Genomic DNA, 225,301 nt, shown 5'->3' with positions numbered 1-225,301 from the left:
ATCAACTCTACCCTGGCAAAAACCAGCATAATGATCTTTTGAGGTACTTCTGACCATGGTAAAACTCTTACATGCATGTAGAGCTTTAGAGTATCTGCTACTGGCTACATGAAATAAAACTTAGTATAAAAGTGAGACTAGAAATAATAAAATATAATTATCTTAACTAAGTGTTAAACATTGCATTTAGTGTGGCCCAAATTGCTAAATTTAGTTTTGATGCTTGGGGGAGGCACTTCTGTCAATTATCCCTTTTAATTACTGCAAGTTTTCTACAATAGTACCAGGTTTTGGTTGGGTTTTTTGTTGGTTTGGTTTTCTTTGTTTGGTTTTTGGTTTTGTTTCTTTGTTGTTTTTTTTTTAACCACAACCAAAACCTCATTCAAAAGCTTCTCTGCAGTGCAGTAACAAGACCTGGGAAAGGGCGGGCAGACTTCAGATAAAGCAGTATGGTGTTTTCAGTATTCATGTGTGACAGGAATTTTGGTTTGAAATCTCACGTGAAAGACCCATGTGCTCAGCTGTAGGCAGCTTGGGCTTGTTAAAACAGAGGAATAGAGAGAGCTGAATGACACAGCTAGGAATTAAATCAGAAAATCTCAACCTTAAGATAATTTTCCAAAACAAAAATCTCTCAACAGTGCAATCTCTCCTGCATCTGTATTCTCAAGTATTTAACTCTTGACTTTAAGGTCTTGTCAAGAAAGAAAATAATGAAACATTCTTCATCAGAATGAGGAGATAAGAGACATGAGAAACAAGGAAAGCTAATGGTGAACCACCCAGTAGCTGTGATATATTGAATGTCATCCCTGCAAGCATTTATGTTGCACTGTTAAGAAGATAGCAAGGAGCCAAGTCTTTCCAAAGCACACAGCCTAACTGCTGTGAAAGGGTGCTGCTCCTTACCTTCATAATAGCTGTCTGGACCTCCACAATTGCTAGTTCTACTAGAATTACTAGTTCTAGTCACTAACTAATTGAGTGTTACCTGTGATAGTACCAACAACAAAAACATTTGGAATAGCAGGCAAAGGAGCTAGCCATCATTTGATACCATGTTTTATTCTCCAGGACAACCTTCAACAGGAAAGAAACTATTTTTCCCTACATTGAAAGAATGGGCCTTAACCAAAGACTTAAAATTTCAGTCATTTTCATTTTCTTAATGGTTTGGGGTTTTTTTGATTCCTACACCTAATTCTACTCCCAATTCCCTAGCTTTTACTTTGTATGTCAGGCCCTTGAAAAGGAGGAAATTCTCCCTCTTATGTGAAGCAAATCTGGAATGAATATGATTATATTTTACTGCAGTCCTGTTCATAAAAGTGAAGTCTTACAAAAACTAGCTCCACATAATTTATACCTCAGCCTAAACAGATGCAAGATCACCATAATTTAAACCCGAGTCTCAGTGAATCCTCAGACTTAAAATTGACGCTAAATCTTACTATTTCTTTGCTGTTTCTAGCTGCAAGTGAATCTGTACTGATTTTCTTGTAAGAGATTAGAGAACATCTGAAAAGTTTTAAGCAGACCAGAAGGAGCAGGAAGAGTTTTCCATCACAGATTGACTCCTGCTCCAAATACGCAAGAAAATGAACATATAAATAGAATTAGTTCAAACAAGTTTTATTTGGTACTTACATGCTATATATGAGTTTGAAGAAAACTACATATTTTGGACCTTTCAAAATATTGTGGCTATGTACATGGAAAACTAAAGAAATTTGTTTTACCGTGTCACAAGCTACTACTGAAAGCATTCTGACTGGCTGTTTTTTCCCTTCCACATACATTCTGGCAGATGAAGTCTCTTTCATTGCATTTCCATTGGTTTTATCCCATCTCCTGTATAAAATAACACTTGCCAGCAGCAGAAAATAACTTCTTCAAAAATTCTTCAGCTTTTGTCTCAGAGGATTTCCTCTGCTAACACAGACTTTCTGCACAGCTTCCTAGAGGCCAAGATCAGTGCTCACTAAAGGCAAGTGCAGGAATCTTAATGAGACATTCTCTGGGAGCATGAACTGAGACCCCATAAACCTCCATTTCCCCTAGCAAAGGATCTCCTCACTGACTTCAGCTAGCAGCATGTCAAACCCTGGTGCTTCATGCTCAAAGAGCTAGATTGAACTCTACCTACTATGTGTAGCAGTGTTGTTTATCAAAGCACAAGAAGGCGCAAGACTTTACAGTTCTGCCCAATAGCAACCAAAAGCAACGGGTGGAATGATAAGAGTAGAAATCAGCATCAAATTAAAGAGACAGCAACCTGCACTGCTGCTCTTATCACTCAAACTGCACTACTTTATAAAAAGCACATGACAAGAAGCACAATAACCATTTCCCATCTGCTCTGAAACGAGCAAAACCACAAATACCCTGAAACAAACCTGCTTCATTATCCAAAAATCAAACATTTCAGGTTTCCCACAGGCTTCAGTAGTCTGATAAGGCAAAGGAAAAGTCTTCCACCATTAGGACCAGCAGCAATTTTCAGGACTCGGAACAAGGGATTTCCTTGTGTGTGCACCTATGCATACACATCTTTTATAGTATTGAGAAAATGAATGTAACTAAAAAAATCAAGTTTGCAGTATCGTTTTGCCACATTTTTCTAATTTATTCAGTTAAATGATTTATTTCTTTACTGAACAAAATTCATAAATACATCATCTAGGAGAACAATAGGTTTTCCTCTTGTCCATGAAAAAATAATGCTTTCATATTTTCACATTTTAAAACCTGCCTTGTTTTGTGTTTTTAGAGAAAATGCAAGATCATAGTGACATCTCAATTTACAGAATGTCCCTGTAGGAATTACATTTACAAGAATCAGATACAGAAGCCTATAGTTTGCCCCCATAATTAGAGTTCTCTGCAATAATATTTAAACCAACAGGTTTATAATAGAACACCCCATTAACTCTACTTGTAGAGCAATGAGGTATTTATTTTTCAAGTATTAGAACCACGAAGTGTGAAAGATTCTTTGCCAATTTTACAATTATGCCTTTAAACCAACACCACCTTTTTTAAAAAAGAATCAGACCCACCACCCAAATCAGCCCATTGCTTTCAGATTCCAGTGTCCTGTGTCTTAAGGAATGTAGAAATATCCATATACTAACAGAAAAAGCTTGCTGGAAAAAGCCGTATTAAGTAATGCATGTGAAGCATGATTTTTTCTAGTGGTGAAAGCTATTAAAAAGGTGATCCAAGTCTATTCCCATCATTTATTCTGCTGGTTTTACTAAAGTCCTTCCAAAAAAGATATTCAAGAAATCCTTAAAAAACTGGAGAGAAAAAATAAAACGCTCCTTCATAGTTTAGAAGAAACTCCACTGACTGCAGAGATGCTCCTATCACCTTTGGTTCTTCAGAAGAAACAATCAGATCACTTCTACAACAGAAGGTATCAAAAAACGACAGATCAGTAAAGAGGGAAGATACTTACTTCAAAATGCTAGGCTTTTATGCACTTATGTTACTGTAAGATGATTTTCCTTACATTTTTAACCAGAGAAGAAGACAGTGCTATCTCAATTTAACTTGCTGTATTAGTTTTTGTTTATCTAACATCCCTTAAAAAGTTGTGATGTAATTCAGAAAAATCTAGTGTGCTGCAAACCATCCCTCAATATTAATGTCAGTGAGAACTTGAGGAGGGAAGTACAGACAGGATTTTACACAGAAGGTAGATACCCCGTCCCCTTCTGCCTTCTTCCCTTACGCCCTTCTGACATATCTGGGTATGTCAGATATTACACCTGCAGAACATGGAAAAGCAGTTGCCTCTTATCATTTCTGTTTGAAAGCACAGGGCAGGCATTTTCAAGCAACTTCCAATGGCAGAAAGTGTAACCGAGCAGCCCCTCCTCAAAGAAAAAATGAAGCCCCACCATGATTAGCACAGCATCTGTATGTACTCGGTATGCATAGCTTTACAAAGAGGAAACATGCTCCTTTCGCCAAATAATATGGTGTTTAAAAATGCTTAATCAACTTGTATCAAGAGCTCCAGGTCCTCTGTCAACTATAACACATTACAAGTATTAATGAACTAAGGTGAACCTACCTGCTGTTTGATGTGTTTGAACACTATCTACCTGAGGCAAAAGAGTCCCCTGATCTTCAAAGGCTAGAATTGGATTCAAAGGAATTTGAGGACTATTGCTTCCATCATTGTTCATGGCATCCAGCCGCGACGGCTTAGAACCAATAGGCAGGTTTATGATCTCTTCAAAGTTATCATTCTGCATAGACATTCCATTTTCATTTGCATTTTTCTCTGGATTGAGATTGCTGAAAGAGAAACACAGGTATTCCCTCATGGACTTCATTTACAACATAAATTCTGTCCTCCTCAAAGCAATATTACAAATATAAGAAAAGTCTGCATTAATCCTGAGCATTCTTTTAGCCAGTAAAAATGAAAACATACTTTTCCCACAACAGAAAACCTGTTTTTGCAGTGAAGTACTAGATAATCTTCCCACAAACACAAAGGATTGTTGTTAGGTTCGGCTTCATGATCCCCAGAGCCAACAAGCACTTTATGGACTGCAGGTCTGAGAAGCGGCTGCAGTGGGAGGCAGCAAGATCACCCCTGCAGCACCACTACTATGTGAGCCATCCGCTTAATGCAGTTTACAGCCTCTAACATCTTTTTCAGCTCCATAATAACCTTTGCCATACCCTTCCTCTTTCTGTAAATCAATGTAATTGCCCTCAGATAAGATCATTGCCATTTTTGTTAGTTATTGGATCACCTCCTGCCTCCAGTTTTGCAGCAGCCTCTTCTACCTGCCACTTATCCAGACATAAAACTCCCTTCCTAACGCAGTGCTCTTTTCAGTCCCTTCTCCCTCTACAAATCCTTAGGGTTTATTTCCAAGCCACTCTGCATTCCTCCCATTGATCATGCCCAAACCAAAAGAAACACCTCCCAGCATCCCTCGTGTTAATCTGCACTGCCTTTTTTCATCTCCCACTGGGCAGAGACGCCTTATAAGCAAGCTCTTGCTCATCTCCCCCAGTCAGGAGCAGTACACGCACAGACACATTCTCTAGTTGCACACACTCTCCTGAGAAGATACGTGATCACATCTCACAGTCTTACCCCTTCCTTCCCAGCCCCTCTTATTATGCACTGCATTGTCAAATCCTGCTGTCTTTGCAGATGACACCTGCTATCTTGCCAGAGGGGAGAAACTAAGGTGCTAATTTAGCAAACAGGATGACAGTAATGGGACTATAAGCTTCTTGAGAAAGCACAAGTACTCAACTGACACTCAAAAAATATGTGATCTTTCACAGGTGCTTATTAGCAGTTGTGTTCTGACAGTCTTGGGTACCTATTCCCTATTCAGACCACATCACAACTGTTCAGGTTGTTTGGAAATGCTTCAGCCACAAAAGCTCAGATGCAATTTTCCTAGACTGAAATTAGGATACCAATTTCCTCTGGACATTTCTGAGCAGGCAGCTTGGTTTCATAGGCTAATTTTCTTCTGATAGTACATTTATTAGGCTTAAAAAAACCCGCTTGTAATTGACATACAGTTTATTTTCATTTGCTGTCTTCTTTGGGTGTCCAACTCCTCCTAAACAATCACAGAATTGTTTTACAGTACTTCCCAAGAGAAAGAAAATAATTATTGCTCTTTTCAAAGTGGCAGTGCTTTATCCAAAGCCCAGATTTCCCGTGAGAACAACATGCTGGTTTTCATACCAAGCCTTTCCCAGTTTTTAAAGCTGTCGCTGGTTCTTTTTCAGAAAGGCCCTCCCATTTTTCCCATCTGTGGACCTGCTGAGCAAATTTCAAAGTGAAAAATGTTGCACTGCACTGAGTTTGAGAGCAGGCACAACAGCTTTGCTGGCTGCCTGGGAGAAGTCACAAGTCATATATCACCCTTCCATGGCAGAGATCCACATCTGCAAGATGAGGAGCAGAATCTTTGAAATGCTTTAGGACTAATAAAGCCAGCTCTATAATGTACAGTTACTAGGTTACTATTAACTATATGGTACCCTATCACTTATTTCATCCCCATCCACTGCCAAAAACCTCACCTAGGAGAACTTCAGGGCTAGGATAATACAGCAGGTTTGATGGATGGGGTAAGGAAGAGGTGGGAAGAGAGCAACTGCTCATTCATAGAAAATTAAACAGCACAGCAGTTTAACAAGTATTGGTACAATGAAGAAGACTCTTGCTTCTGCAAACATTAATTTTTCTACCCAACTGATCAACTGACTTCATACATAAACAGTTCTTCATATTTATTTGTCATTGCATTGCCAGTATTACATACTGAGTTTGAGCAGGATTCACAGACTTGACTGATGTCTTTTGACACAGGGGAGTCTATACAGTCACAAAGGCAGTACGGAAAAGGAAACCATGACTTTGGATCTTCTGAATATTATGCTATAAAATCTTTTCTATTTTATGCTATTTGCTCTACCAAATTACAAGGGGAGCAAATTTAGAAGAAAAAAGGGAAAAATGGAACTGTAGAATTAATTTCCACTGGACTTTTTAGAGGCCATAAACTCCAAAGGAGATTAGACAAATTCCTAGGATATTGGTATGCCCTCCAGCTTCTGGTAATTAGCAATTTAGGGACTACTTGAGCCTATGGGTGCATTTGGACCACAATGTTTAGTAACCCGTCACTGGCCAGAAGATCTCCTGGTCCTTCCCTTTTTTCCCTTTACGCTTGCTCCTAGGCGACTGCTACAGGCCATTCGAGTGAAGAACACAATAGATTTTTAACCTGCTAAAGCTGTTTGTACTGTTTTATGTTACATTCTTAGCAATGTCTCAGTGTACAATGCAGCACTGGGGATACCCTTTTTAATGTTATATCTTATTTTCAAATTAGTTTCAAATTAATTTTTCCACTGTTGGAAAAAATCACCAAACCCCAGAATTTAGCCAGAAGTTAACATGCCATTAATAATATTGTAGAACTACCAGCTGTCCTGATAACTCTAGATACTTTAGTATCTTACTGGAAAATTTCCATGGTACACTCCATTTTAAAATATATTTTGTGTTACCTTTTCCATTGTACTGCACCTGATTTGAGAAATATCTTCATTTAAGTTCAATTGTGAGTCTTCTCACCACAGACATTTAGGACAGATATAAGGTCACTCCCTGCCTCCCTCCCCAATAATAATTCAGTATTGTTCATTAGCATTTGAGCATTAACTTGTTTAACTGAATTTACTTGTGAAGAAGACACTCAGAGCAAGCATAAATGGCAAAATCGGAACCCTTACAGCATCACTTAAAACTGCCTACCATAAAAATCATGTTCACGTTCAGACACATCATTTTAACTTGGACAACTATGAAAAAGTAAATTGTTTCTAAGAACCAAAAATTGTTGTACGATCTATTTGAAAACATTGAGTGCTAAAATGGGAAAACAGCTCAATTCACAAGCGTGTATTATTTTTCTCTCATGATGCAAAGTGAAGAAGCTTTAAGGAAAACTGATTGATATTCATTTGTTTCAAACATAGGAGTGGGAATACTAATAAAAACTTTGACAAACTATTACATGAAATAGATGATTGCACCAATCTATCATCTGCAACAAATGCTTATTAATAATATTTGTTGGCAATAGATATACAGTAAATAATGCAGCAGATCACAGCATTTTCATTAGGGTTTATGAAGATCCAGTTTTCTTGGAAAGCTAATGAAGTACAAGATGATTGCTGATCAAAAGCAGGAACAGAGGACTGTGAAATATTTACTCCCTCCTCTTGCCCGTACAAAGCACTGGCCTGTGCTTTGCCCCTAGGCAAAGCCTTTTTAAGTTTTGGTCAGAAATTTGAGCAATCTTGCCTTTAGGACAAGCTCAAGTCCCTTCCAGACAAAAGCCAAATCTGTCTTGGGTCAGGAGTGAGATGCTCACACAAGAGACCATCTCCACCTGTTGCTGTGTGCGTGCTACAAGAGCAACTATACCTAGGTGCCACACAACCACAGCACATGAGATGTGCTAGCAGTGGTGTTGGCATCTGTGACCCTTAATGTGAGATAAAAATGCTGTGTATTCCTTATAACAGCTTTTCAAGCTAGCTGGGCTAAGCTTACACTGGCATGCAGTCAAATGCTTCAGCCTTCACCTTCCCAGTCAAGATGGATGTACCTCTAAAGAGTCCCTCCACACTCCAACCTAGCATACCAGCTTCCCCTTCCACAGCCTGATACACACTTCCACTTGTGTTGCTGTTCCTCAACCTCATTTATTCATTCTTCCCTTTTGGCCATTCTGAGGTTCCCTCCCTGGATTATAATGCTACAGGACAGCATTTACTAGTGTGGCACTTTTGTATTACAAACATCAAGGTGCATGTAAGGCTGGGAGTGATTAACATTTAATAGCCGCCCAAGACAATTATGAGGCGGCTCTGTGCATCTTATCCAATGCAGCTCAGTGCTCAGTGTCACTGACAGAACTTCTGTCAGCAGGAGCACCCTTGTCAGCCTGACAGCAGGCTAAGATCCCCCAGGCATACTGAGGGAGCAAGAGAGGGCAAATTCCTCCTTCAATTAGTGCCAATCACACCCTAAAGCATACTGCCCATTACAGACAGTGAGATGGCTTCTCACATTCAAGTTTATGCACTACCTGCATAAAACATGAAAGGACTAAGGGATTATTTGTCTTTCTGCATTACGAGAATTGAAATAACTGACAGCTCATGCTTACGCAACAGATTTCACGCAGCTCACCACTGAAGTTTCAAACATTTCAACAATTTCTCAAAGTCTGAGTGACTTGTTTCATGGCTACAGAGAGATCCTGATGTTAAATGTTTGCTCCTAAATTCCCCTTATAGAGGACAAAGGGGTTTTTTAAAGGCAAATCCAACATGAGTAGTTCTGTATCTCACATGAGGGACTTTTGCTCAGTAAGCAAAACTTGCTAATACTTCAAGCAGTTCAGAAATTGAAACATCTAGGCTGAAAGCACAATGTTCATTATTCCTACCAAGAAAACCAGCACTGCAAATACAGAGTTTTTATGAAGCTGAATTCATGGAAAGGAACAGAAAAAAGTTTCCCTTTCTATTAAGCTTAAATTTATGTAAAAATTGCTGGAAAACAACACTTTTTCCAGATGTCCATTGCAAAGAATGTGCTGTATTTTCACAAAACTCTTCCCTATCAGTTGGCAAAAATAGGTTACTGCTAAGTGAAAGATGATAAAGGTCTTTTATGTGTTCAGAAACAGATAAACACGAAACAAGGCTGACTGAACAGCTGTCTCATTTACTTAATGAATATATGGATCTCAAAATAATTTATCACTTTAGTAACCCTCATGCTCTTGCCATCCTCCAAAACTTCACAGTGTTCTTACCTGTCCATATTTACGGAGGGTTGATGTGAGACGATCACATGTGTGCAGGTGACTGGTTTCCCATTGTGGGGAGACGTCATTCCATGCTGAAGCTGAGGACCTCCTGCAGGTTCTGAGGGAGATGCAGGACTTGTTATGACTAGAGAAAGACCACCATCATTTACCTGCAGATTAGGCTAAAACACTTCCTACAGAAGACAGCACAGTCAAGGCAAGCTACAGATTAAAAATAGAGTTCTTGAGCTTCTCCCTCTCCCACCCTGCCTCCTTTGTCAAGCTTTTTGGCACACATGCCCTCTTTCAGGTCCAAAGTAAATGCCACAGATTTCAAAGCTGTAGCTTAACAGACAAGAATAAACATTTTACAACAATACACAATTCCAACAGGCAAGCCAGTGGTCAATTGATATCTGATATTATGCTGGCACTTTTCAAGTAGCAACAGAAAATAGAACACTGGGAAATCACCAGTTTCATACTCTGGTATTTCTTGGTTCCCGTGTTGATCTCTGACTGTAGCCCAAAAGGAAATCAAGAGGAAATAAAATCTCCATGGAAAGGATACTTCTTTCAACAAGTACCAAATCACTACTATAAAATGTTGTAGAGAGTAACAAAAATGAGACTATCTTTGTGCCTCATAGAGACACCACATGACAGATGTTACTGGCCTGCCTCAGGATGTTCTTTTGAAGTACAACTACAAGCTTCTTCATTGTATGTAATTGTGTACAGCCACACTAATTCACATGCAAGTCAGTAAAAGGAAGTAATTGCACCCCATCCATACTATCACCTGTTACAATAGTTGCAAGAACAATTTAATATTCATAGGCTTAGAGACATTTGATTACCCAAAACCTCCTCTGGTAAGCCACTTCTTCAGCTGCTCTGTTTTGCTATGCTTTAAAATCTTGGGCTAAAATCTTCTATACCAAATGTTTTAGTATGATCTTTGGCAAGTTTTTGTAAGGAGAATATTAGAAATACAGGTTTTGGTGCTTCTACAGTGTAATAAGAAGAAAATACATTGGAATTAACATTAAAAAGCAAAGGCAGAAGATAAACTTGCTCTGCTTTAGAAACACAGAGCTAGCTCCTATTTTGAAGCAGATGCCAAACAAATGACAAAAAGGTGATGGATTTTGTTTCCTTGCGCAATTCAGCCGTTCACGTAATGGCCTCTTCAGGTTTTGCCAAACAGTAGGACTAAAACCATACGTGGGGGGGGGGGGGGGGGGGGGGGAGGAATCATCACCATTTCTGTACGATCAGAAGTCTCTTAGTGCACAGTGTGAAAAGTTAATTGGCAGAAATATCTCTATTAATACTTACCTTTGACTCAATAGCATATCTAGGTAAAGCAAAGCCAAACAGTAGAGCAGCCCAGAGGGTGAGGGCAGTTTTCTCTTTATTCAGTCATTCAAGGACTCCAGACTTCCCTCAGGCCTGGGGAAATGAAGGTCCAAACTCTCCTATGCCTTAGGAAACTGACTACTTCTACTTCTGGAGGGAAAGCATTAGCCACAGGCTACAGAGCCATGTATAGCTTCAAGGAACACTTAAATGGTTTATAGCACCTTCTCTCCCTCAGTCCCCCATCCCTCCCAAGATAATATGTAAACAAATAACTCCCAAACACACATAATGAAATCTGTGCCAAAATGTTCCCTGGCAGTGCTAAATAAGTGCTCACTTTTAACATCTAGAAAAAAGTTGTACGTCAGCCAGTGCTGTTATCTGTCTTCCCTGTTACTCAACTCAAATACAAAGAAGACTAATGTCATTTAATATGTTCTGCGACAATGGGATAAGCCATTTGATAGCTTGACTTCAGCATCCCAAGTAGTGCTAATTCATACTTGGTAATTGTTGAATATGAGCTACATTTTTTTTCCTCTATTGTAAATATTAAAGTCTTATGAAAAACTTTACCTAAAAGGACCAGTGAAAAAAAGATGGAACAGAAGGAAAGACTAAGAATGCAGGTGTGAGAGAAAGACTAAGCTTTTGTAGGAGCTGAATTTTGGGGAAGTGGGGGTCGGGAATAAATTAAGACCAGGCAGCAGGTATGGACAAAAGTCACAGGGAGATGTTTAGAATAACAAACAATTTGTTTTGATGACTGAGAAGAAATAATCCTTTAAGAAAATTGAGTAAGTCTGCAACGACTACATGTGTAGCACTATATATGTGTCCAACTATTCTGTGATCAAAAACAGAAGATAGTTTACTTCTTTTCACTTCATAAATAAACTCAGTAGGCAACTTGCTCTTGTTAAGCACCGATGTGACAAAGTTGTTAAAACAGCTGACTCATTTAGTAAAGGCTAACTACCCATACAGAAAGGCTAAATTTCAGTTCTAGTCCTCTCAGTTTTCTTTTCTGCAATTACTGTGACAAGTTTCAGAACTGTATCTCAAATCATTGTGCTTAGAGGCATTTATTCACCTGTTGTGCTCAGGGCGCAGTTAAACACAATACCTGTTTCTCCAGTAATATTTGCCTTTGATATATGTCCATTTTGGTGGTCACTGGTTTTCTACAAAGGAAGCACAGTTTTGCAAATTAAAAATGGCACTGGGGAAAAGAAGTGAAATGTGTCCAATGTTTACCTGTGTTAAGTAGCAGCACTGACCTTATCTCCTGCTTCTACACGCCTAGTTCTCTTCATGATCTCCTCAAGCCTCTACAATGAAACGTAAAGGGGTAAAATTATGTTCACTGTCATTAATTCAAAAATCTCTCTCCCAAACCACAAGTGCCTGTTGCATCTGTTTACTGCAAAAAAGATGAATTATTTATGTTGGTGATATTCCATTCCCATTCACATCAGACTATGCAGATAAGGACTGAAGCTTTTCTAACAGCACATTTCTACCATGGATAACTTTCCACAGCTGTGGTGGAAACAAACTGCTAAGGCAAAACGAATTACAGTTTCTCTGCATGTACTGAGTTACCTTCTTCCTTTCCAAGCGCTCCTGCTCTTCTCTTTGGAAATGCTTTTCACGTTCTAATCGAATACGCTCTGCCTCTTCCCGTAGGCGAGCTTCTTCTTCTTTCTGAGTTGATGGGGAAAGAAAAAGTAGTAAGGAATAATTCATTATTTAAGGAGAGATTTACACTGATATCTGCGTAACTATGCATTTGTACAACCCCCTGAAAAGATACTTTTGGGGTTTGGAAGTTACCAACAATCTTTTCAGACTGAACTGATTAATTTCCATATTTTGCATAGCATTAAGAGATGCATAACATCATATTTAGTTCTGGGCCTGTTCTAGGGCACGTGCATGAAATCACACCAAATGACAAATAAAGAATCAATTTCTAACCTTCAGCATCGAAACAGAAGCCAGGAAAGTATTAGAGATTCATGTTTTGAGTGCTGGATGTTTTTGAGAGGCAACCAAAAGCAGTAGAATGTTTTATTTGACCAACAGAGTCATCATTTAATGACACGAAGGAGTAACAGTCACAGAAACATTAGCACAAGCTTTCCATTCCTGCTCTTCTGAATTAAATGCAAAACTCATCTGGAATATACTGTAGAGAGGCCTTGCTCCCTAACAATAACAGTGGTGTATGATGGAACTACTGCAACAGTTCATTTGTAAAGGCTGTAACATGCAGAAAACTTGGCCATTCGCAATTTCTGAGTGCTAAACCATGGATGTAAGTCAGTTTAGCATTTCAAAGAAAGCAGCATACATCTGAAAAAGTGAACTGCAGTTTCTAAGTTATAATCACTAACACAGTTCTTTAAACATTTATTTTCAGAAGCATACATTTAATGACATACCATAAGAAAAACATAATGTTTATGAGGCAGACTGAAGTGCTGAATTTTGGGGGAGGAGAAAGCACACACAAAAAGTAAAGGCACATGCAAAAAAAGAATCCAGAATACTTACCACAGCCTCTCCTGAAGTTGGCAAACCAACATTATGCCCATCAAAAATGAGAGCACTCGAAAAATTGTATTTTGATTTGTTTACTCTCATATCTGTTGAGTAGCTGTTCTGATTTCAGGAGGACTGTGTGAGCCTTGATTAAAGTCATCAAAACCTATGCCTTCTCTAACACTCTAAATAGTCATCTTCGCATCTAGACTTTCTATAACTGTGTGGACAAATTGTTCTCTGGCATAACACCATTCATTAAAATCCTCTGATACAACTCCATTGATTTATTTGTCACAATTTATCAGGAACAGGAAAGGATTTTTTTGTAAGTAAATACATTCTACAGGGAAAAAAAAAACAAAAACAAAACAAATAACCCACCATCAAAATAACAAAAAAAACCCCCAAAACAAACAAACAAAAAAAAACAAAAAAACCCAACAAAACTACAAAACACAAACAAAAACCAAAACAACAAAAACCCCAACACCACCAAAACAAAAACTCAACTCCCTACCATGTTTTTGTCAAGAAGAAATATCTTTACTCTTTGAATGACTATAAGGAATGAACTCTGACCCAAAACTATTCACTTTTTATGTAGCGTTCAAATTTTAGATAATCCTCTAATCTAGGTGCTGCATAAGCGGTGTTGCCTCATCCACTTCACTGCCAACCAGACTGGCAGGGAAGTTACAGTAGGTAAGCATACTTGTTTCTGAATGCGCTCCATCTCCTCTTTCTCCTTTTGTTCTCTCTCCTCTGCCTGTCTGCGCAGCCGTTCTTCCTTTTCCCGTTCCTCCTCTGCATCCCTCCGTTTCTTTTCTGCTTCCTGTCTGCGAGCCTCTTCCTCTTCTCGGCGAGCTCTCTCTTCTGCTATCCTCTGTGACAGCTCCTCCTTCTTTTGCCTGCAATTGTGAAACAAGCATAAGAAAATTAAGTGAAAAAAGGAGGGAAAAACCCCCAACCACCATATTTCTGACCCAAGACACTAGCACTGCAGAACAGCTGTATGAAGGTTGCACTGCTGTCTCATTCATAAGTTGTCTGCTCTGCTTCCAGAAGGGGCCAAAGCTGAACCTTTATGGAACACAAAAAACTTCGCAAGGCAATACCAATACTTCAGCACATGTTTCCACTAATCTATGACTCACATACTCTCTGAATTGGAACCAGTATCATCAACTTTAATACATCTCGCAAAGCACTTCATTCTTAGTTTTATTTCATCATATTTTGAAATAGCATACATTTTTGGCACCCATCTTATCTTGTAGCAATTTTTAAATTTAAAAAAGTTTTCTTAAAAAAGTATCTAATTCTTCTGATTTTTGAACACTGCCTCTTAACCTCACTTAATGCCCCCTCATCCTTGCGTTATGGGACTCAATAACTTTCCCCATTCACCTTTGATGCTACCCAAATTATTTATGACTTTGTAGCCTATCATATCCTCAGAAGTAGAGCACAGATGAGTCATGCCAGCTGAAGAATCCTCACTTGTTTAGTAGATTTTCATATAGGAGCTGTTCTATACTTGTGATCTTCCTTAATGTCTGTCGGCACTTATTTTCCTAGTTTTATTGATTTTACTATCTCAAAAAACATAAACTTCAACATTCAAGAGGCAGATTCACCTTAGATAGTTCAGAATGACATTTTCATCTTGTTCTCCTTTTCTATTAATTTGTAGGCATCTCATTTGCAACAGTTCATTTATTTTGTTGACCATGACTCACTTGATACTTCCATATACTCAACTTCAAACAAGATCACTTCCCTCAGAAATAATCAGCCCAGCGACCACCACCACCTGAATTAAGTTGGGATTATTTACACATACACATTCCTTTATGCTTCACAGTATTGCAATCCAGCTTCTATTTTGTATCTCAGCGATGTAAGATATGTCTGAAACTCTGCATAACTGCTTTATCTCACCAAAGATGAGCAATATCTCATTGGCCACAACTTCCTTCAAGTTAATTTATGAAGGCACTGCAAAGAGACTGAAAACTCCTTTCCCTGTGAAAGCTGATTATTCTTTACCTTTGGTTTTCCATCTTTCAGTCTTAGTATTTACTCACCATATTACTCTTACGCAGCTTGTTTTCTTTAAAAGCCTTTTTGAGAGGGACCATGTTGTAAGTCTTTTGGAAAGCCAGGCTATTTAAACTGGCTCTGCCTTGTTCCTGTGTTCAGCAATGTTGTTGTTAAAGAACACAATCGAATTCCAGATGCATGGCATCCCTCTAAAAAGGCACTCAACTTGTGTCACAGCCACAGCCATAAGTATACAGAGCTACTCGTTTCCTAGTAGAAAATGAGACACAACATCTATTACCCTCCAAAACTGTTAGGGGGATGCCTTGATTTTAAACAAGAAGAAAAAAAAAGATGTTTAAAGAGACAGCTGTTGGACACCAAAACACCCCCCATGGTGGAGATCTTACAATTCAAATTAAGAGACGTGCCAATCACAAAACTGGAAACAGCTGTGCAGAGTTCTCCAGCTGTAATAGACAAGTACAGTTTTGCTAATCTCTGAGGAAACAATGAATCACTACAGCAAGGATCTGCTTTCTCCTCCTGTCCTATTTTAAAGCACTATTTGGGATAAGTTTTAACCTTACAGATCTGCTTAGCTATATATATTGCAACTATAAAAAAATCCCAACAGGAAAATCATTTCCAGGGAGGAACTCATGCCTCCTGCACTTCAATACTGTGCTTCATATAGCACAGAGTAACAACAGAATATACACAAGAAGCTGCTAGGAGGCTGCTAAAAACAGATCTTCTCCATTGCAGAGGTCTATAATCACCTTTCAAGCTCTTCTCTCTCTCTCCTCTCTTGCTCCTCCCGTTCCCGCTGCTCACGGGCAAGGCGCCTCTTCTCAGTCAGCAGCCTTGTTGCTTCTTCAGGGTCAGTTGTACCTGCAGAGGTCTTTGTGAGGGCTGGGGGTGGAGAAAGAGCTGGCGGAGCAGGAGGAAGTGATGAGCTGGCTGCTAAAACAGATGGAAGGAAAACTAGTTTGTACAGACACAATAAACAAGATGACACCCTCTTGAAAGGAACAAAAAATACACTCAAATACTTCGTAAGGTATTTCCAAGCTTATGTGTTTTTATAAATAATTCAGAGATGGAAGACATTTCTAGGTGCTAGGGATTTATATTCCTTCAGGGAAGTTTGGTTTTACAGGATATGAAAAAGCTGCTGCAGCTGAAAGGTTAAGCCAGCTTTTCTGTCAGAAGAATAAATGCTGATGGATGCTCATCAGGAGTTATGCTGACTCAGCAAGTCCCTACCATAGCATGTCTTAGGTTTGCCCAAAACTATCTACAAAGCAGAAATGAAATGAAACATTGTGGCATTATATTTTCTTCTGTCTGGCAGTCTATATCTGAAGAGCACAGCCAGACTTTTGGCGGTAGGCCAGTCGCTTTTGGAGATTTGGTGATTTCAAATATCAGCTGTCTGAAGTGATCTGCAATAAGGGTAGAACACAAGATATCATAAATTCTGCAATTACTAACATGAGGCAACTTGTGGGACCAGAGCACAGCTTCTCAACAAGCTTTGCCACTATTGGTGAACTATGGCTTATGTTCAGATCTCAATAGTGTCTTCAGATAAATTTTGTGTCCACAAGTAGCTGGTTAGAGAAGGTGTTACAGGCTTTTCCTCAAGTAAAACACTAGTTGATATTTCTGGAAGTTTGCCTGGCATTCCCTAGCACAGCTAGAGCATGCCTCAGCTGTACTTTTTCTCTAGAGGCCAAGGACCATCACCAACCCACAAGCTAACTGAAGGAAGCATTGCCAGGGTAATCACATCTAGTAACAGACAAACACGGACAGGGAAGACTTCAAACTGCAAACGGAATCAGATTCCAGTCCTGGGAAGATATATGTAGAATAAGTAATCAGGAACAGCCAGGAGATTATTTAAATCTCCATTTCTAATCACTATTTGGCATGTGTTTTCCTCACCTCACTAAACTTCCAAGAGGGGTTTCCTCCCCAGTTTCCCGTTCCTATGCCTTGTCACGTATACAAACACAAATTCAGCTGCTTTCTCTGTGCTGAATGCTCACACCTGCTGACCTCTCTCCTCTCCTGCCAACTAAAAACTATGCAGGCCTTTCTATAGCTGCTTCAGGGCTTTCGCCTTGAACTCAAATGATACATGTACACCAGTAATCTAAAGAGTTATTGCTGTTCTCTAGCCCTGAGGTGAGCTGGCACAGTTTAGCCTCAGCCAGAGCACTACTCTCTCATATGACCAAAACAGGTACTCAGTCCGCCTCGAGCAAACAGTTCAGGCCTGGGCTAACCTCCAAGATGTAGCTAGGAGCTCAGAAAATTCTGGCATGGTCAAATATAAAAAGGCAGGTAATTTGCTCACTTTAAAACCTGGGACCCCTTTAGAGCTATGCTCTTAGAAGCCCTGGGGACGGAAGGTAAGAAAATGTGGGGCTTTAATTACAACCTCAATCAGAAACATACCAGACAGCCTTTGTAATAGTTAAATAGTATAAATGACAGAGTTCCTACAACTCAGTCCTTTGTAATTTGCTAACATGGACCAAGGTAGGGCTGTCTCTCCTGAAGGCAGCAGAGTTTTGTGCTGCTTAGGGCTCACTTCTTGCCTCAGGTGCTGAAGCTGGCAGCATAACAAGTAGCCCATTTAATGCACGTCTGCCCTGCTTTCAGAAAAGATGACAACAGCTTGCACAGGCACACCCAAAATACCTTTAAAACTTAATTGTCATTAGTAAAATCATGTGATATTTGCCTGCAAAAGTCTGAATAGCTCTGTCAGTGATCAACGCCTGCTGATCTCCAGGCATCTGTGACTATACAGCTAGCAGGTAGCTGAGCTAGGCAGGCTAAAGACCAGTGCAGGTAATTGGCAGATTTCACCTATGCTCACCTGCAGCACACACCAAGGAGTATCAGCAGTGTCTGTCCAGCCCCAGATGCTGCACTTGCCCCTCTCTAGATTCTTACATTCAACCAGTAGCTATGTTTTGGCAGCTTGAGCCTCCATCTGCAGTACAAAGCCTGTCCCCTCTAACCTCACATGTAAAAGGCCTCAGTCTTTGGTCCCAAGCATCACTTCTTTCAGCTTTGGCAAAAAGCACCCAATTTGAAGAGCTGCTCACCATTTTTTACTATAGTATCCTTCTCTTTTGGCCCTCTCCACTACCCGTTTATTTTTGTTTGTTTGTTGTTTGGTTTTTTTTTTGCTGTGAATGCAAACTACTTCATTTTTTATTATCTTTACCACACATAACCTATCTCCATACTAAGTGATCTTGTCAGAAACTCAGATATTGACTGAGTGCAAAAAAGTCAAGCCTTTCTTCCTTCTGAGCTAAACTGCCAAACAAGTATGACTGTGCTTTTCTGGTCTGCGCTTCGCAGTTCCTTGGGGACCTACAACTTGTGAACATTTGCAAAGTTATCTCAGTGGTATCCCTGAAATCCTTTTTAAAAAGGAGGTTTCTCATTAAAAAACAGGCCAAAAGTTATCATCAGAACAGTGAAACCCCATGCTAATATGGCAATTATATCTTCTTTACATGCCATGCCCATGACTAACAGTTGCATCAATTTATTACTGTAAATCTCTTAGGTTCATTACGTGGCAGGGCTTGGGTGTCAGACTGGAACTACTGTAACAGAACTTGTTAGAACAAAAAAAAAAATACAATTGCATCAGATCTTATTACAGAAGAACAACCCCCAACTACAAATCATGCAGTTAAATGCAGAATTATTAATGCTTGAAACTGTTTTCTTAAGGACAATCACAGGGGAATCTACGAATTTTAAATTCAGAATCTTAAGTCACAATAGTCATTTTATCGCATCTGCAAGACAGTTTATGTTGTACTTACAATGGGTTAAGATGTGTGCTAGAACAAAACTACACTTTTCGTTTTCATATTTACCTTTTGCTCTTCCTACATTTTAGAAGCGTTATTTTATTTTGTGTGTACATCCTTTTCTGCCTTGCTGCTTTTCAGGGTTGGTGTGGGGTTCTTTTGTTTGTCTTTTCTTTAACAACTCATTTTCCCTGAAAAATTCTGCTTGTTCTTCCCTACTCTTCCTCTTGGTACCCCTCTGCATTCCACTTTATCCCGCTAATCTGTCCCATGGTGTGGTACTCTTGAAAGATCACAGGTAAGCTGGTGGTGTTATCGGTACAACTGTGCTGAGTGTCCAGCGCAGGTGGACATTTTCACTGCTCGCACTATGTTATGTAATGGCTTCCTGTCTTCAGATCACTATTATTCTACTTCAGCAGTATTGAAAAGAAGCAGTGTCATGATCTGAGGGACAAAATCCCAGTCCAAAAAGGCAGAGAAGAGGGCTGGGAATTCACACTGCGCATGTTGTTTCGACTTTTACAAACAGGAGAGCTTCAACCTGTTTACAGATTTCTCAATGAACACACATCTGTAGGAATATTCTGAAGAACTTAGATTAATTTTTGATAGAAAACTACTGAAAGCTACATCATTTCAGAGAGAGGAGGGGAAGAACATAGTAGACTCTAGATATTCCTTAACCTAAAGGAGGATCTATTCTTACCTTGAGGGAGCTCTGCCTGGACAGCAAGTTCTTCTCGACTGGCAGCTTCTCCAGTACCTGAGGAAGCTCCTTTACTCTCTTCTGTCCTCTCCTCATTGGCCTTTTCAGCCTCCTTTTCTGATCTTTTTTTCTCACTCTCTGGCTTGACCTCTTTTTTGACTGGCCGGATGTTGCCAGGAGAAGGAGGACGTGCCTGAGCAGAGGAAACTCTGGAGGAACCAGGTGGGGAATTTATCTGCTTGGGTGTGCCAGGCAAAAAAGGCAAAGACTTTGATGCATGCCTGTGTAACCAAAGAGCAGTAATCACCATCATGCATGCTCTGCTGGACACCACCTACACACCCCTTCTACAACTACAATGGCTAAAAGTAGAACAGCATCTCTATTTCTTTGCTATCAAGCAGGATTCCTGGAGAATCTCACTACTTTCATGCAAAATGCTTCTCTTTGCAACTCTCCACATGTGTGATCACCAAGCCCAGCCAGGAGGGAAGAAATCAGTATCTTCCTCCTCCTTCCCTTTCCTCAGAGCAGTAGTAATATTTTTCTAAAAGCAGAACTCTTTCCTTTGTTGCAGAGAGAAAACATCTACATCACCAAATAAGTTTGCACTATTTCACATTTAATTAACAGAACAAGCAAAGCTGCCTATAGCTCAACCTCCAGCTAGGCGTGTACTTGGCTTACCAAACTGGAGAGGGAGCTGGTGATCTAGCTTTGGGGTTGGAAGAAAAATGACCTCCTTTAAAGCTGGCTGAGAAGCTGGATGACAAATGGTCTCTCTCTTTTTCTTTTTTGTCAGTCTATAGTTCAGCAAACAAAAAGACAAAAGTCAAGCCAGAGTTCACATGACTAACGAAAGCAAAGCAAACTCAGTTAAGGATGAGGGGATGGGATGGGGGGGGGGGGCTGAGAAAAAGCAGTGCTGAGTCAGTAGTTTCTACAGCCTGTTTAACAAGTTCATTAATACAGACCCTGTAATTTGTCACCATCTTTAACAGTAAATATGCATTTGACAACAAGAATCCTTCTTAATCATGTTCTCTACTGTCCTAAGGCATAATAGCTAATTTGCAGAGGCTTATTTTCTAACAGGCAAAAAATTACCTTTTAAGGCTTGATCTTTGCTGATTGTCACAGAGTACCTTCCACTACTTCCCATAATTCCAGGATTTCACTTGAAGAAAGAGAAAAACACACCCCCACACACCCCCAGACTCACACTTAGTCACAGCCCATATATAGCACAAGGGTTTTGCTTTCATACTCCTATGCGAACACTACAGACTCAAAGCCCTCAAACACAGAATCATAGAATAGTTAGATGGTACAACATTTACCCTGTTCTTTTTCTTCTTGGATGATTTCACGCCACATACTTTTCTTGCCATTGATTCTTATACATGGTAGCAATTTCCTCATTTTCCTTTTTTATTTTCCATTTTAGGATTTATATATATATATATTTCTGTTTTGCATTAACAGAACTATTGGTTTAAAGTAATGTATCAGAATTTAGGCATCTATATACTTTATCTGTTCTAACTATAGATGAAAAACTGGAGGTTTTTGGAATAATGAGCTCAGACTCAGGAGTCTGAGAAGTGGGAATACTGGAGAGGTCACTGAGCTGCGAGTCAGCCAACATAATGCAGAGGGGCTGCTGGTCACCACCTTGGCTGGGCCTTAAGCACAACCCCTACAGCATGTGCACCAGACTGCTTTAGAGCCTCACTAGCGGAGAGCTCTGCCATGCTCATCTCCTGAACTGAAAACCAGGTTATCAACTGGAAAAGAAGGACTGAAAAAAACTTCACGAGTGCATGCATACTTGGTTTATATTCCTCAATCCAAGAGGGTTTTTTTGACCATCATGTTTACAATTAAAGTTGCCAAAACCACAACTTAGCATTAGCAATAGATGGTCTCAATCCTAAATTCATTACTCAAGCCAGCTCTTTGGCAGTACAATTTACCAGATATCTACTGATTAATATGATAATCATTTGAGTTATCAAAGCATGCAAACCAGAACAAATGCATTAAAACAAACAAGAATTTCGGCCCACTAGCAATAACTCTCTATACTGGATCTACTTTGTTAGTCTCAAAAACAGAGCATCAGAATTTCATTCTTAACCTCAATAAAGTAAAAAACTGAATTTCTACAAAAGTTTATAGAATAAAAGATTCTCCATACCATACAGGCTACTGAAAACAGCAGGTAACTCAGTCCCTTTGTATTAACATTTTCATAATGCATCCTCCACCAGAATGTACTAACCTTTCTTCTTTAAAAACAAAACAAAACAAAAAACACAAAACAAAGCAAAAAATCCTCACCACACAACACAAAACTCCCCAAAACTCAAACCACTTGCAAGGAGAAAGAGCCAAGAGGTGTTAAACTGATAGCTGTGGAGATTGCAATGCACTATACGCATTGCATGTATACTATGAGATTTCTCTACAGATGCATCCCGATGCTATGCCTTAACTTAAAACTTCAATACAATACCATCTGCCTGGAAGATTAAGTACTGGATGTGACTCATGTGACTTTCATTAACATTGCTTCCATCAAAGATGTCAATAGCAAAACTACCTCTTTACATTTTGCCCACCAGGCCGAACAAAAACACGAACACTTCTATCATTTGCAGAGATGACTTCACTCTTCTCACACTCTAAACAAACTCAGGCCATAGGGTACAAGGGAAAATATAACTGCTCAGGTTCAGCAAATGAACTGGAGAGGACTGCATCTTGTTGGCTTGGAGCACAGTCAACATGTATTCGGTCTGCCTGTATCACACTGTTCTGACTTTCCCTGCAAGTACACATCATTCATAGTACAGCTAACAAATCATTCAGAATGAACAGGTGATCTGTAGGAAGCCTTGCTTACAAACCAACCTCTTCCTTCTCAATGAGGAAAACTTTGCTAGCTAAACTTTACTAGCTAAAACTTTACTAACTTTTCTCCTAAGAAAGTAAAGCTAAAATAATAGCACTGTATGTGCTTATATACATCAGTGCATGCCTTCTCCCCTCTTTGTCCCAGAGGCTCAGCTGAATTTGCTATCAGAAGATAGGAAATTCTACAGGCTTTGTAAAAACAGGTTGCCGGGAAAAACAGGTGGCACTAAGGGAAATGCTGCAACGCCAGGTCAGGCCTCAAAAGGCAGCAAAGAATCCACTTGAGAAAAAGGAACACACACTGGGACTGCCTCTGTGCCTTATGAGAAGCTAAGGCATCCACTCTGCAAACATGGATGTTTTGAAAACACAGATGGTTTTCTACATGGATTCTTTGGCGCACAATCAGGCCACATCACCACATAACATACTATATTTCACTTAAAATCCAGCCAACTATGAAATAAATTGGAAAGGGTGGGGACAGTACAGAGGGGAGGATCAGACTTCATCAAGTATCTTTGCAACTATTCCTGTCCTAACAAGCAATGCAATCAGTGGGTCATAGCATGAGAAACTCACTTACCCCTGCAAGATGCGTTGTTCTCCTACGTCCAACAGCATCAGTAGAGGCATAAAGTTTTGTTCTGTCTCCTGGATTCCTGCAGTTCATGGCCTTGTAGGACAGAGGACTGATGGGGCTGCAAGATGCTGAACGAGGACAAATGGGGATAACTACGGTGTTGGTTGGTTTTGTTATTTATTAATTTTAATTACAGAGCAGCATTGGAGAATTGACAGAGGAAAGCCAGCAGGAACAGAAACAACCGAGAAAGACAGAAAAGAAAGAAGGTATTAATACATAGAGGAATGACTAATTTTCAAGTCAGAACCATCATTTGATACACTAGCTTGGCCACACATACAGTAATGATACCATTTCAATAGACACTCATGTACTTTTCCATTTGGAAACTAAGTATTTCGAATACATCAAGAAATATGCCACATAGTAGTAGAAAATAATGATGGTTTTCTGTTAAGTTTTTATACAACTGGTGAAAAAGCAGTGGACACAATGACAGGTCTGACTGGCTTAGTATATACATTGACATGAATTTCAGTTGCATTTGGAATAGAAAACAATCAAACTAAAATCAGGATGCCTGTTAATTGATCTTGGAAGTGGAGGAAAATAAAAGGAGATACACACAAACATCAAAACACATTAAGAATACAAACCAGCTTCACCGAGGACATCAATGAAACTGCTGCCTACAATTTTTAGCAAGTGATGTGTTTTCTTTTTGAAGGCTTCTATTTGAAACCCACCATTTAAGAACTTTTAATATTCTTTGATAACCCAGAATAACAGTTGACTCAAATACATTTTTCAAAGCAAACTATTTTACACATTGCAGAAAGCAGGCTAAAAACAAATGAACTTCGAAATTAATATTTGAGTAACCAGGACAGCAGTTTTCATTGGTTTGCACAAGGACAAAAGACTATTACTAAAAGATCTCCTGCCAGTGACAGATTATCAGATATACAGTGTTCCAATTATACATTCAAAGAAAATTGTAACAGTGCAAAATGTATCATGGGGAAATTTTTGCAGCAACGTAGTCCTGGGCTTTCTCTTAACTGAAGGAGGAGACTAGGAAAAACTACATTGTTACTGCTGAGATTTATTTGTCTGCTCCTGTTTGTCCTTCCTGGTCATTTAATACAGTCTTAGCATTATTATTATTCAGCATGTTACTGGAAGGAAAAGTAAAGCATCTGTATGGTATCTCCCCTATCCCCCTTTAAATAAATTAAAAAAAAACAAAAAAAAACCAAAAAAAAAACCCCAAACAAACCAAAAACCCAAACCAAAAACCCCCAAACAAAAACATAAAACCACCACAAAGCAAGAGAATTACATCCTCAGTTTTCTTGGTAAGCACTCCCAAAATTTCTTGCCTGTAGATCCCTCTCTGAGCACACTTGAAAGAACGCAGTTCCACATACAGTCAATTCTTCTAGTTTTACAACGGTACAGCTGCTGTTACAGGAAGAGCTCATAGACTTAACAGTACCAACACTACAAATTCTCCTGTACTAAGAGATTAACATCATGAATAAAGAGCCCAGGGATGTTGTGAATGCTCCATCCCTTGCAGTGTTCAAGACCAGGTTGGATGAGGCCTTGGGTGATATGATTTAGCGTTAGGTGTCCCTGCCCATGGCAGGGAGGCTGGAACTAGATGATCTTAAGGTCCTTTCCAACCCTAACTATTCTATGATTCTATGATTCTAAGTGTAACAGCAACAGCACTCATGCTTGCCTTATCATTTATAGGAATTTCTGTTTAATTAGATATTATAAAATGACTGACTTAAAAGAATAAATAAAAATCAAGAAACAAGAAAAGAGGGGCTTTTGTTTGTGAGGATTTTTTTTTTGTTGTTGAGTGTATCTAATCCAGATAGGAGGAAGTGGCACAACGTATGTTTTAAAACACCTTGTAATTTATTGGTTCCTACATTCTGTGAATCAATTCTCTCGCTTGCACACTGATTATCTGAAGTTACCACCAAGGATGATATCATAAGTATTAAAAGACAAGCAGATCATTTTCATTTGTGATGTTGCCAAACAATGCTTCAGGAAGCACTCCCAGGGAATGCTGTACCAACAGGATTACATCTGCTCAGAGGAGCTTGTGGAGAGTTATTTAAAAAACACCTAGGTTTTAGAGGGTTATTTGAAAAAAAGGGCCAGACATACTCTTATGTTGGACGTCCCTAACAGCTCACTTAAAATTTAAGGGCACGAATCCATATTTAATTTGATTTTGATTTTTTTGCATCATAATTTATCTTTACAGCCAAAGGGCAGAGTAATTTTCTAGGGAATAATGACAGGCTGGGATGAGTTGAGTGCTTAGAGTACAGCTGTGAGCCATTACCACCACCTGATCATTAATCTCCAGGAAGCACGCTGCATGAAGGGACTGCAGTTATTGCTCCTAGAGAATAATACCTGGAAAACAATGAGCAGATGGAGTATTCTTCTGAGTGGTACAGTTCCAGTAAGCATAGGGAAGGCATTTCAGGGAATTACCTCATACTGATAACTGACAAGTGAGTCATTCCTGCAATATTTGCAATATGCTACTCAGTTTAGAGTTTATGGCACAGAACCAACAATAGCAGTCAGAAAAGAAAATCTTCATGCTTGCTTCAGTAAAGTAACCACTTACGAAACTAAGACTGATTTCCCTAAAAAAAAAAAAAAGAGCTGAAATTCCAATATCCTGCTTGGTAAATGACATTAACTATTTATTTTACCAGCTGTTGTTTGTGAAGGGTTAAAAAGAATTCTGTACTTGTCTATTCCACTGCTTGCAGAATATCATCTATGTTTTTGCTCCTGTATTGCAGCCTCATTACTTATAAGAGCTCTTAAGTGAAAGAGTCTTTAATCTTACCAGATCTCTATTCCTTCTTATGTTCTGTGTCCCTTAATCAGAATAAAAATCCTGTCCTATCAGACAAGAGAGACCTGCCTAGGCTTAAGCATTCAGCATGTGCAGCAATATACTATTGTAATCATCAAGTCCACAGTGCATGATCATAAAACATACCACAATAAAAGAAGAGGCAGCTGTCACCTGCCTAAAATACATGATAAGCAAGTATGCCCTGGTTTTCTTTGGAATGCCATTTTTCCCTGGACTTTAAGTTACCACCTAGAAATATTTTTACATTTCGACATGTTAATTTTCACCTCAGTAAGTATATCAAGAGATCTGTTCTGGGGCTGGCAGAGAACTTCATAATTATTATAACCTCACTAAACCTGCACATTTAAATTCACATGTATTAAATCCATGGCAACCAGGGACTATCTTTCTACAAGTCTAACTTACTCCATGTGGAAAGTGCCCTTATAGAGGGTGAAACTATCCTTTGCAGCAAGCAGCTCACAGCCTTAGCAGTGGGTGTGCTGAATGAGCTCTTCATAACATTGTGCGCATTTCCTTAGATAGCCATGGACAGTGTGACACTGCTGCCCTGTGTGTGTTGTATTCATTTATTGCATTGATGAAGAGACAACAGAAATTAAGAAAGAGATGGTTGGAGACAGAGAAAGAGCAAACAACTGTACAAGCAAACTTTCATGCTGTCGCGCAATGTAATCATAGACATTCAAGCTCATTCTGGGATGCTACTGTATGCTCATAATTAGATCAGTAACTACAACCTCCCACGGGTAATGTGGAAAAATAAGTGTCTTTGACATGAAGCCTCTGTTCCTGTGGGTTTACCTGCATCTCCAGACAGTGCAGCGGTGCTTTTACTTCGGGCCAGGAATGAGTGAGTGGGCGTCAGGAGTCTGTTAACAATGCTGCTCTCCCATGGACTGAGCTGTAGGCGGCGAGCTGAACATGCACCATACAAGCAACATGTTAGATCAAACACTTCACAGACAAATACATGCTGTAGAAGTATTAGTATTAGCTCATCAGTACTGCGTACCATGAAAACCTTGAACCTGTCCTGCAAGATCAAAAGCATACAGTCATTCAGTACTTTGCATTTTATTCTTAGCCTGTTTGAGTAACAAAATTCTTATGGGAACGTACATCTGAACATTTAGTTTGTGTTACTGCCTGTGCCATTATGGCAAATTGTTATCAAATTAATACTGATGTATTGCACACACGATATTCCCTATCAGGGATTATGGGACAACTTCTGTACTAGGAGAGCAGTTGCCACTCCTAAACATAGAATTTGACAGAGATGTTTATGTCCCAAACTCTTTCTACACATAAAGAGTTACAAAAAGGACCAATCACCAAAACACCTCCAAAGTCTGCCAGCTGAGCTAAAAAAAGAAGGATGCTTAATACTATACAGAGAATTGTGTCAAAGAAAGAGGTTTTATCAAAACAACACAAAAGGATACAATGCATCTCAACTGCAGATACCAAGCTAAGCAGCTACAGTTCTCAGTAATACACTAAGTTACAGAATAGAGTAAGTACATTCCATCATTAATTCTCTGACAAAAAAAAAACACAAACAACAAACCAACCCTGCTAATGTTAATGTTCAATTTAGAACAGTAGCAAAAGTCAAATTTTTGCATTGTCGGTCTGTTCTGAAAACACACTACATATTGACCTGGCTGCAATCACTCCTTTGGCTTGCTTTTCCCCAACATTGCTTAATGCAAATTTTGCTTGTCAATATATTGCTTTTACATTTCAAATTTCTTTATTTAAAAAAAAATTACTATTGAAACATGGATCATGGTGAAGTAGCAACCAAAAGAGCCGTATAAGTTATTTTTTTATATTGAAGCAGGTGTTTCTTTGATACTTTGATGCAACAAATAGTTGCATCTCATTATAATGAGAACCACAAAAAAAAACGCCATTCAACTAGTTCCCATACTAGTTCATTATAATAAGTCTACATCATAGCAATAACCTTAATGTTGCAAGGGAAATCAGGTGCTCTTATGTCTCAGCTGTCATTGGCCTTAGTTTGGTGTTTACAGCAACAAAACGAACTGCAGCTTGAATTTATGAGACTCAACCTCTAACACATCCGTTGTGGCTGGTTGTAATAAATTTGAGATAAATTTGCATTTTTAAAGGTAGAGATCCATCACTTTTAATAGCCATAAACTGAATCTGTCTTTAATCTACTCCATGCTGAGCCCCCATGAAAAGAGGGGCCGATCTCAATCTCATCCTATGAAAATCTAATTGCCTAATCTGCCCTCAGTGCTGTTTTTCACTTCTCAAATTGCTCCCCTAAATTCTGCTAACTCAATAAGGGGCATTACTATAGAAATATAGGACTCTCAAAGACAGCAGGCTCTCTGGATAAGTGTCCTTCCAAAGTGTACTGCTGCCAGAGCTCTTTGTGATTAATAGTTCCATTCTGCATTGGTACAGATTCTACAGACACACAAAACAGCCTAAAGAGACCTCTATTACAGCTCACACGTTATCATAAAGCTTGTAATTTAACAATGAAGTGGGGGGGGGGGGGGGGGGGGGGGGAATCACAGAGCTACCCTTAAACTGATGCAATAATGGCAAAATCTTTGCTTCCTTTCTTCTCCAGGCACCATGCTCAGTATGATCACTATTTAAAACTACTGTTAAAAGACAACAGATTCCTTTTTGTGGTCTCAGGCTTTACTAGGCAAGGCTCACAAGCATGAGTATGGAGAAACTCTTCAATTGTAGTTTAACACAAAGATCACACAACTTCAGAAAGCAGTCCCTGAAATTTTAGGCCAATAAATCAGTGCCATGTATACAATCAATTTTGTGGAGTTCGTCTGTACAGATGCAAGCTGCTGATAAGTAAATGTCACAATGCAATATGGCCCTGTGGGTCAGTACAGACCCTATATGAGGCCCCAGAGATGAAGTAGTTTCACGAGGACACAGCTAAGAGATTGATGAGTTAGAACACTAAATTGTCATGTCTCACCTATCCCATTTGCTAGTGAAGTAAGCATGGTTTAAATCTCTTGTCTTTGTCCCTAACACAGAGGAGCTTATATCCACATTACCTACTGGAAGCAATCGTGTGCCCACAGCATTGAACTATCAGCACCGAGGCAATGTTTGGGAGTGAGCTACCTGATATGCACCAAACAGTGAGCTAAGAGAGACCAACAAAAACTCGCTTCTCCATATAAGCAATGGGCCTGATTCAGGTGTCAAAATACTTTTAGCCATCTCCCTAGATGCCCTAAATTGGTTTAGATCAGAGTTCATTTAAATACACCTCAGCTTTGTGGATCAAGGTCATCACATACTGACTACTTCAGATGCTCCCTAGAAGTATCATATTTGATATTTTAAACACATATTCCCAGTCATCAGCATCACTGTTAGCCTAGAACAGGTAAACTTCTGCCCACTGGGTTACAAGAGTATTAACACCTCAATGCATTGAACAACTTCAATTTGGTGTCAAATTCACACTGAAGCAAATGGAATACAAACCAAAGAGCATCTGAAACAATAAGATCAACTTTAAGGCAATGAAGTCAGTTGATAGCTTTTTTCTTGTTTTTTTTGTTTTTAATACCTTGGGGGTGGGGGTGGGGGGGTGGTGGAGGCAGTGTTCTCAAGATTCAGTTCTTCACACTATCTGACAGACAAAGGGAAACTATTTTTTATTCTCATGCTGTGTTAGGCTATCACTCTCAGGGCTGCTTGCTCCTTGTTTCCATGCAGGAAGCCCATTTGTTAATAGGGTTGCTGGTGCAAGCAAGTACCCCCGGCCACAGCTACAAGCAGATTAGTTTAAACAGATTAAATATCTTTATAGTTTAATTTGTAACTGAAAAACACACAAAGTCCCAGGGAGCTGGCAACAGTGAATTGATTACAATCATCTATATTTGTCTTCAGGATATATAAACTGAACACTGTAAAATTATCTCAGCAGCAGCACAATAAATTGCAAGTAAGCAAACAGCAGCATCTGATTAATCCTAGAAACAGATGGGGGACAGGGACTGAACAGGCCTCCTGATGAGCACCACGAAAGGGGAGACCAGTGATAACAGTGGTGTTTGCTCCTACTGAGCCACAAAGGTGGTAAAAAAGTAGATGGGCAAAACTACTCTATGCTTAGATTCTCTTTCAACAGAAAACAATTGTGGAGTCTCTGAATTTCTTCCATGAAGGTGGCAAACAACGGTGATGCAGTGGTTGAGACCTTCACCTATTTGAAAGGAATAGCACAGTAGAGAAGAGGAAGAACACAACTGTGGTGCAAATTTTGCTTTTCGAAGCTGAAAGTGTGTAACTCATACCTCATCTAAAATATTACCCATTTGCTGAGCTCTCCTTAAAGAGCACAGACACCAAAATATATCAGTCACCAACCTGAATACATGTGTTCAGGTTTTCTTGCAGTTTCACCTACTCAGACCTGTACCACTAACATAAAAGCATGATGAGAAGTTGCCCAATTGTAAAATTCTGGTAAAGAGCTATATAGCAACACCATATTTGAAAAGGAATTAACCATTCTTTAGGCAATTAGTTAATGAAAACTTCAGTCTTTTGCTGAGCAAAAATAAAAAATAATTCCTGACCTTCAAGTCATAAAAAGGCGCTGCTTAACAGAAGACATTCTTCATGAAAGCTCTAAGCCACTTAGGGTAAGCTTCTCATCCTCATCTCCAGCTCACAGTTTCGCATGTAGGAGCATGCATTACACTCACAGTATGGTTGAGTGCACTCTGGAAGGTGAAATGGGGAGCAGACAGAGCCTTCCTTTAAGCATTTGCCTTAAGATGTTGAGGCCACTGGAGAGACCGCTGGCACTTCTCCAGATACATGCTCAACTAGATTTAGGCATATGACTTCACACAAGAAAGAAGGCACTTACAGTGCTTGGATTTGCCTTCTGTCTTGGAGTTCTGAAAGACATAAAGGACTCCTTCAGAGTTCTGTGCTGTTCTAATAGAAATGCCAAGCAAAAAATTAAAGTTTTTGACATATGGCCATCGCTTCTTCCATGCTCCTTCCCTTTCCCCACTGCTACGCTGCCTAATATTCAGTCTAGCTTCTCCTGAATTTGAATGGGTGGCAGAAACTATGCCACAATGAGTTACAGTCCACAAGAGACTACATATTTAGTGTCTGCTGCTGTTCTTTCACCCTCTTAAGATCTTGCCTTAAAGAAGCATCCCCTGCAGAAACCATCTGCAAAAAACTATATACACCTGAAAAGCTAGTAGAAATTGAAATTACTGTATTTCAAAGCTTAGAGCAAAAAAAATTACTGGCATTTTGGAATAAATTATTTGCTAATGTAATGCTGTATTTTTTGCAAGTTACCAGACTCTTCAACTAGATTAGCCCACCAGATTAACATGGCTCATCAAATCAACCAGATACACACATACAAACATACACATAAACATGACTCTTAGTTAAGGCACACAAATAACGACGTATACCAATCAGTTTTGCAACACAACTAAAATTCCATTCTAGAAACTGTTTTTTTAAAACGTATTTATCTGGATTGAAATGGAACAGAACTTCTCATTCTCTGTAGAGGACAAAAACTTCCTACCAAACACTTTTCTGTAAAGCTCTTTGAACACATTGTACAAGAGATTCTTTCATAAAACTCTTTTAAGCTCAGTCTTTCAATCTCATAAATCCTCAGAACAGAGGTAGCAATTCAGATACATTAATTTCCAAATGCTTGATGGTTTATAATTTGTGCAGACTTGTAAACAGAAACATACACTGAAATAAAATAATCTTTGAAGAGTAATGATGTAAAAAGTCAATAAACAGACCATATGAAAACCACACATGCCTCTTCAATAATCAGAAATGGTAATAAAGTAACTGCTTGAAAGCTTCATGCAACGTGTTCTTAGATATTCAAGAACTACTACCAAGGAAGAAAGGAAAACAAAATCATGACAAAATGGCCTAATGCAAATAAAGGTCACACATGATTACATGCACTATGGAGCGATGTATTCTTTCAATAGTTGTACCTCATTTACTAAAAACCTGACAGAAGCACTGCTTTTATCATTTGCTAAAGTAAGATTATTTAGGTTCTTGTTTTAAAGAACAAGAAATATATATTACTTCTCATATGAAAAAAATATTCAACCATTTACTTTTCACATTTAAAGTCTTTTTACTCCCACTTAAATGAAGTACAGAAAATTACTTCAGAAGCTTGGTTTCTGTGCAAAGTGATACATCAATATAGAACATTCTTTCTTACTTTCCTTTTCCTGTTTTGTTTTTTTTTTTCTTTAAAACTGTACCTCTGTCTGGAGAATTTAGTAATGTTGCAGATGAGGAGGAGAGCCGCTTGTTAATGACTGGATCAACATGTTTCGAAAGGTTCATTGTTGAAAGAGACCGCCTGTTTGGATCTAAAACAAATGGAGATAATGCTAATTGACAGCCCACATGCAGTAGTGCAAGTTCCTAACTCACTAATGGGAGGAGAAAAACATGACTAGGTCATTCCTGCTCTACCACAAGTACTTTCAAAATAGAGTGAACTTCTCAGCAGACATTGTACAGGTGACTCAAAGACTGGGCACAAAATCATTTAAATTTCACATCTAAAATATTCTGTTCATTGATTATCATTCAATCAGGATGCGATCCAAGGAGGTCATGTAGGATCTAAAGTGGATACTGCAGACAAGATGCAATTGTTTATCTATGACAAGTACAACAGCATTGTATTTATCTGTTCTGACCTAGTGGATTAAAGTATACCCGCTGTGTACAAAAAAATTCCATAGTGCGTAGAACCACCAAAATGGGTTCTGGAAGGGGGATAAAACTCAGAAATGGGGTTTAAAAGCAGAAATCTAAATGTTATAGCTAAGACAGGCCCCTGCAGGCTGGCAACAATATCCCACAATGATCCATATGGTATATTGTGAGTACTGTGAGCAAGTCAGTACTGGAGGTGGGATATTCAGGCTCCACATGTCACAGGTCTTTGTCAGAACAATATCTGTGGGAATAGGATGGAGATTTTTATCTCTTATACCTAATCTATAGCTGAGAAAATGCATAGCATATCAGTGCAGCCAAGAAGTTTCTACATTTGGCATAAAGGATATACTGCACAAAGCAGCTTTCTGAAGATGAAAAACGACAATATAAAAAAAATCACCTCCTGTATTTTGGCAAGCAAACAATTCTCTTGTGTCAATGAACATTATCTAAATGAATGAAATTTAGCATGAGAATTTGTGTGTAGATGTTGGCAATATGAATACTTTAAAAGTAGAGCAGGGCAAATGCAATCCATTGCCTAGAAGATTGCTGGTTTCTTTGTTCTAAAAAAAAGAATAAAAAAATCCATGAGGAACACATCAGCCAATGCAGCTGGTTGTTTGTCTGTGTTCACGTGCAAAATAATTTTAAATCCTGTGCATATGTAGAATGCCAAAAGGGTTTTAGAATAGACCAAAAGATTCAAATCGTGTCTCCTTGAATTCCAGAAGAGAGAATATTATGCTTCACTTCAGTGAATTGTGCCAAATCTTTAGAGTCAGCTAGTAGTAACTCTCCATAGTAAAAACAAATAATAATGAGAAAATCTGCTACTAACAACAGTTCTAATCTATCAGCATGATGGTAAAGCATGCATTGCAACTACATGAGGGTGGTTTAGTTACTGATGATCTCATTTCCTGAGAACTAGCTATGGGTAAAGGAATCAACAAACCACAGCAATCATGTACCAGGTTTTCTAGCACCACCCAGAGATCTGAAGTGGTGCTCCAGGCCTGCTAAATCGAGAAAGGTGAATGATGATTCAAAAAAATAACCTAGGGACAAAATGCAAGACAATGATTTTTCACAGTAAAGGAAAAAAAAGAAAATAATCAAGTAAGTCATACAGAGTTAAGCAAAAAATGTAACCTTCAATGAGAAATAACTGTTTATTGAACTTATATATGACAGATTTCAGAGCATTCTTTCCTCAACTTTTTTTTGCCCTCCTTGATGAAAGGTTGGACACCTTGAAATGTATACATTCGAGTAGGAGGAGAAGAATTCTAAGTACCATTTTCTGGTGAAAGAAATAAAGGACAAGTTCTCTTTTTGGGTTCAAGTCATATTTAACAGGGCATACACACATTCATGATTTGCAGATTAAGTTAGAGAAGATAACTGGGGCAAAAAGCATGTAGTTAAAATTCACTTAATTTGCTCATTTTTAGGTTTTTATAGGGACAAAAGGAATTTCTATCTCCCAGAATGTCTGTACAAAATACAGATAGCTTATTACAAAGAATAATTTTTCTTCCTTGTGTCTGTTTTAATCTTAGTATTTGCTTATTTCCACCAGACCTATTTCTTGAGCCATGATACTTAGCATTTGCACACAATAGCTCATACCACAAGCACACCCACACATACACAAACAACACCAAAGCAGCAGAAGCGAGAAGCTGTAGCAAGACAGAGTAAGAGAATTAGTCAGCTCCTGAAACAACCTTCAACTTTTGGTCAGATTTCTCATTGTTACCTTTTTGCTACACAAGAATGCCAGAAACATGCCATTGCTAGCAATATGATGATCAAGAGCAAAGAATTTAAACCAGCAAACACCAAATCCTCCTTCCTTTTAACAGAAGCGAGTAAATTCCAGTTAACTGGCAGGGCAGGGAAACTGGCTAGCAAACCAGGCCTCCCTCTTTACCTGTGTTATTAATGCGGTTATGTAGTGCTCCTCCCCAGGACCACCTGTTTTGCTTTTGTTTTGGCTTCTGGCTTCTTTCAATTGTGCGACGTACAACAGCTTCATGTCGTTCCTTAAGTACAACAGGATAATACATTTGGATACTATTGCGTTGTTAACTTAATCTTCTCTTCAAACCCGCTACCCTCAATATGGACAAAACCTCACAGGCAGCTTGGACTTGTGTTCAAGCTTATGTGCTGCCTACTAAGACACACACTGGAACAGCATTAAGCAGCAATTAAGCCAGAAGTTAAAACATTAACCATAACTTTGGAATTGGAAGATCTGGTTGAAACCTTCAGAACTGCAGAGAGAAAACAGTGGCCTTTTTATGGCAGTCACTACACAAACATGCTCTAGGGCCACTTCTTACCTTGTATCTCCCACCTACTAAATACTAGAACAGTGGCAGAGGTAGGAAACAAACAAACAAACAAAAAAAACAACAAACCAACAACCCAAAACAAAACACAGGGATAAGATGACTTATGGAGGATCACACTGCACGCAGTTCCCAGCTTAAGTGAGGCAAATCAGTCATGAGCGTATTTTATTACACACTCACTTTCCTAAAGGTTTTGTTAGGGCAACTAATATTTAGTTACCTTTATACTAAATGGCTAAGAATTAACAGATAACCATACAGAACTGACAAAAAATTAAATTTATCTGTATGAGTTTGTGCAATGCCATATAATGTAACTCAGAGATGCTCATCTTAGCTTCCTTCAACTCACAAAGGGCACTTCAAGAAGCAGCATCTGTGCAAGTAAGGTTTAAAATCCTCTTGCATGCTCTTATACAACCATGGCTTATGTTGTATTCTTTCCACCAACTCTCAGAGAAAAAGTTTAATAGTACTGTATCTTATGGTGAAAGAGTTTTCATGACATTCATTCTTACCTTATCTTCTTCTAATCTCTGCCTTCGCTTTTCCTCTACGGCAGCTCGCCTTCTCTCTTCCTTTAATCTTTGCTCTTCTAGCTTCTTTCTGCGTTCCTCTAAGTGTTTTTCATAATGTTGCCGGGCTCTCTCTTCTCTTTCTAACCAGACCGATTCTCTTGCAGCTGTGACAAAAATCAGAAATAAAAAAATTTACATGCTATATATGATGAAGTCTTTAATATTACCTGAATAATGAAGCTAAATGAAAAGACTTTTGAACTACTTTTCTTTAGACAACATGGGTAATATCCCATCTCTCCTCATGTATTAAAACATTATGTACCCTCCTCACACATTCATTTAATCTGAATTTACTTACTATGAATTACCACCAGAAATAGTTAAATTAGTTGAGCATATAGTTTCTATCCAAAATAAAGGATTTTTCGTTAGTTTAAAATACCTAAATGCATAAGTCAGATGTATGTAAACACACTTCTGTTGTACAAACCATGCTAATTTGCCATAATCTTTTACCGTAAAAAGAAAGCTAATAGAAAGATAAAACTAATCACCACCTTTACTGATCAATACAGACCTCTTACGACAGAAGTGTCCGTAATGTCAATTCCAGCACCTGGACTGTTAGCCAAACTAACAGCTGGGAAATCATGCTTATTATTCATGAGGACACAAAAGGAAAGGAACAGATACTCAGAGCTTGAGGCTATATGTCTGAACAGGTAAAATATTTTACTTCGTAACACCAAATCTGAGCAGAACTTACCTAATAATATACTGTGAACAACCCAATCCTGTTAGTCATTTTTCCCAATTCAGCATTAGGTTTTTCTCTTCTTCTTTTTCCTCAAATAATTCATTAGTGCTAGACTGCAGTAACATTAAATAACTATTAAATGCCATTCCTGGAGGGTATGGTATTACTCTTTCCTTTTGTACTTTCTGTACAATTAACTTCCTGTGAAGCTTTTCCTACTAGTTTTCATCTTCACAGTTGTTTCCTATTTCAGTCTACTGTTACGTTTCAACTCCGACAGAGAAATGTTTAGAGGGTTTGTTTCACTTTTACAGACAGCATTGCACAGATATATACAGACATAACTTTTAAAGAAAACCAAACACCAAGCAACGGCGCACCCACTCTGTTCTCTTTAATACATAATAGTCTGTGAATATACTAAGTAACCCAAGCAGTTGAAAACTGGTATTCAATCATAGCATTCTGCAGAAGTTTTCAAACATACATTCACTTTGAAAAAGCTAAGAGCACCGAACAAATTCAGCAGCACATATTTAAAGAAAGTCCATTGAGCTGCAGCACGTTTATGGTCTCTAATGATTATATTGAGACAAGCCATTACTGTGAGCCAAAAGACTTTCGCAGATCCTGAGATCAACTCGATCTTTTGTGTCTGGAATCAGCTTACAACAGCAAGCCAGCATGAAAAAGTGCTTTGGTTCTCTACTGAAAATAAAGCTCTCTTAAAGGACACAAGAAATGATGAAAATCAAAGAATCAAAACACAGTAACTTTAACTAATGTGAATATTTGCTTATAAAAGACATGGAGATTGATCTGTCATTAATGTAAACAGTTACACATTCTTGGGGTGTTATTTGTGTTGATTTCCATAGGCTTCAGCCTGTCATGTTTAAAAAAAGTAATGAAAATAGTACATTTGAAAAATCATGACTAAATTCAGGAAGAGAAGATGAAAACATTTAAATGTTTTGGTATGTTGAAGAGTTAACTTTCACATACACTCTCACTTCGGGGAAGTGCTTAACCTCTAGACAGAGCACTAATATTGAGCTTTCTGCTCCTCAAAGGAGAGATTATAAAATCATACATGTGTGATAAGGGAAGACAGCTCAGTAACAGAAACACACATTAGTGACGGATTAACCAAGGCAAACAGAAGTGCTAACTGGAATAAATTATAACTAAAGAAACAGATCTGACTTCAAACAAATATAAAAGTTACCTCTCTCTATCATCTTTAAGTTACAGGCAAAAACAATAGAAAATATCCACCCATCTGCTAACATGAGGAAGCTATTAATTTTATGCTTGGACCAAGTATTTAATAACTACATAAAAACATGATTTATGAAACATATGTTTTCTGAGAAAAAGTATAATATATATTTTCATTAATTTACCTTTTTCCACAGATAAGGAAATAATCTTTCCTGTTTCCAATTTTTTTTTTCAAGGATTACTTCCTATATCTTCTTTTATTAAAGTATCAATGGAGAATATCTGCTTTGTTTTCACTGCTTTCTATATGCACTACTGACATTCTTGCACGAACTTAAGGGCTCAGCTTTGCCATCTACAAGGTAGGTATATACAATGAAATAATCTAGTGTCCTTGGATATATGATATCGTCAAGAAAAATAAAAATGCTTAAATACCATTTTTATTTCATTCTCATGTCCCTATTTATGCTTTTGCAGAAACTTTTCTTCCTGCCACACTTGACAAATTAACAAATTGTATCCTAGGGTAAAAAACCCGAAGTTCACTCAAGGGTTAAAAAAGCCTACTCTAAAGTAAAAATTAGGGAAATTAAGCCTTATTCTGAATACACAGGTGTACTTCTAGAAGCACAGCAAGCTGTATTAAGAGCAACACATACATCAAATGCTTTGCTGATAGAAGGAATCAGCAGATAAGCCTACAGGAAACCAAAGATTCTTCTAAGAAGTCCAGTCAGCTTGAAGGAGCAAGCAATTTGCAGGATGCGCAAGGGGAAAATACCCAGTTTTATGATGGCTCCTCCAGAAGCTATGGTAATATCTATACCTGGTGCTGAGCCAATGTTGGGTGCCAGTACAGGTATGGTCCAATAAAATGCTTTCTCTTGGGGCTGAGCCTTAACAACTTTGTGATACTTCTCTCCCTTGAAATAATATAAATTGTCTGACAAAATGCACGAATCATTCAAAGAAAGCTTGGTTGTGGTTCCAATAGCACCTCCATGTTGAAAGTTTAAATGGCATAGGAACATTTACACTAAAGCTGGAAAATACAAAGAAAATTCACAGCCTGATGCTTGTTCTCTTTCATTACTTAGTATGATCTATAAATTTGAACACAATCAAGTGATGTAAGGACATAAAATTAGAGAATAAAACCAAAATTAATACCTTCTGCTTATTTGCAAGCTACTAATGCTGGATTAGATTAAAAAGCAACATAATTAAGACTGTATTTCTGACACCGCTGAAGTGAATAATGGAGCAAAAGAAAACGAGGTCAATCAAGAAAGAAACATTCCAATATTAACAGACACGTAAGACTTGAAAACAAGCAACTTTACACTAGAATTAACTCATTTAATGTGGGAGATATGACCTGAATATCATGCACATTTCTTTTGTGGAAATAATTTTGTAGTTCCTTTCTCTAATCATGCACACACACACAGAGCACCATTCTTTGCAGGGGTTTTAGGCTATGAGGGAAGGGGGAGCATGCATTAAGTGTCAAAGCTTCTATTTTCTATTTATCCATGTGAAGCAAGGGATGTTTCCCTTCACCTCCTCTTTTGCCATCCCTTCTGCTGTCTCTTCACTTTAGTTCTTCCTCTTCTGGTTTATTGCCTATATAAAGGCAGATGAGTCTACCACCATGCTTTCTCAGTCTGCCTTTTGCATCCACCTTGGATGGACAGCTTACCTGAATAAAGATCCTATAGTCGCTGTCAATCTTCGCAGCTTTTATCTTTTCTGACTTTACAGCACTGACCTCAGCAATACCTTTCTCCTCTGACTGTTGTTTCACCTTTCCTCACAGCCAGCTCTGCACTGTCTGAGACTGTGATTGTCTCCTTGCTGCATTAGCAGAAAGACGGATCAGTGATGCTTTAACCATACCTAGAAGTGGGGATGTTCCACAGCAATGGCTGACTGAATGAATTAGAAGGTGAACTTCAGAGCTGTAATTAAAGCTGAAGTTAATGTTACATTCTCTAAGCCAATCCTTCCCCACTAACCATGCTCTGAGGGACATTCAGCACAGAATTTGTTAAAATAATCTTCCTTGAAAATTGTTTTCTTGTCATATAAACCCTTCTGACACTCAAGTCCTCTGAGGACATCCCAAAATAATTCATATACTAGGGTCACTGATTCACAGTTTCTGACTGTGGAAACGTTAGATAGATAAAGTTCTGTCCCAAATAAGCCAGAAGGAATTTACTGACAAAAAAAAAAAATGTAATTTTTATTAATGTGATGCTTTATTAATGATCACTTTCAAATGGGAGAGGAATATGTATCATAATGTTGAAATATTATTTTAATGCTTATGCATTGTATTAAGAATTTAATGGAGCTAGCCAACCTGAAACCCTGACATATTTTAAAAACTAAGATTGATAATACATTTCCTTAAATAAAGAGTTAAGTCAGATGGCAGGATTACGAACTTTTATCCCCAGTGCCAGAAACTAAATGAGGCATGTGTCCTTGCCAGGATCATAATGGTGATAAAAAAGGTCACTCTTCAAGCAGGATTAGTGTACATAAAGCCTGCACAGATATAATACTGGTTTTGGTTTTCTCAAGAATCAGGGACTGAGATACTGTGAAGTAAAACCAAGAAATCCACAATCCCCCACTCTTTCTCTTTGCTAGGCTGCTACCTAAGACTCCCAGAATAAAACCCCTTTTAAAATCCCAGTAACTTTCCATGTTGAAAAACACATTTTGGTTTTTCCTTGCAGTAACAGAGAACCAGGTCTATGGTAATAGATGGAACATGGCCAAATGAGATAAATGGCACAGAACAACTTTCACCTGTGCTACTAAACTTCTACCCTCCAAAACGATGACAGTAGTCAACCAACACATGAGGAAAAGCCTGTGGGTTTCCCTTGCCAATTCCCAAACCTTGTCTGGGAATCAGCAAAGAGACAGCAAGTTAGCTGAAGCCAATTCCCTGCCAGGATCCAGTAGAACAGTTTAATAGCAAGAACAATTGAGTTTCAGCACCAGGGAATGTTCTTAGCACTGTTTGACAGTACTGATAAAACCAATATAGCAGAATCAAGTGTGAAGCCCCACTACTGATCAAGCAGTAGCTTTTATTAAACTTTCTCAGTTTGACCAGGCCATTTACTATGCTTGCCTTCACAAACTACTCAGTTCTGACATGTATCTCCAGTGCCAAACACAACCACCCAGCCTGACACATGCAAAGAAGCCATAGTGCCAAGCTGAGCCAGGTAAACTGTGACAGCTCCATTCACTTTGTCCTCCAAGAATAGCCCTGTTTAACAGCTACCACCCTCACCTAGTGCTGCCTTTCCTGGGATTCCTCTCTTGCAAAACCCAAGAGGGTTGCTGTCACACAGAGAGATCTGATACTCATATTTTAAAGGACAGATGTTAACTACATGCACAGACACTGTGGGAAGGAGTGCTAGCACAGAGAGTACGAAATGAAAACATGACTGCTAAAGAGCAAGTGACACACTGGAAACATTAAGATTACCCTAATAATCCTTTAAAGGTCTGAATGCACATTTCAACAAGTAAAACAACATTGCCAAATGGTCAAGGGAATAAGAAACTTAAAGCATAGCTGATAAGCAATTCCTTCATTTCTGCCCATGTGAAAAGGCAAGTCTAATTATAAAAGGTAAAACCCCCAAATTGATACAACTTCTTAGTTTCGGAAAACATGAATTGCACAGGAAAAAAACCAAAGAATTAATCTTCCAGAAGTGCTGGGAGGGCATTTCAAAAATAATGCCTTTTCTACAGAGAAGGAACTAAAAAGCTCTCCTTTCTTGATGGGGGATTAGCTGAAATAGCATACACATCCCTGTGTGCTTTCTACATTTTGTAGAGAAAGTTCCAAAACTTTTGTAGAAGCCTTTTCAATCATTCTTTTCAATTCTTTTCAATTAGATAGCGTAACATGATCCTCAAGAAACACAGACATTGACAGTCCCACTACACATATGCTATATGTATCCAGACAACCAAAATGACAGCACTCATCTTTCCTACTCTCTAAACTCTCATTAAAAAGAACTAGACACCCAAGTGTGGTTAAGTAGAATAAGACCACTAGAATACCACTGCCAGGTGCAAGCAAATCCTCAAGAGTACAGAGCATGCACTGACCCATTATACCACAGTGCAAGCACATCTATCACAGCACAGTGGAATTTAAAAAAAATAAAGCTTAAGAGTAAACAAAATGGGGGGCAGAGGGAAAACAGGTCTCAAATTTACCCTCCCATAACATCAGAAATATTGACCAATTAACAATTGCTATTCAACTGGTAGTCCACATGATCTCAACGGATGGGTTGAACAACTTAATTTTCATTAAAAGATGGCTAACATGACCTCATGTGGTTCAAGTTGCTGAAAGTACAAAGAATTGTTAAAGATTACTGCCAACTCTACACTCACAGAACTGAACACTGTCTTTGTTAGGGGGAGAAAGGGAGAATAATTTCACTTGAGGTATGTCTGAAATTCTCAACTCCTGCTTAAAAAGGAGCCTTTGCTAAACTTGACATATCCCCTGAATCAAAAGGAGAGGAATTAAGTTTAAATCCAACTCAGTTCTATATAAGAAAAAAGAAAAGAAAAAAAGAAAAAAACCCTTCCTTCAGTTGCTTTACTGTTGCACAGCTGATGTCCCTGTATTAACAAAATCCAACTCTAATTTTCAGCAAGGCACATTTATGTAACAACATTATACAACTTGATGTTTAAGACAGGCAGCTGAGGCATTTTTTTTGCTACCGTTCACATGACATGAGTGACTAATCATCTATATTCTACACTGAAAAAAAAAAATGAAGCTTGCGTGCCATTGCAAAAATCACTGCTTTGCTGTACTGGAACAAAAAAATCTCAGGAAACAGCTCCTAAATCATAATGTTAGCAGAGAAATACATAGATGAAAGTACAATGGGGCTTTCAATTTTCTTGTTAGTTCAAAACAATTCTTCATGCAAGAGCACACAGTACACTGGTACATCATGGGGACACGCAGAACTCTCCCATTTCAGAACGAAGCATTCTATGTCAAGTTAAAAAAGCCCTTTTAAAACATCACACAAAATGACATGTTTCTCAACATAAGTCACGTCCTTCCAGTAACAGCTGTTCATTTATCAACAGGTAGAATAATTAGAATTCAGAAAAACTTAAGGAAAGTATCCCTCCCTGCACTTGAGTAAGGCATTGTTACTACACAAGGATTGAACCTGAAAAAATAATTTCAAGACATGGAAACATCACCTGTGACAATCTAATCAGAATGAGCCAGTAATTGCCATGGAACTTGAAGAAACTAAGCTTACACATACCATTAGCCTCAACTCCAGGAGCAGCTTTTTAGGGATTGGCAAATATCAAGGGCACGTTATCCCCTTGAGCAACTGAAGACCAGCTATTTCCTTTACTCCTCCAAAACAACCTTAGTGATTCACGCACGGTTAGTACAATGTTATAAGGTGCTGGATATCAATGCTGTTAAAACCAGATGGCAATAAATCATGGCTCTCCAGGTTAGAAAAAGCAGTATAACTCTGACTGGAGTTATGAATTAGTTCTATAAACTTACAGAAGCTATAAAATGGAAATAAAGAACCTCTGTTTCTCAAGCCATAAGAACAACACAACATGCAAACAAATCAGAGTGAATGTGTTAAAAAAAAAAAGGAAATACTTTGCCACAGACTGTTTTTGCAGCTAAACATTCTTTTCAGAAAGCCAACAATTTTACTTCACATAATTCTATAGTTCTCCCACCACCACACTCAGTATATTGCCCATCACTAGTCACTTGTTATGTAACCTTCACTATTCACTTGAACACCTGTCATAGGTGCTTCTGCGCCAGTAACAAGATACTGAGCACAACTATTTGACACCTACTAAAGGTTTTACCTTTAGTAATAAAACAAGCTTATATAGAAATATTCAAACCATACATTGGCAACATGTTCTGCAATTCTATTGTACGGCAATACAGGATGCATTCAGCATATTAAGTAGTCTAATTTTAATTGGCAAATATTCTAAAACTTCAAACTTCCATCTTCAACAATGACACTTCCTTGCATTATTTCAGAAATCAGCCGACTTTTCATTCAGATTCACAAAAGTAATAGGAATGTGACAGGTATAGCAACGATGAATCCCAAGATGCGCATGAATTAAAAAAGACCTACTTTAAAGATGCAACAGTGTGTCTAGAATGACATTATTGCATATCTAGCACTATCAGTTTGCTGAATGCTCTTAAAAGTAAACTGGAAAAAAAAAAAATTGCATGCAAATGATAGTCCATTAAAAAACTCAAACAATAAAAACCCCAACACAGTAGGCCTTACCTAGCTGTTTTTCTCGTTCTTCTCTCCGTTCTCTAGCGAGCCGCTGCCTGTCATCAACCTTTAGTATTGTTGGATGATCTACAAATGGAGGGAGGGGGAAAATATTAGGCATATAGCATAAAATCAAATAATACCATGAACAAGTTTTTAAGGAAGTGACCATTAAACAACTGTAGTTATTCTGCTTTCAAAGTAGATTATTTTCATAAATCCATCTTATAAAAAAGTATTAAAAAATGTGAGTGCATTCTAATTATCGGGATGTAAAATGCTCCCAAAAAAATGAATTAAGGGGTAACTCTGAATTCCTTTCAAGACTATTGCCTTTGAAAGCCCAGGAAAAAAAGTTTTGGTTTGTTTCCAAGCCCGTAACACTTTGGCAGCTTGAGAGCATTCTGAAACTACTGTATCTGAAAATACTGTCTATTACTCTACAATCTCTCTCCAAAACGCTTCCACAGGAAATTCTATTATAATGCAGCACCCTCTTCCCAACCATATTGCCTTGAAAACCCACTGAGCCATATTTCACAAGCCTGAAGAAGCTCAGTACTTAAGCAAAAGAGGTTGGATGGAAACACTGTAGAAGTTCCAGCAGAGCTGCTGAAAAGAGCAAGATACTGATCTCCACAGATGTTTGCATTCATATGAATTAAAAGCTCTGGCAAAAACCATAAGACATGCATGGACCAGTATAATTCCAATAAAGAAAGATGACAGTTTCCTCAACTATCCATTGTAGACTGAAAGCTAGCTACACTATTTCCTTAAAAATACCTGTAACTGGCCACTTGCATCACAGCGATAAGACTAAGGATAATATGAAAAAACAAACAAAAAAAAATTGTGCCAGAGCCCAGGCTTGGCTGTAAAAGACCAGTCTTGGTTGGAAAACCACTGCTTGCTCAGTGAGTTCTCTGGAAGACAACAAAACGCTGATCAGCTAGCATCCTGCTTCCAGCCTCAGATGGGAGCTGGTCCAAGCAACATGGGAACAAAATACTTACTCATCTCAGCATGCTGCCAAAACTAATTTCCTATTTATCCTTAGCCTGTCCTGTTAAACCTGGAAAGCTGCTAATTTTAAACTTTTTTCACTAGTACTTAGAATGTTTGCTTTGAATAAAAATACAAGTAAACAAAAAAACACACAGAAAAAATCAGAAATATTTATGGGCATAAAGAAATGACAAGATTTATTCTCATATTGAGGGGAACTCAGCTTTTAAGTATTTTAAGATGAAGAACTACCTAGAATACTGTCACCATGGAAATGCACATAAAAACAAGAGAACAGATCTTTGTCACAATTCAGTGCTAATACACAAGTAAGCAATTTGTAAAAACATGTAAAGTCAGCCTATGCGTGTCTGGACCACGTACCTATGACAAAAGTTACTAGCAAAACAATACAATGGGGCATAAAAATTAAGTTAAAGATATTTACAAAAATAAATTCCCGAAGTCAGGATGTGCTAGGCAGATTTTGAAGTTATTTAAGTTAGACAAAATTCAGTAATGTGCATTTCATAATCTAACAGAAGTTCCTGCATCAAGATGACAGGATTTCTAGGATGCACAAGTTCACGGATGACTAGGTTTAGTTTAGTTAGTCTTGAACTCTAGTCAGTGAAGAACTATCATCAACAATGGTCAGAGACTACAGCCCCAATTAATGTTGTTAACAGCAATGCAAAGTAAGAGTGGCAAGGAGAAACCTCATTGCATAGTTAGTAGAACATTTGAACATGATAGTCCCAAAGAAAGATGCAACAGGAGAACTAGTCACCAGCAAAGACAAATGAAATCCATCATCCAATTACAGATCAAACCCTTAATGTTGGTTGAATAGCACACAGTGCTGTCGTTTATGAAACTATGCCTAGTCATATCATTGCATAGATTTGTCCATTGTATGGTACAGATTAACATTTGGCTGATGCTCAGAAGTGTGCTGACTCGAGTGCAGTCACTTCAGCATGCAGACACAGGTCAAAAGGGTAATAATATTCTTTCTCTCTTATGGTTGGCACATAAGATTCATAAAACATGAATTTCTGTGGCATGAGTAATTACTGCTATTGGAAAAATTCACATCTAATAAGAATTCCCCTAGAAAACAAGGATTCCCTTCAGGGGCTGTCAGCAAAGTCAATGTAACATTGACTTTGTAACACTGACTCTGTAACATTGAGTTGACAGAGAATGATGAGACACTGGGGAATAACATAAAATCCTGCTTCTTTTAAAATGCACTAGTCTCCTTCCAGTTTTTTTTTTTCTCTTTCTTGAGAGGAGAGATTTCCCTACTGGGGAGAAGCAGCAATTCTTCAAAGAGGCAGGAGGGTTACATGGACAGGCAAATCGAAAAGGTATCCCTTAAGAATTCCTAATTATAAGCAATGGAAAGAATAAAATAAATTTTTTAAAGCTGCCCTCTGCCATTCTGCATTCTGCCATGTTTGAAGATATCCAATTATTTTTTTCTATATCACACACCTGACAGTGTTCACACACACACACAGAGCCCCTCTCCCAGGCCCCCAAGATGTTAGAATAGTCCTAAAGAATTCACAGTAACTTGCAGACTATGCAGAGTGTAAGAAGATGTCTTCAGTAATGAGCTATTTTGCATATATGTGGAATCACAAAGAGCTAAATCAATATTAGCACAAGGATGGGGATAACACCTTTGTAGCAGACCAGCATTGCCTTTGCTCTACTAGGACACTACTTGCACGCATCACTGGTGCAAATCTTACCATTAATTAAAATGTCTTTTCTAAGCCTTGAAAATGATACTTCAAAGTCTGGCTACAAGCCCAAGGTCCAACACCTGCATTCTGAATTCCCCTGATTACAGACACCTCCAGTATATAGCTTCAGGAACTTCAAGCTGAGGCAAACCAAGAGTTCAATAGGCCTGCTCCCTATTTTATTTCTCATGTCTCTCTCATTAACAATCCACCAAACACCTGGGGGACTGGTATTTCTTATTATTCTGTAGGAATAGAAGGACAAACACACAAGGAAGGTACTTTGTACTCATCTTGCTCACATTTGTCATTGGGCTATAGCTATGAGTCACAACACAGCATTTGCAACAAATCCTGCAAGAATTCCTCAATTCTTATAGAAATAATTGATAACTGGGCATATGCAAAGCCTTACAGAGAACACTTCAAAAAACCCACATGCTGTTGTAGAAGTTTCAGTCTGGTTACCATGCAATGCATGTGAACTCATGTCATTGTAGTGAAACAGCTTGCTAAGCATAACATACAAATGTTTAATTTTATGCTTATTATGTTTGGCGGTTAAATAAGCCATATTAGTTCTATAGAAGGGTAATTAATTTTGTACCTACTTCTGGAAATTAAACCTGTATTTTTCCATAAACTTACAATACTTACTGTGTGTCCAAAATAATTTAAAATAAATTACTAGTTCATAAAAAAGAGCTTAGAGGTCATGAACAGTATTTTGCAGAAATTCAGCACTGAAATATCAGTCATTTTTTGTCCCTTATTATACTAAAAAAAAAAAACCTCAAAAAAAACAGGAATATGCAAATTTTTCAAATCTTCTATATAATTAGTACTCAATGAACTCTTAAGCACAGTTGACGTTTCTAGAAATTAGGTTGTAATTTTGCTAAATTAGTAACTAACATAGGTACTTACTACATATGGCCAGTTTCTGTGGCTCAGGCACCTACCATCTGCACTCAGTGTGACTTCAAAAGTCAGACTACTACTATTCTTCATTTCCATCTATAATCCTCTCAATCTCTTTTCACAAATGCCCTTCTGCCCTCAACCCCTAGGTTGCTAATTTCTGATGCTGAAGAAACTGAAAGGGATATCAGGTGGAAAAACAACAGCTCGTTTGTACATTAGTTCACAGGGGTGGCTCAGGGAAAAAGAAAGGTAAACCAACACTGTTTGAAAAGATGCATTGCCTGGATCGCAAACTGTCTTCCATTTGTCCAGCTCCCTTTGTACGCCCATACATATATGCAGAGTTGCCTTGGACTCATAATATTTGTTCAGACTGTAGACACTTTCCAGAGAATAACGACGATGTTTATAGTGACAGCTGTCCCTTCTGCTGCAAACTCTTTAGTTTGGTTTTTAACCAAAACCATTTGACAAGAATTCATGTGCAGTCTAAAGAAAAACAAACAACAAAACCCAACCAACCAAACAACAAACCACCAGCTTTGAGAAGCTCTCTCTTCAGCAGAGACTCTCACCAGCTGTGTGCAGACCTAAAACCTGCACACATGCCTGTGCCTTCCCTCTCTACAACCCAAGGAATTTTGTATTCCTTTCTATACACAAGCACAGAAGAAGGGAGCACAGGACACTTTCCTGAGAACTGAAAACTGGGATTAAACTACTGCAGGATAAAGTGGATGCTGAACACTGTCCATCACCAAGAGTTCTGGCTTGCCATGGAAGCAGGTATTGTTACCTTCATTCTCTTTTTTTTTTCCCCCCCATTGCCTTTCTGATTGAGAACAGCTGTGAATGTGGTGCTTTGTGCTGGACCCAGCACTGCCTGACAGGGATGAGATGAGATATGAACACAGCACTGGGATTGCTTCCCTCTGGGGACATGGACTGAAGTATTCAGTTTGGGGACAGAGAAGAGTCTGTCAATACAAAACAGCCACTGAGCTGCCAAGCTGTCAAGGAGTTGAGAAAGGAGTGCTTACAGTGTGCCTCATACTCAGCAACACAAGTACCTATGCTATTTCAGGCACCTAAACAAGATCATTATTAACTGCATGTTTTAAATTTGCATACCTGAATTGCAATACAGGCAGAATTTAGATATCTAATCTCTCTAACTTAATGCTACATTAAGCATTAAGGACTACATTAAACATTTTAGTATGTAGACTTCCTATTGTGTAAGTGAGTGAATTAAATCCACACAGTGTACTAATCAGGTATGGTGAAGCAATGACAAACATCTGCCTACTGCATAGAGTGTACTACAGAATATGGCATGCTTTGTGGTAAATGAAGAAATGTCTGAACAGAAGCACATTTAGATAAAAGATGAAAATCTTTGCCTACAACAGATAATCTTCATGCAAGCACAGATGCAGGTATAGTGGCTTCTCTTGCCTTATCTCTCTTCCCAACCCTCATTCCTAAACTGTAGTAAAAGTCTGGGTTTTTTTTCCAGTTTTGCTCCTTTGCAAAAAATCAGAAATTCCAGCCTAACTGAATACAATCAATGATACCAGTTTTGACTGAAACAGTAAGAGAGGTATAAGAGCATCAAGCATTTTAAAAGTTCCTAAGACAACAGCTGATTTTCATACACCATTGAGGCAGACAGCATTATGAAACAAAGCATGTGCAATGGTGTACCTGATTTAGCTCCGGTGTTGGTTTGTCCTGAAGTGCCTTTCTTGTCTTGTATCTTGGAACCTTCAGCTGCTAAAATAAGCAAGAAAATGAGAGATTAATTAATCATATCACTAAACAATAGCTCAACCACTATAATAATGCAACTTAGACATCACCAAATTCCCTTTAAAACCAGACCATTTTAAAATACCACTTTAATGCCATTTTGCATAGAAAAAGTCCTGAAGGTTACACAGAAAATACCAAAGCCAATACAAGTTCCCCATTCAAGCTGAGGAAAAGAGCAACAAGAAGATTCCATTTTAAGAAAGCTGTTTTTAATAAGATATATTACTTCCCCCCCCATGTTAATGCTATACAAACAGCTAATTTTTAATCTTTCTTATTGGAGATGCTTTGGAAACTACTACTTCAAAGAACAGCAGCCTTTAATTTTTTAAATTTAATTTCCCTTGCAGGAAGCTTTATTAATGACACTAATAAAAGCAAGCTAGTGGGAATAACAAAATGAATAATGGTCTGCAGACATAGAAGAAGAAACCATCAAACATGTTTCAATGTTTGGATGCAATAGGGAGGAAACTGTGTTGTTAAAGGTGACTTGCAGAGCCCAGGTTTCTAAAGGTACAGTACAAGATACTGGTCAAAACTTTGTAGACTCTACAAATTACTAACACAGACATTACACAGAATTGAATAGGACAATCTATGACCTGAATGAATTCTAACAAAGAAGATATTCCCATCATTTTAACAGATTTTTGATGATGCCCTGGCAGAAAAGAGATAGAAAGAGTTAAGCCCGGGACTCTGAATGCCCTTTCAACAACCCTTTTTAAAGAAAACCAAAAAGATAAGTTATTACACTTCAAATCTCAGCCATATCCTTGGTTCAGCATCTATTTATAATTAAAAGCCAAGCCAGGAAATCAGATGCCATGATTTTCTCAGCTTACTCCTCATCTTTGTATCCAGCAGTTCTACTATATAAGAGTTTGAGTCCAGAACTCAGCAATCTGGGAAGAGTCTAAAGACAGACTGTTAGAATTCTAAGAACCTTTCCACAAAAGAGTTTGAAAACATTTGCAAGCAAGGGTAGAGAGACAGTTATATCATTAAAGCTTGGGAGAGGAAAAAAAAAAATAAATTAACTTAATTAGAATTAAAATATCACTAGTAATGAAAGTTGGAAAAAACCCAATTAGCCCAGCTTTAAAATCTAGACAGATGTCACTGTGTTAGATGCACTTTAGAAAGCATAATTCAGATTTTTTCAGATGCCTCTAAGCATTTCCTGTGTTTGCCAGCTTTAGCAATATACACTCAGGCCTTAGGGCCTCAGTGAGTTCATGCCTTTCACGGCCTGACAAAAGTCTTTGTTTCCCCTTTACCTCCTTCCACAGGCACATTTCAGAATAAACATAAAGGATAAACATAAAGGGGGGCTGGAGCACCTCCCGTATGAAGATAGGCTGAGAAAGTTGGGGCTGTTCAGCCTGGAGAAGAGAAGGCTGCGTGGAGACCTCATAGCAGCCTTCCAGTATCTGAAGGGGGCCTATAGGGATGCTGGAGAGGGACTCTTCATTAGGGACTGTAGTGACAGGACAAGGAGTAATGGGTTAAAACTCAAAACCTATGACCTGAGGACTTTGCTGTCACCATCCTAGCTAGCTAGGCCATGGCAGTTAAACCTCCGGTGTAAAGGGTGGGACCAGTTCTGCACAAGCTGCCCTCACCTAAAAAATTCACTGTGCAGTCTGGAAGGGCTCACTCTCACTTGTCTGTATGGACGGGCGAGGGTCGAAACGGTAGGTGACAAGGTACATGGGAAGCTGCAGATCCACCTTGCATGCAGGAGGTTCAGCACATGGGTAGCTCGAGATCACTCAGGAGATGACAGTCCTGGTCGGACACTTCCTGATTGCCTAAGCAGCCTTTTTTTCCAACCAGAATTGCATACCCCACATGCCCTTCGTCATCGTGCTTGTAGTAAGTGTGGTTAAAGCCCTTCCCAAATCTTCGCTCATGAAGCCAAGCCATCAATCAATGGGTTAAAACTTAAACAGGAGAAGTTTAGATTGGATATAAGGAAGAAGTTCTTTACTGTGAGGGTGGTGAGGCACTGGCATGGGTTGCCCAAGGAAAGTGTGAATGCTCCATCCCTGGCAGTGTTCAAGGCCAGGTCGGACAGAGCCTTGGGTGACATGTTTTAATGTAAGGTGTCCCTGCCCATGGCAGGGCAGTTGGAACTAGCTGATCTTAAGGTCCTTTCCAACCCTAACTATTCTATAATTCTATGATTCTATTACAGAAACAAAATATATGGTGAGAAGAGGCAGAGTACGGAAGTGGGAATCTATATGATGCTTTTTGAGGGGTGGAAGCAAGTGAAGGAAATAGGAAGATAGTGTTAGTCAACTCTTCAGTGTTCAAAAGCTAGGTTTTGCTGATAGCAGCAGTCAAAAAATTAGTCACCAAAAAAGGTGTGCAATTTTAAGAAATCGTCAAAAAGAACCCACTCCCCTTAACAACTGTATGAAGTCTTTCGTGATCTGCAGAAGTAACTACTATGGAATTTAACAAATATTCATTCCAAAACACGGTAAGAACTGTCACATCTTAAAGTCAGCCCAACAAAACCCAGAGGCCCGAAACCTACATCAGGATTCCCATCAGCCTGGCTTAGGGCACCATATATAAAACTGTTATAAAATAATACAAATATGGGTTCTGAGCATTAGTGAGAGCACTGATGTTCCAACAGTTTCAGCACAACTTTCTTTGCATCTCTCATAAAGCACATGTACATTATTTTCTTCAAGCATTGTGCCATGGGATTACATAATGCTCCATTAACATCAAAACAATGGTCTAAAAGCCATCCAGATGATACATTTGTGACAGGGCCTCGGTACACAGAATAATATTTTTTCCATATTTCCTTCTCTGACATTTCCTTGGAATGTTTTGTGACACAGTTTGAGTACACATTCATATGACCACCACTCATATGACAAGTGATGAATAAAAGAATAGATGGCACAACCATAAGTTTTAACAATGCTGGATATCAAATAAGAATTGGCACAAGTATTTAGTAACTAGTGTAGGTGTGCTCCCACATAAAATACCTCTTGCTCTAAGATACAAACAGATTAATCAGACAACTAAACATCTAAAATCCAAACCTAAATATTGACAACATAGGTCCCATCTAGACTCACTAACCTAACTCCTGCCAGGAGAGACAATAATTCAACTACCTAATGCTTGCTCTGTTGCTTATCTTGAACCACTATCTTTACATGGAGAGAATTAATGTTGTATAAAGAAGTGTCAGAAGTAAGAGGATATTTTGCTTGAAGCATTCTGGAAACTTAAAGAGCTGAAGATCGACAAAGGGTCTGGATCAGAAGGCTGGAGCACCTCTCCTATGAAGTCAGGCTGAGACAGTTGGGTTTGTTCAGCCTGTGGAAGAGAAGGCTCTGGGGAGACCTTAGAGCAGCCTTCCGCTCCATTAAGGGGATCTACAAGAAAGCTGAAGAAGGACAAATAAGGGCATGTAGGGATAGGACATGGGGTAATAGCTTCAAACTGAGAGCAGATTTAGATTAGATACAAGGAAGAAATTCTTTACTATGAGGGTGGTGAGACACTGGCACAGGTGGCCCAGAGAAGCTGTGGATGCCCCATCCCTGACAGTGTTCAAGGACAAGCTGGACAGGGCTTTGAGCAACCTGGTCTAGTGGAAGGTGTCCCTGTCCATGGCAGAGGGGTGGAACTAGATGAGCTTCAAGATCTCTTCCAACCCAAACCATTCTATGATTCTGTGATCTGTCTTGTCAATGCGTGCCACAAAGAGGAGTCTGACTATCTTTTATTCGACCCCATAAGGTATTTTCTGATATATGGTTCTTCTGCCTTGTATTTTTTACTTTCTAGTGGTTTTGATGTTAAACCAAAACACTAAGTGATTTTCCCATTGCCACAAAAGAACCCTCCTGCCTACCCATCCCAACTGAATGGGACATCATACAGGTAAACACTCCACCCCAACCTCCCACTGATGGGAAAAGCTGTAAAGAGCTGCACCGTGCCACCTTCACTTTGCAAGGACCTGTTTCAGTGAACAGACTTCCAACAGTCACTTGCAAATGAACTCTCTAAGCCAGGATGGTCTGGTTAGATATTAAACTTTTCTCTTTGGCCTTCCTCTGCAGGCGAGATGTTATATAACATCTGTCCTCATGGATAATACTTCCAGATAAGAAAGTCAGATGAAAAGCTTTGTCTAAGCAGGGCTTAAAAATATGCAACTTCATCTACCCATCCAGTGCATGGACTTCAGGGACTGCACAGAATCGCCCACAGAGTGAAATGCTGGCAGAATCAAAACCTTGTTTTCTTTCTAAATGCATCAGTGCAACACTATATTACTGTGTTTGGAAACATTCCCCCTCTCCCCCTTTACAGGTAAAAGCATATATTTTATAGTAATTTTAAAATCGAGCTGTATTATCCATTTTACTTCAGTTGTTCCTGCTAAGGGGTCAGTAACTGGGTAGCAACTGATGGTAGCAGAGCACTGGCCTGGCACAAGGGTTGCTCTGGCCTTACAACTTTTATTGACTAAAGCAGTATCTCTACTACTATATAGCTACAACTTTATGCTCAACATTACCTAACATGTCACCCAAAAATCACTGATGTAGGAAACTGCAGCAGGTCAGTGCAGGTTAGTGAAACTCCAATTTGCCGTGAGGAGAGCTTTGACAGAGCTGCTTCAAACTTGTGGAATAATCTGCTCCAGCTGCCAGAAATACAGACTCTTGAAAGTAGTCACACAGTTGCTCAATTTTCCATGAGTTCTTCCTCCCTCCTTTCATCACATGCTTCTCCTCCAGTGTTACATAAGTCTGCATGAAACGCCTAATTGCAAGTATGCAAATGTAAATTTAACAAAGAAATAAAAGTCCAGACATATTAAAAATGCACATCTATCAGATTATTTTAAGATATGTGCTACTGATAACAGCTTAAAAGAATAGAAGAGTATAGAATTTCTATTTTAAGGCAGCTTTGGGGGATTAAAACGCAAGTGTGAAACAATACTGTGAACAACATATACTTTGGCAATACAAGCTAAATACCTGAGTTAAAATGTTGCCTATATATATATGAGTATATACTTGATATCAAATACTTAACTTGATAACAGAAAACAACGGAAAGGCTGAGGGAGCTGGGTCTCTTTAGCTTGGAGGAGACTGAGGGGTGACCTCATCAATGTTTACAAATATGTAAAGGGTGAGTGTCAGGATGATGGAGCTAGGTTTTTTTCAGTGATGTCCGGTGATAGGACAAGGGGCAATGGGTGTAAACTGGAGCATAGGAGGTTCCATGTGAACATCAGGAAAAATTTCTTTACTGTGAGAGTGACAGAGCACTGGAACGGGTTGCCCAGGGGGGTTGTGGAGTCTCCTACGTTGGAGATACTCAAGGCCTGCCTGGACAAGTTCCTGTGTGATGTACTCTAGGTTACCCTGCTCTTGCAGGGGGGTTGGACTAGATGACCTTTTGAGGTCCCTTCCAACCCTTGGGATTCTGTGAAAGAATTCAAATGAAGTTTTCTTGGCTTCATTTTGCAATAGCAGAGAAAGAAATGTCACATTTGAAATTTGATTACTTTAGGTCATACTCCTGTGAATCCAGAACAAGTTAAATTTGCAAAATAAACTGGAGGACACAATCATCAAAGCAACATAAAAGATTCTGCTGCCATATTGATACAAGATCATTGCATTTTGGCCTCTTAAAGATGTAACATGGTCTATTAGACCCTGAGTGGAATCAAAGAACACTTAGCAACTCTCTTCCAGCTCCGCCATTACTATATGTCATAGTATGAAATGGAAAACTAGGCTTCAGCTTCTCTATCTGCAAAAGGGACGGCAGAAAAGAGATGTACTGCTACTAAATACATACACATTTAAACACTGAGCTCTGAAGTAAAACCAGTTGTAGCACAGAATTTAGTATTTAAACATTTCAAAGGCCGAAAAGGAAATGCATAAAGCTGACCAGTACTAGGAACGGTATCTGTAGGTTCAGCTTTTAGTTTTACCTTGAACCAAGTTGAAGAAGATCAGCCACAGAACATGGGCAGCTGTACTAATAGGTCTCTACTTCCAGAAACAGAATCTCCAACAGATGAAATGCAGTGAGAAGGGGCACTTGGGGACCACAAGCAAGAGATGGTGTCACAGAACTGTGTCAGGGGCAAGACATGCACAGCAGACCCCACAGAACTGCACCCTAGCAAGACTCTGAAAAGGGGAACTGTATGAGAGCTGCACAGCCATGGATGAGAGCACAAGCACAGGTATGCTTGTGCCAATACATAGCAGAGGAAATACAGCTTATTCCACCTCCAACTATTCCCTTATGAACATTGCCAAAAAAAAAAAACACAAAATCCCCACACTGTCGTTCATATGCTTATACAGTATTTTATGCCTAATAAGCACAGTGTAAAACTGCATAGTTTGAACTAGTCAGGATTAAGCAGAAACCAGGGCTTCCTAGGACTGTATAAGCAAGAATGAAGTGAAGTTACTCTAGGCATTTTTATCTAGCAGGTAGGGAGCAGCAGCTGGCTAGAGGTATCGCTGTGCTGGGTGGAGTGTGTTGAAAGTGTGGACAGAGGTCAGAGCTGACAACTTTTATTAGCTTAAATGCAGAGCTGCATTAAGTCTGAAATCCTGAATACCTGACTTGGGTAAGAATCAGCATTCAGTAACTGACTGTTCTTTTCTAAAGCAACAGCACTGAATTTTAAGACTGAAGAGTTCACATTATTGGCAAAACTGGAGTGTTTATCCTACTAACAAATCCACATGAGCCATGACCTAGGGGCTGGGTGGAGCAAAAACTAAGTTCAGTGTGAATTAAATCTTTCCCACTGCCTGTGACTCTTGCTTTTTCTTACATCCACAGCTTATGAATAATACTTTAGTAATATGTATACATGTAAAAGCTACTCTCCATATTTTCAGAAAAATATCTCATGCAAGCCTTATTCTTTGTATTATCAAGTGTCCATATATATATATATATATACACTTAGGTAAACAGCACACTAGGTAATATTTTAGTGTCATTAATTGCTCTAGAGTTAAGTACCGCATTCATTCCATACTTGCACTCCATACTTTTCTATTTGTGCTTTAAAATTAGAAGCTTGGGAACAAAGGACAGTGATTTCTGCAGAGATAAACAGGTCTGAAAATCCTACGGCTGGCCAAAAATTACCAAGATAAATGCAGCTCAGGTGGCAGAAACAAACATAAACCCAAGCAGACAGATGTCTAACACTGAAATCTTCAGCATAAGTCAGGATAAAGTTATGATCTGCTCTCCTTTTCAGAAATGTAGGAGACAGTAAGTCTCAATAAACAAGAAAAAACTCACATGTGCACTTATTAAAAAACTACAGCTTTCACAAAACCCACTTGTCAGTAACAACTCTGACACTACCCACAAGAAGATCCTGGGGAGAAGTGCCCTGGCAATCAGTTCCAGCACAGCTGGAGACATTTTCTGATATTGTTGCACTGTACTGGAAGTTGGACTGACCTTGGACAGATCAACTTTCTTAGGCTGCTGCCTCTGAGCTGAACACTGAGTCAAGGCTACTCCTTGCTTTCATTTATTCATTGTGTAAGCACACTCTGAAGCCCCAGTCTTGTCCAGGACCTGATGTGCTTTTTCATAACATTGTTATAAAACAGTACTTTTAGTGCACCAAAATTACACTACAGTGAGCACTAGCTTTGCTTTTGTAAGCTCGTAGGTACACATACATAACAGTTATCAAAGTGCTTCCAAACAAGACATCAAGAAAATTCTTACTTTCAACTAACACATGCTACAACACAACCCTGATGAGAAGCACGGAGATGGATCAAGCAGAGATCCAAACACAAAAGGTTGAACATAAAACCAAACCATCATCTTTTTTCATCACTGCAATCTATTTGTACGTACTGCTCAGAACACCTGCATCCAAGATGTTTACTCCGACATTTGAACCATACAGGAACCAAGCATCAGCATTTTAGTCTTATAAAACATCTCCTTTTCTCCTCCTCTGCAACAACCTAAAAATTCCCTTTCCTGCAGGAAGTAATAAATGGTGGCTCTTAGGTTGCTGTTGGCCTCCAAAGTAGTCTGCCAGTAGTCAGCTCCTATCCACAAGACCATTCTGAAGCAAACTTCGTCCTTTAAAAATCATATTGCAGAGCCCTTCCCATGAAGCCGATGTACTGTCCTGGCAGCCAGAAGACTCTCCCTGAACAGTTACTGAGGGCAGGACAAACCAGCAGGGTTAGAACTCCTTGCTCTGAGTCACTATGTACAAACTGCTTCCGGGTGTTACCAGGAAGCCCCAGAGACTGGGAGTTCAGCTGGGAGGCTCAGAGGAATGCTAGGGTTGATCTCAGAAATCAAGATGTTTTTTAGCAGAACAGAATGGAAATGCAAGGGAACTGCCTGGGGATGCGAGGACTGTAGGGCTGAGCAACAGGTTGTAGGAGGGAGAAGAAGAGAATCAGAGTACTCCCATAGAAAGAGAGGCCTGAGTGACATTAATGTGCATTTTGCAGCAGCTTGGTCACAAGAGCTGTGATCTTTTTAGGGAAGGGGGAATCCACTTGCTTTCTTACAGTGGCTTTCTTTCAGGTTAATCCTTTGGGGAAGAGGATACACATAGGAACAGAATCAAAGTGTCAGGATGGAGAGTCTACACTCACACACTGTCAAGCCCCCTCCACCAAAAAAACCTCAAGCCCTCACAAAAGCCCTGGTATAGACAGTTCGTAAGGAGACACTAGAAAGACTTCCCTATGTGTCATTTTGCTGCCCTCTGCCCCCCCCCCCCCCCGCCACTTGAGCCATAATCACCAGCAGGTGTTGTAATGGCTGCATCCGGCTTACTCTGGACTTTGGAAAACAAATGACAACATGGTAGTCAATGAGTGTATGGAACAGTGACTCAGATGTGTTACTGACATGCAAACCTGACTATAAATCAATCATCTTACTTTACAAATAGAGGCAGGTCAGGGCCCGCTGAGCAATTCTTCAAGGCAGTGGGCTGCACAACAGGATCTCCCTTTGAGTAGGGACACCTCTCAAGGTTATTCCTTGAGGTTAAGAGATCCCTTGCCTCAACAGTAAACTTAGAAATCTTAGCTAAGCGATAGAGGACTGATTGCACATACATAATCCTTTAGACAGACTGCTGACCAAGACTGTGACTAAGTCTGGATCCAGCCATACCTAGACTCCTCTCAAAGGAGTTTAGAAAGCCAGGGGGTCCTTTCCAAGCCCCACGACTCAATAGGAGGGTCTCCTTGACAGTTCTTTCTTACCCTTTCTTCTATGCAGTAAATATCAAGTGTATCTTGCCACTGAATCTTATTAAACCACTGTGATACTTACTATTAACTCTTGTTAAATCACTGCTTTTTAAGGTAATAAATATATTGCTGTTTCTCTTATGAGTGAAGCACACTATTCCATCCACAACACCCTAACAGAGCTATCACTTCAGAAGAAAAACAGAAACACATCCAAACCAACATCCTCAGGCTTCTTAATTTAAATGCTTCAGAAAACTGTTGGCATAACGAGTATGGTTATATGCTAGAGCTCCAATCAAAATCCTTTTGTAACAAAATATTCCAACTAGTAACACTGATAAAATTATTTTTAAAATATGTACAAGGCTCTGCCCATTACTATAGCAGTGAGGCAGTAGATCTTATGCACTTCAGTGATTTAAAACTGAGATCTAGACCTTCGTTTTGAAAGAAGAGGTGTGCCTAATTTTGCTTAGATGTCAACTCTTAGATTCTCCTGTTATGGGAAGTAGGTCAAAGGAACTGTTGAGGAAATTAGGGTGAAGAAAAAGTACTTACAGACTATGGACCAGTTTGCTATTTTTAGTACAGCTAATACAAGTCTTCACAATTTCAAATGTAAGCTTTTTGAAATTTCCATCATTAGCAAATGTAAAATGCCTATTCTTTTAAAGTTTAAACAGCATTACTTACAGAGTACATTTGCGAGTTAGAAGTTTGACTCAGAATATCTATATTTAATTTCTTGCTGAAATAGTAAAGCAAAGCAAAGTTCCTGCCTTATTGAAACACACCTATGAATCAATTTAATATTAAAATATTTTCAGTTTTTAGAATTTTGAAGTACATGTTTTCATGCTTCCAATACTGTGGAGCTCAATGGTGTGGTTTGCAAATACAAAGAAATTAAAAAGACAACAAGCTGCAGTGACCATCCCAGTTCTTTTTGCTCTGGCATTTGTCACAGAAGTCTACCATCAGTTTCCATACAAAGCAGTATTACTAATGTTCCTTATCTCTGGTGTCCTTGCTAAATAGAAATGAAAACTCATCAGCATTAGTGTTTGCTACTCATGGAATAGTACAGAAGTTGCCATTGTTTTTATATTGTAGACTAGGAGGGTAAACAGATGATTTTAACTCCCACAGCTAATTCAGCACTGAACTGTAAAACACTAAAATCAGAGGCATAAATAGATTTCTTTGCAAACAATCCACAGACATAAAACTGGATTACACAAATAACTACAATGAAAGGGATACCTTTTTAAGATTAAAATTGTGTAACTGCCCTAGGGGAGATGCATATTTATAAAAGATTACTTTTGGCTGACTATGTTGGCTTTAAAAAGCATTGCATTCTAAATTATTAAATAAAGCAGGAGGGCATACCAAACAGGGCTTTTGTAGGAGGAGAGCCGTTACGCCACTTAGAGTCTCATAAAGATAAAAGAAACACAATAACTGTAACAGCACTTACAAAGAAGCTGACACATTATTTCTTCTGGATAATCATACTGCATCATCTTATTGCAATATGAAACAACTGTATTAACATAGACACTGGAAAAAAGTCCCTGTTATCTGCTGAAAATGCCTGTGCTGTGAAGCAGTGGCTCTGCAGCTGACCAGAAGGCTAGCAAGCCCAGCCAGATACAGATGAGATACACAAATGGAAGCTTTTTAAGTATGTAGCACCAAAATAAAAGCTGAAATGCCTTCACCTGAAGGCATGCAGAGCAACCTCAAGTTCCAGACACCCAGCATTTTTTGCTGTGCAGCATGTCTTTGGCCATGTGTTCTACAAATGCCAAGACTGGGCAACAGGCAACCTGCAGTGATTTATTCATGACCATGTTGCTTAAAGGCAAAACAATTTCAGCCAAGTTGCAAGTGCACCAGCTCCCTCTCCTTCCCAGATTTCTGACTGCTGCAGGCAGTATTTCCTACCAGAACATCAGAGAGATGCCTACATCCAGGACCTGTGTTGGTGTATTGTAGTAGTTGTACATGGAAAGTCAACTCAGAGATTATGAAATGGAGCACCTGTATATTTTTCTAGATGAAAAACTTTTCTGGACTTCAACTAGAGAGCTTGCTCCAAACTATGAAGTAATTCCTGTGAGTATTTCCAAGTCACTCTGAAGCTGACACCTGCCGCTGAGACCTGAAGAATTAGGCACAGAGTAGCCTGCTTTCTGTATCACACTGATCCCAAGGTCAGATGCTGAAGCTGGAGAGAGCAACTTGAGTATTCATTATTTGCTATTCTTGTTCAGAGGGCACAAGGATCAAAGTACATTGCAGCCTTTGAATTCTACAGATAGGAATTGCAGTACAGTAAAGTGAACATGGGGATAGAAAGAAGGGGAAAACACATACTTAGCTATACATTATTAAGCAATTTGAGTTTGAAATCTAAGCATTTTTAAAAACAATGCAATGTCTTTGGTCTCAGCTTTCCAACAGGAGATGGTAATGATTTCTCTCCACAAAAATAAATAGAATAAAACATTCTTTTGATGACATATGCGTTTTAACTAAAATGTGCGTATCACCAAATGAACAATATCTACTGATTAATTCAGGAGACTCCCACAAGCTCCCAAAGTGACACAGTGCTTTCTTCTTGCCAATCCACTAACACAGACAAGCCATCACATTCCTACTGAACTCAGTGCATATCCACCCTTTTCTCTATGCTTTCAACTCTTCCCAAATTTGTTCAGGCTGCACTAGTCTGACAGGATTTAAGGCTGCTTGCACCGAGGTCCATAGCTACCATCCCAGTGACTTCATGTTTAAGATACAGAGCAGACCTTTAACGGTTGTACTTCTGCCATGGCAACGTACTGATCACTCAAAAAGCAAGGCACAACTGTTTATCTGTCTCACAGTAAATAATCCCTTTCTACAGTAACAGAGTGAATCTGTTGCTATATGGGGACATCTCCACATACATATAATCTATTCAGGTGCAGGCTGCATATGCCTTTTGTAAGAACAAATCCTTCACTGACATCTCGGACTGCTGAGCTTTGCTCTTGACAGGGAAAATTTAGACCATGGAAGCAAGGGGAGGTTTTAGAACTGCTTTTTTTCTATCAAAAATTCAGAGCAAATTCAGATAGGTACTGCTTTTTCTGGACATTATATAGAAAAGACAGATTTCAGCAGCTTATTTTTCTGCTTTAATAATCTCCCTTTTGTTGTGTATCTGTAGGCACATTCTTAACTATTAGAGTGCTTCTACGCACACACCCCAAAAAAGGGCTGCAAGTGTTTTAAAGAGGCATAAAACACCGCAAAAGACAGCTTCTCTGCTCCTGGTACCTAATTATCTTCACATACCACCACAACAGGCCACTTGGGTTTATGCCTGGAACATTTGCTGGGATTGGTCTCCCAGAGCCAGATAAATTCTAGACCACCTGCAAGTTAGTAGTAACGTAACAAGTAACACAGGTAACCATTTCACTGCTGCTGGGTTTCCCAGGCAAAGCTCTGCAGCTCACACATTTTGCAGAGATGTTTAGAGTCCTCCTTCCAGCCTTAGGCAAACAAAAGCTACAAACTACAGAGGTAGCAACAGCTACCTCTCAACTCCAGACAGCAGGAAAATTCACAGAATCTGGGCTTTATATAAGCCCCATTAGAAGGGGAAAACGGAAGACCCGGGGAACTACAGACCAGTCAGTCTCACCCCTGTGCCTAGCAGCATCATGGAGCAGATTCTCCTGGAAGGCATGCTAAGGCACATGAAAATCAACAAGGTGCTTGGTGACAGCCAGCATGGCTTCACTAAGGGGAAATCCTGCCTGACCAATTTGGTGGCCTTCTATGATGGGGCTACGGAACTGATGGACAGGGGTAGAGCAGTTGATGTCATCTACCAGGACTTGTGCAAAGCATTTGACACTGTCCCACACGACATCCTTGTCTCTAAATTGGAGAGACATCAATTTGATGGATGAACCACTCGGTGGATAAAGAACTGGCTGGATGGCCACACGCAGAGAGTTGTGGTCAATGGCTCAATGTCCAGTAACGAGTGGTGTCCGTCAGGGATCGGTGTTGGGACCAGTCTTGTTCAGCATCTTTGTCGGTGAAATGGACAGTGGAATTGAGTGCGCCCTCAGCAAGTTTGCCGATGACACAAAGCTGTGTGGTTTGCTTACCTCATCCCATTGCTTTTAGCCTTATATACACAGGTAGTCTGAATATCCACCAAATCAGAGGGTGATATAAAAAAAAAAAAAAAAAAAGAGAAAAAAAAAAGAAGTAGTATTGTCATTGTATTTGGTACCTTAGTTACCTGGGGAAAATCCACCATGGTGCCTGTTTGATTGTGTCTAACAGAACAAACAATAGGATGTGTGGAACTTGTTGCTTTGTTCTTCTGATCTAGCTTTTTATTGTTTTATATGAATGACAGATAATGTAAAACATCTAAGCACTGCATCATGCTGTAATCAAAAGAAATCTATTTAACACTGTGTTAAGTATTCAAGAACAAAAAAAACCCCAGAACTTATTTTAAACCAAAACCCTCAAGTGCTCAATATTTTACAACAGATAACCTCATTCTTGATACTGTGACTTGCACAGATCTTTTTGGACTAATATTTCTTGTAACTAAACTACAAACTGTTTCAAATCCTAGATTAAGACACTGATATAGAAAAACGTTGCAATGAAGTTTCCATTAAGGTGTGTCTTCACAAATTTAGGTGCACAGTACAGCTGAGATAGATCAAAGCCTGACTTAATTCACAGTTGTTTAGCCTTACTGATGAGAGGGCTATTAACTTTCAAGAGCACAACTACATGCTTAATTATTTGATAGTATGTACATGCATAAGCTAGATGAAACCTAGCTGCATGGGTAGGTTTCACTCTGAAATTTCCTAACTCTTCAGTGCTTGAATTTGGAACCTTAAAAGTTAACAAGAAGCTTGCATTATGGGCCGAGATACATCAGTCACCTGAAATGAAAAACATACAAGCATAAAAAACAGGTAATTTTACAACCACCACCACTCCCTACTCCCCCAGTTATCAAATCAGTTTAGGAAATCTTGTCACTATTCTCTGGGATAACAGAAACTGATTAGGCAGACTTACCACCCTACCACTAGATGGGGAGAAGAACACATTTTGCCGCTATTTTCCATTCGTTTCCACCCGTTGTGTCCTGCCTCTCTACTTTTTACCCTTGTAGTTTTCAGGCTAGCATTGTTACAACCCAAACACCTCACCTCTCTCTAGTGGCATCAGATCACTTTTCCTGCACACCCAGCAGCAGGTACCTAGGCAGCACAGGAGGAGAGCAAGCCCCTATGCTTGTAGTCAGTGTGCCTGGTGCCAAAGCAGCGTGCAGAGACTGGAAGCAGCCAGGAAAGAAAGTCCCACTCAGTCTCAGGAGCTCCAAGGAGGAGCATGCTCACTCATTCCATGGGGCTGGTGAATTATGCAAACATTGATGAGCCCAAACCATTTGAGAGGAAAGGCTTTTTGGCTGCCTTAGTTCAGCCAAAAAGCCTGAACAAAAATATACCACTCAAATACTGAATGCATCTTGATCAGGCATGAGCTAACTGTGACTTTTTATGTGGCTAGTTTGGGTGTCTTTTCATAGGGACAGCAGGAGGAGTAGCTCTAAAAACAAATTAATACTCTTCCCAGTTTCAAATCTCCTTGTAAAACAGTGTGGCCTTAAGCCATCCCTATGAGACTGATACTAAAGTGTTGTTTTTTTTTCAAGAGGCAAAAGTCCCCATTACTTTCCCATGTCTCATTCTTCAGCAATCGGTCCATTTGCTCAATATAAACAAAATAAAACAAGGAGGGAGAGAGCCTGGCAAAAGAGAAACAGAGGCCAAACCATTTAAATCTAGCGAAGTTACAAAGAGACTGAAACAAGGCTCATTTAATGGGAAATGTTATGCAACCTTAATTATTTGCTATCTGCCTTGTAAAATTCAAATCAAGCATAAGAAGGATAAAATTCTCACTTCGGGTTATTTTATTATGCAAAACCTCTTGGCTTTACAACATCACTGAAAAGCTTCATGGAATTACTGCTCTAACTCACAGTGCTTCCTCTTTATTGTGGGTGCAGAAAACAAAGAATTTAGACCTCTAAGCCACATACTTCATTGCAGCAGCCTAACCATGACAGAGTGGTACCAACAAAAGTGAAACAAATATGGCTTTTTCTGATAGCAGAGCTAAACCTTTAATTTCATGAAGAGTGTTTGAATTCGCCCCCATAAACAATTACAATATTTTGCATTACATTATTACATTATGCAAAAAATTACATCACACATTACATATTACATTATGCAAAACATTAGCAATATTTTGCCTAGGAGTTGTATCCCTGCCTTTAAAGATGACATGTTTTACAAGGACAGCTGGACTATATTCTAGTGCACCATGTATACCTCTAGAACTTCCCACAGAACATGTTCTTGGTGCCAATTCTTTAGTTTTGTCAACCAAATAGAGCAAAGAAAACAGACTGTCAAATAAGAGTGTTTGCTGTAAGTGACTTAAACTATCTCACCATAATACTTCAAAATCCCATCTATTGCTCTGTAATGTACATTAAATATTCCAATTCAGCACAGAAAAACAACAATATTTACATTACATAAATGGTGTAAAAAAAAATTAATAAAAGGATGGGCAACATAATGCTGAAGTCATAGTATATGACTCCACACAGCAACGCACCATTCACCATGTTTGAGTCATACTGCTGAAAACCCAGGCAGCTTGTGCCAGTGCCTGGTAACCAGTGGTAACAGGTCCAGTAACTTCAGACAGGGTGACTGTCTCTTTGCCCTTAACTGGGGAGGGTGGGATGGAGAAGTGCTCAAGACGGCTTCACCTTCAGGCAAGTCACTCAAGCACTGTCCTCCAGCTCTTCCCTTTGCTCACCAAGACAGTGGTTGAGAGGCTAGTTGCTAGAGCCATTAAGTTTTCTTGTGCCCAACCACTGAACGGAACTGGTTCCATACCAACAATGCAATGGTTCTCACAAATTGCCTTCAGTATCCCCAACACAGACAATTTCCTGGCTTGACTGAACACTGTGAAGTTTTTGGTTATGTGGGAGACAGACACTGGGTTTGGCTACACAAAACTCAGGGCCATGTAGATCAGTTACATCAGGCCTGGTATTAGCTGCTTCCCAGGCTCTCTGTACTGCAAAGGTGGAGATTATTTTTAAAGGATGAAAATGGCCTTACCTACAAGGCTATGCTTTGAGCTTTGCCCTTATGAATGCCATTTCACAGGGAGACAGAGACTCATCAAGCCTGCTTCAATCCTTCATAAAAGTATTTGTCATCACAAAGGACTATAATACAGACTCAAAATTACCAACTCTGAGATTAAACCCTAGCAGACTCCCACTAAAATCTCAGACAAAGCTTTTGTAATGAATGGAGTCTCACCAATTGCAAACAGCTCCAGACCAGGGCATTGGTGCTTTCCATCATTCTGCCAGTCTTCAGTGAACCAAGGATAGAATAATTTGCTATGCTGAGTTTCACTTGAGAGCAGAGCATTACTTCATCACAACCATGCTCCATAAGTCTACTTATTCAGTCCTTGTCTTCCTGTTAATCAGGTGACCATCAGGTTGGAGTTGCTCATGTCATATACCTGCCTATCTTACAATTAAACTCCTATTCCTATATGCATAGCTGTTAGTGCAACCAGACTCAGACATTTCTGCAGTGAGTACAAAATTATTTCTTCCAGAGCAGACACAGTATGTTACCGCTTCATCTCAGGACACCCATTCTTGGTAAACTCCTGTCTCATCCTTTTTATCCATGAGAGCACAGTATTTTCCACATATCCAGGCAGTCAAGTAGCTCACCACTAGTGAGGTTCCAGGCTAATAAAGCTCTATGGGATGTGACTAAAATAATATAATATACATCCACCTTACTGATTTGTCTTCATTCACACAATGGAAGTTTCAAAGTCAGTGTCATGGTTTAAACCCTAGCCAGACAGCTTGTTCACTCACTCCCAGTGAGTGGTGCTGGGCTGGAAGCAATGGAGGCCCCCCCCCCCGGGGCTCTCCCCTTCTCCGCTCCCGGAGGAACGGGGAGGAGGATCGAAAGAGTGCAACTCCCACGGGTTGAGACAAGAACAGTCCAGCAACCAATGTACAACACAAATCACCACTGCTACCACCAATGACAACAATGATAAGAGAAAATAACAAGGGAAGAGAATACAATACCACCGGCCAAGACACGAGTCCCACCCAGAAGCCCCCGTGTCCTTCCGGGTAACTCCCAATTACCCCCCACCCCGGGCATGACGTGCTGTGGTATGGAATACCTCCCTGGCTAGCCTGGATCAGGTGCCCCGTCTCTGCTTCCTCCTGGCTTCCCCTCCTCCCCGGCAGAGCATGAGCCTCACAAAGTCCTTGGTCAGGGTAAACATCACTTAGCAACAACCGAAAATATCAGTATCACCAGCACTGTTCCCAGGCTGGAATTCAAAACACAGCACTGCACCAGCTACCACGAAGGAGAAACATGACTGCTACTGCTGAACCCTGGACAGTCAGTCACTGTGAAACAGTCACACAGGGTGCTGCTTTGTAAGAAAGATCACCTTGGTCTGCAGCCCTTGATCAGCACAGCCAGGCGACTCCAGAACATTACTGCCCTTGCTCTGAACAATTAGGATTCATATTACATCTATCTATAAAGGACACAATGTACTCTGTTTCTGTCCGAGAATCTTTAAAACATTAGTTCAAAAAACTGGAGTGCCAGCCAACTTACTTTCATTAGTGCTTACCTATTGCTATGCCAGCTTTGCAATTAAAAAAACAAACACCACAACAAACGCATCAGCACTTTTTAGTTCCAACAAGCATTTCCCTTGCTTTTAACAGAACACCAGTGCCAGAAGCTGATGCAACTAGAGACAAAACACTGCAAAATCAAGGTTTGCAAGACAGCAGTTTAAAGGTGCCCTCAACACGTATATCATCCACCAGTTCTTATCTGTAAGCAGCAGGTCCAGCAGAGCATGTCCCCTAGTCAGTTCACTGATCACTTGCATCAAGAATTGTTCTGGAATGTACTGAACTCATTTCCAGCACCCAGCCGCATTGCCCTTCCAGGAAAGTGGTTAAGAGACACCCTTGAATACTACGAGCCTGTAACTGATTTCTCCAGCTGCCTAAAGGCAGCAGAATCAGCTCCCTCTTCTTAATCAGAGGTCTGCAGTAGACATTGACAACACCACTATCTGTGCTCCTTACACACAAGATCTCTACTGGCTTGTCACCTCCCCAAGACAAAGCTCCAGTCTTCAAGCAAATATGGAGCACAACCTCTCCTCTTTACCTGTCCACCCTACTTTTTCCTCTTTTCACCCAGTAAATTTTGGCCTAAAATGCCTCTCAGGCTCTTTGGCTGACAAGCCCCACACTGTGCATGGCTTGACCAACAGGTCTGGGGGTGGATTCACTCCTAGGCTGGATGTTTATTCTGCGGTCCATACTCAGCTTCACAAGTACAGATCATCACAGATGAATGGGAAAACTGGTATATCATTCAATTTAAATAGCTTTATTTTGGGGTAGGTTAGGAAGGGATAAGGAACAGTTTTATTTCAGGGCCTAGAAAGCAGAAAAATAGGTTCTGAAAAGAATAAAGCAACAAATAATGCAAGGTCTCCTGACTTCTTGGTCTAAAATTACTGCAAAGCTGAATATGAATTCTTAACATTACAAATAGGCTTGCGATATTCATTGAGGCCTTGGGAAACAAGTGACTGAGGAACTGGCTGTTGTCATAACAGTAAGACAAAGTAGAGACCTTCCTTGCTAAATTACAATTCTTCCAGTGCTTTCACATAATACAGACAGGAATTATGCTGCCTGTAAAAAAAAATAAAGTACCCTAACCACCACAGCTCTCCAGCAGACTGCTTTTTAAATTATTTATCAAGAGAAACACAATACTTTGCCAATTGTTCAACGTTCACACAGCTTTAAAAGCTTTTAGATCTTTGGACACAGAAATCTTTGCTTGGTACTCCTATACTACCGTGAACAACATTGCCCGATTCCAGATAAGGCCATATCAGTGCCACCATGCTAAATTACCCTCCATTCTTGAAGTTCCAAAAGTCACTAACAGAAAACAACCCCAAACCCATGCATTTTCAAAACACACATAGTTCGCAGTAATCAACGTCACAGTGAACTGATACTCATACCTGCTCAATTAGCAGTAGGATGTTCTAGCAGTCATCTCCTCCTAACCTCTTACAAATTAGAACAGGCTAAATTTAGCTATACCAGTTAAACCTCCTGCTATTGCTACATCTAGATTAGAAAGCAACAATAAGTAATATTAACTTAATTTGAGGTTGTAGGGAGACAACAGTTTAATTTGTCGAGGAGAAACTTAACATGAGCTGGCAGTGTGTGCTTGCAGCCCAGAAAGCCACCATATCCTTGGGCTGCATCAAAAGGAGTGTGACTAGCAGGTTGAAGGAGGTGATCCTGCCCCTCTACTCTGCTCTTGTGAGACCTCACCTGGAGTATTGTGTGCAGTTCTGGTGTCCTCAACATAAAAAGGACATGGAACTGTTGGAACAAGTCCAGAGGAGGGCCACGAGGATGATCAGGGGACTGGAGCACCTCCTGTATGAAGATAGGCTGAGAAAGTTGGGGCTGTTCAGCCTGGAGAAGAGAAGGCTGCGTGGAGACCTTATAGCAGCCTTCCAGTATCTGAAGGGGGCCTATAGGGATGCTGGAGAGGGACTCTTCATTAGGGACTGTAGTGATAGCCAAGGGGTAATGGGTTAAAACTTAAACAGGAGAAGTTTAGATTGGATATAAGGAAGAAGTTCTTTCCTGTTAGGGTAGTGAGGCACTGGAATGGGTTGCCCAAGGAAGGTGTGAATGCTCCATCCTTGGCAGTGCTTAAGGCCAGGTTGGACAGAGTCCTGGGTGAGATGGTTTAGTGTGAGGTGTCCCTGCCCATGGCAGGGGTGTTGGAACTAGATGATCTTAAGGTCCTTTCCAACCCTAATCATTCTATGATTCTAATTTGCACAATATATATAAAATCTATTTTGCCTATATTTGAATTTACTTTAAAGACACTAACAGTCTCACAAACGAGATTTGATCCTAAATAGGAGTTAATTTTGACACCTCTTTTCCTGAATAAAGGCCTCCCTGATTTCTGCTGCTAAATAATGTGAAATAATAAGAGCTACGGCAGTCTAGCTTTTTTATGGGCTTACCAGAAATTGATAAGATTTTAATTTTGGTACAAGACTAGACCTACGCAATTAGACCTTGCTAAACTTAAGTTACTTTGTTTCTACTTGCAGGATGTTCATCACTTCATTCTTCTCCCCATAGCTGTGTCCAGTGTATAACGGAATAAAGTGATATATTTTTAAGAGTAAAGCAATATCATGCCACCTCAAAAGAGCAGAAGCTCTAGTGGAAAGGGCACAGCACTTGTTAATTCCCTGTTTGAAAGATATTCAGGTAGTGTGCTGAGTTACACATGCTAGTGAATGATTATTTGAGAAGTTTGGTAATATTGTTAAAAAAAAACAACAAAAAACCCAAAACCCCCCAAAAAAAACCAAACAAACAAAAAAAAAAAAAACAAAAGAAATCCAAACCCCCACCAACAAAAAGCAACAACAATAAAAAAAAAACAAATTAAAAGCACCCATACAAATAAAAAAACCCCAAAACCAAACAAACAGAAAACTAACCCATCAAAAAACCAAACCAAACCAAAGCAAAACAAAACAACTAAACACACAAAACTAAAAAAGAAAAGCCCCAAATAACCCCCCCCAAAACCACACCCAAAACATTTAGGTGTTTACATGATCTTCCCCTTAGAAGAATTAATGTAATATTTAGATGAGATGAGTTTGTCTGTGATGCTCTCAGGTGTGCTAGAACCCTATGGATGTTCCAAGGAAATCTCTTAAGGATGTGCTACTGAGTCGTTTGGTCAGGAGCTAATTAACACTATGAATGGTTTTGGAAACTGTTCTTCATTAGCATCTAATGTGGCATTAGATATTGTAATGATTAAGAGACTGTGAGCAACCTGGGAAAAGGACACTGTACTTCAAGTTGTCACACAGTGCTAGTGTGAGTCAGTCTATATGACATATTTAGGAAGCTAAACAGCTCATATGTTTTCAAAACTTCTCTGCATAATAGCAGCAATCAAAGCTCCTGCCCTGCAAGCACTTTCTCCTACACACAAGCTTAGTTCTGTAACCTTCTTGAAGCCAAGAGACCCCTATGCATAAACTCAAGCATATTCAGACTCCATCAGAGCTGGATCTGAACTGACTGGGGAATCTGTAACTGATACAGAACAGACTTACTCTATGCCTGCCTGACAAAACAGGAAAGTAAGGGAAGACAGAATAGGTAACAACTATAGCCTCCTCTGAGCTACCTACAAATCAGAAAGAACTGTAGGAGTTGAAGAGGCATTTTATTTCCATTCAATTTCAATAACATCAATCAAAGCTTGAATATGTCCCAAATTCACTAGTGTCTAAGGGCTACCATGGGATCAATTACCATTTTTCCACAAAAAGTTTTTTAAAACAAGTCTTATGAGACCTTAGGTCTCTAAGGATATGAAACCCTGAACAAATAATCAGCCATAGCCTTTTTCCTCTTTATTTATATAAGAAGTTTCAGAAGTATCCTGTATTGTTTTTAACAGATACTTGTATGCCTGATGAGATCTGAAGCTCACTGTGTTCCATGGATCATTAATTATTAACAATTCCTACCACAAAACATTCTGGATCAAAGAAGTGCCCAAGATATTCCGTCTCACCTCCTACCTCAGGATGCCCCTAATCCCACCATGAAGATATGTCATCCCTTCCCCTAGAGCTGCAGCAGCCAGAGGCAGCTCTGTCGGCTGCTACCAAGCAGTGGTCAGCCAGCCAGCTACATTCAAGACCACCAAAAGGCAACGCTCCACCAAAACTCACTGGAACACAGCAGGCATCCCAGATTGTCATGCTTCATCCTATCCTTGAAAACAAATGCTTGAGAATATTTGCATTTATATTCCTCTTCCTCCTTTTGTCTAAGCCATGCAAGTGACCTGAAATAATAAGCATTGGCTGATTAATTGCTGTATGTGTTCCCTTCTGCACAGCTGAAAGGTCAGCTGGGGTAAAAGCAAAGGGTGACATGACATACAATACTAAACACTCTTGGTTTTAAGCAGCCACCTTGTTCAATGAACCACACAGAAAACCAAGAAAGAGTTCTTTTCACTACATGCTCTCAGGCTTAAATGGACCAGCTGAGAAACAGTTACTGAACTACTAACTCTGAAGATGGAGAAAAGCCTTATGTGGGCCTCCCTCCCCAAGGCTAAGGGCTTAATGTGTATTAAAAATGTAGACATCTTAGTGCAGATTTCTAAGGATTTCTCTACATTTACATAACAGTTGGCAGCTCTCATCTGTGGCTGGGGTTTTCATTTGAGTTGTTTTTCTTTTTTCCCTGGTCTTCATAAAACCATCTGCAGCAGTGTACTTGCCTTTATAATTTTGTTTCTGGAGAAGAAAGGTCCAACTGCATCTTCTCTTAACTGCCACAGATGTTGTTAGTACACTGAGTATGAGGCTAGAGATATCACAAATAGCAGCAAACATCTTAAAGTGGTTTAATCTTAGATTACTTTTCAGTAATATGATTTCAATTACTTCTATGATGATTTTGTTATATTATTGCTGTATTTGTTTAGTATTGAAACATAGGCAAACATACAGTGGACGTTTTCCAAAAGCAGTTCATGTTATGCTGATTGTGGACTGGTTGAAGATGAAACACAGTGAGAATAGAGTAAAGCAACACCAAGTTAAATCAGGAAATGTAAAACTGTCAAGCACCAAAAAGAAATATTTCAATCTCCTACTCAAAAGTGAACCTCCTTGTTTCCGCAAGGTAGAGAAAATTAAACATGAAGACGTTTCAGCTCCAGCTATCTCTAACAGAGTCCTCAAAGACCCAAAAGCTAGCACTGAATGCATTCCTAGTTTTGCCTTCAATAAGACCATATTCTGTCTTTCCACAAAAGAAATTAGAGAATGAATAAGAGAGCTTTGAATCTAGCAAGATGATTACACAAATGAGTTTTTTCAAGGTATATAATTATCAAATTCTTAAATCACTTATTTCAGAGGCTGAAACAAGAGACAGCATGCAGGCAGAGCTGTGTAGATTAGGCAATGTAAATGGAGAAGGGAAAGAAAATAATGCAATCCCTATACATTAGCATGTGGAGCTCTGGGCCCAGTCACTGAATGGTGAGGGAAAAAGAAGTAGAAAGCAGAGCTCAGGCTTGGAAAGGGGAAAAGAGGAGGGAGTCAAATTTCTTTGTGCTGTTTCCTGTCCTCACCCTTTCTACATCCACCTCCATGGCCAGGAGACGGGATTAGCAGTCTTTAACAACAAAAGGGCAGATGTTGATGGTAATACACACTCTACACTAAACCAGCCCTCAGAAACTCTGTGGACATTGTATCAGCCAGCTGCAAGGCTAAAGCAGTGAAGAAAGCTGCCAATAAATACAACCTCTATTTCCTTGTTTTGATTTTTATTTTATAGATGCTTCTACTATTGCAAATACACATTTCACCATGACTAGACAGAATAGCTAAGATGTTTTTTTGCCAGAACAGATGAACAGGCTTCACAAATCACAGGTACACCACTGACTCCAGGCTGACAAACTTAATGAGGTCACACTAGCATGCTCTACAACATGCACAGATTTTTGAGCCTCTTGGAGTCTGGGGGCACAGATTCATTAAGCAAAAAGAGTTTGCTAACAATGGCTGCAAGGCCGGAAGGCCTAGGTCTCACTTGGCCACTGTATGAAACCTGTGGAAAGTATAGTAAACACCTGAGACTCATTGACCACTTAGAGTATCACAGCCTTATTTGCATGTCATGTTTAGGTATATCATTTTGGTCTGCTGTGGTCCTATGGAATATCATCTTTGCTTCCATGTATGCATTCCCATTATTAAAGTCTGCAGGATTAAGCTGTATTTCATACAGCTGAAAAGACTTATGATTTAATTAGGCACAGTTGCTTGAGTGCCCCCTCCAAATCTGGCCTCGTAAAACTACCATTATCTCCTCCACCTTTGTATAAGTATAGATTAAAGCAGCAGAGATGTTGTATTTATCATGGCGAAAAGCAATAGCACATTTTAGCACAAATACACTGTAATTTCCTCAGATAAAACCACACAAATAATCTGTGGCTGCAACAGTACCAAGTTATTTCACAATAACCTAGTTTCTGAACTACTCATCTGGCAGGCCCAGCAGCAATACTTCTTGTTCAGGACATTCCTAATGGATGTAACACGTTCAAACCTCCTACTCCCTGTCCCAATATCCCTTTTAATGTGCTCTTTGCTTGCTCTGCAGTTCAATGCAGTAGTCTAGCCGAAGCAGCATTAAGAAATAGAGAACAGGAGCACGTCACCAAGCTGAAAAGCTCTCTCAGTAAAGTGAGTAGAGTGGGGTGAAAAATCTGACTGTGTCACATCACTAGCTTTTTAAAGATTAAATCTAGCATGTGCCAACATGCCTAAGAGCAACCTGTCACTGAAGTTCAGAGAAACTCAGTTTCTCAGGTGACTGCATCTACAAGATCAACTCTCCCCTCCTATATGCACTCTTAAGAATTGCCCAGTTATCCTAAATTTTATCAGGCAGCAGAAACACTCCCCAAATACTGAGACATTCATGTGTGCATGGTCTCTCTAAGAAGATGCTGAAGTTTCATGTGTCATCAGAAAAGCTGGTTATTTATATGCTTGCTCTTCTCGAAGTGCTACTTGCAGTTATTAGTGCAATAAAATAAGAACACTAAAGTAGGCTTTGCAATAAGAGCCTTAGAAACTCTAGATACTGTGAGCTACCAGCTTGACCGACTTCAGTTTTCAGTGAAGAATCTCTGTCATCTCTTGAAGATCTTCTATATTCCAGCATACATTTGGTCCTTGTACTTGTTAGGAAAGGCAAGTTTTTTGTTAGAAAGGAGTTACAATAGCTAGGGAAGCACAACAAAGTTTGGAATGCATCTCAAGACACCACATTAAGATTTTATGTCTAAACCCCAAACCACACTACAGTTCAGGTCCTTTTTTTTTAACTGCTACCAAGGTCTTGAAGATTTCTCTGTCTGTTGGTACACAATTTCAGAAAATTGAGTGCTGCAGTTGGTAATATTACTAAGTGAGAAGGCAGGCGCAAGTGCTCGAGTACTGCAGAGAACTGACAGCAGAGAGCAACAGAGGTGCACATGCATCCTCAAGAGTAGCTGGGCAATACCCATTGAGGCCCAACTTGTGCTGTGCTCTTCCCATCACTGCTGAACACAGGATATTCCCTTAAAGTGTACGCATTTTATAAATGGGTAGTAGGAGAGTCAGAACAGGTTTTTGTATTTGCTAAGTTTAAATACATTTTGGTGCAATTCAGATATTAATCTGAGGAAAGACTGTTGTTTCTGTGTCTAGCTGGCTCAAATTAATCTCTGGTTAACTGCTGGAATGCAACAGGGATAAATTGTAGCTACTAAGTGACTTAACTGTAAAAATTTGAATGTGTGTCAACACATTAACCTTCCACTCATTTGCCTCCTTTTACCATCAAAAAAGCGCAGGCAACAAGCACACTAAAACAGTAAGTGTTTCTTCCATTAATCACTGGCTATATTAAATTATTTCCAGCTATCTGGACAAGAACACCAATGCTCTGTCACCATCTCTAGAGACAGTATTGTAGTTCTATAGATAAGAGCCAGCTGTCCTGCTAAAAAGAAGAAAAAAAGAAAAGGCAAGCTCTGGTTCTCAGAAAGACTAATACCAACATCTTCCTCCTCACCTCAACCATGCCCCCCAAAGTGTTCCTGGGTTATCCTCACATACAGTTCAAACAAAAGCTTCAGTTTGAATCCTGCCATGAGTTAAGCAGCTCAAGTATTCCCAGCATTTGAAGAAGTTAAAGAGTTTAGCTTCCTATCTTTCTTCCCTTACAGAAGAAAAGTTTGGGAACAGTAAGTTAACACCAACTTCCACATTCTAATATAGCCTGGAAAGAGATATGATACAACACAAACTAAAATAAAACCATCAAGACAACCCAAAATCCAGAGGAACTCCACAGCTCCCTACAGCTTTTTTTTTTGTTTGTAAACCCCCAAACACTTCAAAAATTTTTAGTGGGTTTTCACCTTCAGATTCAGTGATGCACCCCTGTGTCAATGACACTGGTTTCAGCACCAGGTAAAGCCCAAATCCTAGCGTGGGATTTTGACTCACTGTAGCCATCTGTTTCAAGAGGATTACATGGATTTTTCAAAGTGCTAGACACATTAAAAATAGCAGAGAGTCATTTCAGATGCTTTTTCAGCTACCTTGTTTTAAAAATATCACCTAAGTTTGAAAGTCAAAGCTAGATGACCCTGTAAGTTCACCATGCCTATTGATGTCCTCTGAAAAAAAAACCAAAACCATTATTGTAAGAGTAGAATTACAAGTAACAGACATTTTTAACATCTCCACTTTTTTTTTTTCCCATGGCTAAAGGAGGCACTTGCTGTCTCAGCTATCATTAGGGTTTAATAGCATAATTGTAATTTCCAAAACAGTACACCTTAAAACACTGTTTCTTTTGTTTGACTACATAATGTTGAAGTTTTCCAAGGAACATCTGTTACCAAATCCAAAGGTCTCATTTAATTCATTAATTTACTGCAGACTTTCAAAGAACAAGCAGCTGCATACTTACATCATGCAGGTGAATAAATGTCTTTTTCCCAGCTGTTTGGTTGCTGGGCAAGATGTGCATTTAAAATCTTTTACTGCCTAGAAAACAACAGTGTAATTTTCGTTCTTTTGCTTCAGATACATAAACCAGATCTGCTTTCTCTCTGAGCTGGGACTCGCTCTGCATACACAAGAAGGAATTGCTTCCATCCTGTCTCTGTAGGCAGAACAAGCAGCAGTTCAGTGACTACTCCATCCATACACAGACCTACAGAGTTTTGGGTTTTTTTTGGGCTTTTTCACCAAGAAATCTGTACACCTTTTTGTAGGAAAAAAAAAACAAAATTGAAACCAAACCACCACACAAACCACAGGAAAAAGACATTACCATTCCTATTTGATCAAATAGGTTGTTCCTTTATTGGAGAGGAATGACGGGCTTCTCAATCTAGTAATATCGCATCTCCTTAACCACAGGTGAAGGACACAAGTGAAAATACACTTCATTACATGACCCCTAGTTTTGAAAAGTCATGACAAACAGCCAAACCTTCTATTTCCTAGGAACAGCACCTTCAGTTGCCCTATTCAATGCCATCTTTCTGTTAATACAGATCTGCTTTGCAACTAGGCCGGGGGGAAGGGAAGACAAGTACTTAGGAGATGCATATAGAAATGTGCCTGTGAATATAAAAGCTATTCCAAGCCACCTCCCCCATCGTCTTTCAGCATTTTATACAGCCTTGCCCTCTGCCTTTGTTTCTGACTAAGAAATGCTGGTCACTGTACATACGTTTTAAAACTGTAGCAGCTCTGATTTCATAACACTGCTTACACGTACATGAAAGCACCGGATAATAGCAACAGAAGACTAAAAACCTCACTTAGTAAAATTTTTTCATTATAAGTAATGAATTTGATAGCAACTGTATATTTTTCTTGTATGCTAAAATAGCCCCAAAATATAGAAATTTCCTGTTTAATGTGGTAATTCTATCATTATGTTTGTTTTTAAAAATAACCAGTTAAAAGATACAATGGCATAAGTTATAACAGCATAAAGGTTTGCCTTGTTTTCTATCAATTCGTTCCATCACGGCCTTATAATAACATGCTGGCTCTGTTCAGATCTTCCAATAATGTTTTTCTTAATATATTACACTTCCATTTCTAATTTACAACATTATCTGATATCTGCAGAATTCCAGTACTTTTGCACCAGTATTAATATTTCAGATGAATTCAATTCCTACAGATTTTGCCAGTGATACAACAAAGCATCAGCCTTTCACATCTGAAGTTCGCAATTGTGCTTAAAATTAAAATGAAGTAGGTGGTCTCAACTTACTTCCACTGCTTGTTCCCCACACAGTTACTCTACACCTCAGCATCCCCTTCTTTCCTCTCCCTAAATCCTCCACTATCCCAGAGATAAAGCCTGCAATCTAAGATTAAGAATAAAAAAAGGGAGAAATTCTTGTAACAATCAGGGAAAATGTACAGTAGTAAGCCATCAGATAGTGCTAGCAATCCTTTATTTCCAGGAATACTAAGCTTCGCTTGCCCCACTTAACATACCCAAAAAACCTCAAGATAATTCATTCTCATAATTTCACAACATGATTTGGAGACTAAAGAACCTTCCACTCAACTTACTTTCAGTTGCTATTTAAGTGAATGGAAATTGCAGACATCAAAACAGGCAACATTTAATAGGAGCCCTAATTGTGCAATGAGAACACATGCAACCTATGCTGGAGCTGTGTTCTCTGGAATTAGACCTTATGATGGGCAAGCACTTACTGATCACTGCTGCCTGCCAGGGCAGGCGCCACAACATAAGGCAACATCTGGAGGTGCCAACCCCTCAGTTTGCAGGATATAGGTTGGCTTCCACTCCTCCACATTAGCTCTGGAGTCCAACATGCCAAACACCAGCTACCAAAAGAATAGAAAGCCTACTGCAGCTGGCACGTGGGATACAGATGAAAAGCCACATCTGTACAGGGACTGTGAGCTGCCAACACTGTTAAGGGAGATAATGTTCAGGTGAGGGTGTTGCACATAGAAAGCATGATAGCATCAATCTACTTTCAGTATCAGGCTACTTCCAGGTATGTTAGGTGGCATTTATAGCAAAGGAAAAAAACAATTAATTTATTATTTCAGAGATCAGTCATAGCAAACAAAAAGGACACCCATGGCATAACTCAAAATTTACAGCGCACACACAGCAGGCAACTACTAAAGAGGAAAACAGACATGCTGAATGACAAAATGAGAGCAAAAAAGTATCTTCATCAGAAAGTTTTTTTTCTTTTCTAAACAATTTTTGCTGGTTTATTCACCAGAAAATAAATGGAGCGGAGGTAGAGGAGAAAACACAAAACACTACTCTCGTTTTCATGCTCTGCATGTACAAACTTGAAGAACTAAAGAGATTAAGAGTTACAAAACACACAGTTAATTCCCTATTCATGGAAGAACTCCTTAAGTGGAACTTCACACCACAGGACATTTTTCTCCAGTTGTCTGGTCCAGGGTGGATAAAGGAAAGATACATTCTGATATCAAAGTTGCTACTGTTTTTGGAATTGGGATGTTGTTTTACAGCTGTTTTAGCTACTGCAGTCCCTAGATTATGTAAAAGACTATTACAGACACACAGGCCCCTTCCTGTTCTGCATATTGTCACCCAGTCTTGCAGTTTCCATCAGTCTTACAAATTTGAAGTTAAAACTAATTAGACTGAATGATGTTGTGAGCAAGTAGATAACCACTCTATACATCAAGTGTATGGGTACTTACAACCAAGAAGCCAACTTAAATAAGCAATCTGGTGCTTTAGAAAGCACTCAATAGTGAATTACTTGCTTGTTAACAGAAGATAGTGAAGAAAAATAAAACCTTCAATTTGATAATGTATCTTAAATATCAAATCGTAAGGTCAGTGTATTCACAGATTACTCTTCTGCAACACCTTGCGTCACATTAGACTCCTTACAGTTAATTAGACAGTAATAGTACAAAGGAAAAACACTGCAACTAGAGGTGACAGTGTTTTCCATTTACAAATTTTAATTGGGAAGCCATTTAAAAGGATAATTTCTGGAAATATGAAGAGCAAGGTGCTTACCTATTTCATCCATTATATTCAGTGCTGTACACTCACTTCCACTGCAGAGGTCTACTGTGAATCCATTGCATGATCCATATCACCCCACATACATGGCTTCAGCCTCCCATCCTACATTTAAAAAATTCAGGCCACCAATTGTGCAAACCCAGAGTAGAAAGGAGGAGGTGTCACAGAAGGAAAAGGTGCAGCTTCAGAAAGTGTCTAAAAGGCATGCCATCGAAATATCCTTTTGAGGTCACATCTGACCTGCTGTCACCATTTCTGGCCCAACATCTGATCAAAATGGATTCTGTCACATCCACAGCATCACGAGATTATATGCAAGGACAGGGAGGGGGGAGAAGTCTGCCGAGCACTTCCCCGTGCTCTGCATCAATAGATTTGGGCTTAGCCTCTGCTAAGCAGCTCAAGCCACCAGTTATTGGTGCTGGCAGCTGTCTACCACACTGCCCCACTTCCTATTTCAAAACACAGCGTCTGGGAAGGAGGCCTTGGTCAGCCAGCTCCAACCTGCCTCCAAATAAAATGGAGAGTGATGACAGTGGAGCCTCCATGTTGGCCTTGAACAGTCCTTCAGCAGTTTAAAATACCCCCTTTCCTTTTCAAACAGCTCAGTGCAGAGATCAGTTACAGCAGTACTAAAAAAAAACCCAACATGCATTTCAAGATAAAAAATTAAATTGAGATAGGACCTTAGTTTTAGTGAAGGATTTTTGCACATTTACAGACTGTTTTCTTAGGTGATTGGGTATACTATTAGGCATTTTAACATTTACTGGTCTTCAGGTAACTCTTGATGTGTTTCTATTGGCTTGATAACAAATGAGACTTTTCAAAAAGCAGAGTAGAGCCATTAATGTCAACATTTTGTCCAATATTATGACAGATCAGTTGCTAGCAGCTTAACAGAAACTGCTATATTACTTCCCCTATCCTCAGAAAAAGGGCCAATAGTGCATTCAATCCTGTGCTACAGTGTCAAGTTTTCTGTCATGTTTTACCTTGCACTGTAAGGTCTATGTAATATGACCAAACAGAATTCTCCTCTAAATTTCCCTTTTTATAAAAAGTTTATTACAAAATTATTAAAACTGGATTTGTCACTCCAACAAGATCATGCCATTGTTAGACCTCCCATTTCAAGACTAAGAGCTCATAAACACTCTGGTTCTACAATAATCACTTGTTTAGCCAGAACAGTTACTGTACTCATGTAGGGCACAAGGGCATCTCCCACCCATTCCACATGCTGGCCAGCTCACATGAGCTTAAAAAGGCCCATAGAAGTCAAAGCTCTGTCCTATCACCACTGAGAAACCTGGGCTGCAACACAAAAAGCAGCCTTATGGCTATGATAGAGCCAGAAAGCCTGGGAGAATGGGATTGAACATCTGGTCCTGTCAGAGCCTTATAAACCCAGGGCTGCTAACATCACTTAGCCTCTCACAAACTGGATCTATATCTTTAGATGAAAACATTTCTATTCCCCCCTCTTTTCAGCATCTCATTTATTCAGATTATTGGTTCTGATGCAAGCATTCTCATTTGGTCCCACAACTGGGCCCAAATTTCTGCTGGGGAACCCGATTACTCTGGGGCAGAAACAATAACTAAAGGCTCCAGAACCCTCCGTGTGAAATTGTGAGCCTGAAACAACTAGATTTCATGGAATGCTAGAGAGCTAAACTGCTAAACACTGTGTAGTTTGAGCTGCAAACTCAAAACACTGTAAGCATTAATTATCTTTGATTATGAATACTAAAGATCAATTATCATTAATTTTATCATCCTTGTTCAGATGATGAGCAGGTAACCTGCTCTGCAAGTGGTCCCCTTGAGCTACAGCACAGAGTATGGAAAACACACAAATAAAACCAAACTCAAGCTCCTTCAAAACATGTCCAAAACCATCCTGGTACTGACTGTAAAAGAAAATTTAAAACCTTAGGAGAGGACAGGTTAAACCACTGTCCACCCCTGCTGAAATGGTTCTAAAAATAAAAAGCAGTGTTTGTGTATTCTGATGCATTCACATTGCAGTTCAGATCACATGGCCCGAGGAGGTAAAAGCTATTTCATCACGGACATATAGGGTAAATTAACTTGCCAATTCCCTTTCTAATGCATAGCCTACTGAGCATACAATTAAATAAAAAAGGAAAATGAAAACTCACGCAGCTGAGCATATTCAATTTGTATGGGTTTTAACATTATACAGAGATTTTTAAAAAATACTTATAAATACATACACTTTTTTTTTTTAACCAAACCACATCACTCATCCTTAATTTAGTCACATGCACAGCACTGAGCATATGCCATCCTTCCCCAGCACTGCCACACAAAAGCTACATCACCAAAAATAGCCACACAGTGGGCTAGAGCTGCTGCAGAATGCCCTAGATACATTTAGGTCATAAAGACTGAGCAGCTCTGCTGCAAGGAAGAGTTAGGCACTAACCTTCATAATAGGCTGTGGCTGAAAAGAGGGAGGAAGATGAATTTTCATACTTGAAGTTAATTTTTAATAAACGTTATTTAGCTGAGTTTAAAATAGCATCTAATAGCTATTTCCATGCAGAGCTGCAATGCATGTATATATATACATACATATACACACACAGAAAACATAACAGGGAAAGGGTGTATTAAAACACTTGGTACAGGCTTTCTATGAAAAGGTTATGCAAAGAAAAAGGTGCTTAAAAAAAAACACCAGAAATATACAGAGTTGACTCTATAGCCCCAGACTGATGTTTCCCCTGTTTGGTTTCTCTATTAAGTGTGGTTTCTTCCTATTCTCTTTCTGCAAACATTAGGAAAAGCTAAGAGTTGATGCTTTTTCTAGAAAGATCAGTGTGCTACGTGTTCAGAGGAATCACAGGCTGACTACAGTTTAGCATGCCAGACAGACCCCCTCAAATCCTCATCAAATATCAGGGTAATTCACAATTTAGCTTTCTCCATCTCAATACTCCATTCCACATGCTAAAAGGCAGCATCTTGAACCACATGAGTGTTACAGCCTTATAATAACAAACAAAACACTCATCCACAATAAAGTAGGTAGCAGTAAATAATGTGTTAAATGAACTAACAAGCTAGAAACATCTGAGAGTCATCTTCACCTATTTCAACAGATAAATGCATGTTTCTCAGTAAAATACTGAGTTGGGATCAAAGCAAACACATTTTAATCTCGGCAGTGGGGAGGACAGTAGTCTGTCTTCCTAACACTACCCTCCAAGTTACCTCTGAGGAATAAATCTCAGTCTGAGTGAAGTGATAATCGCCTGTATCAACTGACCAATACAAAATGGATTTCCTCACATTAGCAGAGGATTGTCCTACAGCGGAAGGAAAGGCTTCACGTTTAGATGAGTTGCAGAAAAGCAAGAGCTATCACCACCAATACACTGCACCCCTAACTGGCCTGACTCTGCAAGTGGGTCTTGTTATGTTGCTGGTGAACCACCAGGCATAAAAAAAGCCAGAGGTATCACACATACTACCAGCTTGTTCTTACCACTCAACACTACCCTTTTTTAATCTGAAATCCACACAATGGGAAGCAGAAGGGAGACTTTTCTTTAGCTAAGACAGTCTTGGAGTCTTGTATACTAATGTTCAGTCATCCACCTGTGAAGTGTGAACATTAGCCTACTTATTCACAGTCCTTATGAAAAGAGCACCATGATAGCAGTATTTAGTGAGCAAGCTACTGTTATAGTTTGATGCTTAACTGTCTAGACCTATTTCTATGAAGGTTCAGCACAGGAAGCATGGAACAAGAAAATGAAAGGGCAGTGATTCACGTGGCAGGTGAGACTTGGTGCTCCCACCATTCTGTGTTTCTGGCAAGGTTATTGTATGCCTACAGGATCACATATGTAAAAACAGCTGTTTCTGCTCTAATCTGTCTTCACAAAGAAGAAGAGGGCTTGGGGTAAAATCACAAGTGCCAGCAAAGCAAAGAACCCCTAAAAAAGTCAAGGATATATACTCTGCTGCCTATCCTAAGGAGAAAAGCTCAAGCAAGTGGGTACTTCATATTAAAATTGCATGAAAAGAGTATAATTCAGTCAATGCTGTCAAAGAGCAGTAGAAAAATGGTTTGGGGGGGAGATTACATCAGCAATTATGTTCCCTGCATTACCTCTGCTTCATTGTGGATTTTTACATGGACCACTGTCATGGAATAAAAATTTCAATAGTAAGAGAAAAATCCACTGCTGCAATGTTTTTTTCAAGTCTTAAAGAATTCCAGTCCATGTCCTTTTAAAGGAGTATAAAAGGATCTACAAACAATACATTAAAAACATTGCAAATGTAGGAAACTGTTCACTTGAAGTTCTCATCATATTTCAATCTACTGGTACTAAATCGGAAGACACTGATGTATATATATGTATATATATATATATAGCTACTATATACAGCTTAGTATTCAGGAACTTGGTTCCCCACTGTAGATGCAACGTCCTCATGAAATTCTTTTAGTACATTAACAGAGAAATCTGAACAAGTGCTCACTTCCTCTTGCCCCTCCCAGCAGTAATAAAACAAACTATTTCTTTTTTTCCTGTAGAAGTTATTATTCACTGTGGCATAAGAAGAAGCAGCAGTCAGGGCTCCTGGACTGTACTGCTGGCTTTGCTCCTGGCCCACTCCGTAAGCTTTGTCCTTCCTTTATCCTGTTCTTAATAGTTTCTTTGGGGCTTTTAAGCACTTCGGTAAAAGTCTCCTTTCCCTCTATAATGCAGGCCTGCAACTGCATGCTCAGGGCAATGCCCTCACAATCAAAAGCAAACTACTACATAAACAGCTACCGTATAAACACTAAAGAGAACAATAAAATAACAGCACTGGTTCTCTGAGAGCAGATCTCTCATGTTGAAAACAGTCCCCATCTCCAAAGAGCATTTGCTGAAAACAGCTGAGTGTGATGGCTTAGGATTAAGAACAACAGCGTAAGGATCCCTTCTGCCCTTTTTGAAAGTTTAATCACTTCCATGGCTGTCCTGAAACAATCTCTGTAATGCAAAGGACAGCCAAAAGAAGAGAACAGCAGGGTAACTGGCTGGCAGCTGATGGATACCAGAAGTGCCCTGTGGTTCCCATTCCAAGAAGAGGAACAAACAACACATTTTCTTCAACTCCTCACAAGCCATTTGCCAGGAACAAGGCCTCTACACAACCCAGGTAGTCCAAGAAAGCCCTCTGCCCAACAGTGTGATCCAAATTTTCAGAATAATCTTACTTTAAAACCTATAATTAGACATTTGATTACAGAGTTTTAGCAAAAGAACTTTCTCCAATTATGGTGTTATGAACCTTAGGATGCCAGTCTGGTTTTAACCATTTCTACAGCACATTTATGTAACTGTACACATTTGGATTTCCATTAGATCTATATCCACAATCTTTCTTTTTTATTTATTATTAATAATATGGTTATGAGGTTATTCAGTCTGAGACTTGCTTTCCTCTTACTCAGTTTGCTAGAGGAGGAGAGAACTTATTCCACCCATTTATATAACCAAGCAATGATGTCTGATACACTCTTCAGTAGTCAGGAGAGTCATGGCTTCCACTGTTGAGCAAAAATAAGCAAGTTTCAGTTACAAGAAGCTAGCATTAAGCAGCAGTGTATGTAGGCTTCATTAATGAGAATGAAAAACAGAAGAAACCAGAAGCTTGAAGCGCTGTCATTGGCAGTTGTCATGTAAAAAGAACAAAAATATTTATATTTATTACCATAAATCTGGAATTTCTATCAATGCAGGCTACAGCAGCTAAAGTTAGTTTCACTATGATGTTATTACTGGAAAGAGAGAGAAACTTTAGCAAACAGTTCAGGGGGCAGGCCATTTTCCTTAGAAACATACATTTTCCAAAACAATGCTCCAGTGTAGAGTTAGATGTGCAGCTACTGTACAGTATCCATGGTGTGCACGTACCCTCTTGAAACACTTTCCACTGTTGTTGCCTATAACACAATTCACTTTGTTATAAGCACACCTGTATCTAGATGTGGCTATACATCTACACATATTTTCTGTGAGAGCTGTCAGGAATTGAAGCCTGCACGCCAGCACATCTTTCTCCCAAGCTATTCCTCTTTCTCCCAACAAACAAAATGCTGTGAAAAGAACAGCTTCCTCTGCATTTAGCTAAGCTGCATGTTTGGCAGCTCTTTGAGGAAACAGCTTTGAAATGAGGAATTTGGTGAACCAATGGTGTGGAGAGCCACACTATCAAACACAGCAAGTACTGAACAGTGAACAACCATGCAGCAGTTAAGTATTTGATTCGGTAGTGAGAGTAGTCTGTTTACTCTCCAAAGTGTTATTTTAGGCAGTTCATAAGCTGCAGCCAAAGCCTAGTCTTCAAGCAGCAGCCTCATTAGCACAAGTTAAAGTATGCACCACAAAGCAGCCTCCAAAGCTGGCCAAGAACTTTCAGTTTTGGGACCAGTTGACTATTAAATAATGCAGAATTCAGAGACTACACATGAAAGAATTGAGTGTACCACTTAACTTTTTATGTGATACCATCTCTAAGGCACAGCTTAACTGCATCAGTACAGCTGCTTCTAGCTTGTGCGTTTAAAAGTGCTGACTTTACACAGACCGGGTGACGTTCACAGTCCATTATTTTAACACTTCTCTCTCTAACTCATGTTTGCAATAAAATAAATGCAGTAGAGTTGAACTTAGTGCCAGGTCCCCACAGCTTAAGCTGTGCAAATCAATAGTATGGCTGCAAAACAATCTAGACATTTACTGCTAATAGCATAAGAACAAACCCAAGGAATCAGGACCTCATAATGGTGTCTCATAAATGCAGCTTTGATCTTTGGGAAATGTTGAAACACAAAAGTCAGAAGAGCTAGTGGCACAAAATAGACGCTACCCTAAGTAAACAGACAGTGCAACCTTCTGGGAAGCCCAAATAAGTAACCAAAGAAGCATGAAGCATAAAAAGCAAAATTTCAGGAATAAAAAGTACAATCAAAGTGAAAATAATTCTTCCTCATAACGCCTTTCTTCCCTGTGCCAGACACTCTTAACCTATCTTCCCATTAAATCCTGTGGAGCCCTGCTGTCCAGGGGCCAGAATGGCAGGCTGGGTACTTCAGGACTGAAGCCCTTTGTTTTTCCATAGGAGCGATACTAGGCTGTGCAGGAGCAGCACTGCCCTCAGTCCTGCCAGCACGCCTCTGCCCTGACTCAGGGGAGTGGCAATTCAGACCATTTTACAAATGCCCTGCAAGTTGCCTAGTAGCATAGTAATTCCCCACTTTCCAATTAAGAATGATTTTTAAAGTAATTGCACCAGTGTAAAATTATAAAACTGGTTTTAGTTCTCCTACTGAGATATGACTGAATGTGACAGCAGGACCTATCATTAATTCAGAAGATAAACAGATCTGGGATTCAAAAGCTGGTGAGAAACTTGTACCTGAAGCTGCCTTGAAGCTTTACCTGTCCTTGGAAGCTTTCTCATTCTTTGAAATGGATACTGGATGGTTATTTCTTTCAAGCAGGAATTGCACCACTAATTGTTTACTTGCAAAATGTGGTTCAGCTCAATAAATCAGAGATCTGGAACAGGGGCAATAAGTGTTTTCAGTCCATTACCAAGAGAAAAGGATAACTGCTCTAATTCTGAACATAGGAGGTCAAATACACTACCTTTTTAATTTACTTTGCTTCAGAAGAATGTCAGCAGGGACAAAGTTGGCCCAACCTTTTTAATGGTTTCACATGTCATATCATGACATGCATCTTCTTGCCAAACAGCCCCACAGCATCTCTTCTTATGACAGACTTTGCTCTGCATGATGAGTTAAAACTACATAGGACGAGATACAATTGTGTACTTCATCAGGCACTCCAACACAGGGGCAGCAGACCTGCTCAGCTGATCACCCTGGCAGGCAATTCCCCTTGCCATCCACTTGGCCACCAGCACCCCAACACACAGAGCTTTTGGCTCTACTAGCACATGAAGGGTAGAGCTCAGTGGACTACAACCAATAAGCTATGCAATGGTCCATTAAAACAGCCCCACTCTGCAAGCATTACTGCCAGAGGAGCTCTGACCAGCTAGCCCTGCCCAACCAGGTCACAAAGTACAGCACAGGAAACTGCTAAAAAGGCGCCACTGCCAATTAACATAAGCCTTGATGCTGCGCTTACTCAGCAGTGGATTGTATTCAGCACAAACTAACTTCTCTTTCAGCTGAAAGTCCTGATTAATTTTGAAGGCATGCAGGACACCAACACACTCCTTATTTTCCTCATTTTATTTCCCCCATTTCCCTTTTTAAAAAGCAATATATAAACATAATCCAGAGTATAAACATAATTGCACTACTTTTCAGCAACACAAATAAAGGTATCTGGAAGGTGGCTTCAGCATTTAGAATACAGCAGTGTATTAAGAAAGCCAAATCTTACTCGATTTTCCCATTTAAAGATCCAAAAGTGCAATAAAGAGTGAAAGTTTCTGCATATGCAGACAGTGATTTCACAACATTTTACTACCTGCAAGTAGCAAAATCTTCTCAAAAGGCTTACAGTTAAAGCATTTTGCTCTTGTTTTATAAAAGAATGTTGTGATATATGTATCAACAAACATACACATTATATTACATACGAAACCCTCTGGAGTATGTAATCAATGCTGTTTCAGTTCAAAAAACATTCAAGTAAAAGGTCAATCAAATAAGTTGTGGAAAAAAAAAAGAAAAAAGCGAGAAAACACTGTGCAGAGAATAGGAAGTAGGTGCACTGCTGCTCAGCCACAGGCAATTAGAGCCTCACCAACTGGCTGCTTTTCCACAAAGTAATTTTCAATAATCCCTTTACAGCCTGAAATATTTGAGTCAGTTGGGAAAGCTCTTATTATAACTGCTATTGTCAGGATGTCCTGCAAAACCAAGTTTCCCCTCCTCAGAGAGGGAAACGGAGATTGTTCCTGTAAATGTTACTAGACATGATATTTATCATCCCTTATTCTTTAAGTCACACGAATTTTCATGTGAAAAGGCAGACTGTGCAACACAGTTCTCGGAAGGACTGTTAATCAGTAACTGATTTTCCTATAGCATGTCTTGGAAGATGGTTTCTTTAAAAAAAAAAAAAAAGGAGAAGAATTCTTCCTTAAGGGAAGAACATGACTCCACATATGTATTTTTATGACATCTCTTGACTCTGGCTCATTTCCAGTCTCCTGTCTTGGTGTACTTCCACACTGCTTTAGTCAACCAAAGTGAACAGGTCAGGTTGGATATTCTGTGCCAGAGAACTGGCCGAGAATGAGAAAAAATAAAGGCTTTCAAAAATAAGTAAATGCCAACCCCCTCCTCCCCCCAACACACATTACGAAAGGGTTTTGTAACCTACGAGAAAAATTAAAGATCTTACTTTGAGTTACAGCTATTGAATCCTGCTTACTCCACAGAACATCTTATTTATTAGCATGCAGTAACTCTAGTAATGCACTGCAATTATTCTACAGCATCATTATAGGACATATCTTGACTGTCTTTAAGGACTGATAAAACAGACGTTACCAACATCACAAACAAAAAAGCAAACCTTCACATCAGGTGGCTCCCTACCTGGTTTCTTTCTAAACCTATGCTAGCTCACATTGTTTCAGGAGCAGGTGTCTGCTGACGTGACTCACTGGTTACAGTGTGTTGAACCAACTCCCAGAAGCCATGACAAGGGCAAGCAAGAGTGAGCAGCAACAAACAAATGAGGGTAACCCCTCCCACTAACACAGACCCCTTCCTTAAGGTTTCTTGACCCTCCTTTTATTGTTAATATATTTGCAAAAGTAATTTTTATTATATTTTGTAGCATTGGTCAGATTTAGTTCCATTTGTGCCTTCGCCTTTCTCTTTACATAGCCTAGCAACATCCCTGTACTTTTCATGGGTGACAGTCCCCTCTTCCACAGGTGATAAGTTCTCTTTTTTCCTTGAGTTCAAGCAGTATCTCCCTGTTCAGCCACACTGATCTCTTCCCCAGTGATGAACCCCATCTGTCACCAGCAGGCTTTTTTGCCATATAGACTGATCCATGGTCAACCCCCCCCCCCAGTTCTGATGCTGACACCAGTCATGGAGCCAGGAATTGATTAGTGAGATTTTTCTGATGTAACCACTGTCATTGATTGTTACTGGCAGGAGGGACGAGAACAGTACTTGGGCTCCTGAACCCTGAAGCAGTTGCCCCAAGGCCCTGAAATCCTTCTCAAGTCCCCTCAGGCTTCTTGAAGAGCTTTCCTCATTGCCTACCTGGAAGACTAATAAAGGATAGTAGTTGCGGGGCTGCAATCTCTGAGGATGGTGATTAAACAGAAGTCTAATAGAAAAAGAAGACATTCATAACCATCACCATGGTGTGAGCATCACAGACTTTCCTATGCTCTGTGTCAGTTACGAACTACAAAGGTTTATGTTAAACGTATTGCAGTGAAAAGCCAAGCTACTCTACACAGTCTTGAGTGACACTGAACATCTGAGATGTGGTTTACAGCAGTAATCCAGGTAACTCACAAGGACAGTGAGGCTCACAGAAACTCTCTGAATACAAACTAGTTGCCAGTTGTTTCTTAAACTTGAGAATAACCTGGTGATCCAAAACCCTGGCAAAAAACCAAATAAATACATTACAGAATATTTCATAAAAGACAGATTGAAAGAGTAAGAGCATAACAAAATACTGATAACCCAGGCACAAGAAGCAGCACAAGCTGCTTGGGCTGCAGCCTGGTTTTATTGCCAATACCTCGCTCAGCAGCTGGTTGTTGCTGTCCTTTTCGGGTTTACAGATGGGAACTGCCATCTGCCTTTTTCTATACTCCCTTACCTTTTCATTTTGCAGTTCAGACTGCAACTAAACACAGCACTTTAACATAGATGGCTAAAAAAGTTTGGTTATGTTTCATTTTGTTTCTGTTTTTAAACAAAACCTACTGTTTTCTTCCTTAGCTGTAGAGAATAAGAGAGCAAGGTAAACACGCTCTGTTTTTTCCTAATGAAAGTGCATACAAAATGTGAAAGTAGCATTGCCCGGAGTTTGTGTGGACTGCATGCCCAAGATGGTATGCACATTCCTCAATGAAATCATAGAATCGTAGAATAGTTAGGGTTCTCTTAGTTAGAATAGTTAGATTCTAACAGAATAGTTAGAATCTCTTCTCTGCCCAGCCTGTAGCTGTGCCTGGGATTGCTCTGACCCAGGTTTAGGACCCTGCACTTGTCATGGTTAGACTTCATGAGGTTGGCATCAGCCCACCTCACAGGCATGTCAAGGTCCCTCTGGATGGCATTCCTTCCCTCCAGGGTATCAACCGAACCACACAGCTTGGTGTCATCGGCAAACTTGCTGAGGGCGCACTCAATCCCACTGTCCATGTCAGTGATGAAGATGTTGAACAAGACCGGTCCCAACACCGATCCCTGAGGGACACCACTCATTACTGGTCTCCAGCTGGACATTGAGCCATTGACCACAACTCTCTGTGTGCGGCCATCCAGCCAGTTCTTTATCCATCAAGTTGTCCATCCATCAAACTGAGGTCTCTCAAGTTTACAGATGAGGATGTCATGCGGGACATTGTTGAACGCTTTGCACAAGTCCTGGTAGATGACATCAACTGCTCTACCCCTGTCCGTCAGTTCTGTAGCCCCATCATAGAAGGCCACCAAATTGGTCAGGCAGGATTTCCCCTTAGTGAAGCCATGCTGGCTGCCACCAAGCACCTTGTTGTTTTTCATGTGCCTTAGCATGCCATCCAGGAGAATCTGCTCCAAGATTCTGGCAGGCACAGAGGTGAGACTGACTGGTCTGTAATTCCCCGGGTCATCCATTTTACCCTTCTTGAAATGGCAGTTATATTTCCCTTTTTCCAGTCATCAGGAACTTCACCTGACTGCCATGATTTTTCTGTTTACAATGATTTTTTTCTGTTTACAATGACTGACATCTTTTTAACTGTTTCAATTAAGAAGGAATGACAGGCAAGAAGGTTCAGCAGTTTGTTTTCTACCACATTGCCATTGCCGCACTCAGAAGTATAAACAAGTACAAATTCCACTGACATGACACCTCTGTGTCTTCAAAAACAGCTCAGATACATTTGCTGTCATTCATGGCGTCCTGGCATGCAAGGTAAAATCTACTATTGTAATTTTCATCAGTGCATTAGTCAGCTTTCAGGCAACGAGGAAACTGACTTTGGAAAAGGGAAAAAACAAAGCGAGAATTGGCTGCATGAAAGAATGACTTCTCATGTCAAGGGCGGGTAACTGGATAAACCTGCATTTCCAAAACAGCTTTCTGAAAAGCTCTCTGAAGCAGAATTGTGAAACGAGATGCTTTGTACATGGAGATACAACAGTGTGAATCAAGTCCTGTCAGCACTTCTATAATAAACCTTGCCTTTGCAGGAGTTTAAAATTAAGCTGAATAAGACCTTGAACTCAAGAACGCAAAATTCGAGCCTTTTCATCACGCTTAACAGTATCTTTTAAGATGTTATGAGATTTTAGGTGCAGGACTTTTCCTTAGACTTTCAACTAGTCAGACTGTCTCTGGCCAAGACATCAGCACTACAATCATACTCCCATCAATTACATTAGAATTCAGGCATCCTGCAGAAACGTTATTTGAAAACGTATGTTATTTGTTCACTCCTTTTCCTCACTGTCTCACAGCACACAGAAAATAAAAACTCTTCTTAACAGTTACTGTGCAAACCACTATCATCAGATTCTTCAGAGGCATCCATATTTCTGATAAGGAAGGAGAACACATTTCTAGCACCAGCATGCCAGGCAACAGGAGATGGCTCTGGCACTAGACTGCAGCAAAGCTCTTCTGACAATGAAACTCCAAGAGCTGAAGTATTTTCTGGCTGCAGGGATGTGCAGTGGCACTAGCCTCATTTCACAACCCTCCAATGCTAAACAGAAAAGTCAGCAGCACATCACAGAAGAGGTCTGTGAGCACTTGTACCTGGCATGCCAGATTGTGGAAGGACAGTTGTCCCTACATCTGAATCAGATGGAAGAGAAGACCCAGAAAAAAGTTGACTGTGGAAAAAAAATATATATATAAAAAATAACCTCCATGTGAAAGACAGGCCAATTAGTATCATAGATGGGGGTTCAGACTGTAGCAGTATTAAATAAGAGAAATAAAGACTGAAGAGCAGGTAGCCAGTGCTAAAACTATAGCAGTCTTTAAATACATGGAGTTTCTTCTGAGACTTCCAGCACGTTGAGTATTTCTCCTTGGTTGTTGAGGTTTCTGGGTAACTGTCTAAGTAAACTGACTGCCTCCTCTTCCAAGTTATTGTAAATCTGGCCTCCAACACACACTACTAGAAATCAGTTACTGATATTAAGGACCAATTGTAAATCCGCAGCTATGACTCCCAACAATAAACTCTCTCTTTCCCTGAAGCCAGGTGTATAGATACTAGTACCAGAAAAGAAAGTGTGCTTCAAGTAACTAAATTTTTATTCTTAAGTGAAGGACATCAACTGGAATTTTCTATGATTTGGAATCTCTGCTACTTCCACATTTTGCTTCCCAGCAGTCTCAGCAGATACCTGTGCTTGATATGGTCACATTCTTGATTCCAAACCCACTTCCTCTTGCTGACATGTGTACAGATAAACTCTATACACTAGACATGAACTGAAGTCTACAGAGGCATAGCTAATTCTTAAAAAAAACAAAAAAAATGTGTTGCCTCTAGAGAGCTAAAAAGCAAAACTAGGCTTCAACAGATCTGAAACAACTAGAAGATAATCTACACGCCCAGCATTAATAAAAGGGAATAAAAGCTTCAATGAAATTTTAATCTTGCAAACAATTAGAAGGAAGCTTGTACCATCATCCTATTGAAGCCACAGAAGGTATTATTCTAGTTTGAAACAAATCAAACAGTTCCTCAGCGCACACAGGACAACTACTGTGTGGTCTGTGTCAGTACTCATGTAGTAAATCAGCTTTCCGTCAGCACAGCCTGTCCCAAATGACTTGCCTCTGCCTCCAGCACAGGGACATAAATCCTACTTTTTGAAAAAAACTGCATCCAAGTTAAGCTGTAGTGACCTGCCTCCTGAAACATTGCTCATTCTAGCCATTATCAAGAAGTTAATGATTTAAAGGAGTAAGTGAAATTTGCACTCAAGTGCTTCTCTGAAACTGCTAGTATAAAAAGATTTACACAATCTGCATGCTATTCCTAGTCATTCCTACATGGGAATGTAGTACTAGTAGTAACACTACAGCTATACATACAGATCACTAAGACTGGGTTTGGACAACTGGGCTATTAAACGGCTGTCATAGTGAAACCTATAAATCAATGAGATAGAGTTTTGTGTAGAATTTGGTAAACATTATTCCACTCCTCTAAAAGAGAAAAATACACTGCCTCAAGCAACAAAATGTGAAAGCCCAAGTTTTAGAGTACTCACTAGTTTAATTTCTGATGTTTCATCTGCATTTTTATTTGCTTATTAAACACTGCCCATAGCTTCCCTCACTTTCACTGCACTGCAAGATGCACCTTCACTTGTGCAAGATACACAAGTTAGTGAAGGTAATTCATTAAAATAAAGCAAATTGCATCAGTCATTGTGGCATTTGTTCTCCTGGCTCATTACTGCTGTGGCCTGAGGTTGGGTAGACTGAGTTAAATAATTCTTTAATGTGGCTTAAAAAAAAAAAACCAACCAAAAACCAAACAAAACAAACACAAAACCCCTCAAACACAGCCCTCCCCCCCCCCCCCCCAAAAAAAAAACCCATAAATCACTTCTGAAGAGGCTTCTGATGATAATACAGAACTTGTGATGCTTTCACTCAGAACTCTTAACTCTCAAATACCAGAAAAACAAGTTCTCCAGCTGTAAAACACAGATTAAATTTAAAAAGACAGAAGAAAAAAAAAAATTAAAAAAGGGCACAAAAATACTCCGTGGGTAGCTGAGTAAGCAAAGAACGTACATGTGTGAGTTTCTGCAGGAAGAGCAAGTACCTACTCACAGTAATTCAGGTGACCCTGGTAGCGTGTAGAGTTCCACCACCAGTTGTTCAAGGCCAGAAACAACACTCTAGGCCTGTGTTCATTGATCTCTCTGGGGTTCAGTATAACAAGCAAAAGTTTTTTTCTTAAAAATAAACAGATTTCCATGTACCTGGATACAAAGGCAACTTCAAAGGAGTAAATGGATACAGCAGTTTCTGGGCAAGCTTGCGAATACCAGCAATACCACAGTCACAAAAACACCAGATCCAACTGCAACATATTTAATTTAAAAATATGTGCTTAGCTATTGCTTCATTTTTCCACTGTAAAATAAAAACATGGTACTACTCAAGCATGTGTAACGTGGTACAGATAAGGCATAGAGTTCCACTTCTTGCTGTCATCTTATTGCAATGGCCTATTGCTGTATAAACCCCTTGCATGTTTTTAGGAAAAAAAAAAAAGACTAATGCAACAGAACCTCAGAGAATTTCAAGGTCCTTGGATAGATCTACCATTTTCAGTTTTCTTTCTCCCCCATAAGAAATAACCATAAACCTATATTCCTTTTACATGTATTTTTCCCACGGTTGGAATCATATGCCTAATTTAAGGTTTTTAAAGCCACTACTTTTACAGTAGTAACAGTGAATAAGGAAGAAACTCCACTACTTGCTATCAATCTTTTATGAATGGTGCTTCTTATTATACAAAGCTTTATTGAGAGTTGTTTAAATTGAACTGCAATCTTTTTGCAACTTCAAGAAGCATTCTGTCATGCAAGTAGAGTAACCGAATACTGCACCCTGATCTCACATGGACAGCTCTGATGAACACTATGTTATCATTTATATCTTGGTTGAAATAACTCTGTTTACTTACACAAGTTACTTTGAAAAATTCAATCTTTCCCTCATTTTTATTATCCTCAGTTCACGTGCCAAGTTAACCTGAATTCCTTTTAACAAATAGCTTATACTTTGAAGACCAGCAGCATCATATTTTTCTGGACTTTTGCCATCTATACAGTCAATGTCAAGTATGCTCTCTGATCACTGGCATAGAACACAGATTGTTTCCCCCCACAACAACAGCTGACAAAAATATTTGAACACAATCTTCCAGAATCAGCAGTGGAAGCCTCTTCTCATGGAAGTGAGCTTGAAGTGTAAGGCGATTCCTATCCAGCACAGATAAACTCTCAGTTATCCCAGCACACACTTTGATGAACAGACGGCATTACAACACAAGCTAAGTCCTCAGACCTGGGACTTTCACTCTGAAAGCCAGAGGGACTGAACAAATCAGATTTTCTCCACTGGTCTATAGACGTATTCTCTGCTATCCCTGAGACTTCCAGCACTGGCTCTTTGCTTCACTGCAAATGAACAACTTCATATTAGGATCACCACCATATAGGGTGGTGAGGGCCTGGAACAGGTTGCCCAGAGAAGCTGTGAATACTCCATCGCTGCCAGTGTTCAAGGCCAGGCTGGATGGGACGTTGAGCAACCTGGTCTAGTGGAAGGCGTCCCAGCCTATGGCAGGACATTGGAACTAGATGATCTTGATGATCTTTGTTTCTTCCAACCCAAACCATTCTATGATTCTATAATCTTTGTCTTTATTATAAATAAGCTATTGCATGCTACCCAGCACCTACCATTATTAGCAGCAAAATTTTACAAAGGAGGCAGCTTTGTATCAGCTTCCTGAAAAAAAAAACCACCTACAATTTCCTTCTGCAGCCCCAGTTGCTGCAAACTGTGTAACAAATATAGGGTTGGTTTGTTTGGGGTTTTTTAAAGAACATATGTCCCAGATACTTTGAGAGTTGAAAATCAATCACAGGTACTTTTGGCCACTTCTGGACTTGGCTAGCAGAAAGAAAGAGGAAACGTAGAGAAACATTAGCAGAGCTCACTGGAAGGTGCAGGATGACAAACCATATTGTTCAGGTTCTCAGCCCTGCCCCTTTACACAACCAACACTGTAATGGGAATTGGTACCTTTGCTTCCTTCTACCCACTCTTTCCCCTAACTTTGCCCCAAATGCAGATGGGCAAGATAAGGCTACCAACTGTCATGAACACATCCAGTACTTGATTGTGGCGAGACAGTCCACCAGCCTTTAATAGCTGCTCACTGTTCTGCCCAAAACAAAGTGCAGGACAGCCTCCTGACTAGCATCAAGAGGCGCCACTGGGAGAACCACCATCCCAGGCAGTTATGCTGGTTTAAAGCGTGGTGAAAGCCAGAGACCAAGCTGTCATTCTGAATCCTGCCTGAGGCACAGACTCCACAGTGTGGGATAAGATTACACTTCCACACCCCATGCAGTACCTGTTTTGTAGGTGTACAGTTTCAGTTTCCAGGACTATCAGTTTAATGCCCTTGCAGATGCCAAATTCCCTTTTCTTTCAGGTATCTTAAGTTTGTATTTGGGTATAGACACATGGCAACAAAATAATCAAATTAAAAGTTAGCCAAACTGAATTTAACAAGGAATATATATTTTCCTAATGCATGCACAACACTGAGACTAAGCACATAAATAGTCATGTTAGATGAGGGAGCTTTCTCTCTTATTTCTAAAAGCATTACACAAAAACATAACCACCCATGGAACAGCAACAAAATATGCTGGTAATCACAGACATCACTGCCATGCACCAAAGGACTGGAAAAAGCCCTTCAAGATAACAAAGATTCAATCTTACTGTTCAGAGACCTAAAGCATGTGTGCCTAGCTTTGTATTAACAGCAGTACCACTTAGACTACAGGTATGCTCCCTTATCACTTAAAATTTAAGCAGGCAGGTGAAGGATTCCACTGTAGGTTAGTTGAGACTTGTTTCACTAGTTTGCCATAAATCTCATAAGGCAACCATTTCAGTTATTATTCAATTTCATAATCCAGAAACAGAAGCATTACTTTTCTATGCTGTATAACTTTAGAAACTGCATTATCAACATCTGAGAAAGCATTTGCCCCCAGGAGGAAGAGGAGAGGAGGCATCACTTAATTTCATATAATTAAGAGTTATCAAGACTACATCCAAGGTGCACAAAGTCAACAGGGCAGAGGAGGGAAATACTAAGGTGAATTAAATTGCTTGTGCCTGAATTCAAGGAACAGCTGAGGCCAAAGTTCACACAAAGAGGATGGGTACCTTTAAGTAAACACTAATCTACCTGGACATATCTTTGTGATTTACATAAAGAACCACATTCACACACTATCTTCAGTCACAGAAATAATACTTGGTTTACAGCACAAGCTCTAAGGGAACACTGAAGCTGTTAAGTGTGTGGTTCTGTACCTGTTTTGTCTGGTCTCTCTAGGGATACACTTGCAGAACTGCTAGAACTCTGGTGACTAAAACAAAAAACAATTCAAGTACAAAATAAGCTTCTGTAAACCCATACAAATTGTATTTGAAGAGTGTGCTATGTTGCAAAATTCTTGTATGTTATAATGGGAGAGAATAGAGGCTGTTAATACAAGTAAAAAAGGCAATTTAAAGTAATTATTATTTACACTGTTGCACTATGCAACAGCTGAACCTCAAGACCCTGCAATAGTGGGTGCTACACAGACATGTAACAAAAATGCAGGCCTTGTCCCAAAGACAGGAGGAGGAAAGGAAATGAAAATATTTGGTGAAAAAGCAGTGAATACAATTCACATCAAAGGACAGGAAGTATCAGGAGCACATGGGTACAAAGATCACTGCAGGTTTTTAATAACTCTAGATAAAAAACACTTTCACTTCATTACTTGTTTACACTGGAGGAACAAACTCCTTGCTCACTAGACTTCAGATTACAGTACAAAGACAGGGAAAAAAAAATGGCTGATATCAAAATCAATTTACAGAGAGTCTCACAAATGATAGCCACTTTATGATCCACATAAATGTTTCCCAGATGACAAAAACAACTCTCATACAAACACTAACCAAGCCTCAGTATTCTGAGAAAACCTGAACTACCAAAATGTTGATTATCTTAAAACTTTTGATGATATTAAAATATCCTTAATGGAGGAACATGCTGCCTTATTACTTTGGAGTATTAGATCCATTAAAGACCTCTTGGATTTTGAATTGTTCTGCTGTACAAAGACAAGGTCCAGCACAATTATAGAAATGGCAAATGAAGAAGACACATAGTCCACCTCCCATAAAGATAACACTGACTTAGTATGTGCTTGGGGGGTGAAAGGGAAACCATCTCAGCAGGTGCTCGCTGACCAAACAGGACAGGTAAAGAATTGAGATAAACACTGTATAAAGTAGCAACAGAACACCAGACTCTAAAGACTCAAGGAAGCCTCACATGGGTCAATCCACATATCTTATGTTTCTGCTCAGAGCTGCAGCACTAGAGTGACCTTGTTTGGTACCATGAAGGAAAGGGGAGAACACCATCCTGAATATATACATTCTCCATGACCGGGCATTCCAGCTCTAACCCATCTAGCCACTGATAACACATTCAAATGCACAGAAGGGTAAATAGCTACACATATTAGTGCGCAAATGATGTTCTATAGACAGTATGAGCCATTTTAAGTCTTTAGTAAAAGAAAAATAAATGAGTGTACTTCCACAATATTTTGTACAGACTCCTACATTATTTCTCACTAGGAGCATTCAAGGTAAGCCACCAAATTTTTACCTTATTAAAACTACATGCACCTGTTAGTTTGCTGTCTGCGCTTCTGAACATATTTGTCTATCTACATTTCACATCAACAAGAGGAAAAAAAAGATTAACAGAAACTGGATTCTCAGTTACAAGAGATTCAAAAGATAATCACATCTGTAAAACCACTGCAAGTAGAAAACACTAAATCAACAAGAAATTTTACCCTCTGAAACTATCAGTGCCATTGAACAAAACCAGGAAAATTGGTGATTCTTAGCTCTGTGGACTGTTGACTCCAGAAGCCATCCAGCAGATGCTAAGGGAAAGCAATATGCTTCTTAAAACATTAAAAAACCTCAGTAACCTCACACTAGAGTTTATATCTCCATTTTATATGGGCAGTTTCAAATACAAAGAAGAGCAGGTAACTATGTACACAAGACCAGAAGACATTAGGAACATTAACAATGACTAGCAATATGTATTTTGTCATGTCACTGAATCTGTCAGATTCTTTACCATGCTGAGGAAAACAAAGTACAAGCTGCACACTCAAAAAAAACAAAAAGAAATCAGAGTTCTGAATTTGTTTGTAAAAGCTGCCAAGCCATCCTTTTCCTTTAAGAAAAAGAAAATAACCAGTTAGCTGTAAATGATTCAGCTCTAATAAATATACATACTATACATTTGCTATTTAAATGTTTGCTAGCCTCTCCTGTTACATGGTAGAATGGTAACATATGAAATTTGAAACACTGTCTGGAGGCTACAAAGTAACATTTGTTTTGTAAACAAAGAAATAAAAATCTGTTACCATTTCACCCCCATCCTGCATAAGATCAAAAAAGGAGTGCTCATATAAATGGAATTATTTGATCACTAAGAAAATAAAAATTCTAACAATCACACTTAAAATTCCAGTCACAATTGTAAGGTGAAGGATCTCTGCCAGACCCACAGAATTTAAATCCTAGGATCCATGTGGGAAACATTAATTACATGATATAAGATAGACAGGGGCTACATAATCTTAACAGACCTCTGTTATAAACCAGTGGCTATCAGCATGCCTCTACCATTTCCATTCACCCAAGTTAAACACCATAAATATTTTTCTTTAGCAGTTAAAATATGTTGGGTTTGGGGTTTTCTGTGTTTATGGGTGTTTTGTTGTTTGGTGTCCCCACTCCCCTCAGACATACAAAAGTCATATTTGAACAACGTGTATTTTTCTATACTCTGCCAAAGGCACACTGCCTTGTATGCACATGAATGGAAGTATAGGTAATGTTACATTGTCTTTGGCAAAACTGCTTTCTATAACAGGCAGCTCTCTGTATCCTGTCTTTTTAAACAGGTATTTAGTCAAACTGCGCGCAGAAATCAAAGAAAACACACAGAAATTCACTAATATATTTCTGATTCAGGACCCTTGTCCCTAGCAGAAAAAATGGGGTTAATAACTAAAAAGTATATTTTTCTTCCTATCTGAAGCAGATGATTGCATAACAAACCAGGGGATTTAAATACAGGCATCTCTCATGCACAGTGCGTTTGTGGGTGCCAATATGCTTTGCCAAACTGCACTAGTTACATAGAGTCTCTAAAGCACACAGAAGAGCTAATAAAAACAGAAACTGTGCCTGCTGTCCAGCGTATTTCACACACAGCCCCAGTCACGCTGCAGAATCACAACATACCTTTCAGTCTTTTGGAATTCTCATTCTTTTGCTGCTCATCCTCTTCGTTAATGGTGAATAAACCCAGGGGATTTGTCCTGGCACTTTTCTTCAGTCTCTCTTGTCGCAGGGCAGTAGCTGAACCAGACATGTTGCTGTTGCCTCTTGCTTATTAAGAAAAAAAAAGTAAGAAACTCCAGCCCTTACTCAGCCGCTAGCTGCAACACTGCCTGCTCATTTGAGCACTTGTACTAGATCCCCTATGGATAAGCAGTACGCAAACAGATGATAAATACCAACATCCAGTCGGCAGCAAAAGGCTTGCAAGTCTTTCCCCACCTTCAAGAAAAGCCCTAATTAAAGGCACTTTAGTTTGGATGCTGCTTGTCACTGTCTTAACCTGTTAAATCAGATCCCAGCCCACAGCTCTGGGTTCTTTGCTGCAGCACCTTCCTCCTGCAAGCCTCTTCCAGCTACAGCAGACTAAAATATTCAGCACGCCACACAAGAGGAGAAAATATGATACGCTGCTGTTAACAGTTGCCCTGACAACACCGACACATCCTAATCAAAGAGGGTCTATGAGTGCTGTCTCCTCAGCTGCAGCAAGCCGGCCTTGGGAACGCCAGCTCCTGCCCGACTGCAGAGAGCTGGAAGCACCTCGGCAGCAGGAGCTGCTCCTTCCTCCTCACAAGGCAGCAGGAGGATGGAACTGTGCTTGCACAAGCAGATGAGCACTGAGTGAAAAGAAGCCTGGAAGGCTCCAGGCATGAACCTGCGTTTTGCCAGCTGCTCTGTTTATTCATGTTTAGAAATATTAGCCTACTCTGAAACTAAAACAATGAGGATGAGTTGTCATCTTCTATATACGCATGTATTGGGTGTTTCCCCCACTTAGCTCAATCACCTTCTTATGCAGTGCATACCTTCTGCATTAGGAATGCATACGCCCGCAATTACAGGCAGGTGTTGGAACATTCTTTTCCATGTGTGAAAACTCAAAAATCAGGATTTCTATCTTGTACAGACAACAAAAGGACTTTTAGAGTGAATATTCTGTACCACACCATAGTTTTATAGCACCAAACATTAACATTCACTTTGCAAAATGAACAAAATGCAAACAGCCTGGGTGGTTTTAATTAGTTGGATTTCCTTCATATGCTGGATTCTGGATTTTCTTTAAAAAACTTACAACACAGCAGTTGTTCACAAGTTTTGCAGTCTGTAAGTTCCATCCTTCACGGCTCCAAATGCCACTATGCAACATGCTGGATGTTTTACCTGTGAGACTTTAAACTTCATCCACTTCCACCTGTCTAATTCAATGTGTGCTCACCATTTAAAATGCTACTGAAGAAAAACTGCAAGCTAAAACATTCCCATAACATTAAAACCCCAAGATTTTCCACCATCTTTTTTTTTAAGAGAATCTTGATGTAACCTGATCAGCCACCACAAGATGGTACATACATTAGCAGGCAAGTCTGCAGGTGCCTCATTGAAAATACAAGATTATACAGATGTATATGATCACCTCAACAACGTGGGTAACAATACTGAAGAAGGGTCAGAGTTAAAACAGTCAACGTGTTATGTATCACAGTGCCCTGGGATGCTCTTTACAAAGGAGTCCTGGATCATGCTCAGCTGGGAGGATAGTTCTGTTGTCACATACCTCAGGCTCATCAGCCAGGAACCCAGTGGATGCAGAAGAACAAAGCACCACCTGAAGGCGCAGCAGACTGTTTTTATTTCTTCTTCAGCATGGGCACAAAACACCCAACCAAAACAGAAGCATTCTGCATGAGGGCACCAGTTCTGAACCAAGCCCGCAGTCCACCTCCAGTACGTATTTCCTCCTGGCTACTTCCTGCCACTTGGTTACGCCTTGGACTCTGCGCGTATGTGGAAGCTATACACAGTGACGGTTGTCTATAGTTAAAGACACTTTGTACTAAAGGGCATAGATTGTAAACATAAAAGAGGAAAAAAAAAAAAAAAGCTCCAATACAAGCCCTTCTTTAGCTCAGTAATTTGCATTCTGGGGTTTACAGAGGCTACTGCTTTGTCCTGTAAGAGAAACATCACTATTCACTTAATGCGGACAACAAATACTATATAACAATACACACATAGCCACAAACAGAGGACAGTAGTTGGTACCATTACTACTTTTCATGCATGCCCAAGACTGTTGCCAAAAGAGCAAAGGTAACAGAAAACAACACTTATACGGCAGTTTAGTTAAATATCACTCTGCACCCTTTCACTGTTTTAAGTCATTAAGAAAGGATTCCTGCCCTTTAAAACATTATGTTCAATCAAGCAAACATTTTAATTGCTAAACTTCAGCAGGCATTTTAAATCATATAACAAGTGCCTACCAAAAATACACCTGACTGGAGTGGCTTCTGAAGAGGCTTTCATACTTAAAAGTATGACAACTTTTTCAGTGTCTCCATATCTTTATTATTTGAGGAGTCATAGAGAACAACTACAAGACTGAGAATGCCTTCCTCGGCCCTTGCAGGATCCCCAGCAATCGTAAGAGTGACCTGCTCTGAGTACAATACATGACTGAGTCTGAGGCTCCAGAGCCTGGTGAAGATGAATTTTGGTTATGATACACAGGAAACAAGGCGTTGGTGCACATTTCTTTCTGCTTCCTAATGCAGCAGTGCATTCTGACAGAGGAAAAGGATCAACAGCACATTCAGCTTATGCAGCCTGATTTTATTTCAAGGTCTCTGTGGTTAAAAACTGTGCCAGCCCACATGTTTCCAAATGCCTAACAAAATGGCACCCTAGCCACCTGCAACCTATTACAAGTAAAAAACATCTATTACACTAGAAGATACCACAGAACCTTAGGTACTTAAAAAAAAAAAAAAGCCCACAAAAAAAAAAACACAACAAAAAAAACCCAAACAAAATCCAAAACCAAAACAGACCTCAACAATCAACTTCCTAATAACACTATTAAATATGCATAAAATGTACCAATCCTGCATACAACCAGAGAGTACTGACAAATGCCATCCTCTATCCACTGGTTTAGGGAAGAAAAAGAAATTCCTGAGGTATCCCTAGCAGGAAAGTTTTGCTTATTTCAGCCTTGCCTCAGCTATGCAGGAGCTTCTATATGAAAACTGGAATGAAAGCAATATTCCCTTGAGGGAATACTTGAGGAACATGATGGATAATTTTAGTGTCAAGGCTGCTAAATTCTTTAAATAAAATATTAAGAGATATGCTTATATTAAGAGATATGCTTATAAAATATTAACAGATATGCTTACATAGCCCCTATTAGTGATTTCCCACTCCCAATCCTGCTCCCCTGCCCCCAAACCATACCAACACCATCACAGTTCAGCTCTTACTCATGGGGTCAGATTCTCTTAAGACATGAGGGCAACTCTATCTCGAGGGCACTAGGTAATTTTGGGGTTTTCCTTTTTACAACAATTTCAAACTCATTATCAGTTAAGCCACTACACTTAAACACACCCACTTTCACCCACTGGATTCTACAGGTGTAATTACCTGCACAATCTGATATGCAACAGTCTTAATCAGCAGTTCAAACAGACTATCAGGATAATTATATTGTGATCTGGGAAATGTAGATATTTATAACAACGTGCTAATTGATGTTTCTGCTTTAACATCAGGTATTAAGGCTTGATACCTCTACCTAAGAAATTAAAAGCAAGTTGAAGCCAGTCACCAGAACAGCCACCTACATACAGTCTGCTGTGGGTAATCTGGTAATTTTCAGTGGCTGAACTCTAGATTTGCCATCTTCTTTCATTCACAGGATTGTTTCAGTCCCTGTAAACTATCCAAACACTACATGAAGCTCATTACTGTGATTTAGCATATAATGAGTTGCACACGATAAGCTCATGTTCTACACCAACTGCCTTGCAAAGCACTCTGCCAGTCTGAGCTTACTGAACTGAACCTTTTTGCTCTTTCACAGGGAGAAGTGAAGACAAAAGGCAGTATTCAACACAAGATAGCTAACTAACAGAAAACTATATTGTCTTTGCAAGGCTTTATGTCTTTCACAAGAGTTGGCAGGCTGTGCTGACTAGGACTGCATGTTTTCAAGAAAAAAACCAAACAAACACTTGATAAAAGATGGCTTCCAACTGGTGTTTTATCACTGGGCATGTAAGGCTATATTACAGAAAATCAAGACAACTGAATACAGGCTTATATATTACTGTAAAAAGGACAAAACAAATTTATAGACAAATTGCCAATGAAAAGCCCTTCAAACACAAGCACTCATAAGACATTGCTGAATCACAGTATACAGATTTTTCCCTCCCACTCCATGAGACACCCCTATGTTTATCAAGGAATTGATAGGAATTTCATGGTTTTCTCCTGCTATTTCCTTTGCATAAGATCAGTTAAAATGCTGTTTTAAAAGAACACCATACCCAAAGAGCAAGCAACCAAGAAGTCAGAGAGCCAACCCTTCCCCTTCTCCCCTCCTGAAAAAAAAAAAAAATCCCAAATAAACAAAATCCCTCAAAACAACAACAACAAAAAACCCACACCCCAAAAAGGCAAGAAAAACCCAACCTCTCAACAATTTCAGGCCTTGCAAGCTGTCAATCATAACACACAAAAATCTACTGTCTGCCATTATTGTGAAACCCAGCTATGCCCATCCATTGGAGAGATCGGTCCAGCCTTCAGGGTCCCCCTCCTCCCTGCTGCCAGCCAGAGCGATTAAAAACTAATAAAGTTCAAGGCACAAACGCATCAAGCCAGCTTCAGAAGTCAGAGCAGCCTGTTCACCACTGCTCGCTCATCTGACACTTAAGCACTCCAAAGCCTGAGGTAAGTTATAATGTCTAACCTCAGTTTCTCCAGTTGTAAGATGAAACAAAACCTTCAGAAGAATTCTGAAAGAACTAATTGATTCTTATAAGACACTTTTCTATTTTAAAATACTTCATATGACCTTACTGTTAGAAGAGCTACCCAGCAACTATTCAACTACTGAAACAATAGAGAAAAGTTCAGACTGTGAAAACAACAAGCTGAATAGAGAAGTCACAAATGGTGCTTCAGTGTTTTCAGAGCATTATTCACAATCCTGTTCTTGAGTTTTATCAAAACCTGCTAACAGCTGAAGACCATTTTTTTGTAGGGTATAAAACCAAAACAATGACAAAAAAGCAACCATAAAAAAAATAATCATAAACTTGAGACAGGTCTGGGTCACACAATTTGTAAAGCAAAATAGACACTGTTTTACTTCTGTTCTTGGATGTTGATTTAAGGCTTCCCCTCAACTTAAATGCATTTTATATCACAAATTAGATCAAGTCAATATATAAACATATACTCCTTTCAGAGTGCCAATATTTGATTGTTATTTCTGATTTTCTTAGTACTGAGATGTTCAGGACAAGGTAGGTATCTATCTTATATAGTAACATCAGGAAAGAATGTGGCATTTTGCATTTATAGACATGTTTTCCTAGCATGAAAAAGTGAAGCTCCAGGTGTTTTTCTTGGGAAGAAAAATCAGGAAAATCAAGGTATAGTTAGAAGATCCCATCTCATTCTGCAAAAACAGTACAGCAAAAAATTTCAATGTACCCACCCATCAAAACACACAATCATATTTCGCATGAACATAGAATCTTAGAATCATAGCATAGTTAGGGTTGGAAAGGACCTTAAGATCATCTAGTTCCATCCCCCCTGCCATGGGCAGGGACACCTCACACTAAACCATCTCACCCAAGGCTCTGTCCAACCTGGCCTTGAACACCACCAGGGATGGAGCATTCACAACATCCCTGGGCAACCCATTCCAAAGCCTCACCACCCTCACAGTAAAGAACTTCTTCCTTATATCCAATCTAAACTTCCCCTGTTTAAGTTTTAACCCATTACCCCTTGTCCTATCACTAGAGTCCCTAGTGAAGAGTCCCTCTCCAGCATCCTTGTAGGCCCCCTTCAGATACTGGAAGGCTGCTGTGAAGTCTCCAAGCAGCCTTCTCTTCTCCAGGCTGGACAGCCCCAACTTTCTCAGCCTGTCTTCATACGGGATCAATCATGTACGTCAAAAGCTTTTTTTAAAAACTCATTTAAAAATACATAATATGGGCAGTGTTGGATCATTGAATAACTTGAGTTGGAAGGGATCCATAAGTCCAGCTCCTTGCATGACAATGTTGGAATACATGGACACTAAACTCCAAGCTCAATTTCTCCCTAATTTCCTTCAAGAGACTCATCTCTTTGCATTTACTTTCTGCTTCAGCAGGTTTTAAATCAGGCTGTTCTCTGTTTTAAAACAGAGAAAGTAGAGGCTTTTTTATTTGATTCATGTGAGAAACAGCTGTTTACTCAGCATCAAATGACTACAAACTTTCTTTTCAATGCCATTTAAATCTAGGACAGAACAAAATAGCCTTAAGAAGACAGACAGGATTCTACCCATTCTGTTTAAAAAAAAAAAAGAGTTGGAAATTGCAAAAATAGCCACTATATGAAAAAAAAAAAACAAAACTTGCTTCCATCAAGCCAACCACTATCTCAGACATGACACAGATTTTTTCTACTGCTGCTCTTCCTTCTACCTCTTATTGTCAAAAAAGGACAGAATAACCTTGTCTTTACAGAGGTTTCTAAGTCTCTCTTCAAAGATATCTCTAAGGCCTCGCTTTTATATACAAGATAATAAAAGACTAGCAGATTATTTTTACAGCAGTACATTCATTTTTTTAACAACTTTAATATTTAGTGTAAACATTACTTGCATTGATTTCTTCTTTCCACCTTCTTGGAAGGAAAAAAAGACCCTTTGCATTAACCAGTAAGACTGCATATGAAATGCTAGAGAATAAGAAGGGAAACCTTCATCTTTTTGGCTAATGAGAATCCTGCTGTCAGGAGTATAGATGCACTCTGAATAGCTTTAAATAAGAAATGAGTCGACTCCCTTCTAAAAGTCAAGGCCATAAAACCACAGTAGCTTCATGAACTTATTCTTCATTCATCTACTGAATTAGGTGCTTCAGCTCAAAAACCAGCAGAATCATTCAGCCTAAGCAAGCACACATTTAAATATGTGATGGGGAAAAAAGCTGGGGAGCAGCAATGGATTATTAAGATTCTCCAGAAAAGCAGGTTCAGCTCTTTTCACCTTTCTCTCCAAGTCTGAGCATATATGTCTTTATTCTAGTCTCATATCTTAGTATCTCCCTTTCCAATAAATTGAATTCAGAATTATTATCCACCTCTGCCTAAGAGCTGGTTAATTTTAAATAAGCAAGGTCTGGAAAGAAGCAGCAGACACCAGGACTTCATTCTCCTAGTAACTATCCTGACTACTTTGGCTTTTTTTTAGCTTACCCATCTGTTTATGGGACCATCTTACACGTTGCAAAGACTATGCACATTCTATACTACCTTTATCAAAACAGCATGACAATGTATTCCTCAGCTGTAGGTGCTAAAAGCAGCCGTGGCAATCCTCTCACATGATGTGGGAGACTTGCTCCTTCAGTCCTCACTTCATCCCTACCCACCACAGGTCTGGTGAATCATAGACAGGCAGCTGTGCCAGCAGCAGCGCTGCCTGCAAGACCCTGAAGCAGAAGGCAGACCCACCAGGACACACACCTCAGCACACATGCTCAGGCGTGGAAGGCTTTCTTGGAGGTGACCTCTTCCCAGTTTCAGGTCTCCCTCTTACATGTGTAGTTCCACACTATTAAGAGCTCCTCAAAAGTGATTAGACAGAACGTGTTAACTGTTTTCCCTTCCGACAATTAAACCTGTGTGCATTTCCATGCATAGGAAAAATCAAGGAGACTGGGAGCTGTTCTGACTCAATCTCACTCATCAGAGCAAGAGATACATGAACACGGAGATGAAAGTTTCATCATTCACAAATACTTTGAACGTATAAACACCAATAAAATAATCAAGTACAAGATGTACATTAACAAGCCTTGTTACATTTCTTAATTGAATGGATTTGCATCGTATGACTAATTGTAAAAATTGCACAACACATCACATGATGAATAAAAACATATTCGATCATTCTTAGACAACACTATTTATATGTAACAGTGATATTGGATCAGGCCCCATAGTAAAGCATATTCTATAACTTCAGCCCACGATCAGTTAAATAAAGAAAGGCAGCAAGGAACCTCATAGGGCAGCAGGAAACAGGAATTCAGTAGAAAACAGAAATCATCAATGTTAATTACCCTACTAACCAACAGCCTGGGCAGCATATCTACTGCTTGTATCTGTAAAAAAAAAAAACAGTTTATTTTTTAAATACGTAGTTTGTATATATGTTAAGAGAACCAAATGCTTATAAGTTTGTACTAAGCTTTTTGGTAGAAATGTGAATATACTTCAAAGAAAAAGCACTAAGCTTTATCCTAAAAATGTGAATATACTTGAAAGAATAGGCAATATGCCAAGAACAAATTAAAATTGCCTCCACTGTTGTATTACTGACAGTAACCGACGGATAGAATCCTGTCAACTATTTTGTGCTGTGTTCATCACCAGCGCTCTCCTGACATTCCACTTGCCAGCATGTTTCATAAAAGGTGACCAAGAAGTCCGGACCTTGGGGTTCCATTAACTTTAAGGGAATACACCTTAGGGTATCAGACACAGACATGAGAGATGTGTGGAGACTTCAGTACTTAATTTCTCCCCTAACTAATCTAGTCTTACTTGTGACTGTCTGGGGCATAAATCATGCCATCACTTATATCTCTGAAGAATCTCAAAGTCAACAGGAGTCAGGGTTGCTAACTCCATCCATTTGAATAGTGAGGCAGCCTACCCCCTATCTGTCATCTTAACAGACAAGTTAAGGTCATTTTCGTAGAACTGACAGATCTCCTAGTATACATATATTCAATAGTTTCCTCCAAAGACACCAAGGGTATAAATATACTTTCTACTTATTTTAATGAAAGCAAAGATTGATTTTAATGAAAACAAATGTGCATGACTCCAGAATCAATACTAAGGAGCAGCTGTAGAATTAAATCTGAACCAGTTTAACAAATGCACCATCTTCTCATAGTCTTTTTCACCTGAAACATGTATAATATGTCTTTCCTGCCACAGTTCCTAGCAGTCCGCTGCATTTGTTTAAGTCACATACAGGAGATCTCCTTCCTGGAGGAAAGGCAGGTGTGCAGTTACCACAACAAAATTAGCAGCACGCTGTGGCTTGCAGTCTGGGCTAGACTTAAGCACATTTTTTCAAGTGGAAAAGAAAATATGTTGTTACTAGATTATACAGTATTTACATAACTGAGGCAATTATTGCACTGATATTTAATTACCTTTAATACCACAAATAATTTTCAGCTGCAAAGTATTAAACTCGTTTATCTGTGATAGTAATAAACCAGCCATCAATCAGAACCAACTCTGATTAGTGTAAACTTAGGATTTTTACAGTTTGAAATAACACCTACAAAATAATATCCATTTTGAATATGAAGCCCAAGTAAAATAACAATGCATACTGCTTGAGCTAGACGTTAGAAGCTCTCTTCTTGTAGGGGAAGTAGCACTTACGCCAAGTGCTTCAGCATCATTAAACAGGCCTGATATCTCATGAACTATGGAGGCGGTTTGTGGCAGTGTTTGGGGTTTTGTTTGGTTTGTTGCTGTGATTTTGTTTTGGAGGGTGGTGATGGTTGTTTTTGTGTTTTATTTTTTCTTGTGTTTTTATCTTTCCTTCCTCCCTGCCCCTTTTTTACACTAGTAGTTATGGGAGTAGGCAGGTGGAGAGAGCCTGACTTACAATACACAATATACACATCAAAAAGCTCGATCCACAGTGTGTAGTCCTTACACAAACATTACTTGACCAGTGAAAGAATCCAAGAGACAGTACTTTAGCAGACTCCTAAAGCTGAGGGATGGCATCTATAAGCATTTTAACTTTCTCATCCACACTTTTAATTTAGTTGCAGCATTTTAATTCAACATGCTACTGCTAAATCCGAGTCTATGCACCTACAGCAAGACCTACAGTACTGATTCAGGAAAACGTTAAAATTAACATAGGGCAAATTAAAGAATTGTAAAATTTGGTATAGAATTGCAGAGTTTGAATAGGTTTAAATCAGGGAGGAATGGCAATAGAACAATTACAGATCCTCAATTTATTAAAAGACAGGAAGCATTCACAACAGTGCTGACATTTAAATTATTATGGATGGAAATCAGAGCGCTCGGAGACGCTTCCAACACTTTTACCATCAGTAATTATACAGTATCTCCATGTTGCTGAAGGCCCCCGTTACTCCGTGGCGCTCTGTTGCCTGGCCCCCAAGATCTGAGGGGAGAACAGCTCTCGAAGAAGCAGCTGACTCGGGTCGCGCACCGCCCGGAGCGGGGAAACCCGCCTGGCCGTCCCTGCTGCTGCCGGCAGCTGCGCATAGGCCACGCTGAGGGCGGCACCCGCAGGCGAGGGAGAGTCACGCCGCCCCCGACAGGAGAACACAGACACCGGGGACCTGTGACCGGCGGAGCCGCAGCTCCCCTCGGAGGGCATGGGAACGTGTGCCAAAAATAACTTTAAATTCCCTCGAGGGAAGAAGGCGCCAGGAACCGGATGGCGTTTTAAGCTCCCACCTATTGTACCCCTGTACCCTTGTGGTTCCCCACATGATCTATCCGTTAAACCAACAAACAAAAGACGCACCAAAACTCCACAATAAGCTAAAACGTAATTTATTCTCAGATAGAGAAGTCACAAGGATATAGCAGCAACAGATGAAAAGTCTCCTCAGCTGTTGAGACCACCTCAGTGTTCAGCTTTTAATAAGCTGCCTGGCACTGACACCACTGAAAGCAGTGACCTGCTTTCCCACAGAAAGAACAGAATAATATTAAACTCACTTAGAAAAGAATGCTAGCTAGAAGAGTATGCAAAATCATTCAAGATTTTTGGAATAAGCCAAGCACCTAAGTAAGCCACCATCCATGCATGGAGCTGGCCCGGAGCATGCATGGGGAGCTCCCTCACACAGGGGCACACCTATGTTTGTGGGTAGGTAGCCAGAAAATTAGATGCCTTAGAAGCTTCTCTGCTTGATATTCCCCACAAGAGGGCCCCTCTCATTGCAGGAATCACTGAAAAGCTTGTTAGCGCTACAAGATGCTCAAGGAGCTATGATTAAAATATTCCAACTGGTGTTAGTGTACCCCCTTAGCACTGCACCCCTTCTGCTATGTGTACATTTATGAGCAGCAGAGTAAAAAACACACCTCACCATGGTAGTGAAACCACTCACCTGGAAAAAGCTAGTTAAGTGCAGCAGACCACCTACCCAGCAACAGAGGGATCTACTCCTTGTAACGTCTCTCTGCAAAGTCCATGGTGCTGTTAAAGCTTTCCCCACCATCAGATTTGGAAGTTTGTATATCTAGCCACAGGAGGGAGGAAAAAAATACCAAACACACATCACAGCATACATACAGCTATTTAGGTGGTTTGTTTTGCCTTTTAAACAGGAACAATAGGTCAACCAGTAGGTGATTTCACCAAACCAGGATGGGAGGTTGAGCTTCCTGAGGAGCTGGATCCAGACACCAGCATTTCACTTGCAAAGCAGACCACAGCTGAAGCCATCCACCCGGCCCTCCCTGGGCACACACATCTGACGGCTAACAGGCCAAACAGCCAAGGAGCAACTCCCTATCATGCTAAGAGGGTGTTCCTGTTTATGAACACCTGGAAAGTCGCTCCTGTGGTAAGTCAGAAGAACCTCAACAGACAACAAAGAGCTTCACAGTAGAAGTTTAACTCTGGCACTTCACACACGAGGAAGTTCTGAATGAACTTTGACAGCACAAAACAATTTAAACTCAAAATACTCAACAAGTCATGCAAGCAGATCCGCCTCCTGTCTACAAATATGTCATAATGAGTAAAAGTTCAACTCAGTAACCTAAGATGAAACCACAAACCAAACCCGGGATAAATCTAGGCAGGTAAGCGCTTTTAAAGCCATGCATATGTATAATACGTATCACTTGGCAGTTAGGCTCCAGTTTTGGTAAATTATGAAGAAAAGATTGATAATATGGATTTAAAAAAACTAAATCACATCAACAATGTAAGGTAGAGAACTTGAAAAGAGTTTTTTAAACATGGCTTTAAAAATATACACTGACAGCCAGTTTTTCCCGTGGAAAGTGAAGTTAATGTAGTTACAAACTCTGAAACACACAGGATGACAGATGCACATCCTTTCCAAAGCTGAACTTTAGAGTGACAGGTGGGAGTGATTTGTAAACAGGCTTTCTAAGCAAAAGCACTGCATTTCTAACTTTATTCAAGACAGCATGTGGATGGGTCTGCCCACAGTTGTTGCTTGTGACTGCATGCCCACGTTATACAAAATATGTATTAACAATATTATACTATGGAAACAGTTAATAAACCAACAGCCATATGGCCTATTCATATGTTGTTTTGATGAAAAATCTCACTCTGAGTCAGAGATAAACGTGGATGTATGTTAGAGAAGTGAAGGACTGGCAAAGGGCAAGTGGAATTGTACTGTGGAAGGAGGAAAAAAGGAAAAGGACCAAAAGCTGGAGTTAGACTTCACAGTCCAGCAAGCAGCACTCCCAGTGAACATGCCAGAAAGGCACCCCCTCCACTGCCTGCAAAAGCAAACAGCATCTGTGCCTACAACAGTGATACAGCACTCGATCTGCTTGTGTAAACCAAACTCTCCTCCCTTCACCCTTCTTGCCCTTAGGACAAAATGAAAGCATCCGAAAGCGCTCTTTCAACATACACCCTTCCTTAGAAGGGATGCAAAGACAACTCACTGCTTTCTTTATAGGAAATACGGGCTTGCAGAAACCCGTCGCTTTGAAGGGGCGACCAAACTACCGGGCTCCCGCAGACCGGCCGGCCCTCCCGCAGGGCGCAGGCCACGGGCCTGGCTCAGAGAGGCGGCGCGGCTGCGGGGCACCTTAACTCCACCGAGACATCCCTTCTCCCACGCCAGGGGAGGCCTACCTCGTCCCCGTTAGCTGGATGCCGTAATTATTCACCTTAACTGCGGGATTCCCGCTACCTCGAGTCCCTTTCGAAACGCGCTGCGCAGCACACCCCTGACTCCGAGCCCCCGCACCCCTGTGTTAGCCCCGCCGCAGTGTCGGCGCCCCACAGCACACCGAGCCCTAAACGCCAAAGGTTTCAGAACAACAAGCGGCGTCCCCAGCACGACGGAGCGCACCCACTGCGGTAATGAGCCTCGCCGTTACGGCGGGGCTCGAGTCGGACGCGCCGCCCCCACCGGCGCAACACGGCTCGGCTCGAGTCCGGCCGCAGCGTCCGTGTGTGGGGCCGCCCCTGCCGCTGACCCCGGGCCGGGTCTGAGGCCGGCGGTTCCGGGCGAGTGACACCGGTGAAAAAGAGGAAAGCCTCTGGCAGCCCGGCGCACGGCGGGCACGGCCAGCCACGGGGCGCCCCCGCACCTGTTGCGGGAGAAGGAGGAGGCCGCCGCAGGGCCCCGCCGCGCTCCCTCGCCTCGCGGCCGAGTACACAGAGGCGCCCGCAGCCGCCGCTCTCCGTCACCGCCCACCACCCCGACCGCAAGCAATGCCTCACCTGCGGGGCGCCGGCTTCTGCCCGCGGCCTCCGCCATGTCTTCTCTGAGCCGAGCGCGGCTGCTCCGCCCCGCGGATCCGCGGCCGCGGGCAGGTGAGAACGCCACGTCCCCGCTCCCCCGCTGGCGGCCGCAGGAGCAGGTGAAGGCGGGCCCGGCGCCCACGGGCGGATAGCGGCCGCCCCTCGCGGGTACGAACCCCCGCCGCCCACAGCGGCTGTTAGGAGGCGGCGGGCGAGCCCGCAAAGCTCCAGACGAGCTGGCGCAGCCGTGCTACTCCAGGTGTGTTTGCTGTTCCTCGGAGGGGCTCCCGCTGCACTGGCACAGCTCATAAGGTACAGTAGGTTTGGGGATGATTACCAACTCGCCGCTGGTGTCTCAACAGTAGGTGGGAGGAGTGGTGGGCAACTCACAAGCCTCAGCGGTGCAGTGCATCATTTGGAAGAGAACTGTACTGCTGCAGTCTCGTTGTTGTAGCACGTGCTTTTAAACAGCCGGGTACGTATCCCAAGCTGCCTGCACTCTTCACAGAGCGGTCCTTTCTGTGAAGAGTGGCCCTTTCTGTGAAGTGTGACCTGAACTTGCCCTGTACTGATTTCCAGGGCATAAGCGTTGCTCAGAAAAGTGTTCCAGGCCTGGATTAAAGCATCATTTCATTTTGCATCTGCTTGCTGGTAGTACCAATCATCAGAACTATAGCTGAAGGGTGAAGGAGTTGATACACAGCTGCAGCATGCATTATGCATTCAGCCAAGCAAATAGCAAGATGCAACTCTCTTGGCCCAGCACACTGGACAAAGCAAGCTTCTGTCACTGTGCAGTACATCCTCCTTTCACAAGACAGCCAAGGTCAGGGAGCGAGACTTTCTAAGGGAAAGAAGGATAAATGTTTTGGTGCACCAGCAGCCATTTGTGCTCTAAAACAGAAAGAACTGGGGCTTAGGTGGTAAATATGCCCTGTGGTTTGTGGGCAGGAATGTGTACGTGTGGTGCAAGAACAGGCTGGGCTCTACACAAAAAGGTTCAAGAGACTCCAAAATCAGAACTGCCTTAGCCAAGTTTTCACTTCTGCATTCTGCCCGGCTCTCTTAATGGAGGTGGAAAGGTGTCTGTCTCCCAGTCAGCCTGAGCCTTGGATTTCTACAACACTATTCAAGAGGCTATCCATGCTCAAAGCGAATGGTATTCCCTACAGTCAAAAGGTTGCCTTCAGCAATATTTTGCACTAAAACATAATCTCAAATCCCTCACTTGTGGCCCCTGTAAGTACCTATCAATATATTCAGGAAGCCAAGGCTGAACAGATCCCAGGCTGAGTTGCTTGATGCATTCTGTCTCAAAACCTTTCTTCATGTTCTGTCAGAGGATATAAAAAGTAATGTGTCCGGCACAATGTATATGAAATGTCCTAAAGTGGAGAGATTACATAAGCTTTTGTGCATAGATCTAGTACAGAGATGGATAAACTGTGCTGTTCAGGGAACCGTATTCAGACCAGTTCACAATCTTTCCAGTAACATAATGTGGCCCAACCTAGGCATGGATCAGACTCGATACGGTCTTACCATGGAGCATACAGAACTGATTGCTGAGCAGCTCTGCAGAACCCACCTTGCATCTGGAGAAGCCAGCAGCAAGCTACAAGAGTTAATTCTGAGCTGGTGCCAAGCTAGGTCTGATGGAGACATTAAATTGATTCCTCGATTACACTCCTTTCTCTTACAAATAGCTGGTATTACTGAGTCATAGAGAACAGGCTGCATGCTTTCAAAGAATCAACACACACATAAAACAATGCAATTACATCCTGGTCTATCCCTGCTATATGAAGTAAGAGGGTTTCAAACTGTAGTCATGGACATACAAGGGATCATGTTTTACACAAAAAACAAATTAGAGGAGTTGATTGTCCAAGGATCTTTTCCACGGGTGAGTTTTACAAGTCATCCTCCACTACTGGTCTTTCAAGTGCTGAAAAACTACCTTGAAAATGTAGTTTTCTGCTGTAATAGCAGCTGAAGTTGTTAAAATGGTAACTATGTTTCTCCTGAAGCAGAGTTTACATTTTTAGAATGAGTTGAATCTAGCTGTGCCCAAACATCAGTGGAACCATCTTCAGGGTAAAAATATCTGACTAAATTTATTTATTTTGCTGTTCTTTGTTTAGCTTATTCGTTTTATACATAATTGTTGGGGTTTAGGCAGCAAAAATAACTACATGCATGTTAAAACAACATGTTTGTTTTTAGAAAAAATATTTAATTTTGTTTGAAAATACTTGCTAGACCAGAAAAATTCAGGGCATAAGCTCTTCACTGATTACCAAGGCTTATGAAGAAAGAAGGAAGTTCTTGTCCAGGCAAGTCTTACTCACAGTGGAAGTTTTTACAGCTGTCCCATAGGATCTGATGATACCCCATGCTGGAATGCTGGATGGACAGGGAATATCCACCATCCTTTTTCATTATACGTGAGGAAAACATATTGCATAAACAAAAGCAGAAGAAAGCAACAGGCCACAACGACTGTTTAATGCACGGAGGCAGGACATTAATTTCTCAAGTCAAGTAGATCACTCAGAGAAGAATTTTGTTCAGCTGTGGATTGTGAGTGAAGACTGAACAGGAAAGTGTTCAATACCATGATTATCAAACTCCAAACTTTAACACATGTCAGAAAGGTTTCCTTGATAATCAAATATGACTTTTTCCTCTTTTTTTTTATTCCAGTATTTTCCAGTTCTACACCTTTATTATTTTAAAGTAAAAAAGAAAAAAAAATAGGAAAAAGTAAGTCTTAGGTTCTTTTTATTTTCAACTGTGTATGTCAGAGATAGCTTTAGAACAAGCTAACATTACTGTGGTTCAGGTGTATACAACTGGTACAGTTCAGTAGTACATAAACAGCTCTAAAACAAATGCACCATAGAACTTAAATTACCAAAAATAAACAATATTAAACTATGTAGGGTAGTAGGTAAAAACAATTACCATTAGGTCTTGCACACTAAAAGAAAAATATCTAATTATGATTGAAAATATTAAGTTCTACTACACATTATAGTGATATATTACAAAGAAAGAGAAACTTGAGAAGTTGTTGTCACATTCTGGTTTTGTTCCAGTGATCTATAGTTACATGAAATCTTACATCAGTTTTTCATGAAATTAACATCTGGTTACTTTAACTGCAATATTTCATGAGTTTATTATGGTGGGGTTTCTTTATTTATTTTAGTTTTTGAAAAACTTGCGTGTAAAAACATTTGAAGTAAAATAATGTTGCTGGCTGTTTACAGATTCCTTATGGATTATAGGAGTAAAAACAGTCAGGAAGCTGCAGTGTTTTTAACATTGGTAAACAAATACTGGATTAAAGTGCAATAGTCCTTCTGACAGCACACCTGCCCTGTGCTGAAAGGAAACCTTCTCCTTTCTGCAGGGAAGTGAAGAAAAATGTCAGTGTCAGGCATGTTTTCCTCGAAAGTCCGTGATAGCCTTCCAGAGTGTGCATAGCATTCCTCCTCTGTAAAGGAAAATCATAAAGATGCCCAGGAACAAAGATATACTCTAGCCCGGAAGCATTCCAGTTTAGCTGCCTTCTGATTTTGACCAATTATATTCAAAGGGAAGGTCGATCAAAGGTAAAATTCAACATGCAATACTCAAATAGAGAACAGAGTCCTTTTCTGATTATAGTACTGGGCAATCTTTCCGCTTGTCAGATGCCCACTTTCTGGAATTCAGACTTCTGGGCCAAAGGTCCTGCATAACCCACAGCAGCTTTCCAACATTATGAAAGAATCTCAGCACTTGCCATATTTTTTAATTATTATTTTTTTTAGTTGTTTATTTTTAAACTGACTGAGCCCACACAGAGTGTTTGATAACTTCTATTGTTTCTACTTAAACTTGGTTCTGCAGTGACCCACACACCTGGCATGATTAGGTGAAGTCTAGTGTTAGTTGCAGTCCACGAGTAGTATTTCTGAAGTTTGAAGATGAACTACAGAAGTTTTGTTCTCTCTACTTTTTTAAATAAAAGACTCTGTTGGGTTTTCCTGTCTCTCCAGGTGTAAGGTAAAAGCTTTACTTTAAAATTCTCCCTTTGCTTTCCTTTAACAGAAAAGCTTATTTTAAACTAATTTAAACAGTATCAGCTGTTATTGGGACAGCATCAGTATACAAAGACATACTGGAAAGTGTTCCTTATGTTAAATGAACACTGCACAATACAACAAATAGAGACTTAGTTTCACTTATTTTCTCTTGTAACAAAATGCAACTCCTGCTCAGCACAGTTCATTTAACTGTGAAGACTTACCTCAGTCTCAAACATTTCAGATCATCTCGTGTAACATAGCAGAGAACATCCATTAATGTGTAGTCTTCAGCCAAGAACTACAAAAAGTTTAAATGAACAATTTGTTAGAATTATAATCTAACTTTCTATGCTTTATATACCTGCCCTTAAAATTAGAAGCTTAGAAGAAACATAAAATTGGGCCAAAATGTGGTACATGTAGCAGATTCATCCATATTATTTCTAGAAATACATTGAAACTACTTATTTTTTGTATTGTATACACTGGCATAACAGGCAAAACTTGTCATGCTTTTACAGGTACTTAAAAGTTTTGTCAGCTGGCATTTCTGCTGTTAACACTGCTACCTCAGTGTTATAGACTTGAATGAACACCAACTACAGCGTAATTAATACCACGTTTCACCCATTAGGAAATTGAAAACAACAGTTAAGACCTACCTTTTCAAAAGTAGCCATCTAAATTTGATATACTTGAGTTTCAAGGAACCTTTGATCTGATCTGTAGGAGTGATAACTACATGCAGGTTTTCTTAAGTCAGCCAAAATTCTGCTCAACACCTCTAAGATTATATAATTTGTTGCAGAGCAGACCAATCTACTTCAGGAAATCTCATCTTAACACAGTTAGCTGTGGGTGAACATGTACCCTATGTCTAGGGTATAATCAGCAGGAACTGCTGCAATGTGTAAAAACGCTGAAAAATTATGAACCAAGGAAATTCTTCACTGTGAAGGTGGTGAGTCACTGGAACAGGTTGCCCAGAGAAGCTGTGGATACACTATCTCTGGAAGTGTTCATGGCCGGGTTGGATGGGGCTTTGAGCTTTCCCTACAGCTCTAGATCTGGACTCTGCAATGCCATGTCAAGTTCAGACCACCACCAGAGATAGCCTTCTATGGCTGTAGAAAGTCAGGGCAGAACCCATGTGCTACCCTTAGTCTGCAGAGCAAGTAGAAGCGGAAAACAACCAACCAACCCACCCACAGTCCTCTCCTCACTCTAATCTAGGGGTAGCAAAGAATGTAATCACAGAATCCCAAGGGTTGGAAGGGACCTCAAAACATCATCTAGTGCAACCCACCCTGCAAGAGCAGGGTAACCTAGAGTACATCACACAGGAACTTGTCCAGGCGGGCCTTGAATATCTCCAATGTAGGAGACTCCACAACCCCCCTGGGCAACCCGTTCCAGTGCTCCGTCACTCTCACAGTAAAGAAATTTTTCCTGATGTTCACATGGAACCTCCTATGCTCCAGTTTACACCCACTGCCCCTTGTCCTATCACTGGACATCACTGAAAAAAACCTAGCTCCATCATCCTGACACTCACCCTTTACATATCTGTAAACATTGATGAGGTCACCCCTCAGTCTCCTCGTCTCCAAGCTAAAGAGACCCAGCTCCCTCAGCCTCTCCTCATAAGGGAGATGTTCCATTCCCTTAATCATCTTTGTGGCTCTGCGCTGGACTCTTTCAAGCAACTCCCTGTCCTTCTTGAACTGAGGGGCCCAGAACTGGACACAATATTCCAGATGCGGCCTCACCAAGGCAGAGTAGAGGGGGAGGAGAACCTCTCTTGACCTACTAACCACACCCTTTCTAAAGCACCCTAGGATGCCATTGGCCTTCTTGGCCACAAGGGCACATTGCTGGCTCATGGTCATCCTCCTATCCACCAGGACCCCCAGGTCCCTTTCCCCTTCACTACTGTCCAGCAGGTCAGCCCCCAACCTGTACTGGTACATGGGCTTGTTCTTCCCCAGATGCAAGACTCTACACTTGCCCTTGTTGAATTTCATCAAGTTCCTCTCTGCCCAACTGTCCAGCCTGTCCAGGTCTCGCTGAATGGCAACACAGCCCTCTGGTGTGTCAGCCACTCCTCCCAGTTTAGTATCATCAGCAAAGTTGCTGAGGGTACATTCAGTTCCCTCATCCAGGTCGTTGATGAAAATATTAAACAGCACTGGTCCCAGCACTGACCCCTAAGGGACTCCACTAGTCACAGACCTCCAGCTAGATTCTGCCCCATTAACCACAACTCTCTGCCTTCTTCCTTCCAACCAGTTCTTGATCCACCTCACTACCTGATCAAGCCCACACTTCCTTAGCTTATCTACGAGGATGCTGTGGGAGACAGTATGAAATGCCTTACTGAAATCACGAAAAACCACATCTACCACTCTACCATCATCCAGCCACCTAGTTACTTCCTCATAGAAGGAGGAAGATGATCTTCAAGGTCTCTTCCAACCCAAACTATCTTATGATTCTATGACAAAGCTATACTGTCATTTTATTCCCTTATTCCAAATCAGATATAGGAATTATTAACAGTATTCTATTTTTATGCAGGCCTCCATATCCATGGCTTTTTTTCTATCCTCTGAAAACAAATTAACCTCTCCATGTGCTGAAGTAATCAAAAAGGCTTGGTATCATCTTGCATAGAGTCACAACACAGTACTGTAACTGTAAAAGACTTAACAGAATCATTGCTACCTTGTTTATCGTGGCCTCATCAGCTCCTTGAACAGTCAGCCAGCTTATGAGATCAGGGTCTTCGGTCCTTGTGCCAGTGGAATGACGATGACAGAGAGACAATCCAGGAATATCTAGAATAAGCATTTTAAAAAAAAGAGTTTGTGCTGCCAAAGAAACCTCTTGTCATTTTTGACTGCTGAAGCACTTTCTTCAGTGAGCTTTCCCTTCAAGCTTAGAATACCAGTATCCCCATAAATTAAGATAAATGTCAATTCCCAAGGCACACGCTTAATTACAGTTTATAGACAGTTATGCACCAATTACTCTACTTGGTTAGGGGTGCAGTTAAAATAGTGTGAGCATTGATACAGATTGGGTTTTATTGTTCTCTTTGGAAAATTATTTTACCTGTACAAGGCACGTCAATCACACTGTAACTATTTCTACACTTAACGTTGCTGCATCAATTTATCTGAAGCTTTCAGTGTTAACTCATACGATTGGTGTGTAGGCAATGCCCTAGACTGAGGATCAGCTGCTTTTGGAAAACACTCCTTTGAAGAATAGTACATGGAAACATAAGCACTTCCACCTTCTTCAGGGCACGTATGTATCAAACAACTTTCCTCAGTAAGTCTGAAGTAGTATTTACATCTCACCAATTAAATCCTCTTGAATTTTCAGTGTAACAGTTGGAACAGTCTTTAATTCAAAGAACATATACCTAAACATACTGGATTATCCTCTTTAGAAACAGTATTTATTCTGTAGGATATAAGCCTTGTACTCTTCCATATATTCACAATCAAAAATATTTAAATCATACCATTCCTTGTACTGTGATTAACAAATTCAGTAATTTGTTTCTACACTGTGCATTCTTACTTCAAAGCAAACCCTACCAGCAGCAGCATAATAAAGCATCTTTGCTGGGACTAGCTCAATAAAAAGACCAGTTGAGCTGCCACTGTCTTCATATGCAGCCAGTATGAAGCTTTTCATTGAAAATTCTTCTCACTTACTTACCTATTGGCTGTGACCTAAGCCGTAGGTTTCTGATCTCTTGATCTTTTTCTTCTATAGCTTGATGTAAGAGGACTTGAAATTCTCTCTCTTTTTGAACCAACTCTTCCAATAACCTATGAAATAATGGAAAGAAAGCACACATTTCCTTAAATAGTTTCAAATTTTCAGGAAAGCGAAGATCTTTATACACTTAAGCTGGAAACCTTCTTAACAGAGACAAGGACAGACTTCTTCAACTTTCATAGGAGTATTATCTCACTGTAGATTTATTATGACCTATACCAAGACATAAACATTCACTGGTTCCTAAAGCTACAGCTCTTTAAAAAGGAAAACAAAACAAAAAGCCCCAAACACACCAGCCTCCATATACTCATCCACCCACTAAACAGGTGGCATGATACAAAATTTCAGAGAAATTTCTACAGCCAGCATTCTGTTTTAAACAAAACTGCAACTGATAACAAATATTGAAGTGTTTCATAAACCAAGGGCTAAACTTTCTGACATAATCTTTGGTACAGAAAAATGCCAGTTTCACATCTCTGCAGCAGACATTTTCAAAGGTGTGGCAAGGCTGGAGCCGTGATGAAAATGTGCTGAAAACTTGTGGCTGCATTTCTTAAATTGGGGAAATATATTCTTATGCACACAAGGGCTGTCCCCCACATACCAGGCACTTAGTGCCTACCCTTCTATGTTATATGAAGGGTGAGAAAAGAGGAGGCAAAATACCTTGTGTCCTCCCTTAAGCAATTACTTTTGAGAATGTCAAGCAGAAATAAACACTGCAACTTTTTTTTTCCTGGGACACTGAAAAGTGGAGACATTCTGGAATCCAGCTAGAGAACGTGCCACAAAAACACTTTAACTGTATCTGCACAGAAGTAAACTCCATCCCATATGATTGCTTGTAAAAACATCAAGCCCTACTTTTAGCTTGCATACAGGCCCAGCAGCAGCATAGTACATTTGAGTGCTTCCACACCTGAGCTAACAATTCTTAACAAGTCCACAGAGCTGCTTTGTGCCTCTACACACACCCACAGCTCACTTAATCTCAGTGCAGATTGCAAGTCTGGCCAGACAAGTATGCAGTCACCTTTCTGTTAATTTTTGCCTCTATCCATTCTGGTTGAAAAAGGCCTTTGGGGCCAATGAAGTAATCAACTATTTTCTCTTGAGAACTGCTTGCTGATTATGCCAATAAAGCTTTAATTAATACTTAAACAATTGCTCATATTATTTACCTCAGAATTTCTGCATGAATGACAGGATGTGATTATTTGGCCAAAAGCTTTGCATTCAATAAATTTACAAAAGCAAAGTACTAGAAAATCCTCTACAAATGGATCACTTCTGATGCAACTCCCATCATGAACTTGGGAAGTGAACCAATCTAAATTATTTCTGTGTTTATTTCAGTGTATCAATAAGGCAGTCAAAATATCTCCCACAAGCAAAATATGAATTGTAACACAAAAAAATCAAAAATACCAATACTTTACTAAGAACAGCACAGTCTAATGAATTAATCTAATTATGGCAAAATTCTTAGGCACATTTAAAAGTAAAGTGCAGTTTAACATTTTAATTCCAGTTGGAACGGTAACTACAAAGAACATTCTAGAAGCATAACAACTGTCTTATTGAAGACGTGTTCTCTTTCTGTCACGGTCATATTCAAAATAACTACTTCAAACAGACTATCTGGTATATTTTAATTAAAAAAATATATAAAAGATTATTTGGATAAAAGAATGAAGAAAAATTTGTCTCTGACATTACTTAACCAAAAAGCCCAAAAGAACCACTTAATAGGTTTAAAGTGGAATATGTGTATTTCTGGGGAAAAGAAAGAAAAAAAAAAAAAGATCGATGTCCAAACTTCTGCTTTTCCCCATCTTTCTGAGATTAAAAAAAAAAAGATAATAAAAAGGTAAAATTCACTGCTGCAGTGAGTGCTGTGCATGAAGCAAGCCTGCAGTAGTTTCCCAGTAGAGTTCATATGTGGTTGTCAAGTAGCTTGAGTTCATTCCCCAAGAATAAGTATAAAAAAGAACAGCAAGTTCTGCCTTCGTGGACAGAAAACATAATACCATTCATCAGCCTTACACAGCATACAAAGGAAAGAAAAAGCAGAAGCTTAGCAGCAAGCCCATTTTTTTAAACCTTTCTTGAAAGGCACCTGAAATCAAGACCGACCTTAACTTCCATCACTATTGTTTTGAAATGAATAAAACTAGTAGAAGTGATCAGTCACACCTAAACAGTGACCATCATTTAAATGAACAACTTGCATTAGTATGGAACTCTGATACTGTCACTAGAATTCTAGCACATATATTTTAAAAGCTAAGCAAACACATTGTCACAAGCAGGCTAGTGTCTCCTGATGTCCAGACTTACCTGTTTGTCTCTAATTTTAGCCTGCCCAGCTGGACACTCAGTGATCTGTGAGCAGCCTGGGAGTCGTGTGAAACCGTAGAGCTGAGTGTGCTTACACCTGAGGTAGCTACTGCATCTTCCATGACAATGCAAGGCTGTTGGATAGCTTGATTCTGAGGCTGCTCATCTTGATCTTCAACTTCTACATCTTCTTGATCTGCTGTATCACTTTCAGATGCAAGGCTAAAATGTGGCCTCAGTTCTATTAGTAACATGAAAATATAAATGAAAGAAAAAATAATTAAGGATGCTAAACATTACTTAGATGTTACAACAAAAGTGGACCTAAGTGACTATTTAACAAATCATCCTACAGCTTTGGATGAAATTTCTGTAGTAAGGGAACAGATGAGACTTTCTAGGGGTGTAAGACCACTCAGACTATAACAGCATCTTGGTTTACACTGGTTATTATTCAGTCTATCAAATGTTTGAAAGCTATAAACCCCCCAAAAAATCTGGATGAATAGGATTCCAGATTTGGCTACCACTTCACATCAAATTGTGCTGAAGTTCTATGCCCAGCAGATGTACTTTCTTTTGCTTAATTCCATTCTCAGTGGTTTGTGATTTCTCATGTGTCTGACCTGAAATGTTTTATTAAACAAATAACCATTATTTCTTTTACATACAGCTATTCCTGTTGTTGCTATTCTGGCATGTGTAGCATTCCCCTTTATAAGAATTCTGTGTTTACCAAAAATGGTATCCAAAAATATAGAGAGGAAATAACAAACAGACCCCTCTACCAAAAATTATATGCAGCACACTTCCCTTCCACTTCTAAGAGAGAATGTTGCTTATATGGAAATGATGTACATCCACAAAGCTGTATGTGTGCTCTGGCTTCTGTATTCCCTGTTTAGCCTGTTTACCAGAGCTTACCAGGTATGCAAGATATGTACACAAGAACTTATACTCCTACATAACCTATTACTGCAACAACATCTGTTTGTTAATTCTAACCATTTAATATAAATCTTTCTTCCTTCCTTCCTTCAATTGTGGCTTCTTACTGCTGAGCACTCCCTTTAGTCTCCTCACCAAAATACTTTTTTTTCCATGAATCACACTTTTTTTTTGTCCTTTCTGCTGCAGAACTAACAAGTACATTTCTCTTCTTTACAAAAGGGACATTTGTTCCTTGATCCATTTCATCTCTTCATTTCAATGCTACATAACTATTTCAAGACTGAACATACTAAGATCAAGAGAGTTATGCTTCTAAATTAAAGAAAGCAGATGTATTATATAGCAGTTACCCAAATATTCCTAGGCAAATATGTCTAAATATGCTTTGAAATTCTGCATCATGATAAGAACAGAAGCTCATTTTGCCATTGTTTACCACTAGGCAGGCAGTATAACTGTACATCTGCTTCATACAATTCCTAAAACATCCCATAATTTTCAGAAGTGTTAAGGCAGAGATAAATTTTCATATCATTCATGGAGGGTGTGAGGGAAGAGTAAGGACAGGCAAGGAGAAGCAATCATAAGTAGGGTAAAGAAATTAGGGAAGAGGCAGATGATCAGTGCTTGAAAGCTAATAGGGCACAGAGGCTTTTGTTTAAGCTTGACCATGTACATTTAATGCTGATACTGAGAGGTATGGGGAAGAAGTGTCTATTAATGCGGAATTCTACAGCACTCCTATTATACAGCAATAATGCCTGTTAATAGGTGCTTGGCAGTCTAATCAAAAGACAGGTTGCCCTTATGACTTGAAACTAACACAGAAACCCTATTTATGCCTTGTTGGTTGTGCTGCTGATATGGAAAATACCAATGAGAATGGGAAGAGCTGCAACTTTTGTTGGAATTTTCAGATCCTACTGTTGATAACTGAAGACAACCCACTGCAGAAAACAGGAACGTAAGTATTCTGACTTCAGATTAAAGCATTAAATCATAGGTTCAAAAATTTCACCATTACTTCCACTGTGGGGAACAGGGGAATCACAAGCTTAGAAGTTAAGTAGCTGCAGAGAAAAGTAACTCTGGTAGTAACAGAATGGGCTACAGTTTCTCCTACACAGACTCCTTTCCTCAGCCTAGCCTTCTACGACGTTCTTCTACTTCCACAACGTTCAAAATACAATATTCGAACTGCAGGCACTGTAGGTTTGTTTGTTTGTTTTGGGGGTTTTTCCTCTTTAGACAGCTTCTGACCAGGAGCCAAGGAGACCTTCAAGTACTCCAAAGAACACATCATTAATCTGCACTTTGTAAGAAACACCTTCCACACTCAGCACATGCCGGCAAGTGGTCTGTCCTTTAGATTACAAGGGGGCAGTAATGAGCACCTCAAAAATCAGGCTACAGAGCACCTGAGCCTACTACTGCTCACTGTGTTGCAGAATTGTTTAGACTGCACATCTTGGAAAGATGCTTTCCAACATAACTTGGACAATGCACTGATCAGTTTTGAAGTTGCAAAACTGACAGTGAGCAGGAAAAAAGCTGCTGCTAGTTTCAAAATCTTAAGTATCATAGTTTCAACTCTAAATTAAAGAGATCAACTAATAAATATTTGCTAAGTATTAAGAAATTACTCACCTGGGACTAGAATAGTTATAGCAGTCTGCACAGCTTTTCTGATTATGCTGTCCAATGCAAACATCCAATGTGGCTTGATATTATGATTTCGGAGAACTTTATTTACCTAGCAACAGAAAATTCAGTTTAGATATTGCATCCCACCTAACTTAAAACTGTAATATATGTCAGCACTATATAAGGTGTTTGAACTTACAGGTACTGCATCAAAGCAGGTGATTAAAACTATTTCATATTCTCATTAAATGAAGAAAATGGCAATGTCACCAACTTACATGATTTTATTACAAGTTGTGCAATATTTTGTATTTTTTTATCAAGAACTAGTGCCTGTGTTTGGTGATTTTATGACTGCAATACTGAAATTAAGAAAACTTCACGGGTGTGGAGGGACCATATTATGAAAGGCTTCTAACTTAATCTATTTAATCTTGCTACTGTTTTGGCATTGCTTTCACTGCTTTCTCTGAGCAATACTTATCTATTTTAAAGTACAATTGTAGGAAATATCAAAGAACTAATGTAATGCTGCTCCTTGGTTCAGAAAATAGTTAATTAACATTAGTTTAAGTAGTCAGGGGACTTTATTTGTGTACTGTGCCATTTTCTCTTTCCTCCTACCTTTTACTTCATACAATCAGGAGCAACCCAGTGTCAAAAATTAATTGTCCACAGGTCTGCTTTCAAGCTGCTTTTTGGTATATTTCTAGGTGTCTCTATGGATGCTCCATGCCATTTGCAAGAATTATCTCTACCTTGGGGGAATTGTTTTCCAACTCCCAAATGACAGGAAAGAAGCAGGTGGGACCATAATGCCTAGTCACTGTAAGTGGCAGTAGCACAAACCAGACTTGGTGCTGTTTTTCATGCATGAAAGCAGTCCAAAGCAATAAGCTTTTGTTGAAGCAGAACTCGAGAGGTTGCAGGAAGAAATGAGTTAAACTGTATTTAGAAAATTATGAAGTTTTTCCAAGCCTTATTAAAAAAAAAAATAGGAAAAAAAAAGGCAACTTCTTTAGTTTATTAAAATAACATGGCAAGAAGATACTTCACTCTTAGATCTCCCTACAAATGGGATTAGTTTGATTCTCTCACACTGTATTAACACCTCTGTAAAAATGACTGAAGTTACATAAATAAAGGCTTCAGAAGATGTGTAAAAGATAATAAAGTTATTAATCATACTATTTTCACTGTCCCAAATAAACAGTATTGAGTAAAGCAGTAATTTATGTGGGTATCTGTACTGGTTTGGCTGGGATGGAGTTAATTTTCTTCACAGCTGCCCATACGGTGCATTATTTCAGATGGGTGACTAAACCAGCCTTGGTAACGCATTCACGTTTCAGCTATTGCTAAGCAGAGCTTCCACACTGTCAGGGCCTTCTCTGTTTCTTACGCTGCCCCACCAGTGAGTAGGCTGGGGGTGGACATGGCTGGCAGAGCTGACTCAAACTGGCCTAAGAGGTATTCCCTTCCATATGATACCATGCTCAGCAACAAAGCCAGGCAGGTGATTTTTCTAAAGGAGCAGTTGCACAGGGACTGGCAAGGCATTAGTCTATTAGTGGCCAGTGACTGCTTTTGCATCACTTGTGAAGTCTGTGGTTCTTTCCCCCCTCCCTTCACTTATTAAATAATCTTTATCCCCACCCATAGGTTTTCTCACTGTCTGCCCTTCTGTTTCTCTCCCTCATCCCATTGGCAAGGAGTGAATAAGCAACTGGGTAGGGAGGCTTTCCTGCGCCTGCCAGCCAGGGTCAGCCCACAGCAATAGCTGTCTTCTCAAGTCTATTGCCAGTGACCAACCACGAGGTGGCACTTGGACACTGCGGTTAGGCTTGGAGAGCTGTCAGCAGTGCCGGGGAGCCCTCCCTGTGCCTCAGAGACTCAAGGGCTTGCCTTCTGAGGCAGCATAACTCCTGTTTGCAAGCACTCTGCACCTTCCTATACTGACTCCTACCAAGACATTCACATGTGCAGCTTATTTAAGAACTGAAGAAACACAATGTAACTTTGTCAAGAACACAACAATGTGATTTCGCTATTGACATTTACAGCATAAACCTGTTTTTTTTCTTTTTTCTTGGTTGCTTTGATTGAGGATATTGTGATTATTAAACCTTGTTACCCGAGGTTACCTTATTTAGTCCTGAGAACAAGGGAACTACTTTCCCTCACTTTTAGCAATATCCCAGTCTCTGAAGTATCTGAGGTCCTGATACTGATCTGGATTTCAGTGTTTTACTTTAAAAATGTAATGTATGTCCAAAAGAATTAGGACTTGCCACATATAAAGCAAAGCTTTTCTTCGAACTTTCTGTGGGTTATCTTGGTTAAATAATAGAAATAGTAATGACAGACATCTATCAGTTAAAACTCAACAACTTGTAATGATCTAGTTAACAGAGGAGGGTAAAATTTTTATTGAAAAGAAAACAAATCGGGCAATTACCACGTAACAACTGATGCCCAGCAACATCTCCATCAGAAAACCAATCCAGATATTTGTACTTCTCCCCACCCCATTTTGTTCTTGACTTTGTATGGTTGGGATATTTTCTTTCAAGTGTCAAAACAGTATTAATATGAGGCCAAATAGAATGGAGAGCTGAAGTGACTCAAAGGTGAAGACTCAAAGAGAAAATGTTGGTTCGTGGAAGCCTCTCTTTCACAGATTCACTTCACACATTAGGTTTTTGTTTGGTTGGGTTTTCTTGTAAACAGCATCTAATTCTTTTCAGTGTAGTCTATGCAACAAACAGGTTACATGCTATGCAATCCTTCCTGAAAGCTCTCTTCCTTGTCAGAGTGCCCCAGGTTTAAATGCCAGCAGCATCATCCACCACAAATGCCTACTTAAATTGTCATTTCATTTTTACTACATGACTTCAGTTTGAACAAGTGATGCCAAGCACAGCTGCACCCTCCCATGCTGGTTATTCTTCTTAATCATTAAGCCTTATGAACTAACATTTAAATACATAGCTTAAGAAGAAGAAAACATTTGCTTTTGGTAAACTACCTATTTAAAGGGTATCCATGTGTGTATTTGGTTGCCCAGTATAGGATATCATAAATTTTGCATTAATTATTGACAGGAAAGTAACCTTTTTTCCTTCCTTATCTTGCTTATTATAAATTGAAATTAAAATGTTTAGCTTGGCAGAAATCTGCTGCTAACCAAAAATACTAGAATAAAGCCTCAATGCAACATTATAAGGTGAACAGACAACTACTGGGGCCAAAAAGTGGTTTAATGTATTAGCTTGTAAGAAAACTCAAATTCAAGAGATCTGCGTTTATGAAGGATAAGCCTGACATTCAGTTTTGGTCTTATTTACCAGAATACCCTCCAAAATGAGATATTATTTTTCTTAAAGGCTTTCCTGCTTTAGTATTATGACATAATGTTCACACAACCATGCTGAACCTTCTAGATCCTCGATAAACAAAATCTCAACAGTTGCGTTCAGGGTCTGTGTCCTGCCAAAGGACTGCATGGCAGCCAGCTCATGGTTGTGTGCTGGGTTTTTGCTATTACAGGTTCAAAGCCCTCAAATATTATTGTTTCAGTAACTATGGGCTATGAAGTTCTGTTTGCTTTTAGCTTCCCCCCCGCCATGCCCACCAGCAGTTTTGGTGCACAAATTTCTGTGTAAAAATGACAACTTACAGCATCTTGAAAACCAAACAGCACAAGCTGCACTTGACTGATACCATGACTGTCAAAGTCTAACTCCAGTTTCAGTTTTGAAAGAGTGGTTGCGATGATTTTACGATCAGTGGACCGCACAAACTCTCTGAGGCTGGAAACGAGCGTTGTGATGTGTTCCCATTTTAGTTTGGGTTCTTCAGCTCCCTGGTAGAAAAGAGAAGAAAATAAATAGTTTTGATAGCCATCTTTTGAAACGTACACACATGCCTCATCAGGATATAGGTTTTGATAGCACTTTTTCCTTCAAAAAAATTTTCATAAGAACAATTTCAACAGTCACTGGGTATGGAGGCTAGAGGAGGAGAATAACCCTCCCAAAAGAGGTCACTGTTTCTTGTTAGGGAACCATACAGGTTGCCCTGTCCCCAGCATGCCTTGACAGACTTGGATCTTCTAAGTTCAGGGCTACAACGTATCATGTGTCCACCTATCTGCCCTAATAGCTTTTTAATGATTCATATGAAAATGAGATCAGCTACCACAGGACAGGGTGAGGGATCCACTTCAGTACAGCCAGTCATCAGGTGAATTCTCCAAATCAAAGTGGGTCAGGATCGGAGGCTAGGATCTTTTACCTCAGAGATGAGTGCTTTAGCCAGTAGAATGCTTGATTGCTCTAGAGCTTTTTCTTATTTTTAGTTTCTCTCTCACGTAATCAAATATTTTTTTCATCTCATCAGCATTAATTAACTATAGTTAAAACCTCAATGTTATTGGCATAGTTCTTGATGAATGGCCAGCTGTAACATTCTGGCATAAACCTGGCAAATGCAAGAGAACCAAACACCGTATGTCATTCTGTTGTGGAAATCAATATTAGAGATCTTTAGCCTGTATAAATAATTACTTCCTTCAGAATAAGCATCTAATACTTTATGTTTAAAAACTAACATGGTTTTCTATTTTTGACTTAATATTTGAAATTGACATTTGTATTGAGTTGATATAACTTTAGAGAGTAAATACAGTCTTTTGCTTATACTTCTTATACTGATGAATGCCTTTAAGCTTTTTGCTATTTCGGTAGCTCATGTAAAAACACAAAAACCAAGCAAGTCAGGCTTCCATCTATTACTAACTTCTTGCATTTAAGCAGGACATAAGAAACCAACTCAACTTCCCCTTGACTGCAATTACTACCACTTTCTGGTGGTTTGAGCAGGTTTCCTACTCTCTGAACAAGGTATGTCCTTCAAGGGAGAAAGCGGTGTTTGGGCGTCAAGGGTTCTGAATCCTCTTGAAGGACAGACAGTCCCATGCATGTGTGCTTTGAACTCTCTGCCCCTCTGCTACCTTCTTGGGCTGTTGCAGCCCCAGCTGAGGAAGGCATGAAACATCAAGCACCCTCGCCAGATTTTGTGATTGAGTTTCAGCCTCTCACAATCACTGATTATTCCTTTCACACTGTGTCTTTTATAGCAACACTTTAGCAAAGCACAGAGCATGGGCATCTCTCTTAGTGTCTTCTATTTTAACACTTTCTATAGTTACCAGGACAACCATGGGTTCCTTCCTGCCCTCACCAACAGTTAGAAGCTCTTTTTATTCGTATGGCAGCAATTTCCAATTACATTAACAGTAGTACATGTGTAATAATCATATTGGTTTGCATCAGTTTCTAAACAGTACTATCTTTAGAAGATCTGAAACAGGACTATCTTTAGAAGATGAGTTGCCACATTTTATACAAAAATGTTTTAGACCAGCAATACTTAGCCTTGAGAATGAAGTAAGTCAATTAGCTGCCAACACACACACTACAAGCAAGAACGAAAAATCAAGTAATCCAATTACGGTGTTGCAACATTTAGCAGTGTATTCATGACCTGTAATTTACTCAGTGTCATCCTCAACTGATACATCACTGTGAATTGTCCCACAAAGGAGAGCCAAAAGGTCATTCTGCAATTATTTTGTTGTTTGCTGTAGCTCCCACTGTTACTCAATCTTCCCTTCCCTCCATTTATGCTCCCAACTGCAATTTATTTTCTCCCTAACCTCCTTCCCTTTTTGTAGCTGTTGGCTAGAAGGCAATGGTGAACATTCAGCCCCTTTTTTTCCACACAATAACCTAACATAAGGCCAAAACAGGCCAAAAAACCTAAATCTCCATCAAATCACTCAGCCAGAAGGCAGAACTCTGGAAGGGGCAAGGTAATCCCTTGTGGATGATCTACTTTACATGAGTTGACCTGACAGCCTTGATCCCATTGAAAAATCACTGTCAAAATATACTATCATGAAAACATGTTTTTCTTTTCTTTGGCCATCACTACTACCCAGGTATACATATACTATTTGCAAACAACACAAGAGTCACATGTAATGCAGCATAAACAATTTGAAAGTCTACTTTTAATAGCCCCAAACCCCAATAAACTGTGAAAGCTTACATGGTATAATTTCAGAAGTTCCAGGTAACTGCAGATAAGTCTTAAAATTCCATAAAATTTTTGCTGCCTTCTGAAATTACTTTACCTGAGCCAAAGCTTCCATCAAGTTCCTCACCACCTCCTCTTGGTCCTCAGTTAATATCCTGTGAAGGGTGGCTCTCCTTTCACTGTCCTTCTTTAGCATGAAAAACCCAGAATCTTTCTCTTCAGGTGAAGGAGGTGCACTGTGATCCTCAAAATTTTCATCTGGGATGCTGAATGAAAGACACTCAGTGAAAAGAAACTTTATAAAAGCCACCCCAAAACATAAGTTTCTAATCTACCATATAACATGAACACCAGAAAGTTCCTTACCTCAGAAAAAGGGACCGGATTCCCTTCCCATCTTTTTCTCCACAGGATTTGGCTCTTGTTTTGAAAGAGAATGGATCAATTTTTAATTCTGTATCAGGTGAGACAGAACCATATTCACTGCTGCTACTTGTATCTTCCACCAGAACAGGGACAGGTAAGGATATACTCCGAAGATACTCTGTTCATAAAGGAATATTTAGAAATTAGAACAGTGCCATTGCAGTTCTGAAGTGAAAAGGCTACTCTCTCAGGGGAAACAGGAAGACCTCAGCTTTCCCCCACACCAGCATAAAATATTAAAAGAAAATTGACAAAATCTCCTAAAGCTTATTCTTCTGGAATAGAGTTATCTTTCAGTTATGTTTTTAATCAAAAGCTTCCTGAGATATGGAAATGCTGAGCTCTTTGCACGTTCCCTTATGTAATTCTACCACTGGCATGAATATGCATCTTTTATTACCAGTTAAGTCAGAAATTTTGTTTTTTAATACAGAGCACACATTACCGCTGCAAGAAACTATTCATACCTATTTCATAAGTGTATATTTCAAAATGCTCTTTTGATAGTAATTCAGCATGAAAGGAACTATGTGCTTGTTCAGTTCCTCCCACCCACCCTCAGTTCATTTCCTGAAAGAGATGAATATCCTTGCACCCAGGCCTGACATGGGGTCTCAAATGCCACTTTTTTCAGTTCTAGAATTTAGCTTAATGAAAATCTGTGTTATTTTTCTCTACAAACCTTGGCTCTATTGCTACCATAAAACAACCATTTAATTTCCTGTTTAGATTTCCACTAAATAGCCCTGTAACAACAATGCAGTTCTTCAAGCCTGCCTAGACAATTAAGCCATAGTCTGGTAGGATTACAAATAGTAGTTTAAATTTGCACAATAAATTAGAGGTTCCTAACAGAGAAAGGTCACTTATTTTCATAATTATGCCCACTTGTCTTTCCAGCATTTTAGTGTGACAAATTATACCAGAACAAGTGACAACCACGTATCTACACAATTACGTTGTGATAGAGCAGTATGTTAAAACTCACCATTTGTGTTAGTTGAAAGAACTGTGGGAGAAAAGCAAAGAAAAAAATCAAGTTAAATGTGCTGAAATGAACTGAGAAAATAAGCACAGTCTAAAGGGTAACTCTCTTCTCATTTTTACAGGCTACCTGCACTCTCCTGTCTGCATGCTTTAAATGTGTAATTTATTGCAATTTAAAGTTAATTTTAATCAGGGGTGTGGGGTGTGAAAACCACATTAACCGTGATCATCCAATGCCATCTCCTTTACAAGGTCTTTTTATTTCTTTCAGATATCATGCTAAAAATCTGCAGAAAATTTTTTCATATTATATATACATACATGTAGAATATGTCACTTAAACTCTCAAAACTCTTTACTCTCCATAATTCCATAATAATGCTAGAGGAAATGAGGACATGAAAGAAGAGTAATGCAGTGCATGCACGTTCGCTGTGGGACAAAGATTATTTTGCTCATGTAGAAAACTCCCCTGAGGCTCAATAGCGAGTTCTAACATAATACAAAATATACTCTATGCAAACATTCTTTGAATTATAGCATATGCTAAACCATAGAAACAAAATCCCCAACAACCACAAAAGCTGCACAGAACCATGAACAGACTTTTAGAAACCTTATTAGAAATATTTATATAAATCATGTCTGTGACAACATGATAACAGAAATCTGCTACAACAGTGTTTATGCAGCAAGCTGCTGAAACAGAAGGTTACAACTTTCACCTGGGATCGAGATGTGCTCTGTTCATCTTAAAGACTGTATCAGCAGCATCATTGACAAAAGAAAACATCCAAACTGAGTTTAGCAATGCCTACCTGAGAGCTTTGATGGGGACTTTCTTTTTTTACTTGAAACCTTCAAGAATTCATCTATAAGTAGCTCATGAGCAAAAGCCCGTTTATCAGGATCTGGTTCAAAGCAACGCAATATGAAAGCCTTGGCTTCTGCAGACATGGATTCAGGAATCTCTGGGTGTATTTTAAACATTCCCACCTGAGAGAAGTCAAGGGAGAAACAATGGCCTACACTGCTCTTTTCCCAAACACTACACAGCATCAAAAAAAAGTGTTTACATAGTAAAAGTGGTATACTGTTCTCAAGTTATTATCATTCTGTAACTATTAACTTATAGGAAAAAACCTACTGCAAACTGTATAAATAATTACATTAAATCCCCCAGAAATGCAAGTAGAGGCTCTTGCAAAGCAGAAAACTTTGTCTTTCCTCCGGTTTCCTTTTTTTTAAATACCTAGGCTGCTGAATAGCTGCTATTGCCCCATTACTCTCTAAAACTATACAGCACTCCCACTCAGTGAATCAGCTCATTCTTCTCAACATCCTCACTAATCAAGCATTTCCTTTATCTTCTTTTCCTGCAATCTGTAATTCTAGCTTCTCCAAAACAGTCATAAGATTTCCTGTGTTTACAAATACTGGTGTGAGTTGTACAAGGAAGGTGACTGACCTTAAACATAGCTGCTTGTGGTTCTCCCAGTTCATAAAATGGGGGCTTCCCTGTGGCCATCTCAATGATTGTGCATCCCAATGACCAGATGTCGGCAGCCTTCCCATAGCCACGTGGGCCTTTGTCTATGATCTCTGGTGCCATATACTGAAGGGTACCTGTTGAAAACATACTCTTTGTTTTCACTTAGGTGGACTAATGCTTCAAACAGATAGCAAAAGGACAAGAGGGACAAAGTCACTGAGGAGTGAGCAGTATCAGGAGTTAAAAATACTCTGTTATTCAAAATTCACAACTTTTCATATGCAGTCTACGTAAAACTCAAAATACCATTCCAAATATTACTTGTGTTAAGAGCATCTGAAATCATCTACTGATCTGATGATATAGTTTTTCAAAGTCAATGAAAATTTAAGAGGCTTCAGTGAGCTTTGGGTCCGACCTAGTTTTCATTTAGTGTGTTACAGATTAAGATTAAAATAAGCAAAATAACTCTGTATTGCATTCAGAGAGGAAAAAGAAGTGAAACCTGAAATCTGAACCTAAAATAGCAGGTGATATGAGCATTTTTTCTGAAGTAGGGGTATCAACCTGACACATCATTCTGCATTCTGCTCCATTTAAAGCAGAAATGGAAGAACAGAGAATGGAACTAAAATAACAGTCACTTCTCATTTTGTATAATTATTTAATGTACTGCCACTACATGATTTAACATTCAATCAAATTATCAAGCAGAATGAGGATCAAGGCCAGGTTGGATGGGGCTTTGAGCAACCTGGTCTAGCGGAAGTTCAAGTTAATGACAGGCTTTGTAGATAAGCAGTTCTGGAAATGAAGCCAGATGTCCAAGCCAGTCATCAAAAAAAAAAAGTTATCCTTATCAGCAAAATAAAGAAGCCATCCATACAGAAGAAACAAACTCAAATACAGCATAGGAAAAACAGAGCTCTTGTGTTGCAGAGGGCTTTCATGTCTCAAGTTGGAATTCCAAAACAGCATTCTCTTTGAACAGTGCATATAAGGACAGTGTATAGTTTAAGATTAGGTTTACAAAAAGTTATTCTTGCAGCAACCTCTAATGTTGATTTTAAGTAAATGAAAGTTCAGCAGCTGTGGATTCTGACCCTACATACACAGATCAAGTGAGGAAAGAGTCTCTCCTCTGAGAACATACCAGTGAAAGTTTCAGTACATGGATTGATTCCTGCAAGTCTCTTTGAAGTTCCAAAGTCCGAAATCTTTAACACTCCACTGTACGTGTTGATAAGCACATTATCACCCTGAGGAACAGAACATTCAGAGTAATTATATTTCCCTGCTGACTCTTCATTTAAGACTTCTTGCACAGCCTGTTTCTACAATACACTCTTTAGTAAGTAACAATTACCTCCTAAGGCCCTCAAGAGGGGACATGAAAGAGGAATCTATAGTGTTCCTACCTTATGTACTTCCACTATCAAAAACTTCATCCTCAAAGTGAACTCCTACTACAAGAATTCAGTTAAAGAATACTAAGAGAAAGAAAAAAAGGAAAAAGTCCTTTGGGGGGGGGGGGAGGGAGGGAACTTTTTCATCTGCAATCTCCTTAGAAAAGGACCTGATAATATCCATTACACAATATTCTTCACTTCTAATAAGCTTTTATGAAAGTTTGATCAGCCTACAAGGATGCTGGAGAGGGGCTCTTCTTCATCAGGGATTGTAGCGATAGGACAAGGAGTAATGGGTTTAAACTAAAACAGGGAAATTGAGGTTGGATATAAGGAAGAAGTTCTTTACTGTGAGGGTGGTGAGGCACTGGAACAGGCTGCCAAAAGAAGTGGTAAACGCTCCATCCCTGGCAGTGCTCATGGCCAGGTTGTACAGAGCCTTGGGCAACACGGTCTAGTGTGAGGTGTTCCTGCCTATGGCAGGGGGGGTTGGAATTAGATAACGTTAAGGTCCTTTCCAACCCAAACCATTCTATGATACTATGACATTGAAAACAGAAATAAAAATATCCTTTTTATCACATCTTAAGTGGCTGTATGTCAATTCTCCCAAAATAAAAAAAAAAAAAACAAAACCCAATGTATCTTGCTGGTGCAAATTCAAATCAACAGGGGTTCAACTACCCAATGCGCAGTTCAGAACAGCGGAGAGAGTAGGTGATAACGAGAACTTTTTCTGAAAGTTTTTAAATGACAGGACAAATAAATGGCTATGCAGTGACATAATACTGTCAGGCTTAATTCTCTGCAAATTCTTACCTTTATGTCTCGATGCACTATTTGATTATCGTGGAGGTATTTTAATCCTTCAAGAATCTGCTTGGTGTAAAAGCCAATTGTCTGCTCATTGTTTTTTAACGGTCCCCATTTTGATCGTAGAAGAGCAGAAAGGCTGCCTATAATTTTGGAGAGTAAAAATCTAATTAAATTCTGCTTTCTCCCCAAATTAAAAAAAAAGTAAGAACAAGCATCAATCCCAAACCAAGTGTAGGCTCCTCTTCCATAACCAAAGGCCTCTCCAGGTAAATGCTTACTTATTATCACCAGCCTGAGTAATTAAAAAGAGAGTCTCAGTATCTCCACAGGCCTCAGCTGCCGCAGCGAAACGTGCTTCCTCAAGAGGGGAGAGGGCAGATCAGAACCCACTTAATCAATGTGCTCACCTCTGTCCTATGCCTGGAAAAAAGCCGTCCCAGGGGAATATTGTAAAAGAGTGAAAAAGGGTGCATGTGCATGCCCTTGTACATACACAGACTCCATAGTTCCTCAAACAGTCAAGCTCAGGAAGTGGGATTTTTGTTGCATCTCACTGCTGTGAGTTCTTGGTCTCAAACAGAGAAAGTCAGAAATCACCATCACCTTTCTCTTGTGTTAGGTACCTGAGGAGGGCTCAGACATGTGAGACTCCAGTCTTTCTAGTAGAACGACCACAGATCATCTTTGATCTTATCAGGCTTCTGCAGAAAGGTTTCAGTAAGAGGTGGTTACAGGGGTAGCTTCTCCCTGAGTTGAGCATATTTTGGCCTGTGACAGTAACTGGTGAGTGACCTCCCCCTGTCCTTATCTCAACCCATGAGACTTTTGTTGTATTTTCTCTCTCCTTTCTCTCCCACTTCCTCTCTCACTAGAGCAGCTTTGGTGTGCACCTGGTATCCAGCACCAGATCTGTAGGTAAAAGGAGCTCACCTGCCATAGCAATGATCTGAGCTTTATCTGTAGCACAGGCTATCTGAGTACTGAGAGACTTGAGCACTTTGAAGACACAGTTTTTCCCATTAATTTATGAGACATTAAAGAATATTTTATTTGCATAAAATATATCTTGTTGCAGTACTTCCATTTTTTTATACTTTTAAAATGTTAAAAACCAACCAACCAAACCAACCACCAAACTAGTCTCCCAGACAACTTACCACCTGGCACCTGTTCCATGAATATCTTAATGAAGCCGTTCTCACTAACAGAACCTAAATACTGGACAATGTTCTTATGTTTGAGATGCTTATGCAAAGCTATTTCTTCATGCAGAGGTTGAGAGTACCTGGAAAGAAAAAAAGCAACTTATTCAATGTTGAACTTCAGGAATAAAGCCTTGTGTTTACTCTAGTAGCTGAAGTTCTATTCTAGGTCCCATGAAACACATTTACACTGAAAATAACTGTGGTGGTTGTGACCACCACATCCTAAAAAAATATGTAATCATATATAAATATACGTAACTTATGTAAAGTAAATATAATACTGTGTATTCATACACACACAAAACATTATAAATGTACACAAACAGACTGAGCAGAACAAACTTTGTGAAAATGAACTATTCTCCAGCCTAACCTGAACAGCATAAACAGTTGTGCAAACAGATGGATTCAGATTAATGCCCAAGTGAACTAGTAAACCTCAAAGTTAGTGTACAACTAAACTGCCTCAATAATGAAAACAAACCAACATTTAATTTTTAATTAATTGAAGTAGAAGTCTTATCCGAAATCAAGAGTGGATAGCTATCAGGGTAAGAAAACTGGAATAATTTAATGGGGAGATATTCAGAAGAACTAATCAAAACAATTTTATCAAATGCAATTTAGTCCAAGGTAAATATTTTTCAGACATGTAAGCTTTTCAGCAGTCTTTTTGAAAAAGCGTTTCTGGAGTTTGGAACCTTCTCCAGTGCGGAACACCACCAGTACTCAGCATCCAATGTACTCCCTGGGCCAGCCCTAATGCTCTTCTTTCAACCCTGGGTGAGCTGGAAGCAGGCCAGCTGTCAGATCTTGTGTATGCTCTGGCAATACATAGACAATATGCTGAGAGTCTGATGGCTACTTTCAGTAAAGAACTAACATCTGCAGTCAGACTTTCAGAGTAGCTGAAATAGATGAGGGACACACACCTCTTTCTGTCAGCAAAGATGTGAGATGGAGCTGCAGAATCTTGAGCAAGTAGGAGACACGGTCAGGTGCTTATACTGAGGGAATGCTAAACGTAACAGCAAACTCAACTTTGCAGCTACTTGCCACCAAAATGAGTAGTTTAACTGCCACCTTTGCCAGGTTGTTCTCAGCATAACACTTTCACACCCATACTGGTACTTTCTGATCCCCTAGTGAACTGGTAGAAAACTTTGATTTTACTTGTTTATGACAGAAGGGGTAGCTTCCTGCTGCCTCAAGTCCAGGAGCTAGCTCTCCCCGGACTCAGCCAAGTGCCAGTGCCACGAATGCAATCAAAGCACAATTTAAGTTGTTAGGGACAGGCAGGTATCCTTAGCTCACCCTAAGAATAGGGTCAAGGTGCAAGTGGACGCTGAACTTTTCAAGTGGAGTGGGAAAAATAAAGGAAGAAAAGGGGGCATCTGAAAATCTCTCTGGAAAACAACCACTGCAGGAATCAAGGCAAGTATTTGGTTAATGAAAGGTGTGATTACGCAACTCAACCCAACCTATTTACCCAAAACTAATTTGAGTTTTGGCTTCCCTCTCCACAACTATAAAGATTCTGACTACACTGTTAGTCATCCAGAAATGCAAAATCAGAGATTATATTCCTGAATTCTATTAATGGGATATTCATTCAGAGCAGCAACAGCAAAACCATTATAATTCTCCCTGCACTCGTAAACTGCACAGTTAATTGAGTCTTGAGCAACTAAAATAATTTACCAAATAAAATAAAGCTGTAAGAAAATTATCCAGTGGGATGAAGCATAATTTTAGAATTTAGCCATTAGGCAACTTTAAATGTATGAAGAAAGACAAATTCTTAATCCTAGAAAGCTAGATCTTATTATCATCTAACATGTTTTTTACTTTAACTTGGAATCTTTGTATGGCCACTGGTACTATTTTGTAGCTGTGAAAATGCACTTGAGGGCAACAGCACTGCAGGAACATTTTCTTTCAGAATACACTTCCATATGCATTCTTAATTTCTTAATTCTTAATTCCTGACAGTTAAATAAATTATTCAGTAGCTTATATTTAACATACTGTATCAAAGACTTGCTGCTTTTTGCACAGAAATCATTGCCTTTCTGGCCATTGCATGCTCTGACTCAGAACTTAATTATTTCTTATGAATCCAAAAGATGGATTTTTACTTTGAAAATGGTAAGAATTAGCTTCAGAGATGATTAAATTTTCTTTCTATAGATTTCTTTCAAGGTGCTAAAAGATCACATTATAATTAGACATTAATTAATTTTAATAATATTCTTTTACTCTACCATTAAAAGAATAATACTTGAAACTTGTCCTGGAAGTAAATATTTTTGAAAGTCCAGAGAAAAGACCAATGGCTTTTAATAATCTCTTTTCCAGTATGCTTTGCACATTGAACCTGAAACCTTTTCCACTGGAAATTCTTTTAAAATGTGGAGAAGAAAAATCTGGATGATCTTGGTTTTTTCTTCCTTTAAAGTAGTTACTGCTCAGTTGTTACAATTTCTTCTTAGTACATACAAAACTTTCAACTAAATTTAAAATCAAGAAAGACTGTTATATGTAATGATGCCATAATTTCTGAGAAATTGTAACACATGTTGAAGTTAAATATACAATAACAATATGAAGGATGGAAGGATTTCCCTTTCCATAATTATGATTATAGAAAAATTGTTAGACCACACACATATCCATATCGAACAGTCAATATATGTATGGATTCAAAAAGACTTTGAAGTATTCATTTCTTAAATGACAATGAAGAGAACAGCAAGTGAGGACAGAATAACTGAAGGAAGGTCCACAAAAAGGACCCAGGAAAAAGAAACTAAAGCCAGGACATCAGGTGGCATTACTAATTTTCCAGTTTGTAAATGACACAAAGAAAACGTTATAAGACTTATCACAATGTCCTGGTAGCATCTAGGCTCCAATACAATTTAAGTTCTTGCAGTTGCACAGAATAATGCTCCTTTTTCATAAACGGTGATTTTACCACAGGGACGTACATTCTAGATAAAAGGAAGATGAACAGCAGCCCCTCTGGTGGGTTACAATAGCCTCTTGTATTTACTGTTTTGAATACTAGCTCTCTCTTTAATATGACTACTCTGTAGGGATGGGTAAAACTATCTTCGCTCCTGGTATTATTTGTAGATTGAACACTGCACAACAAAGATACGGTTATTTCCTCCTAAAGAGGAAATGGAGCATGCCAAAGTATGGGGAATCCTGCTGAAGGACAAGGTATTCATTTTTCATCAACCAAAAAAGCCAAATGGGCAGAAGATTATGCTTATGTTCATTTAGTACGTGATTCCTCCTGCTACTAAGCAGCAGGAATCTGTCTTTATCAGAAAACCTTCCTTTAAAAAAAGTATTTCCTTAACCACTGGGAAAGGAGTGATTTACCTTTCTGTTACCAACCATGGCAACGACTTTATTGCCTACTTTTCATAGCTTTCCTGAACATAAGACCAAGTTAGAGTCTTTGACAACATTTTACAGTCTGAAAGGCACTTCAAAGATCCAGGCACCCCACTCACCTGTTAAGAAGCAACTGGTACAACGCTTGACTACAAAAATCAAAAGCTAGTGTAGAGTGTAAGAATAATTTGACAGTTTAACACAGTCAGTTTCATTTGAAAAATCTTATCTTTAGAGTTGCTATTACTTTTATAATAGCATTTGTGAAAATCTCTGTATTCAAAATACTAGATGCCCACAGATATACAAGTACTAAGAACATCTGACATACAAGTACTAAGAACATCAAGTATCTGGTCTTTACTTGGCAACTTTTATAAATGAAAGAGGGCAATAAATACATATATAAAGAGACTGTATTAAAAAAAGAAAGGACAAGAAGATCATTCCACATTATTCTAAGGTTAAGAGGCTTCATAACAAATGATGCAAAAACATTAAAAAGGAAAATGTCTTTCACAACAATTCAGTCTCAGAATTTTAAAGGATGCTGCAAATAATGAATTTCAATAGTTCTTTTCTAAGGACATGCCTGAGCATGTCTAAGTAAATAGAGCTTATCACTAGGTGTTTGAGTCAGATTCTGCACTTCAGCAATATTTCTTTTGGAAAGAAAAAGTACTCTAAATTCTTGCTTGTGATTGTAATCTATTCTGAAACTTGGAAATATCTAGTTACAAAGACAGAACACTGTCATATACCACAAACAAGTAATTTATTGACAGCTTTAGGGAAAAAGTACTCCTTGGTTAAACTGGTTGATCACGTTACTGAAGAAATTATGTAATGCACTAAATTTGGAGCTAGGCACAGTTACTATACCTGCTGTCTCTCTCTGGGATTTCTTTAATAGCAATTCTGACTTGATTGCTCAAATCTCGGCCTGCATATACAATGCCATAAGTTCCTTTGCCCAGGATGACTCGCTCGCCATTTTCATCATATTCATAATCATACTGCAAAGCAAACAACATTAAATCAAACAGAGGTATAAGATTTATTCCATCTGACCCTGTGCTCATAACTAAGGTATTTAAGATACCAGTTGCTTTCTGCAGACCATGACGAAGGAAAGAAAAACACTTCAAGAAGACAATTCTGATTCTGTGCAGACATGCCTATATTTCTCCACGGACTACACAAGAAGCACTGGCTTCTTCGGTAGCCATTTCAGATGAGTGTATAAAGCTAACCTAGCCTTTACTTGTTCTGCGTAGGTACCCTTGCATGTCTTCAACAGTACCTGCAATTCTGCTGGCAGGTGCTGGGAAAACAAGACGACAGAGGGCACTCTGCGCCAAACAGAGCCTCGGCTCCCAGACTGACATAAAAAGCAAGGCAGGATACACCTAATTAATTCCAAATGCTCTCCTGACCTGACCACATCTTCCAAAGCCAGCGTAACCTCAATTTTGCCAGTGCCAGGTCAGCCAGCAGAGTGTGCCAACGGAGGTTAGTCAGGATTGCAGTGCATTGAGCATGGTTTCGGCTGAATTTGAATTTCAAAGAGTTTTAAGGCCAGTCCAGAAATGGTCATTAGATAGACCTGGCCTCTTGTAACACAGACATGCAATTATCTGACCTGGCCTCTTGTGTAACACAGACATGTGATTTCACACACACACTCCTCTCATGCTAAACCCAGTAGTTTATGCCTATATAGTTTTTATTTTCCTCCTAATCAAGACTGCTATCTTTTATTAGAAAGAATCCACTACTTCTTTCATTACTTTGTTTCAAAAATTAATTACTCTCATGGTGAAGTCATATTCTTAATTCAGATTTCTTTGGTGTCACCGTTTAATTACATTTTTCTGCAATAGAGTAAAAAAGGCTATTAGCACATCATAATTTTCCTGTAAAAATACTTACCCATTGTAATCAACTCACCCACTGCTTTTCTTTTTGCTAAGATAAACAAATGAGGCATCCTAATGTTCTCATTGTAGGATATTTTTCTATCCCATAGGTCACCACAGTCTGTCCCATCTCCAATTTCAGATGTATTATAAAATGCCAACATCAAAACTGGGATAAAAGGCTGTCTATATTATTTATGTGGCACTGACTGCATGCCTCTAGAATTCTGGCACACCAGATTTTCATGTGATAAGACATGGGCTTAGATATTCTATCCTGTTCCCTGCCTGAAAGAAAGCCTAAACAACCTAAGTACTGCATTGCACCCAGTGGCCCTGTACTCACTTTTCAATTACATGTATGTTCAGACAGAAACCCAAAGTGAGAATACAGAGTGTGACAGCAAGCTATAACTTAGCTAAGAGGGGTGCCAGCAGAAGCAGGGCATGCTAAGCTTCAGGGTGAGTTAGTGGCCTAAAGGTATGAAACCGGCTCCCAGCAGCACCAACATAATCACCTCATTTGAGTTTGCTGTTCATTGCAACGTTTGCCTACAGATGGCAACTAGCAGGGACAAGCCTTCCTTTACCACAATTATAGCCTTACTTGTGCAGACAATCTGCCAATAATGTAAGTGCACACGATTCCAGTGATGCATGAAACAGACAACAAACAGTCTTTAAAATTTAAACAGATGCTAATACTGCCTATGATTACACTCTGAAGTAACTGTTACAAGAGTCGCCCTGCAATAAGCATGACTGGAGAATTCCAGATCTGAGTAGCTTCTCAAGTGAGTATGCTCCCTGAAATGCAAGAGATTTAGCTATGCTGGTTATAAAAACTACATGAAGATCATTAAAAAGACTAATTTATAAACAGTACAGTATAAAATTTTGAAAACAATAACTTACCTAACTTCTTCCAGAGAAGAGTAATTTACTCCCTTCAGTGAAATGCTACACTAGAAGCCCCAAATTCTTAGTACATTAGGAAGTGGAGGGGAAGGAGAACATACCTCTAGAGAGTCTCCATCACATTCCCCTTCCTCTGTAGTCTTCCCTAGTTCTTCAGTGATACTGTTCACCATGTCAAAAAACCTGTAAAAAGGAAAAAGAAAAGGAAAGGGAAAAAAAAGGCAAATACACACCTGAGACAGTATGTGGACAAAAGGAATGCTTCTCTTTCAAGTAATGGATGAATCAAAAGAGGACTTGAGTACAGTAAGTATAAACTCAGTGGAAAAGTTTGTTTGTTGGCAAGTTTGATGTCTGAAATTAACGGAATTCAGATTTCAAAATCTATGTATCCAGTGAAATTCTCATCCTATACCAGCATTTCTTTATGTCCAACAAAAAGACTGAATTATCTTGACAAAGGCCTAGAAATCTTGCCTACACTGGGAGAATTTTTTGTAGTGCAGGAAGGCTAGCTTTGAGTTTTTGTTTAAATGAAAAGGGGGTTTATTTTACAACTTCCCATAAAAAAAGAACCCAACCTGTCACATATGACTTCTACCCCTTCAAAAGAATGCAAGTATATGTCATGCTAAGGTATTGCTCACTTGTCTTCTAAGAAATGCTCAGATATGGAGGGGAGTGAACATGGTAAAATAACCTATATGAACTAGAATGAATGAGAGAATAAGCTCAAGATTGGGCTTGGAGGTGGCCACACCTGTTAACATGGAGTACTGCAGTGATATTTGGCAAAGCTGATCTGTTTTTTTAGCACAAAAAGACAAGAAATTTCCTCTGAAATGCCTCCTAGATCAATTCAAGACCACAGCCCTCAAGCTTATGGAGCAGAAACACAGCATAGAAAAACTGAGACACACCTTATTTTGTGCAACAAACCCTTGCCAAGTTTCCTGTAGGGATACTGGTACAATCTTACTTACATGAACATGCTGCTAACATAAAGGAAATAAAGTGTGTGATTCTTTATATTCATAAATAAAATTTTAGTTAAAGTAAAGGAGAAATTTTGACCGGACCATAAATTTTATCCCAAATGTTCCCACTTCAGAAAGTCCATTTGAAGTTTAGGATGCTTTGCCAGATTGGCGGCAACGAACACTTGTACTAAGAGTTAATACGACAAATGTTAGAAAGATAACCCCAAAAGTCTGTTAAAAAATAATTAAATTTGTAATCATATTAGTTTCTAATGTTTGTCTGAGCTTGCCCCTTGACCCTCTAAACCTCACATCTCCAGGATGCTGCAGTACTAAGCTTTCACTTGAAAGATGATCACCACAGCTCTGAAACAGTCAGTCCCTCCTGCGTGTGTTTTTGTGCATCTACTCCAACAAAGGCCATGGTGGGTTTTTTGAAATAACAAATGGCACACCTTCTGCAATGAAGTTCTGTGCAGAAATAGATTTGAAAGTCATCTGAGTTGTGCAGCACATAAAGGAAACAGCATCGTTCTTCAAACTTCGAAATGCTGAAAGAACAGCCAAAAGAACATGTTATTAGAAAAATACATCTGAACTCCTACCAGCTATGTCAAACCACACAGATCAATACATTTAATATGTGAAATCACTAAATTAAACCTAAGAAACTCTTCTTTATTGTAAAATTATACTCTTGTGTCCTCCAAAGTTCTCATTTTGTTGCTTGCTCTCATTCAGCTTCCCCCACAGTCCACACATTGCACAAGGATGAGTAGGAGCAAAGAAGTTAATAGGATTACTTCCATTGACCTGAGTCATTTTTGTCTTAAGTGCATTTAGGTAAGGCCCTCAAATTCCACTCCTGCAGCCAAGATGGAACATGATTTTGGGATCATGTTAGAAAGCTGGATTTCAACCTCAAATCATGAGCTCGTCCTGCTTTAGGAATCAGCCACAGCTCAATCCTGAACACAAAAATTTCCCATAAGTTCCTTGTGAACTGGTACACTGATAGTATGTATCAATGTACCAAAACTTTAAAATTAAATCAGCATCAATAAATGAGGTGAATGACTTTATGGCCCTTGCCCACTCATGATTTTCTTCAGTTTTGACTTTCTTTGCTGTAACAGAACAAAGATAATGAAGAAATATGCATGCCATTTTCTCATGGATGCATAGATGTCTCAACAGAAGAGCAGGAGTGCAAACTCTGGTACAGTTGTCAGTGCTCTAACTGTAGGCTGCTGCAGCACTTGCAAAGATATTCATTCACCAGAACTGTTACATATGCACGTTGTTACTGTGCTCCTTATGTAAAATATTAAGCATTATTTGAATCTTGTAACTTTGTCACATGTTGAGTGCCAGGTGTCAAACTTATGCAGTGTAATTTATTGTTACCATATTAGAAAATATAAAAAACCAAGATGGCTAGGGTGTTACAATAATATATATTGAAGTATTTGAGAAATGAAGACAAATTAAGTCTCCTTAACATTCTTATGACATGGGAAAAAAAATCCACAGTCCAAGTGAAATCAATCTCTTATCTGGATCAAGATAGCCACCATGATTTTACTTAATTTATAGCACAATAGAGTAGAATGGTATTCTCCATTGTGCCAAAGGACTGATTATTTGATCACGTTTTTTCTTTCAGTATCGGGAAATACTTGTAATTTTCCACCTTTAATAGGTGTCTGTGGTTGTCTGATCCTTGCTTCCTGTTATGATGTAAGTTTTGATAAATGGCTCTTCAGACAAGCTGGGAGGCCTGCCTTTCATAAAGCTGCTTATGAGAAGAGAAAGCTTAATTATAAGAATATTTGCCTTTGGGGGTGATGACTCATTCTTATGTTAGGAAAAATTCAGAAGTGCTAAGTAATGTACACATCTGGGAAGACAGCCACAGTCCCCAGTTTATACATTAGCTTTTAATTCAACATTTTAAAGCACACAGGTAAACTCTCCAGATATGGAGTAACTGATATTAACAGAATTACTCATTCATTTCAATTGAGTCTCATGTGAGTTTGAACATCTTACTGAACACACTGTCAGTTTAAACCTGACATGCACAGAAGCCACTGACTAACACAGCAGTGAATAAAAGGGTAAGAATGTGGAGTGTACACAGAGGGCAGGCAAATTCACAAATATTTAAGGCCTTTAAGTGAATGTTTACAGTGCTTAAATGCTGCTTTCCTCCCTGGAAAGAAAAAAAAAACGAAAGGAAGAATAAAAAATACCAAGTTATAAAAAGAGACAGGATAATTTGCTCAGGAAATGCCTCATTTTGACAGTTGCCAAGCACACACAATACCCACTGATTTCTGTAACAGCAGAGTTGGTCCTGTACTTGTGAAACTCTGAAGACAAACAGGGAAGCACGATGGAGCATGGCTTGTGCCCAGCTCGTGTGCATCCAGAGAAGGTGAAATACTGCAAATGCTGTAACTATGGCTGGCTTTAACTTGCAGATGAAGCAGCAGATAAAACAGCTGAGCATTGGCAGCAACCACAGAAAAGCAGCTCAGTGAAACTTTGGCCTGTTTTCTGGAAGTGTAGCGGTACAGACACCTCCCACTGTCACAATTAAGCAGTCTGATCAGATTCCAAGCTCCAAGAACTTGGGACGGAAGACAAACATCCTTGTTATCAATTCTTAAGCTGCAAAGAAAATTGGGTGCAGATCTGAATACAACTTTTTCACTGCTTCTAACACTACATTCATCAGCTAGACCTCTGGAGGCACTCTCCCACAGAAACACCACAAGTAGCAGTTATTTCATAATCCAGGGCTTGTCCCGAACACTGCAAAAAAGCCAATTTGTAGCCTAGCAACTTCAGCCTGCTACTTTATTTTTTATTTTTAAATTGGAAAAATAAAGCTAGTATCTTTTTGCTTGTATGATGTCAGCTTTGCAGAACACTAGTAACTTTTCTGGATAACCTAAGATGCAAATCACTTAGGGTGGCAGCCATGTTCAAAAAACTCTGATAAAGCGTTTAAGATTAACAATATTTTTTGGCCTGATTCAATCATAAACATTTGTGTTTAGGAGGTCAACAAAGCATATGACAAAAACAGAGTTACTTACATCAGTACACAAATCACTAATCAATGAGTTTATTAAGCTAAACCCAATTACTATGACTCCCTGCACAGGGAGTTGATTTAGCCCTGTGCAGCTCAGAGTGCACTACATGCTTTCCAAGTCCCTTTGCAATTCTTGAGAGCTCAACAATATTACTCATTAAATAAGGCACTGATTGCACTAGAAATCTGGGAAACTTAAACGCTGGTACAATAAACCTGTTTGGTGTTAGGAGGGAACTTGTGTTTGTGAACAAGACTAAATTGTATGACTGCCTGCATTACTAGAAACTAGACCACAGCAAGCCAGGATATTTCTATTATTATATGTTCTTAATATTTGGGCTTCTCTGGGTCTCCATTACCAGCTTTCTCTTGATTTGCACACACTTTGATATGTGTTCTCATTCTTTTGCTCATTATAGTATCATCTTTATATATTCATACTGGTTTTGGTTTAGTGAAGCCTAGAAGCCCTAGTGCTGTGTTAACACAGCACACAGAAAAAATGATCCCCCAGTCACTTCCTTGACGTATTTACCAAAAGCATTAGCCATTTCAATGCTAGATGTCTCTTCACATCTGCTCTCTCCTTATGTAATATAGTAAATATTTATGGAGGCTTTTGTTGGAAAAGCCTTCAAGATCTACAAAGACCTGCATTGAACATTAAGGCTGCACTTATAAATCTGTCTCTTACTAGTCTAGAAAGGTTGAGAATCTTCCTAAAGATGAGAACTCCCCCTTCCTAGACCACTTTAAGTCTAGGAGCTTCAAAGGAGCCAAAAGTAGTCTTGATACGAAAATATTAGAAGCAGGCCTGGTTCTGAAGGCTGTCCCACTCCAAAGAATACTTGTCTTCATGAAAGTAGGAAAAAACATGAAAAACTGAAAAATTAAGTGTTCAGAAACTTGCAAATATTTGGAAGAAGAAAAATAAGAAAAAGTCTTATTCAGTTTTATACTTGCATAAGATAAAGACTTCCCCCTGCAGCTCCTCATGGAGACAGCCAGAGAGTTTTCTAAGAATTCACAGTGACTCCTGGCTCACTGTCAAGTCTTTCAAGTTGTTTTTGACATCTGTCCTGATGAACAGACTTGAAATTCAATTGACAAAGTTTAAACTGACAGTTTAAATAACAAATGCAGTAGTGTACACCAGAAACAGTACTGACCACACAAGGTTTAATAAGGGGTCAGGGAAGCAAAAAAAAAAAACCCAAAAAGGACAATAAATAGTTGGGGATTTTTTGTCTTTTTTTAGAAGCACACAAAAACATACTGTAACCAAAACCCAAACCAGACTGAACTAAGTATCATTGCAATTTATGCCTAAAATAAGCTGAATCTCACAGGACTGAATTTCTGTGCCTATTGATAGTTTATTTTTTTAAGTTACTTTTTGGAAAGAAAAAGAATCATCCATCTGTGCAAAAACGTCCTGCAGACATAGCAACAGCCTTGTGTGCACGGAACAGTTATTATTAGAACAGAGCAATAACTATTAAAAAAATGTGAGATTTCTGGACTTCTTTCTTTTTTTAATTACACTAAAACCAAAATCCAAAGTGGAAAGTTGCAGGATGACAAAGTATAGATAAATCTTAGGGAAAAAAAAAGAGAAAGAGACTACAATGAAGAATCGATCCAGAAAAGGTCACAGCAGTGCTGGAACACTACTTTCTTACTTTCAGATTGCACAGCTGGACCCTGACAAACAGGGTTCAATGTGGGCTAGCAGAGCAGACCCATTAGCTCGGATTTGGCTGTTCTCTATTGACAATATGGCACACAGTCCAGTTAAGAATTTTCCCTAGAAGAAGTCTCCCTAGCAGACAGAAAACATTTTGCGGAAATCAAGCAAGTAGATGGCAAAATTTCCTCCTTCATCACTGTCCTGGGTTCAGCAGTAGCAGTCATGTTTCTCCTTCTTGGTAGCTGGTGCAGTGCTGTGTTTTGACTTTCGGCTTGGGAACAGAGCTGATAACAATGATGTTTTGGTTTGGCCAAGGACTTTGTGAGCCCCATGCTCTGCCAGGGAGGAGGGGAAGCCGTGAGGAAGCAGAGACAGGACACCTGACCCAAGCTAGCCAAAGAGGTATTCCATACCACAGCACATCATGCCCAGGATGTAACTGAGAGTTACCCAGAAGGGCTGGTAGACTGCAGGGTTGGAGGAGGTATCGGTCCGTGCTTGGTCGGGCTGGGGGTGCGAGTTATCGGTTGGCTGGTGCTGAGGTGTTGTATTCTCTTCCCTTGTTATTTCCTTTATCATTATTATTATTATTGGTAGCAGCAGTAGTGATTTGCGTTATGCCTTAGTTACTAAGCTGCTCTTATCTCAACCTGTGGGAGTTGCATTCTTTTCGATTCTCCTCTCCGTCCCTCCGGGAGTAGGGGGAAGGAAAGAAGGGGGAGAGTGAGTGAACAAGCCCTCTGCCTGGTTTTAAACCACGACAGCCACTACCTCACAAGTCCTGTCCCAAAGAGAGAACTGTGCTGATAAAAAGGAAGGTGGCCTTGAACATTGTTCTATTCTAATTCAGTTAAGCCAATCTTGCACATATCATTCTTGACCCCATGATTTACTAAACAATGTTAACCTACTCTACATGGACCCTTGGGATACATGCTACTACTGTGCATTGACAGACTCCTATCCTTATGGGCCTTCTCTGAAAAAGTTTTGCTGCCATACCCATAAACAGACACAGAAACAAACAAACAAACAAACCCTAAATGTGCATTTTCACACCAAACCTCAACAACAAGTAAGCAAGTACAATATTGCTAAAACACCCTGATCTTGTCAGTTCCTCATATCCTCCTGGCTCTGCATCCACACATTAATTCCCAGCTTACTGCACCTGCCTATGCTTGCAGTTCCTGGCTGCGACAGAACTCAGACAAAATTACATAAAACCCTAGCAGTTATTTCAGTTAGCATAAAGAAATGACCAACTTTTAGGAAATATAGTTCTTTAATTCAAGAGGCTATGTTTGCTAGGTTTTACTTAATGAACTCTGCAAGTGGTGGTTTCTGAATCTGGAATATGACTCCTGGGGCTTCACTTAGTGCAGGGCACCTGTGAAAGTATGTGCGATACTCTGCTACAGTTCTGCATTCGTTAGCTCCACCAAGGTCCACAGTAGCAGCTTAATACAATACTCATTCAATCACTCGTTTCATTTCAAAATCTGAAAGGGAAACAACTTACCTTACTCCCCTGATAGAAGCAGCACTGAAGTTCCACTCGTGGATACCTTTCTGTAACATGCAGAAAAAAAATAAATGAATGAAACATTCCTCTTTATGAACGAAGCACTAGCAGCCGTATCTTCCAGACTGAAACTCCAGAGGCAGAAAAAGAAAATCTTGCGTTACAACCACCCATTATTTTTTAACAGCTATTTTTTCCAGGGAACTATTCGTTTTTCCCCACCCAAAACAAAAGCAACAGAAGTTCTAGGCAGAAGTCTTCAGTTGTTTGTTTCTCCACTGCTTTCTCTGCAAACACAATATACCATTTTAGAAAGCATGTAAAACAATATACTGTTTTAGAAAGCTGATCAGAAGGGCTGCCTGTATAGCTTGGTCTGGGTGCTGAACCTGGGGTCACATGTGACCCTCTGGAAAGTGTGTGTGTGTCAGGGGGGGAAATCCACCTCTGAGAATAACAAGTGCCTGCTCTACATGCTCAATGCCCTAGCAGGTGGGAAGACCAGACAAAGACAGCTACCAGCAGGAAGTCTGATGTTAGAGAGTAAAGTGGGAAGTTCTTGAAAAGCAGAAGAAATTGCTCATGGAAGGAGCAAATCTGAAGGCCAAGTGTCTGAAGAACAGTGTCTGAAGAAAGGGGTTTATTTCCCTAGGAGTCTAGAAGACAGCAGGAAAGATGCACAAAACCCCTAACTGCAGCTGGAGTAACAAACAAGGCTGAAGAAAGAAGCCATCGTATGAAAACACAAAGAAAGGCTAGGCCTCACTTATTTCCAGATCTTTTAAATTTACATCTGCCACATTCAGCAGAACTGAGTTCTCTTTGTAGACAGTCATACTGCTGTATGTTTATGGTCTAATAAAACTTTACTGTAAGAAACAGAAGCCTTTTGTATCTTTTAATGCAAACATTCTCCTTTCAGGAAAAGGTAGGACTACACCCTGTCAAAGTCCTGGCAGCCTTGGGACCCCACCACAATGGGCAATGTATTTGAAGAACTTCTGCTTTCTAAAGCAGATTTTCATTTGGTATTTTAGTGACCTGAGCAATGAATATGCACTGGGACATTTCTTGCCGAGAGGCAATCTATAGCAAGGGCATAGTGTCAAATACAAACATAATCAAATGTATTCCAAAAGAAGATACGAAAATGTGCACCTTAGAAAATATTTCACGAATAGTGAAATATAGAGAAGTTAGAACTGATGCACTGCCAAAATAGTTGCATAATCCTGCACAATGTACAGGAAATTATAGTGGAAATTATTCTCTCAGTTATAACAGCTTTCTGTAAGACTTCGTACATCAATTTATCCTCCTCTGTAATTCTTTCCTCCCTGCTCATATCACAGTAAAGTTTATGATGATAATATAAAATGCGTAACACAATGTACCAAATATACAAGCAAATATGTTTCTTGGAGCAAAGCTTCACACTATCATAATTGTAAAGTACAAAGCAGTAACTCCAGTATCTCTTCAATGTTAAATCATGAGAAGAGTTCCTCCAGTGGGGTACTGGGACAGGAGAATAGCCCAACATTAGCAAAAGGTGGGACTGCATCTTGAAGTGGAGGTACTAACTGATGCTAGTATGGAATGTTTGTGAAACTCCTATTCGAGTTGCCTGGTTCTCTTGCACAAAGAAAGATCACCAGCTCAATCCCTGTGCTAATAAGGAAGGTGTACATGCACTGCCTTTTACTCCTCAGTCCATGCACAAGCTCTGCCACTTTCCAATTTTCCATGCTTGGAAACTCTCTTCAGAGCTGTTACTGGTACTCATCCAATTCCCACTGTTGGGAATAATCTAAAATCTAAATAAGTTAAAATATACATCCTGATAGGCAGAAATGCTCAAGAAGCAGAACAAGAAGCATAAGTATTGTGGGTTTTACCTGTCACCTACATGCAACTAATCTCTCACAGATTCATACACCTTTTATTTACCACACAAAGTTCTCAAGCAATGAAATAATATAAAAGTTATGTCCCTCATGATCTTGCCAAGTTTCGAATACTTTGGAGTAAATATATCAGGCATGCTATCCAAATTCAGCATCTGTTCTTTGGTTAGGCAAAAAAAACCACCAACCAACCAAAACAAAACTCAAAATGGATTGAGAGGCCAATGTGAAACAGAGACAGCCTGTTCTATTTCAAACTTGCAAACAGTACTGCTGCATTCTTCTAACCCCATGTGGAAAGGGCTGCTAAAACTAGGGTACTGCAAGGCAAAGCTTATATGGATTACACAAATATAATGCCACCTGAATTTTATAAGCATTTGTTTATATTAAACTTCATATTACTAAATGCGTAAATGCTGAAATGTGCTGCTAAAAAAGCTACTTTTCAGGAAGAGGCTATGTTATTTATTACAAAATTTGCCAGCTGCAGGCTCCACTGAGTTCCAGACTGGATTCAAGACAGAAATTCAGCTTTTTTGTGCATGAAAGGAAGTTCATACACTTTGTAACACAATTCTTATTCTTAGAGCACTGACTGAATTTTGGAAAATAAACAGAACTAAAACCTTAAGTATGAGCTAGTTAAGCTCTGACAGACCTATGGCAGGTAGACTGAAACTGGATAGCTGAAGAAGCTTCCAAACCTGCCCTTGCAGTAGGGATGGGTGGTCTTTGCTTGTTAATTGGTCTCTAAAATGCCTGTTTTCAGCTTAGTAAGGCTCAAAAAAAGAGCCTTCCTCTTTGCAGTGGGCTGACAAATACATCAATTCCTTTCACAAAATCTCTTATCAAAGACAACTATTGCACTGGCTGAATTCAACTGAAAAGGAAGCTGGTGTCTCCAACTTTCTCTAGTCCCTTTTCTCCCTGTAAGATTTCTGATGGATTCTAAGGAATTTGACAAATTTGCAACAACAGACTAAAATTATACAGCTGAAGGGGGTAACTATCAAATTGCCCATTACATTCTTTTGATGGATATTATGGCTTGCACTGCACTAAGTATCAATCAGATCCTGAGCTACTGAATATGCTCACCACAGCAAGGATTCTGGCCAGAGCAAAAATACTATGGGATGCATTTAAAACTGAGTTTGTCTAATGCTACTGATAGTAATCTAATCTGCAGAAATACAGAGATACGCTTCCCAAATCAGGAAGGGGGGAGAGAGGAAAGGTATTACATACTATAATGAAACTTTAAAAATGGAATAACAGAATTACAATAGCAGAAAATACTACAAAGCAAAGGTTATAAACTCTGCAAAGACAAAATACCTATCTACTGACACCAAACAGGTACAGACTAATACATCCAAATCCTCCTCCCATTTGCAGGATGACTGGGCAGTCAAATGACATCTAAGAAAGAGGCCATTACTGAAAGTATCAAGCAAAATATCCCAGTATGTAAAAGACACGAATGCACCAGGAAATGCCATTTCTGGAATTTGAGTGCACATGCTCAAGTAAAGTTAACTCAAACTAGAATGTAAGGAGTCAAGGCAATAAGATGCCACATATTGCCAGTACACTAAGCCCACTCTTTTGCCTAATAAAAACCCCAAACCCATAAAACAACAACAAAATAGACTAAATTCTGAATACAGAAACACTTTCAGAACAGATATTTTACAATAACAGGGTTTACGCTGTACTACGGACAAATCATTATTTACTGCATGGCAAATTTTGTTTTTGTCCAAGAATTGCATAAATTTATTTTTTATGTCATTCTCAGAGGCTGAGCCTACTGGAAAAACATTAGTCAGAACAAACCACAGATAAATAGAAATTCAGTGGTCCAGGCAAACATTTTGGTTTGTGCTCTAAATACACTATTTCAGCTACTGTTCATTTACATTTTCTCATGAACTCGCAACAAAAATTCTAAGCAGTATGGCCTCACATATTTGGTATGCAACCAATGTTTCTCTTTTAACACACTACAAGTATGAAAGTTGAAGGATGAATTAGCTGAAAAACAGGTCTTCACTGTTCTATCCACAGGCAAACAAAATGCTGCCATGGAAGAATGAACGGTGCTAGTTCTTACAAACAGCACCATCTCCAGTGTTATGCCTCCAGCTCACTCAGCCTCCATTCACCCTTCATATACTCTCCCCCATGTTTCCATGCTCCCGGTCCTCGGAGGTTCTACAACATCCTCCCTGTCTTCACTCTTACCAACATTATGCTTCCTCAGCATCCCAGAATGCAATAGCCATTCTAGGTTTTCCTTTCTCCCTGCTTCTCCAGATTTTCTAAGCTGCTTTCGAAATATGCCTGGCTATCTCACACCTTGACATACGGACTTCTCGGCTTTTCCGATTTCTAGACCTAAGCATCTATCTATCCTTCTGGTGAATACTTCTCTGGCTTTTGATTCATTCCGCTCCTATTTTAAGACACCAGTCTCTATTACTCTCATATTAAGAGTATTTACCACAGCTGACAAGCAATAATGCAAGCACAGAAAGAAGATAGTTCTGTTTACATAAGTAAGTTATGCTACATTATTTGTATGATGACAGTGTATTGTAAACTATTTATGAAGCAACAGACTTGGATATTATACACTGCTGTAAAACAACACGAAAGTAGCTGGAAGTTGTTTTTTAAAATCATGGGGATAAAAGATCCATTGGAAAACAGGACAAATAAAGAAAAAAAAAGAATGCCATATTAAAAAGAAAGTAAAAAACGCATGGCAACATACATCCACAGCATCTTCCTGTGTGTTACTAAAACACTTTTCTCCTTTGCAGAATCCATCATTAGATGCAACTGCTTACATGTTATATGCCTTATCTACCATGCATATTTTTAAATAGTGAAAAAAGTTACAACTACAGACATCATGGTATACCTTGTCATCAGGCAGCACATGCCAGATAGATACGGTCTTCTCTTCAGCTTCACTGTTGATGGAGAGATATGAGGGCTGATAGATTTTTGTTGGTTCTAATATTAAAACCTTGTAGAAAAAAAAAATAGGCATTAGTACAAATTATGTAGAACTTTAAAAACTATTAAGATCTTTTAAAAGTATTTCTGTAGTCATACCATAGCAGGAAAAACAGGAGAAACAGAATGAAAGGTAAAATTTTACATACTGGGTTAGCTTAGTATGGCTGACAGCAACTTAAGATTTTTAAAAAGGCAGCTAAGTTTAGGATTTTTATATAAGGCCATTATGTGCCAATTGTTAGCAGATGTCAATTTTCTAAATTATTTCTCTGACAACTATCAGATTTTGAAATCCTTCTGTCACAATTCATTCTCTTACAATGCCATTCAAGAATCATCTCCCATGTGAACAGCATTCATGGCATACTTTCATCATCTTTTGGTAGAAATGCTTTTGGGTAAAAGAGAAAAACACACCAACCTAGAACTAGACTAAACTGCTTTTGATTTAGATTATAGTGAACTTTAGCTACCAGATCAAATCATTTTCTCAAAGGCAACAAACACCACTGCATAAGGCTGACAGCTAAAGGTTATAGAAGATTTCCTGGAATAAGTGAAACAAGCTAGAACCACATTGTAAAGAGATGGGATGCAATGCAGCAAGATTTAGTCTAACATAACCACTTAGTAAAAGAAGGCAGCCACTCTGCCACTTCAGTAATGCTCTGCCACCACTACTTCAAGATCTTTAAAGCTTCCAGCAATCAGACAATCAAACTATGCTGTCATTGGTTTTATCATTTGGCCTATGCTATTGCAGTGATCAGTTTTAATTTGTCTCTTCGTATTAACAAAAATCCAAACCATTTGACTTGGACAGTTTTGTAAATCAGAGCCTATTTTGAACATCTTATTGCGCCACTTGATCATTAAAAATCTAAGAACAACGTGGCCTTGTCTTTTGAAAAAAAACAGAGGCTTCAAAATATATTTTGCTTCCCTGCAAAACTTTACGCCCATTCTCCTTGGAGAAGGAGGACTAGACTCCCTAGAGAGTCTCATGTTGCTTTCACTTTACTGCCTCAAGCTGCTGCAGTTCAGCACTCAAATCTTCCTTACGGTTTATTATCCCATCTGCACACAGAAGCCAGAAGAACTGCACAAAACCTCCAGTGTGCACTTCAAGTATTTGGGAGGCAACTGCAACTGCTATTTAAAATAAAAAACTGTATTTGCTAATGGTTAGCTAAAAGGAATACCCAAGACATTATTTCTCATACATACATAGTGAATATGACAGGGAACAAAGATCTTTTTATAGAATACTTTCAGGACATTGTTCAACACCAGGGTATCTAATGAAAACAATCAGCAAAATGTTTGTGGAATAAATCTGAAAAGTGTATCTACATACTCACAGTCTGATCTTGTTAAACTACATTGTCTAATAGCTGGAGCAACGCCTTTTTGACTGCTTGGGCTGATTTTCAACCTCTAACAGAGCACAGGTTTAACTGGCAGTAGTTTATGCAAAGCCTGCTGAGCTAGAATGAAGCTAAATATTTTTTCTCCAAAACATGATATAGTTAATACAGTATCACTTAGAATATACTGCAAAGGTTTGCTTTAGAAGTATACCCATTGGTAGCAAACTCCAAACAGCAAGTTCTATCTTGACTTTTTTCCTAATTACTTTTACATGGAACACACAGTGCAAACCCATTGTAGCCATGTGCAATCAATTAAAAACTAATCTAATATACAGGCCAAATACATTTCTTCTGAACAAGCAGTTTATTGTCTGGCCAACTGAAAGCAAGCAGTGTTTTGTGCTCATTTCCTTCATGTCACATTTTATCAAAAACAAACCCAACAAAAACCCAAAAAACCCAACCCAAAAACAAAGCCAAAAAAAACAACCACTTACTGGAAATCGAACTACAGAGACATCTGTCTTTGTGGCTTCAACAAGGAAGTCCATCCAAAAGTCCACAAGTTCCTGTTTGGCCATATGCTGTTCTGGAGTCAGTTTCTTAAAATGCTGATATATCAAAATAGTTTCTACAATAGACTTCAGGTACCTGTGATCATCCAAACACATATAGATGGTAAATTTAATACAGTCTGTAGGTAATAACATCTCTAATTTTAATCACAACTGAAACATTCACCACTGCAATACTAAGGCAGCCAATAAGATTTTGGTTCTCTAGGACTGCTTTTAATAATAACAATTCCTCATCGAGAACTGGCAATGTAGCTGCTATATTACTAACCTGAAATACAAATGAGTTCTGGGATATTCCTTCCTGCACATATTCCTGATCCCATATACTGTCTCCTATCCTAAACTATGAAAGGATGGGACCATGATAGGGAAGGACAACAGCAGCACTGAATGTCTCCCCTAAATCCAGCTCATCCCTCTCTCTGCCGTTCTACTTTCCGGGGCTGATTTATCAGGCTCCTCATAACATTGCTTTCTCTTGGTGTATTTTAAAAGAAGTTGTAAAGAATCTTACGCAGTTCTTGTGAATGCAATGAGATATACATGCTTAAAGAGGATTTATTGCAGCTGCAACCTTACTGCAATTAGACTATTCATGGAAGTGTTGCCAGGCTTATGGGAGGAAGGTATAACGTAAACTTTGGGAATAGTTCCAGAGCTGTGCATTTTCCTATCACCCTTCTTAGGCCATGGGGATATCTACTCCCCTTTGCATTAAGCGGGCTCTGCTGAAGAGCAGGCAAGAGACTGTGAAGGAATTTTTCACAGGAGCAATCCTTCCTGAAGTACAAATGAATGTGCTGTATATTCAGAGTTTAATCCACAGACTTAAACCCCAAATGCACTGGTACATAAAATCCTGACAACCAGGCGTTCATAAACTCCAGGAAACTACCAGGAGACTTCCAGGGAGCGCTATCCAGCTTCTCAGTAAAACATGCACATGGTAGAAATTGAAAACCTTGCAGATAAACACACTGTAAACAGTGCTTATAAAATATTTGGCCAGAAAATGAGAGGTTTTAATTTTGATAATTCCTATGTTATACAGATATAGATGTTTAGCATTTCCATATTTTAGCATATATACATATATTCCCATCTGATCGGCATTTGGAAACACTAGCCTTTACAAAAAGGCAAAAATAGACAGGCTGAGACATATGCATTCTTCCAATTGAAAGAGTGTCAACCTTTTTGGTCAGAAAGGAGCGTTGGTTCTCCCCAGCTAACAGGATCCCAGCCCTTTACTGAGTAGATGACCAGTTCTTAATTGCTGCCTATATCCAAGGGACGAGAGCCCGCTGTCACAGCACACATCTCTTGGCCTTTACGTAAGAGCTGTTGACTCTATAGGGCTGTCCCTAGACAACCTAGATTTATAACCTTTAACCTTAAATTTATAACCTTTCTGTTAACTGGACTTTACTCTGCATTCTTCTCAATCATAATGAGACGCAACCTGCACCATACTGAGCTGATTTGCGCTCAAGTTCCTAAAACAGCCAGTATGTGCAAGTACCATCACAGTATTCCAAGGTTTATTCATGCCTCTCTAGCCAAGCTGCGTTACCAAAAACTTTCAGGCAGTTCTGACTAAACCCACATGCCACTACCACTTTTCTTCAGCAATGTAACTGCTGAAGTATAGCGCCCATAAAGCTACTCCTCCTTTTCTCCTTGCTCTCAGAAGAACATGAAGCCAATGTTGAATCTGCCCTTTTCAGACACCAAATTAAAGATCCATAATGCATCTATCTCTGAATAAGGGCAAAAGAGGAGAGTCCCTTGTCCATGTAAAAGTACAATGGAACTATATACAGACAGCAAAATCTGTTACAAAAAAGAAACCAAAATCGAACACCAGTTTCTTGTCAGTAAATATGATGCCAAACGTGAAAGCTGAAGGAGTTCAATGTTTTAATACATAGCAATGTACATGTACATTTATGACCTTACCATGCTGGTGCCTTTAGCTTAAACAGCTTTTCTGAAGCCTGGATCACTCTTACATGGTCATTAGCCAACATACTGGCCCCCAAGAAAGATCCCACTTCCCAATAGCTCTGCAGTTTCTCCAAGCTCCCCTTTTTACCAAGTAGGCTGCTGATCTTTACTCCTGTAGTAAAAAGAATAATAGATCACAGGAATATATTAATGCAGTTTTAAAATGACCATTTCCCCGATTTGAAATCTATTCATTGTTTAAATTACTGTAGCCTCTTCATTTCAATAAAGTAAGATGCAAATCATACTTACCGGTTAATGTTATATGCCTTCCAAACACCCTAAGAGGTAGCAGATATTTTTCTGTCCCTCCCCCTCTTCCTAAAGGCTCCTCAAGAAAGGAACTTTAAGACATCACTGTCAGGACAAGGCCACAGTCAGATTACCTATGTTCTTGCATGGACCTCATCTGTAAAGGTAAATTGGGGCCTTAGGCTACACAACATAGCTGTAAAAACTTAACAGATGCTGAATAAGGCACCTATTACGTTTTTTTCTGCTTTGTTTTTTTTGACTTAAAAGCCCCAAGCCCCAAACTTACCTTTATAGACAAGGTCCCATGCAGAAGGAACAGATGATCCACTGGGCTTCTTCCAGCAGTGATGTTCTTTTAATTGCCGCAAGTCCTACCCCAATGAAAGACATCTATTAATATTCGTAAGTCCCCCAGCAACTCAAGACTATGGAGAGCCTCAGGTTTCAATTTTTACTTGCTATGTTTTCTGAGAACTACAAATTCTCCTGTGGCCTTCAGGATGATTTTTAGTTCATATTAGCTGCCACATATTTATAGCTAACAAGAGATATGCCATGATATCCCTCACAAATAAAACAATTTGCAGCTTACAACACAAGCCTCTTCACTACGTCTTTTATTCACTTTTCCCACACTACTCCATTATGACAGTTTCCCTCCCACATCACCTTCCATTGTCCTTGATACTAAAGCTGAGTAGTCACAAGAAATTTCAATGTAGCTGTTGATCTTTATTTTTTTCCTTGAGTAGACTTAGTAGCAGACTAAGCTTCATATTGGAAGCAGCAGCAAATCTATTAAAATGGCTATCAATCATTACATTAGCTACATTTCAGTCTGCAAAATTCATCTTGTTTTCTTACATTGTTTCCATTTTTATGTTATGAATTATAGACAATGTTTTTAAAATGTGAAATTTTAAACAAGTGGTCTATAGCCTATTTCACATCTATACTTCACACTGCATGCTCTCTTACTAGCAAGAAATTGTTGTGCTCGGGTAACATACAGAACAATATAACACATCATATAAAAAACATTATTTGTTCACTTCTTGGGAAAGAAGTTTGTTTAGTTATTCCCAAAGAGAAAAAATGCAGTAGATTTCAAAAAATATCACAGATCTACCTGAAACATGATACAACGTATATCACATCCACCAACTCCACAAGGTGCAGCAGTGACCACATTTGTCTATTACCTCTGCAAGGCTTTAAGGCAGGGTGTTACATTACATCCATGCTGTCAAGACATGGCTTGAGGATGTATACACACACTTGGTGTAGGATAGGAAGAGGGAATTTGTGTTAAACGTGTTCAGCTTCAGCTGAGTTCTAGAAACCAAGACCTACACACTATCCACACAACACAGTAAATGGAAAAAAAAGTCTCCCCCAGGACCCTAGAGTAACAGCAATATCCCCAAAGGCTGAAGGGCTCTGCTAGAATAAAACATCTGTATGCGCATGACCAGCATACAAGAGCAGATAGACACCCACTAACTTCTACTGGCTTTGCATGTGACCTCATTGCAAGGGAAACAAGGAACTGGTATCACCGACACATGAATAATTTCAAACTGGTATACTTTTGCTGGGAGGAAGGGGAAAGGGAGCGATTTAGCTTTACGGAGTGTCCTCGCTGAGTACTAGGTGATGGCACAACACAGCTGCAGATGGCACTCACTGACAAACAATAACAAGCTATTTGTGACAGTCAGCAGCAGCACTGGCTCACAAGCTTACACCCTGCTGCACTTCCAGGAACCCACCCATCAGAACCCTCCAGTGCTCCAGAGGTGGGAACAGAGTCAAAGCAAAGTACACACTCAGTGTGTGGTTTTCATGAAAAGCACAACTCACATGGGAAGGAACTGGGACTACTGATGTGGCAAGGAAGAGTGTTTGTTAGGAAGGTAAGGTTGGTGATAGCTAGGCTCTTGAGTTCCAGCTCACAGAATAAGGGAGATAAATGGTGGGAGAAAGGATAGATGTGTAGCAGTGATGATATCAAAGGACACCAAGTTCAGGAACCATTACTGTTATGTAGCCTGGATGAACTGGAAATTTTACAACTGTTCTGTGAGGAGGGTCCTATTACCTTGGAGAAGACAACAGCCCCTCATCAAATTCTCGTCCTATTACCTTAGAGAAGACAACATCAGCCCCTCATCAAATTCTTCTGAGAAAGATGAGATATGCAGTGCTAAAACTCACCCTAGTTTGCAGACTTTCATCTACAAAGCTCATCTACAAGCTTACTTATCACTGTAAGGCAAGTTGGGAAAATGCAGATGCAGCGTAGAGAAATTAGCAATATGTCCAAAAGACTACAGCTCTAATCTATAGAGGTGATGGGGTTTTGTTTTTTTTTCCAGTGGGTTTCGTCCTTCTCTAGTTTATTTTGATTTCACCATCTTGAAAAGTTCTTTGAGAGTGTAAGGAAATCCAGGCAAAGTCAAGGCAGTCTTTCCTTCCATGAAAAACTTGGCATTCACAGGGGGAGGAAAAAAAAAAAAGGCAGCTGAATTTCAAACATTTGCCCTTAAAAATAAATGAGCCATAGCCATAATAGAGGAACCATTACTGCCAAAAAAGACATTAATTTTGTAATACCAAGAGTATACCCACAGCTGGTGAAGAAAGTAAGATACAGTAAGTAGATATTACCAGTTAATTATTACTATAAAGGTTTTATAAATAAACTGATTTCCTTGCTCAAATATTGACAGAACAATTCATATTACAGGATCCTTTGTGTGTCAGAGTTGCACAGCCTGCAGAGATCATTATTGTCAACACAAAGCACTGCATTTCTGGTTCTGCAATTTTGCACAGTTAAGAGACCAATACCATTCAGAAAATAGGATTGCCATTAATGTTTGACATGATCATTTAGCATAAACCATTAGCTGACAAGCAGAGGAAGGAACTTTTAGAATGCAAATTCTCTGATCTGACTGCAGATTAGTAAAAATTTTCTTGGCTACTGGACTTAATCATAGTTTTACTGGAGTTATTAAATTATTGCCAATGCAATAAGATATGCACCTTCTTATTGCAGCCTCACACAGCCTCCTCTGAAGTGCTGTTAGGGACCATATCCTTCCTTAGCCTTTCCCAGCCTACTAATTTAATTTCCATATAACCTGGACTGAACTTCAACCAGTTTGCTATAGCCTCTCTCCTCATCTCCCACCAGAAGACAGACTTCCTCTAATTTCTGTGTGCTACAGATAATGCTGTGGGTGGACACCAAACTGAAAGTACTGCCAGGCAAATCTAACTACTGCAAACAAATGGTCTTGTACGCACAGATCTAAACAGGAGGAGACATCAAAAGAATGACACACATGTAAGAGATTCTTGGGATGCGGGGGAGGGAGACATCAAAACATTTTCCCACGTAACCTCTGTGGTTTTGCTTATTTTTGTTTAAAACATGAACATTAGCCCAAGACAAGGAAAATAGTAAATTATCCTCGAATCTAGCACAACTCAAGCCAGCTCACAGTACAAACCTCATAGTACAAAGATAAATGTAAGGTGATGCACCTGGGAAAATATAATCCACGGGTACAGCACAGGATGGGATGTGCCTCCCTGGGGAGCAGCTCTGTGGAAAGGGACCAGATATTTCTCCACCTAATCATTCATCAGCCATAGATAAAGTATTAAGTAATAAGGACCCTTAATTTCTGTAACTTTCTCCATACAAACAACAGGGAAAATAACACCGGACAAACTCATGACAAGATGATACCAAATATCTGATCCCTACAAGTAACACCCAGATTTCATCAGCACAATTAATTTATCTAAATCTGGTTGGCTACATGCTGTTGAAAAGTTTCTTTAAAATGGAAGGATTTGAATTAAACTACACACTAAATATAGCCCAGCTAAGTTATCTAATATAGCATTAGGCCAGCTGAGTGAATGTTTGCAAATGCTATGTAGAAAGCAAAACATATTTTTACCTCCTACACTGGTACAAGAATTCAAATTTCAGTGTAGGAGATGGAAGTATTCTGACCCAGAAAACAAAATCTCAACCACTCACAGAATGGCCAAAACAGTAGTTGGGGAAACTCTGTGCAGCCTATCACCTTCACATGAATACCTTCATTCACACCAGAGAAGTAACCATCTCACCCTGACCTTCACACTCAAAAAATTCTCCATCTAGAGAATGAGTTCAGACACACAGTGCACACCTATCACCTTCACATGAATACCTTTGTTCACACCAGAGAAGTAATCATCTCACCCTGACCTTCACGCTCAAAAAATTCTCCATGTAGAGAATAAGTTCAGACACACAGTGCACACCTATATTCTAAACTAGAGCAGAAGCTGAGTACAGAAGCATTCTGTGGAACGAAGAGCATTTTTTCTTCCTCACTTGACAATCTTCCCAGGAGACTGATAAAAAAAACAAAAAACCTCATAAAGTCAAGAATTATACTAATGCATGAAGAAGCACGTCAGTTGCAAAGGATATGTTACCACATATTACAACACTCAGTGCTTTCTCTCGTACCTTCCCTAAAAGTATTATATACCAGCTACTAGGAAGAAAATTATCCCAGCTGAAACCAGGACATCTTGACTTTGCACTCCCCTCAAATCCAGCAAAACCACAAAATCACTAAAACAAAATGGACACCTTAGTTCTTCCTTCGTAAGCATTGAACCAGCTTGCCTGGGGAGGTTGTGAATGCCCTGTCAGGGGAAGTGTTCAAGACCAGGTTGAGCAACCCGATCTAGTGAAAGATGTTTCGGCCCATCGCAGGGGGTCTGGACTAGACAGTCCTTAAAAGGTCCCTTCCAACCTAAACCACTCTGTGATTCTATGAATGCAGACATTCAGGAAACCTTTAAGAAAACATTGGAAGGGAAACTTCCTTCTCTCAGCCCATCCCAAGCTTAAGTCAAGTGCATTTTCCCCACCCTTAGGATGGCCTTTTTGTCCATGTTTCCTACAGTTCTACGGGGGGGGGGTTGTTTGTTTGTTTTAAAGAATGCTAGCTGGGATTGGATTCCCTCTTCAGGTGTTCCTGTTTCACACAAATGATGCCAATGCAAAGAAAGATGATTGTCAGTTTTCACTAAGCCTTAGTAATCACTTAAGACCTTGAAACTGGAACCAGGTCTTCATGACAGCACTCACCTGTAATCAGGTGGGATCACTGGTGATGGGGGAGACATACTTAAATATTCACATAGTCGCTATCAAAGCATTTTTATGCAACAATCAGATTTTCCCCCTGTGACAGTGAGTGATGTCATACTTTCATTAGAATGTGATTTTGCTGTGAATTTGCAAGCTGTAATTACCAACTTTCCGCAGCTCAAAAGAAGTATCAAAGCAATGTCCAGCTGCCAGGAGGAGTACTGCATAGTTAATTCCTGATTGTAATGTTGGCTCTGACTCAAACGCCTTCTTGAACCTAGAAAAAACAAACATACAAGTTTACTTTCTAAATAATGCAATCTAGTAGGGGCATGATTACACTTTTAGGCACTTTAAATGCTTATCTTCTGTTTACACAGCAAGAATCCATGGAAGTAAAAATATTTTACCATTTTTCACACATGCTTTGGGGTTATTTTTAGGAGTCCATTATTTATCCTCCTCCCATTTCCTCTTCCCTTGCACAAAAAGCACAGACCCTACTCACCCATCCCAGTGAAGTTATAGTATCTCGCTAGATTGCCAACTTTGAGATGAAAGGAAAAAAAGCAATATTACAGCTTGTAAGACACCTGTTTCAGTTAGATTTATTAATAACCTTATTATTTTACTCTTAAATGTATGAATTTTCACTGACTTAAAACCCTAGATTCTGTTGTGGATCTCCTGCAGTGATAAACAAGCATATCAATATGCATAAGCACAAAAGCAAGTGATACAAAATATACGCTGCATTTAGCTATGATTTCAGCTACTCCAAATTTATGCCTTACTGAGTGCCTTACAATTAACATTATCCTCATGAGTCTATTCACATGAAAACCAAGTATACCAGATTTTATTCTCCTCAAAAGAAAGTGAGTGAGCAAGAAGAATGGCAGTGGTATTCACCTGGCCTAAATCTTGTCTAAAGAGAAGGGGATTCACACGAACACAGCACACACTGTCCTCATGCTAGTAATGCAAGTCGCGGTAACAACAGCAACAGCAGATCAACAATGCTTTAAACTTGTCCTACAGAATAAGGACATGTTCGGCTGCATATATACACAAACACGCATGCACTTATACACCCTCCTGTAAGGAGGAGGCAAACAAGAATATCATATGTGACTTAAAGAGCACAAGAGATTTAGTCAACACAACTCTGCTACAATAAAAGGAGAGAGTTTAAAATTACTTCCAAAACAATAGGAAAATCTAGACAAAGAGATGGATCATATAATAAAAGTTAAGCAGGTTGTAAGATTAATACATAAGAAAGAAAAATAATCTATAATAGAAAACAAAGGATTTGGCTTCCAGACCACGCTTTGACATGTAAGCAAAGCTAAGGCATTTTGATCCTAGCAGACCACAAATAATGTCTGGCCTGGTTTGAGGTTTTTGTGAATCCAATGATTCAGGACTTTGCATCCTTTAGCATAAACTCTGCTGTCCAGAACTTCAAGACAGGCTCCTCTTCAATCTGCTACATATATACTCTTTCTATATTCCGGTTGCCCCCCTCCAAAGAACTTAATCATTGGACAAGAGTCTGGCCCTATAAAAAAACCATGATGAGCAGAGAAGTCTCAATTTTGCCTTTTCTTTCCAAATTTCTCCCTTTTCCAGCAGAAACGCATTTTTGTAGCCATCTTTACATGCTACTCACACCAAGAAATACTAGTACCTTAGACATCTGTAGTCCTATTTACCTCTCCTAAATTGTTACAACCAAAAATGTAATTTTATATTTGGTGCAATCCTGTGCTGACATTCTTAAAACCTACCACATAAATATAAAAAAAACCCCGCACATTAATTAATTTTGAATAGATGAAAATATTCATGGTTTCCTAAACAAGTCACAAGTCACATCTGTTAACTGAATTGTTTTAAATCCAACTGCTACAGCTGCGGACATTGTCATGCCCCCAGTATCACTGGAGGAACCTGGGCAGATTTGTAGAAAGGTGGTAAGGTTTAAAAGTCTGCCTATGAAGTTGAGGCTGGCTCAGCTGGTACAATTATAAATGCCATCAAGAAATTGAAAGATGACATTTGAGAAAATGCTGCAGTGCAGACACTGAATTAGGGAGGTAGCAGTGAAAAGATTTGAATAAAGACTTGATAGCTTTGGTAAGTCTGATTTACACTGTCAATATGCAACAAGAAAGTGACAGTTAATTATCAACCTTTCATCTCTTCTCTCATATTTATACAAAAGGTGTCTTTTATTCTGCTTTTTAATCGGCAGGAAAGCACACTGTCTGCCTTTTTTTTTTTTTTCCCCTTCCTTCTGGAATAGACCAAAGTACCTTGATATCACCAGATGTTGCAAAAGCAACGCTTTGGTTCTGCTGCCAGATCCTCACTATATGCAATTCAATATAGCTCTCCTACATGCTCATTTCTTTAAGACTGAGATAATAACCTTTATCTCAACAAAGTAACACTATCATGGAAGCATTGTTCCTACACACACCTTCTCCCATTGTGGCCTCCTGTAGTACTAGAGTAGGTCTCCTTTCCAAAGCGTTCCAATGAGTTATGAGTCAGCCTTTCAGCCACCTTAAGCCTGCTGGATGACTAACACTGGAATTCAAATCAATATCCAGCATACAGTACAAACTGAAAGCAACTGGCCCATGTAGCACAGCTTCCAGCCAAACTCCAGCTTGAATCAACAGAGATTCTCCTTGTCCTATGGCAGAGTGGTCTATATCACGTCTTACTTGCCAGAGATTTAAGAGATTACTTAGGAGCTGGAGGGTCAGCATCCTACCCTGTTAAAGGAGCTGCCAGCCTGCTGTCCTTTCCCAAACTGGTGTGCCTGACTGTAATCACTTCCCCTCACTCCCCTATATATGAATATCATGCCTTCTAAGATGTATCTATTGAAAGTGTATTAAAATAGCTACATGAAATTATCACTATTATAATTGTTCTGAATCCAATTAGGTTCGAAAATCTCAAAGTTTATCTGTTCATAAGGCACTATGAATGAGAAAAGAGCAAGACATACAATAACAAAAGTAGTATCTATTCATACTATTTAGCCTGTGATAATGGTGAGTGTTTGTATATAGGATTAGTTTCCTCATTGTATTAGTTCATTAGCAAAATTCTTTTTCTTTTTTATTTTTAAAAAAAAAAAAAAAGGATCTTGAAAGTTTGTTATGGGCTTGCCTTAGAATAAATATTTTACTTTTTTTAAATCCAAAATTATGAAGGAGGGGAATGACGACAATATGCTGCATTCCTGTTATTTCAACATCTTTTAAAAAATCCAGTAAGCATTGCAAAACTTTAAAGCATGACCAGCAATTATAAACTGTACTTGTATTCTGAGGCCTTAAATGGTAAACAGTTTTATCTTATCTTTTACCAAAGACAGTTCTAATCTGGTTTACTGAAAACAAGAGACAAATGATGAAGGGAGAAGAAAGCTTTTCATTCTAAGCATTTACTTCAACAGGCAGCTGACGAGCAGAAGACCAGAACTATGATCTGATGTGCAGGATACATAAACACAGATTGTCTGTATCCTCATCTGAATCATAATGGAGAAAAGCAGCTCATCCTCACAGAAGTCTAGGATGGCATCCACTGCCTCCATTTTTTAAGCCTATTGGACATTACAGTGTTTTAGTGCAGTTCAAAAGCAATAAAAACCATGATACTTGATTTTAAAATTAAGATAAAAATATGTGTACCCTATTATGCACGTCTTTGTCTATCGATGGTACTGTAATCCACTGTAATATGCATATACTATACAGTGATGATGGGGTGATAAATAAAACTTTTGCCAGCATGAGTCTGGAACAGTCACAGTGCTTGTGAGCATGGAAGCCAAAAAAAGAGAAAAAAAAAAAGCCCAACAAACAGAATGGTACATCCTAAGCATCAATGCAGAGTTAAACCTCAGCCCTCAGCACCTAAAAATAATAAGATGATACTGTAAGCAGGTGACTTCACATTTGGGAAGGAGAAAAATACACTCTAATAAGAACTACCTAAACTTCCAAGTCTCTGAGGTACTTCAACAACTTTGTGGAACCAGATCTGGATCTGTTAACAACATGAATATCTCATTCTTAACAAGTAAGTGAAGAATGTAAGTGAAGAACATTAGAAAATTCAGTGTATCCCTTAAGGATGACAAATATATGGCATGAAAAAAAAAACCCAGCTGAAATATATTACTGTTTAAGGAATATTTTCCCAAGGCTAACAAAAGGACACAGACTACTAAAACAGTACTCACCAGAACGTCCCTTTGTCCCTGCTTTCTGTATCTATGAAACCAGATTCCAAAAACATGTCCTTGTAAATTCGGCCAACTAAGCAATACATATCCGAAGCTACTTGGTCTTCCTGTTCTACCAGGGGAATCATAATTTCTAGAGCTTTCTGTCTGTCTCCAGGCAGATTTCTCCTATTGAAAAATTAGAAAAAAAAAAAGATTAAAAATCTAATAAAATTAAAAAGAAATGCCTTTTTATTACTATGTTTGAATATATATATATGACTTCATCCATGTAAATGTGCTTCTAGACACAATGGACTATATTAAATATATACTCACTTCCCCCCTTCCTTTCTCTTTTTTTTTTTACTTAATATCACTGAACACCTATACACCAGCCCACAAATGCATTTTGTCTCTCTCATGAAGCATCAGCTAGAGCAAAGCACTGACAACAGGAACAAGAGCCTCAAGGGCAATTCTTTGAAAGATCACGTGTTACTTTTTTAAAAAACAGAAAGATACAAACCTTAGTTTCACACCTAGCATTTTTTCATAGTAATTCATGTCTTACAAGTAAAAAAAAAGATTCCAACTTGTGTCTGTGATTTTTTTTAATATACATTTTGAATGTGGACAAAAAAAAACAAAACCACAACAAATCAACAGAGAAACCAACACAAAAAGCATGAACCAGAGTGAATTCCCATGAAAGGGAAGGTTAGGAAGTGAAGCCAGTAAGGTAGTATTAAGAAAAGTACATCAGACAAATAAATCACGTAACTGCAAGTATTAGACACTTCCTGGTGACTCACAGTTTGGATACGTGTATCCTTCGGTATCAAGAGCTTAGAATTTTCTACATATTTGTGTACTGAAGCAAATGACTCCTTTCTCTGCAAGAACTATTCTTTGATGTTTTGGGGAGAGTATTAAATTATTTTGAAGAAATCGCTTGTAATATTTGAGTGGCTACAATTTCAATTGGGGGAAATACACAAAAGTCACTTTGTATCTGTCTTGCAAGCTTTGCACTGAAGAAGCTTGGAAGACAATGCTACTTCAGACAGAAAAACCACCACCTCAAAAGCCACAGCCATCTTAAAACAGACACTACTTGGTCAGAGGTTAAGTGATGGATTTTTGCTTCCCCCTCTACAAGAACATATCAAAGTTCTGATGCATCTGCACAAGCAGTGTCGGTGTGAAACCTCAGAGATCAGAGCATGTGTACTGTAATTAATACCTGAACTCATGATCTTTGAGCTCATGAATGCAGCTCCAGAAGGGGGTGATGTGGAAGAAAAGGTTTAGGTCAAGCAGAATGGGTAGCAGAGGATGAATAACAACATAACAAAGATAATAATGAAAACAGAGCAAAAGCACTTGCTTCGGCAGATAGCATAAACTACTTTACCAGAAGAAAAAAACATAAACACTCTGTTTAAGTCTATGTGCTGGGGCAACCTCTACTTCAGACTCAGCCTGATGATAAATGAAATCCAGCGCCATCTCTTCCCAACCTTCAGACCAGTCAAATTCTAACAAATTAGGGCAAGTCTCCTCAGACTACAGAACTGCAGCAAGCTCCCAAAATACTTCTAGAGTGGCACAAAAGGCTGGTGTACTCATCTGAGATGGACAAGTGCTTACAATCCCAGGCTCCAGGGGGAGAAATAAATTGCTCCTGGATGAGCAAGTAACAGTCTTCTTCAGGTCTGTGTTACTTTAGTTCCCCTGACAACTAATCATTTGCCCAGCTGCTGAAGGTTTGCTTCTTTATGTCTTCTCATATTGATCACTCAAGTAAAGCAATAAGAGTAAGTCTGCAGCTTTTTCATGTTTTTTTATCTGGCTTTCATTACAGAAGGGCAATTTTCAGAATGGAGTTTGAGACAGATAACTCTTGCATATCTCATATTGACAATCGCCAATACAGATCAAACCTGCGAGCTGAACTTAATGAGAACAAAACCAGTAAGGCACAGTGATTTGTAATTTAAGCCATTTAGAGTTTGCTGGTCTCCAGAGACAAAGGTCCCTACTTTTCTTTCTGCTTACTCTTCCATCATCAATGCAGTCACACATTTTCTTGATTTAGGTCAGACTAATCCTGACTAATTGAGCTGCATCATCCTTCCGTACTAGTGACCTGGATTAGAAGCATGAGGGACAGTTGCTTTCACATCAAACATTCAGATGTGTAGAATATTTGAGACCTGCCTTAGCTTAGGAAATATCCTCTATATTACCAATAGAAGAAAGCTACAATTAGCCAAGTAATTCCTGCTTGGCACAGACCAAAGCATGAACATTTTCATAGCTGTCATGGATTCCAGTTGCATGCATAATCTGGAGAAAAGAGGGAGAGGAAAATTTGATTTTAAGTCCTTTGGAGGTACTGTGTAGACTTTTTGTGTGATGAATACTTGTCATCAAAGAGAACAAGTACAGATACATACCTCAAAGGCTACATCTTACAGTCACATCTATAAAACCAGACTTTTCAATCTGCAAGGAGTCCCAGCAGAACCAATGAAGTATAAGGATCTCCCTAAGAGTATACTGCAGTTTTGCAGGTTTTTTAGTGTCTCAGTGAACTAGACAAGTCCTGTTTTCAGAGGTGACTTTATTTTAGAAAATGATGACCTTGAGGTCTAAATAACTTGTTAAAACTCCAAGGTAAAGCTAATGACTTTTGCAGAGGCTATGCAGCAGTGGTAGATACATACTGGATTATTTAATCTGCAAAACTGCACATATTTATGACAAAACAGAATCAAAAGTGGCACAATACTGATACACTATACTGATACCTGGTATGAAGGAAAAAGAAAGGATGGGGACAGTTTATTCAGGCGAAACAATGTCAGCTGGGGTTTATTTTTGTTGTGGTTTTTCATTTGCTTCAAAAACAGGTGGTTTTTTTCAACTACTTGTGACATATTTTGACATGATATGCTGTTTTGATCCTCCTCAGAGAACCTGAATTACAACATTCAAATCTGTGAGAAGCAGAAAGATCTGTAGACATATTCTACATTTGAGAATTTCAATGCCTGCTGGCACGTGGTCCACTCCATTAAATGTTAATAGCAAAACGTTCACTGTGGTAACAGCAAGGGAGCAGAAAACTTTTGTAATTTCCACTGAAAAACTCCCCTTTTAGTGCCTTGCCTAACTGCCAGTATCCTAGGAAAAAAAATGCAGGCTTGGCTCTCATTTAACCCAACAAAGTAGTGAATGTTGCTTCATGTGGCACATTTTGTGCATGTTATCAGAGAATGTGAAAATTAGTTCATTATTATAATATAATGGAATCTTCTGAAGGACATATGATCAAAGTTCTTCTGTCTCCTGACTACTGAAACTCAAGACCTGAATGAGATTATCCATCAATGTTTTAAGGGCAGGCTGGATGCGGCTTTGAGCAACCTGGTCTAGTGGAAGGTGTCCCTGCCCGTGGCAGGGGGGTTCGAACTGGAAGGTCGTTAAGGACCCTTCCAACACAAAACATTCTATGATTCTGTGTCCAAGTTAGCACAAGTGCTGCAGCACTGCCACTCATACAGCCATACTTCCAGTATTTCTGCAGAGGTAAAATACTGTTAGGTATTTATTTGCCATGACTAAGGTACTGAAATGAAAAAGTGGTGCTAACCCATAGAAAGACAAATCAAACACTCATGCTAGAGAAAAAGAAATGGAATTTGACAGTGCAAGAGGTAAGTAAGGAAAGCTTAGATTGATCACAAAGATGAGTCCCCAGAGTTGCTTCAGTGAAAACCCTAGAGCTCCAGTAGGGAGCTTCACCCAGGATTACCAACCCTGTGTAAACTTTTGAGTTCTGATTTACTGTTCAACAACAGAAAGAAGGGTAGTTTCTTACCTGCTCAGTGCAAATGCATAATGGAGCCTCACGTGGTGGTGGGAAGCCAAGTCAAACGTAGGTAGTTTTTCTAAAGTTTTCACCAGTTTTACAATGGAATCATAATCCTTCCAAAAGAAGGGAATAATGAAATTTTAAGTGGCTGCACCGAGGTATGCCTACATGAACTCCTCTTTGACCTATTATTTCATACTAAAAAGTATTCTCGGTTCATCGTAAGCTTTACAGATTTCAGTTTCCCCAGTCTCTACCTGTAAATAGCCTAACACTCATCAGAAATGTGAATACGCACAATATTTAGCAGGGAAACATAGTCTTGTACTGAGTGGTTCAACATGGACCTGTGGAAATGTTAGTACATCTGTTTCATTATTAAAATTAGATTCAGGGGCTGAACACATATCAGAGTTCATATAGTACAGACATTACAATGCTAACTGCATCTGAATTAAGGCATCCCAAAACTCTGAAGTAGGTATGTCTTAAACACCTAAACAAAAGAACCTTTTAACACCATGGTTTTTAAAGGAGCTTACTTGCTAACCTATTTAAAAAACAAACAACCACAATAAAAAACAAACCACTTCAAAATGTTTAAGGAGCAACAGTTGAAATTACATGTAACAAAGTAAGCAATTACTAGCACCATTCCAGAAGCTGAAATGCAGATGGACATGCTGTTTTCCTGAGTAGTGTCACAAGCATGGTGACAAAGACTAGGTATACGTATCAATAGCAGAATGCTACCTTAGCCTTTAAATAAGACACACTAGGGTTGTTGATCACATAGCAATGCTGAGATGAAGAAGAGTTGTTGTATACCTTAGATGCTGGTTATAAATCAACACCACCTTTCTGCTATGTAAAGGCACACTATAAACAGTGTAACTACAAAATAAAGTAAAAAGCATCAGTGAAGATACTACACAAGATTTTTGCTAGTGTACATTATTCATCTAGTTTGTTAGCAAATCTGTGTAAAATACACTAAAAATTTCACTGAGAAGGTAATTTAATTTACTATGATTAAGATGATTTTGGAAGACAGGATTCATACCTGGATGTCTCTATAGGACAGCAGCAAGTTTATTACAATGTCAGCAGACAGGACTTCAACATTATCCACTCGCTGTCGAATCCTTGCCAGCTCTGCTGCAAGCTCTTTGCCCGTGTAGAGAGTACGGGCCTTCCTGATGTCATTCAGAATGGATTCCCGGAAATACTGGCTGGAGAGGAACAACTTCACATCAGAAATTTGGGACAGGTCCCCTGCACCTGTTTTTCAGGCTCTGCAGCAATCCCAGAATGCATATGTGAAACATTTATTGATGGAGCAGTGTCAACAGGGAGATTTGGTGAAGCTAAATTATTAATTATAAATTTGTCTCTACAGAAGGCAAAACATTGCATTAGCCTGAAGCACGAGCCTGACATTTATATTGTTAGCAGAATATATGAATTATAAATAGGGGTACAAAAATACAACTCACCTTGAACTGGCCTGTGCCACCTTCAGGAGCTGAATAAATCGATCCACCAGAGGTAAGCATATAGGCCCAAGCAGCGACTCAAGGCTGGGCTGCATCAATTCTGTTAGTCCCTTCATAAAACTGCTATCACAGCAGTACACCTTGTTATGTGGAGTTACCATATAAGGAACAAATATGTAGTTACCAGTGCACATCTGTAAGGAAACAAAGTGCAAATATTTAAGGAAGTTATGGTTTCACAAGCCTAAGCATAAAGCAATCGCATAGAATACCTGCAGAATTTCACCTGTTAAAGTCATAGGAAGATGTGCTGCTTATTTAAGCAAGACCAAGACTCTGAGACCTATGAAGTCTAGGGTTATGTGTTCAGTTTTCATCTCAGAAGTGATATACATCTGAAATGTGTTCTTTCAGATTTCTGAACTACTTCCTGTAAGATTAATCTTTTCAGAAGCATCACACTGACCTTAAAATAGTCATTGGCTCAATAGAAAAACAGCGCTGAGGGCACACCCTGGTCACCCCAAAGCAGCAGGTGGACTCAAATGAAGCTGACGTACACTCTTTTCAAGATGACTGATGTTCAGAAGGGAACAAGCACGCCGCAATTTAGTATACTTAGGCTCACAGATGTTGAAAACAACAACACAAGCTAGTTGCCTCACAACAGGAAAACCATAGAGAAAACTGATCCTTATATGAACTGCAAAATGACTCAAATAGTTTAGCATAACAAAGACAAAAAAAAATTCCCTCCTGAGTAGCAAAACTTCCTGGCCAGCGGGACTACAAACCATACATATTTCAGAATAATCACTTATGGAACATCTTAGCATTGCTATACTGTATTGATTTTTACATATCAATATATGACAGATATTTTACCAATACTTCAAAATTAAGTTTATCTTCCAGGAAAGACGGAGGCGAGATATCTGGTGCTGGAGGGATGTGTGTGAGTACAGATTTATGCACATTGAAAGCTTGCTGATTATTTGTGGTTTTCAAGTGTCTTAACTATGAGACAGCACACCATCTAAATCAGGAGGAGTTCTGCCATTTGGCTCTCAAAGCTCAGATTCCACTATTTAAGCGGCCAGCAGCCTAGCAAGAAAAGCCTTAAGGAAGGAATTCTTGAGACCCATCATTTTGGTACCCCCTAAATTACTTCCAAGGTTAATTGCCTTCTGGTCATCTTCTTCCACTTTCCCAGAAGTCAATACAGCAATGAGGACATCACTTCAGAGGATCCCCTTTCAAGCTGAGCTCCAACCATTGACAGAGCAGTCACTGAATAGTTTGCAAATGCACAACACCAGCTGTGAATTTGCTTAACACATGCATTTAAGCATGCATTATTAGATTTTAAAAATAGGGAAGGATTGAGTTACTTTAGTCTGTACAAATGTATGTGTATAGATATGTCAGTGAACACGGTTGTGTACAATCAGAGACTGGCTATCAAGAGTACATAAATTACTTTTTCTAATTACTCCTATTATGCCATGAAACTGTAAGACCTTACTATAAAGGCAATCCCACCCTCACTTCTGAGGGATACAGACACTCTGTGAAATTTAAAAGTAACAGGTGCAGGCATTTACATGAGGTCCATAGAGCAAAACTAACCCAGAACTTGGTTGGAGATTGCATGCACAGACTTGCACAAGGATTAATTTAGTCTTCTTCCCCCAACAACTGCAAATTATAACAGCTGGATAGCTAGGACACATTCTTCTGTGCACGAATGTAGTGACTCCAAAAGAACCTTGAACTGGGAAATGTATGACAATATTTTTAACAAGCAATTAAGGAGTGTGATGCTAGAACCCAAACTGCTCATCTTTGCAATGAAGAACTAAATGGACACTTCGGCTCAAGAAAATGGTAGCATGTAAAGTGATCACACACTTTCAAGAATGAATGGATGAACCTTTGACTCTGCTAAAATCTAATAAGACCCACACTCAAAGTCAGAGAGGAAATTATGAATTTGCTGGGAATAGTTTCAGCAATTACAGGATGAGGGTGGGAAGTCACTGGCACAGGAGCTACTATTAAGCATAGGCAGACTGTTCCCCAACTTTCCTTTTTTAAATAAAGAGAAAAAAGTTTGGGAAGTCAGAGCCAAGAGAAAGGGTGAAGTAGCTACAGATATTCTGGGGCAAGCATTTTACTTCCTAATGTTTATTCAGTGCATTAAAAATAAATTCAAGACTGCTTGCAGGAAGGCCTTCTCAGACCTCTGGCACACAGTTTCCAAAGTTCAGGTCTTAATTAAAAATCAACTCTGAAAAACAATGTTTCCAACTTTTGAAATCCACAGAACCCAAAGTTTATCCTGGCATAATGGTCAGGCCACCTACAGAGACTCATATTTAATCCTACAAGCAGGAAAACTACTCTTCCTGCAGAGGCCAAGTGCCTGAGTCCATTACTGAGCAAGAGCGCTTATAAAATGATCCTGAGCTCACGTTCTTATAGAAGTAGGTATTTATTTCAGTGGAACAAGAGAGCCAGCAAAAATAGTTCACATGCATTTTTCTTGTTATCTGAGGGGAAAATAAAGCTAGTTATATAGCTTGCTATAGGAGACATGCAGACCCAGTAGCCTTTTGGAATCAGTGGACAAGGAAGAAATTAAGTGTAAAAGCCAGGAAAAACCACTACATGGGAAGAAAAGAGAAGAAAATCAATTTACAGTCATTCAGAGGGCACCCAGGGTCCTCAGGAATTGTCTCAAGGTAGAATCTCACCTTGATCTTTGGTGGTAAATCATGTGAGAATGCAATGGCCTTTCCGCCAGCCAGGGAATTAATTTGGTTGTTAACTTAACCAGTTATACGGGGAGCTCTGTATCTCTGAAATCTCTCAGTTTTGGCTGAAGTTCATTAGACAAACAGGCAGATACAGAAAGAGGGTGGAGGATGAAAAAAAACCCAGTACAAGCTCTTGAGTTTCATTTCCTTAGGAAATAAGCTTAAAAAAAAAAAAATAGGAAAACCCACGTGCAATATAGCTAAGAAATATTGACCTCAATTCCACTTTCCTAGCTAAGGAGTACATTAGATATTTAACAGCTGAACCTAACAAAGGCAGACTTGTAGTAGCTCTAGTGACAAAGAAAAAAAATAATCTAAAGTTATATATTATTTACTAAAGGAGGTGGTGGAATAAAGATAACAGTGACGGCAAAACTGCTCTTGTATAATAGAGAGTATGGTCTCCCACTGTGGAGCAACATATTTTGTCACCATCTCAAATTCTAACTATAAAGAGCCCAACCCTGACTACATTTGAGCAACAATGGGGATGGAAGCCTAAGAGGACCAGGCTGTGGGGGCAGCAGCAGCTGAGGAGCTAATCCAATATCAGACAGCTCTAAACCTTCTTCCCCAAAGCAGAGTACATGACTTGGTTCTCTTCTCATTCCCAGGTATGCAACCTCTGTCTCGGGCACTTTTACTTCCTTTCTGACTTTTCTTTGTCAAAATATCAGCTACGCTAACTTCAGTCAGTCAGAATCGGGTGATCTTCCTAACACATGCTTCCTTTCTGCTCACATATTGCTTCACATTTTGACTTAGGGCAATTATTCCACTTGGAAGCTTAAATGTCTTCTATTTATCCTATTAAAATCTGCCCTGCTAACACCCCATCCCAACTCTGATGTCATAAACTCTGATAATCTTTCCTAACACTATTCGAAGTTCCCTGAGTACTCAAGACAAATTGTTGGTTTCCTTTGGTCCATTCCTCTGACTTGTCATACTGTATACAATTAAAGCAACACAATCAAGCCACTGAAGAATGCCCCAAGAATGAGCAATTTTTGAAGGATTAATTAAATCCAATTGCAGTATTTTCAGTCATGTCAAAGCCCTTTAAAAAATGTGCATAGCAAAACGAGGCTTCAAAAGTGGGTGGGAATAGAGACCCTCCTCCTGCCAGACAACAACAGGTATTGGAAGTTTCATTTTCCAACCCTCTTTCTTTACAAATCCCTCATTATTTAAGGTTCAAAAGCTCAAATTACATTAATGAAAGTTCCCAAGTGATTGCAGGTCACACAAGTTGTAGGCTGAAAGGTATTGCTGCAAACTTCAGGGGCTGGGACTGCCATGAGTGCGAGTACAGATAGTTACTATGGTTCAATCTGATGCACAAGAACTCGGGACATTAGATAAGGCAAACTTGGCCTGAGCAATCATATCAGCTGAGCTAGTTATATCTAGGAGACATAAACATACATATCTTTGAAGGCTTTTGGGCAGCACAGTTAGTGCCTGACAACATCAGGCTGAAAGACTATCTGTGTGATAGCCCATTTCATCAAATCAGTCAGACTAATCAGAAGGCAGTAGTACTGGCTGGAGCCAGCCATTTACATATGTGTACTGCAAAGTGACAAAATCTGTAATTCGTTTTTATGTTTATTGGTTTATACTTTTTCAATGTCCTTTCCTCACAGTGGAAAATCAAACAATTCTAGAGGGTGTGTAATTTCAGTTTAAATACAGCCATAAGATTGTCTTAATAGCTCTACAGCTACAGAACTTAAGACTATGCTGCTCGGAGCTAGACCTACTGCCACTGGAATGTCAAGCACTTCCTTCTTGTTTGATCTCCTTTTTCAGCTTCTGAAAATAAATTAATATAGCACCTATTTGTATTTAAGATAATAAAAATGCACAGCATGTAGTTATATATTAATGATCACAACGAGAACACAAACCAGCCCTTCTTTTGATATCCCCTTCTAATACATAACTGTTACTTGTCAAAAGGGCAGCCTTTTGGGACTTCAATTTGGAGATCATCTCTTCTTAGAATGTCCATCACACAGAATCACAGAATGATTTGGGTTGGAAGACACCTTAAAGTTCATCTAGTTCCAACCCCAAATAAGGTAAAAACAATAACGTTTTATAAGCACAATAAACACTATGCTCTCCCCACAAAAACATGTGACATAGTACAGAAGATTTTTCTGTGAAAGTAGTACAGATTAATAAGATAAGGTGCTATACATACGAACATTTGAGTTCTGCCCAATTAATTCTCAGGTCTTGAATTTTACTTCAAAAGGAGGGAGAAAACCTGCAAAATCCCAGGAAGTCAATGGTGTGTAGTCCTCTCGATTCCCTGAGGCTCTTAACTAACACTGCTCTGTTGGAATCACTGAACAGTCAAATATCCACAAACAGAAGAAAGCTGCTTTCAAAGACAAGAAGTGTCAATGAAAAAAAAACCCTCATAACAAGCCATGATGCTTTTCCCAGGGATAAGACAATCTAGCAAATCCCATCTACTTGCCTAAGCTTCAGGACAGCATCCAATGTTGGTTTTGTTTGTTGGGTTTTGTTGCTTTTTGGTTTTTTTAATAAATAGAATTCAGCACGAGTAATAAAAATAGCCAGTGTTTCTCACAGTAGGAACTGTTCTTCCCACTGACTCTCCTCTAAGTAAGATCAGCTTTTCTGCATTTCTCCTACTAGTTCCTTTGAAACATATCTGTTTCAAACATGTCATGCTCTTATTTCAACTCTTCTGATGAGATTTCTCTTAAAGGTAAATCTCTGACTGCACATGGTGTTACATGTAGCAGATGGCAAAATCCTAAATCAAGTTATTAAATCCATTCCCTTAACCCCCAAACACACAGTAAACCAACATGTGCTGATGTGTTAATGAATACAGACTCAGTTTGGGTTTACTTCAAATCCCACTCACATGAATTACAGTCTTACTACTGATTTGGAAAGGAACACCTCAAATGAACCGAAGCACAGAGACTGGTCTACTCTTAAATACTTCCCATTTTCTTTGGGAATATATTCTTTCTTTATATGCCCAGCAATAACATTTACTGCAGCCATGCCACATCCTAAATACTTGTTAAAAATCAGCATATACTATATATGGTCCTTTCATCATATTCGCATAGGAAAAAAAGTTCTAACTTTGCCCAAGGACAACATCTGCTAAATATATTAAAGAATAAAAAAAAACCAAAAATTAAAGAACGAGCAAGACATAGTGCTGTATCGTAAATAATGACAACTGTAGTATTTAGTGTTTATTGAGGTTACTACATAGCACTTTTACATACTTGGATACCAAATATCAAACTGTTCCCAAATCATTTGTCAACTGGATGACGAGTATTATAATAATTCACCATTTCCACAGTGAAAGAGACTAGTAGCTAAACATACCCTGTGGGATCTACAGTCTTCTGGCAGTACCCATCTGGAGCCTCTGGCATGCTCCATCCGGGGTCACTCATTCTCCCGTTCCTGATGAAGGGGCAAAAGGAACACCAAACTGTCTCCCAAGCTACACCTTAAACAGAAGGCAGTTAGGGTGGGCTGTGGAAAACCAGTAAAATTTATGATCTCTGATCCCTCCAAGTATCAGAAAAGGAAAACACCAATAAGAGTCCCTAGCCATAAAACTAACCCTGCTGCTTAATCGGTAACTCCTGAAAGTCAGGTGTGCAGCAGAACAGTTCCTATCGCCTCCCCATCGCCCTTCTGATGGGGCCAGCAGCCGCACTACCGTCTCACACCCCGGGCAGCTCCCAAGGCTACCCGTTACTCCAGCCTGGTGCAAGCAAGCAGCCTGAACTGAACGGTGACCACTGTGTGCAGTCATTACTGCAACTGTTTGCAAAGCATATGTATAATGCATGCACATTAAACTTCCTCAGATTCAGCAACGATGGAATTTTTTTCTAAAATTGAATAAATGGCCATTTGGAACCTGACCTGCAGCTTTTCTCCAGTGTTGGTAAGATTCAAACTGGGGGAGATCAGGATGAAGTAAAACCTGTTGTGCTAAACCAAGCGAAGTACAGCCATGAACTGTAACCTCTATATCAACATCTCCTTGTGATAGAAACTCTTTACTAGTAATTTCTAGAATGCCTCTGCTGCTTGGTTGACCTCAAAAATCAGATAACAGCAAAAACTAAACAAGCTTTCAAATATCAAAGTAACTGCCTCCCGTCAAAGTATCACTGCCTGTAAAAATGTATGGTTTTGGTATTACTGCAACCTTTGGAAAAGGTCCAACTAAACAGCTATAAAACCACATACAACAGGAAATAAGCCCATGTTATCTTGCACTGCTCTGCCCTGACAGGCTCCAGGCAGCTTATCCTAGCCATGAAACGTTGTATTGACTATTATTAGGAAGTACAAAAATCCAGTCAGAACAAAGAACAAAAACGGTAATGGATTTTTTTTCTCCCCACTAGTTTTAGGGATACACGGTTCAGGAAAAGCAAACACAAGGCATTTCAGCTAGACGGATATAAATATAGATACACACACACACACACTTGTTTTGCAGACTTTTTAATTCCCTGGTGCCAGGGATACCATTGTCCTGTTACGGCTGTCTGTGTGATATTAAAAAAACATGTTCTAGAACAGCAGGACTAAACTCCCAATTATACATATGTGAATTTCATTTTTTCATATTTGCAACCTCACATAACCATTTGTATGACTATTTTTGGTAAGGGCGGGCATCATAGCCATATCCTCTCAAGAACAGCACCTTTGTCACACCCATTATCCAAGCATCTTGCAGTTTATGAAGAAACATGACTTTCATGAAGCAGGAATTATATCATTATATTTGATAGCTAGACATGCACCAACACTGCGAAAAATCTATTTCCAGGTAATCTGGTTGACATCATTACAAAAAATGAGGAAAAGGGAGAACAAAAAAAACCCCAAACAGTTGCAGAATTGCTAAGCCAGTTTCACTTACTTCCCTGTTCTAATCCCCAGGAAAACACTTCCTCATGAAAAGATGTTACGTGGGTGTGCTTGAAAACATCTAAGGCTCTCAAGGAACACATTCTTTTTGTGGCATACACTGAAACATTTCTAGAAGTGATAAATGACAGTTTCACAGCCACCTAGACAAATCTAATGGAAAACAACAATCCTTTCTCAAACAGATGAAGGCCAAGTTATCGTACCTCTCCTTGAGCTTCAGAGACTGTCATTTAAAAACAGGGCAACAGACATCATCTCCTCTTTATTCTACTGTACCAGTCATCTCCTGCTGTTTTCTTGCTAACAGAGCTCTTTCCCTACCCTCTGGAGATATTATATTAGTCACACATAGTTTTCCCTAGATCCCGGGCCACCAGAACAAGAATACAGAATGCAATACATTCATTTACAAGAAAGGCCTTACTGTTCTCTTTCATTTTGCGTAAAGGCCTAACTGATCATTTACCCCAATTTCATTAGACAAATGCAAGAGATTTTTTGCCTAGCACATCATGCACAGTGCTCTGTGTCTCTGGAAAGCACTTTTTGGTTAAGAGTTGTACAGAAACCCTATATGGAACCCTCTTCATTTTTATTTTTATTTTTAAAAAAAAGGTAATATGTAACTTAAAATTCAGTGTTATGGCCAAAGCTTGCACTGATTTTGAAGCCGTATTTAGAAACTCTATCAGCTACTGTAGATAACTGCATCCTTTTCAAAAAATCGTATTTCATACTGGCAGAAGTTGGTACCTAAACCATGAATTCACTGTTAATAAAAAAGTAAAACCATAAATGCTGTAGTTTTCATGGCAGTTTTAACACTGTGGAAAAAAAAACAACAAAAAAAAAACCCTGAGCAATTTCTAAAATTAAATACTTCATATGCTTCTTCAAAAGGCTTATTCAAATATATGGAGTTGTACAGCATACACATAGCACCTCAGGATATCAGCACACCACTAACCACTATAAAATTATATCTTGACATATATGGCTACCAGTAAGTCCCACAATGAAGCCAAGAACAACTCAACATGACAGATGTATATTCTGGTATGACTGGCCCTGCTGCTCCAGAAAGAGCTGCACTGAGTAAGCAGTGTTCTCACAGTCATAGGTCTGCCTCCCTTGAACTTGGAGTGAAAAAGGAAGCGGGATTTGCAAGGTCAACCTCAAAAACCAGGGGGATGCCAAGGTGCAGAAACCTACAGTTTAATGACTGGCAGTCACAGACAGACTACTGGGATCTGCGCTGCACTAGGACGAACAGGCTCCAGAACTCAACTTCTAGAAATAAATACACACACACATTCTCTCTTTATAAATGTATGTATTTTCATAGCTGTAGCCATGGGTTTCTAAAACAAGCATCAGTTTCCAAATAACTGTCCTTTTCAATGGAGTATTTTTTAAAAAAGAAGTGAAGAACACTGAAGGCAACAGAAAAAAAAAATCAAAATGACAGATGTAAATGTGTGTGAAAAAATATGACAGACAAGTAAAAGCATCAAGGAAAATACCACTGACAGATGGAAGCAAGGTAAGAAGTGAGCCTGGTACCTAGCAACAGAGTGATATACACAGATCTGCTGCTAGGATTTCCAGAATTCTGCATCTAACTCTAAAATACTGTAGAGAAGTATTAAATGATTCAAACAGAAAACGGAAGATAAAAAGCATCAAATGGAACAAAAGTTTCTAGAAATCATACTTACATTATTCTTCTGGCAAATAATTTCCTAGAATAAAAAAAAAAGAAAAAGAAGAAAAAAATGTTGATAACAACCACTAGGAAAGATAATGTGATCAGTATGACTTGCTAACATTAACGTTTACAGACACTTGACAGGAAAAGGCTGGTTGTTAGGTGCTTCCTAACCTGTCAAATCAATATAAATCAAGTATTGTCTCAGAAGTAACAAAATAACTGTGGAACCAAGTACATACATACATTTATATATACACAGCAGCATATGTACTATGTGCGTATCTACGCATCCCTCCCTGTATAAATTTTCCTAGAAGGATGCTGTCCAAAAGTTGACTATTAATACACATCTACTCATATTTGAAAAGTTAAATATAGTAAGTAACATTTTGCTGCCAGCAAAGGAAACTGAAGAATTCTAAGAGCAGTATTTCTGTGAGGTTTTAAAATATTCCCAAACCAGTTGAAATTCATGTTCATGCTCTAATAGGTCTGATGAAAAGTATGTATCTTCACATTTAAAGTGCAAAGTTTCAGAGGACAAGAAGTCAGACCACACATGGATGGAAAGAGTCTTTCACACTAATCTGGGTGGTACAGCCCAAGTGTGAACCACTTGCAGTCAGTGACCTTGCTTTCAGAAAGATTTGTCAACTTACTCTGATCCCAGCAACTGATAACTCTGCCAGATTTATCAGATAGCTACACTACACCTCTGCCACTGGGACCACTGAGCAGCTTCATCTACACCACAGCACTAAAATCAAACACAGTGTCAAACCAAGAGGCCTTGTGCTTTCTGTTTGCATAAAACTGCTCTTCACCCATTGAGGGGGCACATTTTACATACGACTATTGCTAGCTTTCAAAGCGTGGGACATAAACATCTAAGTCAATCCTCCTGGCACAGGGAGGGACATCTTTCCCTAGATCAGCTTGCTGAAAGCCCTGTCCAGCTTGACCTGAATGCTCATACAGAAGAAAATTCTACCAGCAAGAGTTTACCTACATTGCTTTGTACCCCAGGTAAATCAGGTACGGCAGTTTTGTATCTCCTACATTTTCACGATCATTTTCAGTTTTTCACCTTCTATGCACACACACTCCTGCATTGCTTCTACTCTATCTGCTAATTGTAACCAATACAGGAAAAACATTGCCTCAGAAGATGCCCTGGCATGACTGTAACTACTTTTATTAAGGCAATTATTAAATAATATAGAAAGGGTCTTGCTCTCTGATGACTTTCCTGCATACTCTCAAAAGCAGAAACATCAGCCCACCTCAAAGCTAAAGGAAACTGAAGGGAGTCTTTCAGTGGGCACTGTGCTGGTGGCAACTGGAACATGAAGCCTCCCAGCATAGAACTGCGTTTCCACTGGTGTCTGTGGGAACCCTGCATGCGACCCATTTGCAAAGTCTAGGTCTTAAACTAGTAAAAAGTTGTCCCAGGTGCCTAAGGAAACCTGATGCCTTACTCTGAGAGATCTTCAGTGGGAGCTGGGTATTTGGCTCCTTGCCCCGTACAATAAAATTCTTCTCTGCTTATACTGTAGATCACTGTACTTCCATAATTGAACTCATTTCACAGATAGGTCTTTCGTCACTGGCAGTTTTATTTTTAGGGCTTTTATCTGTATACTCTTTGTGTTGCAAAAAGAAAGGAAATAATTGGATTGCAGCCAGTCCAGTTGGCTGAGCAAATCTGGAAGAAAGAGCAGGGGGAAGAAACTGAGTTACTCAAGGCATGTCCCTCCTAATAGAGGGCCAAGTTGCAAATAATGGGAGAGAATCAAACCCAAACAGCCTGTACTAGCCAGAAGCACTGGAAGCAAACTCTTCATGAGAGGTGGCAGTGCCCAGATTGCAGCCTGACTCACCAAGCCACTTATTTAAAATGCTTCTTTTCAGCAATGCCTAGAATGGAAGTGTAATAGCATAAAACACCTCCTGATCAGAGCAAATAAATCTGAGGGAGGGGAAGTAATTGAGAAGATTGCCATCCAAGTTGTCTGCCCTTCCCCATCCCCATGGAAGTTACTCCATCTTTAGTAGAGTTGCAGGAGGAAGCAAGTATCAACTCTTTGGCTGGTAACAGTTTACAGCCCCATAATCTTTAACCACCATCTTGCTTTAAACCAACCTACTATACTGTGAACTGCAGCCCTGAGAACCAGGCACAAATTTTGTTTTTACTAGCTCTGCTATACTGTGGTAATCTAGCACAGCAATCCTGCAGGTACTTGATGTAGACAGCTGTAACTCAGCAGGACATACCAGAGAGCATCTGGGGCCCTATCAGATTTGGCAGAAAACTGCTACTTTACACAGGAGCTAAAATTTAAGGATTATTTTGCTGCCATCGTACACACTACCATTCTCACCTCACTGAGAATTTATTGAGAATTGTAACCATCTTCCCCAAACACCACTAATTCCTATGACTGACAAAACAATGTATTTAATTTCTCATCTCAAATTTGTCAAACTTGTTTCTGTAAAGAGCCATTTAACACCTAGGTATTTAACTGTCTGCAATAAAGTCATCTAAGTCTTTCTTTTGAGAAATCTAAACAAAGTTTTTCAGCATTTCACTGTAGACATGTTTTCCAGGCCTCAGAATATTTTTGCTATTCTTTTGTGAACCCCAAATGGCAGCTGTATTTCCTATAGTAACAAAGAACCTATTTCAAGAGCTGGACCCCACTTGTAACTTGCCTCCACACACCCCTCCATCTTTCCATTCAGAGATACCTTCAGTGACTGCAGAGACTCTGCATTTGTATCACAGTAGAGGATAATGTTGTTAGCCATGCTGAAGCTCTCCCTGACTCCCAGGTGGTAGAACAAGGAAGGCTGACGGAAGGCATCACTCATCTCTACAACAGCAATATCTGCAGAAAGAAACGAAAGATGCATTTTCAGTGCCACACACTTCTGACAGTCAGATACTTCTTGACCATGTCTCTTTACACAATCTGCTTTGATAAGAAGACCCAACTTTAAGTAGGAAATAAGAGATCTAGAGGGATTTCCCCAATTCAACTGTTACAACTGAATTTTGAATAGTCAGCAGGATGTGGTTTAATTTTTCCCGCTTTGCTTTCTTCTTTCCTCCCTCCCCCTTTCTTTTCTTTAAATGAGATCTTCATTTCTTCAGGTAAAAAGGTATAAAGCATCACTAATCAAGAAAAGGCAAAATGCTCATTTGGTGCCTTGAACAATGAAATCTATTTGGTTAACCTACACATGATGACTGATGAACTTGGGGGAGGCGGAAGGGAAGAGAGAAAAAAAAAAAAGAAAGAAAGAAGAAAAAAATTACATTTCATGTGGGATTTTTTTCACCTGTGCAAGTTGTACTAAAAAAAATATCATGCAGTATATGTACATCACTGGAGAACATGCTGTATAGATTTTGTATTAAAACATTGGAAGAAAACATCTGTAAAATGGAAGAAAGGCAAAGGTAAGGTTCCAATATAAATTACCATACAGATCTATTTTGATTCATATATAAAGACTAGAGAGAGAGAGAGAGAGAGAAGGACAAGATAAAGCAAAAGAAAAGGAAAAAGGGAGTGAATATGTAAAGTCATACATAAGAACTGTTGTGGAGAGAGTTGTGTTCATAATAACTTTTATCTGCATGAATAAAATTCAATGCATGCACAAATGTTTACAGAACAAGGAATTTCTCTTAAAACATGTGTTTACTTGTCCTGATTCATACTAATGTAAAACAAGAGGCAATTACAACAGCAGAAATAGTTAAGGCTTCTATTGCAACAAGCAGTGTATTTCCACTGCAAAAGTCTTGTGGGAACAAGACAACTGACTAATTGCCACCTCTCCTGCAAACATCCTTCTGACTTTTCACCTAATTCAGGGTTTTTTTCATTTCTCTCAGAGGAAAAAATAAAATATCAGAGAAATATACTTCTGTTAAGAGTAAAACAAAGCAAAGCAGCCTGGTTTCCAGCATCTCTCCCTATTTTCCCCTTTCCTGCAGATGCTTTTATGACAAAAAAAGGAGATAGCAAGACAAGCTCTTCAGGCAAAAAATTTATGTGCCCTCAAGTTTCTCTACTCTAATTGATCTAATAAGAGATTCTACCTCTATCCATAACTCTTCACCTTGCTCATCAAAACTGTAATGATGATATTGAATAATGAAGATAAGCTTTGTGACCATGCTCCCAACTGGAAAGGCAGAAAAGGTGTCTCTTCAACTTGTTGAAAAGTAGCATCTTTGAGACACCTATTCTTCAGTAATATTTTATTGTAACTGGCCTACAGGCCTAGAAATTATTAAAAAGCTGAAGACAGGGACAGACACACACAGGGGGCTGAACAGACAAAATCTGCTCTTCAAGAAATAAGACTAAAAGAGAGGAGAGTAATACAGGATAAAAAAAGGGAATTTTCCTTCTCCCCAGAAGCCTAATAATAAAGGTATATTTTATATCATTTCATAATTTGTGGTCTAAGAACCTCCCCCTGTCCAATTTCACACAAATATTTGCAGTGTGGTTCCATCAAATACCTTTATTGATGTAAAAATTGCTGTGGATTGCTAAGACCATACATGTGCTGAGTTAATTTCACGAAACTGTGATAGCACAAAAGCCAAACAAGAATGACAGTATTGCTACCATGTTTTGTTTGGGTGAGATTAGGGCTTGTATGTTTATTTTCTTTAGGAAGTTGCCATAATACAAGCTCTATTTTTAGCTACTCATACTCATGCAAAAGTCTAATCTTGAGCAATTGTAATGCTACGGTACATTTCTGTTACACTGAGTAGGAGGAAAATTTGCGCAACTTGCCATGACTTAATTCTCAAATCTTAGAAGCTAACACGCTCTCACTAGAGTCGCAAAGCACATTAAAAGATAAATATTACTTTTAAAGGAAAAATAAAGTGATAGAGCCTGATCAAATTCAGAATACACACAAAATTTGAAAAATCCTATGTTAAAGTGGCAAGTTTCCAGGATCATGAAGGAAAGAACAGCTAAGAAAAACATTACGTGTGTGCATATATATGTGTGTGTATGTGTGTGTGTGTGTGTGTGTGCGCGTGCGTATGTGTGTATACATACATTCAACACAATCTGACTCCATGCCAAGCTAAGAAATGTTCTAGGGTCCTGTCCTATCCCTATCATAGGAATACAAAAAAAAAAAAAAAAAACACAAACTCAAAACGAAACCAAACCCCCAAAAAACAAAAGCCTTCAGTTAGTTAAACAGAAGAGAAAAGGACCACAAGAATAAGGAAAGATTTGTAAGAAAAATTACTCTAAGATCCAGGTATAAACTCTGTTGTGATACTTGTATTTCTTATGTAACTATAGAGGATCTCTTTTTCTTTACATGTTAAGACTTCTGTGAAATCCAGGTCTTCTGGATAATTTCATTTAATAAAGCAGTATCTTCACGACAATAGGTCCAATTTCTGTGAGGTCTTCATCCACAATCTAGCAATTACGTAATTTAAGATGAAGTTGTCATTCATGACAAAGATCAGATTTCTAAAGTCCAAGTTAGCCCTCTGGGCTGGTATTACAGTTTCCAAAGGGAGCAGTCCAAATCTTACCTGAAATTTCAACAAGCCACAAAAAGTATGCACACTTTTGGGGCCAGATCTCTATCCAATTAAAAGCCTTATACCTTAAAACTCATTTCTGGCATTTCTGACAGACCCATTTCTGACTACCTTCCTTCACAAGATCAAGAGAGAAAGTCCTCTTACCAAAGGAGGGATCAGTGTATGGTGCACCGGTCAGAAGTTAAATACAAAGCAGCAAATGGAAGCTCATTTAAAAAAGCAATTAAAAAAAAAAAAAGAATAAAAAGGGTAGTAGTAATGATTCCTATAAAGCACCTGAAACATAGTACCGAGTGCACTATAAAACAGCTAAATATTCAGTTACATAAAGTATTGTTAGAAGTTTAGCAAAGCTGAGCAAGACTGATGGCTTTCAAGACAAATCTTAGCCAAATAAGCATACTTCAAAATTCTCACTAGTTTGGAAGAGCCACAATTTAGCTAAGTCCAAAAGAGCTGCTCTGTCATCAATAAACAAACAGTCAGAAACCCATTTATCAGGCTCCCACTCTCATTTCCCCAGATTAAATTAATCTAACAGCCTGGTGCAATGAAAAATATGCTTTCCATTCACTGGAAAATACAATTTCACAAATGGCAAAATGCTATTTCAATAAAAATGGAAGAATTATTTCTACAGTTATAGAATAAAACCCACTTATGAAAGTATTTGCAGTTCCGGTTTCAAGGAAAGTAATAATTGACCAAGCACAGGAACCAGAGTAGAGCTCTCTCAGCACCGAAGTCCTCAGGATAAAGCACTCTGAAGTCCAGGGATTGGCAATTCACTCCAAATGCTCTTGCATATCTTTATGTTGTAGCAAGAAAAGTCTGCTCAGGCTCCAGCAGACTAACGAGCAGGATGGGTAAGGAACCACACTGTGTAGAACAGTGAACAAGAGAGAGGGAAGCAGCAGAATTGCTATTCTTGCAGCCCCATGGGTTGCAAGAAAGAATAAGTTTTATCCCATTGGCCTTAGGCACAAAATGAAATTTCACTTTACCTTGTAAAAGTGAGCATCATTACAGATCACTGATAGTATTTAAATAAAACAGAGACAGTACGGTCTTCACCTTTGCAGGTGATCTTTGCACATTATTGGTAAAAAGCCTTAGAATAAATCTTACAGCAAATTATTGTGTCTTGCTATCTTATGAACAACAAAGTAAGTCTAACCATAACCTTCTTTCCCATCTCCTTAAACAACTGGCATGCCTACATGGATGTGACTGAAGCGTATCATAAGCATGAAACCAGGCCTAGGTAGCAGAAGCAGAGTAAACGCACCAGCAAGCAGTTCAGTAAGCTCTTGATGCCCATTTCCTAAACCACCCGAGCTCTACCCGCCTGCTGACAGCAGCCGGACCACCTATAATGAAGCTGCCTACCTACACGTTAGCTGGTTAACCACACACAGAGCTGCAGACACAGCAACAACCACAGAGCAGTCACACACTATACTATTAGGCTAACATCTATACCAATGCTGTCTGGAAGCACACCATCACACACGCAAGACAACAGAATTGTCTGTTAGCCTGGGAATTGGGTTTTTAACCTTGGGAAACCATGTTCACATGATGGAACTGAAGGCAGTTGTCTTGACTCTTCTTGCCTGAGAGCATGGGAAAAGGACACATCTCTGAAGCTTGGCATGTATGGCAGCTGTGTTACTGACAACTCTTACCTGCTATATATCTATACACTTACCTCTTTTAAAGCTATTTGTGCAAAGACTGAGAGCTTCACATATAAAACCTCTAAAATCTCTACTAATTAACCTTTCTTAAGAAACAGTAAAAACTGAAGACTGTACATGCTAATGGTCAGGAAGAGTAAATGTTCATTAATGGGTATAATGCCCTTTGCTCTTGGCTATTAGCAATATCTTTAGTCACCAAGAAAGCAATAAATGAAATGCAGTGGTCAAAGTTCATCTCCTACTCATTGTTTAAAATATAACAGGGCAGAGAAGAATATTTTTAAAAATGCTCTGAGATATCATACTCATCCACCATACTTTTTGATACTACCTGCTTACTACAGTGCTGCCTGGAAAATTAATGAATACAAACAGAGCAGCTATAGAAACAATGAATGTTTATGTTTGCTGCTATCTTCTGATTAATTAGCATTACACACATGGTCATTCCCTTACACGCATCTTCCCACAGTTCACAAGGGCAAAAGGAAAGCTGAAAACTGCAGCTTCTGAGACAGACCAATATTTCGGGTTCTTTTCCACTTGGGAGTTAAAAGACACTCTTCTGAGGGAGATATGGGAAGAAAAGGGCTTGCAGCAAAATTTCTTTCAGTGCAAGTCTGAACAGTAAGTGTTTTCCATGCTGCCGTAACAGCTCTCTGTTCAGCATTAGAACAATGGTTTTGACAAGCCATGATGACACTATTGGGCAAGCTTTCAAAAATGAGCAAACAACATCCTTACCAACTTCTTCATGATTCTCTATATGCTTGGCATGGATATCTTCCTCTTCCTGCTTTGGAAATCCCAGCACCGCATCAGTACAGCTTGGTATTTCTGGTTCAACCATGCAAACCACAATGTCACTGATTTGTCAGCGCCACTGGAATCAGACATTTCCTGTCAAGAGAGTCCTGTACATCTTCAAGACCGGAAACAATTGATGGGAGGCACTAGGGTCAGAACACCTATACACAGTGGAATGGCTGACCTCCCAGGAAAGCCGTCCAGCAGAGCCAGTCTGTTGGGAGAGGCTAGCCAGAAAAAGAACTTTTTAAAAGTGCCTGAGGCTTGGATACAGGGAAGGAAAAGCTGCTAATGACTGTTCAGGCAAGTTAAGTTGCCATATACTAGAGGAAAAGCACGGTGTTTGTAGAAACTCCAAGTGATGTGCAAAGAATAGTCAAAAGGCGCTAAGACAAGAGATATGTGCTAGTTCTTACCCAGCGTAAACCACTATGGTTCAGGAAAAATCAACATGCTAGCTTTAAATACAACAGTACCATATTGCCCTCAAGCTGGTACTACACTCACTGCTCCCTGAATAGCTAAACTGAGCTGAACTGCTCTTGAATTTCAAAATGAACTTCTGCATCTAGATTCATAAGCAACAGGTATGATACCACTTCAGATAAACTCTTCAAACAGCTAACAGTTACTGTTAAGGGTGGTCCTGATCCTCCCCCACATGCTTGTATCTGATCTAGCATGGTTCGTACCCAATGAGTCAACTGAAGAAGTCTATCTGTAGGCTTGGAGGGGTGGGGTGAGCCTGCAGGATCAGCTGCCTCCTCGATCAGTTAGAACATCTCGCTTTCCACCCACATGATCGTTAGGTCCTATACAAAGAAGGCACCAGACCCCACAGTATCTGCAGGGATGCAATTGAATACCTTCCTACTTCTGCTAGAGTCACCTGTTGTTCCAGTGAGTAAAGAAATTTTATCCCCCATAGGCATGGATGCAACATCCACTTGTTCAGGAACTCCAGATGTATCACCACCATAGAAGGAAGAGTTCTTTGAGGCACAATACAGAAAAAACACAACCCTCATTACAGATACAAATTAAGCATATATACCCATACTAAGACTTTGTACATGACTCAATTTAGATTTCTGGGAATCTGTTTAATAAAAATAAATTGGCTAATAATTTAAAAAGCAACCTTTCCTCTTTTTAAAACATTGATAGTTGCTGATTTCTGCTGATAGATAAGGTAAGAAAGAGCTACTTAAGCTGAAGGATAACACTGTGCCATAGGAGCAAATGCAAGCTGCCACTGTATAAATTTAAACCAGAAATCACAAGAAAGTTCATAACCCACAAGTCACGATGTTCTGGAGCACCACCCCAAACTTTTATCTGATCAGTGGCATTTGCTGTGCTGTTACAGAGGAGCATTGCAAGACTTGCATTCTCTCCTGCCATACATTGAGATGCTGCTTAGAAAAACTTGTGTGAATCAGTTTCTGCCAACTTTTGTGGCTAATTGCCTCAGATCATTCCCATAAAAGTAAGTGCAAGACTTCACCAAGCAGAACCATCCAGGCAAGGAGGAGAGGAAAAAAAAAATAAACACAAACAATTACTTGTTTTTTTTTTACAACAGTATTCTAGACTGAGAGCCTCTAAGCGAAACCCTGGCCTTGTTGATTGCACTATACTTCAAGGCTGTGAAGGGAAAAGAACCTCTTGCTGTTGTAATCCAAGGCTGATGGGAACAAAGAGGGTATTTAACTGCAATAAAGCAGCACAAACTGGCAACTAACTGATAACACGAAGGAAGTTCATATAGGTGTTAGAAAAGGAATGAGAAGAAGAGAAAAACGTAGATGCCAGACAGAGGGAAGCACATAGGAACTAACACAGCAAACTACATGGTGAAATTTAAATGACTATATCAATGATCTGAAGACAACTGTAACAATATGGAAAGGATTTCTGCTGAAAGAAATAAAAATTAAAAAAAAAAAGAAAACAACAAAAAGAACAAGCTTGAGATTCCAAAAATCCACTCTCTCTTGGCCCAAGATAAAGGACTGTGGTGTTATCACATGATTCCAACCCCCAACAATTGAAAGAAACCCACTCTCAGCTTGATGCATGTGGGAGGAACTCAGAATTAGGCAAGAACAAAAGATGACAAGCAAACGAAGAACCATTGATTTAAAAATAACCTCAATATGTTCAGGCTCACTGCATCTGCATCAATCCCAATGAAAGAGGCTCCCTGGTGCCAAGAACACCAAACACTAAATATCATCTGAACTCTAAACTCTTCATCAGAAAAAAACCTCAGTGCTCAAAGAGGTAACTAATGAGGCTGAAGCCTTGAGCATATTACAGGGCTAGTAAGTATTAGGACCTGTACCAAATATCAGTGTGTTTTTAAACAATCTACAAACACAGCAGCAGGGAGAGTCAAGGAAACAAGGCAAACTGTAGCAACTCATTACTTCTACATTCAAAAATTTTGTCCAGAGGATCTACATGACTGCTTCCCCCCCCACCCCCAAGGAAGACCAAAGCACTCCTCTGGCCTGGACAAGGACTTAAGCAGGCAAAAAAAACCCAAACAAATAAGAGATGTGATGGTATCCGCATGATTATTTTGGTTTATGTTTTCAATATATGTGCCTTTAAGACATGAGATGAAGGAGTGATTATTCATTCTCTGTAGAATTTACTGAGACTACTCAAGAAGAAAGTACTTGTGGGACCACAGGTGTGCCAACAGCTGAGCTCAGAGGAGAAAGAAGAGTCCTATGAAAAGCAAACAGCCAGGTCTCAGAGGTGATGGAAACGTTTCCTAGAATCTAAAGGAACTGCAGAGAGTTTCCTACAGCTCCAAAAGGCACAGAGTTCATTAAAACCAAGGCAGGAAACAACAATCCATCTAAAGGACAAGATGGGCAAGAGGAAAAGTGACCAAAAGTTTATTCCTTTCTGTTTATTTCTGCCCTAGTGACCTGAAGTTTTCTCCACCTAAGAAGTATTCTGATTTTTATTCTAATGAAATCTATCTTCATTTATAACATGTTTATACATTTGGCTTGTTCAAGCAGTTCACTTTGACAAGAATGTCTAAGTAGATCCACCTCTAAGTTTCAAAAACCAAGTCTGTGTTTCATCACAGCAGCTAGAGGGATCAGATCAAAGCTGTTTAGCTCAGTATCCCCTCTCTGTCAGAGGCCAGCTATCAGTGTTGCAGAGATTGTGAGAATAGGCCAAATAAAGACTGACCATTCTCAGTCAGCAATAGCGACATTTTCAGAAAACTCTTGAACTACCTAGAAAGCTGAATATCAACAACTAATTTAGTGCTTATACTGGGTGAATGATTAGAGCTGCTTTTCCTCGTGTATGTTACCTTGCATACACGATCACTGAACTTCAGCTGTTCTTTACCTGCCTATTTGCCTGGTAACAAAAGACCACCTGCAGTCCTCTACAGCCTATTTTTTATAGTTTTGACTGGCCTGCCCATCACAGACATTGCCATCATACTGTTCATTGCTCATAAAGCAATCCTTTCACCAGCACATTCTCTATTGGCAGCCTTGCTTCACTCCAAAATTGATCTTCTGTTCCATTCCTTTAAGAACCTATTCATCTGAAGGGAGCAAACATGTCACATCCAGTCATTCTGTCTCTTAAAGAGCCTTTGGTAAGTTGTCCTGCCAAAAACTTTCTGACATCCCAATGCACTTTCTTGAATGGATCACCCTTAAGTATAGGCTCACAAAAAAATGTGATTTTTCTTCCACAATAAAAGCCATAACAACTCTTCCCTACTGCCAGACTTTATCCATGTGTCTATGCAATGTATTCTTTACATTTTCAGTCTATTTTTCCTATTGGTATTTCCTCTACTGTCGACAACAACTAAAGTCGGAAGTCACAAACCATAATTAACAGCTCAGCTTGTTTCAGTCAGAGCTCCTTGAGAACTTTTGAGTCATCACCCCATAGTTCCTATGAGCTGTTGCACTTCATTTTATCAGCTTATTTTAAAACCTTTTTCTTGTCAATTTAAATCTGAGGCAGGTCCTCAGCCTTATCCCTTTCTTAAGTTTATAACAGGAAAGCTGCATCTTTCTCAAGTCCTCCTTTTCCATATTGATTGCATAGGATTCCCACCTTGTTCCCTGCTGGTGGAGCATTTGAGAATACTTTTTTTGGTAGCCTGTCTTCAGCAAGTATTGCTCAAACACTTTTGGAAACTGTCTTACTAAGGCTTAAATTTATTTTGCTATATTTGATGTGGGTTTTTTTTGTTGTTGTTGTTCTCTGGGTTTTTTTTTGCCTTTTTTTTAACTTGCTTCTTTTTCTGGACAAAATTTCTCCCTTCAAAGGGCATCATCCCATTCCTTCATCCTCTTGGCAATGCCACCTTCTGTGGGTTACTTTAAAATTTCTTCTCCTAAGTAGCATGCATTTTTGGAAGCAATTTTCCTTAAGATGTCTTCACACTGTCCAAATGCTTTTCCTCTTTTTAGTTACTCCTTTCAATTTCGTGTTAAGAAGCTTGCTTATTTCTACACAGGTTCTCGTAGAAATGTGATCTGCACCAAGCCAAACTAGAAGTCTAAGACAGACTGAAGCAGAGAGTGTAAACCCTTCTGAAGAAGGCCACAAACATGCCCATTAAGCTCTTGAAAAAAACCTCAAGAAGTGATTCTAATCTGAAGATTTACAACTACTTCATACATTATTCTGAAGTCACGGGAGTTAAAATTTCTCAATCCAATTATACCAAAAATGGTTTAAACATAGAAGACTCACAAGCAGGGAGCACAGACTGAAAAATACATAGTATTTCAAGAACATGATGAACAGCAGCTGGAATGCCTGTGCAAAATGGGAATCTTCCCAGGCTTCTGGGAATTTGGAAGCAGTAGTATTTTAAGAGATGCAAGCAAACACATTTGTTAAATGCCCTCAGTCAAGAAAAACATTTCTGTCCAAAGAAAAAAGCTCTAATAAATAATACAGTATTTGAGAATTTTAGCCCCAAAGTCTCAACACAACCGAAAGTACAAAATACTTCTCTCAGACCTCGTTCTCACAACCCCCTCCACTAAAATCTCTACATTGTAGCATTTTCACTGCTGTGTCCAATGTTTTTCCAGGAACAGAAAGACATTGAGAAAACTAAATGCCTAGGAGTCCCAGGTGCCATGTTTTATGACAGAAAACATCACCATCTCTTAAAAAGCACACATATATATTCAGTAGACTTGATCCAGAAAGGAGTACATTCTTAGTAGCCCTGCTGCAAACTAATCATAACAATTCATATTCTGTTAATAAACTGGGATGACAAGTATCATCTGAAGTACCTGATCATAACTATTAAGCTGGCAATATGCTGTGTTGCTTAAATTTAAGGCTTGATCTAGGACTCAGGAATTTAAATTGCTCACTCCTACTTTTTACAGTTTGCTCTTGAACATTTAAAGATAAACCAGGGCATTAAGTCAGATCAAGAAGTCCATCTATTCCAGTATCATCTCTACCACTGCCAACAGCAGTTATTATGGAACAGAAAAGAAACCGAGCAACTGCAGAGCTACCTTGTAATCCTTAAAGCTTATGGAAATTCAACAACCTAAAGAGTTTCCAAGTCATTTTATGTGTCCACCACGCATAATAGCTCTCAGCAAACCCATCCCTCATGAATTCTAGTCCTTTTGAAGACTATTTAAATATGTCCTTGTATGGAAAAGTGCTTCCTTTAGCTTCTTCTGAAGTTGCTTGCAGATAAGAGCTAAATGCAGAAATTAAAAATGAGTAATTGTTTCTTAATCATTCTTTCCTTCCCATTCCTGATTTTAAATTGTCACTTTTCCTTTTTTCTTTCTGAAGAGACTGTATCTATTCAGTCTCCATCTGCACAGAAACAACTCTATGAATTATTCTGATAATACTTTTTTTTCCCCCCTTGTCTGTATCCTCTACCAAGTTGCAAATTCAATGTTTGAAATAAGTAGAGATGCATGCAATTAGAAAGCTATGACACATCACAGATTTATACTCCAAGTGACTTTCCTAGTTTTCCTCTGCTTCTTTCTTAGTAGTTCCTGATATTTTTACTTACTTATTTACTCCCATGGGATTTTCACAGATTTATTCATACAGCTCTGACATTTGTTATGCATCCTAACAGATTAGAAAATAAGCATGCACAGCAGAATGTAGTCCTTTTATTTGTCTGTCCATTCATTTGCTTTTAAAATTGGTCTAGTGACCACACTTACCAATATCTCTCAAAATAAACCATATAAACACTAGTTTAACAATTCCTTCATTGCTCACAGGTTTTCAGGTAGTAAAGCATATTCTTTCCTCACAGGCACTACAGTAAATTCCCTATCTCTAGCACATGACTTTATTTTGATTTATTGTACACACACAGTGTCCTAAATATGCACTGTTTAAATTCAAAAGATAATGTCTATTTTTTTCCTACTCATCTGCACCTTACAAAGCCTTTTGATGTCCCATTTCAAAGAAACCCTTAAAACCAGAAAGATATATCAGTCTCCTCTCCCATTGCTCATATACTTTATCCATTTCCAGTTTTCCCTTTTAATAGAAAAAAAAAAAAAAGAAAAAGGAGAAATCACCCCTTTCTTTCAACAGCAAAAGCAAAATATAGAATTACAGTTAAGTTGCTTTTTCCACTTAACACTAGTCCTAAGGCTTCCCAAGTCAAACATGATATGAAAGCAGGTAGGAACAATTCTCCCAGGGTTTGGTAGGACCTTACCGATCCATAGGTCATAAGCGGAAGTTTTGCATGCAGCCCTCCTTGCAATTTAGCAGGGAAAACTCTGAATCCTGTATACCAGCTGCAGCACTCAGCCACACAAATCAATTTACTTCAGTCCCAGGGAACGTGCAGAGTAAACTCCTCAGACCCGATTAAACTTAATCTGAAATCCCCTGGGCTGCATAACACTTCATAAAAGTACCTACTTCACAAAAAATAAGATCCCAGGCTTAAAGATGTGAGACTATAGATTGGAGAATACAGAAATTAAACCCAAGCGATCTTCCATCAGAACCGGACATACATGGCTAATGTGGCACATGGCACTATTAGTTACTTCTATCACAACAACTCATAAAAGATAGAGCCAGAATCAGTGTCCCACTTTGCAAAGTGCTCCACAGTGAGGACTTCAGTAATCTTGCCAAGTGACACAACAGCCTTGAATCCTTTAAAAAATTTAAAAGGTCTTATTAGAAGCTAACAAGTTTATCTCCAGCAGAAAGAAGCAAAGTTGCAGCCTTATATACAATTGCAGATATACAAGTTTGATTACAAAGCAAGTACTATTGCTAACCACAAGACAGTCTGGGCTGGCTGTCCTTTTGTAAACCTCATCTCTCACTGGTTCCTAATGACAATAATTACAAGAGTTTTCAATAAAATAAAATGTAGCCCTCCTCTAGAAAAAAAACTGGAAAACCTGAAATTTCGAGAATGTTACACTTACAAAGTTTAAATTAACTTAGAAGAGTTACTCGAAGCTGCAGTATACTATTTTTTTCCTGAAAATTGTGATTCTGATCCAGCTTCTTAATTTAGGAATACAGTGCACAATCACTGGATGTTTGGAACTGGTGGCATGACAGCTTTATTAGAACCAGAACATCTTTAAGTTCAGACAGACAGGGATTCATCCAGGCTGCTTTATTCAGCTTAAGTTCATCTCCCTTTTACATAAAGTCTGAAATTAACTTCACAATTTGAGATATGATTTAGCCAACTGAAGCACAGATCCACAGACCCCTCATGTTCCAAGCCTGTCAGGGTAAGAGAGAGTATCAATAAAGAGTAGAGGAGGAGATACACGTGTTATTCTGATTATGAAGGACAAAACCTCACACTACTTACTCTACCAAAATAACTGTGCACAAAAGAAGTTACTGAAATATTAAGTGCCTGTATTTTCACACTCAAATTTCATGAGAAACAACTATTAATCCGCAAACCAACACAGAAATACTGTATACCTAAAATTACTAATGCTCACACCCCACACCATCTGCCACCAAGGCAGCACCGCCTTGCCATCCTCACAAGTAACTGCACTATTGCATCCCACAACAGAAAACGGATATGACTCATTCAAGTTAAATTCTAAACGCTTGACATGATGTCTGCTAATTGCAGCAAAAGGAGATTCAACAGGTCTGATAAGCAGGTCTGCATCTGGCTTTGTCAATGTAACTCCAGGTGGCCTGTGATACCTATGATTTCATTCTCAGTTCAGTTTTACAGCAGAAAGAATACCCTTGACTTACTGCTGCTTGGCACTCCCTATATGAATATATGAATACTCAAACTTTACTTCCGAAGGCAAACCATCTTTGCATATGATTTCAGTACCTAAAAGCCAGTTTTTACTTTGCTACAGGACTGATTTAGAATTACTGGAGTAGAATCTAAAAACCAACCACTGGGTAAGAGTTTTTGAAACTTCTGATGTGATGTTAAAGATTGTAGATGTTTTTCTCTGCTTATCAGAAATGATTCATACCTTAATCACCAGTGACCACAGCAGCAGCACATCGAAGCACAAACTCAGGAAATCTGAGTCCTCTCCTGAGTTCTAGCTACCGTCTCCTACCAAGCCTCATGTAAGTCACTTTACTCTCTATCCTTCTGGTTTCACTATCCTTACGAGTTTGCTATCTGTTCCCTCAATAAAATGCTTTAGTATCTGTAGATGAAATCGACAAGCAAACCCACAAATGGGAATGGCCAGCATCATAGCTGGTAGACACAACTTCAAAATAAAAGACCTGGAGCACTGTAAGTGTTGAATTTGATTCTGAAGTATCTATAAATGGACATTCACCAAGCTAGTACAGCTCCAAATTCCACGTTTAGAAAATAAAAAATTCTTGTTCCAGTAGCAGTTTTTGAAAAAGCACTAGCGCCATGGCTACAAATGGGGTCATACATTTAAGTGTCTTGCATAGCGTCCTATTTTTGAGTAAGAACAAGGACCAAAAGATTAGGAGCACAGTAAAATATTCTTCTTGAGAAAACAGATTACAAAGTAATCCATCACCTAGATTTCTTGAATCACAGCAGACAGCAAAAACTCGTATTAGTTGGCTCACAACTGAACCAAGGAAATAATACTAGGAGAAGCTTATGAACTCATCAACTCCAACTGGTGAAATCAGTGTTCCAAGAGAAAGTTTGATGACTGGCATAGGTGAGTAGAGCCAAAATGGTAGGAATGACAATCTGCATATTTAACAGGTGATTTATTTTACATTTCCATTCCTTCTGTATCCTATGTACAGGTAAAAATGTTTTCATTCCAAATAATTTCTGGAACTCAATTAATAGTCCAGTGGCCTGGTACCAACTGACTAAGTTAGTATGCAAGATCTAACTGTAAGATTCAACGCAGGCTTCAAGCTCCAATCAAACTGAAGTGATGAAAGGATAACAGTCATTTATGCCAAGAATAGAATTCTTTTTTCCTACTGATGTGAATAGGAAAGCTACACAGATGCAAATCTTTGAATAATTGCCAGCGAAATAGATATTCAGCCTTACACAAACTAAATAGCCATCACAGCTGGTAAGAAATGCATCTCAGTTTACATTTGTACAGTATTAACACTTGGATTCTCATGCTTCAGCCTCTTCAACTTCTACAAAGAAGAAAGAATTATTTAGGATTAAGAAGCATTTGAGACACTGAAAAAAAAAAGTGACAATAGCTACCACCTACTCACACATTCATTTTGAGAAAAGTAACCACTCTTTCACTCTGGGGAATACTAAGACTTGTCCAAAAATACCTCGATACAAAGGCCAGCACATTAAATCATGAAACTTACGAACCAATTCTGACAGCACTGCACAAATAATTTGCAATAGCATAAGTACAAATTAAACTTTTGAACCTTCATTTGTTTCCTTCCCAGTCAATCTTCTTAATTTTCCACACTGTCGGCTTTTTAGTATAATTGCAGTAATGCAGAGCAGTTATATTATGCTGAAATTAATCACTGAAAATTATTGTATCTTTTATCAAAACAGGAACTGAGAGGTACTCTCTCAGTTATGCCTTACTTGGACTGAAATGGAAAAATCAAACTTTGACATCATGTGTCGTCACAACTTTTAGCATGTTACACGCAGATACAAAAGAAAATGATGATCCATGCAGGAAAAGACACACAAATGCTGTACTTTCAACATAATTCTATAAGGTGGTTTTTTTGAAAGATTCCAACAGACAGCACATATTAGCAGATTATTTATTTGATGACTATTGAAGCCTAAGACTTGCAATAGCTATATACTACCCCTCATTCATTTTAAGGGCTCCAAGAAAGACTGAATTTGGAAGCTAAGACAGCTGCTGGAAGTGTGCATTATCTTTAACCCATTTTCCTGAATAGATACGGCACTGCAACTCTGCACACCCTCAGCTGGCAACACAAGCTTCAAGTCTCTTCAAAGCAGCACACTTGTTACATCTAAACTAGGAAACCAGTAAAGCAATCCTGATTCTTTAAATGTGCTCCTGACCCCACTTCTGCATGAGGGCTAAGTGGCCTGGAATGGCTTACGTCCCATCTTGAAGTTGCTGTGTTCAGACTGGCCAGTGGGAATGCTACTGACCCTGTACTAGTTGGCCCAGGCCAAAAGCATGCCAGAAGTGTTAACAATTTAACAGCACAGGCAACTAAGATGACTGCTCTTATTTGCTAGCAGACATGGTCACAAATATCAGTTCAAGTGGCAGAATCTTTGAACTTTCAGCTGATCAGGTGCCCTGAAGTTTTTTGTTCCAATACAGGGCAAAACATATGCAGTGTTTTCAAACCTTCTCATAAACTGAAAGTTTCTGAAAAACATCAGGCTGAGAGCACAAACAGCTGGCACAGCAAACGTGAAACACGCTCCTTAGCCAACCTTACCGGAAGATGAAAGGATATGATGCAACACACACTGAGGCAGGATCAAGAATAACGTGAAACCACACCTTTAGGCAATCTCAACTCAGGCTGCTGCAGTCCTTTTGGTCTGTCCTCTGGAATGCAACACTCAGCTCAGAGAACTTACTCAGTAGAAAGCTATACAGGGGTGAGTGAGCCATCAGATCAGCTACCTGACCTACCTCATCACTTAGCTCTCAACACTGAAAGCAGCACCAGGGAGAAGTGTTTTAGTCCAGTTTTTCACCCACTTAAGCCACCATGGGACTGCACCTCAAAAGGATGCAATATACTCAACTCTTCTAGCAGTCCTACTTACTGAGAGAGCAAGTGCATACAAAAATGGAATTTAGTTCTCACCCTGTTTAGCACTGCAGCTAGAGAGAGGCAGCAGTATACTCTCAGCAGGAGGATAATTCTCTTTTCTGATATTGATATACACATTGCAGTAACCGTCACCTTACTTGTATTTATTTATCAGCATTAAAGATCATTTCAAAATATGCCATGTGAACTAGGCCTTTTAGCATTGGAAGTCTAAGACAGTTCTACTGCAAAAGTATAGCTAGAAATTACTACAGCAGTAGCTCTAAATCAATAGTACCAAATCATAATGTACAAGGAATAAATAATTTGTCATGTTTCTTCTACTGAAGACGGGCACCTGCCAGTTTGCAGCCAGCCACAGCATACACTGAAATCCACTAAGGCTTGGCAAGTCTGCCTACCAGGAAATTTTTCCACTGGAGCTACTATTAAAGTACTTGAACAGAGAAGAGAGAGACAAAATATCAGGTTGTCAACACAACCATTCAAAGCAGAGACACTTCTGGGACACAGCAAACAAACCAAAATGCAAGCTGTTAAGCCACAAAAGGGACTGGAAGTTTTCCAGTTAAACACCCATCTGGCTGGGTCTGCCTGAAGTTCTCACTTTAGATTAGTCCATTTTCCTAGCATTTTTAATGGCATTCTTGCATCAGCTGGAAAAGGGAAATCATGGGTTCTGGTAAGAGAATTACTGGGAAGAATCCTTATTTTCTTGCTTCTTTTGTGGAACACTTTTAGAATACATACTTTTAGCACTTTCTCCATTTTCCTCAAAACTGTTAAATATGCCTGTGTCTTGAGGTATTTAAACCAACTTAAAACCACTTCGCACTTAACTGACCTCCACAAACTTTTGCTCCTATTAAGCCTCAAAGAAATAAGTGCATTCAAGTAAAGCTTCAATACAAGCGCTTTCAGTGGCAGAGACACTTGAAAACTCATCTGCAACCAGAGAGTTCTGCCACATACCTGAGGCTGCTCCAACAAAAAGCTGCTAGCACAGCTGGGTTGGGCTCCATCATGCAGTTTCAACTTTGGACAATGCTTCACATATAGAGTCCAGCCTAGGAAAAGGCTTGTGCAGAACACAGTGTGCATTACCCATCGCCAGCTCTAGCCCAGGCCAGAGGGCTTGCTCCCTCATGCTGAGAGGCTGAGGAAGTACTTTCCCTACAGCTCTAGATCTGGACTCTGCAATGCCATGTCAAGCTCAGACTTCACCACCAGAGATAGCCTTCTATGGCTGTAGAAAGTCAGGGCAGCACCCATGTGCTGCCCTTGGTCTGCAGAGCAAGTAGAAGAGGAAAACAACCAACCAACCCACCCACAGTCCTCTCCTCACTCTAATCTAGGGGTAGCAAAGAATGTAATCACAGAATCCCAAGGGTTGGAAGGGACCTCAAAACATCATCTAGTGCAACCCGCCCTGCAAGAGCAGGGTAACCTAGAGTACATCACACAGGAACTTGTCCAGGCGGGCCTTGAATATCTCCAATGTAGGAGACTCCACAACCCCCCTGGGCAACCTGTTCCAGTGCTCTGTCACTCTCATAGTAAAGAAATTTTTCCTGATGTTCACATGAAACCTCCTATGCTCCAGTTCACACCCATTGCCCCTTGTCCTATCACTGGACATCACTGAAAAAAAACTAGCTCCATCATCCTGACACTCACCCTTTACATATTTGTAAACATTGATGAGGTCACCCCTCAGTCTCCTCTTCTCCAAGCTAAAGAGACCCAGCTCCCTCAGCCTCTCCTCATAAGGGAGATGTTCCACTCCCTTAATCATCTTTGTGGCTCTGCGCTGGACTCTTTCAAGCAATTCCCTGTCCTTCTTGAACTGGGGGGCCCAGAACTGGACACAATAATCCAGATGCAGCCTCACCGAGGCTGAGTAGAGGGGGAGGAGAACCTCTCTTGACCTACTAACCACACTCTTTCTAATGCACCCTAGGATGCCATTGGCCTTCTTGGCCACAAGGGCACATTGCTGGCTCATGGTCATCCTCCTATCCACCAGGACCCCCAGGTCCCTTTCCCCTTCACTACTGTCCAGCAGCTCAGCCCCCAACCTGTACTGGTACATGGGCTTGTTCTTCCCCAGATGCAAGACTCTACACTTGCCCTTGTTGAATTTCATCAAGTTCCTCTCCGCCCAACTCTCCAGCCTGTCCAGGTCTCGCTGAATGGCAACACAGCCCTCTGGTGTGTCAGCCACTCCTCCCAGTTTAGTATCATCAGCAAACTTGCTGAGGGTACACTCAGTGCCCTCATCCAGGTCGTTGATGAAAATATTAAACAGCACTGGTCCCAGCACTGACCCCTGAGGGACTCCATTAGTCACAGACCTTCAAGAACAGCCCAGAAGCAGGCAGCGCTGCAAGATCCCAGCATTTCCACAAAGACAACAGCACTGGCTGCATCAGCCTGCTCCAGCAAGAGTAATGACTTTTTTCCCCTCCTCCCTTGAGAGCTGCAGCACTGGGGAATATGCTCCTTCCTCCCCTACACAGTCATCCTTTAAAAAAAGAGTAATTTGTATAACAATGTTATAACTGTACAGAGTATTTTGGAAGTGCCACTTTCTTCCTGGTTTGCTCTGCAGTTTCTCCTATGCTTCATACGTGCGACATTCACTAAAACTGGAGTTGTTACTCCTGGTTAATAAATCATTAAAATCCCCAAATTCAATGACAATGGCAAAAGACATAAAAGAAATAAAAAACTCCAGCAGAAATAAAATGAAACTAGAGCCACCAAGGTTTTGAGTCACAGTCTCAAAACAAACAAATCTTTCAGAAGTTCTGTTCCTCTCCAAATTAACATACACTCATAAAAAACAGTTGTGGAAAGTAGAGTCACATAGGCTTCACAGTCTTGAAATGTGAATAACATACAAATATTGAAGGTATTTATCAGGGATGTTTACCTTCTGAAATAAGCTTCATCATCATAAGCAAAGCAAATAGTTTCTACACAGAAGTTTGCATGATTTGCAAGGTCACTGAAAACCCTTGGAGGAGAATACATGTTAAAGGACTCCAAGTATCGCAAGGCGGACATAATGAGGTATGACTATATGAAGTACCAGAGGAGTTCAGCTCTGCAGAAAACAAAAGTTGAAAGCAACTTCAGAGAAAAAACAGAACATAAATAAACAGGCCTTCAGATTATTTACACAGGTAACAACTGTTTTTTTCTAGTGAAAGTGACTGGGACAGTGTCACTGAGCCTTTTGCGATAGCACTGGACCCAGGAATGATGGCAGTGTTCGGAACTGACCAAATTGCACTCTCAAGGAGATCTGGAAGAATTCCCAGTTCTTCACACCAACCACCTGGCAAAAATTTCTCATTTCCAACTGTGATTTGGAAGATGAGGTTACGTTCAGGAGGCAAACAGTTTCTTCCCCACAGATGCCACATGTCACTTCCACTGATGGCATGAGCTGCAAGGAGCAAGTGACAGGATGCAGCACACAGCCAAAAACCCAGCTTTCACCATCACACCACGTTATTGCCACCACATGGAAGCAGAACCAGTTGTCAGCACACATGCTTTCAGATTAAAGTCCACCCATTTTCATATTGATCACCCACAAATATTCCTGGAGGAAAGCTGAGAAACCTTATCTTAGATACTGCATTGAAAGGCTGTAATAAACCAACGAAACTCAAAATTATGGCACACATCTCTCATGCTTCCCCTCAGAGATATTTTTCTAGAGAGAAAAAGCACTCCTATCACACTTTTAAAAGTGTGTGTACCTGTAAAAACCACATTGAAGGTGGAGCAGTGGAAGTAGGAGCTTTAATCTTATGGGCGTGCCTCTATGATGGAGTTATACGAAGCACTTTGCTATCATGTCAGCATAACTGGATAACTTTATCCCAAGCACAAGCAGCCCCACTTCAGAATCACAAATGAAATCCTGCAGCGGTACAACTGTTCCTTTCCTCTTGCTACCTTAGTGTCTCTTCCTTGTTCGCACCCAGGACCTTCTGTGCTTTGGTGAAACAACTGACAATTGGCACTCTTGCATGTCACAGAACACAATTCTGTTTGCAGCATTTAAGTAAATGGGAAGGTGTTGGAGAACTTTCAACTCTTGTAATTATTTAATCTGCATCTCCACACTTCATGGGACTGCAGGTTTCAGTCTATAGTCCCTAGAAACCAGGAAGATTGCACTGAAAGCAGCATTACACCTGCATCGGGCAGGTATTGTGCAAAGGGAAGATCAGACAAGACTCCCTGCAAGAGCTGCGGATAACTATTCTATGAAGACATCACTGAAAAGCTGTCCTCATCAATGAAAGCACCAGTTGCTTACTCACCCAGAGCACACTCTCTGCAAGAGACACCCACTGATGCCATCAGCAAGTCCCACAGCAACACACTTTATTACAGTACGGGAGAAATACAGGGCCAGATTTTTACAAGGTTCCTAAATCAAAATAACATTTCTTGCGGAATTTGAAAGAGTGCTGATTCCCACTGACTTCAATTGAGTCAGTCTGTAGGAAATCTTTAAGCTCCATGTTGCATCTGAATGCATCCAAAAGGTTGTGAGTAAAGGTGGACACAATTTTGAAGAGAATGTAATCCTGGCATGCCGTTGTTATTAGCCGATCAGCAGTTCTTCATAACTGAAGGATTATATCTGCTCCAGTCAAGGCATAAATTTGGTCTCGGAGGGAAAAAGAAAAAAAGTAACATACACTAAAAAGAAGCAGCCTGTGCCTGCATGTCAAGCTCAGCCTGAGGTTCATTTTCTCTTGGAATACAAACAATTACAAGCTTCTTACAGAAATCCAGCCATCAGTGATTATCAGATTATTCCCCAATTGTCAAAACAGATTCTGCTGTCATCTATCACAAAAACACCATGCTGTACAAGATGACTTCCCTGACTGCTTCATATGTCTTTCTCATTCTAACAAATGCTATACTTCTCTGCGTGTATCCGTATCACTGAATATGAACTCCCTGAGAAGCCATACAAAATAAGTGATAGGAGACCAGTATGGACAGTGGATGTTCCGGCACAATCTAGAGCAGGGAACCTGCAATGAGAGATGGGAATCCCAGCAATAACTTCCATTTTATTATCCACAAATGTGCAAAATCCCTAAAATTTTTGCACCACTGAACTTATTCTTAATTATTTTCTCTGGGTATAACATACAAATACAATTTGCAGGTTAACTATGCATGCAAATACAGCAATTCTAAATTGTGACTGTTCCAAAGGGCTGGGGGAAAAAAGGAACAAGCTTTAAATGATCAGCACTACAGAATACCCTTAAAACTCCGGCTTTCTCTACTGAGAGACAAAAGAAAATGAACTGCCATAAAACTGAAGATTTCAGTAGCTTAACTTGATTTTACATAAAATCATAACAGACATGAAAATTTACTGTGGATAATGGTGCTCAATTATGCACCACTATGCTTTTTCTATTTTTCCCTTGATCCTCTAGGCTTTAACACAGTTTGTTTCATTTTGTTGTCACATACCACATTTACAACCTTTTGTATTTTGTTTCTTTGCTTTAGAAAGCAACTGAAAAGAGAAGTCAAATTCTTATCATAGTTGCGGCAAATTCAGGAGTCATTTCTGTATGACACATCCTGTTCGGAGCTACAGAAATACAAACTGCAGAAAAAAAAAAAAAAATCAGTCACAGGCTTTCTTCTGCATCACTCTCAAAAGGCACTTATCTAGCTCCATTCAGCCTTTACTCCACTGAGGAATATACTTTCATGATGTCTACTCAAACAGTAGCCTCATGATGAGTTTTACATCTTTACGGTATTTTAAGATACCCTAATAATTTCATAACCTGCCTTTCTCCCACAGTATTTGAAAACTAGTTCTAACACCCTGTCCTGGGTTCAGCAGTAGCAGCCATTTTTCTCCTTCTTAGTAGCCGGTGCAGTGCTGTGGTTTTGACTTTCAGCCTGGGAACAATGCTGGTAACGGATGGTTTTAGTTGTCGCTAAGTAATGTTTACTCTGACCAAGGACTTTGTGAGTCTTATAGTCTGCCAGGGAGGAGGGGAAGTCAGGAGGAAGCAGAGACAGGACACCTGGCCCAAACTAACCAAAGAGGTATTCCATACCACAGCACGTCATAAACTGGGGGGAGTTACCCAAAAGGCCCAGATCACTGCTCAAGTTGAGCTGGGTATCGGTCGGCAAATGGTGAGCAACTGTATTCTCTTCTCTTGTAATTTCCCTTACCATTATTATTATTGCTGGTAACAGTAGTGGGTTTGTTATACCTTAGTTACTGGTCTGTTCTTATCTCAACGGGTGAGAGTTAGTTACACTCTTTCAATGCTCCTCCCCATCCCTCTGGATGGGGGGAAAGTGGGTGGGGGGAAGTGAGCCAGCTGCTGCATGGTCCTGAGTTACTAGCTGGGCTTAAACGAAGACACACCCTGATGCTCTTAGCAGAGGAGGTAGTATTTCAAAAGCCTGCAATTTCCAACAATCCAATGAAAGCCTGGATGTGGACTGTCTATCCAGGTGTCTCACCAATATCACTAGGATATTTAGTAAACTAGTACTGCAAGATCATTTATTATTTACATTACAGAAATGGCTGGAAATTCACACTAGTATCATGCATCTGTGCTGAGGGCACAGCTAGATGCTGTGCGAGCCTTTCATCTCAGGGAGAGACCTGAAGAAGAAACACTCAGGTGTTTCAGAATGAAATATTATTTTATGTTGAAGATGTGCCAAGTATGTGTTTTAGGTTTCTAATGATGCCTTTTATTAGAGTCCCCGATGAATATCCAGAGTCAAAAGGAGGTTTATAGCCCACCCCATTTAAATGTTACAATATGTAACACGTTCAGACACAAAGACTTGGTACTTACGTACTTCACTTCCCTGACATGTATGATATCTTGAGAGTATGGCTCTCATCATCAACTCTATTCTGCACACCATCTGTATTACTAAACTACATGGTCTTGCTCCGACTCATCATTTGCAACAAGTGCTGCTGAAATGCAACTCGAGTTATACCGATATAACTGATATAAATATTTTTTTTAGTAGATGCCTTTGACTCTGAAATTGGACAAGAATAACGCATCAGGATAATTTCTGCTGTCTTAGGGAGAATTATCATTTGGAACAGGGATTCTCTAGTCACAATGCTATAAAAACAGTAGTGGTGATTCAGCAGCACCTGGAGAAGTGGGGGTTGGGAGCACCAAAAACGTAAAATAACTGATGGATGCAAGCACTGCATAATCACAGAAAGCATATGCAGCATTTCAAGTGTCTGACAAAACTGTGAGTGAAATGAAAAAAATGATAATCTGGAAGTACAGAGAAAAAGAGGTGAAGCACACCTAATCATTCTGAGATACAACATGGAGTAGAATAAAGCTTGCAGTTACTCTCTGTCTCTGGAAGTGACATTTTACTCCTAAAAACAGTTAATACGGTAGGAAGCATGCTGCTTTTTTTTTTTTCCTTCCCCCCCCCCCTTTTTTTACCATAATTGCTAGAATCAAGAACATTAGTTTTGAAAGAACATCACCTCTTTTGGGTTTAAGAGGAGAACCTGCATTAGCATGTCAGAGTCACAGAACTTCCAGGTAACTTACATAAAGGCATATATCACTTCAAAAAACAATTTAGCATCATAGAATTTAGCGTATAAATTTAACACAAAAGGAAGAAACTGCAAGAATGCATTTGAGCCCTGGTACTGCTTTACTGCATTTCTGTATGCCTGTAAATGTATATAAATGCACCATTCACAAACGTTCTTTTAAGTCTGCAAAAACAATTTAGGTGTGGAGCTAAGTTCACTTCCAAGCTAAGTTCACTTTCACACAAGTGACTGTACTGTTTTTTCCAAAGATTTTGTCCCTTTATATGCCAAGACTCTCCTCAAGCACATTCTACAGTATGTTTCTAAGCCCAGTAAGCTGACACTGCCAATTTCCAGCCCATGCCTGCATGAATTCTAAAAGCAATGATGCTGAATTCCAGAAACAAATAAACTAAACCTATTTTACTATCTCTCATTTGATGAACTCCATTTTAGTCAATCATTGCTGTTCTGGGGAATTATCTCACTGGCCCCACACAACAGCGTTAGTATAAAATACTCTATGGGTCGCTAATTTATGAAACTTGAGCATAAGAAGCTGAAGACAATTAAATTCCCCAATATAAGACAACATTAAAGTTACAAGGAGATATTTGTATGACTTAATATGCTTAGCTTGAAAACCATCCTAACACAAGTGACTGTGCAGATGAGAAAACGCAGATCCTCCTCAGTCACTGTGTAACCTCTCTCATCTTCCATCAGTCAGTCCTTCTGAGATCGTTCACAAAAGTCAGAAGGCTTGACTTTGTGCTTCTGACAAAATTGCCATTCTTCCAAAAATTTAATTTTACATCTTTGCAAGATGAAGATATTCTGCAGCTTAATCCTGTAAGGCAGACAAGCAGGAGGAACACACACCTGAAGAGAATAAACTAAGGAGTCTTCTATCCATGAACTATGAGACAACGCAAGTTTCTCCAAGAAAGGATTTAAGTTACTTCAGAATAAGGCAAATTTCCAATGAAGTTTCTCTCTTACTACTTAAGGTGTATCTCCCCCAAGCATGAGATCAGCAACTTCTTCAAGAAGAAAAAAGCACAGCTTTCACCTTTACAGTACTGTACTCTGCAGATCATTCCAATACCCTCTTTATTAGTTAGCCTGGTTTTAACACTTGCACACCACCTGTCTTGCTAGTCAACTGAACACTCACCCCTAATTTACCCTGCCCTTTAAAATCAATACAATTTAAAAGTAAAATGCCAGATTACAAGATAAATAAGGCATTTATTAAATTGACAAAAAACTGATTAATCCTAAAAAGCTTGTGTGAAGAAATTACCTTGACATAGAGCACCTCCCTCCCATGAAGAGTTGACGCCAATTATTGATTCCTGCTTTTCTTTCTTTTTATGGTAATTTTTCCTTTTTTATTTATTAAATACACTCTGTTCAGCTAGTCCTTGATGCATTTGTGTAATACAAAATGTGTAAAAGATCTGCACATCCTAATTCGAACTGCCTAAAAAAGATGGGAAAGAAAATTAAAAATGCTTACCCAAGCAAAAGAAACTAAGTACTCAGCACTCATTTATGGCTCAGTTTTCAAAAGGAAATGAGCAATTTAAAAAAAAAAAAAAAAAAGGAAAAAAAGTCAAATCAACAAGACAGGCAGATCTGTTCATTATAATGTAGAGAAAATATCATTTAATTACAATATGAATGGTTAGTAACCATGACTATCTACTACACTGTAGAAAGGCTTCCCTGCTAGTTGTTGGCATGTCTTTAATTGCCTGACTCTTTAAATATCCCTGAATTGTTGAGAAATTAAGCCTAATTTAAGAGAGACCTACAGCAACTTAATACAACTGGGGCAAAAACAAGCTAACAACACCACCATAACTCTAAGTATCCTCTTTGTGAAGCAAAAAAAAGCCCTTGAGACAGTGGATCAAACCCACATACATTGAGTTTTGCAATGAGTTGGGCTAGATTTTCCCCTCTTCACTTTATTACCTTTTTAAGTGGAGGAAAAGGTGATAAATGTCTGACAAAAATAGATGTTTAAACACTTTTTCAATGGTTTCTAGGGTTGATTTGACACTTGCTTCTCAAGAAGCAATTTTTTTTTCTCTGAAATCAAGCAGAATTCAAACCATGCAAGCAAAAATACTAGAATAGGCTCATTCATAATATTTGATGCTTAAATAGTCCAGTTATACATAGCTAAGACCTACCCACTAGTCATATGCACTGCTAATTATGTCTCCACATTTAAGGACCATCGGTTGACTGAAGCTGGCAGATTATTAGTAGGCTAATCTACATTTAGAGCAGGTGATGAGTATTTACACCTGAGATTAGATTTTATTTAATGCTCCTTGAAGCTCTCTTTGAAGCGGTGAAAGGCATGAAGTGAACCTACATCAGAGGTCAGCAAGAGTTCACAGTACTTACACAAAGCAGAAACAAGGTATTAAAATGGGAAGGCTTGATGACTGACATGTTATACTGTAACTCTTCCCCCCCCACACCAAATCATAGTTGATTTATATGCATTATGAGAGTTGAGGTTTAATTCATTCAGCTATAAACTTTATTTTCTGAACCTTCATGAAATCACATCATTCCTGACTCTTGTAACTTAGTTGGTCTTTACAATAAGTCTAGTAAGACTTAGTATCTTGAATATGACAAATTAACTATCACCTAATTTGAAATTACTTTTACTGACTTCTTTTTTGACATTCAGTCATGCTTGTACTATTTTTCCACACTACTTTTTAATAAATAATGTAGTGTGCAGACATTTTTTAAAAAATATTACTAATATCCTCTTTGATCACTGAAAGCAAAACAGCAAGAGAGAGAGCAAGAAAGGTAATAGGAAAGGAGTCCAGGTCACCTACAAATGTACTGCCCTACCCCTTGTTAAAGCAGTTAAAAAGTAAAAATAATGAATCTGTGCAAAAAACCCAGAAAATAATGAATCAGTTTCACCCTCCATGACCTTTCTGGTTTTCTTCCATCTTCATTCTTCAGCTTACACAGCTTCTACTCTTTAAATGCAACAGGATTAAATAAAATGCAACAGGAATAAAGAAACAAGTATGAAAACCTCACAGTTTCTAGACCTACATTCAGCATTAGAGCCAGCAGCACAATGCAGTTTCAGGACTGCAGCTGGTTTATGACTCCTCAGATCAAACAGTACAAAGTGGAGCAGACACAAACTTCTACGTCCTGCTCCGTTTAAGTCCAGAGGCTGAATATGATGAACCCTCTTAGTTCTTGACATGTTTATGGGCTTTGCTACTAAAGCAGAATAGCAAAGTATTTTTCCTGTTTTGCAACATTTGGATTACATTCCCACAGCTAAACACTACTGAAAGAAAAAGTAATGTTTTCACGTTTACACAGTTTGCTCAAAAGCCATTGAAATAAGCAAATGATATTACATAAGTGTGCAGTTATGTAGCACTATATGCCAGACACCTACTGCCAGAATGAAAAGGGGCCCACTTCAAGTCAAATCTCCCATTACAAGAAAAGCCTCCATGAACTGCCGAGACTCCGCCTATAGCACAGCTCAGAGTCTAAAAATTAACCGACCTAAGAGGCACAAAAACATCACGGATAATTCAACTCTGTGGCCTCACTACGCAACAGCTTCCACAACAGAACCAACAGACTCTCAGGTTTCACCTGCCCTGGAATGAAAAGGTGTCAGGGTGCCTGAAATCTGAAGTAGTTCTCCACTTGTGGAGAGTATAGGATCCATATAGAAGCTCTGTGGCCTTCCACCTGTGAAGACGGCTCCTCTGACTTCCAAGAATACTACCTCAAATGACACAGCTCTGCTACAGGCACAAGAAATAGGTTGTGACTGCATGCTTCAGAATCACCCGCCTCACTGAACTGAAAGCTGCATTCCACAAAGCAAACCTTGAAGAGTTTCAGGGAGATGACACCCATATGCATGTCCCTGCCCAACAGTCTTCTGTGGAAACTGGCTACAATATCACCAGCGTTGAGGTTTTTTTATTTGTTTGTTTTCTTTCTCTTCCCTTCTCCCCAGGAGAGGAGGAAACTACAAGATCAGTCAAAACTTTTTAGATGCTTTTTCTTGCATCTGTTTCACATACACAAAACCCACACCACACAATAACCTTAGAATTATAGGTCAGGTCAACTTCCTGCTTTTGATTTAAGGCAAAAAGACACTAATTCAGTACTATGACTTTAGCTGTAAGAAGTCTTTCCAAATCTAGTAAGAAGGCTTTTTTTTTTATGTTCCATGTTCATACCATGTATCTGCCGATAACATAAAAAAAGACAGGGAAGTTTTTTGTTACAATTTTTAAAAATGGGGTCAAGCAAAACATAACACAGAACCTTGGGTCACACCACACCTTCAGATGGAGCTATGACAGTTCTACAGCAGAGAAGCTTGCAAACCGGGGTGAGAGGATGCAGTAGGGGGGCGATTTCTGTGAACTAACCGGATTGGTGAGTGTAGCTCTTCGTTCAAGCCAATCCATCATAAACGTTTTATGCAACCAGTACCAGAGGCATAAACTTCCAAGTACAAACACACGGAGCGCCCCAGACACTGTCAGAACCAAGAAACTGTCGAGCTACAGCTGGTGCCAGATCTGCATTTCAAAGCTCCCGGGGCCTCGCAGCTCCTGCCTGTTTCAGGCAAAGCTCAGCGTGTTGTGGTAAAAACTCGCAACCCTGCGCTCTGCTGGGAGACTGGGAGAAAGAAAGCTAGGTCATGTTTAACCCACGGGTAAAAATCAAGCGCTGACAAGTGCTGATTCACAGCGCGCTTGCTGACGGAGCGCTTCTCCTCCAAAACATATCAGCGGAGGGGACAAAACCAGGCTCTGACTCACTTTTACCTGTTCACGGAACCGCCGTGGCCGCCGGAGGGTGTCACCGAGGCGGGACGGTGGCAGGGGCACCTCGGGTCTCGGCCCCCGGAGGACTGGGCGGCCGCCGCTGACCCCTCAGCGGGGAAAGCACCGCGCCTGCTCCCGCCGCCCCGCGGTGAACTCCGGGTGGCTGGGGCCCGAACTCTCACGGCAGCGATCAACCCCGGCAGGTCGCTCTCACCTGCGTTGTAGAAGCGGTCCAGCACGGCCGTCTCGCCGAAGTCGAGCTTGCCGAAGTGCAGGGTCTCCAGCGTGGCGCCCACAGCCTCGCATGCCTCTCGCAGGCTCTGTAAGGCGCCGCTCTCTGCCGCCAGCAGCGGCCCCTGGCTCGCCTCGTTGATCACGTAGGTGACGGCAGTCCGCCGACCGACACCCTTGGCCCGCGTCGAGATGCCCGACCCGGCGGTGCCATCCTCAGTCCAGTCGGGCAAGAGGCTGCGGGCGCCAGCGTCGGCTCCCTGCGCCCGCCGGCCCAGCGGTTCCTCGCTGGTGGGGCTGGGCACCGGCAAGCTGATGACCCCCTCGCTGCTGTCACTCATCCCGGCGCAGGAGACGCCGCCGCCGCGGCGCGTCCCAAGGTCTGTGGCGGTGGCCAGGGTTAGGCGGATGCCATGCTGTGCCGCCCGCCCCGGAACGGTCCCGCCGAGCTGTTAAAGACAGCGAGAGGCGGCCGGACTGAAGCGAGAGGCCCCCTTGGGCGGTAACGAGGGCTGCCGGAGGCGGGGAGACGAGCTCAGCCTCCCTCGGTGTCTGCCGCCGGCACCATGCCGCGCCGCTCCCGACCCCCCGCAACCTACAGGGGCTGCCCGGCGAGCCGACCGCCGGCAGCCCAGCCTCCTTCCCCCGCCTCCCCTAGGACCTCGTTCTTCCTCCGGCCGCTCCGCTCTCCGGGGCGAGATTACTCGACCGCAGGGAAGAACCACTTGTGCGACCGCTCTTGGGCGCCCCAGCTTTTGCCAAGCGGCAGCAGCGAAACCACTGGCTGCGCGGGCTGAGGCGGCCCCAGGGCCGGACGCCTCCCTCCGGCCCCGCCTCCGGGCAGAAATACCTCTCCCCCCTCCTTCCCGCATAACGTACGCCGCATATCGAGTGGGAGCTCTCCGGGAGGGGGGGGGGGGGAGCGGCGCCGCGTCCCCACGGGACTTTTCGGCTCCCTGGGCGCCCCTGTGAGGTGACAGCCATTGGAGAGGGCCGAGGGTGTCTGGAAGCAATCTGTCAAGAACAACTCGAAATGTCTGATAATTAGTGAAAATATCCCTTCTACAGAAAGAAACGAAGAAGTTGGGATAACTAGTACGTAGCCAAAGGCTGAGCTAACTTTGCAGGGTAGGCCTCCTAAGTCCAGGGAGAGGGAAAAATCCTTTGATACTTGAAATACTATGTGGTATGAAGGGAGAACATTCCAATCTTTCAGATGATTTGCAGGCCAAGAGTGAATGTCTAAGGAATTCAGACGGGGTTGGAGAAGGAAATGACATTGAGGCATTTGAAGTGTGTTTTTAAATAGAAATGCTGTGAAATTGGCTTACTAAAATTTTTAAATTCTTAGGGGGTTCTATTAAATATTACAGGAGAAAAAGAAGGAAAAATAGTACTCTATAGTTACATTTGTATGTCATATCAGTAGCTCTGTCCTGTTAAAACTGATGTTGATAAGACTAAGCAGGAAGCCTGCTCTTGTATCATTGTTTTCCATGATCTCTGTAGACAGAGGATCAGTTCTGGAATAATTAGAAAATTAGTCACTGCAGTACCTTCAGTCGCTCTGTTTGCTTTTGTGTTGAGCAGTCCCCTTTTTTGATGAGATATGCCTGGTATTTGCTTCTGCTGATAAGAAACGGGTAGAAGGGGTGGGAAGATGGCGAGGAAACCAAAGACTCATTTCTTACAGGGAAAGTTAATATTTGCTAAGCGCCAGATACAGTAGGTTATTGTTTCTTGCTACAGTCTGAATGGCAATCGGTGTTTTTCTAAATTATGTCGTTTTCCACAAAACACAGATTCAGTGTTAATCCATTCAGCATTGCAGTTACATCACCTTACAGGAAGCAAGAACAATATGTCCCTGTTGCTCTCAAGAACAGCCTGTGTTTGTCAACTACAGAAGGAAGTCATAGACTGAAAGGAGACGGAAGCAGCATGCTATTCCACTTAGCATTACTGGCTCGTGAGGCTTGCTTCACCATCAGCACCATGTCTATTCCAAATTCAAGTTAGTTTTTCTGTTGATTTGGATGGGAGTGAGGCTTTACCCTAAACAGGGGGAAAAAACATTCAAAATGCTTTTGAATATCAAACACAAATTGCCCGTATTTTTGTAAAGTGGAAACACATCTTTTAATGTGTAAACTCCCTGAAGTAAGCGATTAGACATTTAGGAGCTCTTGCGTTTTAACGTCTGATTAGATGATAATTCCAAGGATTGAAAAAAAAAATAAAAAAACCAAAAAAACACCACCTCATGTTTTATGAGAAATACTCTTACCTTGTTCACTTGTTTCTAAAGGGCTGTAAGATTAACATCTTTAGCACCAGATGATTTGCATATAATCACAACTGGGTATCGCCCTGTTCCAACTCTGTTTTTTTCTAAGGACAAAACTTGTAGTGGGTAGCTAGCTGGAAATTTTTTGAAATAACAACTCATTCTTCATTATGTTTTTACAGCTATACATCACTGGCCTCTAGGTTTAACCACACTTATAATTTTAACATCCAAGAATTTGCCAACTTTCTTAGTTGCAAATATAAATGCATGATTACACTGAACATTTAAAGAAGTTTTTAAGTATCACAAAGGGTCACTTAAATGGAGACTGCTGATCATGGAACACTAGTAACACGATCAAGCTGTTTACCAAATTATGGCATGGTGCACATAAATGGCAGTCAGCAAATGCTGAGGGAGCAGTGCAGATACATCACTGGGTTTGGGTATTTCATCAGTCAGAACTGTCCTTGGAGCCCTTGTCTGATGAGCATGGTGAAGAATGTGCACAATTCTTGCTTTATACCCTTCCCCCGCCCCCCCCCCCCCCCGAACAACTCTCATGTTTCTTTCTAAATCTCCTCATCTAAATATTCCTCTGCTCTAGTGTCTTTCCTCCTCTTGCTTATTTTGTTCCTTTAAACTTCCAGAAAAGTCTCCATGCTAACTGCTTTTTCCTTCCAACTTCCACAACCCTCATTTTCCCTTTGCATTCATTCCTGCAGCCCCCTTGGTTAATTTCATATGTTTATTTTCATTGTTGCCAGTTTTGCAATCTCATCATGACCCTTGGGAAACTAAATGCTTTCCTTAAAGCTTCAGCTGATACAACTTTAATGACTATATGGGAATTTCAGCTGGGAACGAACATCTCTATGTTTCTGTTAGTCAATACACGCTCACTATTGTAGAAGACAATATTGATGGCACGAAGCCTAATGAATGGTTCTATAACTAAGACAGAGAAATGTTTACTGCAGTCTGTGAATATTTTCAGTTTTTTAAGCTACCAGTCCCTGCATGTGAGTGACACTGAGCTCACAATCTGGTAGAATTCTCTGGTAGAAAGCTCTTTTACATTTGTTTAAGTACTTGGACTCAAGCCTTCCTGATTACTGTTTGTGTGGCCCAGCAAAGCTTTTGGAAGGATTTGTGTATACAGCAGTGATGGTCACCAACTCACCTAACCTAGTTGTCAGCTGGCAACCTGAGGAAATGAGGGACATGTTAGTAACAGAACAGAGTTTATTGGATTTAAAAGAGTGGTCAACCCAGTGTGAGGATATTGCTGTAAGCATCTCAATTACCGATTTAATGCTAACGCGGAGTATGAATGTGAACTGAAAAGTTACAGCCTAAGCAATTTTATTTTATTTTTGATTCGTTGAAGTGATACTGGTTTAGGAATAAAAAAATCTCGGTGTAGTTGCGGCATTCCGACCCAGAACCGAAGGCTCTCAGTTGTACGTGGAACGTGGCTGCCACCTACCGCTGCACGGGGGATAAACAGTGTCAGCCGGTGGCGAGGCCGGTTTCAATGGCTGCATATAAAATAATAATAAACAATGTAATAAAATGCTCCTGTGGTTGCTGATCCTTCATGTTTCTTGAATTTAATCAGCTGCGCAGGAGCTGAGGAGGAAACGCTGTCATGTTTGTCAGCTTTGTCGGGCCCTTCTCTCTTTGCTTGAAGATATCTTTTCTTTCTTTAATTGTTACTTCTCTCTGCATTGAAATCTTCCTACACAAATACTTCCACTCGCTGTTACTACTTTGCTTCCTACTTCTAAATATCTTGAAAGCCTGAATTTACAGGTTTGCCTCTGAAAAAAAAATTGTTTTGGGAACTAGTCCTTCTCTCAGGACTTCCTTGTAACCTTTTATCCACTTCCTGATCTTGATGTCTACAAAAGTTCTTTTAACCTGTCTTTAAAACAAAGCTAGGCCACTGATAAGAACAACTTCCTGTTTGTGTAACCTCTTTGTGGAATTTCACTCATTACAAAAGATCAACTAGATTTGAAAATGGACTTGAAACCTTTACAATACTCAGATCTATCAACGATAAATTGTCCATAAACCAACTGGACTTACACTACCTTCAAGCACTAGACTCCCAAACACCACCTCTCAAATAGCCATGTCCAAATCAACCTACTGCACCTCAACAGTGGCTATGATTCTTTTCAAATGTTGTTACTGGTACTCCAGCTGCAAAGAGCAATTACTTTAAAAAAAAAAAAAACAACAAAAAACCACTTTCTCTGAAAATTGTCTACAAACTTGGATTTTGAAAATATACATTGATTAAAAAAGATTCCACAGAGGCTAAAATCAGTGGAATTTGGCCTGTAGTAGCCAATTCCGTAAGGTATTCCATTGCCCCAGGGTTAAAATAACTAATCTCATATCGTGTCTGTCAATAAATTAAGCCTATAAATTGCCAGTTGTGAGGCTTTGGGAGCTGTTGTGATAATCCCAATGATACACTAAATTGAGCTTCACTTGCAGTGGGTTTGGATTGATTTGATTCTAAAATCCTGGGGACTGTTCGATAGCATATTTGTTTTCATTTTTACCATGAGATCAAGAACTGTCTAATTAAGGGATCTGCATTTGAGTGCCAATTTAAGCAATTTGTGTGGCTTTACAGTAGATTTTGTAGCCAAGGTTTAGTTTTAAATATAAAGCTGAGTAGCAAGAGTATGTAAATATCCTCCAAGCTCCATGATGTAACCTTGATTAAGTAATCTAATGTGCCTTTGCTCCTTTGCTTATCTTCCTAATGTGTAAAATAATACTTTTACATTTTTATCTTTACACTTATGGGTGGGTCACTAAAACTAATTAGGGTAGTCTGTGTCCAACTAGAATAATTGTTGTATTTTAAAGTTCTTTAAAGCATATGCAGGATAGAATGTAATAAAAGCTGCAGCTGATGCTCTGCTGACTTATTTCCTAAGCCTGACCACCACTCCCTACCCACTTCCTTTCAAAGCCAAAATTCTCACTGGTTTGAACAGAATTTGTCATGGGTGTAAGAGATCTTGAGTTTGTTCATAAAAGGGCATTTAGCACAAGGGTATCACAAGATATGCATAAATATGCAGATAAAACATGCAGATCTATCCAAGAAACTAGAGGATGAAATACCTACAATAGCTTTTTGAAAGGAAAATGACAGGTAACATACATACTTATACTGTAATTGAGACATCTCATGTTCAAGCTGCTGTACGCACAACAAACAGATGTATGTCTTAGTCGAAATACAAAAGAATGG

At 39.5% G+C, this 225,301-nt stretch overlaps 2 protein-coding genes across 12 annotated transcripts; both read right to left on the bottom strand.

Moving 5' to 3' along the window:
- Window positions 1-2,602: 2,602 nt before the first annotated feature.
- On the bottom strand, window positions 2,603-115,504 carry MAP7 (microtubule associated protein 7). 11 transcript variants are annotated; one of them, XM_061474897.1, is made up of 18 exons: window positions 115,298-115,504; window positions 49,796-49,864; window positions 44,409-44,486; window positions 36,033-36,196; window positions 35,088-35,199; window positions 32,677-32,787; window positions 27,152-27,265; window positions 23,419-23,567; window positions 20,601-20,716; window positions 19,914-20,194; window positions 16,133-16,316; window positions 14,020-14,215; window positions 12,363-12,464; window positions 12,038-12,088; window positions 11,884-11,941; window positions 9,399-9,537; window positions 4,082-4,308; window positions 2,603-3,406 (listed from the first exon to the last, which is right to left on the bottom strand). In XM_061474897.1, exons 1-18 carry the CDS (start codon window positions 115,332-115,334, stop codon window positions 3,396-3,398), a joined length of 2,199 nt encoding a protein of 732 aa, XP_061330881.1. In that variant the 5' UTR covers window positions 115,335-115,504; the 3' UTR covers window positions 2,603-3,395. The 11 variants fall into 11 exon arrangements, with proteins under 11 accessions (XP_061330881.1, XP_061330880.1, XP_061330878.1 ...); XM_061474896.1 differs by lacking the exon at window positions 115,298-115,504 and adding an exon at window positions 101,647-102,306 and having other exon boundaries at window positions 9,399-9,501; XM_061474894.1 differs by lacking the exon at window positions 115,298-115,504 and adding an exon at window positions 101,647-102,305 and having other exon boundaries at window positions 2,603-3,403.
- A 2,581-nt stretch (window positions 115,505-118,085) lies between these two features.
- MAP3K5 (mitogen-activated protein kinase kinase kinase 5) lies at window positions 118,086-220,622 on the bottom strand. Its single transcript, XM_061474904.1, has 30 exons — window positions 219,712-220,622; window positions 190,344-190,483; window positions 187,597-187,620; window positions 178,083-178,276; window positions 177,650-177,818; window positions 176,593-176,699; window positions 172,722-172,892; window positions 168,613-168,725; window positions 162,970-163,129; window positions 160,930-161,083; window positions 158,959-159,066; window positions 154,117-154,166; window positions 148,251-148,346; window positions 146,917-146,998; window positions 144,861-144,994; window positions 140,523-140,650; window positions 139,369-139,505; window positions 138,294-138,399; window positions 137,117-137,274; window positions 136,467-136,644; window positions 135,650-135,670; window positions 134,602-134,779; window positions 134,333-134,501; window positions 131,813-131,998; window positions 128,137-128,242; window positions 125,539-125,779; window positions 123,130-123,242; window positions 122,122-122,234; window positions 119,619-119,695; window positions 118,086-118,820 (listed from the first exon to the last, which is right to left on the bottom strand). Exons 1-30 carry the CDS (start codon window positions 220,067-220,069, stop codon window positions 118,760-118,762), a joined length of 4,032 nt encoding a protein of 1,343 aa, XP_061330888.1. The 5' UTR covers window positions 220,070-220,622; the 3' UTR covers window positions 118,086-118,759.
- Window positions 220,623-225,301: the final 4,679 nt, after the last annotated feature.

Source organism: Pezoporus flaviventris, unplaced genomic scaffold (genome assembly GCF_033815535.1).
Source record: "Pezoporus flaviventris isolate CSIRO_AGI_PZ_B2104156 unplaced genomic scaffold, CSIRO_AGI_Pfla_v1 ptg000081l, whole genome shotgun sequence".
NCBI lineage: Eukaryota > Metazoa > Chordata > Aves > Psittaciformes > Psittacidae > Pezoporus > Pezoporus flaviventris.
The sequence above is the reverse complement of the archived record's forward strand: the minus strand, read 5'-3'. Positions and strand labels throughout refer to the sequence as shown.

What these genes read in the sequence shown, in the direction of transcription:
- MAP3K5 (XM_061474904.1), bottom strand. Translation starts at nt 220,069, where the DNA reads ATGAGTGACAGCAGCGAGGGGGTCATCAGCTTGCCGGTGCCCAGCCCC. An exon ending in TTATTTGCCAGAAGAATAAT is followed by an intron (nt 178,277 to 187,596) that starts GTAAGTATGATT and finishes GTTTCCTTACAG; the next exon opens with ATGTGCACTGGTAACTACAT. An exon ending in CACAAGCAGCTATGTTTAAG is followed by an intron (nt 136,645 to 137,116) that starts GTCAGTCACCTT and finishes GACTTCTCTCAG; the next exon opens with GTGGGAATGTTTAAAATACA.
- MAP7 (XM_061474903.1), bottom strand. Translation starts at nt 101,776, where the DNA reads ATGTCTGGTTCAGCTACTGCCCTGCGACAAGAGAGACTGAAGAAAAGT. An exon ending in GAATTCCAAAAGACTGAAAG is followed by an intron (nt 49,865 to 101,646) that starts GTATGTTGTGAT and finishes TGCTTATTTTAG; the next exon opens with CAGCTGAAGGTTCCAAGATA. An exon ending in TAACCGCATTAATAACACAG is followed by an intron (nt 32,788 to 35,087) that starts GTAAAGAGGGAG and finishes CATTTGTTTTAG; the next exon opens with ATCCAAACAGGCGGTCTCTT.